Source organism: Calypte anna, chromosome 1 (assembly GCF_003957555.1).
Source record: "Calypte anna isolate BGI_N300 chromosome 1, bCalAnn1_v1.p, whole genome shotgun sequence".
NCBI classification, from domain to species: domain Eukaryota; kingdom Metazoa; phylum Chordata; class Aves; order Apodiformes; family Trochilidae; genus Calypte; species Calypte anna.
Genome location: NC_044244.1, coordinates 13,368,062 through 13,631,604, shown reverse-complemented (window position 1 = coordinate 13,631,604; position 263,543 = coordinate 13,368,062). Strand labels below are relative to the sequence as shown.

General features: G+C 38.5%; 2 protein-coding genes and 1 long non-coding RNA gene across 8 annotated transcripts; 2 read left to right on the top strand and 1 right to left on the bottom strand.

Annotated features, from left to right (window-relative positions):
* The first annotated feature begins 20,692 nt into the window (after nucleotides 1–20,692).
* SRPK2 (SRSF protein kinase 2) lies at nucleotides 20,693–160,477 on the top strand. Of its 6 annotated transcripts, XM_030456107.1 has the most exons (17): nucleotides 20,693–20,770; nucleotides 20,862–20,946; nucleotides 114,819–114,970; nucleotides 120,781–120,889; nucleotides 121,424–121,511; nucleotides 121,755–121,842; nucleotides 126,345–126,451; nucleotides 130,430–130,595; nucleotides 132,635–132,660; nucleotides 134,183–134,429; nucleotides 135,400–135,888; nucleotides 140,966–141,066; nucleotides 141,166–141,273; nucleotides 151,948–152,017; nucleotides 152,730–152,822; nucleotides 153,249–153,341; nucleotides 158,805–160,477. In XM_030456107.1, the coding sequence occupies exons 1-17, from the start codon at nucleotides 20,755–20,757 to the stop codon at nucleotides 158,987–158,989; spliced, it is 2,223 nt and encodes a 740-aa protein (XP_030311967.1). In that variant the 5' UTR covers nucleotides 20,693–20,754; the 3' UTR covers nucleotides 158,990–160,477. The 6 variants fall into 6 exon arrangements, with proteins under 6 accessions (XP_030311967.1, XP_030311990.1, XP_030311982.1 ...); XM_030456130.1 differs by lacking the exon at nucleotides 152,730–152,822; XM_030456122.1 differs by lacking the exon at nucleotides 153,249–153,341.
* Nucleotides 160,478–162,261: 1,784 nt separating this feature from the next.
* KMT2E (lysine methyltransferase 2E) lies at nucleotides 162,262–219,650 on the bottom strand. Its single transcript, XM_008493003.2, is given in 28 exon segments — nucleotides 162,262–163,465; nucleotides 163,467–164,554; nucleotides 165,450–165,541; nucleotides 165,691–165,810; nucleotides 165,912–166,000; nucleotides 167,877–168,178; nucleotides 170,938–171,501; nucleotides 172,927–172,983; nucleotides 173,115–173,368; nucleotides 174,109–174,253; nucleotides 174,427–174,681; nucleotides 175,116–175,424; nucleotides 176,348–176,512; nucleotides 178,245–178,343; nucleotides 180,069–180,330; nucleotides 181,622–181,731; nucleotides 181,924–182,041; nucleotides 183,135–183,265; nucleotides 184,646–184,858; nucleotides 186,430–186,468; nucleotides 187,750–187,922; nucleotides 191,849–191,907; nucleotides 192,951–193,031; nucleotides 194,679–194,908; nucleotides 195,238–195,349; nucleotides 203,496–203,680; nucleotides 211,914–211,970; nucleotides 219,306–219,650. Coding segments are annotated over 26 exon segments (5,562 nt in total). The 5' UTR covers nucleotides 203,567–203,680; nucleotides 211,914–211,970; nucleotides 219,306–219,650; the 3' UTR covers nucleotides 162,262–163,041.
* Nucleotides 219,651–219,709: 59 nt separating this feature from the next.
* Nucleotides 219,710–221,040, top strand: LOC115598045. Its single transcript, XR_003987353.1, has 2 exons — nucleotides 219,710–219,825; nucleotides 220,482–221,040. It is a non-coding gene; the product is annotated as an uncharacterized LOC115598045 (long non-coding RNA).
* The last annotated feature ends 42,503 nt before the right edge of the window (nucleotides 221,041–263,543 follow it).

The following is a 263,543-nucleotide window of genomic DNA, read 5'->3' as shown; positions in this document are numbered from 1 at the left end:
CTGTTAATTAAAGAGCTGCCACGGTGGGTGCGGCGGTGGCGGCTCGGGCCGCTTCCAGGGCCGGCAAGGTGGGGGCGGGAGGGGAGGAGGTGGTACCTCCCGAGGCTGCTCTTGAATAGGCTTCCGTCACCTGTCGCCTGTCGTGGCTTCGTTTGACAGGAAAAAAACAGTTTGAAACATCTAGAGAAAGACGACAAGACTTCCATAAGAACAGCAACTCTACATGGAGAAGTTGAACTTGTAAAGTACCGCTATAGCCAAAGCAGGGAGTGATGTATATGAGGTAGTGGTCTTCCTGAGCTCCCCTAACGTTTAAAACAGGTTGTGCTAATTGAACATTGATCCCGAGACACTTGTTGTGTTTGAGTACCGTTTGAAAATCTCTACCGTATGTATGTAAATCATGCTACCATTTTAAAACTAAGCAAAACCATGCTGGATCTGTACTATGAGCCTTCTCTGACATTGTCAGGATGTCATTTTCTACACTTCTTTCTGTTTTAAGCAGTAGTGCAAATAACAATTTTTGTTAACTTCAACACACGTGACTTCTCTTTAAGACCTTTTTGTGCCGCATCTTAGTGCTATCGAGCCTCGGACTTCCTCTTCGTCAGCTGTTACTGCCACTGTTTAGTTCCTTGTACTTCTCATTCTCTAGTTGTATTTTATTCATCACATTTGTATGTGTTGAGACTTAGCACTGCTATGCATGTACAGGTGACTTAGTTTCTCAGACTTCCAAGAGGGTAGGTAACTCAATGAAGTGCTCTGGTTTGGATTTTAAAAATCTCAGGTACACATGCATTGCTGTACAGTGAGCTTGTAAAAGGCCAGATCAAGGAAATGCATGTTGCAGGGTAGGAAGGAACAAAGATTTTTGTCTATCCTTAGTTCTGAGTAGAGATTGATCCATAGAGATTTATTTTATCAAGTGCTAGGGAATCAAAGCTTTGTCTTTATCACAGAGCCCTAGTTTAGTCCCTGTCCTCCTTTCACACTTGGAATTTAAGCTCTAGTAGAAACCAGTAGAGGTATCAGGACTAGGTTCAATGTGCTGCTGTGAACAGGTCAACAGAGGACTGGAAACAAAAGCAATAGACATTATCCATCAACAAGGCAGAGTATGGTTCTGCTGCAGACTATAGCATTGCTGAGGAATCCAGAGCTAGGATTACTTTCTCCAGCTTCAGGGCCATCTCAGTGGTAGGGGAAATACAAAAAGAGCACTGCATCATTTGAACATTGCTGCCACCTGACCAGTTACTGTAGCTGCAGTCTGTAGCTGTTGATAGTTCCTTTGCCTCTCCCAGGCAAAGACATATTATTTGGCTGCAGATATTTTTGGGGGGGATCCTTCAGTAAGATTTCTACCGTGCATTGCTCCAACCTTATTTCTCAGGTAACTTTTTGCTTCTTTCCTCTTGCACAGGAGATATTCCCTGAAATACTTGGTTTTCCTCTTCCAAATTCCTACATTAAGTACCTCTCTGTCCTCAAAATCCTCAGAATGTCAGTAATTAAGTAGCTGGTATGTTCCAACCTGTTTTTGAGATGATAATTACCCTGCTGTTAGTACTCCCTGTTGACTAAGTTCATCTACCACCCATTACCATCATCTTGGATTGAATAGAATTTGGAGTGGTATCAAGTGCCTCTTACAGTGAAGAACCATCATTTTGAAGGACCTGCAGGTGCTACCACAAGGTAAGTTGCTAATAAGAACATTACTATTCGTTTCTCAAGTTTTCTAATATATTCAGCAAAGTTTATTACACCTTTCTCAATACCAGTAAGCAATCTCTGACATATTAAAGAACTATTTGCCTATGTCTGAGAATGTACAGACAAGCCCCTTGAGACCATCATTCTCATGGTTCAGGGACTGAAAGGAGGGAATCTCTATTTCTGCTTTGAGATTAAAGTGAGCCATTTTTACAAGTAGAGATCATCAGTATTTAAAAGATGGCATGTTCAGTCACATTCTGTCATGGTCTACCCCTGACATGTTTTCCACGTGTAGGCTTGCAAAGGGCATGCAGTCCTCAACACTTTCTCTTTCCATTAGTCAAGTGCTCCTTTTATATACAGAAGTCTAGTGTAAAATGTAATAAGAAAATAATTATATGACTGTAACTTCAGCTTGATTTTTTCCTCTGTTTAGTTTAACAAATATACTCTATTATGAATGGTCTAATATACCTGTCAGGTGGTATCATTAAAATATTTTTGAATCTCAATTAAAATGTTGATATCAGTACATTCCTGTAGAAACTTTGAAAATCCAAAGGTATCAGGTTGAGCTGTTCCCACTCTGTTGAAAAAAACCTAATAAAATAGAGCAGCAGTGACTGCACTCACTCTTCCTCAGATTTATGCCTCCCAAGAGCACAGACAATCAAGCATATAAGTTGTAATTTTACACCTCTTTGCACCAGCTGCACTTAACTGATCTGATTTTACCTGTCACTAATAGCACCATAGAGAATTAAAATGAAAGAACTATTAAAAGCCTAATGTATTTTCATATGTAGGTTGTTTGCATTTCTCATACTTATTTTGAAGCCTTGCATGAAGCAAATAGTGGAGGTGATAATTCATTACCATGCAAAATCTAGAAGTGCAATATTAGGGAAAAAAGTGACATCTTTTGAGAGGTAGAGAGCTTAACACACAAGGTATGTAGTTTCAGTGTGGAGGCTCTTTGAAGTATGTCTAAAAAGAATCAGATAGTTTCCAAAATAATGGCAAAAAAAACAGTTTTCAGAGGACTCAAATTGTCTTGGCTTATAGTGCTTTATTAGGCCATCATCTTTAAGTTAATACTTCCCTTTTTCCCTTCCCCCACTCCTTTTTTAAAATTAAAAAATGCTTATTTTTCAAATTAGTCTCTTCAAATCCCTTGGTCAATTAGTCTGCAGTAGGAGAAAGGTGGAAAAGCATCTTATCTAGACAGATTATGAGAATTTTAGGCAGAGAGAACTGGGGGTTTTTGACCAAGTTTGTTCCTCTCTAAAAAATCAGTGATGTAAAGGTGATGTAAATCAGTGATGTAAACACATCATCAGCTACTGTGCTGTACAGGGTAATTTAAAATTAATAATATATGTGACTGCAGAAGATTAAGTAAAATCTTAACCATAGAATTGGGAGGTATCTTTTTATAGCTTTGGTTTGCTCTTAGAAGTTTGATGCAGGGATGCTGTAAAGCTTTGCAGCAGTGTAGACAAAACAGGATGCTATCGCCCACAGATGAAGTAACTTTGAGTGGCAGTGTTCAGGTTTTGCAAAGACAGTAAAGAGCAAGTGTTACAAGAAATAAGAGTCTGAGCTAGGGAATAGTTCTGTATTTCTGCCCGTACCTGCAATTATCTCAGAAGGCTTTTCACCTCCAGGGGCTTTACCTATCTGTGTATTTGGACTAGTGCTTCATTCATAGGAGGAGAAAAACAGCTGAGATAGGACACAGAGCCTCAAGTATGACCTGCCAGCAGGGTCATTCTTCATGTAGTTTGTGAATGATAAAGTCCAAACTTCAGGCAATCCTCCACTTTTCTATAACTCTTTCCTGCTGCCTGGAGATACTCATGATCCTTCATTCAGTTACGGAGTTCTCCAAATGAATTATCACTGGCAAAGGTAATCCCAGGGTCCTCCCAGCTACTTGACAAAAGGAGCACAGCTGACTTCAGGCTACTGTCTAGAAGGAGCACAGTAAACAGTCTTTCTTGATTTCAAATAGGAAATATGTAACAGAAACATACTCTACCAGAGTGCTCTGTCACAGCAGTGTGTTTAACTGGGCATTCACTGAGCTAGTGCCTTCGTACTGGGAGAACACAAATAAGCTTTCCTGTGCAGCTGAGCATGAGGACCAGAATCCTAAAAATATCCCAGCAGTTTGTTTGTTATATGGAGTGAGAGGTATTTGCCAGTTTTTAATCACTGCACTTAGTGACCAGCATGACAACATTTTTCTGTCAGGGAAATTATTTACAGGCAGTTGGAAGGCCTGTAAGAATGTCAGGAAACTCAGTGGCAAACTTGGAGTATGCCTTTTGGGGAAGCCAGTGTCTTAGGTACATGCTGTATCTTCTGAGAGTACCACATTCACTTTGGTTTTCAGTGTACAAAATTATCTTGTAATTATGAAACAAGTGCAGTGTTAGGGAGGATTGTGCTTTGTGTCTAAGCTTGGCTGTGGGCCATGGTGAAAGCTGTACAGTGTGGTGATATAGTGATTTTGTTGTGTCAATTTCCAATGTTGCTGATGAATAGGGGGGAAAGAAATCTTAAAAAGCTCTAAACCAAGGGATAAGGTATAATATTAATTTTGTATTTCTGCTGCCAGGTAGTCATGCAATCCAGGGAGTTACCACACAAGGTTTAAAATACTGAGAGAGGAATTCCAAATACTAATTTTAGTATCCAGATAACTTCAGAATCTGGACGCTAATAAAGCTTTTCACCACTATGAGATGTATGAGACTATTAATATAGTCTTGATTAAAACACATTTACTTCTCCAGAAAAGCACCCAAAACCTGTACTATTCATGTTACTCTGTTTCTGTGGAAACTGTGTTGGAGAGGGACAGGAAAAATAGGGAGTGGAGAATTGAAGTGGTTTTGGCAGAAGTCCGGTTGGACAGTCACAGTTTCATCTGGGTTAACTCAGACAAGCAAGCCCTCAGTGCTAAAGTCCACACAGTTCTCTTCCCTCTTCCCCTTAACATGTGGCATGGGAAGAGTCTGGTTCAACAGACACCATTCAAAAAGTGACTGATTAAGCATTTAACTGAATTATCCCCTGATTTTTACTCGTATTAAAGAGACGATATTTACAAATCTTTTATGCAGCAAGAAGTGTAGTCAATCAGTAATGTTAGTCAATAGCTATCTAAAGTGGTAGAGCAAGGGTTGCTCTGTGATGAGCCTTCTCTTGACAGACAGGTTGCGCAGTCACTTGTGGTATGAAAAGCACCACTGTATCCTTGAAAGGACACTTGCCTCTTCCAAGAATGAATAGACACCTTTTTATCAATCTGGGGCCTTCAAAGTGTGCAGGTGTTTGATTAATTGCTGTGAGAGACAGACAGCCTTGACTAATAAACTCAGCTCTTTATTTTGTTATCTCATAACTGGTTTCCTGACAGTCATATTGGTTTATCTCAGTCAGACACATTTCTTAAAAATATTTAATTTAACAAAAGAATACTTTGTGATTTTTTTTTTTTAATTGTTAATCAATATTTGCCTGCTGCCTGTGGGTGTGGGTCAGGGTCAGGGTAAAAATACTAACATGATATGGTTTTGATTGATGGACTTACTCTGTAGAACTAGAAGGTGGTGGTGAGGTCTGTTTCTACCACATACACACAGAATGTGACTGGACTGTGGTTGCAGTCTGGGGCTCCAGGTTGCAGATTCTGGGCATTTTCCTGTCTAGCCTCAGAATGCACATGCTGCCATAGAAGCCCAAATGGAAGTGACTTTATGTCAGATTTCAGTAGAGAGTTCTGAATTGCAGCAGGAAAAGAGGAAGGAACAGAAAAGGAACACTTCTTTTAGAAGAATTTCCTACAGGTAGAAGGTAAAGTGAAGGCTGAAACCCACAGGGACAAGAGCTGTGCATGTTCAGGCCTCACCAAAGGAGTAGTGAACACCAACTTCTTGCTCTGCTGCTTCTTCTGCTTCTTAGTAAGACATTAAAACCTCTTCAGAGTCTCTCTCTAATCTCTATTCATGGGAGTTAGCAGTCAAACATGGAGAGAGCTAACTGGAACAATTCAGGGAACCCTGCAGCCCTTTCCCTTTTTATGTCTGTAGTGTGTTGCACTGTGCATGAAAGAAGCAGGAAGGAGAAAAAAAGCAGAAAAGCAGGCAGTTGCTATCAGGCACTGGTGCTACCTTCATTCTTTTGTATATTAATGTTTCCATAAACGACTGAGTAGCAGTTCAACCTACCTTTGCAGTTCTGTTTGATTGGTAAGCCATTCTGCATTTTAGAAAAGTGCTTATTGTTTACAGTTGTTTTGGTTGCAGTCCTCTTTAGGTTATTCAGGCTTAAGAAATATCTGTTTGTTGAAGTGCTTATTGCTGTTCACCCACTTGTAATGAGTAGGAAGCTGAGGCCACAAAAAGACATGACTGATACAGTCAGAACTTGCCAGAAACACAATACATTGAAGCAACACTCCGTTAACCCAAGTTAGGTAGCACAGAAAAGTGATCACATTTATATCAATATATGCTTTAGGAGACAAATCAGTCTTTTATTCACTGAATAAAATTAATGAGGCACAAACCAGAAGGCATTAATCAGCAGCTATTTGGATCTACACGCCTTGCTATAATAGGGTCTGAAACTGCCCTTTGCAAACTGAGAAAATGTGAAAAGCTCTGTCCAGTGCAGTAGGAAGGTCCCATTTGAAAATCATGGTAGCCATGACATGTGAAAGACCTTCACAAAAACACAGTGGCTCACTGCTACACTGCAGTATCACCCAGCAGCCAAAGGTGGCCAATTTCCATTCCATGACTTTCCTACACACAACACACTCCCCTGTGGATAGATTGTTCTTTGCATAGGTCCATTAAGTTTTGGTGCAACTGTTTGTCATCACTGTTCAACAAATAATTCCACTCATCTACTTGGTGCTAGTTTGACCCGCTACAGAAATACAATTGAGGATAGAATGGCAATTACAAATGTAATTGTACAAATGCATTACATTTCAAATGCTTTCTTGCTGACAACCATTTAGTCTAATAGACCACAAATGCTTTTTCTGCATCTTGAAGCATCTGGCTGTACAGCTGTTCAATCACATACTCACTTAGGATACAGTTAGAGAGATGCCTCAAAAAAACCCAACATATTAAGTGTGTATTCCTACAAAACGCACTTATATAGTGTGTGGGCAGCAGCTGCATCCTTTGGCAGTAAAGAGTATTTGACATTCATGTGATACTGAGAAAAAAATGCCCTACAACACACTGCAGACAAATTTTTAGAAGATTCTAGTACAGGTAGGTTAAGACAACAGAACTGGCTCCAGGTAGTTCCAGGTAAACAGCTCTGAGTGTTGTACACAAGTTATAAGAGTTTATGTTCAAGATTTTTCATAACTTTTACAAAAGCTTTAGACAAGAAAAGGGCAAGTTGCATCAATACTACTCTGCTCAATAACTGCTTATTGGTAAAGGCATGTTCAGTTTTTCTCATCAAGGCTTGCCACATAAATACATATTCAACAGCAGACAGCTTGGCTGACTGCATGATTGCCATTGAAGCAATGGGCCTTAAGCAAAGTTGCAGCTAAGGCTAAAAACACATAATTTGCTTTAAAGAACAAGCTGATAAATTTTGATTTTCTATTGTAAGAATAGACAGTTCACATAACTGACATAGAGGCAGTTGTACTTTCTGAGATAGCAATACCCACAAAAAATCTGAATTTATTTGATTTCAAATATATTTGAGCACAATGGTAAAAATGTGAACAGAAAAAGAATGCAGTTCAACTAGCCCATGAAAGAATAAATCAGAAGTCTGAATTTGGTGCAGATGAGAAAGTATTACCTTAGAATCATAACCCTGCAATTTCTCTTTCATCCTTCAATCAGAATCAAGCTGTAAGGTTCAATGGCCATTTTAAAACCTCTTTTACATAAAAATAACAGTATGTTCTTCTCATAAATGTGATTACAACTGAAACAGTTTCTGAACATTCAAATTTGTGAAGCCAAAACTCTCTGCTTTCCATATAATTTTTTTTCAAGTTTGAAGAAGACATAGAAATACCAAGACTGTCCAGATTACCAAATCATTCAATACAAATCTCTTCTAATTCCACAGAGCAATATAATCCAGGACCATGGCACAGACTGGGATGGAGAGAAGCTCAGTGGAAAGGACCTGGGGGTCTTGGTGGACATTAAGCTCAACAGGAGTGAACAGTGTGCTGCAGCAGCAGAGAAACCCAATAGGATGCTGTGCTGCATCAACAAGGGCATTGCCTGCAGTCAAAGAAGCATAATCCCACTCTACTCAGCACTTGTCAGGCCACACCTGGAAGACTGTGCTCAGTTCTGGTACCCACTATGCAAAAAAGATGTGGACAGGCTGGAAAGGGTCCGGAGAAGGACCACAAAGATGATCAGAGGACTGGGAAGCCTGCCATATGAGGAAAGGCTGAGAGAATTTGGTTTGTTCAGTCTCAAGATGAGAGGGTGTCATGGTTTAACGCTGGGCTGGCAACTGAATGACAGATGCTCTGTATTAGAGCATTCTGATAAAGAAAGGAGAGAGAATAAGGAAGAGAGACTTAGGGATTGGAAACTAAACTACACAGCTTTAATGAAATGGTAATGATAAAAAGGAAAAATTATTAAATATATACAAATGTACAGAAAACCAATACCATGTTCCTCTCCCTTTCCCCAAGAATGCTCAGGTCACCACTGAGGCTGCAGAGCAGCCCTGGGAAAGTCCAGGCTGGACTCCTGGAGTCAGCAGCAGTCGAGAGCTGGAGGCTGGAACACATAGATTCAGGCTGGCATGGACCAGGACCACAAACAGACAAGCAGATGGAATCTTCCCAGGATGCCAAAGAAAGCAGGAAGGGGCAAAAAAGGGCCAATGGAAGGGCAAAAGGTGAGGGCAAAAGGCTTGACCCTTGCAATCCCTCAAATTCATACCGAGTATGATGCATATGGGATGGAATACTCCATTTGGTCAATTTTGGTCAGCTGTCTTGTCTGCTCCTCCCTAAATGAGGGTTGCAGGTGTGACCCCTTGACTCCCTTTCTCTCTTTCCAGGGCGTAAGATGTTCCTCACAACTGAGCAGTGGCCTTGGCTCTGCACACCATTCTCTACCCATAATATAATCAAGTGTTATCAGTCCTAGAAGCAGACATTGACTGAGAAACTTGCTGTTAATTTCAGCAAGTACAGCTACTTAGAAGAGACTTGGCTGAAAGCAAAATTACAAGCCAGAAAAATAATTCTATAGTGTCCAAACCAGGACAAAGGGCTTAGAGAAGACCTCATCACCGTGTTCCAGTATTTGAAGGGCAGCTACAAACAAGATGGAGACTCCCTTTTTACAAGAAGTCACATGGACAAGATGATGGTTAAATAGCATGAGTTACTCCTAGGGAGATTCTGATTGCACCCAAGAAGAAAATGTTTCACAGTGAGAACAGTCAGCCACCTGGAATGATTTCCCAAGTGGTGGATTCTGTAGCACTGAACATCTGTAAGATTCAGCTGGACAGGGTGCAGGGTCATCTCTTCTAAACTGTGATCATACCTAGATAGTTTGGTTTAGATGATCTTTGAGGTCCCTTCCAACCTGGCATTCTGTGATTCTATGATAACATTTTCCTAGGTGCAAGACTTTACACTTGTCCCTGTTGAACTTCAAAAGATTCTTCTCAGTTCACTCTTCCAGTCTGTCCAGGACTTCCTGGAGGGTGGCTCTACATGATCCTAGATGCCACCTTTGCCCTCTGCCCTTTTTCTGCCTGGGCCACATTAGGAGACTGGGTTGGCTCATTGGTGAGGATGCAGCAGCTCTGGCCAAATAGAGAAGAAGGCTCCTGAGCTCTCCTTTCCCTTCTATCAATGGAGACTTTAAAAGTGTCTATTCTTAGTATTCTCATAGTTACCTTGAGACTTCTAAGCTTCTGACAGCTTCATTTGAAAGTGGACAATTAATTAAAAATTCAGATGGGGCCCAACCCTTTATACCAACCTTGTTTTCTTACAAAACATGACAAGAAAATATTAATACAAATTCTATAAAAATTAAAACAGGAGTAAAATTGCAATTAAAGTAGCTTTAGGGATGATTTACTGAGATACTTCAATTAGTTTAGAATATTCGATTGCTTGCACTCAGTACAAATAAGTAATTTTCCACTTCAGAAAAAAAGTTTAAGATTATAATTTAGAAAGAGGTTAAATGTGATATGTGATGAATAAGTTATTAAGAGTTTTAGCGTTAAGAAACTAAATAAAAAATTCTAACATTTGCAAATCTGCTGCTGCTAACATTTTTGGCATTTTAAAATGACTGTGTTGCAAGCTTTAGTACTTATGCAGGGGAAAGCTATTTGACATATATTTCTGTTTAGAATCAACACGTTTGTCCCTACAAAAGGATAATTTTCTAGTTAAATTAAATTACATTGAGTTAAATTACATTAAATTAAATACACTAATTGAACAAAAACTATGTCTGTGGTTAAATGAGTGTCCTGTCTTCATTAATAGATGTCTTTGTTTTACTGCATATTACAAAAGAAATGAAACACAATAACAAATGTGGAACTTTTGCAATAGCTGTTTTGTAAAGTTTTCAGACATTGTAAACAGAAATTGAGGGACAGAGTGCCACAATGTCATTAATTAAATTAATCCTTCCTTAGAGCACAAAACGTAGTAAAAAATAGAGAGATTTTAAAATTCTAAGTGCTTAAATATATGGAATTAATTGTTGCTCTCTACAAGTAGGAATTATTCCTTTAGACAGAGGTTAAGTCTAGAAAGCCCACAGAAAAGTAGCTCTTAAGAAACAGGAAATTAATGATATGCTACTTTAAGGAAAACAGGGAAAGAATCAGAACTTTCTGTTCTTTTACTGTCTTCTGGGGGGACATGTTAAGCAGTGATTAAATTCAGAAAAAAAAAAAGATGTTTTATATACACTGTATTCAGGAAACTCATTATCAGTCTAAAACAGTCTAAGCTCTCTCAATTCCTGTCTGAACTGCAGAAGTGTTGTGCTGCACAGTATGCCCTAACCCTGGTCCCTTAGTTCCTCCAGATAGGAAACCAGATGTTTTCTGTCCTCATGCCTTATTTTTATTCCACCCATCAAAATGAGGTGGAGGAGGTCATGTGTGGATGGATTTCATTTCAATGTAATTCTCAGAAATAGCTGGGGATTCTGCGTACTGAATTTCAGGTTGACTCAGTGATCTACTGGCAAATGCCAGTGAGACTGCAGTGGATGACTATGTGACAGACTATTATTTAGGGTCTAAGATCACAGAAATAGTTCTCAGCTCTACAGATCCTGTGTAACTACAGATTGTATTAACAGATTTAAGCTAACTTTACCTAGTTACCTTGCATTTAGCAGTGCATTTATAACCTTGCTAATCTTCTAGGTTATTAATGCCATAATTTAGTGCAGAGTAATCACAGGACACCAATATCAGGTCGTTGCTATAGTACCTAAACTGGCTTATTTAAAGTTAGCACAGACCTGCTTATTCAAACTGCATCTGTCTCTTTGTCTCCAGTGGGCATTAAAAAAAAAATCATGAAAGCATCTTGGATCTTGACAACAAAAAAAGTAAAATCATTAGGCTATGATGAAAAGCTGAACCATTTCTTCTCAGAAAGTGGAAAAGTTAGGAGTTATACAAGGTCACTGATATCCAGAAATAGAACAGGAGGGAAAACATGGCTTATACTTTTACACCTTCCCATCTCTTCCTGAAAAAGTCATATTAAGAAATGTCCTTGAAGTCCTCTGAGTCTAGCCTTACCTGCATAGCTTAGGGGATAAATTGAAGTCATGTTTTGCTTACTTGGCATCCATCCCACCTATTTTGCTGTGTGAATGTAGATTACGGAGTGTGTACTGTGATATTCTGGGGGTCTGCACAATTCAATACAATTTCTATTTTAATCTGTCTACTTACTGATTTTCAATTTACCTCCTAAGTATGAGGGAACATATAGCATATTAAATCTCTGTTTTCACTTGACTTTCTCAATTTCTGTACAGTTATTTTAATCAAGTAATTTGAAAAGAGATTCTCTGGGACAGCTGTGTTACAGCATGCTGTGAGCTACCTGGGGACTTGCACAACCTTCTAGCAGTCCTCTGGGGTGTGCACAACAAAGAAGATAATTCTGGGTAGTACACTCTTACCAGCAGCGATTGCTATTTGCAAATTTAAGGGGGAAAGGATCAAGCAGGGAATAATTAAATGCCAGAAAAAGAAAATTAAAAACCTCAGATGCATCTACAGGTATAATCACACTGGACAGCTTTTTGAGGCAGATCTTTTTGTCTCAGGTTTTATACTGGGGCAAAAAGGGCCATACTGTAGAAAATTCCCTCAGCAGAGGTAGTGAAGTGGTAACCTAGATATGGAGGAGACCCCAAAAACAAGCAAATGGACAGAGACCATGGATTTATCAAAGGACAGACTGACACAGAAACAAAACTGATGACAGAGCCACCAGCTGAAAGCTTTGCTCTTTGCTATGGATAGAGTTACAGCACAACTGCAGTATAACCTGCTAGTGCATTAGTGTGGAGAAGAGCAGGAGGCATAGGACAACCCTTCCTTTGGTCAAGGGCAGGAGTTGCATCATTCCCTTGTCTCCTTTTTCTCCTTGTGCCCCTTATTCTAGTGGGTATGTGCACATTATCAGCCAATATAAATTCCAAATGAGGATAATGTACTTATGGAATAAATTATTTACTCTACCTATCTACTCAACTAGCAACTATTTAATTTATTCAAAACTGGGATTAAAGGCTTAGTGAAAACCAAGAGCCTATCTTTTTATCTGTGCCTACTGAATTCTGTGTGTGTTATACAGGTACTAGCACTGAAGCACTGTCCCAAGTAGTGTCCATGGCAAGTTCATTTGTATTAAGTGAAGAAATAATTCTGTGCTTGCAGTGCTTGTTCTCTTATCACTTTTAATTCACAGTGTGCTTTCCAGAGAAAAAGATAAGAATCAGATTTCTGTTTAGCTAGCCCTGGCATCCTAATTCAGTATCCGTCTAATGTTCAGCTGTATATTTTCCCTGTTACTGCTTGATGAATCTTACAGAGGGGTTATGAGCAAATCACAGTGGTCAGTGGCATTGTTGGAGAGAGCTGATGTCCTGTGTCTGTTCTGCAGCTCATTGGCTCTCTCCATTCAGTGGTTTGCTACTAGGTCACCAGATTATAACAGATGTTGGGAAAAATTGTTTCTCATTCCAGTCTGGGACCTCCAACTGATTAATTTATTCTCATGGCACTGCTGGTTCAAACTGTAACTGATAAACATCCCTTTTATCTGACAGTCCTAGTCCTTCAGCAAAGGCCTCCTAACCATCACAAATTCTGTGTAAGAATGCATTAATATGAAATACTACAGGCTCTGTAGACTGGCAGCATGGGATGTAACTGTTTCTATGCAGAAAATAGAGATGAGATAAAATGAAAGTAGAGTAAGCACATAAAATATTTATTTAAAGGTTAGTATGATATAAAATGTTAAAGAGTGTTTTTTTTTTTCTCTCTCTGCTGACAAAATCAGTCACATATTTGGTGAAAAGGGCCCTGGATCAGCAAAGACTAAAAATAACCAAACATACACCCAATCCAACACAGAATCAATGATAACCTGCTGCAAATAAGCCTTGGACAGAGGCCTAATGTACATCTGGACTTCTTCTGAAGGAGGAGCTGGAAAAAAGGAAGAAGTGGTTGGCAATAATTTAGAGAACAACTGAAAAGTTAGAATACAGAAGTTACAAAATCAAATTTAGTTTCTCAAGTTGCTCTTTCCCCTTATGTCCAATAATAATATGTCCAATAATCATATATCCAATAATGTCCAATAATCATATGTCCAATAAGCTGTCCCCACACCTTTACCAAGCTGTATGTGTTACACAGGGAACACATACTTTATACCATCAGGCTCTTCAACTATTTAAGGTATTCCAGATTTTTAAGGGTAATAGCCAACTATAAACTCCTTAAATAGAAAACCCCCTGGACAGATGTACTTCTTTTACATGACGACCAAGCTGGCTACGGAGAAAAGGAGAACAGCGTGCTGGCAATGTAGATTTCCCTCTTTCCATTGTTCCCATGAATGTAAACAACATAGAGCATATGAGTAAACAAGTAAGATTTGGGTGTATCCTACCATCAACAAATAAGATGTGCTCTTTGTTACCATCTTACAATTCGTTCTTGACATTCTGCTTTTTCTCCTGTTTTCTGTAATTGTATTCTACTTTAAGAATAATGCATAAATTAGAACACAGGAGGAAATTTCAGGGAATGGAATAACATGCCTCTTGTAACTCATGCTTGAATTGAATAAAAGGCTGTAATTTCAAAACGGGTTAAAGTCAGGTATTTGGTCAAAGAAGAAATCATTGTCCTACAGTGGATTTCTTACTTGGTAGGAAGTGAAATAGCCATAATCTTTTAGTTTTGTGCTTAATCCCCCTCTGTATCAAGGCAGCCCAGCTAGTAAAGTACTGAGTGCTCTGGAAGGTAGGCAAAATTCCTGATACTTCAACAGATGGGACATATTGTCTGAATGCAGTTTTACAGTGTCATGATTTTAAAGGTCCAGCTTCAGTAAATGTTGCAATGAAGACATACTCTTTGGTGACAACATTTACACTCTTAATGTTTATTATAATATTTTGCAGCTCTGAAGGCAAAAACATGTGGATATTTCCTACCGCAGACATTTGTGTTACTAAAATGAATGGCAAAGTGGGTGTAAAACATGATTAAATCAAACCCAAAAAATCAAGCCCACTGAATTAATTACTGAGAAACAGTGCACAATGCCAAAATGCAGTGGACTAATTCTCTGTGCTTTGAATGAACATAGCTGACTGTTTATAGTATTTTCACTGTTATTTGATGTCACACATCTCATAGTAGGAGCACAGGGAATTTCACATGCCTTGAGGTGGATAATCAGTCTTTATTCAATTCTTTGAAAGTAACAAAGACCATTTATGAATGTTCTTTGTGAAGGCTGGAAAGAAATACTGGTTAAGCCAAGCCAGTTCTCCTTTTATTTTAATGATTAGCTCTAACATTTTCTTCTTTAAAAAATTAATTTTTCTGGTTTACTTAGTATAGATATGGTATAGATGTATCCAGATAGAAGGAAACTGAATGTCTAGTTCATGTGTTATGAGCCAGGTAGGTAACGCCTATGACTATTGAAGCTGGCTGACGTTTCACTTTGTAAGATCCAGTTACTGTTAACTTCATAAAATTTTAATCATATGGGATGAGGTATCTCATGCTGAGTAGTGAAATAATTAATACTTTAAAAAGAATATTGTTTTGACTATACTAAAAGAATGCTCTTGGAAATGACCCTCTAGCACAGTAGCTCCTTGGCTCCAGGATGTAGTTGAGACTACTTAGGCAAAAGTGGCACTGTTCTGTGTCTTAATGGTAGACAATAGTTTACTGATAACTGTGGCTGCTAATGAAGGTTGCCTGTATAACTGAGCCACCACTTCCTACAAAACAACAAGCTGACGAGCCGCTGACGAGATGAAGTTCTTGAACTGTACCCAGACAAACCAGTCTGGCCAGTACTTCTTTACTGGCCATTCCACCAACAGAAGTTTACTTCAGAATGCATTGTAATCAGAAAGTTTTTAAAGGAACACTGGTCCTTGGTGAGATGCAGTACTGTAAGGGCTGTTAATTTCCCACAAAGGTGTTGGCAAGGGTGTTGTAGCGATGTCACACTGAAGGATGGGTGAAGAATCCTGAGGCACTACTGACATAACATGGCATCATCCTACTAGTCAGCTGGTGTCTGATTTTTCTGAAGGGTGTGAAAACATCTTGTATCAAGTAAAAGTACAGGGGTCGTTTGGGAGAAGAAAGCAAATTTATGCTTTAAGAGAAAATAAGTCAATTGCATCTTTTTACATGAAGCTTGAGCTTACAGTTTATCCCTTGTTTTTCCCATTGTGACTATTGTTTATGTTGTGCAAGCCAAGAGGGTAAGTCCTGCCCCTGATTTCTGATGGATTCTTATCTCACTGGTTGGCAATCTTCACCTTCAAATAGGAAGATGATTTCATATCAAAGATGCGTCTTTGCAATCCCTTTGAAAATCTTCTAAAAATTGATCAAACTATGAGACTTTATGAAACAACATTTTGCACATGTTGCACAGAGACATGTGAGAGTTTAATAATTCAGTCTCAAAATATTCCATGCTCATTTAGCAGGTAAATCTCTCACATGCATGACCAGACTGCATGGCTGGCATTCAGAAAGAAACAGTAGGCATGAGTCCAAACCACTGCTGCATCATTGCAGTAGAACTTTCCCTATAATTGCTTGTGTTGTTATCGCTGCTGCTGAACCTTCCTTGTAATTGCTTGTGTTGTGTTTGATAAGGAAACTGAGAGCTGTCACTAATCTTTCAGTGATCCTCTCTTGCCTTGCTAACCTTTAATCAGCATGAAGGAAGAAACCATCCAATTTAAACAGAGAAAAAAAAGGCAGTAGATTAGAAAAAGGAGATGAGGGAGGCTGAAACAAGACGGGCAAGTTGGATAAAGAACTGGGAACCAGAAGGAGAGAAGGCTAATAAAGAAATTTATAAAAAGGACCCAGGGAACAGGACAAGTTTAACTGAAAGGGTGTTTTGGAGCCTGCTGGAAGTAATGGGAGAAGCTAGAATGAGTCTCTCTGGAAACCTGGATACTTCAACAGTAGAAGAAACATTACCATTAAATCATTGCTACAGTTTGATTAAATCTTATTTCAGATTAACTTATTTCTGAGTTAAGTCATGCCAGTGCATGCCCTATTTTACACTACGTACAATACGTATCTGGGTTGATACAGCTATTTCTGGGCATAGGCAAGTCTTTAATTTCATGTCAAACTCGAGTTAAACTGGTGTGCTTTGCCTTTCTTTTTTTAATCTTTCTCCTTTTATTAGTACTTCTACTTAATAACAAAGAATTCTCATCAATGCTTACTCTTTGCAGCTTGCATACACTGTACCATTTTACAGATGAAGAAAATGACTCAGGTCTCTCATGTAATCTGTTCTAGGAAGAGCACAATGAATTGGTGAATGAGCCAGAAATCAAAATTCAGGAACTTCTTAGCTCCTGTTTTTTCTGGAAAACTCTACTCATGCTTCCTGCTATTTTTTCTCTAGTTACACTACTGAGATAACAACTTGTATTGTTTCTTATGTGCACTGCTCCTATTAATGTTAACTGGTTATAGTCAAGCAGTGAAGAGCCAACAGTCCTCCTGATTTAAAACAAACACAGCTTCTTAGTTACTGTTGCTTAACACTTCCTATCTGTAAGTTTGTTGTCTGTGTTGCTCAAAACCAAGCTGAGAATTGTCCTCTTTGCTTTGTTTAGATACTAGAGAGAAAGAACGGGGGGAAAAGCTCATGTTTGTAGCCAGAAAATTCTTTAAGTGAACAAAAGAAGGACAGATTCATTGTATGCCTACTCAAGTGTATCATACTTAAAGACATGCGGAATGGGGGTGGCAACTGAAGGAACAAGAGACAACCATGAAAGGCGAGAGGATGAGAAGGATGGACTTGCATATTAATAAGAATGAGCCTTTAATTGGGAATTTCCTTTCTCTTCGTTTTTCTTTTTCCTTTTCCACCACCTATCTTTTTTTTCCTTCTCCCTCTGCCTTTAATGTTATTTCTCATTTGCTCCATTCAGTGCAAGAGCAGCATGAAATTGGCTCATATCCTGATTTCTGAGAAAGTGCAGTTCAGCAAACTTGCTGCCACAGTGAGAAAAGCAGCACTGGAGAGAACTGGTACAGAAATCAGGGCAAAAGCTTCCAACATCCCTCTGCTGCAATAAGACTTGAGAATTTTTCTCAGAAAGATGACAATATCATGTTTGCAGGATTGCTGCTGTATAACTCATAATTCTGTACAAATGTATTCCCTTACTGCATTCATACATTCTGGTAATAAAGTTAGTGTCTTCTTGTGTAAGTGGGATATTTCAAAGCTAGGTGAAAATAAACCAAATCAAACATCATTGGGGTGTAAGGTGACTGGTCAAATGATATTATAAACGATTTGATATTTTCTCCTTCTTCCCCTGGCTGTTTGACATAAGATCATCTAAATCTGCTGTTGCTCCTCCTTTCTGGGCAAATCATGTCACTGAAATCTCACAGCACCCTTCCCCAGAGTGAGTGAGTTCTGTGATAATCTTTGTAATAAACCAGACACCTGTTCCAGTATTATGTTCACAGAAACATTAATTCTGACCCAGTCCACTGTTCTTTATTTATCTTGTATACTGATTTTACAAATACCTTATTTTGCTATCTATTCTGTATTCTCTCTTACCGTGTAATTTTGAAAAATGGAGGTTACACACAATAAGAAATTGAAATAAGGATAGAAAATTTCACTGGAGTGGATTCAAAAAAACATAATCCATTCTTAAAAATCATATAACTTGAAATATTTCTGTTATTTTTTTTGAATTTTCACTTACTGTTTGTGTTCTCAGGAAGGCAGTTACACTCTCAAGAATCTGAGAAATAAGGTGCTTTTTTGTTTGTGTTTTTGAGGTTTTTTGCCTTGTTTGTTTTCTTTCTTTCTGAAATACTTCTAGCCTCTAATGACCTTTTACTGTCCAGTTAGTTAATTGCAATAGTGGTCCTCTCTCTCTATATATATATATACATACATACAGAGTCTCAGTGATTTTTTTTTTTTCTTTTCTGCATGGGCATCCTCTGAGGTGCAGGGGTGGTGGTGAATGAAACCACAACAAACAAACAAACAAACAAACAAAAAACAAAACCAGGAAAAATACAGTCCCAAAATATGTGTCCATTGGATGGAAAGAAATGGAGTGTGTAGTATACATCCATTTGGTCCTAGCATAATTCCCTCTCTGTCACTAGCAGATTGCTGGCTCACCCTGATTATGTTGCTGACATTATGCTCATGAGGGAAATTCCTTCCTGACTCCAGATTTGGCAAATTTATAATACCATTGATGTAAGCAAAGCTCACTGCACTTATTTAAGACCCAATTGTGCAATCACTTCTACAGATAAACCTCCCATTGAAGTAAATAGAATTGTATTCCAGGAGCTGAAAAGATGATTTGGACCCTGATAAGGTTTCTGCTCTGTACCCATGGCTGTGAAGTAACTTTAAGCTAGCACTGCCCTAACAAAGGAAAAAAGCAGTCTCACCATTTTCTCTATTATTGGCTGCTTGTTCCTACCGTTCTCTGTACAGGCACAAGGATTCTTGCAGAAGCAAAATATAACCAATGAGGTTAAAATTAGCCTGGAGAGAAATGGATTGAACTATTATTAATTTTCATGCATGTAACCTTTCTCAGCAAAATGCTGAGAAACAGAATGCCTTCAAAATTTGAGTACAGCATTTTGTTACCTGACTTAGCCCACTGAACTATCACTAAAAGACTAACTACAACATGGGAGACTTGTAACATACATTGCATATTACCTGCATAGGATTTTATACTGGAAATGTTTTATTCCTGTGTTCTTTTATGATGGAGAGTGGGACACAGATAATGTTTTGATTTAGAAACAAGGCTGCAGTGCCTCATAAGACCTGTAGTTAGGAACTTCATCATCCTTTTTGTGTTTACAAGGCTCTCTAGTCAATAAATAATACAATAAAAGTATTATACCTGGTAATACCTTCTCTGTGAGCTGTCTAGATTTATCCTTCTGTTCTTGTCCTGCTTCCAAGCTGAACTGACCATAACTAAGGATTCGATTTTCTGTCTAGCTGAAATCTCAATGATCCAATTACTTAAGACCAGTGATTACTCCTGGCTCCCTTCACTCTTATTAATACCTTGACTGCAGCTGCTTTTAGATCTTCATCCCTATAGATTCTCTGTCTTGCTATTTGGGTGAGTTTTGCCTCAAAAGTTAATCTTTGTCCCCTGTTATCTTTCATTTTTTTTCAAACTCCAGGCCCATGTGAAGGTAAGCCAGACAAGCCTCACACTCATGCTGGAGTTTTTTTGTATGACCAAGATCATCTTCTGCGCTAGGTATAGGCTACAGACAACAGAAAAAATCACTCATAATCAGTCAAAAAATAAGCCCTGCTATGCAGAGCATAAGTAAGGAAATTTTCAACAGGTTATTACTAGGCCAAACGTGAATGGAGTCTGGTATCATGGGCAACAAGGCACTCAGCAAGAAAACAAAAAAAATGGTAAGAGCTGTCCATCATGAGAATCATATAACTTAGTGAGGATCAGAATTAAGGAAATCTAATTTCCCTGGATTTGTGTCATGAAGTTAATTGCTTCTGGCATCTAACCCCACACAGCCCTTTAGACAAGCTGAAGCTGATCTCGCCCCGGCTGCTGCCAAGGAGCAGCAGATCGCCACCTCCACCCCCTCCAGTGTCCTCCTCCCCTTCTCACAGTTCCAGCTCTGCGCGGCACTGTGGCTCCGGACCACAAACCACGACGCCTGGGGAGGGAAGCGGGGTTCGGCAGTACTCCTCACACAGCCCACCCCGGGCAGCCCCGTGACGGATACGGACCTGGAGAAGGGGCAGCGGCCGGTCAGAGAGCAAAGCTCGCCCCTCCGCCAGCTGTATAATCGGGCACTGAGAAGCCAAGCCCGGCCCGCTCCGGTCCGGGCGCTGGGGGGACACTCCGCGCCTCAGGTGCCACCTGCCACCGCCCCCGCCCCGTCCCCGCCTTTCCGGCCTCGGCCCCGCGGCAGAGCCCGCGCCTGCGCAGTTGCCGGCGGCAGCGCGGGGCGGGCGGCGCGCGGGGTGGCGGTGCCGCTGGCCGGTGCCCGGCGCGCGGTGGGGACGGGCGGGCGGCGGTGCTGGTACCGGTGCCGGGCGAGGCGGGGAGCAGCGCGGTACGGTGCCTTGTGGTGCGCCGGCTGAGGAGCGCGCAGGGCGGGGCGATGAACTCCCGCAAAGGTACCGTGATGTGCTGGGCGGTGGGGGGGAGCGAGGGAGCTGCGTGGTCGCCGCTCACTCCGGCTCCCGGCTGTTCTCTTCTTCCCGGTAGTGCTGGCCCTGCAGGCCCGCAGGCGGCGGCCCAAGCAGTCCGCAGCAGCCGGCAGGAGGGACAAGCACCCGCCGCACCACAAAAAGTGAGTATGGGGATCCCCGACCCGCCGGGACGGAGCCTCCCCCCCTGGAACAGCTTCGTTGTCTATCGCGCCCTTACTCTTTCCCCCCGCCGTCCCCTAGCTCCTGTTAGGGCAGTCCCGCGGCCCGGCCCCATCGCTTGCATTCCCGGGGAAGCGCTCCTGCCGCAGCCGGGACAGGCGGCAGGTCCCCCGCCATGGCGCAGCCCCCGCACCGGACCGCACCGTACCGGGCCCTCCCGCGGCGGCTGTCGCACGTCCCCCTGAGGACCGTCCCCGGGCTCAGCCTCCTTCGGGCAGGGCCTCCTCCCCGATGGAAACCGGCGGCGGACACGCCGTCCTCGCCCCGGGTCCATCACTGTGTCCCCGCCTGTGAGAAACCCCTGTTCCTCGGGGATCGGCACAGGCTGGGGCTTTCCAGCCCTCGTGTCCTTTTTGAATCACCCTCCAAAGCTCTCATCTTCATGGTCATCTTCCTCTCCGTGTAATTTTTTGTTCCGTGCTTTCTTTCTGTCGGCATTGTCCCATCCACAGGCAGTCATTTTTCTTATCCTTAATACACCCATCCTGCTCTCTGCCTCCTGCTCGGTACTGTCAGGTAATTTCCTATTCCCAGATTTGCCTAATTGCCAGCAATGCCAATATCAGTCATCTTTTTTTTTTTTTAACTCTCTGTGGGTCTTGCAGAAACAGCAGAAGTCACAGAGGTTTTTTTTTTCATTTTATTTTTTATTTTTTTTCTCTCTCCTGACTTCTGCTAACCATTCATGGTTTTGTAACTGTCCAGTTCATATTTTTATAATTCTCGTGTTACCTGTTTTCAGTGAACCACATGGGAATGTTCTTCCATCTCTTTAGTGTTCCCACTTAAACTTCTTTTTCCTAGGATAGTGTGGCTTTGATCTTCTCCCTGTTTTATTTTTTTCTCCTTGTAGAATTGTGTGCTTCTTTCACTTTTCCTGTGTTTTGTTCAGTGAGACTTTATTATTGGTGACTCATTAAGTCGCCAATAAGACTTCTGTCTTTACTTTTGTTGCTTGGGGATCCAGTCTATCCAATGTGTTCTGATAGGGAAACTTATGTCCTGGTGTTCCTCAGCTGCCTCTCCTCCTAGCCAGCCTCTAGAACTGGGAAGCAGGGTATGGTGGATGGATGGATATATATATGTGTGTGTGATAGCATAAAGATATTGCTGTGTGCTATGGTAAATGACTCGAGGGACAAGGTCTTTTTTTTATTATTATTTCTGTAGAAAGAAATAATAATACATCCCTGAACCTGGAGGTTTGGGGAGGTGCTGGTTTGTTTTTGGGGTTTTTTTATGATGATGAATGGGCTTTTCTCCCCTTTGAGATGGATAAAAATAATGTAGAATGAAATACTGGTGTCATAATTGTTGGGCAGATAACTTGTGTTCACATCCTGTTCTGCTGCTGCTGTTTCCTCTCGCTTTCTATGAAAGCAGCATTGTGCTTTTGGTTGTGTGAATTTGGAGCTATTGCAATGGAAACAAAGTTTATGCTCAAGATACTTGGTCTTACTTGATTGGTTCTCTTGTTTGAAAAAAACTTTTGGAAAGTCAGTTTGTAACATTACATGGATTTGTTTTGCCACTGTGAGAACAGAGCTTAAAATTTATTGTGTCATTAGGTTGAGAATTTTTTTTGCAGCTTTCAGTTAAGTCGTAACCACAAAGTTTTTAATGAACTATTCTACTTAGAAGATAATGCTTAATGAACTTCTGAGTGGAGCTACCTTGGGATGTCTTGCTGAATGAATTTGTCAAGTTTGCTTTCACAGGGACTTAGTGCAGAACTGGTGCTCTTTGTGTTTTCTGAAGAAACTGGCTACTGTTAAGTCAGGGTGCAAAGTCAGGAGCTGGCCATTTGCCATACTGAGTTGGCATTTTCAGATGTAATGGCCCAATCTGTTGAGTTGCCTCAGGAAACAGTGGTTTTGCTATGGTAGACAACAGAGCCATAATTTATTTTCTACTCAGTATGTGTTCTTTTCTCCTCAAACCACTTTTATGCTGTGGAGAACTGCTACTCTGTTTTATACCACTTTATATAAGGGAAACTCCTTTCAAATTTTTAAGTCTCTTTGCATATGTCTGAATAGTTAAGACTCCCAAAGTAAGGACAGCATTGCACATTATTTCAGAAGACAATCTCAGAAGAAAATATTGGTTTTGTGTTCTTCCTAGCCTTGCTTTAAATTCAACTGCTACAGCATATATTAGTGTACTAGAGCCATACAGGATCTGTGATGCACATCAAATGCACAGTAGCTGCAAATAAAAAGGTTGATTTGAGGGGAGGAGATTCTATACCATAAGATCTCTGTAGTGAATGTGTTCATTCCACGGAAACTGTGACTTGATTTTGAATCCAAAGCTCTTTTGTCTTTTAATCTGTGATTCTTAGGAAGACTCTTGTCTGCCAGGTCATAGCTTTGTAGAGCAACTTCAGTTGTTGCTGGTAACAATGTGCTTCAAAGGAACTGCAGGATTCCTCTCCTAGAATTGTCTGGGAGAGTTATATCTCACTGTAGCTTACTTGTAGACTTCTGTTTGAAGAATATTATGATGATGACACAACAAGGAAAAATTACAGTGCTCTTTAACACTGAATAGCTTTTTGTCTGTTATGACCTTAATTGCCATGGAAGGCTTCGAGATCAGTCCTTTAACTGCTCGGTGTTGACCCCTTAAGTCAACAATAAAAACTGATGGAGGTGAATCCATTTTTTTTTTTAATGTAATAGAGTGGAAAATAAGAAAGTAGAAGTGGCTCATGTTCTGAAGAGAAAACACTTTGTCTGGAATCAAGACTACATCTAAAATTGCATATAGGAGTAAAATCTACTTGATATAGCCTTGCTTCAAATTTGATCCTCCAGCCTGCAGAAAAAGAATAACTCACTATTTCAAGATAACAGCACTTGATTTTGGTTATAGTCAATGGACTTGCATGCAGTGTGAACAAACTGCTTATAGATTTTTTTAGTTGGTCAACAGATTAATCAAAATGTTTAATTAAGGTCATCTGTGAATTATTTCTCCTTAAAGTGGAGATCTGCATTGAAATAGGTCTCTCAAATACCATTATTGACAGATGTCCAAGTCTGTGTTCAAAAATGAACTTGCTTACAGATAGAAAGCTGATCCTTTACTCGGTGCTAAGAGAACCCAGTTATATAAAAGATGGCCTCTCTGCTATGTCTGCCTTTTGCATGCAGCAGAATGGTGGACTATATTCAGACCAGCATTGGCTTCAACTGGAACTAACTACTATCTTGGAATTTTTTTTTGTTTTTTTTGCTTGACTTTCTAAGTGAATATGAGAAACAGCATAGGAATACCCAGTTAGAGATTTGACATCTGTAATATGTTTACTGTAAATTTTTATCCAAGGTTTAAGGATAGAGTTCTGTATGTGAAAAAAGATCTACATTAGTATGTGTTGAATACTTCAATACAAATTAATAAAAACAGATGTCAACAGTGACTTGAAAATTCAATTTTCTTGTAGAGTAGGCTTTTTGGTTGTGTCTTAAAGCAGTATTTTAGAACAGGTGATGGAGGCAGAGTGATAGTGCTTTGTAGTGGTGAAGGGTATGTGTGTTAGGTAACATGGAAAGTGATGAATTTCTCTACTTTGCACTTCCAGATGACTAACTTCTTGGACCCACAGGTATTGTACAGCTATCAAGGTTTTGGATATATGACATTACTATGGAATCTTAACTGTCTGAAAATCATACACTGCTTTTGTTTGCCAGTATTATAAAACACTTTGCCACAATGTTTTTCAGCCTTGTTCAGTGCCATTTTGAGAAAAATATAAATATCTATCTTGCACAGTATTAGTGACTTTTGTTAGCTTCATTTGTTTTTTGCTTGCAGATGTTTTGCTAATGCTTCCCAAGCTGTGTTATTAGCTGTTTTGCAAGGGTAAGACTGGAAGTACCTATATGTGAAATAGGCTCTTTTTAACCACCAGTGGTCTGAGGGCACAGTAAGTGGATATCCTAGAGTGAATCCATAGCCTAGGGTGCATCAGGTTAAGTTCTCTCAGTGTGGTTTTATGTATTTACTCAAAATATGTTGTTGATGATAGGAATTGCTCCCCCTGCCTTCTTTGTTAATAGCTTTTCATCTTCTTGCTAACAATATTTTAATTGGAGCTTTATCTTCCTATTTCTGTAATATTTTGAGATTTCACTGAGCTACTCATACTGCAGGGCTGTAACTTAACACTTTGGTTGTTTACCCACTTAGTGTATTTAGGCTTCAGGTGCTTAACACTGTACCTTCTTAAAGATTACAATATATAGAAAGATTCAGGTAAAGGTATCAAAGTTGATTTCATTTATCTAAATAGAATACTAATAATATTTTTAAGGAAGTAAATAATTGCATGTATTGAGGTTACAGAAATGCAAATTAAAAGTGTTGTGACATGTTTGATCTTGGATGTCTGAGCCAGTCCAATGTTTGCCTTTGTAATATGATGATGAAACACATATCAAAGACTTTTTGTGGGGTCCGATGGAATTCAGAGTAAATTTCAGTGTGAAGCAGCGTGCATTTTACATTTTCATCATTTGGAGGAGAACTGCTGGTCCTGTTAAGGAACAGACAGAAGACATTTCTTTTATTACTTTATTATTACAAGACTAGAGTTCTATATTTGAAGTATGATTTTTGTTTTAAATTCTGTTCATGTTTTTCAAAGAATGCAACCTGTAAGGATTGTTGTTTTTATGGAGAAAACTAGTGGTGAAGGTTGGTGTCAACTACCTCTGTGTTTATTAGTGAACTGCAGGGCAGTAGTGGAAACTGCATATGCTTCTTGTAAGAATGCCTGTACTTCAAGTGGGTTCACTGATTGCTGATCTGTTTGTAATCTTAATAAGTGTAATAAAAGTAAATCTATACTGAAAACCATTTCCATTTGATCTCTGGCTATGCTTGCATAAGACAATGAGGTTCTGATAGCAAGCCTTATCTAGCTTCCTTTTCCTGTCATCTTATGTGAAAATGATACTACATTTGCTACTAAACACACAAACATGCATATTTATATATGATAATGTATATAGAAGTTAAAATTAAAATAAATTTTTGTTGAAGCCTGGGTCTAGGTATGGATGAAGAAGATTAGAAATTTTTTGTCCAGGAAATTATGAAAGTGTTTCAATGCTTCCCTAAGTGTATTTGTTATGCTTAGATGAAATAATACTTTTTTAATTGTGAAAACAAAGTTGTTTTTCTCAAAAGCAACATATCCTAGGTAGTTGCTGTGCACATGGGTGTTGGCTGAGCAGGTTCTGTTCACTGATCAAAGGCTTCAGGTACACTTCCCATGAGACATTGTCCGTGAACTCTGACAGTTTGAGGTGGTTTTGCATCTTCAGTTGTAATGCAAGCCAGGTTGTTGGTTGATTATTTTTGTACTTTTTGTTCCTGGGAAGATTTACTGAAGAATGTTAGAGAAGCTAATATTTTTGTTTTAAAAGCTTTTAAAGAGGAGGACTAGGAAAGATTCAGAAGGATAGTACCCAAAGTTATTCTAGTGTTTATCAACAGATAAATACTATTGATCTCAGCCTTCGTATGTCTGATGTGGTAACTCTCGCTTCCTGGTTTTCCTATCAACACGTCCTTTTTAAAGATCCCTACCCTTGTGTTCTCATTTTTCACTTTTAATCTGCTAACAATTATAGCACATTGTAAGAGGGAAGGTTCTGTTTAAAGTTGGCAGAGCCTTGGTGGTACTCTTCCTCCTGTGAGAGAAACCTCCTTTCCACCCCAGTGATGTGTCTTTTAGGATGAGCTCTGCTTTTGGAAACTGTTGTGTTTGAATAGATCCCTGACAGCTTGCAGAAGTTGTGACTAGAAAGATAAGGACAGTGTAATAAAGCACACATTACAGGGTGGAATTGCAGCAGTGTGTAGCAGTTTGAGCTAACAATAGAAAAAGTTAAAACAACAAAAACAACAACAAAAGTTTTTGTAAATGACAAAAGAGAATATGAACAAGTTTTTTTGGCTGAGTTTCAAACTGAACCTCTGTGAAGGTAGTAACATTTTTGTAAGTTATATATAGTGTTTTTCATTTAGCCTACACATTTGGAAATGCTGTGATAGAAACAGTGTGTGTGTCTAAATTGCACATATTCTGGTTTTGTCCAGCAAAGCAGCTGGCAGAGTTCTAACTTCGATATCGAAGTCCTTCACAATGAAGTAGTGTTCTGATGGGGAATCTCTAAGTGTTAATGCTAAAGGAATCTTATCTTGAACTTGTTGGTTTAAGACAAACCACAGAATAGAATCCAGTGAAACAATGCTTCTTGACAGTATTGGTGCTTTACTTACTATTTTTTCCTCAGCTGGAGTTAGCTGATTAAATGTCAATAATTTGAATGCAAGAGACTAAAGGAGTCAAGGGCTTCAATAGCCTTGAGCTATTGTCAATGCTTGGTTTGCAGTTTTCTAACATAGAAGAGAGAATTCCATAGTTAAAGGTCATTTATATTTTCCAATCCGTGAGGAAAAAAATTAATGTATCTATTCTTGTTTCAACACTAAAGGTCAGAGCTGTCTAAGTACAATAGCTGTACCTTAAATCCTGGTATTAAAATATAATATTTATCAATTTTTCAAACTGTACTAAAATTATTCTGTTCTTTTACTCATGCTTCTAGAGAAAATGCTCACTTGAGACATCTCTTTTCTTCCTTTGCCCTGATCTGTTCTATGCTCCCCTCTCAGCTCAGTAATTTTTTGGTTTAGTAGTTGTCTCCCATTCACTCCTTTCCTTCTATTCCTCTCCTATATGTCACATTATTCCTTCTTGATAGACTGAGACATATGTGTGTATAAAATAATTGTAAAGAGATTCTTAGTTGCATGGAGCCTGGAGCTGGGTATGATGGAAGTGCTGTTCCTGAAATGTTGCTGTAAGGGGAGCAAATCCATGATTGAGCTGAATCTTCAAGAGAGAAAGTACAGTCAGTACAACAGGGTGACTCCTCCCTGTTCCAGAGTGCTTAGGAAAGAAACAGCTTCAAATTCCTTTCCAGGACCTTCAGAGGGTTGGGCTTCTATTGGGGTTTGTTCTGCTGCTATGGGTAGGTACATGGGCTGGCCCTGTTCTGTTGTGCTCTGTGAGACCAGAAGTGGGAAGTGGATTGAAGCAGCTGGTTTCATCCCTGTCTCCTGCTGGAGTCTGAGTACCCAGTGGTCACTTCTCATTACTTTTTGTGAGGGGCAGTCAGGCAATTTGACGTCATACAAAAACCTGTAAAAACAAACAGCAGAACAGTGAATCCTAGAAAAAAAAAACAACAAACAAGGCAGAAGTTACTAAAATCAAAGTAGAAAGTAATTTAGATAATGGCAGTGAAGTGCAGCTAAGATTGTAGTTAAGTAAGGTATATAGAGTTTATTTAAACCAGATTTTAAACGGCTATTTTAATATTTAAAAATTAACAAAACATTTTAAAAAAAAATGTACTCCCATATAAATTGCAGATTGTATTTGTGGTTGTGTTAGATCATCTCAAAAAAAAGATTATATAGAACAAGAAGGTTCAAAGATGGTGGTAAAAGTGACTGAGAATACTAGAGAGCTTCATTTATGACTAGTGCTTTTCAGATACATAAAGTTGATTAAGGAGCATGTTGACATTCCTGAAAAATCATCTGTGGTATAGAAGGAGAATTAATAACTTGCATTTTTTCATTATAGCAGCAAAAGAATTATTTAAATGCAAAAAAAGATAGTTCTTTTTGTACTATATAAACAGCAGTTTGGCTTTGTAATTTGTTGGAGAGACCAAATGACAGACAGGTCTAAGAAGGATAAGACTGGACACTAAAACCATCAGTAGCTTTTAAGTATATTGCTGTCAGTGCCTGTATTTGCTGAAGCCCAGTCATGTAAGTTTGTCCTAATAAAAAGTGATTGACTTGTGTACTTATCTCTGACCTTGTTTCTGTCACCTGGTGATGGAATAGTGGCCTGGGCATGTATTTTGATTTAAATTAGCATGGCAGCTCTTAGATTTTTGAGGCCATTTCCGTAGATCACTTTCACTATCTGATAGTATGCATGAGCCTGACGGAATCTGTGAGTCTGGAACCAAATGGGCCGTGAGTGATCTCTGATGTGTGCACTCCTGTGCCTGCTGAAACTGGAGTTAGCTACTAAGTCTGAGTCTACAGTGACTCAGTAGAGGTGTGCATTTGAGAAGAGCTTTCATAAATGAGTGGAGAGGAATGCCAAGGAGTGTAAAATGCTGAGGGAATGGGTGTGCCTGGAATGCTACTTCTCCTGTAGAGTTTGATGCCATCTGCAGGTCTGAGTTTGCCAAACTCAACCTTGGATTGAAAGTTGTGAATCTAAGAATTTGGGTTACTTCTCCTATTTGTATGAACAACTAGCTTTGTTTTAGAGCTTCAGTCCTCACGTTTATGTAGTAGCTCAATAATTTACTAACCTGTGAAGCAAGAGTTAGATGCCTAAGGAACTTCAGGCCTGTTATTTCAACTTGCCATTTGCCACAAGTGACAAATCACAGGATTAAAGGCTGTGCCAGGCTTCGTTGAGGGGTGGTGAGTAGCTTTATATCTCTTCTGCAGAGTAATCAAGAGCAACAGATTGATGGAGATGCAAGACAAGTGATTAAAAGGGAACTGTTGCTATCAGGTGTCACTAATACCTGGGTATCAGCTACTAGTTGACAGTAGCCAAGTAACTCTGAGCTACAAAACAAATGTGGTGATTCCCACAAAAGAGGTTGTTTGGGTGATTACAGTGAGTTTTCTTTTTAGTATAGCAGTCACAATTCAGTGTTTTTATGAAAAGGAGAGCCCTGATGAGGTCAAGGGCTTAAACTTTCTTTCAGGTTTTCATTTCTGCTGACACAAGGTGTATTATTACAGATCCCTGTAGCCAGAATTTGTTCCCATGTTCCCAGGTGAATGTTTTAAAATTTTATCAGTGCCAGGGAAACTTGGAAAAGACCAGAAGCTTCATTATTGGCTATTGATAGAAGCTATTGTTAGTTCTACCTCAAAAGAGTAGGAGTCATGTTTTCCTGATACTATTATCTGAAAAAAAAAATTACTTTTGTTTTCTGTGGTTTGTTTAGTTTTTTGTTTTGTTTTATTTTAAGGTAAGTCTGTAACAGTGTTACAGCACATGTTGTTGTCCAAGTCTCATGAGAGTGGTCCTTGACCATCAGGTGCTAATAGATTATTTCCTCTGGTGTTTGTAATTTTTTTAAAAATTTTTTTGTTGGTTTCGTTTTTTTGGGTTTGTTTTGGGGTTTTTTTTGTTTTGTTTTGTTTCCTTGAAAATTTTGCTATATAGCAACTTGTAAGTCTTTTATTATATCAACAGTGATGAGAAAATGACACGCAGTGATTTTGGTAGCTGCTGCCAGCACTGTGCTGTGTATAGAGTCACTCTTTACTCAGGGAGTAGCAGTCCTGGGAACTGGGAGCTTTGTGATGAACTCAGTATGGCTCCTGTGGGCAGACATAATCTGGGCACACCTGCCAGTCTTGGCTCGTGGAGAGCTGGATATGAAAGCACAGTATGTGAATATGGAATAATCTTCACATGAGAGAGTTATAAGGAACTAGGTTGAGGTTGCCACCATATTTTAGACCACCAGGTCACTACTTTGGTCTTTAGTATGGATCAGCTAATTTTAAGTATTACATTCTCACTGCTAATCCATCCAAGTTGTTCAGTAAATCCAATGTCTAGAATCTAGATCAAAAGTATTCAATAAACAATCTGTATTTTCCCCTAGTTGTCTAAAGTAAGCATTGTTAAGAATTGATTAGTGTATCTAAAAATGTTGCAACAAAGTTGTCAAACTTTATGCATCTTCTATAGGAAATGTGCTGCAGAGAATCAGATTATATCTTCTGTTTTTATAATTGAGAAATAGAATAACTGTATTAACTAATGTTTATGTTTAAGCCAGAAAAATTATTTTTGTAATGAGAATATTTATCTTGGGACTAGAGATGGTCTTTTAAAATGATCAATTTCATCTAATTTTGTGTTTCTAAAATGCCTCTCACTAGCTTGTGTCTTACAGGGTGCCATATCATGTCCTAATTGGAGCATTACAAAATCTTGAGATAAAGTGCAAGTAGTCCAGACTCCCTTCTCCTCCATTTATGCCTCCTTTGCCATAGCTGCAAGTTTCAGCTCCTACCCTGTGCTTTGCCATGCTGGTTAAAACAGAGTATTTTTAATAGCTGCAATTAAAAGGAATGCTGAATTAAGCCACAACTGAGTATGTATATTTAAGCAAAAACAATTACAGATTTATTCTGAGAGTTTTGATGTTTTCATTATAGCTTTTTCCACATAGCGGGGAATTTGCATTGTAGATCACTGGTGAATGTAGTTTGGATAGGAGAATTGGGAATGATCAATGGATTAAATTTATTTTTAGGCAAAATATCCACCCAAATCCTTTGCTTTAATTTTCATTTTTTGTTTGATATAAATATTCTGTTATGGAAAACTTCATCTGTCCCAGGAGGGTTCATAGGAGAGCACGTGACAACCTAAGACTAATTAGATGCAATGATAAGTCTAGCTTTAAGGCACATACTGCTGACCAGTGTGACCATTCTCATTGCATCACATCTGAATCAAAGTATCTGGTGTATCTGCATGGTTGTGCTATGTCCTTTTCGACTTAAAAACATTTAATTCACATTTTAGGTAAATATGTTAAGCAGTAAAGTTACCTTAAAAATAAAAGCATGGAAAAGGTAAAAAAAAAGGCCTCTCATGACTTTTGTAACACTGAAAACTTAAATAATGGCAAAAAAATTGTTTTCTTTCGAATTGTGAGATTTCTAGATTTCAAAAACCACTTTGTGGTTCTTCAAGAAGTGGTGAGAGAAATCTCACTTCATTTTTCTGGAGGATGATACATTTAAGTGGAAGACTGACTTGAATTTTTAAATTTTTCATGTTGATAATCTCTCTTTTAAATATGTGATTAATAATGACAAAAATTAAGTGGAAATAATGCAAGAGGTAGCAAATACTTAAACAGGCAAACCAGACCAAATGGGATCTCTGAGAGTTGTTCCTTAGCATCAAGACATGATGGAGAAAATGCAGAGAACTTGCTTGTCCTGCTAGTTTATTCAGAGTGTTTTAAGACATAGTGTTGTCCACATGCAAGGGCAATGGAACTGAACATGTGCCAACTTCCTCCTAATTACAGTTCATAGCCTGAGGTATTGAGTTGAATTGAAACTGCACATTGTTTAAATTAGTGTGTTACACTCTGAACTGTGGTGCAGCAGGCACTGGCATCTTTGATTTAGCAATGACTGCTGGAAAGCAGCATCTTCACGCAGTTTCCCAGAATATAATTTAATTTCCAGTTTTATTAGCAATAGAAAGCAGTAAAGCCCAGATTTGCTGCCAATAAATGTATACCTGGAATATCAACATGAAAAGTGAGCACGTAATGACACTTCCACACTGAAGCAGATATGTGAATATAGTGAGAGGTATTTGGAAGAGTAAAGAGAAAACAGGGCAGAGGCTGAGAAGGAGGATCCTTACTTCAGCAGAAAAGGGAAAGTGATTTACAGCATAGGGTTTTGCTGATGGGGAAAAAATGTGTATGCACTCCAGCTGGTGTGAGCATACCCCTGAAATGCTCAAATAAGTCTGTGAAATTTGGAAACTAGGACTTAGATGAAGCAAGTGTATGTGTATGTAGCTCTAAATAAAATTTTGTGCTGTTTCTTGGTCTAGTAACCCATGATTTGACTGTCTAATTAAGAGAACGGTAAGTTAGCTTTATTCTGAATCTAGCTTTGTTGATCTAGGCTGGGAGGGAAGGAATCCAGTAATTATTCTGACTATATTTTCTCAGCCTGAAGTTGTCTTCTGCTTATTTCCCATGTTTCCAGCATGATACCCACCAGCTGCTGAGGGACTGTACTTGTGTGCCTGTGTGTGGCCTGTGGGACCTGTGTGTGTCTTCTCAGGCTAAATAGTTACTTATAAGTCCATGTGTATTGCTCTCTTTCCAAATCTTAGGGTGTCTTCCCACTGCTTTGTTGCATGCAAGTTCCAGGTAGGTTGCCTGATTTTGTTGCACTCAAACTTTTATTGTAAAACAAGAAATGATCATTGTTTGTGGAGTCAAGAATTTGCAGCTAGTCTAGTGAAAGTCTTAATGGTCCAATCAAAGAATTATTGGTAGTTGAGTTACAGGATACTAGGGCTTGTTTCAAATTGCATAGAATCAACAGGATAAATTCACAAACTTTGTAGTATTTGTTACTGCAGAGCTATGCCTACCTTTCTAAAGGGTGGGTTCATATGGGAGAAGGGAGGAATATGGGAGGTGATCCTTGAGTGCCTTGTGGGAAGTCAGTGAAGTTGATCTTAGTGGTTCTTTTCATTCTGAAATCCACTTGGGTAATTTTTATGTTTCTACAAGTTGTTCTTTCTATGCTGCCGTCTAAGTCTGTTTTACAATCCAAGCCAATCCATCCAGATTTACTATATAGTGATCTATTTTGCATACATTTAATAACTGTTCTATGTTTTTCCTTGTAAGCACCTAGGCACAGCTCCCAGGCTGCAGTACTACAGCCATCAATGGACCATTGGTGAGGAGTTTGTAGACCCTTGACCTCTATCATCCTATGACTTTCTAGTCCTCTGCAGTTGTTCCATGTCTTTACCTCTTTATGCTGGTTTTTATTGCAGCATATTAAATAGCTCAGGTTACACAAAGTCATTATTATTGCTCTAGAGTTCCAGATATGCATATAACAACAGGTGCTACGCCACACAACTGCAAAGCGAAGTGAAGGCTAAAACAAAGTAACAGTCAATTGATCAGTTGACCATTGCTGTTGAATGCCAAAACAAATTTCCAAGCAGGCCAAGACGTGTTCAGACAGAACCCAGTAAGTCCTAAGGCTTGTGTTATGAGCTTAATACAAAGCCTGTGGCCCATTACAAACAACAGCAACACCATATTTGTGGGCCACACAGTCTTGCTTTGTGTAGTCTGTGGTGAGGAGCAATCACTTCTCTTCATTCAGGTAACCTGGATGCAAATACACTGAATTCATAAAATTGCTGCCATGCTCTGTACCTTGATGCTGCTGTTCAGGTGATTTCAAAGCTTGGAAGAGGTAGCTATGAAGTGTCAAGGCATAAATTTAGTGCTGATCTGGTGATGCCTAAATGAAATGGCATACTGGACTTTCTTCCAGGAAAATGGATGAACTTTGGATTCAAAAGATGGCACAGCAGATCTGAAGGAATATTTGCAAGTATCTTGTAAGCAGAGATTGTATCAGTGAAAGGGGCTCTTTCTGTACGTATGAAAAATTCTATGGGGATTAGCTTTGAGTTAAAATTCAAATACAGCCTGCTTGGTATTTACAGAAGGTCTTTAAATATTCTATTACCATTTTAAAACTTCTGTGCTGGGAGTTGCAGTAGTAAATAGTGAGAAAATCCTGGCTAGTGGGGAAGTTCTTATTTGCAAGTTTGCTTTGTAAAGGCCTGTTAAGGTTGAATCTTCTTAAAGTAGTACCTTAGTACTGGTGGTTTGCAGAGTAGATTTTTGGTTTATTTGCATTTAATATGTAGTTTTTCAACATTTCATTAGAAAGCTGTTACTTCTCTCAAAAGAACCTTTTTACCTGCTAGCATGAAAGGAACCCTACAGCCTTTTATGTGTAAGTGAACAAAACTATGTAGCATTGTGTATTGATTTGACATTTTAGCTAAAACAGTTGAAAGGGCTTGAATGCATTTTCAGAGTAGTATCTTCATGCCTAATAGAAGTGCTCTATGTTCTACCTTTGTCGAAGGGGTAAGAGGGTTTTTGTGAAGGGGATTGCCAGGCTAATTGACAGGGCTTTGGACTAAATGGGAAATGGGAGGAGAATAATATCAGCAGGACTTCACAGGACAAACAGTGGGATGACACATCAGGGTTGGTAGGATGTGGGGCTAATATGAGCCCTCTGCCCATTGTCCTGAAGCATGGTGTGGATAGAGCAGCACAGTCAAAATCTGACAGAGATAAGCCAGTGGCTTCTGAGGTAATAGCAGTCAACGGGGAAGCATAAGGGAAACACCTTAAGAGGATTAAAAAGCATCTTTCTGGAATGGTGACATGGCTGACTACCCAGCTGAAGTTCCTCTTCACAAGCACATGCAGCATAGGCAACAAACAGGAAGAGTTGGAAGCTACTATGCTACTGGAAGGCTACACCATAGTGGCTATTACTGAAGCCTGGTGGGACAAATCCTGCAACTGGAGTGTGGCTATTGGTGGATAAAAGCTATTCAGAAGGGAAGGAGGGGTGGAGGTGTTGCCCTCTCTGCCAAGAAATGGATAGAACGCAAGGAGATGCCCCTAAAGAATATCCATGAGCAAGCTGAAAACTTATGGGTAGGAATTAGAGATGAAGGCAACAAGGAGAACCTTGTGGTTGGAGTCTACCACAGGCCTCCTGATCAAGAGCAACGTACTGATGAAGCATTCCTACTCCAGCTACAGAAGGTATCATGCACACAGGCTTTTGTTCTGATGGGGGACTTCAACCACCCTGACAGTTGTTGGGAAAGTAAACAGCAAGCTGTGAGCAATCCAGGAGGCACCTGGAGTTGCTGATTGATGATAATTGATGGTAATTTTCTCTGACAAGAAATAGACCTATTGGTCATCAGTGTAGGTGATCTAATTGGGGATCTCGAGACTGGAGACATCCTGAGCTGCAGTGACCATGTGATTCCCAGTGGAGTTCACAGTGCTAAGGGTCATGAGTCAGTCAAGGAGCACAGTCAGGACCCTGAATTTCAGAAAAGCTAACTTCTAGCTCTTCAAGGAATTACTCAACAGGACACTCTGGGAAATGGTCCCCAGGGACAAGGGAGCAGAACAGAGCTGGCAGATTTTCAGGGACACTGTCCAAAGAATACAAGAGATCTCGATCCCCAGGTGTAAGAATCTAGTAATGAAGTAGGTCATAAACGTGTCAGAAAATAATGGGGAGATGTTTTGAGTGTTTTAGAGTTATGAACATGTTACAAGCACAAGACCTTCTAGTCTATGTATCTCTTCAAGGCTCATAAAAAAGAATTATTTTTTCTTTCAAGACTGTGACTTCATTAGCATTTTGATATGAAATGTGTTTTAAAAAAAAGGGGGAGCAGTAGTAATAAGCAGTCTTGGTATTATACATATTTACACACATGTCTATTTGTTAGTAGTGCTATAGTTGTACCTTTTAAAGAAGTGTTATAGCAGGTAATACAGAAAAAGCAAAGTGAACACAGCAGATAATTCAGTGCTGTTCCATATTTCAGTGCTGCATAGGGAGAGAAGCTGTATTAAAAATTTTGGTCCCGTTTACACTTATATACAACATCATCTGTATCTCACCAGCATGATAGCCTTGGCCCTCTTTTGTGTGCTGTGGATACTCCTCTCTAGCCTCCACCACAAGTCCCAGATGTTTTTACTTCACTTCTCGCGGCTGCTAAAGAGTCTTGGTGCCTCTGCACTCTCCTCTCCTTTAGTGGGCACTCTTCAACAAGAGAACTGTTCCTTGTCCCTGGAGCCTACCTGTGCTATGCTGAACCTCCCTTGCTGAAATTGATGGCCACCTGGAAGAGGATCTGAACTTTTCCTGGGGCTGCTGCCCATCTTTCTGTAATGTGCTAGTGGGCCAAGAGGTGCAGTAGGTGTCATGACTCACGTGGAGTTTGGTCTGGGCTGGTTGACCCAGAACCAAAGGTTTACCAACAGAACTTCAACAGCTAGCCAAGCCAGAAGGGAAAAAGAAAGAGCTGGACCACTATGACTTCCCCTCTGTGTGGTACTAATAGTTGGCTTTTTTCTTCCCAGCTGCCATAAAACTTGTTGAATCTTAATAGAACTGTGGCCTCCATCCACTTTTTGAAGTGTTAGAACTGGCAATATGATTTAAAAAAAGAAACAAACATAAAATAAAGGTTGGGTAGACACATGAAAATTACGTAAGTTCTGGTTTTTAAATGTCAAGTGAAAATGAGATGTGAGTTATACTTGTTTTCTAGAATAAAAAGTAGATTTAAAAGCAATTACTGTTTGAAAAGAACTGTATTTGTTCAAATTTGGTAATTTTTGTCCATATGTGTTTTGTTTCCAAGAATACTAAACTACTACCACTGAACTGTTTAGAAACAATTGCCAATTTAATTTTTGCATTAAAATGTATTTGATATGTTCTTTTGTGTATTAGAAATAGGTACGTAGAAGCAGAAGGGATTAAAGTGATATACAGTCTTGCTAATCAGCTGTTACTAATGCTGTATGATAAGTATCTGGGTCTCTGGGCTGTAATCTGAACAAAAAACAGGACTGCCAGTAACAGTAGGATTCTTTTGTGTAGACATTGGTTTGGATCAGAATGAAATAGTAATGGAAAAGCTGCATATCTTCTTATCTAGTTTGTCTTTTTTCTTCTCCACCTATGCTGAACTTGTTAGCAGAATAATTTTGAAAGTTTTCCCTTGTATTATGTAAAATAGGACTTGTTCTGCATTTTATTTCCTGTGTTTAGGGTATCTAGATCATCTTGCCATTAAACATATAACAGCAAACATATGGTAAACCAAAGGCCAGATGGGAAATAGACTTCTCTTACCTGCTTTGTATTCAAGAAAATGAAAGAAAAAGGCTTTAAAAATAGACTTTCATAATGGTACTTTTTCTCTGAAATTACGTGTTTGGAGAATTATTCAATATTGGATGATTACATAACATAAAATCATTTGATGATGCTGTTTTATTCAGCCCATAGAAATATTTTTGTTTTAATGACAACATACTGCCTTAGGCTTAATTGTATAAGTAGTCTTCAGCCATTTCCTTGGTTTGTGTGAAAAGCAGTATTATTGGTGAAAAAAATATTTGATGGGTTTTCTCAACACATGGTAGACTTGGGTGTTCTCATGTTTGCTTTTATGATTATTTAATATTGTTGAAACAAACCACTAGGTGGCAACATCAATTAAAAAATTTTTCAGTAAGTGGAATTAAAGTTGTTGGCTAGAGTGGGACACTAAACAGGTTTGATTAAATCTAAAACATTGAGCTCTCTTATACGTAAAATTGTACTGAACTATAGAGGTGGTGCTCAGAAAAAACACTTGGTGTGGGTGACTGGTGACTAGGGACAGCTAGGTCTATTTGCTTGAATTCAGAGGACATGTTCTTTTCACTTTCAGATGTTTGCAATATATATATTACAAATTTGAAAAGGTGAATTATCATACCAATCAATTATCTTGATGAAACTTGATTTAGTTGACAGAATTAACTAGAGTTGTATCAGTGCTACTTGAGAAACAAACCCTCCCTGGTGTGAATCTAAAACATTTTAAACCAGTTAATGTAAAATTAATGTGAATTTATTGATGGCTGTGGATGAACTTCAGAAATATCATCTGTGTCTGATACAAATAGAAACTTGTTAATGGATGTACTGATGATGCCTTTGGTGTAGGTGTCACAGGCTGTGCTTGTATGTGAGATAGAAGCCTGAATAGACTTGTTGTTAAATAGCTTGTGAGTGCAGTCTGCTTCCTGCACAGCTTGGCACCTACAGACACCATATCCTTATGCTGCAGGGCCTGTCATCAAAGGTATCTTGTGGTTTTATTTAGATATACATGTCCTTTTTCTGCACATTTATTGAAGATGCTGTTGCTAATGCCTCTGCTTAGGAACTGTTTAAATTTATATCACAATCCTGTTTGGGCTATTGCTTTAGGTACGTATACTGAAATTGCTGGCATGCCGTAACATCTCTACTGGAGTGCAGTTTCACTGGAGCTTCTGCCTTCTCCACCTTGCCTGCTCCATGTGCATTTTTGATACATTTATGAAGTGTGCTGTTCTCTTGTTAGATTTAACTGGAGTGTGGTAGCCTACCCATCTTCCTTAAATCTTCAGTGCTTTGGGGTTTACTCCCAATGTGTTGTGCTTGCACATATGTGTAAGTCACTAGCCCTGTGATTAGCTGTGGTTCTTGGATATTTCAGAGAAACTAGTGCTTTCTCTTGCTTCCCTAACATTTAGTCTTTATTTTGTTGGACTTCATAATAATTTTATCTGGCAAAAGCCAGATGAGCTGGTTTATCTTGGAGTGATTTATAGTTTGCCTTTCTCCATTCTTTTGTACCTTGCCTTTTGTGCAGTGTATTAGAACATTGCTGTGACTTTGCCTCGTAGTCCTTGTGTCATGCAATTTCTCCTAAACTATTTCTGGTGTGCATGAGACAGCAGAAGCATTCCCTTCAAGTGGAGTTGAAAAAGCTCAATTTAATGCTCTTTGTACCCTGTTGACTCTGTCATAGACCAGACTGGAGTAGTGAGTGGTGCTTCATGAAATAAATTACTATGCCCCTGTAGATTACTGTGTCTGTATGTGAGGTCTAAGCAAATAAGGATCTGCTTGTGTTTGACTTATGTTTGTTTTGGCTTTGTGTGTTTGTTTTGACAGATTTTTAAAAAGTCACTGTAACTTGAGTCTGTCTATGCACTACCTCTGTAAGTGTAGATAGCCTAATCTTGCCGTATTACAGTAGTCATTTAAACACTACTGGAACAAAAGGAAGAGATTTCCAAAAAGAAGTGGTGGTAAGGCCTGTCTGTGGAATCTGCTGCTATTAAGAGTGTATTAAGTTTAATAATTGATAGTTTATGTACTATACCCTCAGAGGATGTGTAGAAAGTACCTCACAGGTGTGGACTGTTTTGGTGTAAGGAGCAATAGAACTAAATGAATACTGCATCTGGGATAACTGAGCAGGGAATGTAAATATTAAAATTTACTCAGGAGGGAGACATGAGGCAAAGTTAGCTGGGAAATGCTGTTAAAGGTTTTTAAACTTTGTCCCGGAGTCCAATGCTGACTTTCTTGCTGTTTTTCCTCTTACTGGTATTCACTGTAGCATGTTCCTGTAGGTGAAGTATCCTGCTTATCTTTGAGGTGGTCTGTGTCAGTGCAAAGCAGACATTTCCCCGTGTTATATTAGGATGTATTTTCTGTCCTTGTGTCAATTTTGAATACTAGTGGTACTTCTTCAGCTAAAAAGGAACACTTGCAATTCTCGTAGCTATCCCTTTTCTCAGGGTGTATTGTAGCCAAAAATAATTCTATGTCATTTTGTTTAACAACTTTTCTTCTAGGTGTGGCCTGTACTTTGCCCAGTGGGTGTCTGTGCCCTTACAGCATTCTTACTCTCAATGCTTTGCTTTTGGTGATGGCATGGTGTCTGTGTTACCATAGGCTTACTGTGCCCAAGTTTTTAAAAATATTTCTCCTTTAACACTTTTCCAATACTTTTCTGTAATTTATGTGGCTCCCTTTTGTCTTCAGGCACCTCCTGGTTCTATGGGGACCAGGACAGACATGATACAAAGTGAACGTTCCCTGTGATTCAGTGTCCATCATGCCTTGCTTGTTCTGACTTTTTTTCTGATGTATGAACGGTCCTTTATTAGACTTTATTTTTTTTTCCTTCTAAGGGATCCCATTAAGACCGAGTTCTGAGTGCCATTGTTCCTGTAAAAGATGGGTCTTTTGTTACTGACTTCAGCTGGGTTAGTCACTAAGGAGGTCTATGATCATATTCATGTCTGGGAGAGCGTTCTTCTCTTTGGAAACAAGAATATTTGAATAGGTAAAAAAAAAACCAATAACAAAACAATAATAAACCAGTAGATGGACTGCTTCAACTCCCAGCCTCAGCAAATATCCTATCAGGATTTGTGCTTCATAGATAGCCCTGTGTTTTTGTCCAAGGCATATCAGAAAGCAGAAGGTTTTGAGGAGTGTCTGGGTTTTTTTTGTCTGCTTGACATGCTGCAAATGTTAGCTCAGTTAACGCCTTCTGTAATCTGATTTTTTTTCAGTCCTTTCCAGCTTAAAGCTTATAGACAGCACATACCAGTAATATTTTGATTTTCCCTTCTGCTTCTTGAACATTTAGTCATTTCTGTTGGTCTGCACTTGGTTTATGTTTCCCAGTGATACAGCAGAGCAGTACCTGGTTTTGTGCCTAACAATGCTACCCTGGGGAATAAGAACTGCAGTCTGCTTCTGTGGTGAGGAGATGGGAGCTTCTGAAGAGAAGATGACATTATGGAGGTCTTCTAAACCACTGAAAGTTGAATTCTTAAAGCTAATTGCTCCTATTCTTTAAAAATCACCAGAAGTGCTTAAAATAGGTTACTGCTTCTTCCTTTACCTTTTGCGCAGAAGGTGCTACCACAGCGTGTTTGTAGACCCTGGTAAATAAAAAGTCTCTGTGGTTTATCTGTGATCCAGTGGTTTCCTAAATGAGACATAACTGGCAGGGAGAAACGACTTGCAGTGGCACTGCAGAACAACAAGAAACTCAAAGTTGACAGTAAGGGTTCGTGGTGGTCTGAGAAAATCAGAGGGATGGCAGTGGTCTTGGCTCCAGAATCTCCAGAATACATAAGCTGCCTGTGTGGATTTCATTCTTAAGCACTCCATGCTTTTGAGAAACAGGCATACCAAAGCCTGGTTCTATTTTTGGTAGCTGCAATACAAAAGCATTCCTTTGTGTGTAGTAGAGCTATTTTCCTTACTTGTTTTTTCTTTGAAAAGAATAGCGAATGCAATGCAATTTGGCTGCAGGGAATAATATGACTCACTTAGTAAAAAATGAATAAAAATAAAAATAGCATTTCTAATATATTGCAGTTTTCTGCTGTATGTTTGTTGTCTCAAATTTTAATATGTAAATTATCCAAGTTTCCTAGGCTCAAGGTGTTGTTCTGAAAAAAACCTGTCACATGCTATGAAATACTGGTGTTGCCATTACATTAAAATTTCTTTCCATTTGTGTTCAAGTATTTGTTTGCAGGTTATATGTTGAATTTTTCTTTATTTCTACTGCAATAAAAGGTGAGTACTCTGTCAAACATGAATAAAGTTTGAAATACAGTGAGCTGTGTAAACGATAGGCAATGTCTACAGGGTTAAAGTAGAAATGTGAGCTCCCAAAATAGCCAGTTATCTGTATGCTGTGAGTAATTTGAACATAAAGACAACCTCAAATAGCAAAGGGAAGTCAGTTCCACCACCACCCAAAAAAAATTATTCTTTTAGTATTCTTTAGTATATTTCTTTAAATTAGAATTTGTTTCTGTTTAAAATTTCTACGAAAGTTTAAGAGTCCTGTGGGAGCAAGTGAGATGTTGCCCATCACTGGGAACCACAACTCACCTGAATGCTTGGGTTTTGACATATTTTCCTACTTCTGTTTGTGTTGCATGATTGATACAGTAAATAAAAAAACCCACTACTTAAAATGCTTCACAGAAGTGGATGCTTAGTAATTTATTGTCAGAATCACGGGGAGTATATAAAAAAAATGCAACTGTCCTTGAAACTGTCATGATATGGTACTCAGCATGACTTCTCTCAAGAACGAGAAACTAAAGTAATGTCCTACTCCGAAACCAATGAAGGATCCAACAAGATTTTCTTTGAAGGCTGTCCTTTTCTGCAATGAGGCTTTCCTTAAAAGAAGCTTTCTTTTTATTCTTTGGTATAGGAATGAGACCACACAAAAATAGTCAGTGAAGTAGAAGAGGTCTTGTTATTTCATGCTGTGGTATGTTTAAAATTCTATTCCCGTTTGCTTTAAGCAGTATCAGCTAATGACATTAATCTCCATGTTAGTTGAGGGCCTGATATGAGCTTTATGTGTCAATAAATCCCTTGATGTGCATATGAATCAGGCATAGACTGAAAATATGTATTTTTTTTTTAACTACTGAATACAGGTAGTGTTCCAAGAGAACTTCAAGATCTTCCAGGGACCTATCAGGCTTTGTAAGCAACTGCCTTTTTTTTAGGCTAGTCCTTAAACTGAATCAGAAAGAGATACAGGTCTGAAAGACAAACCTTCATGGAAATGTGTGGGCATTGCCTGCTGGGTGTGGTGTGTGGGACAGCCCTGGTTTGGGCTGGTGACTGTGTTTTTCCCTCCTGGGTCAGGAAGGTGTATCAGGCTCCAGTGAGACTTTAGTGCAGCCTTCCAGTACCTGAAGGGGCCTACAAGAAAGCTGGGGAGGGACTGCTTGTAATGACATGTAGTGACAGGACAAGGGGTAATGGCTTTAAACTGGAAGAAAGTAGATTTAGGTTAGGCATTAGGCAGAAATTCTTCCCTGTGAAGGTGGTGCAAGACTGGCACAGGTTGCCCAGGGATGTCTTGGATGCTCCCTTCCTGGAAGTGTTTAAGGCCACGTTGGATGGGGCTTTGAGCAACCTGGTGATTTGTGACTTGTGATTGCATTTGTGACTCACTGCTGAGCTATCACAGAATCATCAGCATTGGAAAAGGATCTCTAAGATCATAGAGTCCAACCATTAACCCTAAAAAAACCCCCAAACCAAACACCATGCCCACGAGGGAATGGGAAGTGACACATCAATACGTTTTTTTAAAATTTCTGGGGATGATGACTCCACCACCTCCCTGGGCAGTCCATTCCAGTGCCTGACTGCTCTTTTAGTAAATAAATTATTACTAATATCTAGTCTAAACCTCTCCAGACTCAACTTGAGACCATTTTCTCTAGTCCTATAGTTATTTACTTGGGAAAAGGGGCCAACACCCACCTCACTACTGTGGTGGATGTAGAAAACAAAGGTTATGGAAACTCTTATCACTGTATTTTTAAAACTAAACCCTAAGTCAAGTATTAATTATTCCTATCCTGCTTTATTTCTGGATTTGGATTATGAATTAGTCTAACTATCTTAACTTTGATCAGGACTATGAATTTGGCTTTATAGACATAATGTTTCTGGATTTCAACATGTACGTTTTGGTCTGCTGGGGTTATAATTTCAAGGAGATAACCATACATATCAATTTTATGCTGCTCTTTAACAACGCATAGAGGAACAGTGTGAGTGAAGCTAATATTGTGTTATTTAGATTTTTGAATACCTTTAGGATGAGGCCATTGCCTTAGATGTTGCATTTTTCATTTGCTCTGACATGAAAAGTGTGGAGTAGGCGGAAGTGATTGAAAGGCTCATATTCAGTTGTGTGACAAGAGCAATCAAAGTTCTAGTCTTACTATATCAGATGAAACCACAAAAAAAACCCCACCACACAATAGGACATAGCTTAATTTTAATACCAGAAGATCAGGGAAAGAAAGCTAATTTTACTTTAAATAAATTAGATCACTGAGGAGGCTGCTTGGGAATTATTTAAAAAAAAGTAATCATAGAAATTGGCATATTAAATTTTTCTGGGTCAGATTTAGGGAATCAATTTTTAAAACCAGGCATTAGGGCATTTATTCATGTTATTTGCAGAGACTTCCATGGAGGTATAAAACCAAAGCTACTATGAATATTTAGCTACTTATTTAGGCAATCATGAGGGGAAAAACTCTGACTTGTAAAGAAAGACCGCTGAGTATTTTATAGGAAGCTGAAACATACATAATTAAAATACTATCTCATGGTGGATTATTCCAATATAAGCCTACTTCTGAATTTGCTTCATTATTAGATTGTGATGCTGCTAGTAATGAACTGAAATCAACACCTTTGGTAATTTAATAAATCCAGTATAAGGAAATGAATATGGTTAAGTTTATAATTTCAATGTACTGATTTTTAGGTACTTGGAGAAATGAATGTGTTTGAATCAAGTGTTCTTGAATCATTATTTTAAGGGCATAGTAAATCAGACTGTTTTATTTTTTGTGAGACCTACATTTAATTTTATTTAGGAGACTTCATGTTGCTAATTTTTTGTTACTTGTAGCACATTGATATTTTAAATTTAACAAGATGTTTCTTCATAATAACTTGTGCTAGGTAAATTTAAAGGCCTTAACAAAGGTCACAAAGGTGTATAACCTCAAAGTCATGGAAGCTTTGGACTCTTGTTTTCAGCTTAAGTGACATGTCAGAGGTCAAAGAAAAGCATCTTTTAGGTAGGCAAAGGAAACCTTTCATTCCCATCTCAGATATCAGGTGGTGGGGATCTAAAAGCAAATTCTTTGTTCATGTTCATTTCATTTACAGTTATTAAATAAGTAAATGAAAGTTAAATACTGTCTTAGGCACTCAGAATATTTGTAGTCAGATTCTCCATCAGAGCAGGAATTGCTTTTAAGATCTAAACCAGATCAAAATTAAGTGGGTGGGTTTAACACTTGTGAGGTTTAAAACATGACAAATAGATGTTTTTATTCCCTGAAATGACACATCTGTGAACTATAGAGTTTCCAAAAGTAGAATTGTTTGTCGTACTAATTTGTGCACTGACAAATCTTTTATGTATCCTCTACTGTATGCATTTTAGAAATTATTTGCTCATTTTCCCTACTCTGGATATTTGTCTTAGAGATCACTAAAGATGTTGGAAGTTTTTCTATATAGTGATACCTTTATCTTAAATATATAGTTATAAACCTGGAGCCCTAATACGTCACAGGTGAAAGCAAGCTTTTCCAGTGCTTCAGTAGGAAAAAGAATTAGCTAACTATTATCCTATAAGTAAAGGGAAATTACTAATTCCTACAAGTATTCTCAAGATGTTTAAATTTAGAGGATTATTTTATTTTCAATATGTTTTCCAAGAGAAAAAAATTTATTTTGAGCCTCATTCAGTTTGTATCTGAAGGATTTCCCTAATGGGCTTGATTTCAGCTTTCAGAAGACAGGTCACTAGTATGAAAAAGACTCAATTGTACAAGGATTGCATGGTGTTACACATGCATCTGAATTTCCTTTGGCAAATGATGTTTCAGACCAGCTGCACTTTTACTTGCTCTTAGCTTCTTCCTGTTACTCTGCAAAGGCACAAAAATATTAAAACCAAAACCAGAAGAAACTGGTAACAGCTGTTAGTGATGCAAAGTCGTGTGCAATCTTAGAACTTCATCCTGTTTGCAGTTCAGTTACAAATTATTCACACCTCAACACTACTGGATGACATTTGCAAACTGGTATTGACTTGGCACTTCCTAAGCACAGTTATAGTGGTTTGGCCAGGGAACATTGGAGACTCATTGTTTTGTGTAGGGACTGTTCTTTCTTTTTCAGTCCTGACTGGCTTCTAGCTTTCTCAAAATCTGTATTGTTGTCTTAAAGAAACACGAAAAAACAATCATGTTGTCAGTTATGAGATGCATTAAGCTGATGTGTCCTGTGCATTGTGTATATGTTCTTTGTTTTACCTGTGAGGGTGATGGCTTTGTTTCACTTTTCTTCCTACACATAAATTTAATTTTGCAGGAGTTCAAACCTGATGTAATGATTTATCTTTTAGATTATGATAAGCTCAGTAATTGTTTTCTGTAAATAACACTGAACACTGTGGTAGCTCACCATCTGCCAGCTCTCCAACAGGGAAAAATACTTCACATTCTCCTAAATTACCCTCTTAGTAGGTTTTGTATTCTTTCATTTGCCTCCTCCTAGAAAGTAATTTTGAGAGCTCTGGAGGCCCCATTGGACATTTCTCACTCAAACTAATTCATGAACTCCCTCATCAGCAGCTCTCAATTTTGAGATGTGTCTTTCCTATATGGAAAAATACCTCAAGCACAAACCCAAGTCTGGGGATTGCTTGTGATGTCTTTCTTCAAAGAAAAGTATAATTCTTCTACATTATTATGTTCTCTGATTGTAAGGATTAAATGCACAGCAGCCCACTTATTTCTAGGTAATTACAATAGTTATTGCTTTGAAAGTGAATGCCCTTAAGTGTGGCTCTGCACGTTTTGATTGGTGATATACAAATATTAAAGTCTTTCCTTTTTAAACACTCTCCCATTTGGTTTCAGAAGTTAAATTTTTGCCTTTTTAGTTACCTATTTTATTTTAAATGGAATATAGATTAAATACAGTGTTCAATTAAAGAGGACATCGAAGAGTTAAGACATTCTAAGATCTGGGCACGTATGCAGACTTCATAAAGCTAGCAGAATCTACATAAACTTTTGATATAAATACTGCTGATATCCCTAAAACTTGGATGTCTCTGACAGCTGCACTTAAAACTGAGCAGTTTGAGTAATTTCATTCTGCATTATTTTTCTTAATTCTAGGTTTCGTTTCACATCACTTTTTTTAATTGACTCCCTTAATGCTAGAGAAGAAAGGAATATGAACTGTATTGTCCTCATCATAAGGAGAGCTGGAGATATCTGTGTTGGTGACTATTGAAATTTGAAGTCTTCAAGGACTCTTCTCAGCAGATAGTGCTTACGACAGTGATAATGCTAACAGATCATTACGCTCAATATAATTTGTCTTAATTTAAAATGGGGCATTCTGCTCAGGAATAAGAGAAGCAATTGATAGATACAGGTTTTGATCTTTGTTGTTTGTTAGCTATCATTTACAGAAAATCATTAAGTGTATGCCCTTTGATTTTTATGCAGACATACATAAAGCTGTTGTCTAACCTTTCTCTCATGAATTGCAAAGCCACATCCAGGTAGAAATTCTGTGCACTACGTTTGTCCTTTAAGTGGCACTTCAGGCCCTCTTAGGTAGAAAATAATTGTAGCATTGGATGTTGGAGAGTAGATTGAGAGTAAAAGCTGTAGTGGGCAAAGGCTACTTCGACTTCTCTGCTGTCATGAAGGAGTCAAGAGACCTGTGACCATCATTTGGAGAGCTAGTTGAGTAGGATCTGTTTGGGGTCAACTATAGTAAGGAAATGTTGACAGACTGTATGACATGGTTGATAATAGCAATTGGTGACACTGTAGTTACACGTTTAATGAAACAGAAATGTGTGAACCAACAAAGACTTTAAGATATAAACATATTGTAGCAGTCTCGCTATTGCTGCATAGTTAAGAGGTAAAAAGCATTAAATTAATGCACCAGTGTTTTAAAGGCTAAACAGCATTCTGAAATATAGCTAGTGACTCACTCTTGAGGCGTATAACTCAGTTAATACAGAATTCAATTGAGATCATACATAAAAATATACCCATATATAAATTTGTTTAAGAGATCAATGTAGTTTTGCTATCCTAATGACATAATAAGACAACTAAGAGGAAGATATTTTAAAATACATGGTTCTTGAAAACATAGTAATTTAATTCATATTTTCATATTCCTGCTCTTTGAGGCATTACAGAAAGATTACCAATCTTTTTTCCTTCAGACTTCAGTATTTTGCATAATATCCCATATGTTGAAGAACACTGTTCTGCTAAAGATACTGTCCTGCAGATCAAATTGTGTTAGACTACCAGTTCATTTTATATGAAGTTAGTATGGAATCATGAAGTCTATTAAAAAAAATAAAATAAAAAAAGGCAAGCACTAGAGTATTTGATATTGTGCTACCACTTAAGGTACAAAATGCAGAAGAGCATCTTAATTGAAGAAGGGAGCAATAAAATATAAATATATGCTAAAAAAAAGCTTCTCAACTGGGTAGGACCGATTTATGAAAAAAAAAAAAAAGAAAGTGTGCCTTATTCACCAACTTGATTCTGCAGTATAATCCCTTCAATTCCTTCCAAGAAGCATGTGGAATGTCTTGTATTTCTTATTTTGACCAAAATATCCTTTTAAAATCTGTTCATCAACATTCACTGTTGAGCTGATCCAGCTTATTTTTTTTATTATTATCTGTGCTTGCCCACTGTGTTCCTCCCTCATGTGCAAATCTGATTCCATTGTCTGTCTCTTCATATCTGTCAACACTGTAAGCCTTGCCCACTCATTCCTTATCTCCTGCAAATTCTCTGTTCTTCCTCCTGCAGTGTTCCTTTTCCTATAAATACCCTCTGTCACCAACATTTGTAGCTGCTGCACTCTTCTTTTTCAGGTTCCTGAATCTTTTCTGCCATTGTACCAATAAGGAGTTGAGAGGGTGATGGATATGACTGGCAGTTGCATAACTCTAATTATAAATGTTGTCTGTGTAGATGCATTTATAAATGCTTTTATCTCCCCATGGTATTCTCCTTATATTCTTAGTCTGTAAACACTTCATTCCAGGAAGCAGTGTTTTTATATGGAACAGTATGTTCTAACCCTCACTGAGGCTGATGTAATGTATACTCTCTATAGGAATTCTTCATTATTATGAGAGACGTTTTGGGTAGTATAAATAGGAGCCTCAGCATTTACTGTGAACTCTGTGGTTGATGAAAGTGTTGATTCTAGAATATGAAAACTGGAGTCTCAGGAGGCTTTAAGGTCTGTCACAAAGGAGATAAAGGTCTTTCTCCTGCTGAAGAAGATAGAAATTAAGACTTAGCATCAAAATGTATCTTGAAACAGTTTTAATATCATAACATGGGTATGTATTTGGACAATAATTCTTTGGACAATATTTCTTCGTAAAGGTACAAAAATACCTACACATGTGCAAAGGAATAAACCTACATAATTGTAACTGAAAGGCAAGATAAGTGCTCAAAAGGGAGACATCTGAGGATCACCCTGACAGGAGGCACTCTTCATGGTCACTGGAAATAAAATACATTTTGTATTTTGAATGAACTTTGCTACAATGCTGTGTCGATAAAATGCAAATGTATCCTGATAATTACTTGGCATTATCATAGTTTTTTAAATAATTGCATACTGTACAGCTGTCACTGACATGAGAGAAAAGCAGTGCTTCAACAGCATCATCAGTGCCAAGTATAGTCTACAGCATTTTGCTTACAAAGAGAGAGAATGCAGTATTATATATAGTCATTCTGCCTCAAGGAATGCTGAATGAAAAAGATGATTAATGATATTTTTTAAACAGTAATGCAAACTGTTAAGTAAGAGGGATTACTAGAGGGATTTAGTGTTAAGAGAGCACTGCAATAAAATATTGATTTCAGCCCTTTTCCCATTCTACCATACAATGAAAGTTTTCATTAAGGGTTAACATGTACTTGGTAAAATGAGTCTTACAGGACAGAATGTAGGTCAGTGATAAACATGTCCTCTTCTGTCAGAGTGCTGGTCCAGCTCTATTGATATAGCAAGGCTGGAATGGTTCTTCTTTTAGCATTGGAAACCTCTGATGAAACCTGCTGTGAAATCTTCAAACCTGGAAAACACTGACCTGACTGAGAGGGTCAGATAACTTGATGTGAATAATACTTAAACAGTAGCAATCTTTTAAGGTACCTTAGGGTAGATAACTGTGTGATTAAAAATGGCAAACACAACTATTCACCATTTTTGTTTTCACTAGTTTCTACATATTATTTATATAAATACTACATATAATTTTCAAATTCAGGAGGTTGCTGTTTTTTTTGAGCCAGGCACAGCAATGCCACAGTGTAACAGAGCTATTTGAGAAAGTGAACTCAGCTATCTGGAAAAAAATTGCTTTGTTTTTAATCCATATTTATGATTTCTCTCCATACTTCACTAAAGGCTTGATCTTCATCTTCAGTGTTCATATTCAGATTTTGGCAGAAGTGTGTCTCTGTACTGCTGTTGCTATGTAGTCTGTGCTTCATTTGATGAAAGCAAACATCCTTTAAAAATTCTTTTATTAATATTTCCACACAATATAAAGGAGATTAGCAAGTCTAAAACGTGTTTTCTCTGAGTACATTCTCTCTGAGTGGATCTCAAGAGTTTAATGTGCAGCTTATAACATAGTCTCTCTGGTGTACAAAAGTAGTTTGAGGATAAGACAAAAAAAAAAAAAAAAAAAAATCCTTGACATGACTGAAGAACATATGCTCTCAACTGAGTAAGGAAAGATGAGCAAAGTCCTGCTGCAGGGCTTAAACTGGAATTCTGACAAGTAACACCACATGTGAGTGATGCATGCATGAGTGATATATGCATGAACACATGCATGAGTGATACATGCAAATGACAGGTTTGCTTTTGGCATGCGTTAGCAGCTGATGTTGTGCAGGGGTTGTCTGTCCTGGCATGGCCCAAATACAGTTATGTTTCATAGTTTTGTACTTGTGTCAGTTTTAGCCTCACCAAAAACCCTTTAACTGGCAAAGAGGGCCAAAGTTTGGCTGTAAACTTTCAAACTTTTAAGGCAAAAATAGTGAAATTAGCAGCAGTCTGATTGTGGTGGGTGGTTCAAGGACAAAATGGAGGAGGAAGTTCTTCCTCAAAGCATAATGACAGAAGGGTGAGCTCTGTGTGACAAGAAGTATTGGGAAAACCTGTTGAAGCCCAAAGCTCTTGAGGAGAGGCCTTAAGAACAAAGACATAAAACTCCAAGCAGCTACAAGGAAACATGCCAATATTGCCCTGGCTTTCTAACAAAGTAATCAATAAAGGAAACCTTCCTGACAGTGGTAACGATGTGCTCTGCCCCAGGTGCTCGTACACACAGACTGTGCAAGTAGAGCTGAATGGCCAAGGCTGATACCTAATATTTACGTACTTCTGATGTATTGTAATCTGGTAATGACTAAGAGTCCTACACCTGTGTGAGCCCTCTGCTGTTTCAGGACTTTTTGCAAAACACTGATGTCCCTATCTCAAAATTTAAAAAAAAGAAAGGAAGTAGAGGGAAACAAATCATCTTCTAGTTGTCTGGAGCTTTTGGGGTTTTTTTGGGTTTTTTTGTGGCTGCTGTCGCTGAAGTGCACAAAGTAGTTGAACTATGGTTGTATTTTATATATTTATTTAAAAAATTTTATTAACATATCTCATACAACTATACTTGCTTAGACACCCAGTATTCCCATACCATTGTCTATACCATTCCTATACCAGGAGTGTAGCATAGAAATATTTATATTTAGGTTTGCTTTGGTATCAAACTGCATGTATTCAAGACATGAGCCTCCCTGGTGCCAACACTCCAATGACCTATGGTCAGCTGCTTTGAGGATCCTTAGGAGTTCTGACACTGTAGGATAATTGGCAGAATAAAATAATTTATACTTTATGACATGGATTAATAAAAGCTAGGTACAATTTAGGTAATATTTTCACTTTAATGATCACAGTCTTGTCTTGAATTTTAACTGTTTATTATCAGTTAACATAAAATATGTCAGTGGAACAAGCTAACATAGGAAGCATAGGAAGGCAGTTTTTTCCCTGTTTAAAAATAATGCTGATATCCTCAATGACCTCAATAGTTCCCTAGGGATTTGTACACTACAGATGCTGGGTTTCATAGCTTTTCCAGATAATTTTTAAGAGGATATTTGGACATAACCAAATGTAATGTAAAATAATTCCATTTACACTCATATACTACTTTTGGACTTGGGCTTTTCTTCATCTAATCACATTATGTGCTTTCTCAAGCAGACTATCAAAGGAACAAAATAATTGTAACAATTACCAGGGGATAAAGCAAATCTGAATATTTTATCACTTGCAGTCACTTTTCCTGTTGCTGTTTTTGTAAGTGAAAGTAAACCAGGGCAATGTTAAGTCTTGCTCTCTTTATTCTTGTTGGAGGAGTGGTTTGATGACTCATGTTAATTGGGAGATTTTCCAATTTTCACAATTGGGGGTGTATTTAAAAAAAAACCAAAACCCAAACAAGCTTATATCCCCAATCCTTTCATAAAATAAGCACAAAAAATAACAGCAAAAATAAACAATTTTTTAAAATTCCTATTTTAAAATATAAATTTTACTTTTTGTGTCCACGTAGTCATTCTGCTGCTTTATTCATGAGCAAGAGCTGAATTTCTAATGTAGAATGGTAGGTGCTACAGGGTCTCTACATCACTTTGGATTCTCATAAATTATGTGTAAATTGTACTCAGTATTATATTTTCCAGTATATAGGAACCTCCATAACATGGTTTTAAAGATAAGGAGATAAGGTGTTGGGTACAATTTCACAGACCCATCACTTTCTCAGGTGCTGTTGTCACTGCTCAGTTGCTTGTTGGAATAGAAGGAGCAGTGTAGGGATGGAAGTGATAACCTGCTTGCTGTGGTGTCCCTTTTTGGAGGGGGAAAGGAAGGGTACGTTATTTCCCAGTACATATTCTGGTGTATTATGCTATTATGTAGACAGTGCATTGAAAAACACACATCGATCTTACATAAATATTACAAATGTTCTTGCCTTCTTTCTCCTGAACAACCACACATCAGCTTGCTTAGGTTGGACACATTTGCTACATTCTGTTTTTTCCCTTGCAAGATTTAGTCCTTGTCTTTTTTTATTTGCTTTTCTTCCTACACTCTTCTGAGCTTTCTCATTCTTCTTTGTCTACTGTGTTCAGCTGTCTATTTCTGCCCTGGAAACATAACTTTTCTCCCTCTAAACATTCTTCTCCCTGAATTTTTTATTTCTTTTTCTCCTGCTTGATTTTATTCTCCTTCCAGTGCTTTCTGCTGGTTGTATTTTGCTCCCTGTGTCTCCCAACGATCTTTGTACTCTCTTTTCTTTGCCCTCATCTGGTTCTTTGTTAATATTTAAAGGTAAATTGGTGGTTCCTATGATTTAACAAATTAAGAGTTTTTAGAATCGACTTGGAAGCTTGGTTGTTCTTCTCTTGCTTATTAGTTTTTTCTTTCCTTTTTATGCATGTGCATAAGCATCTCATTATGCATACTAAGCAGCAGGAACAAATAAAGATTATATAAAAACGTTTATATTCTAGGCTTCCTAAAAGTAGGGTAAAGTAGTAGCAGCATTTAGAAATACATAGAATCTTTGATGTGTGTTTCCTTCACTGTAAGGGAGCCAGGGTGATCACTGGTAGACGTTGTCTGGGCTAGACTGGCAAGTCCTGTTGAAACTTGAATGAGCTGATTTTCGAGCACGTATCTTCTATAACTGTAAACTTAGATACTTGAGAGATTGGTTAAAATGATAGTGAAAGGGGAAGAGTATTGAGATAATTTAACTTCCAGTGCTCTTTCATGAGTTTTTCTTATTTAATGTAGTCTTCAATTTTTACATGTCTAGAAAAAGGGAAATGCTCTGAGGATGGATCTTCCTCTGAGATTTCAATGAAACCTTAAGTAGAAGGTAGAGGATTACCTGCTCATCTGCTTTTTCTTCCTGTTTTTTAAATTTTATTTTATTCTTTATTTTTAATATTTTGGTTTTGGGCTTTGTTTGTTTTGTTTTTTTTTTAATGTCTTTATGCCTATTTATTTTTTAAACAAAGTTTCCTTCAGTAGGGTTTTGATTTTATGAAATAGGTAATTGTCAATATTGCTGTTGTCAATATGCTCAACATTGTATATTGTTTAAATGTTGCTCTAACAGCTGCCAAAATTAGGAATATCTTGTTGAAAAACTCAATTTATAGTTGCTTCTTGCCAAGCAGTGAAAATGCTTTGCTCATGTATGCAGGAAAAGACTAATATGTATAGGATTTCTAACTTTATAGATTGAAGAAGAAATTGTCTGGGTATGGACAAGTGGCATCATTTGCTGACTCATGAGATGCTGTCCACCAGGGCTGAGACCTGGAAAGGTCCTGGTAGGATTAGAGGGGAGGAGAAGGGTGAGTGATGTACTTCTACACTTCAAACACAGTTGCTCAATAAAATCCTTTTCATATAATGTAGGGAGATGGGAGGTAAAGAAGGACCTTAACCAACTGCTGGATGATGTCACCACACATTTGCAGAATGGATGGTGATGACTTGGCACCTACATCTCGGTGTCTTCACTGCAGACAAAACTATTTGTAGCCATCTTTTAGACAAGGCAATACCAGGTTTCTCATGTGATCGGTGAATAAGTGACAGGGAATTCAGATGGAGAAGGGGAGAGGGTGTGAAAAGTAAAAAGGGTAGAGCTAAAAAAAAAAACCTGAAAGTCTTAACATTCAAGAGGTGGCCTTGCAGTCCAACAAAGCACACTCTGAATGTTTTATCAACAGTATCTGATTATGAAGTAATTTAAGTGAGACATTAATGAAGAAGGGGAAAAAAAAAGGAGATAAAAGTTGTTTTACCTATTGCAAGATCAGACCTTATGTCTGGACAGACCTCTGCTTCCATGATCGTGGCTATGGTTAACTCTCTTCTTTCCTATGGAAATATTTTGTCTCTAGCAGACAGATTTTTTTTTATAAGAAACATTTCATATGCTACTCCTTTCATCAAATCTGCAGTAAAAGCTTGTAGGTATTTTTCCGATTCCTTTCCAGTTATTTATTGTTGGTGCATGTGTATAATGTTGCCTTTTAAAAAAATTAACCATCCCATACCTTCAAAGAACAGAGCAAGAGCAATGCAAGGGGATATTTTGACATGTAGTTGCATGTGTGTATTGAATGTTTTATCTATAAAATTAAAAATAGTCCTGATGGAAGTCCTTTGGGACTAGAAGGCTTTCATAGCACTCCCTTAACTGGAAGCACCTCTTGTTTTTTTTCCATGTTTGTGAGTAAAGTATGTTCTTTTCCCATACATTCAATGATTAGATATTCAGTATGTATATGTATTATACTGTAATTACATCCAGACACTACAAAGACAAGCATTAAAAAAAAAAAAAAAAAAAAAAGGTATTTCTTTTTAAATAGAAAAATGCCTTTTAGTTGAGAATTTTGGCTGAGTGCCAAGTTACAGTGGGAGGGTGTTTAACATTTGTATCAGTGTAAATATATGTTTTCTCTGTTATTAATGTGTCCACTCTTACTAGGGAGAAGCTCAGTAAAAAATCCCCTGTGTCTTTTCACATTTCTGTGTAAATCCTGAGCACAGACAATTAGAAATTGAAAACGGTGTACATGAGAAACACATTTGAAATATAATTAGGAAGTTCCTCCTTTTGTGGGCACTGTGTGCATGTTTAAAATTTTCATCAGTACAATTTTATGTACAGTAATAATATTCACATTTATTTTTTCATAACTCTAGCTTTACAAAAAATACTGTTTCTGAAAGCTTGAACTAGATCAAGATGCAATTTAAAAGCAGGTACATCTATTTAGCTAACATACCATTTAAAAAAACCCCTAAAATCTGCCATAATAATGTAGAGTCATCCTTATCTTCAGATATGATTGTTACAGCTTTATTGTTGCTACTCGTTGCCTGTTGCATTAGACAATTTTTGCTTCCTGTGCAATATATTGGGTTTTTTTGCTTTCCTTGGCAATGGTTATGGTAGCAAGAGGGAAATCCATGTGCTAGAAGCAGCTGTGATTACAGTTATTGTGTGTGCATTTCAGGTGAATGGGAGTTGGTGTCTTCTGCCAGCTTCACCTTAGGGATAGCAAAGAGATTGTGCAGGTGCCATGATCCAAAGCTTTTTTATGCAAGAATTGTACAGTGTCCAAATGAAGGAACCATGAATTAAAACCAGAAGGAGTATTGGATGTTATTTGGTGAATGTGCCACAGCAGAGCTGACATCAGAATCTTGGTTTTGGCAGTTTTAATGGCTGCTGAGGACGTTCCTCCTGCCATCTTTCACAGCCACTTTCACTCCTTTGTGTAAGAACACTTCTTTCTCTGTTTTTCCTGTGCTCTCCTTGACTGTAAACAGTAAGGAACATCTTAATTCAAGTTTGCCAGAGACAATTCAGTAACCTCCCCAGTGTTTCTTGAAGGGGTAACACTTCGGGAAAGATGTGAAGCCATGTCCCACTGGAGCACAACTCACTGCTGAAGTTGAGAGGTTTTTGGCTTGCTTTGTGCTCTGGATGACATGTACTTTTTTTGATGGAGCTTTTTCTGAGAACTGCTTATCCTCTTACCAGGCCAGGAGAGTTGAGACAAGTCCTGTCTGTTGTTCTAGAGGAACAGTGCTGAAACAGTCCTCTTTACAGCTGAGAATTCAAGGGGTGTAGGAGCCTGATAATCTGCTGGATAAGAAATGTTGAAAACTTTCCAAGAATATTAGGAAAAGCCAGTTATGTAGGTACTGTGGTGATGACTACAATATAAAATTTTTGACAGAACATACTGAAAAACATCCTATGGATATCCTGTGTCAAAGTGTCTCCATTTAAAAATACTTCTACTGGGGATTTCTAACCATTAAATTTGTATCAAAAAGTAAAAACATAAAACTTTTTAGAACAATGAATGATTATAAAAAGAGAAAATCTAACCTGGAGTTTAAGGTTATAGAATGTATTTAATAATTATGACCCAGTTTAATCCTTTTGGGTAAAACATGTAGCTTCATCTCCTAGGAGAGGCAGAAATCAGAGTATGTGCAAGATTTTATGAGTCATTGATTTAGACTTTTGAAGGTAACATACACTTGAATAAGTCTGGATTAGTACAAAGATATTTTTTGTTAAGACTGGAATTTAATTTGTCATTCTGCAACAGCAGAGCAAGTTCTTTTTTTATTGAATTTTGAAGAAAAACATAACAAATGAGTGGAAAAATAGTAGATATTGAATAGTACTTAAGGCATTTAGGCAAATTGTTGACCTGAAGGAAAAGGATATTATCAGAAGAATCCTAACACAGTAATAATTATATACTAGATTGTAAAAGGAATAAATTAGAAATATTTCAGACTGGAAACCAGAAACTATCCATTCTGTCTCGTGACTTAAGACAGTGATGATACAAGAAGAGATGTAGTGTGAGAGGGTGAAAAAATGAACAGTCCATTATTATGCCAGAGGTTGAATTTCTTTCATCTTTGGCACAAAAGCAGACCTTGCATACTCAGCAAACCATTTGCCTCACTGTGGACAACGTTTGGGAAGTACAGCTAATCACTTATTGTGCTTTAAGTAGCAGAGTAATAACTTCTTAAATTACTCTGCCTCTAGCTACCTGGTGTACAACTATTCCCATGTGAAGATTTTTTTTTTGCGTAGGAATAGGAAGCAACTGGCAGCTGTTTTTAAAGGACAGGAGGATACACATTAATATACTTAGTGAATGCTTTGTTTGTTTGCTTTTTCTGTGTTTGGTTGTTTTATTTTGTTTTGTTTCATTTTTTTCCCTCTCTCCACAGAATGAATGAACTTGTAGGAATAAGCTTTCTGTTTCCCAGCAGCTGCAAGAAATTTTCTCAACTCTGTCCCTGTCTCTTCCAGAGAAAATGTTTCTCATGAAGGTTAAATACATATAAAGAATAAAGTTAATACAATTTAAATAATATAATTTTATTTTTAAAAATACATATAAATAATAAAGACATAAATAAATAGGAAATACTATCAACAGGTTACCAGGTGAAGTTGTGGTTGCCCCCTCTCTGGAAATATCTGAGGCCAGGCTGGATGGAGCTTTGAGCAGTCTGGTCTAGTGGGAGGTGTCCCTGCTTGTGGTAGAGGTGTTGGAATTAAATCATCTTTAAGGATCCTCCCAACCCAAACCATTCTATGATTCAATGATAACAAGCACAGTCATATTTGGGGTTAATAATGTTTTCTTACATGTGATACATTGGTATTTATTTGACAAGTTAGCTAAGCAATTTTTTTTTAATTACTTTGTTTTCAACCAAACACTGGGCAGGGTTGATTGTTGGGATGAGAGGGGGCGAGGAAGGGAAAAGCAAGAACTTGATGCTAGGCATGTATCTGATACAGCAGAATTACAAATATGAAGAATTCATCTTAATATCATCTTTGTGTTTCAGTAAGCACTTTATTAATGAATATTACAGCCTGGCAGAAGATCAAATGTCCCATTGTGTCAGTGAGACATAGCTAAAGTTATGTGAGTGACTTAAAAGGAATTCAAACGCATAGTTGTGTTTAACTGTAGTTCTGTTTTCCTGGGTTTATTAAACACCATTTTTGGAGTAATTTTTTTTTACTAATTGTATCATATCTCAGAGCTTTTCTTCTTAAATACCTAATGCTTCCTCAAATTAATCTACAAATTTCTTTTAAAAATTTCCATATATAAACACAAACAAGAAGCTCAAGAATTTGTCTGTATGAAAAATTCTTCAGTGATATTATGTGACTTAGGCTTTGTATTTATATATTTGGAAATTAAATATTTAAACAAGTAAAAGGCAAACTTGACTGTACAGTGGATGTTCTGAAGCTTCTGATTTACACCCTGACTTCTTCTGCAGTATGTGTTTCCTTCCTGCCATGCTTCATTCCTTTCTTTATTCTGTGCTTTTCTGTGTCTTCCTTATGGTGAACATGAAGTGAAATGAAGTTTTAAAATGCTAGTACTAGTGTTGCTGTTTTTTCCGGAATAACGTATCATTGTTTTGTAAGCTTTCAATGAGTGGGCTTCCATTTTCCTTTACAAAAAATAAGGCAATGGCTACTATTAAAGGTATATACTGTCTTTCAGATGGGCTTTGGCCTCGGTTTGTGTTAATGAGAACAGCTACCCAACTAGCAGTGTCATCTGGATGAAAGTTGTCTGCCTTTAAGAATTAGGGTAGATTTATCTCTAGGGTGCTAAAGGGGAGGGAGCAGCAGCCATTTTGAAGGAAGGTAGAATATTTTTTTTAAGTATTTTTAAACCTCGACCGAGGTATAGAAAACTCTATTTGGAAAGACAATGGTTGTATTACTATGAATATATGCTTTAGAACTACCTAAGCAGATGTTTTATCAGAAATGTGAAAAATCAGTGTTTCTGTATCCCTGAGATTGCTAGAAGATCAGATGCAACCTGCAATTTCTCAAAAAAAAGTATTGTTAACACTTTGTTAATCGGTATTGTTAACATTAATTCCACTCAACGTGCCTTTAAATACTGATAAATCTATCTTCTTCTTTATGCAATGGAAAATGAAGCACTTCTTTAAATCAGATTTTTCTCTTGATTTTTCTAAATATTTTTTTTTCAGACACATGAAGAGGTCCATAAAGTTACTATTTTTTTCTCACTTCAGAAGCTTGGTAACATCTGGAAGAATGATTTATTTTAGAGTAATTATACTTTCTGTGCTCCCATACTAGCCTGTTTAATATTCATGTATTGATCAAATTCAGGCTTGCTTTTTGTTTGTGTCATTTTGAAATCCCCAGTGCTAGAGCTTATGATTCTAGTGGTTCACTTTGTAGAACTATTTCTTTTTTAACCAGTCCATTATCTAAAAGAGATCAAGGAGGGGACCTCTGAACTTGAGTGTAAATCTTCCTAATTTCCTGTGATACCTGGTGCCTCATGAGGACAATTTTAGTTTATTGCCCTCTTTTATATGTTACATGTATAGCAACCATCCACAGCTCAAAATAGATGTGTCCATGTAGTATTAAGTTAGTAATACTGAAGTTCCTAAGGTATTTCACAGTTTCAAGGCTGAAAATTTACTTTGACTTGGAGACTTTGGTTAATTTGCTTTGCATAATATTTTTGGGTCTGTCTTTAGGATTTAGAAACATAGAATGTGTTGGGTTGGAAGGGACTGTACACTTGGGAAGCAGGATTGTGTATTTTAACAATAACACTGAAAGTATAGGCAGCTCAAACAGGGTGAGGGTTTTAACAGGCAAAATGTAGGATCTAAGCAGCTGAAACACTAATGCAACATAAAGAAGGAAAAGACAATAGGGACTGAACTAGATTGGATATTGGTGGGGAATGAGATGTTTAAAGATACTATAGAAGAAAGACTAATAGCATCTTGAGCTGTTGTCCTAGCATAAACATGCTGCACAGAAAATAGAAGAAAAGTCCTGAAGCTGCTAGTTTATGATCAGGCTAGATGAACAAAACATTTGGATAAGCCTGCTTATTCATTGAAACCTAAGTATATTTTTCTTGTATTTGTGTAGAATAATGTTGATTTTTAAAGGGGTGCATGGGCTTTTCTTATGGCAAGGGTTTATGGCTGAACAAGTTGAAGATAGAATGTTTAGCTGCTACTTTGTCTCTTCCCTCAGTCCCAAAAGGGAAAAATAAGCTGTGTTAGCAAATTCTGCAACGTGATTCCCAGTCCTGGATGAATTTAATACATGCACTGTCAGTTAAATATTTTAATCTTGGCTGATGATCATGATGTAGACCACCAAAATACTCTCCTTGCAATAGACAAAATTAGTTTTCAGAGTGAAATAATGACTTCTGTCGTTTGACTTCAAAATAGCGGTGACTGGTATCTACCCATATGTCATAGGGAACACTTTGTGCAGTGTTTTATACCTTGTCTGCACTTTTCCATCTGTGCTTAAGCAGCAACGAGGTGTTTTTGTTTTTTCTCCTTTGGTGTGGACAACTTTTTTTTTTCTAACAGGTAAAAACAAATAAATGACACTCCAGGCTAGACTTGCTGGCCTGTTCTTTTTTTCCAGATTATGTATGTATTCCTCAAAGATTCCCAATTTCCATATCAGTTTTTTTTTTCTTTCATGTAACTGACATAAAATAGCTTCTCTTCTTTGTGTTGTCTGAAGAGTTTCTTCCCCTATCCCTTCTGAAGTAGTTTGTTCTAGATTTGTTGTAGAAACTAGGTTTCTTGGAGCATTTGGAATGATGCTCTCCTACACATAAATTTTCAATTTAGCAACAGCCAGCATCTGTTTATATGGCTCTCCTCTGCATTTTCCCAAGCTTTTGGTCTTCTCTTTTTTAGCAGGGCAAGTATCTCCCTAAACGGAGATCCCTTCCCTCTTCTAGCTTCATCTGATGCCTTTTTCTTTGATCTAACCCACAACTCACACCAGGACATCTCAGAGACAAACAACTGGGCTGAAAAAAGTCTGAGCACAGATAAATAGTTAGTCTCTACTTTGTTTTTTTAAAAATAAAATATGTGATGATTATGAGGCCATTTTGGGCAGTGCAGAGCCATTCAGGCTTGTTTTTTGTTTTCATTCAATCACAGCTTGAATAGTACGGCTTTAGGGACTTAAGAGTATCTGCTTCACTCAGGGCTTGGATGAGAGCCAATTGTCTGCCACTTGATCTGTACACAATGTAAAATTACTTGAAATGGGCTGATAAAGTGCATGGAATGACTGAGGAGTTGGTAACAATGGCACTGTTGCCTATACTTGAATTAATTCTTATTTTGTAGCTTGTTTGGGCAGTCCAAAAATCTTTAATGGGAATATAAATGCTTGCTTGCTCAGCAGGGGTTCACTGTACATCTGTGTGACCAATACAGTTATCCAATTAACTCAAAAGTCATTGAAGGTGTTCTCTGAATCCATAGCAGGTGTTGGCTGTGAGAGCCCTGCATTTACCTCCTTGCCACAGCACTTGAGATCAACTAGAAGCTGAAGTGTTAGTTTTCTGTGTCAGGTTGGAGAGACATAAGTATAGAGGCCTTTAAGAGGAGTTGCTTGGTTGTAAATTTTTTTTTTTAATTTGGATTTTAACAAATATTACTGTAATTTGCATTCTTCTGGCCTTAGAAGACTGGTTGAGCAGGTGGCAGGTGCCACCATTTGGAGGTTTTTCTTTTTTATCTGCACTTGGGATGCAATTTGTGTGTTCTAATAATTTCTGTAAATGAGCCCAGAATTCTGGATATGGAATTTATAAATGAGCATAACAACCAAGTGATAACATTGCTGTGTCTGCAGCTGCTTGTATTTTATGGCCTAAGAGGCACTCGGTGTAAAACTCATCTGTCTTATTTTGCTGATGTTATTTCCATGATCAGTTTTCTATGAGGAGTGATAATGCTGGTATCAGCCTGGCCCTAGGGGTACAGTATGGATGTGTGAAGGTACAGATTTGCTTTTAATAATTAGTGGGGTGGGTCCGCTTGCAAAAGTATTAGATAGCAGGTAAATCCCAGATAAGAAAGTATTTAAAATTGACAGGAGAGAAGCAGAGAGGGAGAGAGAGAAAACCTCCAAAACCTTTAATGGTAGTTTTATCAACAGATGAAGTGGAACACTCATTAATGATGCTAGAATATTTTTTCTGTGAAATCTCATTTTATTTCAGTTCTTCCTATTACTATATTAAAAAAATATTTGTTGCCATTTTGTTTCCATAAGTGAAACTAAATTATGTGCTGGCATACCACCAGAGAAGAATGTCTTTGTGCATCTCTTAGAGCATCCAGGGACTTTGTTTGCAGTAGAGTAACTTCTATCTTTGATTTTATTTTTAACATCTTGTAGTGTGCTGTTAGCAATAAAGGAAAGTGTAATAATTTCTAGGCATCCACTGAAAAGCCTGTGTGAACGAGTGCATATGGAATGTATCAGCTGATCACTTTATTCCAAGCTCTGTGGATTTTGTTTTGCCATAAAATCCTACATTGTTAATATCTGTTTATATAGTCCAAAAGTGAGTGTAAATGACTGAGAGCTGCCTTCTAAATTTCTCCATGTACCAGGGGAAAAAAACCAGACTACTAAAGGATAAGCTTTCTCCACAAAGCTGCCCAAACCTTTAGTCCCTTCTATCCAACAACAATTTTTGTGGTGTAGTTTATAACTTTTATTACTGACATCACAAATGTGTTATCACAACCTGTAATGAAGTATCCTGTTCTTGTTGAACCATATTGGGTCAGGGTGTGGAGAGAATCCATGAGGAATTGGAAGTGTACCAATCCTTAAGAAAAAAAGGTACATACTTTCTTTTAACTAGTGTAATATAAAGTAGTCTGTACTCAGAGACTTGCCAATTTTTTTTTCTGAATTTTCTTAAAGGGAGTCCCTTTCAGAGAAAGGTTTTTGCAGTGTTCTGAAAACCTGGTTGAGTGCTGCAGTAGGTGTTGTTTTTCATCACACTGTGCTGCTGTTTTTTGGACTGTTTGATCTTTTGTGATGCCTTCATACAGTTTAAACATAGATGTGCTGGAAAAGATTGTGTTGTGATAGCCCTAATATTACAGGGTTAGCCTTCCTCCTCTTGTTTGAAATCTTTAAAATCCATAATAATATAATCAGTATATTTCATAATTTGTATGATCAAAACCAATGTGATAATGTTGCCCCAAAAGGTCTGTTTAAAAATAACAGTGTGATTGTATAGTTGAAAATTAAGAAGCATAGCTTGTAATCATGTCAGAATTTATTTATTGTAACATGAGTGGGTCTTTCAGTCATCAGGTAGATATTCAATATTTTCAGCTTTTAGCCACTGTTTGGTTCCGGGTCGGACTTAAAAGCTATTTTTCTAAGTCTCAGTAGCCTTTTTCAAGACTGCACTGACTGCAGTCTTGACTGATAATTTTGTGCACTAGGATGCTCACTGGTGTTTTATTGTAGGTTGTTGGGTTGGTTTTTAAGTGGAGGGGAAAAAAAAATGTACCCCAGGGATTATTTTGGTTGAGGCTGTCATCCCCTCAGCTGGAGAGCTGAGGCACAAAGGGAAAGATGCACATGGCCTAGACAAGAACTGCTATGGACTTTTGGTCATGAGATCCAAGAGACTCGATCAGTAAGCTTATTCTCCAGCACACTACAGCTCTGGAGCTGCGCAGAACCTGGGAAGTTTCCCAGCTGCAAGCCTGGACATTTCTGTGGCAGGTGAACTTTTGCCTGTGTTCAAAGGTGAGGTTGGGTGGGCAGAGAAGTCTCTTGGTAGCTGTGATCTGAGGAGCATCACCTGCTTGGGATGTACAGTGAAAAAGGAAGTTTTGTGTGGTCCTTGAAGTCACATAGTGGAGCCATTTGTGGACATATGAGCGTTTCAAAGACATGTCTTGAGAGCCCTGAGAAGCAGCTACTTTGGGTGTGAGAACTGAGATGCTTTTTGGACGTTTCTTTGGGAAGAACAAGTGGGATACTTGTTCTTCGTAGCCAGGTGACGGTCACTGGTATCTTGCAACCGGTCCACCAGAGCACAAGGATGTCAAACTCATTCAAGTAACGATTTTTTTAACTTAGGTTAAGAAAAAAAAAATAAAAATCCAGTTTCTCTCTTTTATCCTGTTTTCACAAATTCTGAGGCTTTATATCTGAAGTGTGTGTAAAGAAAGAAAAATGTCAAGTTGAAGCTCTCCCATGGTACAATGTTTAATCCTGAATAGTTGGAAGTGTGCATTAGTGGTAAACAAGGGGACAGCTTTAATGTTGCACAGGTCTTAGTGGTATTTCCATAGGTGGCACTATGGTCTCCAGGGAGGATAGGATCATAAAATGATGCTCACATTTTTCTTCGTGGTTTTTTCTTTTTTTTGTCACAAACCTCTTGACCCCCGAGTTCCTGATGGATGTGGGTTTTTTGGCAGTCTCCCTGTTGTGCTCGGACAGGATCCTGTGCGACAAGTGGCACAGGCAGCTCAGGGCTGTCCCCCACCCCCACCTCAGGCAGAGCTGTTTCGGGGTGTGCTGGCGGCGGCTCCCGGTACCGCAGCACGGAGGTGTTGGCCCGCCTGGGGCTGGCGGGTGTTTCCGCTGAGTCGTTACCGGTGCCGGAGTGGTCATTAAGAGGAACAAAATTAAGGAAAATGAAACGTTACTTTTCGATGTACATTTGGAGAAAAGTAGAGGCAGGACGTTAAAAATAAAACCCAGGTATGCGCAGCGCTTTCCACGCCTGATTTGTAGCCCGTGTAAGAAAGAACTGATTTAATACTTAATTCTTTGTGACAAAAATGATTCAGAGCCATATTTTTCAGGGCGTTTGATCCGAAGGTTTCCGAGGGTGTCCGATGCAGCTTAGATAACTAATCGGGAAGACCAACCGTGCCATAAACCCTTTGTTCCGATTTTTACCCCTCAGAAACTCACCTCCGCGCACCCCCTGGCAGCGGTGGCCGTGAGACCCGCTCGGTAACCGTGCCGGCTCCGGATGAGGGGAGCCGCCCCCCCCGCCCCGCCCGCGGAATGGTTCCTCCCGCCGCCGTGCCCAGTCATGTGCGCGGCGCGGGGCGGCCCCGCTGCCTCCCGCCTCGTCCCCTCAGAGCGCGGCTGGGCCGGCCCTCGCCTCCCCTCGCACAGGCACGGCGGCTCTGCGGCCTCCTTCCGAACAAAAGGGCTCAGGGAGATAGAAGCCTCTGGTAAAGAGGAGTTTGGAAAGCGAGGGCAGGCGGTCTCGGTTGTGAATATTTTCTGATTTTTCCAGAAATCAAGCAGAAGATTGAGCTGCTGATGTCAGTTAACTCTGAGAAGTCGTCCTCTTCAGAAAGGTACAGCTGCATCTCTTGCATGAGCGGGTCATGGTGTAGCATTGCCAAGCAGCGGCGCAGGGCTTTTTTCTTTTCCTTGTCAAGTTTGCTGGCATTGTTTACGTATTTGCATGCTGTTTATTGTACCGTATCCGTTCAATCTCTCTCTCCTTTTTTTTTTTTTTTTTTTTTGTTTGTTTGTTTTCTTTTTTGTTAAGTTTTGTGCGTTTTTGCAGAGATTTCTTTTTTTTTTTTTTTTCTTTTGCCTTTAATGAAGGCTCCTGGGCTGCAGCATGCAGATCATACCACAGCAGGCTGCTGGTTTGTGTGTGCTGGTGTTGCAGACCTCGCTGGCTCTGGCTGTCGTGCAAGCAGCATCTCGATGTCTAAATTCGGTGTTGAAGACCTCGCGTTTTCGTTGTGTTGCAGGAAACCGTTCCACGGTTGCGGAGGGTTCCTTGCAATTTAGATGCGTAGGAAATATAACTTGGTGAAGCGTTTCATGTACTGTTATGTGGAAAGGGAGTGTCCTTTGCAAAGTAGCTCAGGAATCGCAAATCCTCCAATTAGTCACATTCTGTAAGATAGATGTGATCCTTGTTCAAGTCTGTGCTAGGAAATGGAGCAGTCGCTGCATGCAGTAATGGTTCATGCCTGCAGGTAAGGACAAAATGACTCAGAAGTGTTTTTAAAGCAATTATTTTATCTGTCAGTCAGATTATTACAAATTCAAGTAGCTGTTTCGTTTTAAAGAAATATTTCAAGGACCAAATGCACATTAAGTTTTCTGATGTGAAATAACCTCTTGGTGATTATTGTTTTTTTAGATTTAAAATGATTCAGCCCTGCTCATTTCTGATTTTCTTCCAACTGAATTTCAGGAGGTTTTTTTTTTTTATTTTCAAAATGTCTTAAATCCAGGGCAACATAATACAGTTTTCCCAAAAATTATTTTCAGTAATCAGCCAAAAGTATTGGACTATCTAAATGGTCTATTTTGCCATTTTAATATTGGATGTTGGCAAAAAAAATAAATTCAAAATTCATTTCAAATTCTCGTTGTATATTTAGCTGAAATTATTACCTAAAGTACATTTATGAATGGCTTAGCATAGAAAGACATGATAATACACTGAAAGCTATCTTAAGAAAATATGCTGAAAGACATCTTTCAAAATGAATGAGTTCTGTGTGGCATGCATAGCTTTAAAAACCAAAAATTAGCTGATTAATTCGATTTATAAGTATATTTGTGTTCAGTATGTACAAGCAACCTGCATTGCTTTTCAGCAGCTGTAGTGTAACCAAATATCAGCAATGAGGGATACAGAAAATGGTGGGGGGTAATGGGTTGTTAAGTCACCTTTCCAAAATGGAGAAATATAAGAAAGGCTTTGAGATACATTTTATTTATTTATTTATTCAAAATTAAGACTTGTGAAAGAAAACGTTAATGTTTACTCGTTTATCTCTATCCCACCCTGATGCCTAAAATTTTAAAATCCAAGACTAAGAAAATGGTGGTGATAGCAGAGGGGAATGATGGTGTGAAAATAGTACAGGAAACAGGTGTTAACTTGATTTTTGGAAAGGCTTTTGTTGGTATTTCTGTGAGGGAATTGGGTATATAAAATGAAAATTTATTTTATCAAGATGATTGTCATACAGCAGTCTGATCAGTCTGTTTTTGAGCAAAACGTGCTCCTAGTTGAACTAATGGTCATCCTGTATGGATAGGTCCCTATAAAGAATCAGAACACAGAAATAGAAAAGATGCATTTGTCTGAGATCTATTGAAATGCCATTTATTAAAAAGATTTTATAGCAGCATATTGGGTTATCTTTCAATAAAGGTTAAAATGTGAATGTTTTATATGCATTTAGATTTCTTTTTAGGATATAAATATGTGGTACTGTTCACCTGGAGACTGATTTGACAAATAAGCTGCACAGTTTATGTGGTCAGTTACATGTGAAAACAACTTTGTGTATTAGTTGAGATTTATTTTTTTTTTGTAAATAACCACATTCTTTTCACCCATCTAAAAATAGACAAATTTTTTTTGTAAGCTGTTATGAAACAGTGCTGTCTATCCTATTAGCTGCCAGTTCCTTTCAAGGGCCTTTCAAAATTACTGTGTAAGATGTTTTTCATAAATAAAAGTGTAGTATTGAGTGTCTGAACTGCTAAACTGACCTCAGTCTGCTGTATAGTAAAAATTGCAGTGTGTGTACATACCATACAGGCATGCAAATATGCATGGTTTTGACAGACACAGAAAGGGAATTCATACTTGCTTATTTTTATATCAATTTTTACCCTTACTCCTAGTGGTCGAGCTTCTTGAGAAGCTTGAGTTCTCCATGTGGAAATGCCAGGTGGAAGATCTGAAAGAATCTATGTCTTGTTTCCTGATTTCCACACAAGCAGAGGCTGTTAGTGCTTGCATAGTGGAAGGGGAGGTGCGCGGTGCATTTACAAAAACTGATGGAATGGGAATAGAGAAATAATGAGGGAGAAGCCCATTACTTTCCTCTGTCTTGGATTGGTCTTTGTTTTTACAAGACAGTTTAGTGTTTGTAGGTTTTCCTTCTCACTTATCAAGTTCAACATGCTGTCCTATCCTAGAGGAAAAAATTCTGAGAAGAAATCTGGAATTTAATGGGTGGTTTGGCTGTTGTGGAAGCTCAGCACATTAGAAATCCTGCAGTGTTCTCTTAGGATAGTTGATTGTTAGGTTTTTAAGAGGCTTTTAGGAAATGTTAGCAAGAAAGCAAGATACCAGATCTTTTGTTTAGGATCCTCTGAGGAGTTACAAAGACATTGAAAGGTAAATTTATACAAACCTGTGATATTTTTCATAGTGATATTCTTTTTTTTTTCCCTCATACTCGCCCCCCCCCCCCCCCCCCAGAAAAACCGTAATTGTAGATGGAGGGGAATAAGGTTTCTGTGTTTTAGTGTATTGTAGGATATTTCATTGAGCAGACACAAACAGCATCAATAAGTCCTGATTTCTGAGTAGTTAATACTACCCCTTTATGTGGTAGCAGCCTGTGACAAAGTCCTCATTGCTTGTTGATAAGGTCACCAGGGTAACTACGAATGGGCTTGTGTGCACATGTACAGTTACAGTGGATCAGGTAACCTACTGTCACTTGTTACACTGAATTGATTTGTTTGGATGTCTGAGATTTAAGCCTACAGTATATTTTAAGTGGAAATGTTTTCTTAAGGCATGCTTACAATGGTTTCATTATCTAGTAAGTAGTAATTTAACCACTGTGTACCCTCATGTTCTTTATGTTTCAGTGGAGGCTGCATGAGGTTACTTGTTCCAGCCTTGCAAATGTCATTAGAAAGCAAGTAGCAGCAGCCAGATGGAGGAGGGTGGTCTGTCAAGAACCCTCCAAGAAAGCAAAAATACTTTCATTTCTCTTGTATGAGTTATGCATTCTTCCCATATAGTATAGTACAGTCAGTCTTTTGATCTGTGTAGATTTTCTTTTTTTCCTTTGTAAGGGCTTTGCAGAACTCCTCGCAAGTTTCTGTTTCTTTTTTGAGAAAAGTTGGTGGATTGCATTCTGCTCTTTAGACTGCAAACCTCATGTATGTAGTATTTTTCTTTTACAAAGAACTTGGTATTTTTTAGCTCTGATTTTGGATTCTAAATATGTCATCTTAGCAATGCAGTTTGACCACAGGATATTTACTGGTGAAGGTTATTGGCAAGATTGATAAGTCTGAAGTATTTGACCTACTCTTTTGCTGTCTTTCTGCAAAGGCTGCATGTGCATGTTTTTTGCAATGAATTTTGGCTTTTTTAAAAACAATTAACAGCCACTCATGAGCGGTCTTAAAGCAAGTAACTTATATGTGTAATTAAATTTTGAGTAGTTTTATAAACAAAAGGGAAGATACTTTCAAATGAGAGTAGTACAGCAAAATTTGTGTTATTCAATGTATACAGGTATTTGGGGAGGTGTGGTGCAGGCAGGGTTTAGGGACAACTGCTGTGCTGGGGTTTTTTTTTGTGTTTCTTATTTTTGTTTTTTGTTTGTTTGTTTTTAGCCTTGGGCTATGTATACCTTGCTCTTTTTGTAATTTATCTTTGCAGAACAAATTAATGTATTTCTGAATCCTTTTACATGGTTTCTTTGTTATGTCTTGCCAAGAATGCAGTCAGGGATAAAGGAAAGGAGGAAGAAATCTAAAATAAGAGGCACTGTGAAACAAGTTATGGTACTGAAGGATTCCTTCAGCTTAGGGTGCTGAAGGATTTTTTCAGGTTTAGGAACATATGTTTTTTGTGTGTGTGTGTGTTTTTATTTTCAAATTTAATTTAATTGTGGATGCACCACTTCTCCTAAGGCAGAGAAGTGTCACTTGGAATGAAGTACAGAAGTAAAACACACCTTTAAAAGTTAAAGGACCATCAGCTTACAACATTCAGTATGAGCTGACATTGCTGTGTGCCAGATATATGTTTTGTAATAATTATTAGATAATAGGGCATTGTAAGATTTTTCTAATGAACATTGAAACAGAAAATCATTATCAGAATGATGCAAGTATTTAATGAGTTCCACTAACTTTTAAACACATTTTAAAAATACCATCTTTAGCTGTCTTCCTGCTTTATTTTTTTAAAGAAGGGCAAATTTGTTTATTTTTTCAGTTCTATTTAAATAAATATAACAATGAACAGTGTATATTTCCACCTTTATTCCAAATGGCAAGCTAATTAGTTGTGCATCAAAGTATGAAGGAATTCATCCCATCTTAATGTGGGCCCTAAACTATTTGTCCAGGGACACATTTCATTACAGCATAAGACTGTTTTGTGACAGTGTATCTGTATATCTTAGACCAGATACTTAATTTTAGATTACTAAAATTTGACCAAAATAAATCCTTTGCTTCGTGTATTTTCGATACTAAAGGTTTCATGGGGTCATTGTTTTAGTGAAGTATGAAGTTGCTGTAGAGACAAGGAATGCTGCAACGTGTCTTGTTTTTTGCTTGTTTAGAAAAAAATAAATCAAAATAGCCTAAGTAGAAGAAGTCATTTGTGGAGCAGATTTTTCACTCAAGGTAATATTTTTAGAGGACACAGCAGTCTTTTTAGAGATGATAATGCCTGTGTCAGTTCATGAACAGGCTTTGAGAAGATTTAGAATTTGAATTGTATTTTATTTTTCAGTTAGACTTTATTTCAGTGTCTGGAATTTCTGCTATATGTAAGAAAATAATGCACTTTGATATTTAATCACAAGTGAAATCTATCTTTAATATCCCCACTCTTCTAGATGATCTTCTGTGCGCTGATTTTTTTTTTTTTTTTTAAATTATTTTATCCTTAAGAGCTTTTCATCATGAGTTATTTGTTAGATATTTTTTACAGCCAAGTTTCTCATACAGCTACTGAAAACACAAGTCTCAGGATTTGGCTCTTGTTGTTGGAACTAAGAAGAGATTTTTGGGAAAGGGAGAGACTAGATGCTGGGGGGTTGTGTGACGTTTTCCTATGTGAGAACTGTTAACTGGAAACCAGTTCAAGCAGTCAAACACAGTTAATGGTTTAAAAAAAAAAGTATGTAAAGAGTTTGAAAACTATGAGTTGAACAATATGCTTTCTGCAGTAAATGTGTATTCTAATTCTACCTCATGGTAATTTGTCAATGAAAAAGTAGTGGGTCATTTTAAACAAAGCCTTTTGTATTAAAATTTCAGTCTGCGTTATGACTTGAAATTTTTTGCCTCATCAGTAGCCTAATCATGACTTCAAAAAAATATCCACCCCAGGCCCCAAGACAGAGTGGATTCCTTTAACAGGAAAGTTACCTGTTAAAGCAGTGTGTACCTATGCCAGATGACTGCATTTCTGTTGTTGTTGTGCTGTGTTACAGCATTAATTCATTCGTAGCTTTCTGCATCTTCACCTCATATATTTTATATTATTACAAATAAGTAATAAAATATTGAGCTGTTCCTATAATTCTGTAAATTACTGTGATTTGATACGTATTTTCATTGATCTACGATTGATGTAGTTACCAAGAGATGCAAAGCAACAGGTGAAGCAAATATATGCTGATTTAAGAATTCAAATTCATTGCATATCTTTTGTATTACAAGAGTATTGTCAGGAAATTGTGGCATCTCTCAGCTTGTGAGTTGTTGTGAACCCTGCCATGCAGTTTGGAAGATATCCATTAGTATTTCCATTTGGATGAAAAATGTCTTTTCTGTCCAAAGGGTGTTGTGATCAGGTCTTTCATTCTGTCTTGTGGAATTTTATGCTCCTGAGCCAGTGGCTGCCCCAGGTGCTTCTGTCTTTACTTGAAGACTCACCCTTAGGCTTGGGTAAACTGGGATAAAATCCAATTGCCTTGAAAGTAAACTCATCTGGGACACCTACCAAACTTACTCTGCTGGCTGTGACTAGATAGGTAGTGAATTGATGTTTCCCTTTCTTTTGCTTCTCTCTTTTCTTCTCTTTTTATTCTTGGAAGGTCCAATTATGAAACAAAGATGTGCAGCTCCAGGCTCTGCCTCTTATATATGCTGCAAATGAAGGAGTGCCCGTTCTTTGCTGTGTTTGTCTTACACAGCTTTCCTTGTCTGAGTATAGCTTTAGGTCAGTCAGACTGGTTAATTGGTTTTCCTCTATGACTGCACAATGTTCAAGACTGGAACCACATCCCATGTAGATGTTTGTATGAAATTCTGGCCATTGTATTTAACAGAGTGTTGAGAAGGCACTTTAAATAACCTCTCTTGTATTGATAAACATGTCCTAATTCTAACTTTATCTTGTTGTTTGTGTTAAAGCAACAGGTGCTTGTAAATGTGCATTACTCTCATTTACTGAAAGATTGTATTTTCTTCTCTTGAAAGCTTGTGAAACATCTGTGTCCTACTGTTTTGCTGTTAATCTTGAAGACTTTTTTCAAAACCTGGAGCAGCATAATTCTGTGAAAAGAATGAGAATTTTTTGAAGCTGCTTCTTATTTGGAAAAATGTCATTGGAAGAAACTGAAACACTTGAAGAATTCAGTGCTTTGTTTCAATGAAGCAACTTCCTATGCCCCAAACCTACTGGGATGTTCAGAGCCTTCCTAAGAAGACGAGGGCTTCTCCGTACTTCTATTGCTTGTTAGTGCTGTGTATGGAGATAGAGTAGTGCATCTCTTCTTGGGGAGCAAAGAAGACTATATTAGTTCAGAAACTCTTCTTAAGCTATGCATTTTTTCTGTCTTGTCAAAGCTTAAATATTAGCAGTAGTTCTAGCAGAAACTGAGGGAACTGGTTTTGTCATTAGTACTGCTAAAAAAAGTCAATTTTATTTTCTTCGTAACCACTGTATTAGAATATCCAGCAGTGTTGTGGGTTTTTGGGGTTTTTTTGTGAAGGTGGAAAGGGGGTCTGAAATTTCTGTGGGTTTCAGTGGACAGCTGTTTTGTTATTCTGTATTCAGCATCAGGACCTGCAGATTCTCATCTGTCATCTTCAGCTGCTGTGGCCACTGTCCACAGAAGCTTTCAGTTCCCTGCCATGCCCAGATACCATAGACATATCCACGTCTGTTTATGCCATGCCGTGAACTGGAAAGGAAGACACTGGGAATTAGCTCTGCTCCTCATGAATCCTTCTGTAAAAGGATTACCTTTACCCATAGGAGACCACGTGTTCTGGTTTCCTCAGAGTGGTGCTTTGTCATCCCCAGTATGACAGTGTAAAGCCTTTCTGACATCTCCTGTTACATATGTGATAAGAGTCAGGAATTTCTACTGCTGGTTGGTGTTTTAGCTATGAGAGGTGTCTGCTTCCAAGAAGGCTGTCACACAGCTTTGGACTGGGCCTTCCCTACAAAAAAGATGATCAACCACAGTGATTCTGAAGTTGCTAGTATTTGAAGTTTCTCCTCAGGAAAATCTGTTGATAGCCTCCTCTAAGGCAAACTTACCAAATATGTTCCTGAAAGTTATTTTACATCTACTCGGTTTCATCTATATTTTTGCTTTTTTTGTCTTACTTTTCCATTAAAATGGTGAACAGTTGAATCTTGGCTTAGAAAAAAAGCACATAGGAAAGATCCAGTCAAGAGTCATTTCAAGTGTGTTTAGCACAGAGGAATTTCAAGGGCTATTAAAAGAGCCGGAAGACATCCAACTGAAGAGAATGGTGCCTGAGAATGCTAATACAGTTTTTTACTATAATTGAAATCCTCACTGGTTTACAAAATGCCTTTGCAACTCTGCATGGAGTGTGTTCTAGCAGATGCCAGGACAGCTTAAATAGGTACCTCAAACCTATTTGACTACCTCAAACTTGAACCTTGGGCAGATTCATCACTCCACTTTCAAAGTGTTACTGATAACTTTGCTAAAAAACTTGTTAAAGGTTTGTGTCCTTTTAGCTATGCCAGTTGTTAGAGGTAGCCAAATGTGGAAGGCTTTGGGTCCCAGGGGTCCTTTTTCTTGTCACAGCTAAATAGGTGAGAGCAAGACTGCTGCTCTCTGCAGTTCTGTGTCCCTAGGGTCTGCCAGTGATGAGCTCCCTGTTTATTCCCAGTAGGTGTGTGTGCATGCACACACGCTCACACACAGAAAATGCATACACAGCTGGCCACAGAAATCAAGAGACTCAAACCAGTGCTTTTATTGGCACCCATATAAACACACAAAGCACTCAAGCAAGAACTGCACAGACAGCCCAGTCCTGTTCCTCCTTTCCAGCATCTCAGGATGGAAGTCCCCTAGTTGCATTTTTAGAGAAACTCACAGACATGCTGTATGGGTTCCCTAGTAGCTGTTTTTCTGTAGTCTGTGTAGTTGCTGAAGCCTTGAGCCACTGATGTGCCCCAGACCCATGAGCCCCCAAGGTTTGCATTCTCACTCCAGTTGATGGCACTTAGACCTCTTACCTACCTGCTGGCCAGTCTAGTTTGATGTTGGCTTGAGTCCACACATACACACTTAAAATAGAAAGTGCATCCACAAAGAAGACAGAAATAGGGTTTAATGACAACACAGGGTATACGTTCATGATCAAGGGCAGGGCCCAGTCAGACAGCTGCACTGACCAGCCACCCAACAGTACTGATCCTGCCCCACTTATCCTTTTCTCCTGCTGTTTTCCCATACTTGTTTCTTCCTTATCTACCTTTATCCCTGTCTTTGTCTGCTTCTAGTGCCTTCTCCTTAACATTAGATCTGCCATATTCTCACTATCCCAAGATATTCTTCCTCCCAGAATCCCATAATAAGTCCTGTACCCTTAAGGTAGTAACCTTTATTTATTTTATTATAATACTTTATTTTATTATAATAAAATAATTTATTATGTAAACACTTTTCAAAGTGTTTCTGGTGAGAGAGTTTCCTCCTTGGCTCACCTTGATGTTTCACACTGGGGGAAATAGGGTCTAGCTGATGGTCTTGGGAGTAGCTGATTCATGTGCTCCCCTTTCACTGATTAGATTGTTAGGGTTACTCTGCCTATTGTTTTTCTGCTGATCCTTGCTGGATCTGTTTCTGTTATGATTAGCCTTTAATCATATAGCCTAACACTGGTACTCCAGGGGCCTAGGCAACCAGATCTTGGTCTGTCTGGATTTTTGGCAGTCTGACATCGGCATCTGAAAGATAGAGATCAGCTGAGGATACTAAACACACACTTCCTTTGCAGGAACACACTTCTCAGTCTCATGGAAATTTTATATCGTGAAGTTTTGTCTATGACACAAGTCCTGTTCAGCTTTCAGACCTGTATTTCTGGAGAGAAAATGTGAAGTATCTTCTCACAGTGTGTTGAATATCTACTCTGTGCTTTGAACTTAACACCTTCTGGAGATGTTAAGTTCATAGATCCAATGAAGGCAAAACTCATCCGTGACCAGAAGCAGACAGTGCTACTTACTCTGCTGAGCTTGTCCTCTGTGCTTGTTGCAGAAGCAATTCAAGGCAACACAGTACAGGCACACATAATATTAGTAAGGAGTTCTTCAGCATGAACTGACTCAGACTAGACATCCTGCCTCTATATGTTCTGGTCTGATAGTATCAGAATCAAAGAGTATTTCTTGGGCCAGTTTAAAAAATGGCAAACTCGGTCATATATATCCTTGTTTAGAAGGGCAGTAATGTCTACAAGGTGTACAGGAAGGCCAGTCCTTAATTTGATCTGCAAGCATCAGGTTTGCTCAGTTCCTTTGCAAGGTACATGAACAGGCAAAAAACACAGACCCACAACATGTATAGCCAATATTTGACTATCTGACATCTGTATTCAGAAAACCTGGCATATATTATTTCTACTGTAAGAGCCCAAGAGCTAGCTAATACTTCAGGCTTTGCCAAGTTGCTTCTGTCAGAAGAGAAATGAATTATGTGATTTGAGGATTGCAAGACTTCTCTGTGTGTGTGTGTAGGTGGAGTCCTGTTTATTTACAAAGAATGTAAACAGAGCTCTCTTTGCTTGAGCAGAGTAGAAACAAATACAACAAGCAGCTATTTTGCTGATGTTTTCAAGACTGCCTGCCTAGCAAGTACTGTACTAAAAAAATGCCAAGCCCCTAAAACTCAAAAAATAATACCCTAAAAATGGCACACAAATCTCCTGAGATCTTTACAGTTGTTTCCCTGCTTAAAACTCAGAGGCATGTGTAACTGTAGCAGTTTTTCCCAAGTCCTTTAATTTTGTAATTGTTATTTATACAATTCTTAGTTCTTCACACACTTTACAGTCTAACTAGTTTTGATGTGCAAGCACTTTGGACAGTGCTTTGTTTGTTTTTTTTTTTAGCAGCTGTGGTGTAAAAGACCTAATGTTCCTTTTTTACTCTAGACTAAAAGGAGGGTATTCATCCCAACCATCAGTTTTTATTGCAGAATACAGAATTCTTTAGAGAGCAGTTAGATCACAGACATTGTTTTTCTGGAATAACAATTATGTACCTAAAATAAAACTTTAAAAAATGTCTTTATGTGTTCCATAATACCTTTACTCACTTTCTGGACCCTGTAGTTTGTTCCCAGGTCACATTACATGTCGTCTGATGACTCCTGCCCTTTACTGCAAATAGCTCCAGTCTTGCCTTTCTTGAGAACAGATGTTAGCTTCTCCAGTATCTGTCTTCCCAGGCTTCCCCATGCCTTCACGGGACTTCTGTAGGGCAACAACGTTTAGATTTAGTCCATCTTGGATTTTTTTTTCTTTTTCTTACTTCTAAGTGATTGCTTTTCTTCTCTAGAAAGCCTTAGTCTAGGTTATCGCTTGATACTTCATCACCCTGCTCTATTGGTCTAACCCTGTATGAATCAGCAGGAACTGACATTCATGTTGTCTTCCTTAACTCCTGAAACCTTCTGAGACTCACGATTTCTTGACTCATTAAACTTCTTTTAAGACCCTGTTGTTTTGTCTACAGCGAGCTGTTCATGTGTGTACTGCCACCTGCAAAAAGTAACTTGAAATTTTGTTTCAGTGGAGTTTTACATGCAAATAATGTAACAGGAGGTTTATCCCTGAGCTTCCCCTTTACCTCGCACTGCGTCGTGATTCTTGTTGTCCCTCACAATTTAGGTGCCATCTGTTCACAGTACACCATCCTCTGTTTGCTTCTGCCTTTGATTATTTGCTGGTTATTTGAAAATCTATTTTGAAATATTGATACATTGAATTACGTGAAGTGAAAGTTACAGACCTAAAAATACAGTAGTAAAATATTTTTGATGTATGTTTTATAGTAATTTAGTTATCATCTTGCAATGGCTAGAGTTCACAATACTAGTAGGAGAAATAACAAGATTTATTATTATGTAGCAGAAAGAAGGTCCAATTATTTATGGAAGGGCAAAAATGTTAGAGGCTTAAGATATATTAAATATATTTAGCACTGATTAAACAGTAGCACTGTCTGCTGTTTAGCTTGACTTTAGCAAGACTTTTGGCACTTTTTTCTATGATGAACTGAGGAAGTCTGGGCTATCAAAGTTGACAGTGAAGTGGATTGAAATCTGGCTGAGCTGTTGGGCTTAAAGGGCTGTGGTCAGTGACACTAAGTCCAACTGGAGGTCTGTCACTAGTAGTGTACTCCAGCTGTGCTGTCATCCCTCACTGTGGCCTGTACTGTTCTGTTTAATATTTTCATTTATGACCTGGCTGAGGGACAGTTGCTGCATCCTCAGCAGTTTTGGACATGATACAAAACTAGAAGGAGTGATTAATGCACTAGAGGGTTGTGCTGCTACTCAGAAGGACCTTGACAGGCTGGAGAAATGAGCTTGCATAAACCTCCCAAAGTTCTGTGCAGGGCAGCGCCATGCCCTGCACCTGGGCAGGAATAATCCCAGACACCAGTGCAGGCTGGGGGCCCACCAGCTGGAAAGCAGCTTTGGAGGAACAAGCATGGTAAACAGCATGTTGAACATGAGCTGGCAAAGCATGAGACAAAGCATTGCCAGCAAGTCAGGGGAGGTGAGCCTTGCCCTCTGCTGAACCTTGGTGATAAACACAGGAGTTCTGTGTCCAGTGTTGGGCTCCCTGGTACAAGGGAGCTCTATGGAGAGATACTGGAGCAGGCACACTGAAGGGCCACAAAGCTGGTGAAGGTCTTGGAGCACCCATCATAGAAGCAAGGGCTGAGAGACACTTGGGGTGGTTCACCGTAGAAACAAGAAGGTTTGGGCAGATTTCACTTGTGTGAATATATATAAATACTTGATGGGTTGGTGTAAAGAAGACAGATTCTTCAGTGGTGCCCAGCGACCAGAGCGAAGGCAGAATCCACAAACTAAATCACTCTAGTGCACTCCATTTGGGTGTAAGAAAAACTTTTTATTGAACACTGGCACAGGTTGCCCAAAAGGACTGTAGAATCTCTGTCTTTGGAGACATTCTGATATGACCCTGAGCAGCCTGCTCAAGGTCACCCTGCTTTGAGCAGTCAGGTGGGACCAGGAAACCTCCAGAGGTACCTTCCAGCCTCAGCTGTTCTGTGACTGTGGGGAAGCAGTATTTGGACAAAGCTTGCTTCCTGAAATTCGGATAAAACTAGAACAGTAAAGACACATACTAGAGGTTTTTTTTGTTTCTTGTTTTTTTTTTAATTTTTTTTAATTTTTTAAAAAAAAATCCTTCTTACATCAGTAATTTTTTTTTCCTGACATATGTACTTAAATGGCAGTCCTGGGTCCAGTTTCATTTTTAGCTGGTCATAGTCATTTGTGTTGAATACACCAGTTTAATGTAATTTACATATGAGCACATAGCTTTCTTTGATACTGTTCTGCATTTCCTTATTTATTGTACATAAAGTCAAACCCTGTAAAAAAAGCCTGTCCAAAAAACATCTGTTTGGTCCAGTTCTCCCTCAGAAATTTGTTTCCCCTTCTACAGTAACTAGGGCTTCACTAGCTTTACAGTATTAATTCTTTGTCTTTTTCTTCCTGCTGTTTTTAGACTTTGCTGTTTAGTTGTTCTGCAGGCAGGGAAAGGATTTGGTCTCAGATCTATAGGCAGATGTTTTACAGTAGACTTAAGAGAAAAGTAATCAATAAGGGAGACAATTTTCTTAATCATTTGGCCTCAGAATTTCAGAAGTTCCAGCATCTTGATTTCTGATACTCCGAGTTATTCATAATTAATTATGCTTTTCAGCTATTAAACATTCAGCAGATTCTAAAATAAAATTTGGGTTGGGAGAGGGATTGTTTATTCATTTATTTATGGTAAATTCATATCCTTCATTGTGACAGAAAAATTATATTAATATTTGTTATATTAATTAATTATATTAATAATAGTTTATCTGCTTCAACACACATCACTAATATACTTGTCATACACCAAGTAATAAAGAAACTTTCCCCTTTTCTCAATCAATCTCAACTTTATTCATTGGTAACAACCATCATTTTAGTTTCTGTGGAAATTACTGTGAAGTAATAACTTGGCAAATGGAAAAATTTTCTTTATATAATTAAACACCTAGAAGGTTATTTTTATCTGTGATTTGTACCTTCTACCTTTGAAGTTGATACTAGCACATTCTAAGTAATAGAATGCAATCTATGGGTACTCAAAATTACTGAAAAAATAAGACACTTATTGAGTAGCTCATTTACAGGAGTTTTGCAATAGTACTTTTTAATAAAAACAGATGGATATAGAATAAATATTTAAAGTCTTCAAATTAAATTAGAACTTCTAATGTGAATAGAAGTGAGTAAAAACTAATTCTGAGTGTAATGAAGTTAACTGTCAGCATGGATTTGGTGCACAAGGATTTACTTATACATTGCACTACATTTATGTTAGGGTAGACACATAATAGTGAGCTTACAGCTGTTTTTACACTAATGCAAACCTTAGTGATTTATATTGTGCATACTGCAAGCATTTGATACTATAAACCAGAGTGTTCTCTTCTTCATATTTTAACCCCACTTGCATGTGTTTTCTTTGCCCTGGTGATTTGTTTCTTGCCTTGATAGGGCTGGAGGATCACAGGCTAAGTACATCAACTTAAATTGTAGCTTTTCAAGTAATGCTGGTAGCTGGCTGTATGACCTAGATACTGAAGAATCAGTAGGAAACCAAGAAAAAAAAAAGAACAGAAAGAAAGAAATCTTGGTAACTAAAAGTGGTGGTTGGTTTTGTTTTTTCTGAAGGAGGATTATTCAGAATTCTTAGAGAAAGATTTTCTTAATCAGTATGTCTGCAGACTTCATTCACAGATGACTTTGGGGGATTATGAAAAGTATTTCTTATTTTGATTGTAATAAAATTCTTATTGTTTAAAAATAGCACTGAGATGATAAACTAAAAATTATGTGCTGTAGCATGCCTTTTCTCCAAGGTTTTTTTTAAAGCCATATGTAAGTGGATCACTGAGTAGTTAAATTGATTGGAGGAGGGAAGGTAATGATATATCCATTATAAAATTTTATACTCTAGTCCTTTTTTTCATCAAGTCTTTCTGAGTTGGAAATAGAAGTTTTGTAATTTAAAATCTTAGTGAAGACTGAGAGTCTTAAAGTTTCTTTTTAGTTATTTTTTTTGTGCGTGTTTGTTCCTGTTACTAGCATTCAATCCTGTAATTTCATAGTAAGGCAAAAGTCTGCTTTCAGTTGCATTGTTATTTCATTGCATGTAATAGAAATTTCTAGAACTTCAGTGAAATACAGACCTGCTTTCTTATACCAGCTTGGAGGATTTAAGTTGCTGCTGTGCAGAGGTGTAGGTGATGTTAACGAAGTGTCAGTGGAGGTGATTTGTTCCTTCAGAGTGAATCAGGAACTGAATGGGAGGGTGGAAACTTGAGAGTTCGTAAGCCAGATTTTTAGTGTTGATTTCAAAATAGCAATCTTAAGAGGCAGTTACTAGAAATCATAAAATGCACTACTTATGTTAACCTTAAGAGGCAAAAAATGTTACAAAATACAGGGAAGAATAATACTTAAACTACTGTTATAAATTACTTTGTTAGTATCTCTGTACCTGGTTTTATAGGCTTCATCCTAGTTAAGTTTGGCAAATATATATAGATTGCTAATTACTTTTCCAGTGTTGCTTACGTAACTAGTTAATTTTTTTCAAAAATCTGTTGAATATACTGTGTTTTGCTTAGGTCATGTTGTGCATTGCTTAAGGTTCTTTTTTATATTGTTTTTTTGTTTCGAAACAGTCATAGTTGATTTCACATTGTTTTATTGGCATATTTCAGAACAGTCCAAGCTCATGTTGAACTGGAATCTGTAAATATAATAAAGATGATGGTGGTGTTATGATGTAATTGGGTTCCTTAATGACATAAACACAAGAGGGAAATATTCACAGGGCATGCAGACATCTCTGTGATGGTATGATTGTAATCTATCTGTTTAAAAGTTTTCTTACTAATTTTTAAATTTCTCTTAAAGATTGGGATTCTCATTGGTAAAGGTGCATGCATGTGTTTCTTCCGAACAAAGATGGCTTGTGGTAAAACAGGATGTGTATATACCCTGAAGAGAAGGATATACACCCTGATCCTGGTTTTTCCTTTTCAGAAGGAATGAGATTTCAGTTTTTGAGAAGTTATGTTTAATGTTTCCCATAAAGCTTAAGTGTAAAAGCACATGTAAATGGAGTAATCTTTGTTGTAATAAAAAATTGTTACACACTTAATTATTTCTTGCTTTTTTTAACAAAAGGCTGTGAATTTAAAAACTCATCTGGGCTTCTCCTGTGCTTGTTTGAAGTCAGTTTTAACACTTCAGAATTGTTTTGTTGACTTCTTACATTACAGTTTCCAGTGTTGTTACACCTGCAGTTTGCAAACATTAAAGGATGACCTAAAAGAAATTGATACTCACTGAGTCTGGTAAGACTCTGGTTTCAGTGAGGTGTGTTAATTTGTACCCACATTAATTGTAAGTACTTATCTCTGTCTTGTGCTCTTTTTCTAGCTTACTTTTACCTTGGTTGATGATTATAACATTCATGCCCTAGGAAAGCTTGATGTGTCTCCCTCTAAGACACATCACTGACTGTATTTGAATTGTCCTTAGTGTTTTAGGGAGAGCACAACAAGGAATTACTCTCCTTCAGGATCTGATTGTGCTGTGTCTGTAATGATGCCTATGACAGTCGAAGCAAAAGCTGACTGTGTTTGAGTACCAAATGTTGTATTCGTACTGCTTTAACTTTTAGGCCATTTTGTTCATTCTTGCAACCAGTGTAGTTTTTATTTCTCCATGTTTTGTATGAGGTCATGGATCAGAGGAGATCTAAGGAATGGTTATGATGATTGTTAACTATTTTTTACATACTTTGATCTAGATTGCTGTAGCTTGTACTTTTTTGGAATTTTTTGATGTTACAGTGAGAAATAGTAGTTGTTCTCAGGCTTTCAGCAGGTGCTTGCTGTGTGTGTCTCCATAACAATGTTTGGATTTTCAAAACTTCAAAACTTCATCTAGGATTCTCCTGTGCTTGTTCTAAGTCAGCCTTACCACTTCAGCATTGTTTTGTGGACTTTTTAAAATTGTAGTTCCCACTACTGTAGCTGCAGTTTGCAAACACTGAAGTATTCACTAAACAAAAATGTTGCTATTAGAATTTTAGGATTTAACAGAAATTCTGATGAAAAAGAGTATGTTGATCTTGATGAATGCTCATTTGTTTAATACAGTAAGAATATAGCATGCTATTCAGTGTATTTAGTGATGAAATGCCTAATAGAGTTTGTGCATAATTCCATTTGACTGAATTATTTAATAATCCTTCCAGTGTCTACCTGCTGTACAGGCAGGCATTTCTTTCATCTTAATGATTTTATAGTGAGATTTTCAGACTAGCATACTGCTTGGGTATTTTGGGTTTAGTGTACATTGAAGTAAAACAATAGTAAGAAAAATCAAGTAATCTTGGGTATATGGTTCCAGCTCAGAAATTACAAAGTCAGACACTACTTGAAGGTAAGTGTGGAAAAGATCTCCCCTGCAAAGCACAGGCTCTTTTGCTTGTATATCACTCAATTTACTCCAATCCAGAGGCATGAAAGTTGAGGCTTTTTTTTTTTTTTAGTATTGGATCCTAGGTGTCCAGTGGAAACAACATGAAAATGACTCTCTCCAAAAGTGGCTGGAATAGCTTTCTGTCGTTGCATTTTGACAGCTTCTATTTTTGCAGTCTCTCTTCAGTATTAATTTATCCAACATGTTTTTTATCATCTCCTTCACAGATCAACAGCAACAGTTAATCTGTGTGGTATAAGGCATTAAATTTCTTGTCTCAGGAGTTCTTACAGGAGTGGAACTGTTAGGATTTTCAAGCATTCTGCTTCTGTTTGATAGTTTTGAAAATACAGGCATTTACTGTTTTTAAAACTATATAAGGTGCAACAGTGCCATCACTGTTTGAGGCACATACTTGGGGACACATTGCATACTTGGGGAACAATAATTAATATCCTCTGATATTAATTATCAGAGGATAATCCCCACCCCCTTCAAGAACTAAAGTTGATGTTAACATTTGTGGTCACGTGTTGGCTATGGAACTCAAGGGATGTTTTAATTGGTGATTTAGTGTATCTGTAAGGTAGTTAGTAGCACAGCATTTTCACCTGTGAAGGTTCATGTACAGCACATGTTCTGTGATGCATTGCCCAATAATTTCCAAAAATGCTAAGGCAAGACATTGGCAGTTCTGTTAAAATTAATCTCAAGTGATGATGTGTTCATAGTATAGCATCCTCCTTAGTGTATCATGCATGGCAACAAATGGCTTTCTCAGGCTACAAAGGTGTTCTCATCTGTTACCAATAATGTCTCTTTTTAGACCAGTCTTGGAGTGGAAGAATCTTCTAACTAGTATCCCTAGTTCAGCTATAACAAAAAAGTTTTTTGCATTGAAAGGGGGAAAAATATACCCAAAATCTCCAGATCATTTTATATGTGTGTTTACCCATTTCTGTGATCTGGATACATCATCCAGGAGCTGGAGAGCTAAATGCCATCTAAGACTCATCTGGAAAATGAGAGCACTGTAACAACTGTTTCATATTCACTGTGCCCAAAACCTGCTACATTTTTTGTTGCAGAAAATGTATTTAAGTTTTAAAGGTAGAGCAGTACATAGCTAGGTCATTCTAGTATGGAAAGACATTTGATCTAAGTGTTAGTAACTCCAGAAGGTAAGGCTGCCTTGTTGATAATCCTGTTTGGGGGTAGGAAAAGAATATTTGCAATTCACTGAGCCTTTGACAAGGTGACTTAGGGAGAGTGATGACTCTCTCTGCAACAGTTTAATAGAACGGACCTGAGAAGTCTGAGTTCAGATATCAGTAACTAAAAATATTACATGATTCAGTTTCATTCTGAGAAGAAAGGCAACACCTGGCAAAGGAACCTGTTAATACAGTAAAACCTAAGAGCTTTCTACCTCTTGCAAACCACCTCAGCTCAAAATACAGCTAATAATTGTCTTTATAGAATAGTTTTCAGTCACTTGTTTTTTCTTAACATTATTAAAGTAAAAAAAAAAAAAAAAAGCTGTTCAAAAATTTGACTTTACAATGTAGAATGGCAAATTAGCAGGTCAGTAAGGCTTAATTAAGATGATGCTAAAACCTCCTTAAAATTCTAATGTTGTTTCAATTAATGCCATCTTTACTTCACCAACTGAGAGTTTAAGATCTATCTCTGCTATGAGAACAGGCTGAGAAGGTTGGAGTTGTTCAGCCTGGAGAAGTCTCTGGAGAGACCTTTTAGCAGCCTTCCAGTACCTGAGCTGGCCTACAGGAAAGCTGGGGAGGGACTTTGCACAAGGTCATGTAGTGGTAGGACAAGGGGTAATGGCTTTAAGCTGGAATAGGGTAGATTTAGGTTACACATTAGGAAGAAATTATTTAGTATAAAGGTGTTGAGGAACTGTCACAGGTTGCCCAGGGAAGTTGTGGATGCCCTCTCCTTGGAAGTGTTCAGGGCCAGATTGGATGGGACTTCGAGCAGCCTGGTCTGGTGGGAGGTGTCCCTGCCCATGCAGGAGGGATTGAACTAGATGATATTTAAGGTCCCTCCCAACCCAAACCATTCTATGACTCTGTGTGTCTGTGTGTGTGTGTGTGTGTATATATATATATATATATATGTACATATACTTGTTTCACTGTTGTTAAGGAGAAATGTTGTGAATCACCTAGGCTTGTTTTAGCCTCTGAGTTTTGTTCTTTGTGAGAAGCCCGTAATGAACCATGTGTATTTACCCTTAAAGTCATTTGTACTGTGTTATTGCATTGTTTTAAGGTGCTGTGTGAAAGTTCATGGTGGTGATACAATGATTTGAGAAGAAACATCCAGAGCACGGTTTCATAGTTGACTTAAGCCTACATTTAAAGTCTCATCCCCAGCACTTTCATCTGTGGTTCTCTCTGTGCAGGCACTGGTGTTTTTGTAGCAGTCAGCTGGACCAAAGTTTGATCAGCTGAAAATTTCCACAGAGGATGGAGGAGGTTTTTAGCTGGATTAGGGAGCTGCGTAGGGTAGTGGCATGAGCACAACTGCAGTCAGAAGTGCTTGGAAATAAACAGAAGGCAGCACATTGCCTCTCACTGGAAGCATCATTTGGATCATCCTGAGTCAGTTGTAAAGCTTCAACAACAGTTACTAAAGAGAGAATATAACTCAGAAGATACACTGAATACTAGCAAATCCAAGAACTCATTGCCGTTGAAATGACTGATCCATCTTCTGTGAGGTCTTGTTCACATCAACTCATCCCTGCATTTGCAGTCACTTTGGCTTCAGCTTGTTAAAACAACCTCCAAAAGAAGTGAATAAATGAGTGCTAGAGCCTGTGGAAAGAAGAGGGCAGGACTGACCCCATGACTCAGGGAGTGGAGCAAGACGGACTCTGCCACAGCAGTAGCGAGCTGTCGTGTTGACTCTGTACATAGGACTGAACCCCAGATCTACTCTCAGCCCCAGAAAGTGAAGAAATGGGGAGATTAGCTCCCTTCATCTGCTGGGCATGTTCATGCTGTTTATTCTGTGCCCTGTCTTGCATCAGTTGTATCACTCATGGCTCTTCTGTGCACTAATTTTACTTTGTGACACAGAAGCACTAACTAGTTTGATTTGCTTTGGGGATTTTTTCCTAGATTTAGCAGGAAAGGATTTTGCAGTTGGAGACAGGTGAAAAAAAAATTAGGGACTGAGGCGTCATTGTGTTGTAATGTCAGTACTGGTTTGTTTTGCATAGTAAAATGGAGGGATTGTTGAAAAAAAATCAGAAAAAGAACACCAAAAGGGAGATAATATTCATAAAAGTGTAGTAAATTTAAAATGAAGCTCATGGGGAAAGAACCTTTACATCTAATGGTGGGATCTAGTGCAATTGGAGAAGCACTGAATCCATGAAAGTTACAGCTCAGTGCTTTAATAGGACTTAAAAGAGGATTTAAGGAAATGTCATCAGTGGATAAAATACGTAGTGTCTGCCTGCCTTAAATATGGCACTCAGTGCCTGCTTGCCATCTCAGAAAGAATATAATAAATGATTGAGATAAGGGACATGGAATTTATAAGATTGTGAGGAACATGAGAAGAATAAAATATTTTTTCCAACGTTTCTTCCAATGGAGCAAGAAACTTGCAAGCAGTTTCAGAATAAATAAAAGGAAATTACTCTTCAGATGTGGGCAGTTAAGTGTGTGGAAGTCTTTGCCTCAAGATATTGATATTAAATTTTCTTCAGAGCAAGAGGTGACTGAACAAGTTTATAGAAAATAATTTCACTAGAGACTGATAAATACAAAGATCTTGTTTGTGGCCCAGGAAGTCTGTATGGCAAATTGTTGCAGACTGGGCCTGTGTTTGGCTGTTGTCACAAGTTAGATCAGTCCTGTACCCTTCCCAAGATGCTGACTTGAAACCACTGTCACAAATAGGGTAAAGGACTAGATGCAGCCTTGATTTTACTCAGTATGGCAGTTACTCTGCTGGCAGAATTTAAAATAGCTCCAAATACTGTGGATAGAAATCTTACATATGAGAAGATGGAGATGTGATGTGAAAGTGACCCAGGTAAATCTAGACTTTTTCTGAGTGGTAATGGACCACAGTTGGCACTGATAATTTTTGAACTCTTCAGTTAAGAAAAATATTTTTTGAAAACCAGAATTATGCAACTGTTAATGATTGTTTCTCTGCAGGTAGAAACATTGTTTCTCTGCAGTTGTGCTGTTCTGTATTAAAACTGATGAACTTCAGTTAAATCACATATATAGACATTGAGTGGTGTGATTTAATGGGAAGTTTTTAAAGAACTTGGTCGATGTAGATCACTGGATAAAGTCTCAAGTCTAGATAAGAAAAAATGAATGTTTGTGGATTTGGATGTGGTCAGTAATATGTAATAAAAATCACAATCTCTCTATACTTTGTCTAGCAAATAATTTTGTAATAGTAATTTATTGTGAAGGCCATTTTGAAATGATGAATTAAGTCATTGGAGACTTTGCAGGTGCTAAGCAAAAGGCCATAACTATTTTTCCCATAATTTATTATTTTGAACATGCCATGTACAGAATAACAAAGAAATATACTTGTATCTTATTTTTGAAATGTATACAGAAGTTATGAAGGTGTTCTGGACTATTTCCCTCCTACTCTCCAAAATGTTTGTGATACTCTCATCCAGCTTTTTACATCTCTTAAATAGAATTTCTGGTCTGGTATCCTCTATGTTTTGCTGAAGGATTTTTTTCATATGAGTCAGATGTGCATTAGTAGTTCTCACTGTTTTAATTAAAGTGGCAGTTGAATCTTTATCAAGGCAGACTGGGGTGGAGGGAACAAAACAGAATAAAACCTCACATCTTTCTTACCTTGATTCTTAAGTTAATCATCCAGAGTGTCTCTAAAGTCATAATCACATAATTCTTCTAACCACCTACAGAATCTTTTAACATAGATGGTAATTTAATATCTAAAGTAAGAACAAGCAAGAAAAGTAGATAGATTCCAAACTGAAAATGTACAGGTTTTCAAACTTTGTAAGGACCTTGTAAAAGGAAAGTTTGTAATCCTGCATCTTCCTGGTTTTAAAGTTTGGGTGTTTTTTGAACGGGAAATGGGGGGGTGTTGTTTGCTTGGTTTTTAGGTAATAGACTGATAGGCAGGTACAAGACAATGTTTGGTGACAGCATCAAGGTAATTACAGTATACATGAGATAGATGTGAGGTCATGGGGTTCACACAAAACTGAACAGTCCTTTTCAGTAATTACCTGTGTTTGTAGGTGCTTTTTGTATGTATGATATACATTTAACATGTATTTCTATAGAAATAGGAGTGGGATTACATGGAGAATCAGTGAAGTCATTACAGTATTTTAGAGTCATCCTTTGATGTCTGAAGAACCAAAGCATGAATTCCTTTTGGAAGAAGAATGCTAGTTCTTGGAAAATCTCAGTTCAGTTGTCTTCCTAATTTAAACAGTTAGTGAATTAACCTCAGGGCTTAGTTTTAGTATCTTATTTACTCTTTTGCTCCTGTTATGGTTGAGAAATTTCAGGCTACCATAGAGCCTGTTCCTACAGATACATGGGATCCATTTTTAATATAAATGGATTCAGCTGCTGCTTTCCCATTTTCCTAACTGATGTGTAAATTCCATTCTCTAGTGCTTACATATGGTAGCTGGCACCACATCCATCTTGTCATTTGTGTGTGCTCATGATATCTGTAGATTTCCCACCTTAGTTTCTACCTCTCTCACAGCTAACTGACTAGAGTCTTGTAAATTAACTTCAGTCTTCCTTCACCGTAGTACTGCCATACATTTTTTGATTGCACTCCCCAATTAATTTATTTACTGAAAGCTATGAGCCACAGTGATAATGTGTTTATCCAGAGCTTCAGCAGTATTTTAAAATGCTGAAAATCACTCATATAAAAATAAGTTACACTTCTCCCTTTTTGGTAGCAAAATGAGAAGACACTTTTATGAGGTTAGTCATGAATTTTGACACCATTCACATTAGTGACATCTATTTCTGTTTTCAATGGAAAATGCTGCTTATCTTTTTTGAAACTCTTCAAGGAGTTCCTCTAGAAGAGAAAGAATGAACTGAAGGAAATAAAAGGTTCCTTAAAATATTATTTACAGGTTTTTAGTACTCGTGACACTTCCTTTCTTAAAAAATAGTCATAATGCAAACCATTTTAGAGTCTGTAAAGGCAAAACCAGTCTCTCAAAAATTATGAAGTTTTACCTTTATTAATTCTTTCTTGAACCCAGTCTTGTTTAGAAATCTGGATTTAAAAGATGTTTAAATGAGACCTAGCATAGCTAAGTAAAAGAAGACCTCTGAGGCTGTGGAGAAACTGCTGTGCAAAGCTCCTCTGTTTGGCATGATTCTGAATTAGGGAATTGTGTGAATGCCAGCTGTGCCTCCTGCACTCTTTCTCCATGCTTAATAGATACATAATGTGCTTCCTTTTCTTCCATCTCTCTGGGAAAGGGAAGTCAAAATATAATACAAGTCCAAAAATCAGTTGTAATTAGAAACACAAAAATAAACATTAAGCAAGTCTTTGCTTTCCATGTCACTTCCATTTTTCTCGTCTGGATTTTTATAGATGTTAATGGTTCTTTAAAGTCTGCTAAGAATTAGAGTGCCCTTTCATGACTGTGTACGTGCAGCACATGCTGAGTATTACACCCACTTGTCAGCCTCATGTTTTTATTTTTTTAAAGCTGAATGACAGTTCATGAGCAGTGCTCAAGAGTAGGGTTGTACTTGGCCAGACAAATTTGTGATTTTGAAGGCGGGTGGATTCAGGGTACTGTATAAGTTGTGTAACTCTGAACTGCATTTTCTCCCTTCTGTCAGGAGGGAGAAAAAAATAATCATAAAATATTATTGAAGTCATTGTGATTCATTAGGCTCTTTTTTTTTTCTCCCACAAAATTCAAGGTTATTTTTGGCTGAGTTTTTACAGACTGTTCTGTAGTGCTTTACAAAGAGCCTCCTCTGTAAGTCAGCCCTTGACTGTCCTGCAAGGGGTGGTCTGTATTAACATGAACCCTTTTGAGTTTGTAGAGAGAAGAATATATTGGCAAGTGACTTAAGCCTCAGGCTTTGTTGGATATTAGTGTGCATTCAGTAACTTATTACATGTCTAGAAAATGCAGTGATCTTTTCTTATGAGCACGTTATTTTTTAAATCCAAGCTCAAAATGAAAATCTAAATTGGATGCCTTCACATTACGTTTGAGTAATTTTCTTCACACCATTAGCTTCTCTTCTTAATTTAAGAAGGGGGGGGAGAGAAGCAGCAGGTCCTTCAGAAGCCCTCTGCTTTTTTATGTTCAAAGGTGGCATTGCCAGTTTCCCACTAAAGCTCTGTGGTGGTGCTACCAAGGCTGACAGTATCTGCTGTGGTTTGACCTTACTGTGTGGGCAGAGCTATACTGAGAGGGCTTCAGAGTGTAGTGAGGTGAGCATCTCCTGTCTGTGCTTTTTGGTCTGTAGCTCAGGCAGGCTGTACCATCATACCAAGAGGTAGTTGTGTCTTCCTGTACTGAACATAGTGGTGTAGTTCTGGAGTGCCTGTCACCAAGGATGTGGTACCTAGTGAAGAATCAGAGATGAAGTCCCTGAGCCTTTATCTGATGTCTGTGTGTTTTGTGTATAGAAGGATCATTCTTAGAAGTACACCTGACTACTCAGTCTGTCTCCTGGGTACATACAGGGTTATCAAGAGGGTGATTTGTCTGAAATAACTTTGCGAACAGTTAATGCTACTGAAAACCTTATGCTTTTATCACACCAGATTAATTAGGAGAAGTGAACATGCATTTGGGCTCAGGGCTTTTTCGGCAGCTCTTACAAGAATGAACCTGTTGTTGGTTTTGGTTAAAACTCCAAGTCTGCTTGCTAGGCTGCTTTTTATTCCCAATATCAGGAATTGCTTGTTAAAACATTGTTTGTGTTCTTTGTAAGCCTTATTTCCTTGTATCTTTAGGTCTTTACAGCTTTAACACCACCATGGTGCCCTTGCCAGTGAAGCTAAGTCCTGTAACAAATGCCAGGTTTTGTGTTTTGAGGTTTGACTGTCCATTTAACATTTGCATAAGAATGATTTTTCATTCTACCATTCAGCATAACTTGTCCTGTTTCTACTATCTAACTTCTGCAGTGTTTCCAAAGTGTTGTAGATTAGGCTGAAAAAGAAGATGAAAGGTTAAGAGCTGTTTGTGTTACAAGTTAGATTTAAGTATTTTTGAAGTATGGCCTACCACAGCTTTTGAAGTTAAGTTGGCAGAAGAGCATGCCCACATCTATAAGCTTTTGGTGTGGATTTGACCCTGTATCCAGACATGTTTTGATTTAACTACAGTCCCTATCCTGGAAGGATTGAGGGCATGTTCTGCTGGTTTGAAATCAGACTTGCAAAACTGTCACTTGTCCTATTCATACAGCGTTACAGAAGTAGTTTTTTAAATTTACTGTCCTTTTTGCATGCTTAATTTAGGAGACTGGTTCTGCAAAACATGGCCTCCATTGGTTTGGACTGCTTATTGAGCTGTAAAAATGGGATCTACAGAGGATCTTTTTAAGGAAAGATTTTTTTAAAGTTGGCAGCTATTTTTAATTTTATTTATTTATTTTTTAGTATTCCTCCAAAGACCTATATTCCAAATTTTTTTTCAGTATTTTGATTTAAAGGGAAAATATGGAAGGCCATATATTCTGGTTTTGACCTTAAGTATTTAACTGTTTGTAGAGGAGTCTATCCAGTCTTTATAGTCACTTATGCAGCAATATACTTAATGACACAACTATAAAGTGTCTTTTTTGTTTCCATTACTGTGATTATTAGCTTGTATAATAGGAAACTACTAGTTCTGCCTAAGCTCATGCAAGTATACAGTAAAAATTCTGTGAAGTTTTAAATTTAGTAAATGTACATGGATCATTTGGGTGTGGTTCCTGATCTTTATTTGATCTTAGGCAGAGGAAGGAAGCAGACAGAAGAACTGTTAATATTTTTTTTTCATCCATAAGCTGAATAAAACCACTGTGTTTCTCATTCCTGCACATTTTAGGTAGGTTGCTTGGTAAATCTGGAGGGTTAGCAAAGGTTTTATCAGTTCAGTCTGTTCATTTTCGGAATTGATCCTTCCCATGAACGAATTACATCCATGAGTGAATTTCTTCCAGTCTCTATCAAAGAGCAGAGTAATTTAAGTTAAAAAAACCAATCAAACAACCAAAACAACCCAAAACCTGAACCATCAGAGCATTGTAGCAATTGTAGGGATTTCTCAAATCTATATCCATAAACCTTTTTTAGACAATCATCTGCTCAGTTATTTAGCCTTGCAGAACTGTCACAAGGTGAGAAAAAAAAAATCTAGAAACTCATTTTACATATGTTGCTACAGCAATATTCTGTTCTGCATTTTAAAAAAAACCAACAGTAAGACTTTGCAGGCTTTACCTCTTCCATTGTGTCTGCTGGGGCTTCTTCATTCCTCAGAATGGAGACAGTACAGCCTGCACTTGCCTTTCAGGTGGTAACTGATAGGAGAATGTGTTTACTTTGGGGTGTAGTCAAATGGAGCACTAAGAGTACACACATCCATGTTCTGATTTTTATTATTAATTAAATAAACTAAGAATTACCAAAATTACAGTAAGTAGAGTATAGGATGTAACATAGTGGCAACAAGCAAGTTATGTTTTCTGATATTTCATTTTTTCCAGAAGAACTGTTCTTGGACAAATATGCAGCTTTACCACTGCACTGGAGTTTTAATTTAGAAATAAAATCCTTCCTAAAATAGAAGCCACCGAAAATGAAAGCTTCGCATTCCCCTCACCTATCTTCAAGATATTTTTTGGGGTTTCTTAGAGGACATCTGCAATAATGTCTTGCACTATGATTCTTAAAGCCCTCTTCCCCAGCATTCGTGTGACCCTAAAATCCCAGATTGTTTCGTAAGAAGCAAATAATATTTTTTATTTCAATGAGAAGTTCATGTATGTTTTGGATTGCACATTAATTGCAATGCAAATTACTGCCATATTTCTTCAAAATTGGAGCAGCAGTTTTGCTCACATGGTTTTTGGTTCCTGAGAATTCCCTCAGCCTGAATAAAATTCCATTGCAAAATTTAAGGATGCTCGTGCCATTTACAAAATGTACAGTTATCTTTGGCTTTCACTGTATCTGACACAACTGTGCTAGAACTCTTCTTGAGCCTAAAAATTGTGTTGTGGCTGTGTATCAAATCTATATTTTGAGAAGGAAAGAAAAAACATAATTTGTGTTTTGAAGCATCTGTGTTGGTGTTGTATGTGTACTCCATTGCTTGTATATGTATTTTTTTGACATTTTTGTTTTATTACAGTACCCAGAGTGATACTGTGTTCTGAACCTTCTTTTATGGATTGTCGATGAAACTTTCAAGAACTGTGTTGTGCAAATTGCTTTTGCATAGGCCATTTTTGAGAAATAATAAAATTATAAAGGCTGGATCTCCTAAGCAGTCATTGTTGTGTTGAATGTGATAAAAATTGGAAAAGTTCAGGAAGTGTTTCCTAAAATAATTTATACCTGTTTAGAGTTCAGTAACTTCTCATTTCATAGGATCATAGAATTGCTGAGGCTGGAAAAGACCTTCAAGATCATTGAGTCCAACCTTGTCCTAACCCTGTTACCCTATTTCTGATGACCTACCACTAAACCATTTCCCCAAACACCACATCCAGGTGATGTTAAATAACATTCAGGGATAGAAACTCAACCACCTCCCTGGGGAGCTTGTTCCAGTGCTTGACAACCCTTTATGTAAAGAGGTTTTTCCTGATATCAAACCTAAATCTCCCCTGATGCAACTTGAGGCCATTTCCCTTTGTCCTGTCATCTGTCACCACTGGGAAGAGACCAGCTCCACTCTCACTGCAGCCTCCTTTCAGGTATTTATAAAGAGCAATAAGGTCTCTCCTCAGCCTCTGTTTCCCCAGACTAAACAGCCTCAATACCCTCGGTTGCTCCTCATAAGGGATGATTTCCAAACCCTTCATTGCTTTTGTTGCCCTTCTTTGGACTACTCCAACACCTCAGTGTCCTTTTTGTATTGAAGTGCCCAAAACTGAACACAGGACTCGAGGTGGGGCCTCACCAGTGCTGAGTACAGGGGCAGGATCACTTCCCTAGTCCAGCTGGTCACAGTTTCTGATACAAGCCAGGATGCCATTGGCCTTCTTGGCCACCTGGGCACACTGCTGGCTCATATTCAGCTGACTGACAACCAATACACCAGGGTGCTTTTCTGCCAGGCAGCTTTCCAGCCACTCTTCTCCAAGTCTGTAGTGTTGCCTGGTGCTGTTGTGACCAAAATTCAGGACCTGACACTTGGCCTTGTTTGAAGAACTTTGACCCTACCATGTGCTACTTTCTATTTTGATTTCTTTCTGATTTCCACGCTCTGGTGCAAATGCAAGGCGTGTCTGGTAAAGTGACATAGACATAAACATTGACCTCAGCAAAAATAAAGTTTTTGGCTTTATTATAAAGCCAATTTATATTGGCTGCTCTCATGAGGTTCTATCACAGTGCCTGTTGCACTCTCACTTCTGTCATTTCACTGAACTTAAAATAACTGTAAAATATATGAGTTAATGTCAAATTCACTGTTGCATTTAATTCTATGAGAATAATTTTCTATGTAATATAACTCCATTCAGCAAAACAAATATTTGTAACTTAACCATCCTATGCCCTATAAAAAGGGGAGGGAGTGCTTACTATCTACTCCTGCCACTTCCTTTGTTAGGAAGGTTGTGGTTTATTTTTATAATGTATAACATAAGTAAGAGTTAAACTCCTGCCATAAATAAAAGCCTGAAACAAATGACAAAAAGGAAGGGCAGAGGCTAAAATGTAGATCTTCGAATTTTTTGCCTGTCAACTGAGACAAAATATTTTCACTCCTTTTGCCGTAATCTCTGCTCTCCAACCAAATGCCTTCTGTGGACAAAGGCTATTGTAGCTTTAGTTCTCAGTCACAGTTCAAAACCTAGCAAGAAAACATATGCTAAGTCACATTTCTGATGTCTCTGTTTTCCTTTAATTGATCCAAATGCTTTTCTTAGCAGTTAGAAAATATACAGGAAATGTTGGAATGTGTCTTCCTGTTTATGTCTTAATGACTGTTTTCTGATCTCACTGGGATAGGTCAGCTCTAAGCTGTTTCTGGGGAGGCTGGAGTTGTCAGTCAGCAAAGCTTTGGCAGATGAACAGTAAATTTAGTTTTCCCCTCAATGTCCTTCTCCTAGATTAGGTTTGTATTTTACTCTGCAGATTCGAAAAAACCAAACAAAACACCCCACCAACACAAAGAAGACCCTCAACAAAACAAACCAAAAAAGCCACAGAGCTTAAAAAACACTTGATAATAACCATTTTGCTTTTGGTTGCTGAAGACCTTATTACTAGGTAGTATCTTTGGAGTCCATTTCAACTCCATGTAATTGAGCATGTTAACTCAACACAAGATGGTGTAGTGCTATTTCCAGCAGGACCTGACAGTAAGAAAAATAACTTTAAAACAAAGTCAGAGCAAACTGTTTGAGGTTTACTGTGAAATTGAAGTTCAAACTAATATTTTATATTTAAAAGCAGTTCTCGCTTAGGGATTTGTTCCTTTTACTTCTGTTGCATTTGTGTATTTATTACAGTGATCTTAGTCTTTTTCCCAGTTGATCTTAAAATTCCTCATCCTGTTCACAAATGTGTGGATTGTCCATAGGGAGTGGATGATAGATACACCTTTTGTGGAAGATACAGTTGAGACTGTTGTTGACTGTCAGACTTATTTGATACTCATAGTACTAGAGTTCTGATTTGCCTAAATGAGCAGCTGCCTTCAAGTTGCTATTGCTACATTATTAATTTTATAGATCTAATGACTAATAAAGATATTTTATTTTTTATTTAATGATAGAAATAGCTAAATTACAGACATCTCTGAGAATAGCAATTTGTCTCTACAGAAATAAGGGAAAATTACTTTTCTTCTGTTACTGCATTAGGTTTCAGCCTGCTGCTGTTTTGTAGGGTCTTTATTTCAGTAAATTCATATCGGTTGAAAGATACTAAATTATAACATTATGAAGGCCAGTTCTCCTAGGCATCACAGTAATTCAATGAAAATTAAATGTACTCACTATAAAATTCAATAAACATTTAAACATGGTGTCCTGATACAAACATATGGAAGACTCAACAAGTTTACAAATTGCCTGAAGCAACTACTATCTTCTCTCGACTGCATAGCCAAAATCTGCTTTAAGCTGGGAGCTGTCTGGCATGCACTGGGTGAGCTAATTCCAGTCTTTTGCATATAGATAACAATGAAGCCCGTGCAGTTGATTTGAAAATTATTCTCATTTACCTTTACCAGGGGCCACAATAATATTTTTAGTGTAGCTGTTTCTAGAGAAGCATTTTGCTGATCAAAATGGGATTTTTTAACATGTTCACTCAATTTTATTCATGTTCTGGGAGTGTAAATATTTAGCTATCTGACATTTAAATAGCCCTGTCTCTCAATGGTTACATTCTCCCCTACTGATAAGAAGCTAAATTATTTTAATAAATTTTAAAAATTTGTTAATATAGCACTTGTTGTTAATTTGTAATTAAGTACCTGTTTTTACTATTTACCTAACATGTGAATTGCCCCTTTTTTCAGTTATTGTAGAGGGGGTTGAAGTCAACTACGTTTCTAATAGTCTTCTCACCTTTCTAAATTAGGTAGGTACATTGTATTGTCCTGGGAAGTGGCTTTAGAATTGTAATGATGAACACTGATCTCCTAGTTTAGTCTGTAATATCTTGTGTTTTCATGCTGATAATTTCTTCCTCGATGTGACAATTGCATCTTCTTTAAGCTTGAATTTCTATGGTTGTGATACTACATTGAAGTAACATGTGTCAATAAGTTGTGTATGTTTTCTTAAGAGAGGTGACACCTTGGTAATATCTTGGAGCCAAACATAAAATTACCTTAAAGAACATCTCTTCTCTGCCTTATTTTGCAAAGTACATGTTTTATAGGGCTGCCTGATGTTAACTAAAGCAGAGGAAGAGTCTTTTGTATATGACTTCGGTAAATATTTTTAATCTCAGGTATCTTTAGAATTTTAAAATCTCACTAATTTAAATTTCATGACATACATAATTATTTTTATGTAAAATGATATTTTAGAAGGAAATGTCATTTCCTTTTAGAGCTACTGATTTATTACGTCTTTGAATAGGAGTAGATTACTCATACCATAATCATGCTCTCATTAGAAAATAATGAGGCAGTTCTGGGGAGTTGCAGTTATATGAGCTAGTCATAGAGCTAGGATATTAAAAACAAGAAAAAGCCTGCAATCAGAATTAGTTCTTTGTTTTCCAGACAGTACAGAGAAGTTTATTTTAGTTACAACAACCGTGGAAGTGTATGCATTTCTTTTTTTTTCCTTTTTATCTTTGTTCTTGGTCAAACTACAGTGAGCCTAGCTAAAGTGATACACATAAAAAACCAACAACTTTTCATATAAAATAATAAATAAAATAATAAAATGAATAAAATAATGGGTTCTGAAGTGATAATTATTTAGGGAAATAGGTGTTTCATGCAAATATCAGCTTTATGATTATAAAAAGCAAATACATGATTAGGAGAAAAGAAGGAGACAGTACAGGAAGAAAATAACATATTAAAATATAAGCCCATTATGCATCACCTGTGCAATACTGCATACAGAGGGTGCAGTGTGACAGGACTGGGAGGAGAGTGAAGGGGAAGATCTTGAATTATGGAGCATCTGCCCTGTGAGAGGAGACAAAATTGAGTAGGACTCTCCAAGGTTGAAAAGCAGGTGGCAGGAGGGGATATAGTAGTTGTCTATTAAATGGTGTGCTAGCAGGAGGGTAACTGCAGTATGACAATTTGCAGAAGCTTTTAGTACAAGAATCAAAGGATGCTAGTTGAGGCTAAGAGATGGCAGATGCAGAACAAATACAAAATGATGATAGTTTGGAAAAGGTGTTAGTATTCTCAGGAATTTCATACTGTAATATATGTTTGTTAGAATTTTCTATATCCTCATGGGGGAACTGGAAAGAGCTGTGGAAAAGAAGTATCAGCTAATAAATACACAGGAAACCCATGTAGTAGCCTCTAAAGTGCCATTTGTTGGAGACCAGGGGGCAGCTTGGGGGGGAGGAGGATCCTTGTGTACTTATCTTGCTCTTATGCTTTTCTTTGGATATTTGCATGTTTGTTGTGTGTGTTTTGCTTTTTTTCTGAATATTGCATACTGGTCTTTGTGGGTCTTTGATCTGTCCTAGAAGAGCCTTTCTAATATCATTAGAATAATATCAGGTCTTAGGTCTGCTCATTCTCCATAGGATTTCCACCTCAAAAAAGAGAATTTGTTCTAGTTAATGTTTGTGACTTAAAACATTTTATTTTGAAGAAAGGCTTATGTAGGTGAGAAGGAGTGTAAGACCTGACTCTAGTACTAGATTTTGGGTATTGGCTTACAGCATAGGAAAGACCTACAGATTCCTGCAATAAATATTATGTGTCAGATCATAAAATCATTTTGGTTGGAAAAAACCTCTAAGATCATCAGATACAACCATTAACTTGGCACTGCCAAGTCCACCTTTAAGTCAGGTCCATAACTATCATGCCTACATGTCTCTTCAATACCAGCAGGGGTGGTGATTCCTTCACATCCCTGGGCAGCCTGTTCCAGTGCCTTACAATCCTTTCAGTGAAGAAATTTTTCCTAATATCCTACCTAAGCCTTCCCTGGTGCAGCTTAAAGCCATTTCTTGTTGTTCTATCACTTGTTACTTGGGAGAAGATTCTCACCCCCACCTCTCTGCAGCCTCCTTTCAGGCTCTTGTGGAGGGGGGTGAGGTCTCCCCTCAGGCTCCTTGACTCAGTGCTGAACAGCTCCAGTTCCCTCAGCCACTCCACATCAGACTTGTGCCCTAGACCCCCCACCACCTTTGTTGCTTTGCTGTACCCCATGCAATTGCTTTTACCCATCAATGCAGCCTGTCCACGTCCCTCTGCAGATCTTTCTTACCCTCAAGCAGATCAACACTCCTGCCTAACCTGGTGTCATCTGCAGACTTCATGAGGGTGCACTTGATCCCAATGCACTTACCCAGATAATTGATAAAGATACTAAAGAGAACTGACCCCAACACTGAACCCCGGGGAATACCATTTGTGACCAGATCTTACATATAAGGTGTTGAACCTGGCTTTGAGAATCTTGCCCAGGCTGTCTACATGTGAAAAGTGTGAAGATTGAGAAATTCTTCCTGACAAAAGAAAATATTTTAAGACCAACAGTTCTTTTAAAAACATGTTACTTTGACAAATTGTTCAGAGGAAATCTAACAGAGGTGAGGGAAATCAGACTTAATTTTTATCTTCTATGTTGAAGAGTCTCCATACCATTTACCACCCTGTTAAACAGACTGGAATGGAATTCTCCATTTCGTCATTTTACAGTAAGCTGTCTAATAAAGTCGTTTTTATATTGAAAATATTTTTTTGCAATAATTAGTGGATTATTTGCCCTTTAGAAATTTTAATGTGTCTCCTGATCTCAAGCTGGGTGTTGAAAGCTGAGCAGTAGCATACGTTGTTTGTCCAGAGAGGTGGTAGAGTCTCCACCCTTAATAGATACTCGGAAAAAACCCATCTGGACATAGTCCTGGGCTCTGGGTGGCCTTACAGGAGGTGGCCAACAGGAGGGGTGGACCGGATGACCTCCAGAGGTCAGCCCTTCTGTGATTCAGTGAAGGCTGTGTGGGCATACACAGCTTGTATTCAGGAAAAACAAAAAACAAAACAAAACAAACCCTGCCAGAATTGGGGCAGGGAGGAAGAGAAGTCAGACATGCCACCCCTGTTGAAAGAAGGGGAATACTGAAGGTTAGGTTGGTCTTTTGCTTCAGAAATCTATTACAAGAAAGCCTATATAGTCTTCTATTATGGCTTTTTTGAGAGCAAGGTGAAGGGTTGTCTCGTAAATGCAAACACTGCTTCCTCTTAAGGGAACAAATTAAATTCCATTTTTTGGTAATACAATTCAAGAATATGTAATTTTGTTTACTTATGAAGCATGGAACTTGTTTGTATTTTTGGTGGAAAACAAAAGAGAAGAATATCACATTGCTGAATCTTACACCTATTTTCAATGCAGTGATTTTTAGACTAGTAATATAAATACACTTTGAATGTCTGATAAAAACAGTCTGTAAATTCTTCAGACAGTCTGCAGGACTCCAATGAATTCATAAAGATTGTATATATGTTCTCTGTTGCTTATTATATAAATATTACTTAAGCTTTCTTCTTGCTTAAATTGAACCTATATTGGCTAGAAATCAGGGCCAGTTTCCATGGAAACGTGGTGGCACTGGGAGAAAGGCTGATGCTGTGCTGTGGTTGGTATTTTTGTGCAAGGGAAGAGGTGCAGACATATTTTTAGATAGGAAATGTATTTTGAGGCATAAAACCAACAATTTTTATACATTTTTTAAAAAAGTAAATCTGTATTACAATGGAAGTTGAAACCTTTTGCTTGTTTGCAATAGAAAATTAAATTTTTATTTTTATCCAACATTACAGTACAGCACTGTTAAATATATACACAATTATTACTGCTATATTTGCACAGAAATAGCAAGGAGTCTTCTGTACTGAGGACAAAGGAAGTTTTGTACTGGGACAAAACAGGGACAAAATAGACTGAGTTTTGGCTTAGTCTCTTAGTCTTTTTAGTTGAGTTTTCACCTTCTGAACTCTTTTAAAATAATTTTCATTAGGGTCTTTGAGGACTTCCAACAGAATTTTTTTTCCCCTGGTAACTCTGTCCCTCTGGTTTTCTGTATTTTCTCTGAGTTTTCGGAAGACAGTTCTTGCTTGTTTTTTCTTTAAACCCTCTGTCACCTTTCACTGGTACTTTATTCCACTTTTTGTGTAGCCATAGGGGTAGGAAGAGCTCTGAGAGTTACTCTGTTTTTTATTTTCCCTCCTCTATTACTGAGAATGGTGAGGAAGACAGCCCTCTCATACCCTTTATTTGCTGAAGGCTGTCCAGTAGTTCTGCACAATTGCTCCACCCTGTATATTTTTCCTTGTCATTTGAGTATTAGGTGTCATCATTATCTGTTCAAGAAATGGTTGTAGGTGATGGACAGCTATGTAAAGGGAATTCAGAAATAATTGGAGTAATTATGGAAATTATTTTACAGACTGTCTTCCATGTACTTGTGAAGGTTGCTGATAGGGATAGGTTATCAGGTGATGTGTGGTGAGATGAAGAAAGCGAAGGTTGTGTTTCAGATAAACGAAAAAAGACTTTTTCTTTCACTTTCCTAGAAGTTATATTTCTGGAGAATTAAATCTATTCTGATGAGATCTTCAGGTAGTTACTCTCCATTGTTATTAATGAAAAAATAAGGGGTGAAGAAGGCATGACTTAAAGGTTATCAGGGAGCTTTCTAGAAATGCTACCTTTACTTTTAGGTACCAGGAATCATTAAGGAAATTAATTGCTAAAACCTTCAGTTTCTCCTTTGTCTTTGATGGCACCAAGGTGAAGCTTTGTGCATCTCTGGGTTTCTCTATGCCTCCTACACTGCAAAGTACTTGCTCTACCCCAGTGAAGTGGGATGTTCTGGTAAGTCAAAACCTTCTGAGAAGATGAACCTCACTGGAAGCAATATTCTTCAGAAGTGTGAAGGGCTCTGTTAATCTCAGTGATTCATCATCTTTCTTTCTCAGTCCTATCACTATACAGTTAATGTGTATCTGGTGTTGTCTGGCAGGAATTAATCAAATGTCTAAAGGGAACAGATTTATCCTAACGGGGACTGTTGTAGAAATCCAAGTAGATGAAATGTTCAGAGTGGAATATTAGCCTCTTCCCTATGTCTGGCACCTGCACTATCAATCAGGATTAAGCTTGAAGGCATTTTACAGCTGTCAGAGACGTGGGTGCCTTGTCATGCTCATGATTTAAAGATGTCTCACTTTATTGTGGAATATCTCCACCCCATCCTGCAATCAGCATGTGTTTCAACTACCATCTTTTCAGAGGTTTAGCAAATCAAAGCTCTAAATTATGTGGCACTGACTGCATGTACACATCTTTGTTCAGCAGAAAAACAGCTATGCCTCAGTAGTAACTGTACATAAGGTGAGGTGAGCCTGGTACACTTTCAGTTCTTCTCAGCTTCATCTCTTGAAACCCAGTGGGTAGCTCTGAGTTTCCTTCAGCTCTTTTCTATAAGGTATTGCTGATAGCCTACATAGCTTCTTGAATACTTCTCTGGGACTTGTCAGGTAGCTGAGACAATGCCAGAGTAGACTTCATCTGGCTTTGGCACAGACCAGTACATTACAAACTTATCCAGTGTCTGTTGGTTTTAGCACCAGTCAGATCAAAGCTTTACCATTGCCATAACACCTTTATTTTTCCATTTTCAGCAGCAGTAAACCGGAAACATTCCTTAGACCTCAGTTTCTGCTTGTAGTATGTCATGGATTTGAAGTCACAGTGTCACACTCTTTTACTGTCATTAGCACTCAGCACCAGAGTGTTTCTTACCTCTTCTGTGCCATGCCAGTTATCCTGGATATTTGACTTTTGAAATCTGGAATCAGAAAGTTCTTCAGTTTTTCAGGCGTCATCTAGAGATCATGTTCCTTGTCCTTTCCTGAGAAACTGAGATGTGGTTACTCATGGAAAAAATGGCAACTGGAGGTGGTAGCCTCTAGGTGGTAGTAACTGATGTCCACTTTCTGTTATAAAGTGGGTTCAAAATTTACCTTCACAAGATGAGCTTCCTTTCCTAAGGCGTACAGTTTGCTGACCTGATGAGAGAACCTTCAGTCAGAGCTCTCTTGTATCAAGGCATAGGATATAGAAAGGACTTGGTCTAGGAGGCAGATACAGTTGTAGCTGCTCTGAAAGGGCAAATGTTCATTTGGGATGCCATGACAGCTGGGATTCCTTGAGTGCTTTTCCACCACAGATGAGACTCTTTTGCTGTTAGAAATAGGTTTATAGCAGTGAGTCATCCAGCATCCATGCTGTGAGGTAAAGCACTCCAGGGCTGGGATAAATCAGATGGTGTGATAACCTTTTTTCTCAGACTTGCTGACACAAAATTAATTCAGAAAACCTCATTAGGAATTGTCACAGTATTTGGTATCCAGAACTGCATCATGCAAGAAGCTAGCTGAACCAGCTGGAAAGGGCTCAAAAATACTGAAGTGACTTCCTAACTCTTCTGAAATGGCTGCTGCTTGTTGAAGATCCATTCAGATGAAAAGACCTTCACTTGCAAGCTTCAAAAAAACATGGGGAGCTCCAAAATGGGCTCTCTAAGCAGCAAGACCTGACTGATGGTAATAAGGGGTTGAAAAGCATTTCCCTGTGAATGTTGAATAGGCAGCATGACACATGGAAGTATTTTACTGACCAAGGAATAATGGTCTCTGCACTGAAGGAACATGCGAAAGGAGAGGATGTTGTATGCAGCAGCTTTTGGAAACGTGTTGTGAAATTTGCATATAATAGATAAGATATGCCATGTTCTATGAGTTGGCTGGGGAGAGATCAGCTGTAAATTTTGCATTAAAAATATGCAGAATAAAGTGAAAAACTTTCCTGAGACGTAGACACTTTAGAAAAAAAAAGATCCCTTTTTTCTTGAGAAGTTACTGTTCTCTTCTAGATTAGTTGATTAAACAATTATCCACATAAGAAGTGTTTCCCTACGTCTCAACAATAGTAAGTGCTGCAATCTTTATAAAAGCAAAAATATCAAATAAAGGGTCATGAACTCCATGGTGTATTATCTGAGAAGATGTAGAAGGCCTCGTTGAGTCAGTCTTATTACAGTGTGAAAGTCCTCAGAGTAGAGATGAAAAAAAAACCATTCTCTTCTGGACTGCAATTCAGGGCTAAAAAGCAACCATGTTCTTTATTCCTCTTAGTTTCATATATCTCTATGATACTTTTACTCCAAAAACTGTCTCCCAGGTGCAGGAAAGCTCAGCAGATCCAAGCAGACAAGCAAAACACATGCCATGAGTGGCAGCTCATTTCTTGGTCCTGGCTTAGCCATGGTTAGTGTCCAGGCTTCAAAATTAAACTCTTTCTTGTGATAATACTAGATATAGGAGAATGGATGTTAAAATGTTGTGTGCCTTCAGGATAGGTGGAGGCCTCAAAATATTTGAGGCCATATTTTAAAATTTGGCATGTTTAAAACCCACTGCTCACTACTAACCTGTATTTGGGTGAGAAAGAGTTTTTGTGAAAATTACCTTTCTGTAATTCTGCCATATTCTCACTTTTGACTGGTACTGGACTTCCCAATATCCTTACTTTTTTATGTATTTCAGTTATGAAAACGGATGATTAAATTATGTGAACAAGTAGTATATATATAGAGAAACTCAGAGCACATGGTTCATACATTGTTCTTATGGCCATATATACCCCAAATGGAAGAACTTTGGTAATTTTTGAACACTGGCAAAATATTTTTGAATGATAGGTGTATTTGCAACTTACATCTAATATTTAAGCTAAAAAGGTTTTAGCTGCTTTGTTTAGCTTCTTTTTAATTATTTACTGGTCCTGCAGAGCAAGCATAGGTGCTTTCATAAAATGCTGTTAGGAGCTGTAAAGAAGTTTGTTAAAATTCTTGTGAAGTTATTTGGAGGTTTTGAGTTGTTACTGGCATTTGGAAGTTTGGGAGCGGAGTTGTGTGTTTTTAGAAGGGTTGAGATCAATGCTTCATTTTGAAAGAAAGTGTGTGGGTGAAAAGGAGTTAAGATATTTAATATAAAAGGTTCATGTAAAGCACTCATTCGGGCTTCTTGAAAGCAAGGTTAAGGAGGTGAAGTTTGGTTGTCAATAGAGTTCCAACTATGGCATTCAGAATTAATCACTGCAGTGATGCTTTGCGTTAGCTGAAGACACAGGGTTCCTACAATTGCTGACTTAGTGATGTAACTTTGTTCCTTCAGGCTTTTTTCCCCTGCCAATTATGCTCCTCAGTGTTTGACCCATCCAAAATGCTTGTCTGCTTACTCTTTTCTAATTGCTTATAGAATTGAGTTCCCAGACATAATCCAGTGCATGATGCATTTGCATCAGGATAAATGGGTCTTCCAAACATTAATTAGCATGGCGTTGAAAATGCTTTTTTGCACTGAGATGATTAGGTGAAGTCAAGATTACATTTTACCAGGGTGCTTTGAGGAGCGGAGGGAAGCAAGAGATACTCTGCTACTAACTGCATTTTATATTAAATGAAGGTTTACAATTTCACTGTTCCTATGCAATCTTTTCTACTAGGCTGCTAAATAGGTAAAAGGGGGTGTGAAAAATGTCAGTTGCTGATTTACTGCTGCCCCTTTTGCTTAAGAATATCACAGTTGCGTTTGTATGGTTTCTGACACATATAAATGAAATAAATGCTTCATTGTAGTATATGTATATTGTAGTTTATATTAATTCTAAGGAAGTCGTTGCCTTATACCCATGAACAAAGTCCATGTTTTGTAATCTAGTTATGAATTCGTATTTGAGTCCATCTTTTACTTCAGTGAGTCGTTGACTGACAGGGTTTTGATGCCAAATTAAGTTAAATACACTAAATTTTCCAAGGACAGATAAGGCTGTTGGAGAGCAGAAGGTGCTTCTTCTCCCTCCCTTTCAAAACGTGTGAATTTGTTGCTAATGGCAACTGTAAGATACTGAAGCAACAGCAGCACGTTTTCTGACTATATCTTATTAACAAAAAGACTAGAAACACTCTGAGCACGCCAGAGAGAAAGTCAGAAATTGAATACTACAACATAACACAAAAAAAAAAACCCAAACCAAAAAAAGTAATTTCCTTTTATACACTGATAAGTTATTCTGTTAATAATAATCAATCTCACAACTTAACCATAGTATGGGGAAAAATAGTCAGAGCAAATAGTGGGTGCTTTGTTACCCTGTGCCAGTGTTTCCCACCAGATCTTCCAGTGGGTCAGAAATGAAGGTGCATTATGCAGGGAGATGGAGGAAGGAGCTGTGCAGCATGAAAAAAGGACTCTTGTTTTAAGAGAGAGCAGAGAAGGGAAGGCTTCACATGTGATTTATGAGACTGACTTGTTTTTTAAGTAGGTTTTTATCGCAGCATTCAAATGTTATTCTTTATGTGACTTCAGGTGGAGGTTTCATTTTGACATGTTAGGATGCATGTATAAAAAACTCTGTTCTCTCATTCAGTACACATTCCATGGCATTACAACATCTGTGCTTCTCCTCTTTAGCTTTTAAGAATTTGTACTTTAAAAAAACAAACCAAAAACTTTCTTAGCTTTTACAACACTTTACTGGGGACTAGAAATATGGGTGAAGTGCAGGCTGCTTAGTGCTAGGTATTTTATTTATCTGATATTTTTTTTTAAACTGTTGACTTGGTTTTCTCTGCAAGTCCTTAATGGATGACTGGTCTGCAAAGTAGAACTCTGAAAGAAAAACAGTATTTGAGGAGGAAAACTTAATGCCTTGGCAGGACCAGTTAATATTGAGGCTTCCTGGATAAAGATCACTTCTGGTTTGCTGTCTTAAGAACCATTTTAACAGATTTGCACATGTTTGAGAATAAAAATTTATTTGGGGCTGGCTTTTTAGAGCTTGAAACCAATTACTTCTGGGAACTTGGTGTGACTCCATGTCAGAGAAGGCCAAAAAGAGCCACCCCTTGCAATGTGTACAAACCTGGCAGACTTCAGTGCTTTGTTTCACAGTTTTGATGTAATGGTAGGAGGCTGCTGGTTCCATCAGCTCTGCCCTTGGCAGCGTGCTCCTCCCACTTGCCTTGTCTTGGATGTGGCTGTGGAGTGGACCCAGTTCATGGATTTGTGGTCCACCATGGCTGTGTAATTCCTAGATCCAGCATTGAGGCAAAGGAGAAGCTCTGTATGAGGAACAGAAAAGGAGAAGGGTCTCTCTTGGCCCAGGACTGCTGCTAGGCTGGGGCAAGACTGCAGTAGTAGCCACTTGAAATTCTGTTTCTTTATAGTACTCGTTTTGAATGGAAAAAGGCAGAGTTCCTTGGCATTTTATGTTGCCTTTGAGTGTGCATTGAAGCCCAAGGTTGCCTCCAAAAAGCTAGCAAGCAAGATGAGAATGAAAAAAATATCTGTCTGCTGTTTGAGGTTACAGAAACTACTGTTACTCAGCCTGCACCATTCCAGGAGGGTTTTCCACAGGTGTTTCAATTGATGTTTGATGGTGTCTTCTGAAGAAATGTTAACAGTATCGGAAAAAATGATGATTTTTTTTGATAATTACAAGATGTAGAAACTGTTTCATGCTTGCAATCTGCCAGCATTCTCTTTTTATAAATGGATTTTCTAGAATTAGAAATTTTAGTATAGTTTTGCACTAGTATGAGAACGCAGACAGTGCTTTTCATGTAAAGTAAATCTGTCTCTGGAAGTTCACATGAACAATTTCTTGGAGTTTGTTAAAAAGTGTCTCCTTATGCTCTGTTGCCTTCTGGATATATTGACTTTGTTTCTGAAAACTGTAAGTTGACCTCTGGCATAATTAAAAATAATTAAATAATCATTAAATCACAAATAATTTGTCATTACTATTAAAATTTAAAATTATTCAGAATTATAACCAATTTAAAATCTTGAAATATCTAATGTTTTGTTCTTCGAGCAAGAACTTTGGGGTTGTTTTGATCTTCCTGGTTTTTTCCTGCTTGTTGTATGTGTATGGATTTATATAGAAAGCTTTCATTTGAGACTGCCACTGATTCAAAGAGCTCACTGTTAGAAGACACCTGTCTCATTAAGCTAAATTTGCATTTGGGAAAAGAAACAGGAAAGAGTTCAACTAGTAAAGCAGAAACCATTTGAACAGACAAGAAAGAGATAAAAATATCTGAGTCCTTAAGCAATTTAATAGCAGCTGAAGAGACTTGTGTGTAGAGATTTCAGACTTTAAGCTCTATAGCACCCGAGAGCCTTGACCAAAAGCATGAAAGATTTTGCCTTCTGGAGCTGGAGGTAAGCATAGCTGGAATTCTTTCCAGATGGACCTACACCCACTCGTAGATTTCTTCAAGCTCACATTTTGGTTCTAGGAGGTTTATAACACATTTCTTCTGATGTTTACCCTCCCCTTACCTCCTTTTTGGTCTCTTCAATTTTGAAATTCCCCTAAGAGCCTTTGGACAAGTCAGGAGGTTTTTAACATTGTTAGAATATAGTTTCTTCAAAAATTTATTTTATTAAATATACAAAGGAGTCATTTAACTTTCTTTTAATTACATTTTCAATTAGCAAAAAAGGTTTCTGTATGTGTGCCTCTGCAGGAGATTTTTGTTTTCCCCAAGACCAATGTACTTCTTAGCTTAATCCCACCAATTTCTGCCTGCCTCCCAATTTTTGTTTTTTATTTGACTCAGTCTGTTTTCCTTCTGGGAAAATGCTGGTAGGAGAATCAGGTAGAGGTTTAAGCTGCTGCCAGGGTAAAGTTCTGTTTACCTAAAAGGAGTCTTTAAGTTAATAAATTCAGTAGTTTACCATGCCTACAGTACAGTGTTCATTGAGAAGGTCCCCTGTTACATGCCTGTTCCCCATGGAACTATGTCAGGATTTCTTCAAGTAACCTTGTTGTGTAGCAGTCTTGCCTGCAATGCATTATTTTCATTACTGGATAATAACAATAAAACCATTTTTGCTTATGAGGGTTTTAGATAAAGAGACCTGTTTTGATTTTTAGTAATGGAAGTCATTAATTTGTTGAGGAAAAGAAAGGAATGTCTGAAGATAAAGTCTTCATGAGGTCAGATCCAATGCTCATCCATGTTCCCTCTGGCCAGGAGCAGTTGCTGGTGGAAGAGTGCAGGGTTGGGCCCTGGTATGCTGAATACTTTCCCAAATCAAACAGTCCCAGGCTAATGGACTTGATGAGTCAAGGGCAGTTTTATATTAGCTATCAGTTGATTTTTTTTCCATGACTTATTCTGAGCCCTATCTGAACTGAGCTATCTTCTCTTATTCGTAACATGTGAGGAAAAAAGGTGACTTTTTAACATGATGTTGAATGAGTAATTTTTTTTTTCTTTAGTTTTTTGTCAACTTGGCTCAGTTTGCATGGGGAGAGGCACTGAACATGGATTTCCTATTAGCTTCTCTGTGCCTCTCAAGATTTTGTAGATCTCCACTGTGTTTTCCTGGCTGAAGAATTCTGGTATGTTCAGATGCTTCCTATATGGAAGGCATTTCACGTTTTTAAATCACCCTTGCTGCTCTTGTTTTAACTTTTCCAGAATAGAAGGTTAGCAAACAACTCCACAGAATAACCAACAAAAAAAATGAACAGTTCTTCCTGAATGTTGCATGGTGTAATTTTTGCAGCATTTTCAGGTTTTAGTGTTATGGAGGTTGCTTTTACTGTTGGCTGTTCCCCAGTTGGAACATGGAGCAACATGTCCATGATGGAGAACAGTAAAATTAAGATGTCAGTTATTTTACATTTCTTGAAGTGAGCCATTGATTTTCTGTAAGACTCCAGGCAGCTTTTTGGTGTATTTTGCTGTGAGTTTTTTGTAGAGGAGAAATGTTTCAGATTTTCTGTTGCCTTTAGCTAAGCATTCCCACTAAGAGCAGGCTGAAAATAGGATATCATTATATCTTGTTTGGACCCTGCTGTATCTGTTAGTTGTTTGTAATGCTTCTTTCAATACCATTATAAGGTTTGTCATTGTAGCCTGTGGAGATGGTCAGTTCTCTGCATACCTACCAACAGAATAATTAGCCTAGAAATTTTGTGTCATCTTCTGTTAATTGTTTATGCACCACCTTGTTGTGGGGCAGGAGCTTGTGTGCTCTTGTGAGGTTGGGAGCTCTGCTGGTGGTGGCAGATGCCTCCAGTAGGGTCTCCCATGCTAGACAGGTGACAACTGAAGGGTCAGACAAAGTGTGTCCATGGGCAGGATGGGCTCAGTAGCCTTTAGGCAACCATCCTAGGAGAAGGACAACTCTAACTCCAAACCTGGGCAGATGGAGCTCGTTCAGCCCTGTAAGGCGATCCATCCAAGAGAAGGATACTCTAACTAAACCTATGTCCTGACATCACTGTCACTGACCAAGCTTGCTGGGCCCTGGCAGATGAACCTCAGGAGTAAAGGGTGGGGCCAGTTCCACGCACGCTGTGCCTCACCTGAAAAAGCCACAGCGCAGGCTCGAGGGATAAACCCACATTTGTGGGATAAAACCCCATGTGGGATGTACCCACATTTGCAAAGCCCCTGCAGCGATGGGAGGGACGGAATGGCACGGGAAAGGGGCACTGGAAGCTGCAGACCCAACCCTGCATGCAGGAGGCTCAGGACATCGGTCAAGACTGACCCAGGAGATGGCAGTCTGGTTCGGCAGCATCCTGAGGGACCAAGCAGCCTTTTTCAAGGAGAGCACTGCTTGCTCCACACGGAGAGGGGCCTAGAAAAGGTGGCCTGACCAAAGCTCACCTCCACCCCCACCTTATTGGCTAGCCACAGTCAATGGGCATCGTCTGATGCAGCAAGCATGGGTAGAGCCCTTCTTAATTCTTCGTTTGCAAAGCCAAGCCATGAATGAATGAATGAATGCTTGGATGGTGATGAATAGCCTAGTAGTGGTCGATTACAGAGGACCAACTGATAGCTTCAGAAAAAAGAAAGGCAGATTTAGTATATGCCTCTGCATGTGTGTGTTACCTAATGCATATCATTGCATACAACATTGTAGGAAATAAGGAAAAGTAATAACTTGAAATAATGCATCTGTTTAATTGCTTGTTATGTTATAATAGTTTTTGACATTTATATTTCTAAAAAGGAAATGAAATTTAGCATATATGCTTATTACTCACAGCTTTCTTAGTGACTGGATTCTTAATACCAAAGATGTTTTAAAGTCCACTTTAAAGAAAAAATAACTCACATTTTAACAAACCTCTGTACTGGAAAAATGAAATCTAAGCTGAAGTTTGCATTCATCACAAAGTATATATAAAGCTGAAAGTACATTGCAAACAAAGTTATTGTCCAAGCATTCATCATAGCTTATCTTTCCAGTTCAATAAAAGGGCTACTAAGAAACAGAAAAACTGGAGTTCTCTCTTTGACTGATGTCCTGCCTAGCACTGTGAAATTGTGTATTGGCAGAAGAGCAAGCATTGGAGGTGCCAGGATGAGTTATTCAAATTGTAGGCAGAAGTTAAGCAGCCAAGTCAAGTGTTAAAGACTTCATCTTCATGTATAACCCAGAAATGTAAAAGTGAACAAAAGCAAATAGCAATGCTAAGAATCTTTTGCTGAGAATCCTAAGCTGAAGGGGTTGGGGAAAAAAGGCAAATTAAGCCAATAATGCAAAACTAGCAGTCAGGCTCATGAAACTCAGCAACATTTCTGTCCTTTATTCTACTGTATGTACTAATATTTGATTGCTTCAAAAGAAGCAAGCAAAGCTAAAAGGAGAAATAAAGATCTTCCTTGGTTTAAATTATTGTTTTGTTATTTGCAGATAAAATCATAAATAACTCCATAAGGAAATAAAGTGATATCTAATGATATCTTTCCTTCCTGCCTGATGTCCACAAAGGACAATAAGAAAACACTCCTGAATACTGAAGACAACTAGGATTGGAGACAAGAAAAAACCCAACCTTTTCCAAAACCGAATATAGTACCTTGAGAAAGACTCAGAATCACTTCTGTTTCCCTTGATGTGTATTTCAAAATGAGCAACTAAATGTGTGGATCAGAATTCCAGAAATGCTTCCAATTCTCTTTACAGTATTATCTTCATCATGTGAAGAAATAGAGCAGGTAGTTGTCTTAATAAACAAAATTGTCACAGCTTTAATGGATTTATTGCATTCCCTTAACCTACCCTGATTTTGCTATATTTGTACCATGGTGTGTAACCAAAATAACAACATGGAAACTTGAGGGCAGAACAGAGTGACATGAAGGTACCATGAAAAAAAGGAGTCCAAGCACTGATGGATGTGCCTGTGTTACCTGGAACACTGCTTCCAGATGAAGTGTGGGGTATTCTACTATGCTTTTTTCATGCTCATGATCAGTATTGTTCATTTTTAAGTGTTCATAGGTATTGAGCTTTGTATCCAAAATGATGTTGTGCCCAGCAGATGAGAGGAACAGGTGGTGGAATCCCCATCCCTGGAAGTTTTTAAGGCCAGGCTGGACAGGGCTCTGAGCAACCTGATCTAGTGGGAGCTGTCCCTGCGTGTGGCAGGGGTGTTGGAGCTAGATGATCTTAAAAGTCCCTTCCAACCCTGAAAATTCTACAATTCTATGATTTCAAGGTTTGTAATGTAACTCCTTATACTATGATTTGTTTGATAAATGGTTTCTTCCAACATCAGACCATGCTTGGGGGTCATCATTGTGCTGACACGATGAAACCAAGATATTGGAGAGCCATAAATCTATTGTGTGGTAAGGTTATTGGTCAGAGAATGTTCTGTACCTTCCATTTGCTGTATTGGTTTCTGTTCCTCACAGTGTATGACATAGAGACATCTGTTGGGAACAGAAGAGGAAAGATAAAGGCAAACCCCTTTTTTAAGTAGATTTTTTTAAGTAGAAGCATGTGAAAACATTTTTACTATATATCCTACAAACTCTCCTCTCTCTTCTATTCAGTCCTAAGATTTGTGTGGTTAGAAATTACATGAATCTATTTATTTCATCATAGGTTTCTTATCATAAGTTGAACTACTAATAAAATAGTTCTAAATATTCTTTTTTAAAAAATCCCCTAATTTGCTGAACGAATTGAAGAATGTTACTATCTGAAAGGGGTTGCAGGCAGATAGATTTGGTATGCATGCAGCTTCCAGTGATGTCCTTTAAAGCAAAGGCACAATAGCAGCTGCTGTGCAGGCGGTGCATGTTGCCAGTGGAATGTATTTCTGACTGACTGTGTACTCTTCAACTCCAAAGGCTCTGTCTGTCTTGAACAATTGCAGTGTGTAAAAAGAAAAAGCAATGGGGCGAATTTTAAGGAGGAGGAGTACAGGAATGGGATAAATATAAATACAGTTTTTACTCATAATCAAGGGAATATGTGGATCTAAATTTTAGGAACTGCAAAATCAGAAAATTACAGATTTCCATTTTTTTTACTGTATGAATGACAAGATACTGTTAATGTGGTGTTCTTCAGATGGTTTAGATTTGAAGTAGATATAAATGCAAAGTTTAGTGGCTTTTGGTGTCACAAGTTACTTTGCAGATGTATTTTGCAAGTATATTGTTTGGCAAGTATATATATTTTTAATTGTGTAAAATAAATGGTATATTTTGTATTAAATCAAAAAAATAAAGTCAAGCTTCTTGGACAAGGTTTTCTTAATTATTTGACAAACAGGTATGCTTTAACCCTGGAATTCCTTTTTTATGTGTACTGAAAATACTCAGAATGTTGAAATGTAGTTTGTAGGTGTTTAGGATTACTAAGTACAGCCTTTTTCAGAATAGCATATAAAGTTGGTTTGGTGTTTGGTTTTTTGTTTTTTTTTTTGTTATTTCTAAATTGCAAGGCAGTCAGGAAAACACCTCTAGGTTGGCAGTGTGTTTGTTGTGTTTTTGTTTGGTTTTGATAGGTGAATATTATAAGGTGCAGTTTACGTTCTGTGAGTGCATCATAGGCTACTCAGGGTGATTATTTTTTTATCTCCTCTTACTTTGTAATATGTCTTCAGCTTTTTCCTTACTGATACAGCTTTCCACAGTCTTGCCAGGAGCTAGAGATCAGGAAAAGTCAATTAAGTGATGTGGTTCAGGTCAGGGTCTGAGCAAATTGTTTCAGCTAGCAGGCAGGAGCTTTTGAATGTCTTCATATTCTCTGAAAAACATTCCTTCTCAGTCATGCTTAAGAAGATAGGTCTAGCATCTTATTTGCTCACCAGCAGTTCTAAAAACTTATCTATTTGAATATATACTTTATTTATCTTTTGCAAACTGTTTGAGCAAGTAAATCCAAATACACTCAAGGCCTGCTTTTGGTATGACTGGGATGACTCTGTCCATGCTGCCCTAGGGTCCCACAGGTGCTGGGAAAGATGAGAGTGAAAACATACGTGAGATATGCCTAGTTTAAATTTCCTAAGGCATTTTTCCTTCCTTCTGAACCCTGTGAAGGTTGTCGTTACTAAATATATACTCTCTCTTTCATTTTCAGGCCAGAGCCTCAACAGAAAGCTCCCTCTGCACCTCCACCTCCACCCCCGCCCCCACCTCCACCCCTGCCGGAGCCCACCCCGCCAGAGCCAGAGGAGGAGATTTTAGGGTCTGATGATGAGGAGCAAGAGGATCCTGCAGACTACTGTAAAGGTGTGTGCAGTTCAGCAGTGTCAATGAGGGTAAACATGGTCATGAGAATCTTGACTCTGGCTCTTGGGAGGTTTTCAAAGACCTTGTCTTAAGTTATGGAAGTTATTTATGTGATAATTATGAACAATTGCTCATTTGAAGTTCAGATGTAAAACTATCTACAGCTTTACTTTTTCACTTAGCCAAACCTTATTTGTATACATTGCAATAATTATGCAAATGTTGTGTTCCTCTTTTCTTCCTGATGTCCTAGTTACAAGAATAAAGAGGAAACTTTTCTTGATTCATGTTAGTTGTAACAGAAATAAAAGCACCCAAACCAAACAACCCCTCCCACTCTGGAAAGGTTCTTAAATGCCTTGATGCTGTAACAACATCAACTATATTTATTTTTTCCCCTTCTCCTATCACTTTCACCAGCCTGAGATGTAACATGCTTCTTTTTCACATTTTTCCATTATTTGAGGCTCTCTGCATTTTCTTTTTTGTGATTTCCTTATTTTTTTAGTTGCTTCTATTAATTTTAAAATACTGTTAAATACATAAAACCATGTAATGTACACAGTGTTAATACTTGTCACTGCTACAGTTTCAGGTCTGTTCCTATTAGGATAAAATTTTTACTGTACTTGCGTAAAATATTATAAATAGCAGATCTATAAACTTTGGTTTATCTATTGTAGTAAATTTCAAGGGTATGAATTTACTTTATGAAACATCAAACTTCTATCTCTTCAGATTGATGGTTTTGAACAGCCAAAAGCAATGTTTACACATGGACTACAGCTAGTATTCTATATTCCTCATATCAAGAAATACTTTATGTGTCAAATATGATACAGTCTTCTTAAGCAGAAGTTTCTGTGTGAGCCTGGAGATGTGCTATTTTGAGAATCCCTTCTCCTAATCTGGAACAAGTTGTTTTATATTTTCAAATTTAAAAATTGATGATTTCATTTTGGTATAAGAGCTTTTATTAACATGTGATACTTCAAATGTTTAAGTGGCTCACAGATACCCGTAGTGAAACCAAAGAATAAACTCAAACTGAGAAGTGTTTTATTAGTTCATGTTTTTCTCTTTTGCATAACCTTACCTGTATTTACAGGATGGAATATAAATATTTAAAAAATGATCAGTTATTACTGGAGTGTCTCTTTTCTTCCTAATTTTTTCTCCAAAATGGCCATCTCCCAGGATTTTTGAGTGAGGCACAGAGCATACTTCATCCGTTCTCAACCTCAATGTGAAATTTCATAGGAGGTAATTTTGATGGAATATATAATTTCTTTTTAAAGTAACTTAAGCATTTTATCTGTTTAATGTACAGCCCATTGCCAGGGTATTTCTTTTTACTACCTTTATTTTTATTTTTAAGGATATGTTACTGTGTGCTGGGCTCATATCTTTGTAATAAAAAGAGGTGTTTAGTAAATAGTAATCATACTATTTAATCAGGAAACTGAAATAGTTTGAATTAGCACCTGATGTGATAGAGGCAACTAACAGCCATTGGTGTAAAGCAGACCAACCTCTGTTCTCTGGGGGCTTCCTTCAGGCCTGTTTAAGTCTATGAAATTACTTCTGTTAGTGTCATTGAATTTACATTAAATGCTTTTCAAGTCTTTGTGCAGCAGATGGAGTATCAAAAGTCCAACTATGTGATTTTTCAAGAGGTACTTAAACAATGAAGCTTTTTTTTTTTTTTCTGAAAAGCCTTGAAACACTTGGAGATTTTTTTCAAGAGCCTGTTGTGTCATGGATGTGATGGGAATTCTTTGCTTCTCTGATCATCTTCTTTGCCCCCTGGAGATGTCTCCCATTCATCCAGTCCACAAAGGGAATAATTCCCTATACAAACATAGAACGAGCTGGCTACAATTACCAATATATTCAGGAAACATTTAGGAATAATGATCTCATTTTTCTGACCATCTTTCTTGAGTGCATGTAGCTAGCTGTGAAGAGAGACTTTCTTTTTCTCTGTGTGCTGCAGTGAATAGCACAAGAGTCTTGGGTTTTTTTGTTATATTATCAGCAATGCCACTTATACATTGTATGTTTTCAAATGCCAATACTGTTTTTCTCAACCCACTGATTTTGCATAGATGCTTTCTTGTTACTACTATTAAGAAACACTTTCTGCACCATGAAGAACTTAAATAATTACATTCATCATAGTATGATAGCAGTTTTTAAAAGGCATTTAACTAAACATGTTGTTACCTGGTTTGACACAACTTGTAAAGGAATACATTGCTGAAATGATTATCGAGGAGTAACATGTACAGGAATGGTAAGTAATTATCTTCTAAACTGCTCCTATTGTGACTTAGTATGATAGAAAGTATCTTGTGAAGTGTATATACTTGGACAGTATGCTAGTGCTGTTGGTATCTGTAACATATGTTGCTGCATTGCTATAATTAGTTATGACAGTGCTGTCGGGACCAAAATATACTTTTACTTATATAGTATTGTTGTTCTTCCAGTATGTAGATTTTACTGAAATAATTTGCCAACCCTAAGTTCATTAACTTGACTTTGATGTCTTTGACTGATTTCCTCTGTAGGGTGTTCTCTCTTCTGTCTGTGATGGGAAAAAACTGTCCTGTGTTTTGGACTATTTTTGACCCTTCGAAGCACAGAAATTCCAGAAGCTGTCTGCAGAGGGGCAGACTTATAAGGCACTGCTAGGCCTGAGCTATTCTTAGAAACATATGTTAAGCAGTATTTAAATTTTTTGTAGTTGAGTGTTATGCTGTTAACATGTTAAAAAAAACACATATTTTGTTTAATGCAAAAAGAAATTACTTCTGGTCATTGTTTTGTACACTCAAAGGCCCACATTCACCCTTCTGGCAGTGCAGAAGGCTGCAAAGACTGAGAGTGATTTCTTACACATCTTGAAGCCATGTAGCTGATAAGGGATTGTTTAGTAGGATTAGATATTTAGGAAATCATAAAATGTTCCAGAAATTTTTGTATTGCTGAATTTTAAAATCAGTTTTGCTAACTGTAGGGAGTTGTAACTAGTTGTTAAATATGTTTTGTTTTTTCTAATTATATCTCTTTGCAAAAGTAATAATGATTATAGGGAGAATAACGTTTCATACTTCTCACAGTTTTCATGCAATTATATGAGACAAAACTCAGAAGAAATTATATTGTGATAGTGAATTGTGAGGAAGTGTTTTACGTAATTCTTGGTGTCAATTCAGCAGACTCGATTAATTTCAGAAATGCAAACTTCTTCACTAATGCAGAGGTAGAATTACTGTATGTTCTCTCAGCCTTCTGCTCACATCTGTCACCTCATCATCCTAGATAGTTTCATGGAAAATATTTACCAAAATGTGGTATTTTTTTCCCAATAGCTGTCTTAAAATACTGTATTTATTCAAATTTTTAAATATTTTCATTAGCTGTTACTGCAGGGATGGTTAAATAGACAACTAAATTAAAATTCAGGCTTGTTTTTAAAGTTTCTATTGGTACGGATTTGTATGTGAGTTTATTCTGCAAAATTTCTGTAATAATTACACTGCAATAGACATGGGCATCATTTGTAACTGATACTGTTTCTTTTCACAAATGAAGTGGACAGTGTAATAGTCAATACTTTCTCTCAGAAGTCCTTGCTCTTCCCACCCCTCTTTCCTGAAGTGTTCCAGAATTCCTCTGTTTTTATTTTGAAGAGTAAGGAGTTCTCACTTGGAAGTGTTGAGCATTCTTACCAAGACTGATAGAATTCACCAATGGAAATCATGGTATCTTTTTAGGTTGCTGAGCAAGTTGTTCTGGCAGCTTTTCAGGAACATTTCATTCCCAGTGGTGGAGGGAAGGGGAGGTCTTCTCTCAGGGAGGAGTCCCTAGAGTCCTGTAGTGCCCTGTACTGATTCTGAACTAGGGTGATCTTTTTCCTTTGCTCTTTTTTAACTGAAAGCATTGGTGCTTGTATACCTAATGGTTTGAGAAATTAAATATTGTATGTGATAATAAAATACAATTCTCATGGGTTAAAAGATTCTCATATCTGGGTCTTCATAGATTTATGTAAAATTTTCATGGGAGAGATGATGCTTCAACACCTTACCTGTGGGCTGGGGAAGCTGAGACTGCAGTCAGTGTGTCCATGCCACCTGTGCACACCAGACTCATTTCTGTGCCTGGTGATCCTGCCTGGGCCTCTGTGGTGCTGCAAACTGGGAAGTGTGTGGAGTTAGAGCTGTATAGCTGAGACTTGCACTGCCCATCTGAAATTGTGGTTGTCACTTAGTTCAGACCAGCCACTTCCAAGAAAAACACTTGTGAATGCTGCTCCCCTGGTGCTCTGGCCCGAGCTGACTGAGTCTGGGCAGCTGCAGCTGTGCCGGGTGGGTCAGGTTTTGGCAAAGGCTGCAGGCAAACCAAAGCTTGAACTTGCACCTTAACATACAAATATTAAAGCAGTGTGTGTTTTAGTTTCAGTTAGAGATGCCATCATCTACAGCAATATATTATTTAAGCGTTATCATTCTGTTAAATTTCTAATCTTTGTAGTTCTGTAGTGGAATTGTGTTAAATTAATGCACTCTGGAAGCATTTGAGAAGAGTTCACAAATAAACTCTTGAACATCTGTTAAGGCAAAAGATGCTATTAGCAAGGAAAGTATGTAAATATATCCATATTTGATGTTGCTGTTCCACAGTTAGAAAGGAGATAAAAGAGAAGTCCTTGATTTAAATCCAAGGAATTATATGGTAAGTTCACATTGTTGTCTTAACTGGGCACCCATTCTAACCAGATTTTCAGAGGATTTAAAACCAAGCATAGTAACTTCAACAAATTAGTCTGAACTCGTCCTTATTGTAACTGGAATAGGTAATAACTGAGGATCCTTCCAGAGGACAGGTGGACATAACATTGTGAAGGACCAGAAGGAGCTGAAGAGGTGATACCTTAACATCTGCTTCAAGTCTGCTGCTGGCGATGTTCTGAAGGGTTGCATGGTGCAGCTTTATTATTTGTTTGCAGTTAATGCAAAATTGTGGATAATACTATTCGTGTGTTAAGATCTGAACAATAATGGTCTTGTGCAATGACTGTCTTCCTTGGTTTGCCTGGGAGGAAGGATGCCTCTTAAAATATAGAGAACGTAAAAAGCTTCATTCACACTGTATAGAAACGTGAGCAACCTCCAACTTGCAAGTTAGGATTGCAGACTTCGGTAGTGAAAAACCAGTTCAGACAAATCCTGTAGCTGTTTGCTCTCTTTTCTTTCTCAGTGTTAAAACCTCAGACATGAGAAAAATTCATTGCTGCTATGGAACAGGAGCCAAGCAGAAGAGCATCAGTGAAGTCTGCATTGTTTTTAACATTTTCTCAGGAAGTATCTTATTGCTTCCTTTGTTAGTAGAAAGCAAATGGGAATTTAAACAATCTCTGCTGAGATGATACAATCATCCAAAATATGTTGGCTAGGGAAGCTTCAAAAAATATACAGAAATAATACAGATCTTTCCTGTACTCTCTGTGAAGTAGAAGATGAGCCTGGGGAAATTGAGTACAGATGGTAATATTGCCACAAATAAAAGCCATAAGAGAGAAGGGTGAATAAACTCTGCAGTAGTTATAGGACATGAGGTTTTTTCCCTGCAGGCCAAGTAAGACAGAATTTTTAACATTAAAGTAAAATCTTCTTTGTTTACCTATTTATAGTACAAGACAATTTGAAGAGAACAGTCTATTCTACAAGAATTACTTGAAAACCTGGAAGTTATTGTTTGTTTTCTGAATACTTTTTTTCTACTCATTTTTTTCATAAAAGGAGGCTATCATCCTGTGAAAATTGGTGATCTTTTCAATGGCCGATATCACGTTATTAGAAAGTTAGGATGGGGACACTTCTCTACAGTCTGGCTATGCTGGGATATGCAGTAAGAAAACTACTTATTTCCATTCACTTTTTGCTTAATATGTTACTTTTTTGATGGCAGTAGCTTTTATTTTACTTGTATGATAAATTTATGTAAATGTTTACTATCTTTTTATGCAGAAAGATATCTGCAGTCTTATTTTGCTCTTGGTAAATAATGAAGTTTCTAAAAGCTCTCAGAAATAAATGTAATTCTGTTTTTAGCAAATTAGCTTCGTTTATTGAATTTGCATGTTGTCTTGAACATGTGAGAGTAAGCTAATGTTTTATTTCAGTTGTATCTTCATTGAAAAAATACAATTATGCCCTGATCAAATGATAAAGTATGTAACCAAATACTTCCTCTAAAGACAATAGAACAAAATAGAACAGACTGTTAATTGAGTATTGTTAAAAGTTGTTTCTAAGTGTAATTTTGGTGTTTTCTTTTGGAATACAATAGGTTATGAAATATTCTATTTAAAGTTTCCCAACCTTCAAAGTATGTCTGTGTTAGCTCAGAAAATGTGTTGAAAATGGTTTTGTTCTTTTCAAGGGGGAAAAGGTTTGTTGCAATGAAAGTTGTAAAAAGTGCCCAGCATTATACAGAAACAGCCTTGGATGAAATAAAGTTGCTCAAATGTGTAAGTACTACTCATGCAATACAGTGCTCAATACTAATAATAGCAGTAATAATGAACTAAAAAAAATGTAACAGGCTATTGCTGTTTAATTTTTAATTTTTTTTTTTCAATAGATGACTTCCTACATGTTACCATGATTTTTTAGGTTCTAGAGTATTGTTTAACTTTATGTGGAAAGCTAAGTAATTAGTATTTTAAAGTGCATTTTTTCCTAAGAGGTCAGTGTTTACATTTGTTGTTTAGGTTCGTGAAAGTGACCCAAATGATCCCAACAAGGATATGGTTGTACAGCTAATTGATGACTTCAAAATTTCTGGAATGAATGGAATTCGTATCCTTTTGAAAACATGGCATCTTCATGAAAAATTATGTGCTGAGATAAATAAGCATTTAGTTCTGGCCTTTTTTCTAGTTCTTTGTACTTTAAATTTGAAAAGTAGGGACACAAAAGTATATGTAGGTGGAAGGAGTAGTCCAGTGTGTATTGTACTTACTAGAGTAAAAGTAGCTTAGCTTAGGAAAAAAAAAAAACCAAAACCAAAAAAACCACACACAAAAAAAGACTAGAACTGCAGTTATACTAAAAGATTTGTAATAACTGAGGCTTACAGAAAATACAGTTTTGGTCTAGACTAGTAAAGAGAGTGTCAGTGTCATGAAGAAACTGGTTTGTGTTTTCTTGTGGGAATTGTGAGGTCATGCAGAGTCTTTTGTTTATGTGACCCTCTTTTGGCCAGGTGTCAACCTCTTTTTGTGGCAAAAGTTTTAAAGCTTTAGCTACAAATGCTTCCATTAAAAAAAAAATTAATAAAGGACGAAGAAGAATATGACAATAGTATTCTTAGTGAAAATTTTGGGTCTATGAATATATTTGATTTTAGAGTTGAGCTAAATTGAGTTATCCTTGCTAATTATATTAGATATTTTAGCAGCTTATTATATTACTCTTCTTTTATTTACTGCTACAGCTGGTATTTATGTGTATGCTTGTTGTGTCTCGGAGCCTAATAACAGACCTAATTGTTTGTGGTGTTCTACTGCCAGACAAAGAGGCAGTTCCTGCTCTAGAGAGCTTAACACCAAGTTAATTTTGGAGATGCTTTCAGTCTTCAGCAGATCTTCACCAACTCTCATGCTCCAGCAGGGGTGTCTAGGAGGTGACTCAGTAAATGTGAATGCCCACTAGACAACATCCTTTCAAGGAGAAGTGTACATGAAGTTTTCATCCCATCCATCTGTCTCTTGACATTAACTGTTAAAGCCTTTGGGTCTCTGGTAAGTGAGTGAGTGTGGGACAAGTATTCTCACTTACAGAATGGAGTCTTAACTGCTTTCCCTTTGTCCCATTTTGGTTTGTTTCCTAGTTGCTTCAGTGCTCTGCAGGCACTGCAGAAAGCTGCTTAAATATAAGTGAAGCTACTACAGTTTGTTTTTTTCCTAGGTTGTGTAATCAAATTTAAATGAATTAAAATGAACTGTAGAGTTGCCAGTAGTTATTTCAACCTGAATGTAAACTGTGTTCAAGGAAATTTCTTGACAAAGTAAGTCAAGACCCTGGTTAGAATCATAGAATCATAGAATTGGCTGGGTTGGAAGGGACCTCAGAGATCATCGAGTGCAACCCTTTTACCACCGTTGCGGTTGCTAGACTATGGCACTGAGTGCCACATCCAGTCTCTTTTAAATAAGATTTCTTGGTTAGGATTTCTTAGTGTTGCTCTTATGAAACAAAAAATAGATTTTAATTTATGAGCTGAGGTGCTTATTAAGAAGTATCTAATAGATATCTCAATTTTCTGTGTTCACAAAAAATGCAGTACTTCAGGTCTTCTACTGCCAGCAGTACAACTGAAGAATCTTTAGAATTATTTTTAGAAATCAGAAGTGTTGCCTTACTGTTTTCATTGTAAAACAGTAACATGAAATAGGGAATAAGAAAATCTATGCATAGCTATACATAGAAATGACTGCTATCTGCTTAACAGCAGTTTTCTAATATCCTTCTTAGCAATAATCTAAGATTCATGTGTATGTATACTTCTGTATTAAAGGTGAGAGCCATTTCTGTGAAGAGTTAATTTCATCAGTGACAATACTTCGAAAGCATATCCAAACTATCTTTTTGAAATATAGCACTTAGCAAAGCCAAAAGAGGACATATTCTAGTGAAAAACGAGAATTCAGAAAGCTTTGTTTTATCAGGTTAAAACTGGATAGCTGGTACTGGTTTATTCTGTTTTCACTTTTATCTTCACATTGAAAATTCTGGCAGTATAGAAGTTGCTTTATTGTGCAGGGCAAATGTTTCTGCCTTACTGAGAAGTACATTTTTCAGAAAGGTACAGTAAACAAGATGGGCTGATACTGGACTCAAATTTAAAGTACAAGTGGAAGTCTGTCAAAGTCTTAGGCTCTAGTGAAAATATGATACCAGGTATCTCATGCTTTGAGTTTTCTTATGAACAGATTGTGCATCTGGAGTTGCATTGGGCAGTCATTGGTTGCATTGATTGTTTGAGCAACTTCTTTTTACCTTCTTCAGGAAAAATCTTAGGTGCATGTTCTTTTGGGAGGGAGCAGGTAGCTGTTTTTAATGTTTTGCTGCTATAAAAATGCCTTACTAGTGCTATGTTAGCATTACTGAGTTGAACAGGTTGAGAAAAACACAGTAAATTGAGAGTTTTTCCATTCTTTGCTGTTTCCAGCTTAATTTGGGCAAGTCACTAAATATCTGTTCCTTGACTGTAAATTAAAACAACATATGCTTCATTGAGGCTTGATTATTGGTTATGGGATACATTTAAAAGTCCAAGCAAGAGAGAAGAGAGGTGGGTGAGTCTTTGGGTGGGTAACATCACAAAATGTTGTGGAGCTTCCAGGCAAGTAAACTTGTCAAGAACCATGTGGCTCAGAGCTGGGAATGTGCAGAGCCATTGGCCTGCACTGGGTGTCTGAAATCAGTCGTCTTTTTCCTAGAAGCTGTAGCAAGGGGTTTACATAGGGGTTTTAATAATGTGTGTTATGCTGCACTAGAGTGGTAATATTTATTTACTTGTATATGTTAAAAAGATTGCCATTATGATCTTTAAAAGAAATAATAGATTTTCCAAAATTGGCACTTTGGTGTTTTCAGTGTAGCTTATTATGTCTGCTACACTGGATATTTATTAGAATTTGTTTATTTGAGTGTAGCAGGTTTTATAAATAAAGGATTCAGATAATCACACCATAAGAGGAATCTTTAGAGAGACAAGTGAAAAAATAATAAATAGTTATGGTAGGATCTTAGTCAAGAAAGACATTTTAGATACTTAAGCTGATTAATGTTGTTTGCTTTCACTTTTACTGCTCTGCTCTATTTCCTCCTGTTAGACTTTTCCCCACCTTCTTGGAAGAGCCTTCTGGGTGGGATTCATGTTTGGTTTTGCTAGAGGACTTTTTGGACATCTTTATCTGTCAGGATGTTGGTGCTGTAGGAAAAGCTATTCATTTCCCTTCACCCCTTTCTCTTTTGGTTACTGGCAAGGTTTAGCACTTCTGTAAGTGCAAGGAATAGCATGAGTGTGCATCAGAGTCTGCAGCAGCAATGGTCTGAAGGGCTGTGGGTGGCTGTCCTCAATTTCATTTCTGCATGCAGTAGTATCTTGCCTTTCTGAAACCCTGTGTTGCAGTTTCACTGTGTGGGCTAAGTTAATAAGCCCTGCAGAGCTAATGTGCTCTGCTCATCCTTTCTGATGGCTGTGCTCTTTACTAGTGACTTCTGTTCATTGGATGCTTCTGTGGTAAATTGACTGAGACTGTTTCCACTTCTGAACGGAACAGATTTTCATAATATTCTATGTAAACTTGGGGGTTTTTTTTGTGTGTGAGAGGGTGGTGAGACACTGGCACAGGTTGCCCAGTGAAGTTGTGGAAGTGTTCAAGGTCAGATTCAAGTGGACTTTGAGCAGCCACATCTAGTGTGAGGTGTCCCTGGCCATGCAGGGAGTTGGAGCTAGTTGATCTTTCAGGTCCCTTCCAACCCAAACCATTCTATGATTCTATTATATGGTTGGGAAAAGACTATTCACTGTCTCCTCTAACACATAGAATCATAGAAAGTTAGGGGTTGGAAGGGACTTGAAAGATCATCTAATCCAACCCCCCCTGACAGAGCAGGGTCATCTACAAGTCACATAGGAATGTGTCCAGGTGGGCTTTGAATGTCTCCAGGGAAGGAGACTCCACAACCTCCCTGGGCAGCCTGTTCCAGTGCCCTGTCACCCTTACAGTGAAAAATTCTTCCTAATATTTATATGGAACCACCCATTTATTTCTATGTATATCTGTTTCTCAATAGAAACATAACCTACCCAGGTATATTAAATATAGCATGTCTAATTTAGGAAGCCTCTGAACTGTAAATCACTAAGTTCCTGTGTCCTATTTTTTCATAATACTCTTCCCTGATCATCTTCTATTGGCCTGTTGGTGACCAGTACTAGATTCTGTGTGACACAGGAATGGTATTTTTTTCAGATTGCTTCTGAGGTCTTCATTTTCTTAGTTCCTGAGTTCTTTGGTGATTGCTCTAATTATTTGCTGTTAAAACTGTAAGTGGTAAGAGATACATTCTCTTACTACTTTGGTCTTTGTTGTCAAGTGATTCTTAATATAGGGTAATCAACAAGATGTTCAATACGGTTAATTTTCTAAAATTTTTATCCTCTGGTTAATTTTCTAAAATTTTTATCCTCTAAAGAGGGTGATGATTGCTTTAGCCAGAATAAAACAAGCATTTGTATTGAGCTCACTGACAAGTTTATTTGGAAATTATCCTTAATTAACCTTCAGATGTCTGTATGGTCTTCGAAGTACTTGGACATCATCTCCTAAAGTGGATAATCAAGTCCAATTATCAAGGCCTTCCAATCCGTTGTGTAAAAAGCATAATTCGACAGGTAAGCTTTGTTGATATTTCAATTAGGTTTTCCCACCATTTTGAAGGTTAGAATGATGATATTTCTATTGAACTCTTACTAATAAATATCTAAAATAATTATACTGGTAATCCCAGGGGGAAAGTTTTGCTAGAGCATCTTTCTGGATAGCCTACATTCCTCCATGTTCAGTATTTATTTTTGTATTGTTTTGGGTTTTTTTAAATTGAGTTTTCCCACTGATAAGGGAGTTTCCTGAGCTGATTTAGAAAATAAAAAGTTGAAGCAATGAGTATTTTTCATAAATGTAAGGATATTCATATTCGCTTGCAGGTTTGGCTGACACATGTTTCTCAATAAGTTCTTCTGGAAAATAAAGCATCAGAACAGTGGGAAAAGTATTATATAGCTGAACAAGAATTTGTATCTCTGAATAATAGGCTCTAAAGGAAAAACATGTTCTTTTATCAGTGATTGCATTTATCAACATTACCTCTATTTTATTAATAAGTGATCTGTAAAGTAGTTAAAAGTTAGTTTTTAATTATGTTTGTATGTTAACTGGTGAGTATCGACCTATCAACTCTTTAATCAGAATTAGTTAAATGACTGATTGATGCCATTGTTAGTACACAGGTGTAATTTTACATCCATTAATTTCTATACAACTAGGTGGCTCAGGTACTAGAAATAAGGAACAGTAGTGTTGCAGTGCCCCAGCCAGACTGAGCTGCCTGCTAAGAAATAAGAATGTGTGTAATTATGTTACACATGCATATAAATATCCTCTGTTCTCATGAAACATTATCATTTTTTTGTTTGGAATGTTTGCTCTTTGGTTGCACCTTGTCCTGGAGTTTGGACAAAACCTGAGAAATTATGATGTAATTCCTTGATAGATGGGGTTTAATGGCAAAGCCAGGTTTTAGGAGCTTGGTGCTGCAGTTCACTCTTAACTCAGAAACACTGCTTGTTGGCAGGAGAGCCTATAAGCCAGGCCACTGAATGGATCTGTGCTGAAAACAATCCCTTTCTAGAGGGAAGTTGAGAACTTCTTAACCCAGCTTCACAGCATCTTTGCTCTTGTAACCTAGGAGAAATTGAGCTTAAATGTTTGAGTCTTTGCTGTGGAGTTGGTCAGGGTCAGAGGGGAGACCAACAAGGGTGACATCATGGTATGAATCTGCTGCAGGCTGCCAATGTCAGAATTAGCTAAGAAAGTTTTTAAGGGGGACTTCTGAACACCTTGATGTCTGCTCTGGTGGGACACATACAGTAGAGGTGATTTCTAGAGTACATTGAGGACAGTTTCCCAGCATGGGGTAAGCTGAATCTCAGCCAGGAGACAGGTTGGAGATGCTGCTTGCTGCACTTGCTGAGAATAAAGAAGATGAAAATCTTAAGATTGATGGCAGACTTGTCACAAGGGTTCCAGGTAGACAAGCTGAACATGAGTCAGTGGTGGGCTCCTGTGATGACAAAAGATAACCATGTAGTAGGCCACATTAGCAAGAGCATAGGCAAAAGAGAAAGAGCTCTCTTTTAGCACTTCAGGACTATCTCTAGTTTTGGTTCCTAAGTGCTAGACATTGGCTTACTGAAGAGAGTCTGCTGGAAGGCCACCAAGAGAATGAGGGAGTTGTAGCTGATGTTGGATGAGAGGGAGAGTTTTTGGGAGAACTTGTGCTCAGAAAAGGCTGGTCAAGTGGGAGACTTTTGATGTCTTCAGCATGGGTATAAAGAATGGAGCCAGACTTCTTCTATTGATACACAGCAAAAGGACAAGAAGCAAAGTACACAAGTTAGAAAAGGAAATTTTGGTAGTGAGAGTGATCAGGAACTGGAACAGTTACTTAAAAAGAGGGAAAGGCTGTCTTTTTGATGTGGGAGATTCCAAATACACTTTCACATTAATTCCACTTCTACAGGTCTCAGAGGAACAGGTATTTTTTCTTCTAAATGTTTATGACTTTCAGTGTACTCTAGAATCTTTTTCTCTTGGCCTCAGAATTGCAGGCATTCAGTGGTAATTTTTAAGATGGGGGAGGAAAAAGACTATTATAATCTGTCTTTATGTTGCTGTTGCTGATGATGCCTTCTCTAAAATTTGAAGTCGCTTAACCCCACTGACCTACCTTTCCAGATAGATCAATCTTTCTTTAATGTTTCTTACTTTGAAACATACTGTATGTTCTTTCAGTTGCTTTGGCAAGTAGTCAAGCATATTTTGGGTCTGCAGGGAAAAAAAAAGCAGATTATCAAGAACACAACAGATTTTAGGTGTAGCATTGGCACTAATGTTCAGACCTGCTTGAGTGAATATACAGTTTTTATATAAGCATATAAAGAAAGCTTTTCAGAGAGGTTGCTGTTCTAGTCTAGCTCCGGAGCTGGGGAAAGCAGAGCCATGCAACTGAGGTGTTTCTAGAATACATTAGCTTGAGTGTAAATATCATATGCATGCTACTGCTGCTTCTCTCTTACCTGAGCTACCTTGTGTGCTAGTACCAGTTGTGACACTAGCTCATAGCTGGGTGGTTAACTTGTGTCTTTGTGTTCTCTTACTGTTATTTAGAGCCAACACATTTTGCTCTGAAAGTTAGCCATAGCTAGTTATGTCTTAAAGGATCCTGAGAGCAAGGAGTGTAGCGGGAGGAGCCATTCTTGTTCCTGAAGCTCGACGAGCTGCTGGTCTCTTCCAGGACTCCAGCCACCACACAGCACTTCCAGGGTAGAAGTGTAGCGGGAAGAGCCTTTCTTGCTCCAGAGGCTCAACGAGCTGCTGGCCTCTCCATGCCTCACACCAGAGTGAGCTGAGCGGTCTTCTGTGGGTGTGTGTCCCACCTTTATTGGCCCCCTGGTCTTGCTCATGCCCAATAGGGGCCTGTCCTAATCAGGCACAGGTGGACTCACACCCACTCTTTGGCAACTCAAGGCACCTGGTTTATCTTGTTTCTCTACAAAGGAGCTTGCTAATTTATTTATAAAGTACCTGGGATGACAGGATGTTCTGGGACCTGGAGTTCATGAGTCTGGAGGTCTGTTTCTTGCTGTAAAACATTCTCTAAAACACGAGAGGTATCTTTTAGGTGGGGTCAGTTAGATTTCTGTTTATTTTTTTCTTGCTTGCTGATATCTTCTACAATATTTATGTAGGTTATCATAGCAATAGCCTGGTTTATGCTGTTACATTGTTTTGTACTGAAGAATTTTAATAATTGACATCCACAGTTGATCATGCCTAGGTCTTACCTAAAATACCTTTAAAATCACACAAGCTATTGTATTCTAGTTCTGGTAAGAACGTGAGAGAATTTTTCATTGTGTAAAAATTCTGTTCTAATTTTTGTCCCAGAACGCATTTTTAAGACTTTGGATATGCAAGTTTAATATAAGCCAGCAGAATTTAGCTTGCAGAGAGTATGAAAGACAAGTAAAAAAATCCATGTGCCAAATGCAGATAGACAAATTCTTATGGCTTAGTCAGATAAAAAGATGAGTTACTATTGGAATTCTAAGGAAAACTATAGTTAGCATTTCATCTCAACAACACATTTTGTAATTTTTTTTTCATCAGTTGTATGATGGTTGTTCACAAACTGCATTTGTAGTATGTGGTTCTTGCAGTGGGTTTGGTTTTTTTTTTTTTTAATAACTATCTTTCAAAAAATGAACCAGTGAGTATCAACCTTTCTGACTGAACAGCTAAATCCCAGCTAAACAGCTTCAAAGGAAGATGCATCAAGAATTTTATACATGTGCAGATCAACTAAAGAGCACTTGGGATATTGAAGTCTGAGAGCAGGTTGCTGTCATCAGGGCTGTTTAGCCAGCTGGAATCTTACACATGAAAGTCTTGATACCTGGGTTTATGAACTAATTATGATCCTGTCAGGCTACATATGGACTACAGGCAATCAGTTGAACATCTCTGTGCTACTAATAATAGCTTGGTCTGAGTAATTAAAATAAACCTTTAAAAAATCCTTCTGCACTTAGGTACTTCAAGGTCTAGATTATCTACACAGCAAGTGCAAGATCATTCATACAGATATAAAGCCAGAAAACATTTTGATGTGTGTGGATGATGCCTATGTTCGTAGAATGGCTGCTGAAGCTACTGAGTGGCAGAAGGCTGGTGCTCCCCCTCCCTCTGGCTCAGCAGGTATGATAGTAAACTTAAATGATAGGTACTAAAATTCCATCAGTGAATTAGAGCTAATCATATTTTATTTAAAGAAAATTAACATTTAAAATAATTGCCCGTGTAAAATGCATGTCTAGTTAATTTTTAATCGTGCTCTGGAAACTATCAGGAAAATGCTTTCCTTTAGTTTTGCAAGTTCAAGTTTTCAGGGTCCCCAGATAACAGAAAAATACTTATTGATATAAACTTACTCTTCTCCCAACCCACAAGCTTTTAATGGCTGAGTTTTAGACACACTGGAGCCTCACACCTCTAGCATTGACAATAATTAACAATCTTGTCTAGATTATTTGCCTAGTTCTGTTACAAGTTCATCAGTGTCCTTGTGAAATTATCAGCATTCTCATCAGCTATAACTGTTTTCAGAATGCAATGAAAATGCTTAGAGTCCATAGTTTTCCAGCCTTGAAAATGGCATTTATTGTACCTAACTGAATTTGTGACAAGCCCTGCTCCCTAGCACTGGATGTGAAATGTGTCCTGTTGAACTTTCCAGAGGGTTTAGGTGGGAACTGTACGGTATGTTTAGGTCAGAGAAACCAAGGTAAAGAAGTTCACAGTGGTCAGTGAAAGCAAACAAGGATGAAATGTGGCTTTCCTCGTGATCTTTAATACCATGATTACTATTGTTTGCCAGTCCAGCATATTGGCTGAAAGCAGCAGAGAAATAATAACATTTAAATACCTTGTTAATATTGTCAGAAAATATATTACAGAGTAAAATCTCTGAGGTAAAGTAAAAAACCTGGTGTATCAGGAACAAATATTATTGTCAGAATCCATAAATATTTCACAGTATTATGTATGTTGAGATGCTAAAGCCTTTAGCTCATGCATTGCGTTGAATTTTACATAATGTGTAATCACATAGCTAAAGGCTGTGTGTTATTTGTGTGGGAATTCACTTGATTTTGTTCACGCAGTCTTTATATTGCTTCATGACATTAAAATAAGCCTTATTTTAAGGAATATATTGATGGAGTTCTTATCACACTTTGTTCTTAGCAAATTGTAGTTAAATCTATGACTTTTCACACAGGAGTTGAAGATGTGTTTCCTTTACAGCATTTCAAGCCTAGGTTCTGCATAATTTCCCTTTTTAGAGTGGAGATGGTTGAAAATCTTGCCCTCTCAGGGGCATGCAAGTTTTTTTCACTGAACTTAGCAGCAGGAGCTGAACCTGTAGAAGAACTCTGAAGTCCCAACTGTCTCAGTTTTTTATTTTGCATTTAATTGCCATATGCCTGTATGACTGAAGAAGTTCATGAGAGGTTCTCTTCCCTTGTTCAGTTCCTCTTTCTTGCTTCTGCTTTACCTCTGTCTCCCACATTTGGTTATTTTTATTGGTTTTGATTCTTTGGGAGGAGCTGTGGGGCATATACTGTTGTTCTGTTCATTTTTACATTTAGTACTGTAATCTCATCCATCCCAGTCATTGATGGTGTCCTGAAGAAATGCTTAGGACAAGGTCCATGCTGGAGATGCTGTTTCTGCAGTGGGGTGCTTCTTACTGTAGGCACTTACCACGTCTCTAGTCTATCAATCAACCTACCTTGTTTCAGAAAAAAAGAAACATAAATATTCATGTTGAGTGCGACAAAATAGTCTTCTTTGGTGATAGTCCTTGAACTGTTCAAAATCTATCTCTCCCTGCTTAGTCACCTGACAATATACATTTTGCCTCTGACAACCCTACAGTCATGTAATATTTTCTGTCTTCTCTTTGCTTTCTGACTTCTTATAATTTCTTCATCAACCAAAACAGAGTGAACAGAAATTAATCCTAGCTCCTTCCAATTCCACATGCTCTAATGCAGACATCAAATTATTTCAGGCAGCAGGTACTTGTAAAGAGTAAAAAACGTGATTAAAAAAAAATTAAAATCACTGCTTGTATATACTTAAGAATACTTTTACATAATTCCTGATACTTTCTGTTTTTATAGAGTTGTTATTTTTTAATATGCATTTAAATTCTTTCTAATTTTATTTTGTAGTGAGTACAGCTCCACAACAAAAGCCTGTAAGTATTGTTACATAATTCAAACTCTCTCATTTTCTGTGTTTCTTTAAGTAATAATAGGTGTTATGCTGTTGGTAATCTTTGCCCTTTTTAAAAGCTTCCTTTAAGTAAAGCTTTTATCTTTCAAGGAACTATTTTTAATGTCTTTGACCTTACCAGTTTTAACCATGGTATTTCTCTGATGGAAATACTCATAGACTTATTCTATAGCTATGTCACATACAGTTAAGCGTTGCCATTTTCATCTCTCAAAGAATAATCCGTTCCATTCAAATTCTGACAAAGATGAGTACATGCACTAAATACTATGTTTTGCAGATAGCTTAAGGACTTCAAGGCCTTATCCATCATGACTTTAAATAAGAGGGGGTTTTGTGGTTTTATGGTTTGAAAGACCTTTTTGCCATATGCATTTAGCATATAACCACTGAAAATACAGCTGTTCAGAAATATCGAAGGTCAAACCTGCTTTCTGTATCTCTGTGTACAGAACCTATGTAATTTCACTGAGTGAAAATTGACAGGATTGTAAATTCACTGTCTCATTTTAATTGCCCTATAGCTTCTTTTGAAAATAATTGGATTTACAGATAAACCTTTGAGGAAATAATATTTCCCTTTGTTTCTTGTGCTTTGTTTTTGAATTATATGAGGATTTCTTATTGTGATATCTAAATGATGAATGAAAACTGGATAGATCTAATTTATCCAGATACTAAAAATACAAAGCAGAATTCAATTAAAATGCAAGAAACTGTTTCACTTCTAGTTCAGATGTGTTAATTTTTTTGTTGTTCTTGTACCTTAGCTTTTCAATCCTTATGTTATATGAAATGTGATACTTTTTGTAATGGCCATCTGTTGTTGTGATTCATACGTTTTAGGCTAGAAGTGAATAATGAAAATGCTTTCCTTTAACGCAGAAATAGCTTAACAAAGGAGAATTTATTTAAAATTCTTTACCATTTTCAATCTTTGGCTTTGTTATATCATTTTTCTCAGCATACTTTTGCTGGCCATTTCCTATGTTGTACACAGAAAGAAATAATATATAAAATTCATATGTGAATCACTAGATATGATAGCATATATTCCACATGCAGTATCATTTCTTGATATAGATTGAAGTTTAAGATTATTGTGTTAGTTCAGATGATAAGATCATATTAATTTTACTGTGGCAGATGTACAGTGCTCTTATATCTAATAATTACCATGTAAAATAATACCATGTAATAATAATAATAATCTAATAATCTAATAATCTAATAATCTAATAATTACCATGTAAAAATACGTTTGACTATTTAAGATTTTGATAGGTTTTTTTGCTTTGTATAACCCCGTGTCTTTTGTGATTTGAAGTCAAGTGAAGCAACATATTCATTATATGAATTGCCACACAATATTTTAAAATAAAAACTGATAATGCTGCAAGAGAATTTGGTGTGAGATGCCTTAGGAGTAGTTGTTTAAGGGTTTTTTATTTGTTTGTTTTCTTTTGTTTGTATTAATATTTCAGGTTGGAAAAATATCAAAAAACAAAAAGAAAAAACTGAAGAAAAAACAGAAGAGACAAGCTGAATTGTTAGAAAAACGCCTTCAGGAAATAGAAGAACTAGAGCGAGAAGCTGAAAGGAAAAAAATAGAAGAAAATGTAACCTCAGCTGTACCATCAAATGAACAAGAAGATGAGTACCACCCAGAGGTGAAACTAAAAACAGCTGATATAGAAGAGGTAGTAGATGAAGAACCTGGAAATGATGATGGTCAGTATTGCCTGCTTTTTATTAACCCTGAGTTTACTGTTCCAGGGGGGAAGTAGTTGCAGAATTGCATCTGATGCAATGAACGAAGTCTCCAGACTTTCTCATATCATTAGCTTTCATTTATTTTCTCTTGTATGTAAAATTGAAACTGCAAAATCCTGAAAGTGAAAGGAAAGCCTGACCTACTATAAAGTGAATAAAAACATTAGTATCAGTCTAGCTATCAAATCCCACAAAAAAGCAGATAGAAAATTCAACAGGACAGTCAGTTGCCAAACCATATTAAGTGGCATAACCAGGTATGTTGGTGAGATTGAGGGAAAATAAGATGAATTTGTGTTGTGCATTAATAGTAGTCACAGTCACCCTTACTTTCCCTTTTTATTGTTATAATGTTTGTTGTAATAATATATTCAGGTCATAATAATGGCAGTTTCTTCACTAAAATTTTTGAATGTCGTGTTAAAATTTTTGTTTGGTGCCAGTGATTTGGAGAATACTTGTTATGGTACAACTCTATTCTGGCTTCTGGTTTTCTTGTCAGTTCTCTCCAATTCTGATAAAAATGTAACTACTGACACTGTCTTTTGGGTTGATTTAGTTTTATTCTGCTCTTACTGCAAGTTTTCTCACTTCTGTGATGATTCCTCATTTAACACAGATGTGAGTTACAGATATGTAAAGCTTCTTGCTTTCAAGACCTCAGATTGCTTCCATTTGTAACATTCGTCTTTTCTGAATTGCTCCCTCCTGAACCACTATTCAATGTTTATTTTTTCCAACAGCATTAATAGTTCATTCTTCCACCTTTAATTAGGATTTTTAAAATCTTTGCATATTTCAGTGATACTCATTGTTTCCTTATGTGATATGTCAGAAGTTGTTACGGAATAGTTAAAAATTCTGAATGCCTAATTTCAAATGGTGTATTGATGTATGATCTAATGTGTTCCTCATTGAAATTTTTCAGGTGAAGCAGAAGATCAGGATGAAAAAGAAGACACAGAGAAAGAAAACACTGAAAAGGATGACGATGTTGAGCAGGAACTTGTCAACACTGACCCTACAGACCCTAAATGGATAGAATCCCCCAAAACAAATGGCCATATTGTGAACGGCCCATTCCTGTTGGAACAACAGATTGAAGATGAAGATGAGGAAGAGGAAGAATGTCCAAATCCAGAGGAGTATAATCTTGATGAGCCAAATGCAAAAAGTGATTACTCTTATAGCAGCTCCTATGAACAGTTTAATGGTGAATTGCCAAATGGACGTCATAAAATTCCTGAGTCACAGTTCTCTGAATTTTCAGCTTCAGTGTTTTCTGGGGCTCTAGAATCTGTAGCTTGTGGTTCTGCTGTTTCTGAAGGATCAACTGTAACTGAAAGAGAGGAGAGCAGCCCATCTCACGACAGGAGCAGAACAGTTTCAGCTTCAAGCACTGGGGATTTGCCAAAAAGTAAGTATTCCTTTTAGTGGCATGAGCCATGATTGGAGAGGTAGGTGTCTTGCTTAAAATGAGCAGTGGGGTTTTATTAGAATTCAGTGACAGGTGTGAGTAGGTTAAACTTTTTATTTGCTTTAGATGTTTTGGTGAAAATTCAGTACCAAGCCTTATAAGTAGGTTGTCAGACATTTCTTTCAGTAACACAAAAGGATCTTTCAGTAACAGACAAGAACTCTTATCACACAGTTTTACTGGCTTTGTTTGAAGACTGGGTCTGTCAGTTTTCAATGACACTGACTTTCCTCGCCATCCATCTGGGGAATATTAAATGTTTTTGGTTTGTACATTGGTTCCAAACCTACTGGTGTCCTGGCCTGTTTTTTGCTTGAGTCTGAAGAATCCTCACTGAAAAAGTGGTACCTGTGTGCTGGCCTCTGCAGTCAGAAAAACCTATGCACTCTGCTTCCAAATGCTCTCTCCTAGGCACCCACCAGACTCAGGGAGAGAGGTGTGACATAAGGTCACATTAACTATAGCTAGGTCTTGGGTTACAGCTGCAGCCCACTACTGGGAACCCTTTTTTAATTGCTAGCTGATTTCATGTTCTTGGTTTCATCTAAACTGGACATTTTGCTCATTGAATCGTACATTATGTGAGTGCAAAGTGTCAGCTGTGCTTATTTTAAATTTAGTATTTAATCTTGGAAAACTTTTAGCAAAAAGGTAGACCAGATACACAGAAATGAACAGGAGACTTTGAAGTTAGTTTGGTCCCAAAGCATTCTGGTGAATTTTGACCTTAGAGGACCAGGTTTCCAGGAAAAGCAAATATAATGATTTTTAATAGCTTTTAGAAATAGAGGGTGAAAAAAACCACTTTTGATTTGAGTTGATGAAAGACTTTTTTCTACTAGTGTGGGTGTGTGTTAAAATAAGAGGCAAATAAGTGGAATAGAAAGGCACTGGTTAGGTTAAGAAAGAATTGTTATAGTGTCGTTAAAAGCAATACTTTTGCTAAGCTTGTATTAAGTAAATTGGAAGATTTTTCTTGTGTTCAAACCTGGGAGTTTGATGGATGCAGCTTGGAACACAGTTCAGAAACATTCTTTCTGAATTCTCTTTGCACATTTCTCTTAAATTTTAAGATGTGCAGAACTGTGATTTTTAAAATCTTTTTGTTTTCTGCTGTAGAACTTACATTAGTTAAGTTATTGTAGATTAAATATTTGCAGTGGCAGATCAATCTACCCAGGAAAGAGAAAAGGAACTTAATAGTTGCAAATAACCATTATTCCCATAGCTTAAGGGTAGAAGGGTGACCATGAGTTCGTGTAACCTGACTTCCTTTTATAACAAAACAGTAATAACACCATATGTTAAGGCTCATAACCTTTGTGTCTGGCTTAGAATATATATTCTAAATACACTGATTTGGACAATTGCAATTATAAAAAAAAATCTAGTGTGGTTGAAGTGTTTTCTACTGGTCAGTACTCAGAATTGTTTTAGAAGAACTGTAGCAAGTTTGAATTTGTTTGGCTGCAGCTTCTAGCTATTACTTCTTGCTATACTCAGTCATGATAAAATACATGCTGTAAGATACTGTATTTTCATTCAGTAATGGTTCTTCTGTGTTTCAAACAGTTCCTCTCTTAACCTTTCATTAAAACTCAACAAGACAAGTTTTGTTGCCTCGTAAGGCTTGTTGCCAACTCTCAGCTCATTATGACTTGTCTGTATTCAGTGTGGTTTTTGACATTGCAATTCTGGCCACCAGAACTTCTCCAGCATGGAATTTTTGCCTGTAAATCCAAACTAGATTTAGATTAGGCAGTAAGAACAAGATCTTGAGTGTTTAGTGTAGGGGTGGTGAGACACTGGCACAGGCTGCCCAAAGAAGTTGTGGCTACCCCCTCCCTGGAAGTGTTCAAGAACAGGCTGGATGGGACTTTGAGCACCCTGGTCTAGTGGGAGGTGTCCATGGCCATACAGGGGAGTTGGAACCAGATGATCATTCAGGTCCCTTCCAACCCAAACTGGTCTGTGATTCTATGATCTGATTTATTGAATAAATGGAAGGTGAAATCTCGGTGTCATTTTAAAGAGCTGGATTTTTGCCATTGTATTAAATAGCTCCAGTGTATTATGCATGGGGTTTTATAGTGCCAGTGGCTAAATGACAAATGTATGGGTTTCAACTTTAATAAAGAAAATATTTAGAGACTGAATTTCTAAGTGGATAGTAGAAAAGGAGATGCCTTAGGAGTAAGATCACCAAGCCTGCCTCAGCACTGTGCCAGATGACATTACTGAATTCAAATAGAGATGTACTGAAAAATAAAATTGAGTGTATTTTTTGCTTTAAGACTTCTAAAGAGCTTTTCACACAGTTTATTGTAGAATCTGACAGGTAAGGTAATCTGCAGGTAGGCAAGAAATGTGAAATAGAATAAACCATATAGGACTGTGTTTCTGGAAGATGCCAAGATCCAGGCTCATAAGTCTTCCAGTCCATCTCCTTACTTTCTGTTCTTCCTTAAACAATGTAGAGGAGGTCTCCAGATGCCTGGTAGCCTCTTCCTTTGTGCTGATGGCAGTATATAAGCAGAAGACCTCTATTGCTGTATTCCTGGGGTAGTGTGTAGAATCCTGACACCTCCAGAGAGTAAAGCCAGTTTTATTTTCATGGGAGCAGCTTATCTACATAGCTGGAGAAACAACCTACTTTATTCCTCCTTGATGCTATGTCATCAGGAGCAATTTACAGACCTTTTGTGGAAAGAAAGATAGAAAATTCAGCCATAGCTCATTTTTCATCAGGAAGAGGAAAAGCTGAATGTTATTAATATTAATGGCATCAATAACAATGTTGGGTTAAACAGTAATAAGGCAGATTAAGGTATTTAGAAAGAAGAAAGATACAAGAGTTGAAGGTTATTCAGTATTTTAAGTTGTGCTGGTTTTTCACTATAACTTTAGTGCCCTTATATAGAAGTAAACCTTGTTTTTTCTTCTCTGTCTTGGCCCTGCTATACATTTTTAAGTATCTTGGTGTAAAATTTCGGGATACTTGCCTCATTCAGTGCACAGACCAATTTGTGTTCTGTGGATCAGCAACTATTAAGTTTTTATCTTTTTCAAGTTTTCACTGTGTGACCAAATGCCCTTAAGGGAAGGTCTGTTAGTTTCCTCATGACTCTCCTCCTCATTCCAGTGTTTGAATGTTTACTAAGTATACTATCATGCTGAGAGTGTGAGAAGAGGAGGTGATATTTCTCAGTTTTACAGAACTAGGACACAAAAAAATAAAAATCAGAAATGCTCACACATTTTTTTCTCAGGTTAAGCTCCATTGAATGCTTTTTTGAGAGTACTTACTAAAAACTACATTACTTTTGACTTCACTATCACTTGTGAATGGTCCATGTTCTTTTAATTCAGAATCCAGGGTCTCACATTCATCTTATTGAAAATACAGGACACGAAAGTTGTGAGTTCCAGAGAAGAACACAGAAATATAGGCACTTGCCTATTACCTTGTTAGGACCCTCTGTCAGAAGGCTGAAAAAAGCTGTTTTCTAATGTGGTATTCAGATGACTTACAGATGAGGCTTTTCCCACCTTTTCATTCTGCTATATTTACTGTAGTCCCTCACTTAAAACAAAATGTGTGGGAAGGAATTTTCTAGCACGGGTTGGGGTTTTTTTGTTTGTTTGATTGTTTGTTTTATGCCAAAGCCACTGAATTGAGAAAGGTCCTGTTATTTATGGAATAGTGCATGTGGTTGTTTTTAAAATAATAATTAGATTCTACTGTGTAGAATGTTTTTAAGGAAGGACTTCAATATTAAGCTTCCTAGTTCCTGTCTTTTAAGTACTGGATTGCAACCTTTGAGTATTTTACTTTTATGCCCTATGTTGGTGCTTTTTTTAAAACTTGAGCCCTAGAATCCATTCCAGGTCTTTTAGAGGACTGTTTAGTTGAGGTCACTGCCCCTTCTGTCTCCTGCCATTTACTCTGTCTTTTATTTCTTCTCCCCTGGTGGATCTCGCCACTTTCTCTTGTGGGTGGCCAGCATTTCAGTGCCCTGATGGCCCATTCAGGCTTTCTTTCCCCACAGTTGAAGATTTTTATATGACTTTTGTCTCTCCAAATTCACCTTTAGATATATTTTTTCTCCTTGACCCATGTCTGGTATAATTTTCTTTTCAAATCTTATGCCAGTTTAACAGATCATTACATCCCCATTGGAGTCTTGGGTGCCTTTTGGATCTACTACCTCTTTCTTATCTTACCACTAGCAGCTTTGGGACAGGGAAACTGAGGTGAATCCTCTGCTGCTATGTGATTTGCAATATCTGGTTCTGATTCCCATGTTTAAGTCAATTTGCTTTCTTGCCAATGCCGTTAAGGAGCTAGCAAGGGGTATGCCAAAACAAATAAAAGCAGCAGTCCTCCAGTCTTGTGTGGTAGGGTCATTGGTGTGCCAAGAGCCTCTAAAAACTGCAGGATTAATTGTCTGTGTTTTAAGTCTGAATCATGGTCAGTGCAAATAGGACCTTTAGAGAACTTTGCTTCAACACTGAATTATCTGTGAAATGGGTGGTGGCAATCCTCATGGCTCTCTAATAAGCCAAGTTTTGGTGAGTTTTTCTCCTTGGGACAGATTTTTCTTTAAAAAAAATGCTGACAAGTATTATTAACCTTAGATAAGAATGGAAGTGCAGACTTTATTTTCTTGTCTACACTGTCCTAAGAACTTATTATTCATGTGGAGTTACTGGAGTTTGAATTGTAAAATTTTCTGTCTGAACCTATTCTTGGAAATGTGTGGACTATTTTTGCTTAGAAGCTTCTTTGAGTATTCTGGTAATAGTCATTTGATGGTTAAAGAATGCAAAAAAATTCCACTTGAAATGTAGGATGAGAAACACTGTTTATGTTGCTCCACTCTCTTGTAACATTCAGCAAATCATTTTTATGCCCTCAGTGTATTAAAAAACTGGATTAAGTGTCAAGGCAAAACTGCTTAGAGATAATGAGTAGTATGTTCAAAATAATAACTATTCTACATTTTGCTTGTGTTAGCAAAAACTCGTGCTGCTGACTTACTGGTGAATCCACTGGATCCAAGAAATGCAGATAAAATTAGAGTTAAAATTGCTGACCTGGGAAATGCCTGCTGGGTGGTAAGTAACTGCATATTTTTAGCCATTTAACATACACTGTTTAGAACAGTACTTCTTAATGTTCTTTTTTTCCCATTAATGTGGTTCTTTCTATTTTAGCATAAACACTTCACAGAAGACATCCAGACAAGACAATATAGATCCATAGAAGTTTTAATAGGAGCAGGTTACAGTACACCTGCTGATATCTGGAGTACAGCATGTATGGTAAGAGCAATAAAATGAGTATTTTTTGTATCTTGTATTTTACAAGAATAGGCTTCCTAAAAACAGTTATTTAGTGAGGAAACCTGATGAGAATGGCTCTGACATTTTGACACAAACACATTAGTATAAAATATGTTTTATCAGGTAGATAATGATGAATTTTCTGCTTTATTTCAAATTTTTAAGCATTCTTAATCAAAAGGAAGTATTTTGGAGAACATGTCTGATTTTCATTTGATGCATTTTAAACTTGCAGTCAGAAATATGCAAGCTTGGAGGGAAATACATGTATGTTTTAAATATCAAAGTCTAACTGAAACAGTACAACTCCATGTTTCCTTCCCATCTTGGAATCTATGCAATTGTTTGCTGTTTCCCTTCCTTTTTCTTGCATGAAGCAGCAAAACAGGGAAATACTTCAAATTCTTGCCAAGTGCAATGAAAACATTCATCAGATTAGGATTGCACTTCACAGCTTTAGCTTCTAAAAGCTTTAGCTTTTAGCTTCTAAAAGCTTCTAAAAGCTTTAGCTTCTAAAGCTTCTAAACTTTGAAGAGAAGGAATGTAGATTATTAGTAAAATATGTGGTAATTTTCAGTAGAACTAGTTCTAGCACAGTAGAAGTGAAATTAGGTATTTTTTGAAATCTTTAAAGAATAGAAAAATTTAAAGAACATTCTGCTTTCTGGAACACTGTAGTATCTTCTTGAGGACAACTAAGCTACATGCATCTTCTCATTAAAGATAGTTTTGGAAATACATTTAGAAAGATCTTTGTCTATTTTAAAAGTGAAAGCTTATTCAAACCTTTATATTTTACAAATACATTTCTGAAAAGAGTAATTGTGTGAGGAGGGTGAGAATGTTCAAATACTAGACACAGTTTGCAGGCGTGGGTGATGAGAAGAATTGCAGAGCTCAGAGGGAGAGGAGGAGGATTGAAAGGAACATAAAATCCTACAGATATTATAAGCTCAGCAAGCCATGTGTTGGAAGTAACTAACCCATAAGTAAAATTGCAAATATGTTTTCCCTGGAGTTTAATACTAGCTTGTGCCTTAGTACACAGGCAAGAACATCCATTTCCAAATTTACTTTTCCATTTGGGAGCAAAATGTAGAAATTTTCTATTACATTGAAAACAAAGCATATAAAACACTACACAATTTTGATCCTTAATTCTTTGCATTATTCTTAAGTAGCTGCAAAATTACTATAGAGACTTGTCATTCCTTTTACCTGGTATTTTGTAAACCTCAGTTGAACTTCATACCTTTTTATGGTATGAGTTCCCTAGTTCATCTTCTTTTAAGGTTGTACCTACCTTCTGCTGATTTTATATACAGTTGAGTAGCTAAAGCCAGATAAAAAAGAACTTAAATCTATCCAGGAATGTGTTTAAAAAAAAAAGCAGGGTACTTAACAGCAATATCACAACTAGGGTATATTCTTGCAGTACTTGAGATCTTCCAGCCCTTTTAATTTTTTTCCATGTTATATAAGCATTTTTACTTTCTTCATACCAATCCTTAGTCAAACTCATGGAAAAAAAAAAAAAAGCCTAAAGAGTCTCTCTACATCAGGTGTAGCTTAATTCAGATTCACAGTAATTTATGGAATGTCAATATTTTAATGAGGAAATTACACTTTTGCTTTTTTGTGGTGTAAGGTCCAAAGATAGTGAAGCATATGAGGCAGAAACACTGCCAGTGTCTCCTGCTACAGACTTTGGTCTTCAGCCCTTAAAAATGCGGTAGAAATTTTATAGCACTGAAATACAGTAGTTGAATTCAATTGTCATCATTGTATAGATGTGTGAAAAACAGATCGGTCTCTCAAGCTCACCCCTAAAATTTCATTTCAACAACCCTCAAGATCTGCTTTCATTCCTGTACAGCTGAGAAAATGGGTCAGAACACTGAGTGCTGATCCTGTATCAGATGGAAAACAGGTCTGAAGTAGGGATTGACTTGAAGACCTAAGAGCTCTTTCTGCAGGGGACTTGTAAAAGATACTAAGCTAGGGAAACGTTCCTGATGTGGAATTGCAAACTCCCAAATAACATATTTTGGTTGTCTTTGGAAATGGTGATTTGATTGTCTCCAAACTCTGTAGCAGCCAAGAAACTGTGAAGAACTAAAATGCTCTAATGCCATTGTAGTCTCATTTGCTTTCTCAAGTTTTGATTTCCTGCTGTAGATGTGAACCTAGATGTGGTTCAGAAAATGTCCTTCTAGCTTACTTTGCTCTAGCTCCATATTTAATTATCCGTATTTATAACGTGTACTGTTATGTGGGTTTTCAAAAAGATTGTCTGATGAAGCAGGATCTGAAGGTGTTTATGTTCACCCAAAAGCTCGGGTGTGCCCTGTTAGCCATGTTGTCCAAGTCTCAGAGGAGAGTAAAGACAATTCCTTGACATGTTGCTTTGCTTGAACAAGCAAATGTCCGGAGACATTAAGGATATTTTTGGAAGCAGTACTATGCAAAGTGAGTGATCCAATAGTATTGCCTTGACTTAGTATTAGTACTAGGCAACAGTATTGCCAAGAGGTGAGTTTCTGGCTTTCATGCTTTTCCCAGTGTGACAATACCAAGCACACATGAAGTGGTGTCCTACCAGCTTACTCTGTATTGATTGCCTATGGTATTTTTCATTTCATGCTTTTCTAAAGTGAAAAAAAAAAATCAATTAAGGGGCAGTTAATATGTTATTAAGTGACGTAAGTTTGAGGTTGTGTTCAGATTAGGTCAGTAATTGCTCTGATCGTATCCACCTGTCAGAAATACTGCATATGTGAATGGGCAGGAGAGGTGCCATGTGGTTTTGCAGTAGGAGCTGTGTTCCAAAATTACAGATCCTGCCCTTCATTCTGATAATGATTTTGACTTTGGATGAGCTTTCTTGTCTCAATTTATTATCTACTGAATGATAGTACATGTATTATAGAAGTGTGTGCCTGGCATGAAAGATGTGAATGCAAAGTATTGCAAGATGGTATCAAAGCAAAGGTGAGATATTATGATTTAAAAACTTAAAATTGAATCACTAATTCAGTGAAGTGGCACTGAAACAGGGTTCAAAATATTTTGACCTCACTTGGATGGAATTGTATGCAAATGCATTTTGTAGATCTGTGTAAACCCGTGCCTTTCAGATCAGAGATTTCTGACCAGGATTCTCATAGAGACTGATCCAAGTGTGCTGTTCACTCCTCCATCTGTGTAGCTCTTGCTGACAGAAGACCTGCTGCTTCAGAGTCATGGTCAGGTTCTCCATCTCAGTGGGTGTTAAGTTTCACAATGTGACTGCCAAACTCTCCCAAATAGGCTTCTGCTTACATGCAGTCCAGAACACTCTGCTTAATAGTAAACAGCACAAACAAAGACTTCCTAGCTTGCAAATAGAAAAGATTCTAAAGATTCTCCATCTGTAGTATATCGAGTACTGTGTCATATATTCCATATAATGCCTCCATTAAAAAAAAACAAAAAAACAAAAGAACCCACCAAAACCCCCCAAAAAACGAAAAAACAAAAAAACCCGAGCCTTTCTTTTAATCAATTTAGGGTCCATAGAATTTCCACGTCAGAGGTTGGCCTCTAGGTTTGTACATAAAGCACCTCAATTGTTTTCATATGTCATGGCTAGTAGAAGTTATGAGGGACTACTTGCAGTGCATAGCACTAGGATTCATCTGAGATCTTTATTTGATCTTGTGCTTTATAGATCTCCATCTGAGCCTAAGGATTTTTACTGCCTCTTGCTCTCTAATGAAATAATCTTGCACACTGGAAACTGACTATGAGCAGCAACAGAGGTACTGGTGCCTTTATTTTTGGCAGAAAGTGTCAAGTCAAGCAGAGAGATTGTGTTGTGTGACATAGCAGCAGACTATTTTTTTATCATACCATTTGCTGATAAGATTTATGTAGTCTTTAGTAATGAGGATGGAGACAACAATGATGATATTTTTAAACAAAAGCCTCTGATAATGGTGCCCTGAGCATGCAAACATCTGTGTTCATGTATGCACAACTTTCATACCTTCCTGATGAATCTGAGTTTTAGTACGTGCTGTGGGGTGTCTGTGCAGAGTGCTCTCCTCATCTGGGCTCTGGAAATACAGTTTGACTTCATCTAGCCATCAAATTCATGGTTTTGATGAATATCCCAGGGAAGAGTAGTCCTGTTTTATTTGTGTTATCTTTAGTCTGGAGGAGATTCTGATCAGGATTACTTGTGCTGCAAGTGTACATTAGAAGAGCCATGTAAGAACTCTGCCCAAATAGCATAAAATGTAGAAGAAACAGTAAAAAAGGGGAAAATAACTCAGTGCTAATAACGTTACAATTCTGTTTCTTTTGGTGTTATGTCAGTGAAAAAGTAGCATTGTAAGCCAGCAGCCTGGGAGCTGACTCTTCTAATTTTAGATAAAGCAGCATGGCCCAGTTCTTGTGCCCCAAAACTCTTTGAATATGATTTGAAGGATGAAAGGGAATACCCACCGGCCAATACCAGTCCTCTGCTCAGGTGATTCGAGTCTCAGAGTCTTTAAGGGGAGAAAAAAAAGGCAGAGGGAAAAAGGATGATGATGTATCTCTTCGGATGCTTATAATCAGCACACTCACAATGAAAAGTTAGATGCCAGTGGGATTTTCCAGACTGTAACAGAATTGTCTGCTTGTTCTTTGCTTAGCAGAGAATACAAGGTGTGACTTAAATTGAGTCATTGTTTGCTGGACAAGTTCTGTCCTTTCTTTTTTTTCAACAATGTGACCACTAAGTGTGATACTGGGCTACTCTCCTGGAAAGCTAGATACTGTGCATCTCCGTCCATGTTTATTAAGCTCTAGAAAATTCTGTTTTCCCTTGGTAGTGAACAGTAGTAAACTGTTTTTTTATTAATGCCAACAGGGAGATGAATCTCTTGTTTTCACCCATAAAAAAGAAGAGATTTGCAACAAGCATTTAACAGGATTGCAACCACCGTAGATTGTTTAATTTTATCAGGCTGAATTTTCACATTTGCACTACTGAGAGGGTTGCTTTCTGTGGAGCAGAAACTGAATAGGCACTGCATGATTTATTTCCTAAATCCCAAAAGCCATGGAACACAGTACGCCACTGCTTCTGCCAAGAAATCCTGGCAAGATAAGGGAGATGGTACTGGCAGAGGGCATCCCTTTTTATTGATCTTGGAAATGACTGTAAGCACCATGGTTCTACTGCTTTTCCTTGTTGATGCTCCTTGGATTGGAGACAAGGAAAGCACCTGAAATGATGAATTTCATCATCTGACTTTTATTGTTCATCATGTACAGTGTTACTTGAGCTGTGGAGGGTAGAGTGACTATGACATGATCTAGGACATTAATGAGGCTATGTTTTTAACACTTACTTGAGATGGCTTTTGTGGTGAGTTATGTTTCCTGAAATACCTTCTTTTTTATAAGAAGAAGTAGAAAATAGATCATAACAAATAGCCGTAGTCTGGCAAGACATCAGAGAAGGTGAAAACTGTACTTCATGTTTTATCTGCCCAAAGAGAGCACAAATGATAAAAAATACTACAGGGTTGAGAGGAAGAGGCAAACAGCTTTCAAAATTAGGGAGAGAGGGACATGGTATTGAAAGGTAAGCAAGCTTACAAGGTTGTTTTTATTATTATGGGTATTTCAGTTCAGTAAGAGAACCAAGAGGGACAAAATTAAGAAATAAGCAGAATACCTTAATAATAAGCAGAGTACCATGTGATGTTAAAATTAAGCCTATACATGTATATGTTTGTAGTTGAACCCTCCATTTACTTTTGTGCATAATTCCCTCTAACATAGGATGGAGAGATAACTGCCCTTAACATTTCTGGCTTGGAAGTGGGGGGAAAAAATGATCATGTTTCCATGGGATCATGAGTACCATCATGCTAGTATGTGAGAGTGGCACACAACACTGGTGTGATGGCAAGCCTCAGTCTGCACAGGAGCAGTATTTTGAAGAAAAATGGAAAATCTAGTTGAGAAAAGAGAAAAACTTCAAGTCACTATGCACATATTTTTTAGTAGGCAGATACAGTACAAAGTTATTAATCACTGTACACCCTTTTTGAAGGTGGTGGGTGGACAACCTGAAACATTCAAAAGAAAATGATTTCCAAAGAACCTGGCTTTTCAAAGCAACCACTCAGCATGTGCATGATTCTGAGGCTGGAGTGCAGCAAATAATAGAAACATGTTGCCTTTTCAAGCATCCCATGCATATCTGTGTTTTGTATATCTGGCCTTTCTTACCAAGAACTAACCATGCAAAATGCCTTTTGTATTCTCTCCATTGCCTGGCTCCTCAGAGGGAGATGTCCATGGGAGAACAAACTGTCAACTGGCGTGCGTATCTCAAAAAGCTTTTTGCTCTTTTTCCCATGTTCCCACTTATCTGTGGAACAGTGTTCTTAAAGTTAAGCCTATTTTTAACGCAGTTACAAGCTTCTCATTCACAGCTCTCCATTTCATCTGGGGCAGAGAAACTCTGGCCAAGAGCTGGATCTTGTCTGTCTGAATAATAATTCTGGCCTGTAGCTAGTTGTCCTTTTTCAGCTGGGGCTTCAGAAGAGGAATTCAGGGAGGCTGATGCAGTCCAAGTGAATTGTTCTTCCAGTTTTCTCCCAGACAGCTTTCCCTAGGCATGCATCCATTTTCAGCCACCAGATTGAGTACACAGCTGTCACACAGTGAAAATGTAACTATTGCCAATGGTGTGATTAGACAAGGATCCATAATACATGATAGTGATGCCAGCAGTTTAGTGTTGTGGTAGGTTCATGCACAATTGTATGACAAGAAAGGAATCAGTCTCTACAGAGCTGACAAAAGCAGCAGTGTGACAATATATATATGAAATGTTCTCCAGTTCTCCATCTCCAGATGGGGAAAAGCAGTCTAGACTGTTTTTCTGTGATAACCCTAGGAAAAGGATAAGTAGCAATTGCCAGTACAGTCAGTAAGGATGGATGATTGCCTTTGGCTTTTGTGCCATATGTTGAGTGTGCTGTATCTCTCATTTGTTATCTCCATGTAACAACTGAAGTTCTGATTTCTGTGAGGTAAATGTCAACTTTAAGTAAAAAGATCATGGTAATTTAGATTCAGAGTTTCTGTCAAAAAACTAGTTTTTATAAATTATTATTTTCAAAGGAAAAACAAGTAATTATGATTAATCTGTACCATCATAGAAGTAATAGACAAATGTAGGTTAAAGGGGATCTCTAGGAGTCTGCTTGCTGCTGGAACCATGGTTAACATCAGGGTTAGAGGAGGTTGCTCAGAGCCTCATCCAGATGAGGTGCATGTATCTGTCAGGATGGCATTTCCACAGCCTTTCTGAGCAGCCTGTCCCAGTGCTCAGCTGGTCTCATTGAAGAATTTTTTGATTTGTATCTAGTTGGAATTTCCCATCTTTCTGCTCCTGTCTATTCTCTGTTGTCCTTTCCTCTGCTCTGTTACTGCCTTTCAGACAGTGGAGTGCAGCAAGTAAGTCACCCCTGCTTCTTTCCTTCTCCAACCTGAACAAACACAGCCACACCATCCTCTCACCCCACTGGGGTTTCTGCTCTCTAACATCTTAGAAGCCCTCCTTGGTTTTTGTCCACTTTGGCAGGCTCTGTCTCATACTGGTGGCCTCAGAATGATCACAGGTCTCCAGATGCAGATAGGGAGAGGGGAAGTCACTTTCCCTGAGGACTGGGAACACTCTTGTTCCATACAGCTCAGTATGTGTTTTGCCTTCATTAAGCCTTCATTACCATGAGAGTGCACTGCTGGCCTGAGCTCAACTTGCTGCCCCTCAGGGTTTCCACCTCCTGATTATATCACTGAGTGTCGACTTAGGATTTGGAGACTGTGTGGTTTTATGTGCCCCACAGTTGGGTGCAAAGTGTTGGTAAGTACCAAAAAATTCTCAGGAAGTCCAACACAGCACTGACTGTTGTTCTGGGTGCCAGCAGCTGAGAGCTCTTCATTTTGGTGGCACTGACTCAGTAACAGGGTTGCAAATGCCTTCTAGTGCACCACATGTTCTCATGTGAGTTTGAAGAGAGAGAAGAACTTTGATACCATCCAGAGGTGTTGTAGGCCTTCTCATGGCTATTTACCTGCTTATTAATGCATTTTTATTGACCTTATGGTAAAAAAACTAGCTCAGAGATTTATTATTTTTTAAATAAGGCCTTATGATTTAATGTATCTTGTGCTATCTAGCCAGTCCAGTCCTCCTGCAAATATGTAGGAACTTTTTACTGAGTTGCTACAGATGAAACTGTGAGACAGTGTCTTGTGTGAATGCTAACAAGCATTATTTCAGAGATTTATTGCAGCACTCAGAAGGCAAGGCTTTCTCTGGGCTGTCCCTCTGTACATCTGAGTCAGAAGTTTTCTTCATTCTTGTTGCAGAGTCCTTTAACAAGTCAGGAAATGAAATGTCTGAGACACTGTGGCTCCAGCCCATGCTGGGAATGGTGTCAAAGCTGTATAAAAAGGATAAAAGAAGCAGCAGAATCACTTTGAAAAGCTTTAGTTTCTCTTCATCAAAAAGAATGGTAGAAATACCCCAAACCTATGAGAGCTCACAGCTCTTACTAAAAACAAACAGATCTAAAATTCAGTCTATCACAGTGGTGTGCTTACTTCTTGTACTTCTCCGTGAACAGGTCTTACAGTTCTTCCGATTCAATCTGTTTAGTCCCATGGAGCCGTATTGGAACTATTAATACATCATTTTGAGGGGGACAGAATCTGTATTCTTCTGGAGTCCGCCCTTGGGGCTAAATGCAACTATGTTTCTGTTGTCCTCTGGGAATCTGTGTTCCATAGCAATGAGTTTCTTAGTGCCCTCAGAAATCAACCTCCTCAGCATGTGTTCTCGTAGGAAAGCTGGTCCCACTGTTCCGTAGGATACATGGATATATTGCCATGAGGTACAGAGGGAATGATTGAGTCTTCTCAATCACATTTGAGGAGTTTGACAATAATCTCCCTGTTGTGTTTAGAGATAACCTGCCAGTGAACTCCACTGGCTACTCTAAAAATTTCATTGGTCTAAATGCCTGCTAATAATGAAGGCCTTCAGATTTTTTAAATGTAAAATAAAAACAATAAAAACTCTAAATCTTGACCTAAGAGTAGAATAAGAAAAAAACGTGAATGACTGTTTATTAGTGATAATGACTTTAGAATTAAAGGCCTGTTTGTAGGATCAACAGAAATGTCAACAAGGGACATTCTTGCTTTCTTGGCTGCTGTGTGTGAATGCAATGAAATATTTTGGCTATGTCTCCCTTGGATGACAGTGTAGTTCACAGCTTGAAAAAGCCAAGTGCCCATAAATAGACTAAATTTATAGGTGGTTTGACAACTCTAGATTATGAATTGGAACAGAGAGTGTATATTTTCAGGAGACAAGATATTTTGTAGTAAATGTTCTGATGGAGTGAAATTCCCTCCTTGAGCTGTGCCAGGGCGTTCTGCCTGATTTTTGGAATGATTTTCTGGATTGGATGCTTTCACTGGTCTTGGAGATGGAAATAGTTTGATGTTTAAACCACCTGGAAAAAATTAGATTCCTGTGGCTGCTTGGGTAATTGGTGATTCAGAGCAAAAAGAGAATAGTTTAACAAATTAGACTAGATGAATCCATGTTTGTATGAGAGCTTACAGCTCTCATATCGGCTTCTAATATGCATGACACCCACAAAAAACCCCTCAGTTTTGTCCTGGCCTAACTGTCATAGGCCTAGCATCCCATCGAAGCACTGAAATGAGCTGAAGGGATGAATCGTCACTGTGTCTGCTCTGGGTTCCTTCCTCAATGTCAGTCTCAGTATTTTACCCCACAATTGCAATATTTATTTTGATGTCTTCTGATTCACCAAAAATACCTTTTTTTAAACTATACCAAATGTAGAGTCATCAAGGAAGCATATACCCTGTTTGCCAATTTCAAGTGATTAGTTATAGATAGATTTTATTTCTGATTCAGGCTTTATTATTTCAGTCTCCAACAGAGACTCCCATATCAGCCTATGAGAGATAATTACCCTTCAGGTACAAGGGTATCATTTTATTATATGTTTAGAAATAGAGCTCTCTCAGCTTGGTTAACTTACAGATACTTTTAACATGACCAACAGACAACACATGGGTATGTTAAAACATGTTTGGGTCAGACCAGTGCCCCCCTCACACTGCATGCACTGATCTGTCCAGAGCCGCTTCCTCTGCAGCCGCGTGCGCTTCGCTGCCTCCCACCCCTGGGCTGTACGTGGAGCTCTGGGGTTCCTGGTTGGAGAGGGACAGCAGTTCCACACTCCCCTGTCCACCTCCTTCTTTCATCCTGGTTGAGTAGGCAGAAACTCGTGGGGTTTGGGTGTGCTGTCTGGAGCTGAGGTTCCGGGGGCTGACCTCTCCAGAGCCAGGGTTCAGGACATCACTGCTCTGCAGGAATGGTGCTCCCCAGGTAAGTGGCCTCACCCGAGTCTCAGATCCAGTTGTAGGCCTTTAGCTTTGAATATCAATTCCTTCTTGGTTCTGAGATAGTTGTAATGTTTTTCTGACATCCTAAGATTAAAAACACTGTTTCTGAAATACCCATAAATACCCATAAATATATCTGTTATGTTATAGGCTTTTGAGCTAGCGACTGGAGATTATTTGTTTGAACCACACTCTGGTGAAGACTATTCCAGGGATGAAGGTATGAATCTTTTTGATATTACATGAGTTTCTATATACTTTCATGCTCCTCTTCCTAAATTTCCAGTGAGCTTACAGTGGAGTGAAGTTTTGTATTTGAGTGAACTGTTCATACACATTGTTTCCAGAATATAAATACAGTTTTTTTCTTTTTAGTTTTAAGTTCGATCACTAGCAATGGGTGGGCAAAAACTCCCTTCTGCAGATACTCATCTACTTAACAACTGCCTGAAGGAATTAAACTGCCCTTCTTGTAAGATTGCATATGTGTGGAAACCTGATTGAGAATAACAGCATTTAGTTTAGAAAAGAAACAACAAATTTGAACTTTATAGTATATTCTCTTTATAAGAGTGACACTGGAATAATGTTTACATTGTGTATTTTTCTTTTAATTAGGCAATTACTAATTATTATTTTTAAAAATCAGAATTAACTCCTGCTTCCATCTGTATACCTGTCCATTTTCATGCTTGTTTGCTTGTAAATGCTCTCTGCAGTGGTAATGTGGGCATCATTCATTGTTCCTAAATGCTACTAATGATGCCAGAGCTCTGCTGATCCTGGAAACCTCTGCATGGATTTGCTGCAAACATTGTTGATTTGAAACTATTTCTGATTTTTTACTAATTCCAGTTTCTTTCCTCTTCTTTTTTATCCCATCCTTTCCCTGCCCCTTCCACTCCCGTATCCTTTTTTTCTCTCCCTCATAGACCACATAGCACACATCATAGAGCTGCTAGGCAATATCCCAAGGCACTTTGCTCTATCTGGAAAATATTCTCGGGAATTCTTCAATCGCAGAGGTAGTACCTCTTCTTTTTGAAAGGTGCCGTGATGCAGACAGAAGTGGAGTTGCTGTTGCTGGTTGTAGCATGTCTCACTCAGGAGCATTTCCTGAAATCACACAGCAGAAATTGCTTTTTGAAAAACAAAATACACAGGAACCTGTGTCAAAATTATTTTTTTTTTCAGCTAAGTGTTCTGAAAAATAATTGTTGGTACATTTTAAATTGCATAGCAAAACTTGTTTGTAGCACCTGATACCCAAAGGTTGTTTTTAGAAAGAAGTTTTGCTGAAAGCATCTTTTCAAATTAGCCACGGAGCTCACGTCTTTTTCACCAGGATCAATCTATTTCTGTCTGTACCGGGCCAGTGTTAGTGTGTGCATGCAATGTACTGATTAAACTGTTGTATGTTTCTGTTTTGCTGGCAATGTTCTCCAATGCAGACCACATAGCATTGATCATTGAACTGCTGGGAAAAATCCCTCGAAAATACGCTATGTTGGGGAAATATTCCAAGGAGTTTTTCACCAAAAAAGGTAACGGTGTTTATACAACACTAATTTAAAGCATAGTACTATCCAAAAGGAGAGTATGTTCATTTATGGCTACTCAAGAAATAGAATCGTTTAAGTGGAAAGCTCTTATTAAAGAAGAACTCTGGTGTAAACTTGACTTTCTGAGAAAAGCCACAGTTTGCAGTATTCATTTCAGTATTTCATTTGAAATTCATTTGGGGATTTACTCAACAAAGTGTGGATGTTAACAAATGTCTGTGTGAATCTGTTGTCCAGTGTTTATGTAAATGTAAGGAATCAAGTGATGTGTAGTTCATAACATGATGAAAAATCATCTGTCAACTATCATATGTAGTGGTCCAGCAGATGCTACTGATGAGGAATATCTGAGGGAGGTGAGAAGGGACTGTCTGGGTGATAGAGACACAGCCACGTGCAGTCAGTACTCACACTCTCATAACCTCCCTGAAGGGAGAGTGTGCAGGATTGCTGTGACAGAGTGATGAAGAAAGCCACTCAGCTCTGCACCACTGCTGCCTCTCTCCAAACAATCCAAGTCACCGTAATGCTGGAGTGCCACAGCCATAAGCAATGGCTCTGCTGTGTTTGGCACTGTACAGAAGTGCAGCCCCTCTAAAATTAAAACCCGTGTCAGCTGCTATGAGAAAGTAATTAATCTGAGCAAACACTCCAGGCCTTACAGATCTTTTATCTTTTTGTACTGTGCCCCTGCTCAGGCTGCTCTTTCAGACAGGTTTTTGACAGTTGAAGGAATGTGGTGCTGCTTCGAGTGTCTTTGTGCCCTCTGTGTATGAGAGAGCTCTGTGTTTTGTCTGGGGTCAGGCTGTGTCAGGAGCATCCATCCCATTACATCTGGGGCTGTCAGCAGCAGCTGCAGCTCCCTGCTGGCCCTCCTCTCACAGAGTGGTAGGAAGGAACCTGAGACCATCCAGTCCGACCTCTCTGCCAGGGCAGGCCCACCTAGGGACAATTCAGTGACTCTTCATCCACTCACACCAGAGCTGCCTCTCGTGTGTGTTTGTGTGTGTCTGAGTCTCCCTGGTGCAGCAGGGACCTCTGCCTGCCGCTGCGCCTTAAGGAGGATGTAATGGCACAAACACAGTGCGAAGAAAGGTGGCAGTGATGATCAAGGAGATGGAGCAGTTGCCGTGTGGGGGAGTCTGAAATGCCTGAGGCTTTTTAGTGTGGAGGGGAGGAGCTTGCTGGAGGAGGAATGAAGGTTTACAAAATGGGAAGGCGGTGGGTAAGCTGAAAACAGAGGTGTTGTTCTTCAGTGCCCGCTACATGAGAGCTGGGTTTCTCAAAGGAACTTGTTGGAGTGGCTTTAAAACACTTCCCCACAGAGCAGGCAGTGAGCTTCAGGAGGCTGCTGCCACCGGGGCTGCAAAGGGGCCACATCAGTAGGCTCCAAAGCAGTCTCAGGTTAGCAGAGATGAACAGACTTGGGGCTGACAGGTCTGTGAAGTTACAAAGCAGTAAGAGGGGTGGGCAGGAGGTACCCTCTGGCACACCCACACACACCCGTGACAGGGACTGCAGCTGCTGGAATGAGGGGCAGGACCTCCAGAAAGGCTCCCCCTCCCTCCCTGCCTATGGCAGGTACTGAATTAGAAAGACGACTCAGCCCAACCCCCCTAAAAAGCATATCTCATGTTTCTAATTTTCACTTTGCACCGGATGGGTTGGCATTTTATAATGTTGTCATGGAAGCTTAAAATGACCAAACAGTTACACAGTGATCAGTGTTTGTGATGCACAGAAAAGGGCAGTTTGCAAAATTCCCATGAAGTGGAGTTTCATGTGCTTCTGCCAGCATCTCCTGCTGCCAAAGTGTCAGTGTTGTCCTCTGGGGCCTGAACCTCAGTCACTTCTTCAGGGGCACCATCTGCCGTGAGATCAGAAGCCATGTAACACAGGCCTGGGGCCCCTGCGAAAATTTCATGCTGCAACTTAGAAATCTGACTGTGGGCTCCTGTCCTGAAACATCAGCCTTGGTGAAAAATAAAGAAGTCACGATTTGAATGTTAGTGCTGTCCATAAGAAAGTTCAGTCCCAGAGAGAAGCTTTAAACATTCAAATTGTTTCATTGAATGTCCCAGGCACAAAAGGAAAGGTGGTGTCAGCTAACAGGTTTACAGGATGGAGTCTTCTCAGTAATTGCCTGAAGCAGTTTGTGACATTCAAATAGGATGCGTTTAAATGTGGAAAGGCCTTTATAAGCTGCTTCTTAGTCACTATAACACAGATGCTCACATACTTTTTATAGGGTTTCATCTTGACTGAGCCCAGTAATAACTCCATAGAGTCCTTTTCTCCAGTGCCTCCATGGACGCAATTTTGTCTGTAAAATTAGTTAACACATTTCAGCACTGAAACTTAAAGCCTTTTTGTTTTTTCCAGACTGTGGTTTTCTTTGTTTTTCTTGTGGTAATTGCTACCCTGTTGCCTTGTGAGCTAAACCTGTGCCAGGAGCTGGCTAGGTACTGACTTTGCCTAGTAGAAGTTTTAACAAGGAAAAGCACTGCTGCTTATTTAACACCCTGGAGGGGGGGAGGGCTCTTCTCCACCTCCCTCACCTTCTGTCTGCTGCACCATGGGGCCTTACCAGCAGTTTTTTCATTAGTTCTCAGGAGCATGTTCTCAAAATAATGCACTAGCAGATTATATCCCACTGCTGCTCCCCAGTCCTTCACATCATCCATTTGTTCCTGTTCAGTGATCCGTCCTCCTCTTGCTTGGTGACTCATCTTAAATTTGTCTTGGGCAAATTTCATGGACTACCTCTGGGTTTTTTGTATTATGGTCAGCAGAGAAAGCTTTAAATAGCATCTTACCCCTCACAGGTCTTTCAGAAATTTCTTTAGTAATTTCCTTCTGACATAACATTCCAGTTTTCAGGTCTGTTGCTGCCTCTGCTTTGAACACAGGGGTTTTACAGTTCTGACAGCTCTGTCCTGTACAGATATCCTGTGTTCTTCACTATAAAAAAACTAAATAAAGAGCTTCTGTTCAGAACTTTTCAGTTACTATTACATTTTCTTTGAAATTTCATTTTAGTGCCTTGACTACTGATGGTGCCAAACCAGTGCTCCTGTGCTTTTCATTTCTCCCCTAAATATAGGTACTGTCTTTCTGTCTTCCAAGTACATGGTACAGACCTCTTCAACTAGATGAAAATACGTGTTGCCAGACCACCTCCATTTCCTGAGCTGCTCTCCAGTGCTTTAGGATGGAAATGAGATGAAGCCACCACATTAAAAAAAATTATTTGGGCTTTTCATCCGCCTCATTTATATTAATTGCCTTTTACTTACCCTGTTTTAACTCCATGGTCAGCATCATGACCTTTACTGAAAACTGAAGCACTTCTTAAATTCTTGTTCCCCACGGAATTAATTTTTACTGTATCCCATCTTCTTAAACACTTTTACAAGCTTCACAGAATTTCTTGGGGAAAACTTCAACCTGTAGTGCTAAAGTACTTTGTTCCTCAGCAGAACAGCACTGGGGAAGGTTATGCTGCCCAGTGTGGGCTGCTCTTAGCTTGGGCATTTCAACCTCTACTTTTACAGAATAAGAAAAGTATTCAAAACAATGTGAACCCATTTTTCACTGTGACCCTAAGAGCCTCATCTTGCAGTCTTTCATTATACAACCTGTCTAAAACAACGTAATTTGAATATGAAGGTGCAGATAGTGCTGCATGGAATCCCCCCCCCCGAAGTTTCTCTAGGTTGGTAAATGAATGTGGAATCTGTGCAATGAATGCTGTAAGCTGCAGTTGCTATGGATGCAGACTGATTATTTTTATTTTTAAGCCATTTTTACTTGCAGTCAATATAACAAGTCACTAGTTTTCTGTCTTCTTTTGGCAATACTTTACCTTATGCATTCTTATTAGAAAGCTGACTACCTGTTTGTGTTAGTTGTCAATACAAGCTTTTGGAAGCCTCTAGAAGGGTAAGCTTTTCTGCACTTAAATTTCAGAGCTGCACAGACATTTTAAAGGGCTGAGAGCTAGCCTGGAAATGAATACACTTCTCTGATAAATGCTGTCCTTTCTGTGCATTCGTACTGAGGATAATGTGGGCTCAAAGCTGAGCCTTTTTTTGTTGGACTCATTGGGTAGTGATGGGACATGCTTGTGCTGTAATTGTACAGGCATAAACCAGTAGGATGTGCCCTCTGCTTTCATGCCTCTCTATCTCAGCATCCTTTGAGATGGAAAGGAAAGCAGACAGCTGTGGGCAGCACATCTTTCTGTTACCAGCAGGTCTCTTCTCTTTCTCTCGTGGGTGACCATTTGCACACTTGCTCTTTAGGGCTTTTCACAAGAGCACCTGGGAGCTGCTTTCTCAAGTGTTGCACTGTGCCTAGAACCTTCTGCTATGGCCTGAGGTATCAGCAGCACATCCTGCTGGGCCTGTGGCAATTTTAATCCATTGCATTCAGATGCTCAGACTCTCAGAGGTTTTTTGAAGTCAGGGGTTTCTTCTCCTGCCCTGAAACTTCTGTAGTCACAGTGATGTACAGTAACTCACACCTGTGAGCTGATGTCTGATGGCGTTTTATGGGCAGTAGATTACAGCCAGAGAGAACAATGAAGCTGCCAAACCACTTTGCTTAAAAATAACATGGCTTGTGAATCCCCATACCACTGATGGTGAAATGTGCTTGTCAAGCTATGGCTGAGTCATGTTCACCTTCCAGGATTGGATGAGAACCCATCATGGTCCTCAGCAGTTCAGGGGACATCACAGAATGACTGGGCTGAAGTATTTTTTGTAGTGTCCCATGGTGACTCAGATACATGCCTGGGAAGGAGGGAGATGCCAGTGGGGAGGCAGGGAGCAGCCAGAAGAGGCTGTCTTCCCCATCACAGCAAATGACCTGTGGATAGAGCTGGTTTGAATGGCAGAAGAGTTCAAAGAGTTCTGGCTTTCTCTTAGGAGAGACTCCTTTTGGGTGTGCTTGCCTGGGAAATGGAGCAGAATCTCCAGGTGCCAAACCTGTGCTTGGCTGGGTCTGCAATGGATCACCACTCTGCTGCCACGCTGTGGGGCAGGGACCTGTGTTGCTGAGACCCCCTTTTGGGGGGTGCCTTTGGGTCGGGGTGGTTTGTGTGACTGGGGTGTGCTGGCTGGGGAGGGAAGGGCTGTGCTGTTCTCTGCCGGGGACCTGGGCGAGGCCTTTGTGCATGGCAGCCAGAACCAAGGCAGCAAGTCAGTGAGTCCGGGCATCACACACAGCTCCCTGCAGGAATGATTTCTTGGTTCTGCCATCGGGCAGCCTCGTCACCTTTGAGGACCCCAAGCAAGCTTTGCAATGTGCTGCGCTTCCTCAAGAATTATTTCAGTGGTCACAGTGCTGTGAATGCAGAGCGGGAGAAACACGAAACAGGGATAAGTCACTTCCAGGGATCTTGAGGTTATTTCCTAATAGCAGCAATGTTTCTGTTTGCAGGAGAACTCCGACACATTACCAAGCTGAAACCTTGGAGTCTTTTTGATGTGCTTGTGGAGAAGTATGGTTGGCCTCACGAAGATGCTGCACAGTTTACAGATTTCCTGATTCCTATGCTAGAAATGGTCCCAGAAAAACGTGCTTCAGCTGGAGAATGCCTCAGGCATCCGTGGCTGAATTCTTAGCAGAATCTCCCAGCTGTCAGAAAAAGCCAGCAACCACTTTCCAATGCATTGGACCTAAACGGTGACTGTCACAAATTCTTTAGCAGGATCACACGTGAGCTGGCTTCAATCCTCAGCCCTTTGTTTTGCTTGAGGTACTGTTTGACATTTTGCTTTTTGTGCACTGTGTTCTTGGGGAAGGGTAGTCTTTTTGTCTTCAGCTAGTAGTTTACTCACCCACTTTCTTAAGAAAACACTTAACGTGTCTTTAAGCATTGTTTCTTGTGTTGTGTGGCATTCAGACGTCAGATTTTTGAACAAAGGAAACTTCCCCCCATGTGTTTTGGCAAGTTTTGTAACTATTTATGGAAAAAAAATATTTTAGCTGATGCATATTATATAATTTACAAGCGTAAGAAATTTATCAAGTCAGAACTGAGTTATGGCAAGGAATTGTACAATTTTATCTTCTGGCAAAGGGACATCATTCTTGTATTATAGTGTATGTAAATGCACCCTGTAAATGTTTATTTCCATTTAAATATGGGACTGGGGACTCAATTTCAGAGTAAAGCAACTAAGTTTTAGAGAGCTTTATAGCAAATCAATTGCATGTAGTGGACTTCAGACTGCTTTAAGGAATTGTGTAAACTTTCTATTCTGTAGCAGTTCCCGTTCATTGGATTTTAAACAAAGTGGCTCTGGTTTACAGGATTTCATTCCCCAAATGGCACTTTAAAGGAAGGCTAGACTTCTTTCTAATAAAGTATGCATTATCATTTAGCACTCCCTTTTAGAACTTTTGCCTATTTTAAGTGCTTTTAAGAAAAGAGAAAAATAGCAATTTCCCTTACAATGTGATAGTGAAGACATGGTACCATATGGTGTTGCCTTTTTATAAGCACTGTAAGTTGTACTATACCTTAAGAGAAAAAAATAAATTAAAAGTCGAGCATGAGAATCACTCTCTGTGTAGAATTACTGATCTTTTATAATAAAAGCGTGTGCTTGGAATCAGTTAAGGAAGGATATAGCTGCAAAAACTTACAGTGCAGTGGGTGAGATAATCCAAGAAGCAAGATCATGCTCATTCCATTCATAGCTTTACACGTTTCTAAAACAAATTGCACTAGCTTTATTCTTTCCCATAACCAGACATACGATGACCATTGTAAGTTGCACGCAACAATGTCAGGTTTCCTAGGACAAAAATAAAAAAAGAAAAAAAGAAAAAAAAAAAGCTGCATAGGCTGAAGCTTATAGGCAATATGGATTTTAGAATGTACAGCACGGAGGTGTTTTGTCCTCTTCTAGAAGTCAGTGGGATGAATGTAAGCTTATGCTGATCTTCATGTAACTACGGTGCCACTTTTTCTTGACTTTGTCCATATGAAATTTATTCACATGCCTTTGCAATAACTAGATTGTGGTAAGATAGCCCCATGCTGTAACAATAACCAGTTGTTTGAGGTGCTTGCAGTTGTCTAATTAAAGTGTTTTGTTTTTTCAGACAGTGTGCTGGTCATTGGAATCTTTGCTAGCCCTGACTCCAGCTGTCTATTTGCTAGAGATCTTTGTCACTGGGGGTGGGGGGGTGTCTCAGCATGGCCAAAGTGCAAAGCAGCTTTTTGTGTTCATGTCAACAAAGCACCACCTGGTGTCTGTCAGAGCATCCTGAAGGGTAACGTGGCTCCAGGGGCTGTGTGTGAGCGGTTGCTGGGTGAAACATGACAAAACTGAGAGGAGTGTTAGCGTCATACAAGGTGCTGAACTGCTGTCAACAAGCAAACGATTACCCCATAGGCTGGTGCAGCCACTCCTCCAAAAAGAACCTGCAAAGCCACCATACAGCATGAGGCAAACACACGGATCAGGAGAAACCTGTCCAAGCACTGAGGCCCTGCCAGCAGCTGGGTTTGAGGACTCTGCCTTCACCCTCTGCTGCCAGCGCCACACAACAGCTGCAAGGATGACACCAGTGAGGAGGACGGTACTGCGGTGGACTCCAGAGCTAGAGGTAAAAATTATGTTCAGCTTCACATCTGGACCAGTCATGCTGAGTCCCTGCAACTAACGAGATGCTTCTTCTTGAGTACATAGAAAATACTAGCACGTGCCCGAGGGCCCTGCTGCGATGCGAGCACTGCACCCATGGGACCCTCACCTCCCGCCCACCCTGTCCTGCAGCCCAGCAGCTTCGCGCCCCTCCACCCGCAGTGTGTATCCTCCTGCTCCTGTGCTGGAGCTGATGGCGTTGATCAGCGTGGAAGGGGGTCAGGGATGCAGATTTTTCTTAAGAGGGGGGTCAGGGTGGGCTGGGTTGGGGTTTCTGCTGGTGGCAGTGTCCTTGCCCTGCTGTGCAGACTGTGGCACAGCAGTGTGACACCCCAGGTGTGCTGCAGGGCCAGCTGTTGCTCAGAGAAGTATTTATTTAGTATTATAGCTAGTATTATATTTATTTTTGCTAATCAATTTTTCAGTCGTTACAGGCAAATTAAAATTTAAAGTAGCCCCCTATTTTTTTTTTTAATCTACATGTTAAAAAGTATTTACCACCTTCTTTCAGTGAGCAGAACAGTTGCTTCCCAGCCCACCCTCTCCCATTTCAGGTTTTATGACACACTGGTTTCCTTTGCTTTGGAGGTAGAGCTTTTGAACAGCACTTGAGATGCAAGGACACCATCACCCTCAGTTATAGAATAACTCTGGACCTGGTAAGTGCAACAGCAAGTCCTAGGTACTCCCCAGCAGCAAGAATAAACTTCCTTTAATTAAAAAAAAGCAACAACAACAAAACCAAACAAAAACCACCCCTGCTCTTTAGTCCATAACCTTCCCTCCCCCATTTTAGCACTATACACTTGGCTCCCCTTTGATGAGGAAAGGGGCAGGGTGGAGGTGGGCAGTGATGAGGAAAGCTGCCCAACAATACCTTGTAGCTGATCTTTAAACTTACTGGAAACGGTGCCAAGGAAGTCTGCTCCCCCTGTACTGCACCCACAGCAGGGCCTGAGCAGGGGGTGCTGCAGGGCAGGGAGGGCACTACTGCAGTCAGAGTGAGGTCTGACAGCTTCAGCTCTGCCCCTGTGCAACTGTTGGGTGTCACAGACTGTCAGAAACACCTCCCAGGACTCTGCTGTTGCTCCTCACCTCTAGATCTGCAGGGGAAATAAACACCTTCCCTACAGCCAGCTCCACATCTGTCTGTGCTACAGCCACAAGCTGGACAGTGCAGGGAGGGGAACAGGGGGTTCAGGTCCCTGCAGACATAACCACCCTTCCAGGACAAGTAGTTAAAACTGACAGAGTTGTGATTTATTAACATGAATTAAAATGCCCAACCAGTGCTGCAATGTGACAGTATATTAAAAAAAAAAAATTAAAGATCATATACTGTACTACTTTCACAAAGATCACACCTTTTTTTTCTTTTTTTTTTTGCAAAAGAGACTTATTATATACAATACTATATCAAATGAAAGAAGCTTTAAGCAATTTTACAAGCAAAAGAAATACAGTATTTACAGCACTTGTCAGACATTAGAAACAGTCTATACATTAAATTACATTTTCTGCAAATAACTGATGAAACAAAAAGCCATGTCCACACCAAACTATAAAAATTTGTATTGCATTGTTTTCTATCTCTATGCACACAAAGAACTGTTGACAGAAGAAAATGGAAAAAAAATAATTTGTTAGTGCCATCACTTAGCCTGTGTACTTATTTAATTACATATGTATAAAAGTAATATAGAAAACATTCACTAAATGAATTTAACTGCAACAATAAAACTTTAAAGATTATGCAGCATCAAACCTACTGCCAGAAAAAACAGCTGGAATGTTCACTTACAAAATAAAAGAAATACCTAATACTGGCTTAACAGCACATTTTCAGGAATTTTAAAAAGCAAAAAATGGAAAGAATACAATGAAAGAGCACTGGTGTTTGCTTTTATACAAAGTATCATGTACAAGCTTTAAAAAGTACCTAGAATAGGTACATATGAAATATATACAGTTTATATTACAGAACATTTTAAAAATGTTTAGAATTAAAGGGATCCGTTTTAATGCCACCCCGAACCATGGTAATTGTTCTGAAAAGTGGGTGGCACCTGTGCTCTGTGGATGGGGATTTGCCCAGGCACCGGGGACGCCTGCTGCGGCCCCTGCACCCCGTGGGGAAGGGTGACAGAGCCAGGGTGAGGGCAGAACCCCGGAGCAGGAGGTGTTGCAATACTGTTTGGTCCTTGAGGTTGGATGTGAGGACCCTGACCAGGGAGTGGGCAATGAGGTCCTGTTCCAGCAGGCTGATGTTGAGGTCCAGGTCCTAATGTTGTGTGATGTGGGGCTTGTGAGGAATAGGAGGACACACTTGTGTGAGTGTTTGAAGGAAAATGGGGGGGTCCTTGATGAGATGGGTGGTGTAACCCTTGTGCTGATGCTGGGTGATGCCCCGAGCCTATAACGTTAGAAGGTGGAGGGGGGGGGTGGGGGAGGTGCAGAGTTTACAACATGCTGGTGTTGTGCTTGCAAACCTTGGTGTCCAGTTGAAGGGTGGGGAGGTTGGTGGTGGGGCAGAGGACCTGGTGGCGGAGGCGGTGGTGGCAAATGGTGACCAGCAGCTTGAGAATGGATGTGTGATCCAGGAGCTACTGCCACAGCATGAACTGGACCAACAACGTGTGCTACAGAGTGCTGCTGATGGGTACTTTGCTGCTGTACAAGGTGAGGACCTGGAGCGGGTGGTGGTGGAGGAGGAGGTGGAGCAGCAGATGCTGAGGCCTGGTGATGAATACCGGGGTTCTGAGAGGGCAAAAAATGCCCTGCAGTTACGTGGTGTCCCGGCACCGTTTGCTGACCTGCAGTGCCAGGAAGTGCTTGATTTGGTCCAGATGAAAAAACGGTCTGTTGGGGTATGCTGCCCTTCAGCTGGCTGTAACTCTGAAAGTTTCCTGCGGGCTGCTGGCTTTGATAGTAAGTAGAAGAAGGGGGAGGAGGGGGCGGGGGAGGCGGTGCACTGCTGTTCAAATTTTGTTGGTTAAACTGGCTGTAAGAAGCTGAAGATTGTCCTGAAGTTGTCTGAGTAAAGAGGGCTCCGCCAGCCTGCTGCTGATTACCGGGCTGTAGGGTTGGTGCTGCCGGATAGAAGTTTCTGTGAGTTTCCCTCTGAGGTGTTCCAACTTGAGGTGACTGTGGGTGATGAGGTCTGTACGGAGATCCCAGCTGCTGCGAGTGAGGCTTTGGTGACAGGTACCCATGCTGCACAGGGGCATGAGGGGTGGAGGGCTTGGGAGCATTTTCTACATGAGGCGAAGGGGGACAATGCAGCTTCAAAGGTGCAGAAGGCAACTTCTGTGGATGGGAAAGTTGCTCAGCAGAACCGCGCAGATGAGACTGAGATGGGTGGGGTTTTGAAAGTGCTTGGACACTGTTTCCCAGCTGTTTTTGTTGCAGCTCAGATTTCGGGTGATTTGCACACTCAGCCTCGGGTGCATTTGCTGCAGTTTCCCAGTGTGGATCTGATTTTGTGGGTGTTTTCCCAAGCGACTGCGTTGAAACAGGACTGGGTGAAGAGGGCTGGAATGAAAACAGTCAGTCAGCACCAAGCATTCCAGATACTCAACTGTGCATGCACAGAACAAGAAGAGCTGCTCAGAATACTGCTCTCTCCCCCTGATGGTGAGAAGTGTTGAGACAGAGGATACATACTTCGTGTAAGAAAAACAGCAACAATAGAGAGCTCAAACTTGGCAAAGACAGTACTTTTAGCAAGTACATAGCAATCATTCATGAATGTCAAATATAAGCAAGTGTCTTTTAAAACAGTAGCAGAAATATGACCCATTAGGTCAAAGTCAGATTCTGTTATTTGTTAAAAGTTTTATATTTCTAGTCTGAAAGAAGGAATTCCAGACAAGAGCATTTAAAAAATAAAGCCATTTTTCAAGTGATTTAACATTTTAAAACTGGCACAGTGCAAGCAAACATACTGAACTATTACAAAGTGAGTTACTTTTAATACTGTACAACATCATTCCCCAAATCAGTGCCTCTACTGACAAACACTGCCACGCCCTGACATGGCAAGAGCAAACTCCTCTTTTAAGGTATGGAGCACAGAAATCACAGTACTAGTCTCAGCTCTGCCAGTTCCTCAGCATTCACCCTGCAGAACTGTGGTGATGCTGAATCCACTGATACAATCTCTCGTGTCTACAGAGTGCAAGATCATATATAAACAGGTATAGCTACTGAAAGAAACAGAACATAAATCAACTTTTTAGTATACATGCATTACCACAAATATTCTTACAAAATACTGCTATGGTAAATTACTGAACACATACATGTTCACTTAAGTAGTAAATCATGAGATCTGTTTTTTTTAATGACTTATCAGACATACATGTACATATTCACACACATATTACACAACACAGAAAACCCAGATGCACCATGTATGCTGCATTACCTTGCTTGCTTTTGAGGGACTCTTACAAGTCTTCTGTGAAGTATCTGGGGATGGACACTCAGAAGGAGGCTCTGAATTTTCAGGATCAGGTTCTACAAACATAAAGCAGAAAAATATAAAAGTGGAAAATAAGCCTTTTGCAGAGATCACTTAGTACTATATATAACTTTAGAAGAGCTGCTGAAGTTGTAAGAGACTATTCAATATGTCAAGTGTCAGACAAGGTCATCTGCTTACTGACCTTCCAGAAATTCAGTGAAAGAAGGGACCTTAAGCTGCAACTGGGAAATGAGATTTGAATGAGATGAAGGTGGAGACTGAACATGAGACGGTGAGCATGGGCTACAGGGTGACTCTCGCCCTACAGATGAAGCAGACCCAAACACAACATTAGAATGATTATGGACTGCCATGGGGGAACTGGTTAGATTCATCTACCTTCCAGATGAAGCAGCAACTCACCACTGTCCTTGTCTTTCCTATGATCACTGAGAAGTAAAGCTCGCTGGTAACTTCGTTCTCTCACTTGTTCCACAGAGGTTGATGCAGTCCTGGAAAGGAGAAACATTTTAGATTAAAGGGGATGTACTCCCACAGACCAGATTTAGGACAACGTATATGAAAACAGTGGGTCAGAGATAATTTACAGCATTGTGACTGTGTAAGAGCCAAATAACTGGTTGTGGGTAAGGAGTGTGATTTGTTAAGTAGTTTGTATCTATTTTCTCCCACTTTAAATATCTCAGCTTCCTGCAACTGACAGTTCATCTTAATATGGAAACATCTGTAGATTTGTGGGTTGTGTTCTGAATTTTTTCTTCTTCTTCTTTCAAAATACCTTAGAAGTCAAAAACTAAACTTCAAAAATAAAAGTTGCAGGTAGTACTGCTTCATATTCTCCACTTACAGAAAGCTGGAAATTTGCTCTTTAATAGTGGATCCATAGATGCATATACTGCACAAATATATCTCTGCTTAAGCTTCTACATTTATCTTGAAAAGTGACAGTCATAGCTTCTCTCATAACTAGTCACATCTGGCAATCACAACCTGATCAAGAACATAAATGGCTGCGCTCTACAAAACTCAATTTTTCTTTCAGACAAGAACATACAGCACTGCTCTACAATACTGCTTTACTAAAATAGATGTTGGCATTGTCTGCAGGAGTACTACAAACACTTAATAATAAATTCTTCTCCTTTTAGCCTGTTTCCACACATTCTGCTTACAATACCATAGACCTGTGTCTGCACTGTGAACTTGAGACCCTTTTCAATGAAAATCTGAAGACTACACTTATTTTTCTCCTTCAGCTGGTTCTACAAAATTGTTCTGGAATAGCTGGAGCATCTGAGCAGAAGGACATTCAACTTCTCAGCCCATATTCATCCTCAACACTATTAGGCCTTCACTACAGCATAGAGAATACCTGCAGGGTCTGCTAATTATGGGCTGGAGACAGTGTCAGCACAGCTGATCATCTAGATTAAAACTACCAAAAAAACAGTGGGAAATATTGTCCAATGTTTATAACAGACTGAAGTCATTCTATGTCACCTCCACACTTCATTCCTCACCAGGATTTTTGGATGTTGGAGCATCTGGCATGGCAGCCAACAGAGCATATGGTCTGCACACAGGGGAACCATTTAATGGTCATGAACAATGATTCAAGTGTCAACACACATTCTATACCTGAGCAGAAGGAACCACTGGCAGACTGCAAGCAGCCCCTCACACACTGCACTTCAGCAAACCCCACAAGTCCAGCCACATTACTGAAAAAACAGATTTCCTCTATTCACCTAGAAGCTTTTGCAAAGCATCTTTCCAACCTCCCTTCTGGAAAGGTTTTGAGATTTCAGATGAAAAGCACTCTCCAGCCCACAAATAAAGCAGTGAAGACACAAGGACTGAGTGCAGCACCAAGGCCATGCTGAGGATGAGACTCAAGTGTCTCACAGCCCTTACAGCATCCTCACTACACTGCTGCTGCTTCCTTCTCCACACATCTTGGCAAGCACACACAAAGCCCAACCTATGCCCTGCTGGAAGGAGCACATCTACTCAACCAATCCTATTTTCTACTATTTACAACAGTACTTTACCTACACAGTTTTAGAATCTACAGAACTAGACAACCTGTCTTGCTACAACTGGTGCCTAGTTTGCTCTCAGGAAAAAAAATTCAGAATGAAAACAATTTAATCAGCATCTTATGGGTATTTCTCCGAATATTTTTATTTTATGAGGTATCTCCTACATATGAGAAAGAGAAGACTCTGTGCTAATCTGAAAGAAAGGTTTCTAAGCAGTAATTTGAAGCTTCAGCCTTACTAATGAAAACTAGATTTCTAATACAAATTACTTAGAATTACGGTAAAAAAATTCAACAGCCCTTAGTCCAACAGTTTTCTGACTTACCACTGAACTTCTGGTTCATTCTTCTCATTGGAGGAAGATTCCTTAACTGCACAGTTGTTGCCAATGTCTTCTGGAGCTGCATTACAAACAGCAGTTGGCAGTGGTACAGGTAGGCTTGCAGTGTTGTCTGTTTGCTCCCCATTTTCACCACTGTTGTTACACCCATCATTAGCACCATTGTTACTACTTGTATTTCCTCCACCAGCAGCATGAGGAGATACAGTAACCAGGGGGAAGTTTTCTGTCTTTGAGCCACTTTTTCTAGCTTCTCGCTGTCTCTTACGGTATTCTAATAAGGATACCTAGGGAAAAAAAAAACAGAACAAACATTAGAAAGGAAGTTTACTTGTTTCCTTTCTCACAGTTTACATTAAATGTATTCTTTCAGTAAAACATACAATTTAATTGGTTCTAAAAGAAAATGGGTACAGATTAATTGAAGATATTTCACTACACCTGCAGTGAATTTAGAGTACTGAGCTCCTAATGACTGTAAGCACAATGTAAAAAAGAAGCAGCTTCTGCCAAGAGAAGGAAGTCTGAATTCTGCTGCATGGGAGAATCCAAAGGTGATTCAGTTCACTCTTCTACAAGGGACTTTACAGTTTTTCCTTAAACTGCAGCATTAGTAAGAGTATACTGATATGGTAAAGCTAATTCTAAGACATGTCACATGTCAGTTCTGACTCCCTCATATGAAAAACCCACCATGTTTCTGCTTCATTCTGCTGCATGTATCAAAGGATTCTGTAAGCTCTTCACACCTTTTTTTTACATACAAAATTTACAACTAAAACTTCCATTCTTTTCACAGTTTGTGTCTTTACTGCACTCTAAAGGAGACTGACTAAGAACATATTTAATAATAAATTCCAAGTAAAGCTTGTTACCAAAACCAGTGACACAGTAAGGGAAAAGTCATTTCTGCTTTACATATATATATATAAAATAATTTCACAGAACCTTCCGTAGGATGGAAAATAGCTTAAATGTTTAAAGGTTGCCTTCAGTGAGAAAAATAAATGTGTATTCACTACGTATCTTCAGGATTTGAATCAGGAAAGCTGCAATACTGACCCCTTCAGACCTACTTTACTCAGTAATGACATTAGTTTGGTGGAAATTACATTTAGTGTCTTTAAATCTTTTCTCCTAGTTACCAGCAACCTACTCTGAACCATACAGTATCCAAAACAAGAAAATGAAGTGATGAAAAAACCCCTCTGCACTTAATTAGCTTAATCCTTAATACAAGCAGACATTCAAGACAGTCTGTGCTTTTTTTGCAGTCCTAGGGTTGGAATTGTTCATTAAAGTGTCTTCTATATGTCATCTGGGATAAAACAGTTAAAAATTTTATTTTCCATACAGGAAAGTTTAGATCAAGAACTGATCTTACTTTTAAGCAAAATGAGTAATTTCTACATCACATGACTTGGATCCCTTGAAGAATATTGCCATAAAGAAAGTTTAAGCTTTAAGAATGGATGAAGTCTATGCACCGTGGCTACTATGTACAGAACTGCATCGAGGTGGGAAAAACTTGTACAACAGTGAGAGAAAATAAAAGAGCACTGACATGCTCAAATACAGAAAAACTTCCTTCAACAAATGCATAAGGACATTAATGTCTAATGTGGTTATATGGAAAGGCTTCTATCACTCTCCTACAAAATTCCTGAACTGTCACCTTTTCTTTAGGTGAGATTCCTCCCTCATTTCAGTAGAAAGTTGTTTTTTCTGTGTCTTCTTGGAAGCCATAAAACTCCTTTCTTTCATGGGTACACACAGAGTTTTCTTTGGCTGTTTCTTTAAACTGAAACTTTTAGGCAATTCTGGGGAGGATGTCAGGGGAAGCTACACTTTCTTTTTTATTTGGGCATTACTGTAGCATAACCCCTTAGCAGTAACATCCAAGAATCCTTGTCAGCAAGAGAAATGGGGGGAAGGTTAATGAAGCACAAGTGTTGCTGAAGTTTGAAAAAAATTAAGTTCAGACAAAGAGGAATGTGAAGCTACAGGAATTCTGGCTTTGCCAAAACAGCAATGCTACAGTGACATACATGGGAGATGATTCTCTGACTCAGGACCAGGTAAGAACAGAGTTCCTACCACCTTGCTTCAGTTGTGTCTCAGTTTGAAGCAAAGTAAACAAAAAAAACAGTTCTGATGTAGAACTTCTGAAGGAGGAATCATGAGGGCTCCCTGGATGGAAGCCCCACAGCATGGGAGGTGGTGTGTACAGGGGTTGCAATGGGATCAAAACCCCATTTCTGCATGCATCTAAACACACAGAATATGCCCCCATCTCCTTGATCATTGCTTCCATAAAGACATCTTTCAAACAAGTAAGTACTTCAGTCTGTTACAAGAAAGAACTGGCAAGCTGCTGCACTGGAGACTGCTGTCTTTTATGTTGTCACCCTTTCTGCAAGGAGCAGAGGGAATCTAACCTGAGAGTACAGTCACAGACAGATAAGCAGCATAACTTCCAATTCTGGTTCAAGCTGCCCACAACCACACAACTTCTTCTTTTGTAAGAGTAGAAAATTTAGATTTTGCTCATTTTTCAAACACAGTACAAAGAAATTAAGCCAAGAAAAAACTGCTTTGGACTAATGGTTTCAAGATACCTGAAGAAAATAAAAATTGGAAATTTAAAGTCTCGGTATCAATAAATCTGTCAGTGCAATTTCTTACAGTAATTTGTAACAAACTTTCACAGTGTATGATCTCTATCATTCCGGTATGTATTTTGTGTAAAGAATACTGTAATACCTGTAGCATAAGCAACCATTTTCAAACCTGAGAATTATTGACAAATTAAAGACCCATATAAAATAAAGTGAATTTTTATCTATTAATCGGCTAAAATAAATTTAACTAATGTGTGTATGGAGCATTACTCTTTGCTCTCTTATTTCCCCTAAATAAGGTCTACTACATTGTAGTATGTGAAGATAAGCCATCAGGGCTTTTTTAACTGTATTACAGTTCTTTGTTATAGAAATATCATTAGCAGACTATACAAGACAGGCCAAACAATTCTTAAAATTATAACCTTTTTCTTTTGTGGAGGATTCTGTGGTGTGCAATTTCCATCCATCAAGTTGTCGTTATTGACAGCTCTTCCAAAGCCAGATGCCATTCCATCTTCTGAAGTACAAAAAACAGATGCTTCCATGAACATGCCTCTAGCATCGTCTTGAATCAGGCACTTTGACTCGCTTATTCTGAATCCACCTCCTACCTCCAACTGATGTGAAGGGGTCAAGTCCCTCAAATTAGAATTCATTGAGAAATTTACACCTGTCCTGTCGGGACTTTTTACCCAGGAAGAATAAATTGTGCCCCTTCCACAATGAGCAGTTTCTAATTGGCTGTTTGAATCAGTCCTATCATGTGTGGGGGCTTCCAGGTTTTTATGCAGTGCACTTTGCTCAATTACTTCGAGTCCCAGCTGGAGGTCTGACACAGATTCCATTTCTCCAGTGCACTGCCGTGTGACATCAGTTCTATTCCTTGGACTGGAATATCCAATAGTCTTTATTTCCTGCAGGCCCACGTCTGTCAGGTTTGAATTTCTGAAAGAATTCAGTGCTAGAATCGATGCTCTGTCATATCCCTGTATGAAGAAAAAGCATGTCAAATAATCTTCCAAACTCTTAACAAAACTGCAACTATTCTGACATTCAGCTGGGGGATTAGAGTCTTTCCACTACCATGAATTTATCTATTTTTGAAAAGCAATTCTGCAGGCAGACACTTATTTCTACTATTGCCATGTATTAAGTAAAAGCATTTCAATAAAATAGATACGAACCAAAGTTAATTTTTAACTTTAAATGACAGGCAGAGGCAGAGCAGAAGCAAGTCTCTGGCCAAGAAGTTACAAAGCACTTACTTCAATTTAAAAACCAGGGACCCTTGGTGTCAAAACATTTATTTCAAGAAGTAATTATTTTGAGTTACAAAAACTGAATTTTATACTTCTTAAAACTATGAACCATGAAAAACCCAGCACATATCTGTGGCTGGAACTACTTCTATAAAACATTATATTTTAAAGTTTTCATGAATCCTTTCTAAATTACTTCTATTGAAGAGTGACAGTTCCAAAGTAAACCCCCTCAAGTCAGATAAACATTAAAATACTCAATTACAGTAGTTTAGAACTGTTAAATTCAGTTGACAGTTATGATGGTGTTTTTCACAACTATTTTGTGTATTTCAACATTTATTAAGATTCTGACCTAAAAAACCATATGTGTGTGTGTGTGTGTATATATATATATATATATACATGCTTAGTTCCCAGGGGAAAATATCTGGATCATTTATTTACTCATCAGAAATTAAAGTCTCTTAGTATAACCCACTTTTTTTGTTTTTACCTTTTTTATTTTTACCTATTCCTTTTAGGTGTCATTAAGTTTACAGTTCACACTGCTTGTGCAGTTTTCACATGAAATTGTAGCTTGATGTTTTACATTTCCTCACCCCCATAGCCATGCTCCTCTAGTGGCCCAGCCACTCACGTGTGTCCTCTCTGAGGGACAGGTCCATAATTTCACACTGGGAGTACTCAGGTGCATTCCAACAGCACTTGCTGGAACTGAACTCATCCACCTAAACCCATTTACTACCCTTCTGCTCTCCTCTCTCATGCTGAGCATAGCTAGGCTCAACAAAAACAATTAAGAGATGCAGGTAACAAGGAGAAATATTAATTTAGATTTAACTGCAGCCTGAAAAGCAAAACTGTTGTTTTTCTGTTCTTATCTATAAATTGCAGTATTTACTCCTTTCCATGACAGCCATCAGGATTTTTGAACAATACAGAACAAGGGGAGAAAGAAATCAGGTTAAAAAGAGAAAATCAAAGAGGTGAAATGAAAATATACAGTAATAAGCAAATAAAACCTGTAAGGAAGTCACGCTGTACATTTCAGGAAACTTGCAATGGCTGTTGAAAAGCATTTACTAAGAATGATGCAGCCACACACATGAAATCAAGACACCACTTGCAGTTTTTAGCAAATATCCTTACCTCTTGACTGTAAGCTCGCCTTTTTATTTCTGGGGAACTGTCAGGTGAGGAAATATTCTAAATAAATAAGAAAAAATTGCAAATCAGTTTCTTTTTTTAGCCAGGAAAACAGAAAGCATTCCCCTGTAGTGAGTACAAATACTGATTTACACTAGGACAACTACACTCAAATCCATTAGGAATCTCACCTCAAAGTGCATGGTATTTCCATGTATACATGGAGTTACAGGAGTAACTGGTGAATATATGGGTTTGTAACCATTCCTACAAGCTTCATCTTCTGTTTTTACCCTAGGAGGAGTAGCAAACAATGATGGCTCAGAGGCAGTGATGTCAGCATGAGTTGGTGTGGCATACGGAGAAGGAGTAGGTGTGGAGGTTTCTGAGAATGCAGACTCCAACAGTTGATAAAGTCTTCGTTTTTTTAGTGGTGTTGTTAAATCTGTGTATTAAAATTAGAAAGAAACAAGAAGAGATCTAGATATAGTAATCGCAGTTAAGTACTGTAATGAAATTATTAATTTCATGTTAAAAAAAAATCCAGTAAGATTACAAAAATCTCTTACAGGGCGGGCTTCCTGGAAGATGAACTCTTAACAGCTGACACTTAATGGAAAACTACACTACATATATATATCAGTAGCTGAAATCTGTGTGCTAGGATGATGGTAGGAGCTGTCTCCTGAAAATTTAAATCCACTTTTATGCATTTTGCAGACTGTTCACTAAAAAGTGGAAATTCCAAGTTCAGGAATGTATAAGGAATCACCTGATCCAATCCACATCATCTCAGATGTGTTGAGTTTTTAGTGTGTTCCTTTTTTGTGTTGTGCCTACAAGATCACACAGCATTTCCTCCATGTGCAACACAGGCCTACATAATTTAAAATTCTGAATATACAGAACAGCATGGAAAATGAATTTATACTCTAACCTCTTAATACTCATAATAAAAACCATGAGTCTTTTGTTGACTTTACACATTGTAAGATAAGGTTGCTGCTTATACATGAAAGGGGAAAGAAAAATCCCAACCACTACACAACTAAGCACTTCTTTCAAGGAAAGTATCAGGAAACAATGTGAATACCCCTGGAATTTTCATTAACTCATTACTTTAAAAACAGTCCATAAAGTTCAACTGCTTTGACATAGCTCTTACTGTACCAGTAAAAGTTTCACCTGTTAAGGAACAGCTGTCATTCAGTAATAAAGGACTTTTGTTTTCACCATTGATGGTTGGACTTCTAGATCTCTCTTGTGACGGGGAATTAAATCTATCAATCATTGTCGAATTTTCCTCTTCCAAAGCCTGCTTCAACCAACGCTGTAATAAAACAAGTTCAAATCAGTGACTTACCAGTTTACTCATAAATGTTTCAAACCACATTACAGAATTATTTTGCCAATCAGCTTTTTTTATGCTTGAATTTGTGCTAGCAAGTAAAGACTTATTTTATTTAAGATGGGATGGGGAACCATAGCGAAGGGAAGCATTACCTTCTTACAAGAGCCAGTAATGTTTTCCACAGGTTCTTTTTTCCTCCTCTTTTCTGAAAGAAATGGTGAAGTAAAACGAATATAGTGCTTTGGAGTTGAATATACATGTGGACTGTAAGTGAGACCTGGTAAAGAATTCAGCTGAGTAGCCAGAACTTCAGGGTCGGTAGTTATGCGCAGAGGCCTTTCTGACAGACTGTCTGCAGGCTTCCCCGTTTTATCACTCTTCTCACTTAACCATTCACTGACTAAGTGCTAAATGGAGAGAGAAAAAATGTGTCATTTGAGTGTTTTTATCAGTGGCTTTTAGAAATTTTTAGAAATTTTAGAAATTTTTAGTCTAATTATTCACCCAATCAACTGCTATGCAAACCAGAAAGCTAGTTTACAAGCTCTAAGTTCAAGAATAAACAGGGCAAGAATGAGGACAGTTTCAGTGAAAATTTGGGACAGCAGAAGGAATTAGTATAGATTTGTTCTACATAACAAAGTTTTGGTGGTTTTACATTTAAAATAAATTTCATTTATTTTTTAAACTAAGACTTAGTTCTTCTGTATTTAATTTTCCTGGAATATATTATACAAGTGCCCAGAGGAACTGTACTTATTATGTGATTAAGTATACAAACTCTTAAGTTAAAAAAACTTAAGAAACTTAAACTCTTAAGTCCATCCCTTAAGTGACATACCTTTTTTGTTTTAGGATACTTAGTAGGGCATTTATTAAGTGCTGGAGCTTCCGTTTCAGTAACCATTTCTGTAACAACAGTTTCTGTTTCAGGCTCAGCTACCAGTGCAGCATTCTCAGTTTCATTATGTTGTGAAGTTACTTCCACATCAGGAGAAGATGGCTGGATATCTGAACACATGCTGACAGTTCTGTGTCGTCTTCGTTGTTGTCCAATGTGAGTTCTACTCCGTGAGAAGCTTTTTCTCTGTTTAGCTCTATTAACTTTGGCTGGGGTAGGCTTGGTGGCAGTTTCTTCTTTTGCTGGTTCCTGATACAAAAGGAAAAGTCTAGTAAACAGGTTCCACACACATGTAAAGCTCCGTAGCCTTTTTCAAACAAAATGTCAGTTCTCCCATCCCCTACAGGCCCTGTCATCTTTGTTAGAACAAAAACAGTTAAAAAGAAATATTTCTGTCCTTCAAGAAAACTACAAGATTTACTGTATTTCCCTCCTAAGCACCTCATCATTGGCATAATATTCACACACACCAGTCACTGGACACATCACCACAGATTTGTGTATGAAATGCAACATCCATTCATCCATAAGCTAGAAACCAGCTGCTTACATCATGGTGTCTTTCAGTCCAGTATTATTTTTGTTATTTATAGTTTACTAGGTACTTAACAGCATGCTGACAAATTATCCAGGGAAACAACCTGGACTGAGAATTTGTAGGGCTATTTGCAAAGTAAAAAGCATACTAGCATCCAGCAATAACAGTAAAGTTGTTCTTGAAACCCTAAATATTATTTGCAGTAAACCAGAACAAACTAAAACTTAGTAATTCCTTTCCTTTAAAAGAAAAGAAAAGAACTATAATCTGTTCCTGAATAATCCACTAAAGATGCAAATTACTCTCCACTGCTCAAAGAGGGTGCCTAAGGAGGGCCACCTCCTATGGCTAAAGTCAGCTTGGTAAAACACCTCCTCTCCTGAACTTCAAAGAGAGACTGAATTATACAGCTGGTGCATGGTGTACCTTTTCATAAACTGATGTAACTGAAATTTATTATAACCAAATTATAATACATATATTTGTAGAGTAAAATTCAATCAGGAGCTACCATAACATAATGTCAAAAGAACTATAGAAATTTTCATGAAAACAGATTTGAGTTCAGGGCAAAAAAATAAATTTCATACATCCTAAAGCAATCTAGTTTTAAAATAACATTCCACGTTATTACCTGAATAAATTCAGCATCATTGAGAATCTGTGCTTCCTTGCATTCTGATTTAACCTCAGTTTTTGCTGTGCTGATTCTTTCCAAAGCCTGTTCTCTTCTTTTTTCTCTTTTTTCCAGTCTGGCAAAAGCTTGCAGGATAGCTTCCATTTTCCGTTCTTCTCTTGTCTGATGGATTTAATAATAAAGATCCAGTTTCAGTCATAATATATGTATATGTACATAATTTTTTTAAGGTAGTTCAGAATATGTTCAGTGTATGTTGATATGGAGATAAATTTCAGCAGAAGCTCAGAGGAAAGGGACATGTTGCAATCACTGCAGTTATTACACACTTCTAAAGAAAGGCTTGCATTCATACCAGGCCTGACAAACACGAGGAGAATTTGTATTTTTAAGAAACTGCTAAAAACAGTGATGTACTAGGAAATAACTTGCCTATAAGCATAAAAAAAATAAAATAAATGAAGCTCTGAGCCACTTACTTGCATGTACAGTATTTAAAAACAGTGAAACACTTATGACCAGAAAGATATAAAATACTAATATATGTATGAAACAACAGAAAGCTCCCTTACTCTCTGACCCAATTTTCAAAGTATTACAAACTACACCAAAAAATAGTCAGCATCCAAGAATCAAAAAAGGTAACATCTATAGTTCAGATCCTAGTGCTCAACAGAGCAGATCCCTTCATTGACAGAGTTCTGCTTAAGACAGTAAAGGTGGCAGAATTAGGGGCTTCTATTACAAATTTTATTTATTTTTATAAAAGTGTGGAACTCAACAGTACACTGATATAAACAATGTGTTTATATCAGAGAAAAAATACCTGCAAACATATTCTCCTATGAGTGAATGAGGAACCCAATTTTATTTTGCTGCTGAACCTGCCTCTCTTTGCTCAGTAAAGTACAGGCAAACTTGGAATTATTTGCAATCCCCATAACAGAGGTAATTGCATCTTTGACTACTACAGCAACTGTGCTGTAACTAAGCTTCACAGACTTTTGAGTTACTAAAATACAAATGTAAAGTGCCAAAAACAAAAAAACACCACAAAAAACCCCGCATATCTCTGTAGCAAAATCATCTGACTGATGAGAACCATTCCTCAAAAGAATGACATGACACTGTTTTATGTTTATATCAGAGCTTACATTGTAATTTTTCAGATTTTGTGTTGGAATACATTTTACTTGAGGAGATTTTGCTTTCTGGTGTCTAATACATGCAGGTTTTATCAATTTTGTTATTGGTAAGAGTTGTAGGAAACACCAGCAGAAATCTGTATTTTTTTTTGTAATGTCTGGGCCATTTCTGATCAGTTCTGGTGCCACATCTGAGCACAAACAATAAAATTACAAGTTCTAATTATTAGTATTTCATTATACAACTTGGCCAAGTTTTTGATTTAATTTGTAATTTCAAGCATCTCACATACTGAATGCCTAAAACCCCCCACATTTTAAAATACCAATTTTCCTAACACCGTTCTACCAACCTCTGAAGATTAGGATTTCTGAGGATTTGTAAATTGGGAATTCAGAAGCAGTAGTCAGGATTTTTGCCTATTTTTTATCTATAAAAATGGCCAATACAAGTAACACGCAATAATAAAGAGGAAAATAAAATCTAGGTAATTTCTACATCTTCTTCTAAGTCAATAAAAAATTATAGACATTGGACAAAAAAAGCAGAGTTTTTTTCCAATGATCAAGCCACATAAAATGCTCTCAAATAGCAATCCTTGCATTTTAAGCTGAAGTTCATGTAAGGATTTTAGTTCTTATGTACTCAGATTCTAAAAGCCTACAAAAAAGCTGCAAGTAGGATGGTAAGAGCAGATGTCATTAAGCCTTAGTAACAACCTAAGAAAGCTACTTGCTTTCCAACTTACCATCTTCCTTTTCCTTTCTGCAATCTGCTCCTCTGATTCCATTTCTACTTCATTGCTAATGGGAGTTTTTTCTTCTATATCATCAATAAAATCTGGCTCCTGGAAGAAGGAAATGACTGCTTTACAGAAGCTCTACTACTCTTGCAAGCTAGGGAAAACAAAGCTACACACTACTAAGAATCTGCAGATCACTGCATCAAAAGGACCCAACCAATAAATCAAGAAAAAAGTAAAAAAAACCCACCCCAATATCCATTTTACCTTTGCATAAACCTGTAAATATAAATCACCTGACTAGATCTTTTCTAAGACACTATATCTTAGACATATCTGTAGCTTTTTTCTTTAGCACACTGACCTTATTGAAATTTCAGGGTTCCATACCCACTGCAATCCCTCACCCCACCAAGAAGCCCACCATCACAACTAAACCTCCAAAGTAATAATAACTTTTCAGCATTTACAGTGGCCACTCATCTAGCCATGTTATAAATTAGCTACAGAATTAAGAGGTTTATATTACACACCCATTTGAAAAAAAGCCTTTGTTTAAGTGATACTGAATGAATGCCAAAGAGGTGTTAAACAATAACACACAAGTTTCTCTCAGGTGAGAAGTGTAAATTCTATTAAAATCACATTTTCAACTTAAGCTCTCACTACCGAATCGAATTACACTGCCTTACTTAATAGAAGGAAACACAAACCAATATTTTCTGGTTTAAAAAACAAACAACAAAACTAACCAGGAAACAATAACTTTGAAGAGTTAAGCTTTAACTGGTCCTCTATGCAATTTAATTTTTACATAAAGGACTGGACAAAGGGTTTTTTTAACATTTGTCTAAAAAGTACGATTACACTTTCCCATACACTTTGTTTACCTTAGCATTATATATTTCACCCAAGAAAAAAGCTATTAATTGACTAGCTTCTATTTTTAGATACACATTTTACCAGATCCATTTTTCTCAATTCCTGCTGTTTCAAGGTAAGTTTTAAAAAAACAAGTTCTCCTGTGATTGTTCTATATAAGCACTGTGTAACAGAGGCTCACCAGAAAGTTTTAAATACCAGTTACTCCTTGTTTAAATCGAACAACAACAAAAAAAAAACCCCACAACAAAATCATTTAAGATGAGAAAGTTTAAATGCTGCCTCTCTGCAGATCGTAATTTGTAAACCACATGCCAGGCCTTCTGGATTCAAGTTAGTAATTGATGTCATGGATTTCTCCTACTAGTTCTTTCAAACTCACATATTAAAATAAGTACTAATTTAAAATTGACTAGCATGGTATATTACAAGGTAGCTTTGCCATAGTATCCACCTACATTGTAACACATCTTCCTCCTCCCATCTCCCCAACTTCTATTTAACAGAGCTACAGAGCTCCACTCAACACTGAGCTGCAGCCAACACATAACATTCTAAGCTGAAAATTAATTTGGGTTTGGAGCTGGACTACTTGTTGCTATTTTTAAAATACTACACTCCTGAGTAACATGTGCAACTAACCAAAAGACACTTCAGGAGGGACTGGGAGCTCCTGTAAGCATGATGTGAGGTTTTCACATTACAGATCCACGAAGAAATTCAGAGGAAAAACGTGTAGTTAAAACTGGCATAGGAACTAACGTATTTTTATATGCCATCAAATATTAAGAAAAACAGTATAGGAAAAAAATTGAAACAGCTTATCTACTGTATGATTTTTGATAGCTCTCCCTACCCCTTTTCAGTGACCTGTTAAAATTCCTTTTGCAACTACAAAAGGAGAGTGTGTCTGAAAGCTTTTCTTTCTGATCACATTTGTATCAATACCTGATTATTAGAAATGGACAGCCTCAGGGGAGAGAGCTTCCTCTGTTTATTATCTGCAATTTTCATTTTGGTGGCTGCTCCTTCACAGTCCAATGTAATGTTCTGATTTTGAGTCTCCTTTTCTCTTGAAACATCTTTCTCTTTCTTTCCCTTTTTCCTTCTCGTTTCATATCCTGTATTGATATTTTCTGTAGGCTCAGAACGTCTGAGAACTGGACATTCAGGATTTTCTTTGAGGCAAGCACAATCCACTTTGTATTTACTAGAAGTAATCAAATGAAAGAAGGGATATTTTGATTAGTCTGTATAGCAGCAAGACTTTTCAATACTGAATCACACAAGCTGATACATTTCACATTAAACACCTGCTATGATGCACACCAACCATAGTAAAAGCAGTCAGGTTTTCACAACGATGTACAGTACTACAATAATTCAAAAATTTCACCTACTCTTTAGCTGAATGTGTAACTGTCACATGGCATTCTTTTAAATTCAAGGCAAGTATTTGCTTCAAAGACAGAAGACATTTAAAACCTAAGTATACAAAATCACAGATGCACTGAAGGCAGAGAGTTCTTCCTTTATGCAAAGACAGAAGACACAACTTACAGAACGAGCACATGAGAAATATGTGAGTCACTGTACAATTCTAAGTTCAACTTTAATTTGTAGGAACTGTTGTTGAACTGTTGTTCAAGCACACTAAACTTATATGGGCTGTCAGCTGTAGATACTGAACACAAGTACTACATACTTATAAGAGGATTAATAACAAAAAACAAAAAACCTATCAACCAGGCAATTTCTGAGGCTGCCTTCATGTGAGGGATGGAGGAGTAGTCTACAACACTTAACAGTGCAAGCTAGTCTGAACTCAAGTTGATTAACACACAAACATTCAGAGATGGGGTTAATGCTTCCAAGTCTCCAAGGCTAGGCATTTCTGCACAATGTACCTGTACCCTAGAACATTTCCTACTAGTCAAGAGAAATCATTACATGATTGTATCACTCAGAGACCTTATTTTGCCATCAGATTTCAATGAGGTGTTGGAATAACAGTTCCTACACATGTGACTGGAACTTAACCAATTATTTCCTTTACCATTTCAAAAGGCTTACAGATTATTAGAGCTTCCCCCATTTCATCAAAGGAGACAGTGTCTTCTTGAAGTTACACTACAGAGGCACTCTCATACCTAGGGCATTACTGACTAGTTCTAGATTTTCTTCCCACTATGCTCCCCACACTACAGGACACCTATAGACAATAAATCTTCACAGTACATCTTCATTAATTTTCCTCTAAATTTCTATCTTTTCCACATCATTTATAAGTCACTGCAACATTGCTGAAATCAGCAACAGATACACAGTAATAAAAATATGGGAGAAATCCTGCCCCCACACACAGCTAACTGTAAATGGTGCTTAAGGAGCTCTGTTATTAAAGCAAGCAAGGAAGTGATACAAAGACAAAGCCCCTCTCAATTGCAACATACCTTAAAAAGCATTAGATGTATTTTAGAACAGCATGCAAAAATACTTACCAATTTCCATAATCAAAATCAAAAGCTATAGTAATCTCTGCTCCCTTTGGAATGTTTTGGATGGAGTAAATATAAAGATGAATTGTTCCATCTTCAATTACATGCCTCACCTATATTCAAGAGAACATTAATATCATTAATTTGCAGGGTTTTGTTTTGTTTTTGTATTTTGTATTTTTGTTTTGGTTTTAAAGTATCTGTATAGAAATTGTAAGGACTGCTCAAATTATTGGTTGGAAAACTCAAGGAAATAGGAACTTCTAAGCAAATGAAACTGAATTTAACTTTAGGTACATGCTCACCTCAGCATTTGGTGTACATGAACGCCTGATGAATCGAGCTTCATTTCCAAAAGTCCTTGCATCAACACACATTTCTAGTCCATGGAATTTGGAATAAAACAAAACAAATGGGTATGGCCTGAAAAAGTTCCAAGAAAACCAGGGCTTTACCATTTTAAAGATGCTAAATATAACTTACTCTTCACATTAAATAGCTCTTTAACATAACGTTTGGCATCATACACCAAACCTGTGGGTCAAATCTGAGGATGAAACATCTGTATTTAAGCTTCATGATTCTAACTGGTACATTTTCCAAATGTATTCTTAGAATACCTGAAGTTTGACTTACAGCTCTAAACGTCATTCTTCTGCATAGGATATAAAGGGGAGAACAGGGCAAGCACTAGACATGGAAGACACAAGGTTAAGATTCTTCATATTTCTTAAACTTGTATTACGACAGATCCTAAAATGAAACCTGAGTAGAAATTTAGGTACCTCACAGAATACTCTAAAATACACAGACTGAAGAAACACCTGCACATCCCCATCTAACACCTGCAATATCACTAGCACCCAACCCTCCTGAAGAAAGGAGGCATCAAAATACTTTGACAAAACAAGCTTTAAGCTCCACTGTTAAAAGTGCCAAAGAACTCTTCTACCTCTACTGAGCAAAAGCTCTGTGATCTCTCTTTCTCCAATAGGCCTCTTGCCATTTCCCAAGTAGGAGTATCTGTGCTGTTAATGAAAGCACTGAAAAGGATCCATAGGAAGAAGGAAGCAGTCATGCAATGCTCAGTAACTTAATGAACTAGAGCACTATGGCAGTAAAATGGCCCCAAGTTGACCTGTGTTCAGTCCCATTCTCAGCCTGACCAACTTACAGTCTATTTCTCTCACAAATGAGAATGTCTTTGCCATTACCTTCTGAATTATTTTAGGATGGTAGAACCTGCCAACCTCTGGTTTAAGGTGCACAACTACCCAACTGAGAATGCAGGAATCCTGTAGCCAGGAAAGAACAAAGAAAGAGGAAACTAACTCCTGAACAGATCTGTAAGGATATCTGGCAGAGAAAGGAAAGACCAGATTCCAGCTGCAATAATTTTTCAGAGAACAGTAAAAGCAAGGCACTGCTAGTAACTAAGACTCACTTGTACTTGAGGCAGGTTTGGCAAAACAGCATTTTAAAAGGTACCTTATTAAAACATTTTGAATAAACAAACCTTTTAAAGAAATATCCATTAGCTTCAAATTGTTCTCTCAGCATGAACTTTCCTCTGTATTCAATAATAAGGGCATCAGGAGGCAAGTCTTTAGCAGCTTTCAAAATTTTCTTGTTTTTTTGCACATAACTCTGTAAGGACAGAAGTTCATTTATAAATTAACATTTTCTACCATTTTTCCATTATTATTAACAGCATATTACACTTTCACAACTACTAAACAATTCTATGTGAACTAAAAAACTTATTTGACAAAAAATGTTCCCCTACTAATTCAACTAGTTACGGACTTAAACTGAAAGAACGCTTTAGCCCATAGAACTTCAGTTCTCTAGTACATGGCTGAAAACCAACACATTCTCACAATTCAAGTAATGAATGTAGCCTTAGTGCACTTAATTCTCACCACTACTAGAATGAACTGCTGCACTGCTTTGCCTAACACTTTCATAAGGCTTCAAGTCCTTCAATCAGAACAAAACATGCAGACATAAAAGGACATTCATGATTCATTCAAGTAGAAACAGAACAGGAAAATAAGACAGTAACTAAATAAAAGATCCTGAGGGTTTCCAAATTTATGTGCGTATCTCTAGATGGAAGGATTTAAAAACCAATACATACCCTGACAACCAGTGAACTCACACCTCTCTTAATTTTCATCACGAATCAAAAAGGAAGTAGCCTCTTAGGCAAAAGGCTCTGTAAGCAGGGATATTCCTCTAAGGAGGTGTCCCATGTGCCATGATGGTCTTTGAGGAGAAGAAGCAAAGATGCTTCCATTAACCTGCTACTACTTGATATTTCTGCTACAAAATGCTAATGCATGTTATATGGCTCCAATTTCAAGCTGTTAAGTAACTGATGTTTAGGACAAAAAAAAAAGACATTGCACAATTTCTTCATAAACAAGAAATTACAGGATCACAAGAGTTTTAAAAAAATTGGAATATAACCTACCATCAGAAAAATCCTTTATGAACTAGTAAATGAAATTCCATTCTGAGTACCTAAACATCCAGAACACTTACCATATATTAAGAAAAATGTGGACAACTAACACATTGAAATATATGGCAGAAAGAAAAGATTCCAGTTTCAATGTGTCTATCTACCCTAACCACTCCTGGTATTTCTTGGCAGAAAAATAGCACGAAAGTTTACTACACTATGTCCACTACAGCAGATTCAGGGCTCAGACTATCACTTCTGCTATTCTTTCAAGAACTGATACACAAGTGTAAACATAACCAGGGGGTGGAGTGGAGAGGGCGTGTGGGGTGGTATACGAATCGTAACAACCAGTTGCAAACCCTGAAAAAGCTGTTAAAACTGATGCTTAGATCTAATCAGACAAGACACACAAAGTAAAGTGAACATGATGTTCCCCTCTTTTTTTTGGTCTTTTGGGTGGTTGTTTTTTGGTTTTTGTTTTTTTAATCCATCTAATTTGTTATCTTATTTATGGTACAAAGCAGCATGCAATAACATAACATGGCACAGCTCATTACCTCTACTGGAGGTTTGAAAATCTGACTGCTGGTGCTAACTTCTTTTTTGTCATTTCCATTGCCTAATTTCAGAGCTATTTTCTGTGCCTCTCTCTGGACACCCTCACTGTATTGGTTATTATTTGCTTCTTCATAACGATCCATCCATGCCTTGATTTTATTTTCCCATCCAAAGTTTGAGCTGTCAGTAGGATCGATCTCTGGAGCGGAACCCTAAAAGTTAAAATGATGAGATATTACAAGGTAAGAAAAGGAAATTGAAATAAAAAAGGTCTAGGGTCTACTACAAGACACAAAATGAAGGGCCAAAGGTATGCCATTAATTAAAGGTTTATTTTTCTTAGCAAGTCCAGTATAAAATTCTGCATTACTCAGGAGGCATTGAGTTCAGCAGCATTACATTTGTCCCTTTAGGCATTTTCTAATTTCATAAATATTGCTTAAGTTCAGGAATACGTTCTCCTTTCAATAGAGATTCTAACTTTTAGTGTGATGAGAATGGAGACTGACATTGTTTCCTCACACAATTGCACTGCATTATCAACCTATGAGTGCAAGAGTTGGAAGGTCAAATATCCCTGCCTACTCAACTTCTGTGCACATATGCAAATATAAAGAACTCTAGTTTCCATCCTATAACAAACAGATCTGATTTCCCCCTTTCAAGGGTCATGTATCTTTTCCCACTTCACATCTTACTAATCCTACATCTACTATGTTAAGGTTCTGACTAATGTTACAGGCTTTGCACAGATAATTTTTCTCCCTTATCTGCTTCTCACCAAACAGTTCCCTTTTACAGTGCTTCAGATCCTTTCACTTTTAAAGAAAGTGCCATTTGTACCTCCAGACCTCACAAACAGCAGCCAGGCTGCAGCCAACCAATGCTCCTTATGGACAGCAGCAGCCAACCAACGCTCCCCTTTCTATCCACCTGAGCAGAGACACTATTAAACATTAATAAAACAGCAAGTAGTTCAGCAATTCAGTTTACTGGCTTACATTTCTTTTGTGCATCAAGAGACCCATACACACGAACGGAATTAAAAAAGATGCAATACTAAGAAAACCATTAAAAAAACAATGGGACCTTACAAATGTTATATTCAGAAAGCACAAAATAGAGACTTTTTCTACCCCAATTCTATCTTCATTATTCACAAGTCACTCTTAAAACATCTGAAATGCAAACTGTGTCTCACTTCTTTTTATATATCCCAAGGTTTAAACAACCATGGGAAATACTGCATTTTCACATCATGCATATTTTTATCTCACAGAAAACTTGAAAGCTGCTATAACCTTTAAATCTGAAAAAGCAGACATCCCAACATGACTCCTTAAACTATGCCAGCAATAGTCAGGGTAGTCCTACCAGATGAGGTATGACAGAGCAGAATCCCTAGTTTAGTTTTCAAATGAAATGCAGCCATTTAATTATTTTGCTGCTTACGAAAAGCTGGAGCTACTAAGTTCAAATGAGTGTGCACTCAATTTTATTCCCTTGCAGAGCAAAAACAAGCCTTAATTCTTCAACTGGCCCTTGAAAAAGAAGTATTGTCAGAATAAAAATCTAACGTATACTATTCCAATTAAGTTTGCAGGACAAAGATGTAGTGCTCACACCTTAATTTAGTAGTACTAGAATGCATGCACACTACATTAGTTATCAAGAGTATTTCAGCGCTTGATGTATAGCACCAATTGCATTCTTGATGCTTCGTATTACTTAGAGTAATGTACAATTAAGGGGCAAAACAAAACCACAAACAAAATCACATTACCTTTACTCGTGAAGATTTCCTGGACCCTTCTCGAAATGCCTGAAACAAAATTATATAGTTATATTATTTGGAGGAGATACAAAATCTCTTAAGGAATTAAAAATACATTAATTACCAGCTTTTCAATGTGGACCATTCTCAATGAAATATGCAAGACAATGACAACAGAACAAAATACACTGAACTCTCAAGAAGGCAATACATTACAGCTCACAATATATATTCCAAAAAACTGTTCAGTATTCCAAGCTAAGTACATAATGGATGTAAGAACCAGTCCAGGTACCCTTTTCTCCTGTATTACAATAGAACTCTCTAAAACTTCATAACTGAATACAAAGTAACTGCAGTGCTACTTACAGAACACCCCATCCTCAACAGGTAAACCACATCCTTCACTATGCTATTTGGGTAAAGAGGGGAGGATGAAGCAGGTGTCAGTTAACAGATGTTAACTTTTCAAAGAAATCTGTCATTCTACAACAAAACCTTATTCTTTAGATCATCTTGCACATCAATGGGAAGAATACATTGTATTACATTTATAGTCAGAACCATCCACTCAGGAAGAAACATTTTATTCAAGATTCTAAAAAGATACTGGTAACTATTTCTGACTAAGGTTTAAAGGACAGAATTCTCATTCAAGCCAGTGAAACTGAACTACAGAAAGGAACTCACTAGTTTAGGAAAACTGGATGTATTCTACTTCCTATCAGGTATTATATTTGTCTTCACATATTACACTGTTTACAGTTGTAAATCAACAGTATGTTAGTACCCTGTTTACCGAAGTAGTTTAGTAGCTAACCTTCTGAAAGCATACTTCACACAATTTCAACTCAAATAAACAGACATGGAAGCCACATCAGGACAACTGACAGCAAGTGTTTCTGAACTTAAAGCAATCATAACTTCAGACGTCCAGACACAGAATCCTTTTTTGGATACCCAAAGCTTGTTCTATCCCACCTCTCACTATATCAGGTGGTTCCGTAAATTCACTTCCTCCTTACAAATTCTGTCTCATCTATAAAATAGAACTTTCATGGCTAGTATGTATTAAATTAAGGTGGAGGAGGGACGAGCAGAGGCAGGGAAAACCATATAATTTACTGCAGATTATTACATTTCAAGCTAAACCCCAGTAGTATAAGATATTACTAACAATATTTTATTTGTATTATTTTATATTTATATGTATTTATAACAACTGATTTTTAAAACCAGTATCTCTTGGCAAGAGATGTCACTGTAATGTGTACTGATTACTGTAATTTATAACACAGAGTCATAAAAAGATAAATTATATTTACTTACTTTTTTACATTTAGCTATGTTCTGTTCTTTCTCTCCACTTTTTTTCCTTTTCTTATCATTGACTTTTGTAACTCTTGTAGCAGTTAAAGTAATTGTAGTTGGTGTATGTTGAAAAGCAGTATATAGTTCCACAGGAACCTCATCACCGCTCTCTGTTGCGCTGGTATCCCCATCTTTAAAACAAAGAATATTCTATAAATGATGAAATACTGTAGAGGAAGAACATTCACTAGCTACTCTACACCTGCTTTTAAAAAAGAAAAATGCATGCTGACAAATGCTTCAAGCACTCACACACAAAATTCACCAACAGTTGCAACAGCATGAAAATGAATGACCAATGAGAAGCTGGTAATTAACAGATGTTTGTAATGCCAGGTTAAGAGAAAGATACTAGATTAATTCCATTCTTTGAATTGAATTATGTTATCGTATTCCACTATAAGCAAAATTAGAATCAGAACAAAAATGGTGAAAAAACTAAGTCATCCATTTATATATAGCTTTTACTTCTTATATGGCTTTAGGATTCCCTCAGATGACTGAACTCCAGAGGGGATTAAAATTAATGACAGCCCAGCATTTCTTGAAGCTTTATTAACCAGTCATGGGTAAGTTGTAATCAACTGTTTCACCTGCAATTTGCAGTGTCAAGTGCCTTTTTCTGAGTAAATATGTCAATTTAGCCAAAAGTCTTGTCCTCAAAATCTTCTAACAACATCTTGCTACTCAGGGAAGAGACAAGGGAAGTCTATTTTACTCGTTAACTAAAGATCATACAGGGAACTGACATTTTTCCCTTATGCTGTGCACCAGCAGACCTAAAAGCAAAAGCCTGAAATTTAGCATACATCAGCACTTATGTCAGACAAATGCATTTCCTGACCTGAAACAGGATTACCCTAGTTCTGTCAAGATGAAAGGCTGTGAAGTATGGGCAGGACTGGAAGAGAGACAGGAGCATACGGATAGGAGACTGCTGTTCACATGCGCTCAGTACAGACTTTTTTGATTTTACCATCTTTTTCAACTGTTCTGCCTTCAATAAATACACATCACACTAAGCAAGACTTTTTCTGAAAATGCACACGAGCAGGTTTTACAAATGTTTAATATGAAAGCAGACAAAGCATTCCTTCTGAGCTCAGAAGGATGTTGCCTTAATCAGGGCACTAGTCCTAATTCTTGAAACCACCTTTACTAAATAAAGAACTCCAGCTACTGGTTGCTCTGGATTTTTCCTGTCCACAACATTCTTCTGTGCACAGTAATCCAATTTTACCATCTTGGTTGTTCTCTTGAACAACTTACTAGGCACATAATTATACATTATTTATTAGGAACCAATGATACTTTCTGAATTTGTTTTCAACACTGCTGAGACCATCTTCTTAAACAGTGTAAAAAACGTGGAAAAAAATGTCTAATCAAAGAAGAATGAATAGCAGAATAATCAAGAATTGAGAAATGGAAAACTAAGGCTCTATTGAAATAGTCAATGTAGTCCATACACTAGCAACTACAAAATCATCACATTACAACCAAACACCTCCTCCCTCCCTACCCTCAATCCCCCTCAAAAACCCCCTTCCTTAGGGAAACAACATTTCAGTAGTGCTGTCTAACACTGTGCCCTAGCTTACTGTAAAGAATAATTACTTCAACCTAACGTATAATTATATGGAGTTGTTTTGAGACACTCCTTCCTAACCTACATAATGTGCTTTCACTTTGAAGAGCCTTAGTAAAGCACATAAAGGGAAGATTTTGCATCTCAGAAGGCAAGATACAAACTTTCCAAATTTCACAATAAGTTATGGGCCCAGACACATTTCCCCATAGGCAGCCAAATTATTTCATCAGCTTCAATTTCAAGACTAGATAGCTGGAAGAAACAGCCCTGAACACGTTACACATCCTAATCCTTTACCTTTAAAAAAACAAAAAACTTGACCACCCAAATCCAATAAAAAACACTAAATCATCCCACCTAGGAGTTTAACAAAGGTGGTCCCTCCACTGAACCACAGTAAGCAATCCAATGCTCAGTAAGCTGCATCGGAACTACAATTTTATTCCAGAACAACAAAACCACCTCCACCACCTCATAAACAATAGGCCTCAGAACTGGGTTATAACATATTGCCAGGAAAAAAGGTGATGTAGTTATGCATCCAAGTTTAAGACTCACCAAATTTCATGCCTCATTTTTGAGGCAAACCAACTGATCAAGTTCCTGCTTGTTCCCCACTGTTTAGTTTAGCTTTGGATGCAATATGGGTATAACAACAACTCTTTAGAAATTGTTGGAATAAAACCCACTATACTGTATTCTTGTATCTAAATTAAAAGCCCTGTTATACATAAGCTTAAAAAAGAAGCCCTACACATACTTACTCAAAGAACATCCAAATAACACAATCTTTCTTACTACTAAGTTACAGGTCTTTGACTGAAGGTAAGCTACAAGTAACATTCTACTGCTTTTAAATACTTAAAACATTTAATAGATGTATTTAAATTGACAGCACCTGCTTTTCCTACTTAGAATCTTTTATGAAAGTTGTCCAGTTCTGCTAGAGTCACATGGTAGACAGTTCATACCCAGAATTACTTGAAGTCTAACTGAACCATATAATATCAATCAACATACAAACAGTGCATTTAGCCAAGCAAATGCACTGGGTAAATGAAAATTAACTAGAGAGACAAGCATGCATTCATTTCAAGTTATGTATTATAAATCACATTAATTCATGCTGTACTTCAACTGAATCTTGAACTAGAATTTATCCTTTTCTTTACTCTGTTTTGATACTCAACATCTACCATTTAATATTCCTTTTCCTATTTGAATGCATGGAACAGATCTGAAAGACTGATCATCAGAATTAAGAAGGGCTGAATACTTTAGGTAAAAATCTCTTCAGCCTTTGACTACTTCCTTTCCCTTAAGTTTGTTTATAGTAAATGGTCAGATCATGTAGCTACAAATGCTATGAAGTTACTTATAACAGTTCACACCACAACTTCCCCTATCCTACGCCTAAACTTAAGTATATCACAATCATAGTGAACTCATTAGAGTTCATTAACTCCACGTGAATTTTAAGTCTACTTGTCTATTATTTTAATAGAATCAGCAAAAATTAAATCTAAATTTTAAAAATAAAAATGTGCTATCAGGTAGGTCAACCAAAACTTTACCAAGTAAACTGAGTTCTGTTAAAATGAGAAGAAAAAAAAAAAAAAAGAAAAAAGACTGTGGTGTTCTAAATAAGTCATTAATGTCTTTAGGAGACTTAAGGCAGCAGGAGTATCAACCAAAGCAGGCACTATTAATCCACACGCACTTCTAGGCCAAATTGTCTGAATGTGCACAAAATAGGCAGCAGGACCATAACTACATCGTACATTTTAAAAAAATGTTAAACACACGCACTTGTATATACTCCAGTACTTCAGAGACATGATTTGAAAGTAACACATATTAAGTTAAGAAGGATGAGTTCCTCCTGAATTATGACTTTTGTAATAGATCTTGAAAGTATCACCTGTCAATCAAAAAATTCACAACACATTTCAGTAATGTCTGACAGATCTCCTGACAAGTTAAGCTAGATGAGTTTTGAAATTCTCTAAGTGGTAGGAGAACTAATTTTATAAAATACATACTGAAGTAAGCACTTGCACTACAAGTCTCATCAAGTTATCAAAGGACAAAAAAACCCATGTAATTTTACTACCTAGTCTTAGTATTCTCGTCAGCAAAACAAATTGAACACCATACCAATAAACACAATCAAATGTACAGCCTAAATAAAAATTAGAATTCCTTTTCAAAACTATGCCACATTGTTTTAAATCTCAATAACATCATTCCTAGAGACAAGAATACCATCTGCAATTGCACAATTTTAACAGATGAGTATGAGGATATGAGCAGCCTGCATTATGATGGAAAATACAACAGAACAGAGCCTCATATGCTGAAGACTACCAAAACTACAGGAACTGTGTATGTAGTGAGAAGTCCATAAAGTTGATACATCCTTATTTTCTAACGTTTACTAAGGAAAAAAATTTAAGGTTTACTCACCTGACATATTTTCCCTTTTCCTTCGTTGCAGCAGCACTGCTCTTTCTTTATCTAAACTCCTGAAATTAGAAAATAAATCTCATTCTATTCTTTTCACTTACGTGTCAAACACATTTGAGGATTAAGCCAGACCCTTTCGTAGTTACCATTTTCCACTATTGTGGAATAAACAATACGCTATATGAATACTTAAATACTTTGAAAAACATCAGTTGTGCACTGTTCCATTCCATTTTAATGCATAGCCCATAGAAGTATCCAAATGAATTGAAAATATAATGAAACCTGATAGCTCAGGAGACTGACAGTTGGTCCACAGATTACAGATCAACAGTTATTAAACTATTTTTCTACAGATTCTTCCAAACAATCATCATAATACAATACAAACCAAGTAGTCTACAACAACAAGGTTCAAACTATTTCTCAGAAAGAGAAGAATAATTTATAGGTATGTAAAATGTTCTGGACACAAATGTCTTTTATTCACTGTCTAATTAAAAATCTGCAATGTAAGTAAAAGGTTGCATTTTATAATCTACATCTCAGGACAACTATGACAGTCAGGTATAATCTACCTACCACACAGTCAGAACAAAGTGCCCTTCTTGTTGTGTCATATGAGTTCAGGTTTTGGGGGGATGGCATAGAAATACTCATGCCAGAGCAAGAAATCCTCCAAGTGAGCACTGCTGCATGGAATGGGGCCATAAAAACAAAGTGACACCTATAAATACTGGTGGGCCATATGACTTGAGAACACTGCTATTAAGGGTTCCCAAGGTATGACAGCCCTGATAAGAAACAGGGAAGGGACTGGCTGTTTCTCAGTCAGCCTGAGAAAGGATTCAGTAACCACTGCTATTTTGATAAGTCTTTCAAAGGTTTATCCCTGTAGTCTGGCAAAGAAACAATGACTACTGTGAATGAGGGTATGGAGACTGGGAAGATCAGCTGCATCACACAGGTAGCTCCTTTAATAAGAATTGTCAGGATTATGCTACACAGCTTTTATTTTATCTCTTGGTTGTTGCAGCACCTCCTCTTTTTATATTCTCTACTCATTGTAGTTACTGAGTTCAAAATACACAAAACTACTCACCTTGGTTGACAACGTTCACACAGATATATGTCAGGAATATGCTGCCTGTCAATCCCCATGCAGTCAATGTGCTGCCAGACACTAAAAAAAAAAACCAAAAACCACACCCTTTAATTGTAAGTAAAACTTTAAAAATTGTGTACATGATACAGAGAGCCATTCTTTCTTTCATCATGATCTTTACTCAGATTGAATATTGCCTAGAACTACATCTCAATCACTGTCTTCAACACCACTCAGCTAGCTGATTTGCTATTTCACTGATAATAGTCTTGTGACTGTTTCCCAGTGTCTGCTTCTTTAGACTCATTTTCCCTGTTGGAAATTTTTCTCTAATACTGGAAATAAAAAATGGTAGATCATCACAACAGAGAACACACTAAGAGACAAATATCCCCAGCAACAAGACTTACAGTTTACACAGTAACAGAAGTTTTGTTTTCAAACAGGATTCCCTTTCCTTTTTAAAAAATTGATTTTCTCTACAAATGTGTATAAAAATACATGTTTCTGTTTACTTCTATTTACATGTTTTATTTATATATATATACATTTTTATACACACATGCCACATGAATTGTAGCAATGTTTTGCAGCATTAGCAAGGGCTTCAACTTCTACTCTGGGTTAACCTAAGGCAGCAGTTTATGCTCATCCCCACATTGCTAGAAGGAATTGTGACACAGAAATCGTTGCTATCTTCCCACCCGTGAATTTATTGCAAGTCTTTCCAACTCCTCAGAGACTGTATCTCCTTGAAAAGGGGCAGACTCTACATAACTGTTGACTGCCTACACTTCCACTGATGAAACAACATCTAAATACATTTCAAGTAGGAGAAAAAGTTATTAATTTTTTATGTTCCTTGATTGATAACAAGCTTGTTACATAGACAAACAGAAGAATGGAGCTCAAATTAATGTTTTAATTGGCCATAATTTTCAATACACAATGATCTAATAAATCCAGCAGTGTCAAGCATATTGAATGTAAAAATATAAACTAATGCCAATTAAGTCTAGAAACAAGATCCATCTTTCCTTTTAAGCATATGAGCTCCAAAGACTTCTTAGCTTGTTTTTTCAAGTCCAAGTAGTACCCAAATATTTTACTGCTAACAAGTAGGTGCTTAAGCACAAGCACAGAAATTTTTAAACATTTAACTTCAGCTTCTCCAGTAAGCATCTGAACTAGGTTTGTCTTTTCACAGTTATTTGTATCTGAAAACTGTCATCTGAAAATTATGAGAAAGATCATGCCAAAGAAACCCATGTTTCTGAAGTTTCTTTCAGATCATTTTGCACCTTGGCAAGTTACTTCATTTACGTATTACATAATTTACCTGGATACCTAATTATTCAGCACATGCAGGTCTGTTTTTCAGCATACTAACACATAATTTGGACAAAATACTTAAGAGAGATCCTTTTTTTTTTTTTTTTTGGGGGGGGGGGGGGGGGGAGAAATAGACCCTTATTAAGTAACTGCACAAGTAAAGCATGAACAAATTAATGTGAGTAGTCAAAACAGACTGGAATAAATTATACTCACTAGCCTTAAAGAACTACCTTGCCTATAAGAAAGCCATAAACCCTAAAATACTGTATCTGTGGACGGAAATTTCCCACTACTCAAGATAATTAAAACACCATTTAGTTGTAATTACTTTCTGAGCAACTTGAAGTTTTAAGTAATTTTGACCTTTGTAATTAATTTAATATTCATTACCTGCATTTGTCACAACAGATCATATATCCATCATCATGTGTAAAGCCACAAATGCATCTGGTAATATCAGTTCCATAGCTTCCATCCTCGGACGTACTGATGGTAGTAGCACTGGAGGTTTCATCAAAGTTGGGAGTGGTAAATATGCCTACTTCATTCTTGCTTATAAGCACTGATGGAGGAGGAGAAGCTGGAGGCGTTGGAGGAGGCCGAGCACCATAGTTATGGTCCTAGATTTTTGTTGAAAGATAAGTTACAGTTCTTAAGTGGTGATACACTGACGGTTATTTATGACAAAGGAATTTATTTGGCAAAGAAGATCAGAGACTTCCTTTTTTTGTTTGTATCCATTCAAAATTTTGTTTCTGTCACTGTTCATTCTTTATTTTTACCTTTTCAGCTATGTTTTACATGTATGTATACTATGTTCTGTATTTCATCATCTTATGACAACTTGTCCGATCGCCAATAAGATATAAAAATTTAAGTACGATTTGGGGTTTTTTCCAATAAAGAGCAGATTTTACGTAGTTTATTTTATACTTAGGATGACACTTACTGCATAGGGCAAACCAATGTAACTGTGTGAATGCGAGCTGCTGGTATACAACTGGTGTGGATAACTGTTCGATTTTTCAACTACCACAGGGCTAGCTTCTACAGATTCTGGTCTGCAAGATATAAGAGAGAGAAGAATTAATACCATTAATAAATAATTTATAATAGTAAGTTTTACGTACTTGTCGCATAACTTCTGATCAAGTGCTAGCTGCCCCTGATTGAAGGAGTGTTAAAAAAGGGAGAGGGGTGCGTGAGAACAAGCTTACAGACCCTCAACTGCCCCCCTCCCTGCCCAGAGCAGAAAAAAAAAGGACCCAGCCCTCTTCTTTCATTTAAAATGCAGTTTCCAGAATGGCAGAGAACTTGTGCTTCTGTAGGGTTACAAAATTTTTCTCAAGATAGTGCATGCTTAATCACATGACATAACCTGCAAATCTGGGACAGAAAAGCTTGTTACATGCTTTGTCAGGGAGTCATCAGTCTGTATACCCAGGGCTACAGAGCTGCAGAAGCTGCGGAAAGGACTCAAGCTGCACGGTGCAGACAGAGGGCCAGAGGAGGGCCAGAGGAGGGCCAGAGGAGGGCCAGAGGAGGGCCAGAGGAGGGCCAGAGGAGGGCCAGAGGAGGGCCAGAGGAGGGCCAGAGGAGGGCCAGAGCCTGTGCCCCGCCCACCTCCGCGGCGACACCTAGCGGTGGGGCTGGGGCACGGCCAGGGCGGCGCACAGCCAGCCCTACAGTTACAGTCATGGAATCACCAAGAATGGAAAAGACCTCTACGATTTAAATAGAAAGAAAAAAAATATAAAACAGCAATGATAAAATCTGCCAGTTCCTTTTCCTACATTCATGCGTGCATGCAAGCATATACACACTTATGTCTGAGAGACTTTCTATCAGTATCTTGTAGCTTTTTCATTGTACCGTCTGAGAGAATCACACCAAGACAAGCTTCAAAGGAACCAGTTACCTGAAGTTAAGGGGGGGTTCTGGCGTTTTGAGGTGGGTTTTGGTGGGCTATGTTATGCTATGTTATTGTTATGCCATGAAGTGATACTACTTTGATTTAAAACAACACCAGTATCTTACTTTGGTTGATTATATTCTTACAAAAAAATGCTATCAATCATTAGCTTTCTAAAAACAACCTATGGTATTTTCACACTTACTTGAAAGCATTCTACCAATATTTTTCATGGTCCACTTCTCCTTATTAGCTTTTCCCTATGTTCGGTTCCTACATAGTAAAATGTTTTAAAAGAAACAATGGTTAAAAACACCACTGGGTGCTGTAGCTTCTACAGTCTTGTGTTGGGTCTGTGGAAGGGGGTTAGTAGCACGGCAGGATCTGCAGGGCTGGCTCCTATAAGAGCCTTCTGGAAGCTTCCACAGCTCCAAATGAGACCTGCCTCTGGCCGAGGCTGAGATCATCAGCAACAGTGGCTGCACCTTTGAGATCCACAAACTGTGAGGATGCCTGCATGAGAGAGAAGGGGGCTGTAACACCTCAGCAGACACCAAAGATCAGTGAAGGAGTGGGAAGAGGCATCCCAGAACAGAGGTTACCCTGCAGCCTGTGGTGAGATGGCAGGCTGTCTGCCTGCAGATCATAGGAGCCCAGGCCAGGGCAGGCAGCAGGGTGTGAAGAAGGCTGGGATTCTGTGGGAAGCCCACACTGGAGCAGTGTGTTTCTGAGACTGCACTCCACGGCAGAAACCCACAATGGAGCAGGTTATGAAGAACCACAGCCCACAGAAAGGACTCAGACTGGAGAAAATCATGAAGGACTGTATGCAGTGAGAGAGGACCCCCCGCAGAGAAAAGTAAGAGTGTGAGAAGTCCTCCTAATGAGGAAGGAACACCAGAAACAAGTGATGAACTCATCCCAACCCTCATTCCCCATCCCCCTGCAGTGCTCAAGGGCGGTGAGGAAGTACAGAAATCAGGAGCGAAGTAATTTGAGCCTGGAAGGGAGGGGTGGGGGAAGGTGTTTTTTAGATCTGGTTTCACCTCTTGTTATCCTACTTTGATTTGATGGGGGGAAGAAATCAACTTGTCACCAAAGTCAACAGTCATGGGCAAAATAGACTTAAGTGGCGAGTGAACCCTCCCTGCCCTTGTCTCGACCCAGGAGCTTTTTGTTGTGTTTTCTCCTCAACATCTCATGGCAGGGCAGGAGTAGGGGAAGTCTGCAAGGTGCATGGTGCTTAGTTGCCGGCTGAGTCTAAACCACAATTCCAGAGGAGAAAAAAAAAATAATTAAAAATAATATTAATGTTTCTAAAGGTCATTAGCTGCATGGTTTTGGTTTTTGTTGTGTTTTTTTTTAAAGCGAGTGAACATGACAGCACAAAAACAACTCTGACAACACTTGCCCTTCATTACCTCATAAACCCAGAAAAACCTTCTTACAACACTTCTCAACCTGAAAATAATTTTATTCAGAGTTGGAATTATTTTCTAGAAGCTCAGAATTTGCCAGGTTCAACAAACCCATGATTAAAAAAACCCAAGACCCTGGAAAAGCTTTGGTTTTTCAACAGATACACGCTTACTGACATAATGCATTGGTGTAGTAACCATACACCACTAATGTAATCCATTTAATCCTTCTGACTAGCCTTCTAGCCAATGAAAATGCCACTGAAGGAGGCACTGACTACCCATCTGTCATAGCTGGGACAGAAATTATCTTTCTCCAGTTCAAGAGCATCTTGATCCCTGTATTGCTTCTACAGCTATTCTTGAACATTTACTGAATGGGAAAAGCAGCAGCACCCTTACTCTGACCCACTGTGTGTTCAATGATTAACCTAGGTCTTGTTCCCTTCAGCATACAGAAAATATTCAAGTTTTCAAAGAAGGCTTACTGATTCAGGACAGGAGGGGAATTCAGGTACAATCCATCCTTCAGAAATGCCACAACTAATTTAGGAGAGTTTCCTTCACTAAAAATAAATATTACCACGACCTAAATAGCTACTTCAACAGGGGGGAATACAATGAAAGATACGAGAGTGCATGTGTATTAAAAAGAGAGGCAATACCTTTTTCATCAACTAACTACAAAATATGAGGCAAGACAATACACGCTACTCTCCATGTCCATTTTGATCTACTCTAGCAATTTAGAAACCACTTGAGAGAACCAAGCAAAATATTCAGAGGCCTAACAGCTGTGGGAAGCAGAAGCATTAAGTTTCAAAAAAACAAACTACATTAAATGCATTGATCTCCAACTATTTTAATACTCATAAGACACACTCAGATCAGAGGGTTAAAAAAGAAAAACCACAACTTGAGCAAGGAAAGACAAAAAAAAGGTGCAAGAAAATAAGGTGAGACACAAAGAGTTTTAACAAACACAAAATTTGAGCAGATCAGCTTTCACCAAAGGTTGTTTTCAGATGCTTATACATAGGGGCCACAGAAACTTCTTAAATTATACTAGATGCTCAACAGATCAATACAACTACCAGCATCTTTGAATGTAAGGGTTATTATTTGATTTATCCACTCAAATGCTAGTCTGGGGTGGGGAACAATGTAGAGAAGATCGAGATATGTGAGAAGGAGGCGCTGACAATTCTTCTAACTTTGGCAGTCAGGTCTGCCAAGATTTCAATATGCCCTTCATCAAACTCCTTACTATCCCTCTTCCACACACCACATGCATGGCCCTGACCTTAAGCAGAAAACATACTCTACACTATCATTTAGGCATCTCACAATCAGGGGTTTTGTGAAGGAATACCTGTTGGGGAAATATTTAATTGTACAGCCTATTAAAGCATGAGATACCACTTACTTTAAAAATTCATTAAAAAAAAAAAAAAAAAAGAATACTGAAGTAGCAGGGCTCAGGTACTTTTTATAGATACCTTCCCAATTAAACCACTGGCATTCTTATGGGCCTCCCAAAAAGCAAGTTTTCGGGAGGAGAAAGTGTAAGCATTCAGACCTGAAAGGACACCATACAGTTTTCCTTGCTTGCATTTTTTAATATAAACCAGTTCTGTAAACCAGCTCTGAGATACAAAGCTTGTTAAGTCTTCTGAACATACCACATTTCTCAGCCTCACATCAAACAAATGCATCCTTACTGTCTAAGGGAGGCATTTACTGTATTTTTAGTTTTTATCACAACTGAAATGTTTGTATTACAATGTAGGGAATTGAAGTTACAGAAAAATCCTAATATTATGCTCTAAAATAAACAAATATTACCAAGATAAACTAAACATGGCATTTTGCTAAAATGACCTATGCGTTTGTTAAGTGTTGTGGTTATCAATTCTAAACTGTGCAAAATATTTCCAAGGAAGAAAATAAAAAGCACCACAAAAAGACCTTCCTGGTTGCACTTAGGCCACAATGATTTAAGACATTCCTGTAATTTGAAAACAGGAACATATTATTTTCTCCATTAATAACAGAAGCAAAGATACCCTATTTTTAAAAGTTCAAGTAATTTTAATGCAGCCATTGAAACAACTCATGTTCTGGGTCATCTCCTACTGGCTCACATTTTAAAGTACAGGGCAAACTGAAAGTATTCTGCATATTACCAGCAGATGGCACTTAGTGAGAAATGAAATAAGCAGCATGAAATCAGAACATGTATAAAAACTCTCTGCAAGCCTACTGTTAAACCTCTTTTAAGTTAATCAACTATTAAACATCCTAAGCAACAGTCAGTTCTTCCTCTAAAAGTCATGTGTCTCCTACCCTTTCCATTTTAAATAGTTTTGATTTTGGCTATGTAATTTTTTTTTTAATAAAAAAGAAGCATTTTTTAACTAACATCAAAAATAAGAATCAGCCCTTAGAATCTAGGAACATCAACCACTTCTCAAAAAAATGCAAGTACTCAAATGGGGAAGATAATTTCACTAAAAAACTTTCAAAGGCAGGTGAGCATCCAAGTGTTAGGTTATGAAAATTTAGCAAACAGTACTTCCTGAACACATGTGCCAGAACTACAAAAAACCTTGCTTCCAAGCATGCTCAACGAGCATCAACCTGCCATATGCCAATTTGGCAGGTCTAACTTTTAAGGAGTTAAGGTTTGTTTTCCCTTTGCACAGCACACTAGCTGTCTGAAGATCAGCTCAGATAAAGGAACATAATTTATTTGGTATGAAAACCAGTATTTTCTATTTCAAGCACTTCATCTAATCAAACACATGTGATGGGCTTCACTATCTAGGTAACAATAAACTGAGCATTACTTCTCTGTCACAGAGTGGGTTTCTGCTATCTAAACATCTTGTTGCAGGTGCTACAAGTAAAGACTGACCTGATACTGCCTATAGAACCAGCAGGCTTCCAATTGCCCTAAAATATGTTAAATAAATAAATAAAAATAAAATAAAATAGCACTGTTTCAACAACAATAATGGGAGGGTAGGTCTTCAGTTTTTCAAGACTACAACAATGTTTATAATCTTTTCTCTTGGATACTGAACTCAATAAAATGACCCATATTCTGTGATGGTTAGGTTCACTATACAGGCCTTCTCTCTAAGAAAATATACACAGATATTAAAACCAGGAAAGCAGTACCATAAATGGCATTTCCCTACTTGTAGCTTAAACTAATGCTGCTCTAAGATAGACTAACACTCTTAAGTCAGGGAGCACATTTTGAACCTTCCTCTATGGCTCTGCCTATGATTATATGGTCTTTAAGTAACCATGCATATTCATCTTTACTAAGCCTTTTACAAATAAAAGCAAAGTATGTGTTCTGACTACTATGGCACTATGAAGATCATCACTGGAGAGCTCACTTAGGTAACAAGTAACATCAAACACAGACCATTTCACCTAATTTTAAAGACTTTCAAACCTTTTAATAAATGTTATTCCTCACATAGCTCTTTACTACAATTATTAAAATAATATGTGAAACTATGTAATCGCAGAAACAATTCACCTTTTTAACAGGCTTATCACTTAGTTTGAATCATAAGGAAAAATCTGAGACCTATGAGATTGCACTAAACTAAAGAGTTTCTCTTCTCCTACATAATCAGGTTTGCTATTCCTCTGTTCCTGTATTTGCTTATACTTCAGCAACTGATAAAGCAGCATCAGACCTGTCAGTCACAGTGAAGAAATTCCCGCTCCTCTCCCTCTTGGGAAAACTCCAGAACTTGCTCAAAACCAATTCATGATCACTGTCAATACAATCTATACCTAACATGCTACAAGAAAACCAATGGTGACAGAAAAGGTTTAGAACTGCATAAAATGGTCCCACCTTTGTACTGACAGTAAGCCAGCCACACAACTACACATTTTTCTGCATGAGTATGGCAGAGATTACATGAATTAACCTAATTGGTAATAGTCACTTTGCATCTGAAGAAAAGCAGTTCCTAACTGGGTTGCCATGCCAAAGTATCAAGCAAGTAAAACAATGTGAAATCGTCTTGTTTATACTGACAACTGTATTTATTTATTTTAATTTTATCATGGCATGCTGCGTCTGCAAGGAATGTCAGCAGCCCCAGGAATCATGACCTTCTCTAAACATACATGAAAGCCACAGAAGAAGACAATGGAAAGAGCTGTTAACGGGCCACTCAAAAAATTTTTCTGCTCCGAGGAAACTAGCATTCATATGACAGGTCAATAAAACAACTTTTAAAATCTAATGTAATAAAAATCTTCAAATTGCAAATTCTTGGCTTTCTTCAGATAAATGGTGCAAAGTTAGAATATTCTTATGTCTAACTGAAAGCAAAGGAAAAAAAACATCACCTCAAAAACTGTTCAGGAGTTCTGACCACAGTGCATAACACTGCCTTCAAAGTTTAGAAGGAAAGCAATTTGCTTCTTCAACGGAGTAGTATTACTTATCATACTCTTAAGCAAAGACTGAGGAAGCTATATATTTCTGTTAGTTATTCAATGCACATGAAGGTGCACTTTATCAAGTTTATTTTTGGTTTATGAAAGATTTCAAGCAGGTATGTAAAGTAAGTCTGATCCATTGTTTCAAAATATCTAATAAGCAAATGTATTTTTGTAGTAACTAAAGATAGTGGAAACTTTTTACTAAAATAAAAGATGAAAGCTCAGAGGAAGGCAGCAACAGCATCTCAAGTGGTTAAAAAAAACAACCTAACGAAACACAATTTAATACAAATTCTGAATTTAACATTTTTGTTAGAAGAAAGAAATGAACTGTGGGGGGTTTTCCCATTTATTCAAAGAAGTAAATGATTCACTGTGGCTTATACAAATTGTTTTGATCTTTAACACTACCGCTAGTATAACCTGACACTCTTATCTTCCAGAAAAACTCACCTGTCATATATTCCACTAATGCAGAAGCACCAGAGCAAACAGAGGGGAAAAAAAATCCAGATACTGTTCTGAAATATACAGAACTCAATGGGATTATCTACCTATGTACACCAGTTAAAGTAACATCACTATAGTCTTTCACCTCTTATAGAACCAAGTTGTTCAAAATGCCATTCCTCCTCTGGTAACATTCAACAGCCAAGTTGATACTACACACCCAGCAAGGTGTTTGACAGGAAAAATCTCCAGTTCTAGATCAACAATACCTAAAATCTAGGCTATCTACAGATTCAGATAGACCTCTGCCTCCGTATCTGAAAAAACAAACAAAAAAGAAACAACCCCCCAAAATTCACTATGCTTACTTTACATAAAGGAAGAGTTTATTGAATTTGGGATTTCATTAGCTTTGTAATCCTTTATACAGTTATCCATAGTCACTAACAGAAATGGATTATTAGCAAGTTCATTTCTACTAGCTTTTCTGTGTATAACAACTTTGTGAAGACATTATTAGACAATTAAGCTAAGCCTTCAACTTTCAAAAATAGACACCTTTGTCTAATTATGACCATTTTCTTGCAATTTACCACACCAAATGAATTTACCTAATATGGGAAATCGAAAACACATTTTTACATGTTGTTAAAAGGGAATTACATGGTCAAATATTTGAAGTATGAAAAATGTATCAGGAAGCATTTGTATTTCTCAGCCCAACAAGGAAGAAAAAGGCATGTCTGCAGAACAGTTCAGCTTCTCTCCCTTGCTTGCCCTGAAGAGGAAGGAACTGACCTAAGAATAAAGTGACAATTAGTTTAAGTAATCAGATTCAATAAAACAAAGGAGACTCCTAAGTCCTCTCCAACTGTATTATTAAAATAGTAAAAAATAAGAAAAAATTAAGAAAACTCACAAATTATATTCAGTTCACATACTTACTCTGAGCCTGCAGCCATTTCCAAATAAGAAGTATCTGCTGTGTCAACCCCCAATGGGATCACTATGCTCATGACGTTCGTTTCTGATAAATTCGATTACTACGGAGTCCTATGCATTGGTATCCAAAACACTGGGGCATGCCAGCCACAGTGCTCATTGCAAACATCTAAGTGCATCCACAAACCCTGTTAAAAAGAGAACAAAAAAAGCAGAAAACTTGAGTTGTTTCATTTTAAAACCAAGTAATTTTATATTATGTATTAAAAACCACAAAACACTTCTCTGTTACAATTATTTCTTTAATTTTATACAGGCAAAGGGAAAAGAAATCAATAATCTTCTAAAGAAGTCGGTAATTTAAAATACATTTAACTGTAAGGCCTGAACTTAAAAATACTATAAACTTACAAAAGTAATTAAAATCACTGATTTTTTGTTTTGTAAATCATTCATCATGTTAATTGAGATGACAAAGATTCACTTTAAAGCAGACTTACTGAATGTCAAGTACATATGCTTATTGCTCTATACTGTCAAGACTCCAGTTGCTCTAACTTTCAATGAAGTCTGGTAACAGAATTTTTCAAGTATTTCTTAGAGATCATTGTTCACTTTTGTTTTGCAAAAAAAACCAAACCCCAACAACCACTTTCAATGTCCAAAATACAAGGCCGTCAAAGGCTGTCAAAAGAAACAATGCCATAACCTCTCTTCAGTATTTTCTTAAACCAAAATAATTCTAATAATCCAAAATTATATGAAACCTTTTCCATTTCATTTTAACAGACGACCATCAGAAGATATAACACCCATTGGGGGCCATTTCTAGATGTGTGTTTTAAGTAGCAGCTAAACAGAATCAGCTAAATTGTAAGGTAAAGCTATGATCTATTTGACTTAAGTCACAAGGACAATCCCACCTGTATACCAGTTATTACCAGTCTCCCACTCTTCCTACTGAGTAGGGCAGAAAACCGGAGCAATTACAGAAGAGGAGATACAGGGAACCTCAGCCGTCTCCATTCACGTATTAATAAACTGATATATTTTTACAGCCTAATATAGAGAAAATTTTCCACAAGCATCCATGTGATTGAAGCAAAGTAGACCCTCCTTCAATACATTGATAATTAATATAGGCAAACTCTTTCCAAAATGCTGAAATTGCAAGAACACAGGCAACTTAGCAATGAAGCACTCATTAATTAAGCACTGTATAAAAGACCAACAGTTTTGAGATCAAAATATCTGAACACATTAATCTTCCCAACAAAATCCCCTAGACTGCTAAGAAAAAACAAGTCCCCAGTGAAAATAAAAAGGACTATAGAGAAGTATGGTAGATTTTATCAATAGAAGCAGCAGATTCAGATAAGTCACTACCTTCAGAGTGATGAACAGGTATCTGCCACTGTACACTGACAGCATCATAACATACCATCATTAGAGTATCAACTAGCACCGATTTTTCACCTAGCTTCTTAAATTATCTTACTACTGAAATCTGACCATTAACTCCAAACATCCTGGCATACTCCTAGGTACCTAAACAATTTACAGTTTAACATGCTCCTGCTAGACAGCAGGAGTTGTAGTTTGGACCCATTACATGAGTCATCAAATACAAGAACTGGAAAGCAATCAGGCCAATCAACTCTTTTGGTATCTTGCTTTCCTCATTTAAATACTAGCATTTTTGCATTAATTACATAAAATATCAAACTATCTAAGCATAAAATTAAGAAAATAACATTAGTCTGAAGAAGATGCAGATAAAAAAAAACCTGTTAAAACACCAAACAACAAAAATCCCCTCCAAAACCAAAAACACACCCAAAAAGCCCATACACATATAGAAAAACCGCAGAACCAAACCAGCCAATAAAAACAACAAAAAACTACAGCCCCAACCAGAACACAGTTTAATCTGATTCAAAGTGGGTCTAAAAGACATAATGGACATCACTGTCCTGTTTGTCACACTTATAACTGCTTTTTTTTGTGGTAGTACAGTTTTCATAATCAGATTTTCTTTAAACACTTCTGACCAGGTAGAATAACCTGAAAATAAACATAGGCAAAAATGTCCAAGAGACTGATGGAAGTGAAGAATCTGCCTTAGACAGCTGCCTCATAGGATATGACAACTGCAAACTTACATAAAACAACAGAAGTTACCCAATCACCACATATATAAGCAGCCTTCACTATCAACACAGAAATGGTGGTTACAAAATCTGAGAATAGGTGAATTGTTTGGTTTTTTTCAGTAATGAAGAAAAAAAGAGCTATGTATCTGCTTTCAGAGCTAAGTATAGACTGAAAATGAACTGCAAACGGATGGCTCAACCAAGGTTATCATCTCTGATCAAGTAAATGCACCGCCACTCCTGTGATTTAAAAAAAAAAAAAAAAAAGGGGGGGAAAAGAGATTGGTAGGTGAAAACAGTGACAAGATAAACTTTTTATCCTACTGCAAGTATTGAAATGTATCTTTAAACATTAGTCAGAATTCACTCACTGAATCTAAGAGACTTATCTATACTAAGTAAGAAACCTGAAGAACTTGTTTGTTTTGCCAAACAGCATCAAACAAAAGTTATTTCACCTAAATGGCAGCAGAACACAATTATAATAGTAGCTCATTATTTTTTACCACCTGAAGATTTCAGGTCTTCACCACAGACACACAATCCTCCTTTTCTGCCTACTGTTAAGTATGGAAGAATAGAGGCAGTAACGGGCACAATACCTACACAGCCAAGTTAATTCAAACAAACACATCTTAAGAGTAGCCATTCTCAATGAATTATGGTGATGGTGGGAAGGGGAGATCCAGGATAAATTCATTACACTATTCCCACTTATTAAAAGCACTGTGACCTCATAGGTCATCTACTGATGAACACCACAGTGGTTTCAAAGTGGAATAAAGAAAAAATGTCTGTCATGTCAGAACCAGAAGTATTGTCATGACACATAAGTATTAGTATTTTTACTGGATTATATTACAAAAATTTCAAAGTTCAAAACACAGAATAATGTAACCACTGGTGAACTTCCTACTTTATCCATCTTGAAAGTGACTGCTTATCCTTTAAAGAGACTGCTTATTCTTTAAAGATATATATATTTTACATGAGTCATAAAATAGTGTAAAATAATATGGTACTTTCCAATTTTTTCAAGTACTCCTCTATTTCAGGTTCTTTCAGAACTCTGACAATTTTTCACCCATAGGTTTCTAAGAAACTGTTTTCTTGGGTGCATTTCATTTAAATGAATGGAGTAGGAAGAAGATTATGTCTTCCTACAATTCGTACGGTTTCCTTAAGAAAGTCTTTCTTCAAACAGTACATGAATTTGAAACTTAGAAAGACTACACTGGTTTGTCCAGTTAGGTCCAGGGTCCATAGTTAAAAGGCACTATACAAAAACTGCAGGTCCAAAGTCCAGTTATCATCTGCTGTACCTTAATCTCAACAGTAGGGGCCCCCCAATTTTGTAAGGGTTCACTCTACGCTTTTAGTGATAATACTGCTAGGTTTCGAAAAGATTTTGGCTATTTTAAAAATTCATCAGATTCTTTTCATAATCATTCTACGAGAATGGCTTCATTACATTAAAATACATTCCTTATTAAAAGAAATTTTGCTTTTATTTAATTGTAGTTTAAAAGTTTCTTGTCCTAGTAAAAGGATTTTCACCTTAAAAAAGAATTTTTGTTCAAAGTTTAAAGCATTTATCTTTCAAGAGATCAACCCCTTGCAAAAGTTATCACTGTACTGTTCAATCACATCACTTTACATTGTTCACAGATCATCCTCCTAAAGAATACATAAGCTTTTTGACTTACTAGCCATATACTAGCTACAAAATACTTGAACCCTCACCATATTTATTATTAATTTTGCTTATGAAATGAGCATTTTTAAAATCAATTGTGCTCTAATAACAGTTTAAGAGCACTATACATTCCAAATTATTAATTTGTGTAGTTTTGTACAAAGAACATCACTTATGCATTAAACAACATAAAATAAGTTACATATTATCCCTGAGGTATTCCACTTATACAACATTATTCTGTGGTCTAACAAAACCCACACGTTTCCTTTCTGCCATGTCCTAAGATCAATTGTGTGACAGCAGAAAAAAAACCATTTTCACTGGTACACCAAGGAGGAAAAAAACCAAATATAGAGGACTGAATTCTTTAGCACAAGATAAGTAGGACATTCGACTGAAATCACTGGTTTTTGCACATAATTCTACAGGCTCCATTCACAACTAAATCCATTTGCTACAATCAAATGCTGAGAAAGGAACTCCAGGCCTACTTCATTACCATGTCTTTTTTCTCCTTCTTTCCATTTGCTTCTTGTAGAACCATCAAAAGCTATATAGAACAGTTGCAGGAAACAAGCAGATCATTGATCACCTATACAGCAAGTGCACTTGAAAAATAAGAACTTGAAAGGTAGCCAAACTGTCCAGATGACTCCAACAATGTTTCATAATCCTAGCTATTTATCATCCTCTAAGTGTCAAGAGTCCAAACTCTTCCATGGCATTTGCCATGGAAATTTCTTTTTGGTTGTTTTTCTGGTTTTTGTGCTTTTTTGTTTGGTTGGTTTTGCCTAAGAAAGTATGAATTATTTTTTTTTAAACCAAACTTTTAATTACTTTTACTTCCATTTTCTTTTATAGATTGAGAAACTAAATTCCCATTCTGCTTGCATTCAACAGAAAGTAGCTATAAGTCTGAGTAGAGAACTGTGACTTACTTTTAGTTTTGTTAATAATGCAGTATATTATTCAAGTCAGATGAAACCACACAGTACTTGCTATACCAGGAAAGGTACAACTCACATTTTCACATACCACATCAGTAGCTCAACTCTGCAAGACATTTAACCTTTTTTAAGAAGGGAGAGGGAAGAACAAAGAGGACTAAGAACCCCATTAGAACTTAAACACTACTAAACCTCTCATGTAGGCACACAGATGTAGAACTTTTCATATAAATCAAATATAAGTGGTGGTGACAGTAACAACTTTTTTTGCCTTGATCAAAAAATCCTAAAGAGAAATATATCTAAATATGTTTTGTTTATATCCACACTTACACCTAATGCTACAAAAACGAGAGAGGGAAAAGGTAATGAAATCTGGTTCTCTTCAGTATATGACATCTTTTTAGATTATGACTTTTTACAGACAATGTAAAAAGATGTTACTTGTCTTTCCTTCTTCATAAAACAAATTTCCAGATCCTGTTAACATGTGATAAAATACTTAAGACAAAAAGCCTTTAAAAAGTAGGGCAAAAAATCCACTACAAAAGTTAGGAATAGAATTCATGGAAAGATGCAACACAGCGTTTAGCTTCATCACAGAATGCCTCTGCAGAAAGAATTTCCAGGGCCTCCTTAAACACCAAGCAGAAGTTTAAGGGAGAAAAATCTAATTATAATTAGTTTAACCTATAATTAGTATTTCATGTGAGGAAAGAGTGTTAGTTTAGGATAAATAACTGCTCAGATTTTATACCGATGCATGTCACTTTACCACAAAGTCCTTAACTAAAGACACTGCAGAAAGACACATTAATGAAATTACCATCTCTATACTGTGTCTGCTCTGCATCTGTAAACACAATATACATAACTACAGGGGGAAAAAAAGTCAATCAAAACCTTCTATCTACATATGCCAACTGCCTGTTTTTTTTAAAGCAAAATAACATTAAATATGTGTTACAAAATATGTAAAAGGTGACAGTGATAATTTATCCATATTTATAATTTGGATAACTAACATCTTAAATCAAGCAGTCTTAAATCAAGCAAAACCTTTCATTTCAGCCAGCATACAATGCTGATGTAGTTGAAACTTCAAGTCGATTTGAATGTAAAAACAATCTACCTATTCCCATACAAAACTAAGACAAAACTGAAACTCCTATTTGCTTCCTATACAATATTCATGCTACTGTAGGACCAGGTTAGCTCCACGGAGTCACGGAGGACCATTCTGAAACTACTGCTTCCATCTCAAAAAGGTCTTCTGGGCAAGATGCAAAGATTTTCAAGATCCTACTAGAGCCTTCAGACCTCTGCAGACTCCTGTTGATGATCTCGGTGTTAGTTTTTTATAGAAGTCATCCCAGATAACAGTGCTAGATTACAAAAAGGTACTATTCTATTTCTTTTTCTCTACCACACCAGGAAAAACAGGTGTGGTAGAGGTCTACAAGGTGTGCTGGTGCCTTCCTTCCCTAGAAAAATGCTTTCTTCAGAAGGGGAGGTGGATAAAAACATATTTAAAGTGCTGGTAAGCAACACAGCACACAGGAACATGTTATGGATGAAAAAAGTTGATACACCTATGGCCTAGGACAACCTACACACAAAATTCTAAGTAAAAATGCACCCATTAACACAGTACATCATAGTCCACAAATCCAGTGTGAAAACTATTGTCCTGAACTGTCACAAAGACAGCAAACTGAGCGTTACTGCTAGGCTTCTCTATTTTTTTTTCTTTTTAAACTTTAAAAAGAATTTTTTAAAAATTGAAATCAGAGGAAGAAGAAAAGAAACCATTAAGATTTTACTAAAAAATAAAACCAAGTACAATTGCATGTTTTGCTTAGCTTCTGCTTTCTAATACTGCTCCAAGCACTCAGGTCTTCTACGAATATTATGGTTATGTTGTGGAACACTAGTGACAGAAACTGACCTTTTAATGGCATACTCTAGTTATCCTTCAAATTGTGGACTACTCTGTGTGCTCATGCATATGTATGTGTGTATATATATATGCATCTGCTCATGAAGTTATCTTGGCAAAAATACATGGAGCATATATACATATATGTATGTAGCATGAATAACTTTATCAAGTAGTCTTAGCATATTTTATTACTGGCTGTTTAAGGAGATAACACATTTTTAACCAGACATGGAAACAGAATACATGAATAAATGACTAATCTTACTCAGAAGGAAGTTCCTTCTCCATTTCCCCCAACATGCTCCACCACACTATAGATTTTGCCGAGAGATTAGGAGGGCTATCCAACTTAAAAATGTTATGCTACTGCAGTTGCACTATGATGCATATATGGCTTAGAAACCTGTGAGTCCAAATTCAGACCTTTGCTACTGTTTGCTGCTCCCTAAGGTAACCCAAAAGAAACATTAGCAGTCTATTTGGTTTGTGCTGATAGAAGGAAGGGTAGAAGGTATTCACAGATTAGGGCCCATTAATGACTAACTCCTGCAAATCACAAAGGAAACCAGAATTATTGTACAACAAAGTGTTTCTTCCATGTATTTGTAGTTGGTGCCCAAACATTGCCACTGACCTAAGGTTCTCTAAATACCTCTCATTACAAAAACTTTCTCCCCATCTTCCTCATCACAATATTAATTGCTCCTGGCCACACTTACAAGCCCCTCAAAAACCTCCTATGCCATCCACACACATTGTTAGTAGTCAGGCCCATCGCACCTTCTCCTCATGTATCCTAGCAGGGAACCAAAATTAAACAAAACACAAACACCAAACAAAAAACCCAAACCAAAAATCACCGGCTATGGCTGGTGTGGAGTTACACAAAACAGCTCTCAGTACAGAAAACAGTAAATGGCTACAATTACTCTTCCCGGTTTCTCACAGAACACTGCTTTTAGCTGGCCATTTCCCTCCCTCTTTGGATTTTAAGTTTCAGAGATCTCAAGAGTACCAAGTTCCTAACTCTATCAGATTTTAGTTTTTTATTAGTTGTACTGACAGGTATCTAGTGATCATTAAATGAACTCATTTAAGAAACATAGCTATGGCAGTGAAACTACTATAGGATAAGGCTCCTCCTACTACTTTGCCTTTATTCCAGTGCCAGTATAGAGTAGGAACAAGCTTGGTGAATAGTGCATTAGCATACACATGGACATCCCCATAAAATAAATATAGGACTTCACATTCAACAAAAACCTCAGTCATGTTTGGACAAACAGCCAAACTTCACAAATTGGTCTTGAGTTTGGGATCTAGAACAAAAAGAAAAAAATCCTGCCTGATCCATGTTATTTGAGATTCATGTGTAAAAAGCTTGAGTTTCCATCTGGTAAGTATCAACTCTTCAGTATAGAGGTCATTACATGCATTCAGCAACTCTAATCAGTGCAGAGAAAGCCATCCTTTTGAGGAATAAACTGATTCTAGATCAGTCTGTTGGTTAGCATAGCTTCTGCCATTCAGAAGAGACAGTTTCAACTGGCTGCAGCCTGTCTTGCCTATTCTACATGGTCCAAGAGTGCCCTTCTCATGTATTCCTCAAGTGAAGGAAAGTGATCTCTCTTCCTCAAATATTTATGCCAATCCTTTAAAACATGGAAGACTTCTCCTTACCTCTTCTGTCTCTTCACTCCTTTTCGTCTCTCAATGGAAGTTAGATAAAATACCGGACTAGGAAGAAAAAAGAAAGAGTGGTAGAAAGGAAATAAAGAGAAATGGAGTTACAGAAAGAATTAGTTTATTGAACAGAAACTTATAAAAGCGGAGGCATACAGAAAAATACTATGTTTACAGATTTTAGTTTCTGTATTTACAGAAACCAGTCCCCAAAATAGAAAATTAACTGCCAACTATTTATGTCTCTAAGTTTGCTAAATACCTTAAACCAGACACAAATAGGTCTATCCCCTAAAAATCTAGCAAGTATTTGAGCTGGAGAGTCAAGTAACTGTAAAACACAAGTATAGCAAAGAAGGAAGAGAAAAAAGTTAATTTCTGATAGCAACATTGCTTATTTCTTGGAGAAGTTTATGCCAGCAACCTAATAGTGTGTTACAATGTATCACTGTGAGATGTAAAATTCCTCCAAATAGAAATACATTGGATAAGAAAAGAAGTAGTTTATCACTAAAAATATCTTAGTCATCAGCTATTTTAGAGCAAACATTTTTCTCCATCTACCATGAAGTTGCAAATAATCATTGATCAAACTTACACAACATGCCTGTATGCGACTTAACAGTTATTCTCCAAGAAAAATTAAGTTGCACAGGCTTTCCTAAGTGACAAGTATTCGTGACAAATATTTCAAATTATAAAATGTTTCTGCAAGCACACGAAGTCCACATCCTGTAAGTCATGTCTGCAGCTGTGAGAGCTATATATTTTTTTATTAAATATAACAGGACCATCTCAGTCACTGGAAGTTTTGAATTCCAAGGCCCCATATGCCCCTCCTAAGAAAAAGTAAAGCTTTTTTTTCGGGTGAGTAAAAATACATATTCATATTGCTTTCAGCAACCTAAATATTTTGTTGACCTAAAGTAAAATAACATTTTTTTTTCTATGCTGCTCAGTAAGACTTTGGAGTCTACTAGAATTATTAGATACCTACTAAACATGCAGAAAATTCTTTGGATTTACTTTAAGTCTGACATTTCAGCTAAGCAAAATCCTATTTTGACAAGTTTGCACTTGGGCAGATTCCAGAAACTAGTTCCCTTGTCTTATCAGTGGTATTTGACATGAATAGCACAATGGCACTTACACTTAGGGAAGAGTTTGTAGACAGTCACCTAGCTGTTAACACTTAAGCAAGTCAGAAGGCTATTAAAAAAAACTCTTTTGTAATTTTAAACACAGTTCAACCTTAACCATATTTCTAGGTAACATTCTGGCAAAATCTCAGTGCTCTTTACTAGGAGTTTGGGAGGAAGATGGCAAGAGAGATTAAGGGAACAGATGGAGGGGACTATGTCCAGTTCAAGAACAGCCAAAAAAATACAGATGTTTCAGATCAAAAGATCTTTTCTACTTTAAAGAAAACAAAGCAAAAAAATCTCATCTTCAATTTCAAAACTATATTGACTGATTTAAGAAATACAGATTCTATGCCTATGTAACTTTATATCTTTGTGTTTTCAGATGAGATTTCAGTATGTATTTTAATAGTAACAAAGATACTAAATAGGTCATCTTAGAATAAATACAACAAAGAAATCCCACCCAGCAATTGAAACACAACACATAGCTCTTAACTCTCTACTAAATTTCTATTGATATACAGAAGGGAAAAAAAGATGCAGTTTGTCTTTTATTTCTTCCAGTACAGAAGATGTGATTGGAAAGTAAGAGAGAGAACAAATATTACAAAAAAACACTGCAGCCTTTTGTTAAAAAACTATATAATGTTATTGAAGAATAAGACCCCCATGAAGTGTTCCTACTCTGAGCAAGAAAAGAGCAACTAGCTGTGTTACCTGCTAAAACATCTGAGGGAGAAACCTTATCCTTATAACTAGTAAAATTACTACAGTATTTTTATCAATTACATAAAAAAGGATTTATGTTTCTTTCACAGTTCCAGAATGATAAGTTTGCAAACCAAACGAGAGGTGTAACCTATCTATACCTTCCCCAGAAGCTGCAAATCAGCTGTTGTAATTCTCAGGACTTCACCTTTAGTTTAAGTAGAACACACTAAAAACATTCCTAGTTAGAAAAAGTTTCTTTAAACCAATAGTTAGGGCAGGATTAACTGTCTAGACTTGGAATATCATCTGTCTTGTGATAAGGTTTTAAACACAGCGGACCCCATTATAACCATACTAATTTGGAGTTAGTTCCCTTTGTCTACTCAAGCCAAATTAAGAGCATCACTCACTGCTAAGGAAAAAAAAGTATCTTTAGACCTAGTGGAGTTAGAGAGTTAACGGACACAGAACTCCTCGGAGTAACAGATCCAAACTTGCCATCCCATACACATTTTAAATTCCCACTTTGTAAATACAGAATATCGATTTCATCACTTTCTATGATGAAATAACCAACAACGGGCAAATAGATTATAGGTCCTCCTCCTTAAACTGTACAGTGAAGTACAATTATGTCATGAGAATATAGCCTTATCATTCCGTCTTTGAACTTGATGGTAATTTATTTTTGAGATAAAGATATTGAGGTGAATGATTACCTAGACTATGGTGGCATAAAACAATACACTAAATACAACTAACAAATGAAAATAAAAAAACCCCAACAATTCATTAAACCAGAGCCTGCACTATGATATTTCAATATCCATACCTATTAACAAAATGTTAACTTAAAACTAAATTACAAAACTGGGATTGATACTATTTTGGCATTCCCACAAGAAGTATGATTTGCAAAACTGCTGGTGACTTGCGAGTCTCACCTAATTTTTACAGTACTGCATTTATCCATCTAAGCAATGTATGAACTACTGCACTGAAAGAAGAGGTAGCACTCTTTCAATAAAAAAACCTAACATATAAATTTTATTTCTACTTGCAATCTGTGTGCTACTTCACCATATTCCTCACTTTCACTTCTTACCAACTTTCAACTTCTTACCACTTCTTTCTTACCAATTATTTTAACTTTAAAAAAAGATAAGAAAGCACTGAAGTCAGGCATGTTAAAAAAATACTTTGTACAACAAAGACGTCTTCAAAGGCTTACAGATAAACATAATTATTAAAACTTTCTAACAACCAGCAGAGCTAACAATCTTGCCTGTTTCATTAACACGTTTAATATTTGTAAGAGGAAATCTCACTATCTCCCAGAAAGCATAAGAAACCTTGACAAGGTGGTAGGTTGTTGTTTTTTTGTTTGGTTGGTTTTTTAATAAATTGTTTGCTGTGCCTTAAAGGTAGCGAGTTTTGACTTTGAACACATCTCAAGCGGGTTTTTTTGTAGTGTGAAGGTCATGAACAGAATTATGGATCCTTAAAGAGATTAGGTTAACTTTGTAGGTATAATTAGTAAGAAAACGGAAACACTGATGTAGTCAGAAATACCGATTTTTTCATTCAAAAGCCCATGACAATTAATACTTGGAATAATTCACTATTTGGAAGAATAAATAGGTTGTAATTTTTTTCTTAATCCACATTCTAAATATGCCAAAACTTGGTTTTTTTCCCATAGATGCCTGAAGTTTCATTCTTAGCAATAAATCAAAACTACTATTTGCACAGTGGAAACATTTAGTAAACACTAAACCTGTTCCAAAAACAGTCAGACAAAATTTGCTTTTGAGAGTCACAAATGCTCATTTATATGGATGTCACAAGGCCAATAACATAGATGGGACTTCCCTAGCATCTCTCCGTAAGTCTGAATTTTGTATCTTCAGCCACCTACATCAAACCCCCCTATTCAATTTCCTTAGAATGTCACATGAAAACAGCAAAACACTTCCATCAAACCTACATTTACACAAATCTTTTTAGGACAATGCCACAATTACATATACCACTCCCTAACAAAGTCCCACAGATAGTCCTTACTAAAATTAGTATTAGCATGCACACAAAACCAAGACTGTCGTTAAATCAAACTGAAATCAGGACTAAATACACTACAGCCTCCACTTTGACACTGATGCCTGTATTTCTGTTGCTTTCCAACAGAATATTAACAGTTTTGTGTGCTGAAACTGTACTAAAAGTATGATATAATACAACTCCTAAAAGTAATCCGAGTTTTAGTGCTATGATGAACTTTCCCTCGATAGTCTAAATAGTCAGTATTATTTCCCCTCTCAAACTTCCCAGATGGCAAAAAATGCTCACTCAAAAGGCACACTGACAGTTAAGCACATTTTTCCTTCAACTACAAAAAGCCTGAAGATACATAGTTTTAGAACTACAGTCATAATACTGCATTTTTAACACAGTGTGCAAATCAGAAACACCTGAAAAAAACAGAAATTCAGGTTTCAACCTTCAAAAAAACCTATTAGTTGCAGGATGTATTTAGTTTATACATATACTTTAACATATCAACATGTAATGAAATATAAAGGTAGAATTACCTTTGCCATACTGTCTCCTTAAAACAGATCACAGATCTCTTTTTACAAATGGAGAAACCAAGTTACAAAGGCAAACTGACTCACTAGAACTCATATAGGAAAACTCTGGAAGATCTCAAATTTCTCAAGAGGTTCTCAAGTCCACAAAATTTGCAATCTATAACACAAGCTGTAAAATTCAAGTATACATACTTTAATTTTGGGGTTTATTTTACTCCCCCCCCCACAAAGAACACTTTTTGTAAGGTACACAAAATTATTTTAATTTTACTATGGAATGAGATGTCTGCTTAAGAACATGACTGAGGCCATGAAGTCAGACTGCGTATCTGTCCAGCTGCCTAATTCATAATGTTTTAAAAATTATTCACAAGAACAGAAGAAACTTAGTGAGGGAAAGAAAAAGGCAAGAGGTTTCAAAAAGGCCCATACGTACTCTCTTCAGAACCTTATCATACACTTTTTACTAAAACAAAGTAAAGCATAGTTTATAAAGAAAATGAAATCTATATAAACGAGGATGAAGGGAGTGAGCATTGCTGGACTATTACCGCATCACTTGGTGGTTGAAATCACTCGGCCTTTGGCCTCAAACGACACAAAAGGCACACATTAACAACATTCTAAAAGTCTACTATCTTTTGGTTCAACTTCAGGTATACCTTAAACCACAAATCACTGCACCTAAATGGTATCTAAATTAAAATCTTCAGACATTGAAGACATTTTGCCATTTCAGTAGCTCACTTTTGATTGCTTAAATCCAGAAAGTTCCAAAGCTATACCATAGTAGGAATTTATACCTCATTAAACCGAGACAGGCAAAAAAAAAAAAAAAGTGAAAAATTAAATTTTTCTTAGGTTGTTTAAAACATACAGTTTGCAGCCTCCACAGTTTGCATCAGAGTACACTACACCAACTACCAAATAATAAATCCTTGTGACCTCCCTTCCCCCCACCCAAACATATTTATAGTGGCGATCCTAAAAGGTTCACATTTCATTTAGGAAAAAAATTAAGAGGTTAGGAACTCCACCTTCCCTCAGTATTTGGATGTGTTTATCACATACACAAAATAAACTGAAGAAAAAAGGTCATACAAAGATTACATGGTGGCAGAATTTCTTATTTTGTGTCCTAATAAAGTAACAGGTTATAATCTCACACGCATTATTTCAGTATTAAGTTCTTGCCGTATTTTCAGACTACAAATACACGGAATTAATACCTGATATCTAGCAAAGGTATTTCCTGGAAGGTGAATATGACGTTCATAAATGTGATTTCACAAAGAATTCAGCTGGCTATCTTAGTGAACCTGATCTACTAATTTTCATAAATATTATTGCTTTTATGTCGGTAATAGGATGGACAGATGTACAGTATCCCTCACAAACGCAGTAGCTTTTCCAAATTACTAAACCTACATACATATTACCTTACAACGACCTATACACACCCCTCAAAGAAGCTGCTTGAGTCTGTTGCCTCTTTCCACCCCCTTTTCCCCGACGAGAGTGGTCTCGTTCACTTGCCTTTCAAACACATAACCAATAAAATTAATCAGCTGGAACACAGCATTTTTAAATCGCAGTAAAGTCAAGAGATGTTTTGTACGTTATTTGAAGGAAAGAGTCTTTTAATTTAAACATAGTAAGCCTAATATGCTGCAGACAAACGCACTGCATGGGGTGTGGAGGACCCGAGCTGATTAGATTACCACAACATCAGCCTGAGGCCGCCATTTTTAGAATCTCTAAAGGACAAAAGAGGGAAATTAAAAAAATTGCTCCACATTTTTTGAAAAGTAACTTTAAAACTACAATGATTATTAACAATCAATCATGCATTGTAAGTACAGCCATGGATATTCCTCTCTTTTCTCTGATCTGAGCCCTAAATAACGAAAATGTTTGGTTATTATTCCTTTAAGGTACTATAAATAAAGAGAGGAAAACATTCCTAAAGCTAGATGCAGCACTAAACTTCTGCTTTTAACGACACGTAGTATGTACCATTTTAAGGACCTCGGGGCTCTTAGCCACCGCACATTGCCTTATGGCTGAGTACGGGGGAATACTGGATCTTTATAATCAGGCTATATTATGTTTCTCTACCCTATTCAGTACTGCACAGTGAACCGTATGCCTCTCCTCCCCTGTATCTGCAGCAGTGGGGTCTAACCCTTCAAATATTTATTTCTTTAAGAAACAGACCAAAATGTGCCACTCAAGGAACCCGAACACTGGCTGCAGAAACAGAAGCAAGGAAGGGATGCATCAATATGACTACTTACACCCTCAAGAGAGGGGGGTGGAGAGAATGATTCCCTTTAAAATTGGCACAGAAACTCTTGAGGACTGCTTTCTGTTCGTCCAGGTTACACCACGAAGAGGAGATATTAGCAGGGAGGGAAGAAAGGAGGCGGGGGTGTGGAAGGCAGAGAGATTAGGCCTATAACGAGCCATTTTAGTACCACAAAGCAAAAAAATACAGGATGAAGGAAGAGAATAGGTTTTCCTCAGCTCCGTAAAACTCAGCACGCAGTCCCAGCAACACACAAACCCGTTCTTATAACCACCAGTCTAAAGAAGCGTATGCTGTCACATAATAGCGCCTTTTGGCTCTTTTTCCAAGCATAATGCATAAACCTGGCATAACTGCCAAAAAATTCTCCTCAGCTCCTCCAGTTACAGTAACCCGCCATATTCACAAGATATAGCGACAGCCTGCCATTTTTTAACCAAACCCCACAAAAGGCAAAGCAAATTCAAGGCAACTTAAACAGAATTTAAACACATTCTAGGGTGGGAGTTATACTCGCACCGAGGGTAACGAGACGTTCCCATCGCATTTCACTCCCTTTTTGCCATCGTCCCCCCCACCCCCTCCTCCCCAAAGCACCCACAGCAGAATACACTGGTAATAACCAAAGACTCACCTCTAATGGTCACAGGCCAGGTAGCAGGACCCCTCAGCTGAGCCCCTTCTCTATCCCAACCAAAACAATGCAACAGCCCCACTGCGGATATCCCTACCCTAGACAGCACTCAACCCTCAGCAGGCTCTGGTAAAAGAAAGAAAGGGAAGGAAAGGAAGAGGAGACCCCCCCTCCCCCCAAACCTATCTCAGTGCACAGAACTCAACAGGGACCAGGTCGGAAGCGCCTTTGCCTTGGGACCTGTGTACAAACCCCACTGCCACCGCTGCTCCCGTGTCTCCCTCCTTTCAGCCTCCTACGCTCCCCTCTATGTCACTGCCTCTCTCTGGGAAAATGGCGTCCGCTCTCCCCTCCCTCCCACTGCACGGGGCTCACCCGCCCCGCCTGGCAGGGGCAGGGTTACCAAGGCGAAGCCAAACAGCCGCCATTTTACTTATGGGCTGGGAGTGCACTGCGAGCCCGTCGAGCCTTCAGTGTCCATTTTGCAACAGCGCTTTGCACGTTACGCTGAACGGCTCAGGTCTGGGCGCGGCCATCAGACTGCGGCAGGGGCTGGGCAGGGGGGCTGTGAGGAGGTGTGGAGGGAAGTAGGGCAGCGGAGGAGGGGCGGCCGCAGCTGGGGCTGGTGCCTGGGGCTATCCGCAGCCCCGGAGGCGCAGACCGTGGGGGAGGGGCAGGGGCTTCGACCCAGGCTGGTGTGGAACCAAGCGCGGGCGGGAGGATGTCTGACTCAGAACTGCATCCTCTGAGGCAGAAACGCCAAAACTCCCTCCTCAGCTGCTCTTCCCCGCCCCCCACCTCCGGCCTCCTCCTCATAACTGTCGTTATTCTCTGCATACCTACTTTTTATGCATCTCAAGCTAAGGGATAAATTTTCGCCACAACGTAGACGAGAAGCTGTGCAGACTCGGCGGCTCTGACACAGGCAGAGAAACTTCCTTGTGGGGCGGGAAAGGAGAGGTCGGGAGAGCTTTGACTGAGACCCGTTCGGGGCGACGTGGGGGTTTTGACTTGAGACACAATCTTACCCTAAACCTTTAAGGCTCACAAATAAGGCGACTAGGATAGAGCTTCTAGGATAGAGCATGTTGACAGCGCTAGCTAACAGCGGTTTGGGTTTTATTTTCTTTCTGCTCGAAGGAGACGAGCCCTGAACGAGCCTATTTTTCCCTGTAGGTAATGGCACTTGAGGAGCAGGTACGGTCTACTTTTTTTCCAGACCAGCGAGAGCTGGCAAAGTGAATATCGCTCAGCGTTTCAGGGCAGACGTAGCCTCGGCCGTTCGCATCGAACTCTTCCTTTCACCACATCCAGTACCAGCTTCTGTTCTGCCCGCACACCGCCCTCCCCGGCTTCAGCCCCTCCAGCGATATGGCTGATTGAGGGAGGGGAGGCGGCGGCTGGGGTTTCATTCGACGCCCACCAGGGGCTGAGCGAGCCTCCTTCAGTGCGCAAACTCGGGGCACCACATAAAAGCTGGGCTGGCAGCTCTTACCCTGCCTCGATGGAGCCGCTACAATCGGGTGACTGGAGAAGCAGTTAGCAGCAGCGCCATAGACTAGCGTCCCCCCACACCTTGGCCAGAGAGTTTGGGGCTCTAAACAGCTGCTGCTGCGGCAAGAGGGAGCCGAGGTGAAGGGATCTGGCTAGCTGGTTGGACGCAAAGGAGGCGGCTGTAATGGGGCATTGAGTGAGGGAGGAGGGGGGCGATTAAACGTCTTGTGACCATGGCGGAGTCTATGGGTATTTTTTCCTGTCTAACTCTTCTGTGCGTGTGTCTCTTGTTTCTCTCTTTCTCTCTCTCTCTTTAGGGCGTTTGGCTGGGGCTGCTCGCTCGGGTTCTGCCTGTTGTTGCGCGAAATGGCGGCTGGCGTCTTGGTGGGTTTGGTTGTCGGTTTTTTTGTGTAGGTTTTCTTTTTTTTTTTTTTTTTTTTCCTCCTTCCCCTCCTATTCCCCTCCCCCACTTGGGCCTTGGCTGCGGCTCCGCAGCGAACCGCGGCGGAGGCTGAGTCAGGAGGGGGGAGGGAGCTGCGCGGGAGCCAATAGGCAGGGCGGTCAGAGTAGCACGGTGTGTCCTGATTGGCTGCCGCTGACATCATCCTGCAGCAGGGGCAGCCGCAGCTGGGCAGGGCCGGGGAGCTGCCGGGGGAGGTTGGTGCTCAGGGAGAAAACGGGCGCCATGATTCCAGCGCGAGGGAGGACTTCACAGGCGGGGGATCCCCGGGAGATGGTGACAAGGAAAACACGAGCAGGCCTTGGCTTCTCCTTCTCAAACAGTGCTGGGGCTGTGAGGCGAGGAGCGGGGGAAGAGGGAGAGAGGAGCAACTCGTGCTTGCTTTTGTAACTGCGTCAGTTCAAGATGGCGCAGGGTCTCCCTGGAGAGGGAAGGGAGTTGCACGTCCGCCGGAGGTCATGTGACCGCGTTGCATTCTTGTGGGGTTTGGCTGCAGACCAAGCTGGCGGCGGCGACGACTGCCCGGGAGAGTTCGCGTTTCCCTCCCCCTCCTCGCACGACGCCGCCGGTGCCGCGCTGGTTCCCATTTCCCTTCCCCCATTAACCTTACGCACGAGGGTGTAGCTGCCGCTGAGGAAGGTTCTCGCTTCTCTTCTTACTCTCCACCCATCTCCAGGGTGTAGCTGCTCTCGGGGGAAATTTTCCATTCCGCCCCCTCTATGCGTAAGGTTTTATCCGCCGCAAGGGAAAGTTTCCCTTCGGCGCCTACTCGCTCCGCCCGAGCGTGGGAGCGGGCGATGCGCGGGCCCTGACAGCCGCCGGGTGCGACAACGTAGATGGCACCCGGTTGCTCAGCTGCCCTTTTCCTACCTGCCAGTTCGTTCCCCGGAGTAATTTACTGAGAATGGGCTTAAGCGATGGTTAAATGACCTCATTAAAACAGCTGAGGAAAATGCACAGGCTATGCGGAGTTGCTGTTCTGACGAGGAGGTCATCCTATTTCCAGTGTTGCTTTGCCGGGGGTATGGGTGGAGGGCCTAAGGGAAAATCTGAAAGCTATACATGACTTTATTCTATTTGAATAGAACTTCGTTGTGGAAAAAACGGATGAATAATATTTTATTTGTATGTTGTTTGATCCTGTTGTAGGAGATGAGCAGCTTTTCTGTAGAGTGATGTGGTGTGTATTACAAACTTAGGCCGTGGATGGATTAAGTAGAAGAGATTAAGTATATACTTGGTGAAAAAGCTATGGTACATAAATATCGTGAAAATACCCCATGTCTTACTTTCTGAAATTCATAAGAAAATGAACTTGTCACGCAGGTTTGGATAGGCTTGTAAGCTTAACAGATACATTTTCTGAATAATTTTTGTTTCATTATTCTAATGAGGGAGGAGGGGAAGTGAGAAAAGTACGTTTTCCAGTTCTTACACTTTGAGGAATGCAATGTGTATTACTGTGTGGGTGGGGTTCTTGTGTGTGTTTTCAGAGCAATTCAGTGTTAACTCCTGTATCTTACTCTGTGTAGCAGGAGGCAAATTTAGCCTCTACATCTAACCCAGAGAACAGATTAACAAGTAAAATTACTGATCGTGGATTTCTCAATTTAGAAATGTTCCACAGTGATGCTTCTGTTATCTTTTACTAGATAGGTGTGAATTACTTTTTTTCCTCAGCAATAGTGATCTGATGGGGCACAAAGCTTGAATACTGGGTGAATGCTTTGTGTGAGAACTACTGGAATGGAAGTTACTGAGTACATGACTAATATAGAAGGCTCCTGTATAATAGATGATATTTAATATGTGTTACATAAGTGGATAGGGTGAGGTGGAGCCTTGTTACATAAGACCCGACTGGGGAGCTCCTGTAAGTAGTCCATATTAGTTGCAGATACAGCCTGCAAGGCATCTGTCTGTTGTGGGGGGGAGGGGTAGAAGAACAGGATTGGAAGCATTTATTAGTGCCACATTTTTCCTTTGTAGGTTATATAAAGGATATGAGGAAAGAAATAGAGGAGACAGTAATTAAGGATCGCACAGTGTTAAGTGCTCAAGTTTGGAATTTGGTTTGAGCCTAGCTTTCAGAATATAAGATATGCTTCCTAAAAGAACAGCCCCCTCTTTTTTTGAGTGTCAGATGGTGGCTGTCAGCTGAGCATTGCATCAGCCAATTTTGTTATTTGCAGACTATTATGAAGAGCAGGACTCTTGAATGCTAGAGCTCGAGAGGCTGATTGTTTTATAAAAGAAAAAACCCACAAAAGTAAACAACCAACCAGAATAAAAAAAACAACCCAGCAAACCCAAAACCTACAGGAAATTGTTATGAGGAGGCAGTTGGTTTAGTGAACAAACATTTAAGTAGATTGCTGATTATTCTTGTGTAAGCATAGTATGATACAAGTTAAATACTCCCTTTTTAATGGAAGCTTCCAGAGAGGCTTTCAGTGTACAATGGTTCTTTTGATAGAGAAGCGATTTGTTTGGGACGTGACACGTTAAATATTTTGTTGCAGATATGTCAGATGAAGAACATTGTTTTGAAATGAAGATAAGGAAAAAACACATTTCTGTTTCATCAGTACTTGCATGTAGGTATCTGTTCCATAGTTAGGAAATAGGGAGTACTTGCCTCCTTGCTGTAAGGGAGCAGTTTGAATGCTTATGTTAGAGTAGTGTATGTAGAATACCTGGAAATCAAAAGTTCAGCTGTTGCAGCTAGACCTTTAGTTCTTTTAAAGTACCCTTTTAGGTAGCTCGGTAGCAGATTTTGCTTTGAAAATGAATTACTTTAAAGGTCTGTCTAACTGGTAGTTACTGCAGCACCACTTGAATTGAGGTGTCTGCAGCTTTTATGAAGCTAAAGAAATGAAGGCAAGTTTTAATAAGCCCATAATATTTCTGTTTCTTTCATGGTTATAATATTACCTGTTCTTAGAGAAGCAGGATTAGTTACCTTCAAAGAAGCAGTGACTCCAGCATAGTTGCAGTGCAGTTTCAAAGCTATGATGGTTTCTGAATTGCTTCTGCTGCAGTAGAGGGGTAAAGAACTAAATGTGCAATACTTTGAGACTGAAACCTCGGGGAGGGGATTTGCCTAAACACCCATCTAATGTAAACTGCGTCTTAATCTTGAAGATGAGGGGAAAGAAAGGACCTGTAGGAGACGGAGATAGTGTGAAACCAGGCATGTAGCTTGTATTTATGGTACCATGCCAGAGAGAGAGAAACAATTTCTAGTGAACAAAAGTTCTTTCCTTTTAGTAAGAATATTTCAGTTGGCTGGACGTTCTACAACACTTAAGGCTTTTGGTTCAAACTTGTCATGATAGCCTGTCTGTGCTTGTATATGTGGTCTGTGCTTTTGCTGAGGCCTGTTAAACACTTTTTCCTTTAGCCTTACAAACTGACTGATGAGTTCCAAGGGTATGTAGGGGAGAAGGGAAAGGGATATTAACAGTGTAATAGATCCCAGTGTGCATGAATGCCATAGTTGAAACAGTTGAAGTGTTGCTCATGCTGAAAGATGATCCTGCATCTTTTCCCAGCTGTTCATTCTTTCTTCTGCACCCCCTCTTTTTTTGATGGTGCAAGTGATCATGTGAGAAGAATGGATCTCGTGTGAGCCTAAGTCTAATGGTTAGGGTTTTAATGTGAATGTTCATTGCCTGGCTTCACAAATGCTTCCTTCTTACACTGGATTAGGAAGAAGCAGTTGCAGAGAGAATGGAGATGTGCAGGTTTTAAATTGGTAATTTTATCAGTGCATTTTCTTAGTGAAGGTGCAGTCCTTAAAGAATTTTGAGAGGCAGCTCCTAAAGGGGCTTGGCTAGTGCAACCAGAATCAATGCTTGATGAGTCAAACATACTCAAAAAGTGCAAAACCTTAGGAGTATGTAAGGTACTGCTAGATCAAGCTGCAGTTGAAGGTGGCAAGATCATTTTGGATTCACTGAAACCAGCCTACAAAAAGAGGTGAAATATTGCTTATTATAAACCATAGCCTAGTTAAGTGTTTGGGATTTTGGATCTAAGAAGCTTACTTTTTTCGAACAGTGTAAAACTTGAATAAGCTACTTCCAGAAGTGGCTGATAAACTGACGGCTCTGGTAGTCAGTGAAGAATTACTCTTATTGGATGAGTTCTGAGCTAATACTGAATAACTTGAAAAAGTTACACCTGTGGGTCACAGTGGTCACTAGGCAAATTAATGCTATTTGAATGTAGCAGAGCAGGTCTAGTGACTGCTAATTGATCAGTTTATCACTTGTGTGAATACTCTGCTCAGGGCTTGAACAGCATCAGGGCAGGGACTTCTGTGCACATCACTTTAGGGTTTGTGCTGTGATGAGCTAGTCTTAAAAAAGTGAGACTAGTTAAGGTTTTTCTCTAGAAGGAAAACAAGTTAATTGTTTGGCTCTACAATTATTAACAGTTGAGTTCCTCACTTAAAAGATAAAGTTTAAAGCTGTTGTGTGGCCTGCTAATCCCAGATTAGTGGGAATTTGCACCAAGTCCATCTCAGTGGTATGACCTCTGGGTAGTCAAGTGGGACAGTGGTGCGTGTTCTTCTAGCATGACCTTTTTTGAAGTATTTTTTTTTTATGAACTTCTGGTGGTTTTGTAGAGTAGTATTAAGCTCAGTCAATGTTAATATGCAGGTGCTGTAAGCACAACAGTAGTTTTTGAGGATCTCTAGAAGGTGGAGAAAAATCCTTCTACTTTCTGTGATGGGCTGTGCTAGAGTTAGGAAGTAACTGACTATGGGCTTTGGCATCTGAGAACTTTATCTGAAGGTGGTCCTGCTGCAGAAAAAGTAAATGTTAGTGTTACAAGCTTGGAAACCAGACAAAACTTTGCTGCTTTATTGGGGTTATTTAGTACTGGACAAAAGAGGTTCCTTAGCTCTGCTGAAACTTCTTACTGATTGGAGTCTGGTCTTTCTTAATAGGAGTAGGGAACAACCACAGGCTCCACAGATTTCCTGTACTTCTGTTGTCAAGTATGGAAGCTCTGCTAGCATGTTAATGTTGCACAGTCATGTAGTCTTTTTGAATAAAAAGTAAAAATGCAGCTTGAGTATAAGAGTATTTTGTGTCTCTCAATGGGTTAGCTTTTGAAGACCTCTGTAGTAAATCTGGATTTTTAGGACTCAAAGCAATTTCAGAAGTACAGATTTCTGGTGGCAGAATGGTATACACAGATGTGCACAGATCACTAATAGCTGCTTGATTCAGTGTTGAAGCAGAAGTCCAAAATTTCATTTTGTGAAAGGTCTGGTTTCTGTTAAAAGTGGTGGGGAAGGCAGAAAACTCAATCTGAATAGCTATCTGGAAAATGGGCACCTAATTTCTGTGCCAAACTTATTTTCCTTGTTTCCCATACCCTCCTGCCTTACTAGTTTAAAAGACAGTCATGGGATTCCCCAAGTTTAAGTGCAGTGGAAAAAAGATTATGAACAGCAGTTGCAAAGCTGTGCTACTTTTTTAGTGCAGACAAGTTGATTCCTCTAAGAGCCTTGACTGTAGCTGCTCATGAGATAGTAATTTTGTCTTTTATCAGCTTTGTTCCCCAGTAAGTCCCAAACTGTGCAATGGTTATGGTGCTTCATTTTGAGCAACAATGTTTGTGGCCCAGTGTTGTCAGGCTGATGATTGATGTAGTTTTACCTGCTTGAACAGGGTCAGTTGTCTCAAACTGCATCCAGGACTATGGGCCTTCTAATTAGAATGTTACAGCTGTCCTGAGTTAGAGGATTACTCTTCACAAAATTAAACTATTACTTTTATCAGGGTGGTGCTACACTTTGAATTCATCTCAAGAGCTGTGCCCCATTACCCTGATATTCATATGCTGCAGCCAGGTCATGAGCTTATAAAGGCATGCTGGGCAGTTGTCAGATCCTATTTTTAAACTGTTTCTGAGAAACACTTGTGTCTTCTATCTCTGCACAAGCATAGGAAAGGAGCCACAGTGTCTGGGCTCAGCTAACAACAAATTTTGAACTTGAGTGTCTGCTCTTCAGAGATAGTAAAGTTGAATTGACACTGTCTTCTGTAGGTAAAGAGAAATAATGGTAACTTGGAAATAGTGGGCAGTTTGCTACAGCTGCCTATAATACACAGGTGTCTGTGGTGCTTGATAGAATAGCCAAACTTTCAGCAGGAATCCTTATGGCTACTGTCAAAGGACTTGCTTTGCTATGCTTAATGGAAAATACAATGTGAGTTAAGAGCTGGAACATTTTAAATTCTCTTTATGAATCTAGAACATAGTGGTTTTGTTTACTAACCTGCTACTGATTTGCAGTAACACCTTTACTACAGTTGTGTGATACTACTGTGCACAACATTTCAATTTTCACTAATACTGAAAAATTGCATAAAAATGCAACTGGGTTCTGTATGCAAGTGTTAAAAGGTTTTTTTTCCTTGTGCCCAAGATAATCTACTTCAGACCAGGCAATACACTGAGTATTGGTGTTAACATACCTGTATAATATGTTAGCCTGTTAACATACTAGGGAGGGAATTCCAAATCAAGGGGCTGCTTCAGAGAGTATACATTACATAGTTTTGGGACAAAAATAAAGAATACTGATAAAGCATTTAGACTTGATTCTGTTTGTCTTTTAAAACTGGCAGGCAGGAATGTTTCGAACTGGACTTATAAATACTATGAACAGGAGGAAAACATAGCTACTGTAGTATGAATTACACATAGCAGAATCAACATACTGCATTTTACATGTCTTAGAGCTCTTTGCAGAGAGTCCACAGACTGCTGCAGTTCCTAGTGTAGACCTAATTGGTAGGAGAAAATTAACTGTTTCAGGGCATTGTTAGGACTGTAAGCTGAAAGCTGTTGCTAAGCCTATATGACTTGGAAATGCATTTTCTGGTGGGTTTTTTTTTGTTCTAGAACAGGCAAGCTGCTGCTCCACACTTGTCAGCAGATTGTTTGCTACAAATACATTGGCCTTGGAAGTGCAGCTGTTTGTCTTCTTTTTCAGTCGTATGACCACTGTTCCCATTTAAGTAAATCATGTTGTATGTTAACATGAGATACTTGTTAAAAATTTCCTAAATTTCTAATTTTTGCCTTGTAGGCTGTGTTAGTTCTTATATGAAGGAGGGAGACTTAACATTGGACCTGCTGTAAACTCATCCTATAGTTAGCAAAGTAGGGTAGTCTGAGGAGTGTGATACTTTCTGCATGTGATACCCGAAGTCTGTTGGCTTAAACTTGCCCTTTCTTTTCAGTAATTAAGTGATACTGCAGTGTGTTCTAGCACTCTTTCCCTCATTTAAAACAACCTCCCTCAATACTTCTGTAACCTAACAAAAATGTTTCATGTACTTGAGTCCTCTTCAGTTTAATGGTTCTGCCTAACCTTGTCTTGGCAGAACTTTAGGGTTATGTTTCAAAACTTCTCATATGATTTATCCTCATTCTTTCTATGTGTTTTGTAAATAACATCACAAGTAAGTAGGTACTGAGCTATGAACAAGTGCTCCTTCTGTCTAGAAGTCACCTGGAAACATCTGCAGATGCATAAAGCTTGGATTTTTCTTCCTGTAGACAGCCTATGTATTTATCAGGAAGTGTCTTGCTCTGGGTGCCTCTTATTTTTGCTTGAATTGTGTTGACCAACAATTACATACTGATTGCACTCATAAGTAAACTCTGCATCCTGTTCTAGGATGTACATATTAGTGTAAAACATCTGTTGCATCTTCCTAGAAATAGCATGTTAGAGTCTTGGATACTTCAGCCTCACAGATGTTGAGAAGCTATTCTATATTTAAAATCCAGAGCCTTTAAGAGATGTCTGAATTAACAGTTAAATATAGGTAGTAGGGGTTTTTTACATAATGTAAGAGCATTGTTTTGGAGTTGGTACTCTTTTATCCTTCTGCATCATGAGTCCATGCTATCATAACAGACCATCAAAGAGTGAAAAAACCCAAACTGGTTGTCTATCTAAGTAAGTCCAGTAGACCTTGGTGGGGCTTTTGTGTGTTTGAAATTGTTGCCTGAGCCTGAATTTTGGTTATGTCCAGGTGGCACTGCAGCCAAGGGGAGGTTTCTTTACTGCTTAGGATCACTTTTACTGTAGCTCATAAGCTGAAATGTTGCTCTGCTTGTCATACAATAAAGATTAAATGCTTCATTAGGATAATTTGCTTTTCCTTTACACAAATTTAAGCATTGATTTATTTTTTTAAACATATTTTTTTGAGTCCCATTAAGCAGAGTATGTCTGACTTGTGATACCTTTTTGAAGCTTCTTTAGTATCAGATACTTTTGTTCTGATTGGAAATGCTTGAACGGGGACTTGTGGCCTTTTTTACTGTTGCAGGTAAAAATAAGAATGAAATCAGTTCTTCTGCAAATAAGCTTCACAATATATACCCGAGATCCATTTAGCTTGTTTAAAGTAAATGTTCTTCAGTACATATAAAACAGTTAAAACACAAAATATGTGTAGATATATGTGAATGACTGCTTAGTATTGCTTAGAATTACAGGTAATCCAAAGGGAGGATGATGGAGGCCTCTATAGAGGTAACTGCAGCTCTTTAGGGCTAGGAATGGAAGAAGAGGTGTGTTCCTGATGTTAGCTGGAGAACAGTTCCTAGAAAAGTGTTGTCATCAGCATTTGAGGGTTCTAAAGCTTTTGTTCATTAAAAATTAAAGCCTGAATCAAGTACACCATTGTTTGAGGTACTGCCCCTAACTGCAGCAAAAGGGTGGACTGAACAAAGGGAACTCTGACTGAAATCTGGCTTTGGAAAATCAGCAGGCCTAACCTGTAGTTCTTGAACATCATACAACTTTGAAGTACCTCAGGGCTATGTCTAGAGTATATCATAGAAGATGAAAATGGGAGGCACTGTATGCAACTGCAGAATTCAGAAAGGCCCAGTTTAGAGGGATTCTGCATGTGAATGTCTTTCAAACAGTTGCTAAATCCCATGATCCATCTGTTGTGTAACAGGAAAGCCTGGGGTTTTTTTTCATTCATCTTATGGAGCTCATAGAGGGAAATGCAGATTGGATTTGTATTTAACTATAAATTCCTTCCTGTTTCAAACTCAGGTCTGAACTATTATGGATTTCTGGCACTTAATCTGCCGTGTGGAATACTTCAGTTTCCTGCCCATATGTGAAATCTGAGTAAGCTTTGGAGACTTGTGGTAGAGAGGGTGACTGAGAGCCATGTTTTTGTGGGATTAGTAAATCACTCCATGATTTTCTCCTTCCCCAGCTTTCTGGATGGGTACAACAACTTACATGTACTGTAGTATATCACAGTCAACTGATCATGTGTATAGATTAGCAATTTAGCTTGTAAGACCTATTTAAACTTTCTATTTTCAAACTTCAGGACTCTTGCTTTCAAAACTTGATAGTTTTGAATGACACCCTCTTCTTTTGAAAATTCAAAACAAAATTACTGGGTTGGAGGCTAGCCTAAATTTATGACTAAATTTCCATCTACTTACCAGACTTGTCCAAAATCAGCTTTTGGGTTTCCTATGCAATAAATTTATAATGTGAACTAGATAAAGAAGCTGTGGAAACCAGGTGAAGAATAAGGAATATTGCTAAAGAATGAGCAGCACACAGAAAAAGAAGGTGCTTAACTAGGTCCACCTTTTCTTTTGAATCATGTTGTGGAACTAGGATGTTTGTGCCCAATCTGCTTTTGTAGCTTTCTGAAAGAAAAGGTGGTTGAACCACCAGATTGGTAGCCTTGTTTATAGTGATAAGGTTTGAAAGCATGCCTCTGAAGTCCTGCAGATGACTTGTATTGTGTCTGCCTGGCATAATCAAGCTCTTATTCTTTAAAACTTTAAATATGTAGGAATTCACTTCCATATTTATAGATGGAAGTGTAAAAAAAACTTGGTTTAGTGCAATCTGTTTTCATACTGTTGTGGAAAATGTGGCTGTATGTAACTTTCTAGCCTGTGTAATGTACATTAATTTCTTCTACTAGCTATTAATTTATGCTGTTTAGATTCAGGTTTTCTCCAGAACTTTGTATTCAACTTAAATATAAAGGTGTTTGTTTTCTAATGTGAAAGAGAAACTGTGCTAAACCTCCTCATTTTTTTACCACATAGCAAGAGGTCCTGGAAGTGTGCAAGCTAATGCTTGAGTTCACAAGCCAGAATAATCTTGTAGCTTGTAGTTTTTTATTAACTAAGATGCTGGCAGGAAAAAAAAAAGCTGTAGTTGAAAAATACAGCTGGTAGCAGGCTCAGCTCTACCCTCAGAAAAGTAAACTTTCCTACCATAATCTCCTGATATGTTTGGATAATGATAAAAAGATACTGGGCAAAACTGAAGAGTTCTACGACTGCTTGCCCAGAGTGCAAGTATTTCAGGCTTTACAGAGTACTTGTGGCTTAAATGTTGCAGCAATTCTGTCTCAATTATTTTTAGGTTTGGGGAGCAGGAAGAGTGTTTGTTTTGTCTTCCCCTCTGCCCCAAAACCTTGGGTACCTTAGGCAAGGGGAGGTTGAGTAGCCAGCTGAGATGGTTTATCAGCTCCATTTGTCAGCGCATTTCCTGACCTCCTTTGTAGAAGGTATAGTACAGCCACTGCAGTATCACTGCAGCACTTCAACAGTATTCTTTCTTTTCAAACAACACAAAGGCATCAAGCCTCTCAACTGAAACAAGAATGCAGCTTACTTATTAATTGTATATGGATAGCCCCCAAAACATGGCTATTAAGTTAATAACAAGAATTACTCCTTTTCCATTTGCTGTCATGGGAACTTTGATGCTATGGATAGGCATGACTAACCTGAGAAATCAGTGAAACTGAATACTCTAGTGCCTCTTAGTCATTATAATATGAATATATTTAGGTAATTATTAATGGTTTTGTATCAGCTGCTACTTCTCTCATACATAGGCACAAATTACTCTTACTTGTAGTTTTTTGTACATACATGCACTATAAAACAAGGGAATATGATAACTTGGTAACAGTACCTGTCTAGTTGGAGCTTCTATGAACTGCTTCCACTTAACAAAATAGAACTTAAAAAAACAACTCCTAAATTGCTACTTTGATCCATGGAGGCATTAAGAAATTCATAGCAGTCCCTTGGATTTTCTCTTAAGGGACAAATGCAAAAAAACATGTATGAAGCTCATTCCTGTACTGTAAAAAGTGTGTAAGACCAGCATTTTCTTGTGTAAGTTGTGTTTCTTGTGTAGCAGCAGTACACAGGTATTAAATTTATGAGGAAGTGTCTGGGGCTGTTGTATGGATCTCGTTATATTTGCACTTAGTGTGCATATACCCTTAGTATAAATAATATACTGTTCCTGAGAAATCAATCTGCAGCAATCCACCTAAAAGTATGCAGCCTCTTGGCAGTGTAAAGCATGTGCAGAACAGGCCTGGAATCACTCAGGCAAGAAGCAGATAATTACTAGCTTTGGCATGCAGAATTGTCCTCGTGTAGAGCAAAGACAGAAACAGCAGGCTTGTCCTAGCATGCTCCTCCAGCAGCTAAACAGAAATGTCACTGCTGTGTTCAATTGTGCTTTCCTTCTGGATCCCTATGTATTTTCCACTATTTGTTTTCCCCTTAGCAGAGGTGGTTATGTTCTATTTGAGGATGTTGTTTTGCACTTTGGTCTGGGGTTTTGTTTAAATTAGGATTTTAGAAAACTGAGCAGATCTCAGCTGCTGACTGTGATTCTTTATGCTGAAGCAAAAATTTCATGTTGGTATTGGCTGTCTTGGAAAACCAGCAGTGTATGAAAAGAGACTGGTAGTGAATACAGTTTTCAAAATCTTGAACTTTGGAAAAAAATGAGTGTCTACTTACTTCTGGAAGACTTGAAACATCTTGCATCACTACTTAGGCACAGACAGTAAAACCGTAATCCCCTGACATCTGAATCACGCTAATTCATTAAAAAGTCATAGTAGTATGGTCATTGGACTACTTAGTTGAGCAATTTCATGTGCACACAAATATATTTTTAATTTGCAGATGTGAAAATCTATAATTTTGCAGCTAATTAAACCTTTTAATTGGTAATTCTACAGCCTTACCGTGTAGTTTGCAGCTCTATCCAAGAAGTTATAATTTTCTTAGAGTAATTTATTACTAAATTACTAATAAACAAGCAATTGTGTGACTTAGTTGGACACTGGTAGAACTGCCTCAATCAAAACATAAAAAGAGGAATAATTTGTTATTAAAGTCTTCACATAAACTAAAGCAGTGAAGCACAGGAAGGACAGGGGCTTAAGTCAATATATGTTTCCTTCAGCCAGTAGGGTCTGCTAACTGCACATCAGTCCATTGTGCGTATTGAAAGCTCCAAGGGTAATCAGCACTGGTAGCACGACCTGTTGTTCTTGGTATTTTTTATTTCCCTGAAGTCTCACTGCTAGAGGTAGTAGAACTCGGGGTGCAAAGGGAATCATGCATAGTTTTATGCTTCAGAGTAAAGCTTCTTGCTGCTTGTATGAGGATTCACTGAAATTGCATCCAATACTTTCATGGGAAATGAGTATTAGAGGGTGGGGGTAGGTGTGGTTTAAGAAGTTTTTTTGATAATGAGCCTTTCACAATTCCCAATTCTTGTCAGATCATACGTACTTTAGAACCGTGAAACAAATGCAGTTTAGCTATGTATAATGTAGCCTATTTGAAAATACCAGTTAGAGGCTGAGAATACCATTAACTAGCTCTAGAAGACTTGGGTAAATTTTTCATGTATAGGTCACTCTGAACTGCTTTAAGCTGAGTTTATGAGCATGCATTGCTGTCTGTTGCTTCTAATTACACTAACATCTGAGCAGAAAGGAAAAAAAATGCTTGTTGAAAGCATTTTCTATTGAAAGATAAATGAAAGCAGGAAGTGAGTTGTAAATTGATGTGTGCACCTAACAAGATTAAGGGAGTGCATTAACATGAAAAGGCAACATTGAACTGGGGAGGTGAGAAGGAACTGTTGAGATAAGAGGACATGAAATAGAGAAGTGTAGTGAGCAAATTCAATAAGAGAAGGTCCTATGATGAAGATAGCCACCTTTAGCAACAGTGAAAGAAAAGGAAGCCTTAAATGAGGAGCTTGTGAAAATACAAGGCTGTAAGCTGATGACACCTGCCATCAAAAACTCAATGCAGAACTCTTCTGGATCTGGAAGCATAGGAATGAGAAAAATGGTACTGAGCTGGTGAGTTTGTTAGCATGGCCTATGGGCTTGAAGAGTCATGGAGCTGTTGCAACTAGCTAAAAGAATAATGAGCTGGATAGTAACCCATCAAAGTAAAGAGTGATAGCAGTAGGACTATGTTGACTGTGACTGAGGTTGTCAGGGTTGGAACACTGCCAGCTTTGAACCATACTAGGAAGTATGTCAGGGCCTGTTGTGAGTGTGAGGCAACAGTGGCTTAAGGCATTATCTCTGGCTGTTCTTCACCATTCCTATAGGTTATTGTTCTAACACCAAAATTTAGTGCTCCATTATCTCAGTTGTGTTTGATTATTTGTAAGAGCATGATTTGAACAAGGGATTGATCTGATCAATAAAGAGGTCATTATCTCCCACCCTTCAGAGTAATTTTTGAGCTCAGCCTCAGTGCAGTTCCAAGATTCATAAAAGTGAAGGGGGACCTATTGTATTAGTGAAATGGAATCCCTCTAAGCTTGTATTGCTGCAGAAGCACCTCTTCCTCCTTTTTCTTCACTTTTATATAAAGTTTCAAACACCCTGCCATGGGCAGGGACACCTTCTGCTAGACCAGGTTGCTCAGTTCCCTGTCCATCTTGTCCTTGAACACTTACGAGGAGGGGACATTCACAACTTCCCTGAGCAACCTATTCCAGTGTCTCACCACCTCACACTAAAGAATTTCTTCCTAATACCTTAATCCACCCTCTTTCAGTTTGAAACCATTCCCCCTTGTCCTATCACTTCACACTTTTAAAAGTCTTCCCCAGCTTTCTTGTAGGCACCTTCAGGTACTGGAAGGCAGCTATAAGGTCTCTCCAGAGCCTTGCCTTCTCCAGGCTGAACAAGTACAACTTTCTCTAGCTTGATGTTATAGGAGAGGTACTTCAGCCCTCTGATTATCCTTGTGGCCTCCTGGACTTATTTCAACAAATCCATGTGCTTCCTGTGCTGGGGGCTCCAGAACTGTTGGCAGGACTCCAGATAGGGTCTCAAAAGGGTGGAGTAGAGAGGGTCAATCATCTCTCACCTTGCTAGTCATGTTACTTTTGATGCAGCTCAGGATATAGTTGGGTCTCTGGGCTGCAAGTACATGTTGCTGGCTCATACTGAGCTTGTGATCCAGCAACACCCCCCAAGTACTTCTCAGGGCTGTTACCAAAGGCATGTTGTTAAATACTGCCATGATAAGCTCCTAGATGTAGTCTCGTTAATTTGTCACAATTTAGTAACACTTTCTTCAGAAAATGAAGCATGGATCTTTACTAATGGCATAACAAGAAATAAATTAGGCAACAGTATGTGGCCTGTAATTACAAGCTTTATAAAGCATAGGGGTCCGGTGGCCCAGGCAGTCTGTTCTGACATTTCTCAACTTTCCCATGCTAGATTTCATGATGTTACATAATAGATATGAGTAGAACTGGATTTTCTGCAAGTCTGTTTCTTCTGAGCATCAAACATTTTTCACTTTCATTTCATGGATTAAAACAATGCAATTAAAACAGGTTAATGACAGAGCAAGTCATCCTTTCATAGACTTCTCCCACCATCCCCCTTTCCATTGTAACTCCAGTACCTCATGAGTTACTAGTAATGCTGGCAGAGACTAATATTTACAACTCAGGCTCTTTTTTGAATACAGGCGTCAGTCTTCTCTAGCAAATTAAAACCAGATGGGAACTGCAGGGAGCAGAATGGAATTTAATTCTATTTAGTGGCTTGTGATGTTAACAAAACTCTGGCTATTGTTATTTTGTGTAGAAAATGGCTTGTACCTTGCTCCTGTCTAAGCTTTCTTTTACCATGCTGAGTTAAGTGTTGTGAGCCTTCACTGAGATACATTGCTTTATTTCCACTACAAGGGTAGACTGTGGTATAAGCATATGATAGATTTTCTTAAATAAAAATTTTTCAAGTAAGATGATTGAAAGCTGGTAAATCCAGCTAGAAAAAGTTGTTTTCTCAGTCTTCTGGCACAGATGATGAAAGTGTTTTGCAATGTGTAAAACTCCTCATTTCTCCCTTAATTTACCTGAGCTGAAAGTACATAGAACACTAAAAGAATACTCAGTGGAATCTGTCAAGGGATGTAGGCTGTCACCTGAACTTAAGTGGTTCTAGGATCTGTAATGCAGAAAGGAGAAGCATTTTTTCATGCTGATAATGCTGTGCTTTTTACGCTGGTTACTGCCATCTCAGAGGAAAAGATTAAATACATTGAATCACAGAAACGCTGCTTCCTGCTGTGGTTTGGGATTTCCTTCCAGCTCTCCTCTCTGTAGCTCCAGGAGCAGGTTTTGTGTAGTGCGTGTGCTCAGGCAGGAACTTGCTGGAGATGAAGACAGAAGGCAAACAGTTCTGCACAGAAGTAATAGTTTCTGACTCAAATTGTGTGGTAATTGTCAAAAGATCATAGGGCGTGGTAGGAACTACTGTGTCTAATGTTGCTGAGGATTTATCCCTTCATGATTTGCCTAAATATGTATCATCTGCTAATATCATTTAATATATGAAAGTCGGAGAAAGATTCTTTGTTTTTTAGCCATTTGAAACCTGATAGTATGCAAAAATTCAGTAAGGTAGAATAGTGGGGTTATTTTTTTCCTAGTTGCTCAGTCTTCCTTTTTTTTCTGATTTCTCACAGACGGAAAGAAAAGATCCTTGCAGAAGAAAAAGCTGTAGCTTCAAAAAGATGAGCACTGGCAATACACTAAAGCTTAAAATTACTACCTAGTTTCACTAGGAATTAAAAATATATAACCCTGGAAATCAAAGCAGTAAATCGATAGAGTATTTTGAGAATGTACCTGCTCCATATGGCTGCTTACTTCCTAAAAGAGAAATATTGCTAACAGTTTTTCAGGGTACTAAATTTCAGTGTCAGTTTTAAGATTTGTGGTTTTACTATAAACAGAAACTTGAAGAGAATTGACATGAACTCTGCTTCTCCAGTAATTTTTCTTGAACCAAATCTTACAGCTTCAAGAGGCAAACAGTAAAGGGGAGGTAGTCAAATTTTTAGGCAGATAACTCCAATGAACTGAACCTCTAAAAGGAACAGCCATATAATAACAAGTCTTTGTTCCTTTTCTTGTTGATCACTTTCAGTCTTGCACTCCTGTAATGTGACGTGTCTTCCAGTGCTTAGCACTGCTGGTCTGCTGGTTAGTGGGAAGCAAATGCCTCTGAGACCTAAGTTCAAGGACCAGTCTAAGGACTCCAGTGTCTTTGTGCTGTCTCTGATACAGCACAGCTGTTTGTGTTGGAAATGTTTCTGCTTTGGAAGTTCTTCCTCTTCTCAGGCAGTCTTATTAGATAGGTGGATATGCTTTTGAAATAAATACAGAGAACCTTGCATAAGCTTCTGAATGTGGAATAATGTGAAACAGATACTCCTCTGTGTACTTTTCTCCTTTGCTACTTCAAATCTCCTGTCTTTCTACCCCTCTGTGCCAGAGGAGAGGTCTGGAGGAAGCTCCCATTTCCCTATGTTTTAATCTCTGCTATACTAGGTCCAGTACTTAGAGAGCAAACAGTTCATTTTGGTGAACTATTTTCTGGTGCTGTGTGGAGAAAGGAGAAGGCTTAAAGGGGCTGCCTAATTTTTTTTAATCTAGTGTCTTAAAATAAGAACACCTAGAAAAGCCTACATCATGGGACAATCTGAATGTATTTCACTTTTTAAGTCCTTCCCAGCACATTCCATGAAACAATTTCCAGTGCCTTTGAGTTTTCATTTCTGGGCCCTAGTGATCCTAGGTCATGACCTAGCAGAGATACACTGGTACCTAGGAGATGCAGCTTCTTGCTCCATTTTTAAATACAGTTCTTCCTATATATTTAATTACTTAAGGTCCATGTAACTTTGAGATAAGATTTTTTTTCAAGCATTTTAAATAAAAATCTTCCTTATTAGTGAATGACAGCCATGTAAGCTAATGTTAGACTGTGAATGTATGACTATCTGTTAAAGGAAAAGCATGTTTTTGGAGTGTGGTTTTTGGACTTCCAGACAGATTACACAAGCTCTAGAAGGCCCACCCCACATCCTGTGTAGAAAGCCATCTCACAGAAATGCCCATTGTTCTCCAGGATTTTAAGTCACTGTATTTTCTGCCTCCCTTCTTTTTCAAAGTACTATGTGGAAAGTACTAATGCAAAGAAACCACAGCTGCTTATCAAGTGCTTGGTCTTGCCAGGTACTGAGTGCTCTCCTTACTGAAATGGGGGTGGAGGTGGAGGGGATTAAGCATTATGCTCCATGGCTAAAGTATTGTGTTAGAAGTAGCTGAGAGTGTTTTATTAGCTATGTGGAACAATTGATAGTTGATGTACTTTGAGTGTGAAGTTTGTATATGGCCATGCTGGTGTTTACTGTCTTTGCAGAGGGGGAAATTATAGGGTACATGGTTTGCTTTAATTGCTTCATCCCTATTCAGCCATTACTGCAATAAGAGAGAATGGAGTATCTGGATCTAACACTTTGCCAAAAAAATAAGATAGTGTTTTTGAGTCTGTACCCATACTTACTGCTGAATTGTCTGCTGTTCCATCTGCAAATTAATGGTCCTACCCACAAATAAAGGAGCTATCAAGTAAAAAATGGTAAAACTCATTTACTCTTTCTGTTGGTTTTTTTTGTTTGTTTTTTTCATGTTTCACCTATATTATCATATTGGAACTTACTTTTTAAAACCATTGTATTATAGTTTTCTTACTTTAGAAAAGCAAAACTTAAATTTATTAGTAGAGTTCAGTACCTACTTAAGTCCAAAATGTGATAATACAGATGTAGTTCAGCATGAGGCTGCTCTGAGAGTGAGGCTGCAACCTGCAGAATGCTGCAGTCCTCTCAAAGGGATCACCTCCCTGTAGTTGATGCTTATCTCCTGACTGTGCAGCATTTCCAAAACATGCAGCCCATAAAATGTAATTCTAGGGAGTACAGTCAAGTAAACAAGAATTCCCTCAGGATGAGATTTGCTTTTTCATGCAGAGCTCCTGTGTGCATTATCTTGGCACTGCAGCCTGGTTACTTAGCCAATGATGACTTTTCTTGGTGACTGTAAGGGTTTAAGAGTGCCAAGGTCATCCTCAGGTTTGAGAATAGTCTTCTCCTGGGTTGGCTGGCACAACAGCCTCCTGTGCAGTTTTTTGGAAGGACACATCCAATTGCAAGTTAAGGGTAAATAATCCTTTGTCTCTTCAGTGTGGCATAGCTGCCAAAAATCTGCAGCAAATATACAGCTGTATCTGCTGTTAACTGTACCGTATTGCTGTTGTGGCCTGGTGCTTTTGTGAATTGCCTTCAAGGGTAAGTAGTTGCGTAGAGCTAAAAACCTCTGTGTTTTTATGAGTGCACAGTTCCATTGTCCAAGTGGAGACTAGTGACGAGTGAAGTCCCACAAGGATCAGTGTTGGGACTGATCTTGTTTAACATCTTTGTTGGCAGCATGGATGGTGGCATTAAGTGCACCCTCAGCAAGTTTGCTGATGACACCAAGCTGCGTGGTGTGGCTGACACTGGAGGGAAGGGATGCCATCCAGAGGGACCTTTACAAGCTGGAGAGGTGGGCCCATGCCAACCTCATGAAGTTGAACAAGACCAAGTGCAAGGTTCTGGGTCAAGGCAATTCCAAGCACTGAAATTGGCTGGGCAGTGACTGGCTTGAAAGCAGCCCTGAGGAAAAGGACATTATAATCGCCAGGGGAACAGTTCAGTTTGTAGTGGTCCCCTTATGCCAGCAGCAAGTCTTCAGATGTTGGTGGCCTTGTCTTGGCTTCCTGGAGGTCCTGAGCTATACCATAGCATGGAGGCTTTTCTCCACGCACACACAAAGAAGCTATGATTGTAAATATGCTGCTTTAAAGAAGAGGGATCCCAAGCTGTCCAGTGTTAGTGATGTCACTGGTGTGGTACTGGATGTTAGTAAGGAATGTGATAAAGATTCCTACAGATGGAAGAGTGCCTGGTGTCTTTGAGAGAGCACAGCCTTATACTGATTGCTAGTACCTTTCTTTAGAGGTCACTGAAGAGAAACTTAAATTTCTTATAATTGGCCTGGGTGTGAAGCTTTGAACAAATAGGAACACAGAGAATTGTCAGTTATCTGAAGCAATGTGGCCCAGAAACTCTCTTTTTTTGTTACTGCACCTGGTACAAAGAAATAGACCAGCCCTGGGAACAAGGATGCCAACCCCAGTGCCTGCCTCCCTCAAAAGTGTCACATTGATTTGTGTACCCCCTATCGTGGCTGAAGCAAAGAATTGTTTGCTTTGGGTTCTAAATCAGCAGTCAGTATTCTTCTCTTGTTGGCTGCCTTCTTTTCAAAGCATTTACAATGGGGAGTGCATTTACAGAATTAAGGGAGGTAAATTCAGGGCCTGTAGCTTATATCACTAGTGACTGCACTAAGGAGTAATGTCACTGTCACAGCTGTATGCAGTTTTTGTTTCTAGAGGGTCCAGTTCTTTGCCCTGGTCTATAGGGGAGGGGTGTAAATGGGGCCAACTTAATTTGATGGCATTTGGCTGATAAGACTGGTGGTGATTATAAAACTCTTTAATCCTATTTAAGGATGGTATTTTTTTGGAGGGTCTCTAATTTCTGGGTGTTCTTTGTACAGAAGTCCATTTAAAAGCTGAGGCTCAATTAATTTTTCATATTTGATACATAAACCACTGATTTCTTCATCATATTTCAACTGAGATTTTAGAAGTGGGATTATTAAATCTAATTTTCCAGATTTTAAAGAGATTAATTACATTTTAATACTTCCACATGGATAGGATGCAATGCTGAACTATTAGGGAAAGTAACAACATATTTAATTACTGTATTTTCCAAACATCAAGTAGATTACATAGGTACAACAGCAGGAAACTGAAAATGCCTTGTGAATAACAGCAACACCTGCTTATATTTCATTTAATAATTTCTGTGTGGGGTTGTTTATGTTGTAGAAAATTGTGTTTTGTGAACAAGCTTTTTGAGGGGAATGATATGATGCTAAGGCTGAAATATTTTGTATTACACTATTCAGATTCTATAGCATAAAGCAGCAAAGTCATATATCCATGACCTCGGCTTCAAAATCCTGCAGTTAGTATTGATTTCAGTTAACAGGATTTACATGGGAAAAAGCTTTTAGAAATCTTGGGACATTGGACGTTTGCTCAGTGAAGAACCTCTCAGACACTGAAGCACCTGCTCTGGCTGCTTTGAGCTTTCTTGTCTGCCTTCCCAGCTCATCAATCCTGCTTACAGGACTGTCTGTCTTCACTTAGTGTGGGTGAGCAGCTGGAGCCTACATAACTGTCTGTGATCCCATAGCCCTGTATAGAGCTGTAGAAGGGAAGGAAGAGTAGGGAAGCTTCTTACTCCTAAAGCAAACAAAGCAATAGAAGTTTAAATGAGAGCTTCATACACATCCCTGCCCCTCTGGCCAGGCAGCAGTTGTCAGGATGAAATCACAGAGAAAGTTCTGTCTGCCCAGTGCTCCTTTCATGGACCAGGAGAGCAGCAGTATTCAATCCCCTGGTTCTCCATGTCCCAAGAAGGCAGCAAGGATGGTTTCTCCTTGTGGCTGTTGCTGCAGCAGAGGGTGGAGTGTGGCTGCCAGGGGAGAGCAGGTGGCCCTGCTCCTCTTCCTGCCTCCTCAGATAGCTCAGTATGCACCAGGCCAGGCTGTGCTGTGCAAGCAGCATTTATGCAGAAAGCTTTAAAGTAATAGAAATCAGCATGCTAAAATGAACTTGTAAGAAACTTCTGGAAGACTTCATCCCCTAAATCTGGCTGAAAGGGGCTCTCCCAGTATGAGTCATCGACAGCTGTAGAGGAGCCCTGGGCAGAGCCTTCCTCCCCTCCGCTGAATGGAGCTGTTGGAATGCCTGGAGCCAGGGCTGGGAGAAAAATACCCCGGTTCATATCCTAACAAGATATGCCTGGGAGAATTCCCTTCGGGGCCACTGGTGGGGGTTTGGAGCTTTGTGTTTTTCAATCACTCTGCTCCAGATAAGCAACATTGTGCAGCTTGGTTCTCCCACCCAGAGGACTGCAGCACCCCAGGCCCATCCCCTGGAAGCAGACAATAGTGTTGATATGCCCGTTGCTGTAAAGGAAATGGCTTCTGTTAATAACCAACAAGCAATCTGCCAAAGTCCACAGTTTGCCTGGTTGCCAAGGTAAATTTGACATAAAAATATTTAACCGTTTTAGCTTTTGTTTTGCTGTGTTCTGGAGATGTTTCTCCTGCTTCCTGCCATTTAAATCTCAGATATGGCAGGGTTTTTATCCCCCCGCAGAAATAATGCATGCTTTTAGAAAACACAACTGTTACCTGAAAATCTAGTCTTCATTTAATAGATAATTAAAATATTCTCAGATGCTCTCAGTAAGGTAGAAAAACTGAGGCTGAATCATATGTAGCTAAGGTGCTGCTGAAGGCTTTGTCATGCCCTTTGCCATCCCCCCCTTGCCGCAATCATTTTTTGCTCTGAATTTGACATTGAGAAATATGACATACATATTATTGCAAAAAAGCCTGTGTAAGTCAGACTTCAGCTACTGGAGGCATCAGGCGCCACCTTGTGCCCTTTCTCTGGGAGCCTTGCAAGGCGAGCAGCTCCCCAGTAGCAGAGGCTGAGCAGAGCTTGGGCCTCAGTTGCAGTTTGCAGGGAGACTGATGTGTGCTTGGCCACCTACACGACGGTCCAATGGGCTTCTCGTGTGTAGGAGTTACTTGTTGATGGGCCCACAGACTTCATCTGTACAATGGGACAATTCAAAATCAAGCTTTGAACAGAAAAAAGTCATTTAACATCTTCCAAAAGACAAAAATAAGATTTTGGAGTCACTCAAAAGTAGCAATGTTTGCTAAGTATTAAAATTCTCACGTGGGCTAGATTTTATGTTGTATTTTGAATTTTACTGACTGTTAATAACTTCATGCAAGTTCAAATTTTGATTTTTACTAACTTTAGACTGCTGTACATTTATAATCCTTCATCTCCTTGCACTGTAATGTTGGAAAGATGTGCTGCATATCTGTGGAAGTCAAACTCCAGGTTTAGTTTTACTGAGTCTGGTTAATAAATACTTTATCAGATCGCTCATGGAAAAAGGCCTGAAAATACCTAATTTCTCCAGATACCAGGCAATAAGTAAAAGTGCACACAGGTATATTAATTTACAAAGTTAACTACATTGCTATGACACATCTGAAAGTATTGACTTCTGGACTTCTGGTGCCTTGCTGCCTAAAGAAATAAATCACATTGTTTTTTATATTTGGGACTCAGAGTTGTTAAAGGACACAAATACTGTATTTTCTGGCCTGATGGAAAGTCCCAGACTTACTGATACCTGTGAGATGCAAATGTGGCTGAGCACAACATGGGCAGTGAGCTCTTGCCCTTGCCAGCTTATCTCTCTCTTCCTGGCTATTCAGGGATTAGATGTTGCTTATTTTGGGTTAATTGACCCAGAGCCGTTTTTGACTAGGCTATCTGCTGTTCTGTGGTGACATTTCTAGTGAAAAAGCAGTTCCTGTCAATGGGCCTCTCATCCTGAAAGCTTCTGAGGATTACATTCATTTCATAGAATAGTAACTGGAATAGAAAATAATGGTCATGCTGGTCCTGACCAAGATCCCTCTATCAGATACTGATCCTGTTTACAGCAGACACTGTAAGCAGGTGCCTTATTAAAAGCCTAAGAACAGAGAAGGTATAAATGCTTCTTCCTTTACTGCTCTCCCAGCCTCCAACTGCTCTCACCTTCTGAGCTGAAAGAGATTTGTGCATTTAGCAGACCTTTAATTTCCAAGATTTAATTTCTAAGGTTGTTCAGTCTTCCACTAAGCTAATATTAAACTTCACCATTCACAGCATCCTTGGTGTGATCTCTGTTGAGCACTGAGCTGAAACCGTATGGGACTTCTGTCAAAACCACAGTATGTTCTCAATGCTAATGGTCAGCTCTGTGCACATATTGAGCTTGTATATATGAAGTTAGAAATACTTTTCTGCCTGTGCATCATTTTACATTTTATCTGTGTGGAATTCTGTCTGCTACTGAATTGCCCATTGACTTATGTTTTGTGCAGTCTGTTACCCCACATTCTCACCATCCTCAATCATTCATGCAACCAATAAATTCTCTCATATTCTTATTCACCCCCTTTCCCAGCTATCCTGAACCAGACAGCTCTATCAGATCTCTAGGGAAGTGCACCGATTAACGTAATCATGGTATGGTTTGGGTTGGAAGGGACCTTAAAGTCATCTAGTTCTGACAGGGAACCCCTCCTGGGACAAGTAGGGACACCCTCCACTAGACCAGGTTGCTCAAAGTCCCCCATCCAGCTTATCCTTGAACACCTCCAGGAAGGGGGCAGCTACAACTTCCCTGGGAAAGCTGTTCCAGTGTCTCACCACCTTTAAGAATTTCATCAATTAAAAAATTTCCTCCTAATGTCTAACCTAAATCTACCGTCTTCTAGTTTAAAACCATTACCCCTTGTCCTGTTGCTGTATGCCCTTATAAAAAGTCCTTTCCCAGCTTTCTTGGAAGTCCCACTTCAGTTACTGCAAGGCCACTATGAAGTCTGTGTGGAGACTTCTCCATGCTGAACAACGACTTTCTCAGCCTGTCATCATTGGAGAGGAGCTCCAGCCTTCTGATCAACTATGTTGCCCTCCTCTGGTCTCACTTCAAGAGCTTTATGTCCTTCCTTTGTTGAGGGCTCCAGAAACAGACACAATACTGGTGGGGTCTCACAAGGGTGATGTAGAGGGAGAGAATCATCTCCCTTGACCTGCTGGCCATGCTTTGTTTGGTGCAGCCCAAGTGGTCCATCCATCAAGTACATATCTTTCCAATTTAGAGACTAGAAGTTATTCAGGGCAGTTGAACACTACACACATGTCCAGTTAGATGACACTAGTTGCTCTCCCCTTTTCCACCAGCTCTGTGTCCTCATTGTAAAAGGCCACTAAATTTCCCAGACACAATTTGCCCTTTGTGAAGCCATGTTAGTTACAACTAATCCCCCTCACGTTTTCCTTGTGCATTAGCAGAGCCTTCAGGAGAATCTGCTCCATGATTTCACTGGGCACAGAGGTGAGACTGACTGGTTTGTAGTTCTTCAGGTCTTCCATTTTTCCCTTTTTGAAAATGGGGTTTATATTTCCCCTTTTCCAGTCAGTAGGAACTCTACCAGGCTGGCACAACTTCTCAAAGATGATGGACAGTGGCATCCAACTTCATCCAACAGTTCCTTCAGGAGCTATGGATGGATCTTGTCAGGTCCTGTGGGCTTCTGCACTTTCAGTTTCTTTAGATGGTCTTGAACCTGCTCTTCTACATTTTGTGGGTCTTCCTTTCCTGTAGGAAAAGTCCTTCTGTAACTTGGTGTGGCCAGAGCCTTTGGCAGTCAAGACTGAAGAAAAAAAGTCATTGAGTACTTCAGCCTCCTCCATATCCCACATGACCAAGTCCCCTGCTTCCTTCTGGAAAGGGCCCACATTTTTCTTAGTCTTCCTTTTCTCACTGACAGAGCTGTAGAAGCTTTTCTTGTTAACCCTGATGTCACTAGATTTAATTCTATCAGGGGTTTACCTTTCCTACCCTATACCCCTGGCTGCTCAGACAACTTTGTACTCCTCCCAGGCTACCCTGCCCTCACTTCTGCCCTCTGTAGACTTTCCTTTTATATCTGTGTGTGTCCAGGATTTCATTATCAATCCATGCAGGCCTCCTGGCATTCTTGTCTGCCTTTCTCTTGGGATCCATTGCTCCCGAGCTTGGAAGAAGTGATCCTTGAATATTGATTAACCTGCTTTTTTGGCTCCTGTCCCCTCCAGGACTTCATCTCCTAGTACCCTACCAAGCAGATTCCTGAAGACATCAAAGTCTCCTCTCCTGAAGTCCAGGGTAGTGAGCTTGCTTTGCACCCTCCTTGTTGCCCTAAGGATCCTGATTTCCACCATTTTGTGGTCACTGCAGCCAAGGCTGCCCTTAAGCTCCATATTGTCTTCTAGCCCATCCTTGTTGGTAAGCAAAAAGTTTGCACGGTACATTTTCTTGTTCATTCCTCTACTAACGGGACAAAGAAATTGCCATAAATGCATTCCAGGAACCTACTGGATTACTGGTGCCTTGCTGTGTTGTCCGTCCAGCAGATATCAGGGTGGTTGAAAGTCCCTATGAGGACAAGGCTTGTGAATGTGAAGCTGCTCCTGTCTGTCTATCAGGGGCCTCAGCCTTCTGGGTCAGGTGGCCTGTGGCAGGCCCCCACCATGGTACAACCTGCACCTATCTTCCCATAGTCTACTGTGAGCACTGGACATACTGTTTTCTGTTTTCCCATCTTTTAACAAGCAGCCCTTCCTGCTTTGTTTCCTTAAAAGCCTTGTTGAGGAACGTGGTTGAAAGCTTTCTGGAAACTCATGCTCACCAACCAAACCATCCTCATTCTTGTGGCTGCTGAGCCCTTCCAAGAAGTCTGATCGGCTTGATGCATGTTTTCATTTACAAAAAAAGCCCTATCTAGGCTCTTCCAAACTATATCATGTGTATCTGTTTAATTATTCTATTTCTTAGAATCATAGAATCATAGAATTAGCCGGGTTGGAAGGGACCTCAGAGATCATCTAGTCCAACCCTTGACCCACCGGAGCAGTTGCTAGACCACGGCACTAAGTGCCACATCCAGTCTTTTTTTAAATGTCTCCAGGGACGGAGAATCTACCACCTCACCGGGCAGTCCATTCCATAGCCTAATCACCCTCTCCGTGAAGAAATTCTTTCTAATATCTAACCTAAACCTCCCCTGGCACAACTTAAGACTGTGTCCTCTTGTCTTGTTGAAGGTCGTCTGTGAAAAGAGTCCAGTTCCCACCTCGCTACAGCCTCCTTTCAGGTAGTTGTAGACAGCAATGAGGTCTCCCCTGAGCCTCCTCTTCTTCAAGCTGAACAGCACCAGCTCTCTCAGCCTCTCCTCATAGGGCCTGTGCTCGAGTCCCTTCACCAGCCTGGTTGCCCTCCTTTGGACCTGTTCCAGGACCTCTACATCCTTCTTGTTACAGTTTCTACTACTTTTTTGTAGGTGAAGCTTTGTACAGAAATTCTCTGCTGATAGTGGAATTACTTTGTCAATGTGATTATGGTTTGTAGTACTTTTCTATGTTCTACACAGAATCTCACAAAAATACCACAGAACTATGTGTTTCTGTAGAGGGCAGGTAGTATCTGTGAAGTGTTTTCAAACAAAAAGAAAATGCTATGAAAGTGTACAGAACTAATGTTACTGTGTAAGGTAAATCTAATAGGAGTTACCATTCATCATAGACCCAGAGTACAACAAAAAGGGATTAAATCAGGTCTGAGTACATATTTTGAAGTTAGTAAGAGTTGTTTGCCTGTACTTGACATCATAGTTGAAGTTGACCTAATTAAGACTGGAAAATCCCTTAGTCCACAGGTGGAATTTTTCAGGTTCTTGGCTGAAAACTTCCCACACCTGAACAGGAACAGTTTCAGGGGATCAGATGCAAGGATTGTTTCCAGCAGAGTAGGTCCAATCCTTGGAAGATTTCAGTTTTCTCTGACAGACACCTCTCATGAGTTCTTAGCTACTTCGTTCAGCATGAGGGACCATCTCATGACCATACCTAATGGTATGTGAAAAATAATCCAGAGATCCATTTGGGAATACACAGCGTACTAGAGGGGCATGTACAAAGTGCCTTTCCTTTACCCAACAAAGTCTGTGTCTCCTTTTTTCTTTCATAAAGAGGATGGTAAAAGGTTTGAGGCAGAAATGAAGGAAGAAACAGTTTTTCCGAGTATCAGGATCTTCAGCAAAGTACTGGGTGTGGCTCTTCCAAAGGTGGTACTTCAATGATGTGGTTTGCATAGCTGAAGGAGCTAATGTAAACAAATTCAGAGACTGATCTCCTTAGCAAAATCAGCCATTCCTGAGCACAGAATGCTCTTGCTAATAATTTGGGTAAAGTGTGTGATTGTTGTAGTTCTTGTGTTAAACCCAACCTACTTTAAAAGTCTCCTTTTGGTTGTGCAGCGTAAACTCAGTGTTCAAGAGCCTGACAATGCCAGATCTGATGCAGCTGCTGGTTAAAGATCATTTGCTGTTTTACTCAGAAATTCTCCATTAAAAGCAAACAAAATAGAAGGGGAAAAAATATCCTCAAAAAAATCCATCAACTTGGGAGCAAATTCTCTCTTCATGTTACTAGGCATCAGAATTACTGCCCAATGAAGAATGCATTAGCAGTTTCCAGAAGACTGGCAGTTATGCTGAAATGTTTTGATAAAATAAACATATGCACATTTTTAGGTCTGTGAATTGAAATGTGTGGACTGAGTGTCGATAAGAAATGGTCATTGCTGAGGAGGTACAATGGCAACACATACTTTGTAAAAGGCTTGAATACAAATTGATAGTTTGGATTCTGTTCATCCACTGTCTCATGGTTAAGTGTGTGTGTGTGTGTGCTTTTCCTTAAAAAAACCAAGAAGGACACCAAGAAGTAATATATCTTGCATTTACAGGAAGAAGGAAGGGAGCAGGTGAGAGCACGTACATAGATACCCCATGCAGAGCTGCTGGCTCACGGTTCCGTCCTTACTCAGCATTTTAGCAGTTAACTCCTGCTTTTGAAAAAAATGACTTGTTTAAATCCATATTCCTAGACATGTCTAGTGGCTAACTCTGAGCTCCAGCTATTGCCACATTCTGCTCTTGTGTGCCAGATTATCTTTCCAGATAAGCATGAATAGAGTTCAAATGAATCTATCAATAATCAGTGGAAAGGATGTCATCATGTGAAGTCTGATACTGTAAAAAAATACACAAGTCCTTGAAAATGTGTTTGGAAAGGAACTGCTTTATTCTTAACATAGCTGCAGGTCTGGCACCAACAGCTCATGAAGAGGTGTGGGAATTAGCTGAATAGACTCCCTGCTGGCAAGGAGAGCTAGGATGCTGTATGCTACTGATAGCAGACTGACTCCTCATTTTTAAATTCCTTTGGTTAAAGGAAGGTAAATTATTTTTCTTTGCTGATAAAGCACATTGTGAGGCAAAGCCACATTGGAGAAAATAAAATAAGCATTTATTGGAAATAAAGTCTTTCAAGTCAAATGGAATATGGTGTCATGAGAGAGTCATGATTTAGTTTGTCATCACCTGTTAGATTTCTCACAAAAAATATGGCTAAGAGAAGATGATATATGAACAGGGACATGGGAAAAGGAAGAAATATCAGAAGATAAAATGCACATTTTTTAATTATTCAAATGCTAGTTCTCTGATTTGGTTCTGCTTATAATTAAGCTAAATTATTTTCAATGGAATTTTTCTTTGTAGCATTTGCTGCAGTGCAGGGTATGTGTGGTACTATGCTAAATATAAGGAAAGAACAATCAGAAGAAATCCCTTGTCTGTGAATGCCACAATCCTCATCAGGACTCCCATGACTATGACAGGCACTTTTCCCAAAATCTACTTTTCTCCAGCATCAGTTAAATGAAACTTATAAAGCTAGCTATAACGTGCCCTCTGGAGACTCCAAAACTTTTGACACTAGAGTGAAATTTAAAAAAAAGATCGAATTTGGTCTGGTACTGTGAAAGTACCTTGGAAAGTTGGAATATTCCTTAAAGATTAATGAACAAATTTGAGCTCCTAGAGCTCAACCAGGCAATATGCACAAGCCATACTAGCCAATTCTATGATTCTATGATTCTATATACAGAAGTCTAAGTGTTGTAGGAAGTCTAAGTGTTGTAGGAACAGAGCTGTAACGAGTATGACAGTGTCACCCTACCATGCAAGTAGGCTCTTGTACATTCACAAGATAAAGTAATTTGAGTTTTGACACTGCATACTGAGAGAGGAAAATAATAAAAGAAACAACAAAGTCTTCATTTGTCTTGATGCAGATGATTCAGAGGATGCTACTTGATTACATAAAATCTCAGAAATAAACTAGCTGTGCAAAAGAATGTCTGTATATTCTACAGTTAGTATGCCTGCTTCACAGTCACTGGAAAGCTGATCTCATCTCTATACACACACTCTAGAAACCTCCTGGATTGTTTGTGCTTTACAGAGTTGTCCCTCCAAAAGATAGCAGAGTGGTTGAAGTCACCCATGAGTACCATGGCTTGCGAATGTGAAGCTTCTCCTGTCTGTCTGTGGAGTGTCTCATCTGTAGGGTCCTCCTGGCCAGGCAGCCTGTGGCAGACCCCAATGTAATATCACCGTGCCTGCCTTCCCTTTAATCTTAATCCATAAATCCTCTGTTGGCTCCTCATACATCCCCAAGGCGAGCTCCGTGCACTCCAGCTGGTCTTCAACATAGAGGGCAACACCCCCACCTCACCTCCCCTGCCTGTACTTCCTAAAGAGTTTATAACTCTCACACTGATGCTCCAGTCATAGGACCCATCCCACCAGGCCTCAGTGATTCCAATAAGATCATAGCCCTGCAGGCACACATGCATCTCTTAAATCCTGTTTATTCCCCATGCTGCATGCATTTATACAAGAGGTGTTTAAGCTGGGCCTCCAGTGAAGTTATCTGACTAGCTGAAGGGGCTGGGATTTCATTATACTCCCCTGCTGACCTATGCCCCTTCTGCAGGCTCAGGGCATCTGATGCCAGCATCACATTGCAATTGATCAGTGTGGGATCAATTGAGGTTCCCTACCCCCAACCACATCAGTTTAAAGCCCTCTTCACCAGCTTGGCTGACGATGCTCTTACCCTCTTCTGACAGGTGGATCCCATCAGCCCCCAGCAGTCCAGCTTTGTCAAAGTTGGTCCCTTGATCCAGATAGCCAAAACCCTGGCTGTAGCACCAGTCACATAGCCAGCTGCTGATTAGTTGGATCTGGTTGGCCCTATCTATCCCTTTTGGTCTGACTGGTAGGATTGATGAAAATACTCCTTGTGCTCCAGAGTTCTTAACTGCTGCTCCCAGAGCCCAGCAATCCCTTTTAATATTCTTAATACTGCTGGTGGCTGCATCTGTGATACCCACATGAAACACCAAAAATGGGTAGTGGTCAGTTGGGTGAACAAGACCAAGAAGCCTCTCAGTGACATCCCTGATGTGAGTGCCTCTCAATGCACTGCTTCTTCTCTTGGATATTGCTTTTTATATGCACAATCTGTTGGTGGCATCTAATGTCTCTACACCTACTGCCCATCATTTTTCACCATACTGCCATACATAACATTCCTCATTGGAATGACTCGAGTGCTCACATGGCTCTTCCCATGTTCTGGTTGAAAAAGACTCTTATTTGCAGGGTTGTGTTGTTTTACAGCCTGATCCATGGTCATATAAGCACCAGTGCAGACGGAGGAAAGCAAGTAAGTATGTGTGGCTGGGAATGGATTGAGTAAGTGTGGGCACTTCTTTCAGTATCCCTTCTATTTTAAATCATGGCTATAAAGCTGTGTCCTAATCAATATGGATACAACAGTAGTGAAGTAATGAGTGTCACACTCCAAGGCAATTAGTACAACAGGAAATCATCCATAGGCAGAAACAAGATTATGGATAGAGAATAAAAGGATAAAAAAAACCCAAAACAAAACAAAAGAACACCTGTGTTAATAACTCTGTATGAAGGGAGATATATTACCTAATGATTTAATCGTTATTTACTGAATTTCCAAATTAGGCATGTACTCCAAGTAAGCATAGCAAGCTAAGTAACTTCTCTTAGCCTTAGTTCTTTCAAGCACTGTTCCCCCATGTTATGCTTAAGAGAGGATGCATCCATTCATGTCCTTTCATTTCATGTCCTTCCACTCATGTCCTTTGCCAAACACCCCTTAGGCACAGTGTAGATCAACTGGCTTTTATGCATATTTTCTCTTAAGAAAACTAAAGGATTAAACAAAATACGTGTTTTGACAAGATGCCTTCTTTGATCATAAATGTTAAGATCAGGAAGTGTGAGTGATTTTATTTTCACTTCCTGAAAAACAGTCTGTAGAACCCTGTCCACTAACTTCATTAAGACAGTAGTTTCCCTTTCAACTGCAGTCTGTATTTTAGGAAAATCCCTTATCTTGATTTTACAGACCACTTAGTGTCTGTAGACAAGTTCATAGTATCACTTTGAGGTCTAATAATAAATCAGGGAAGGATGATTTTCTGATGTTTCAGTGTACATGTCATGCTGACACAAGGCTTCCCTGTGTCCTCAACAGTTAGCTAGGTTCTTTTAGAAGGAGAATAAGCTCAGTGGTAAATTCATACATCTTAAGTGCAGTAGCGTATCTCATTGCAGGAACACACAAAAATGAGTACTTTTTTCAGTGATCATGCCCAACCTCCCATTTCTAGCTAAGTTGCTGTTTCAAAGAATATCTGCTCCCTTCTTGATTGAAATTACTGCTGCTTATTTTCTGTCTGCTGGCCTGATTTTTTTTCAGACCTAGGTAGCTCAAGCAGTTGTCTCCAAGCTCCTGCTACCTTTGCAAATCCATGTCCCACATGGTGTACTTGGGCAGTGACTTCTGCTGTGCCCAGCCATCTTCCTCTGCAAAGGAATGTAATTGCTCTTCTATTTAGCCAGAGTGAAGGGTGGCCATCAGGCTTAGTGTTCCATGACTCATCAGCCTGTGACAGATCAAAGACACGTGTAGAGAGACATTGTCAACCAGGTGCCTTGAGTTGCCAAAGAGTGGGTGTGAGTCCACCTGTGCCTGATTAGGACAGGCCCCTATTGGGCATGAGCAAGATCAGGGGGCCAATAAAGGTGGGACACACACCCACAGAAGGCACCCTCAGCTCACTCTGGTGTGAGGCATGGAGAGGCCAGCAGCTCGTCGAGCCTCTGGAGCAAGAAAGGCTCTTCCTGCTACACTTCTACCCTGGAAGCGCTGTGTGGTGGCTGGAGTCCTGGAAGAGACCAGCAGCTCGTCGAGCTTCAGGAGCAAGAATGACTCCTCCCGCAACAGACACGTGTGATGTTTTGTGCTTCCCATGGTCTGACAGCCTTTGGATATATAAAAACAGTGAAATGAGACATAGGTTTTGGTATGGTTGTAGAATACTGTCTATTCATACAGATATTCCCAGCTGTATGAGAGATCTGTTATGCATGCACTCTACTCACACAACACAAAGAATGCATAAACCAGAGCTGATATTATTACCATGCCCATTAAATTGTCATTGCATTAATTCTGCCAGCTTTCTCCAGCTGCAGTAAATAATTCTGGCTAACTGCCTGGAAAAAGACCTAGGAAAGGATCAAATATGCAAAGATTTAGGGGCACAGCTCTGCAACTCCTGAGTGGTAGGATATAAATGTGCTTCTTGGCTCTTCTTCTTTACGTATCTTATACAAAGAGAACTGGAAGGCAGCATTATCAGGATTAGGCCTGTGGGAAAACTAGTATAGGAATTGCTAGTACAGAAATAGCTCCTTGGATGCTGAAGGGAGATTTTCACCTCTGCTATGAATCAGATAATTTGCCTTCTTACCTGTTCAAAATTTTTTTCAAGTTTGTCTTAGTTGTGTCAGTCTGCCCTCTCTTCTGTTGCTTGCCTTTTGTACTTGCTCATAGCAGAACTGTGTCAGTTTTTACAACAGCTTCCACTATGCTGGAGGACTTGAAATAGCTGCTACGACAGATCATTATCCTGGGCAGCAGTAACACAAAAACATGAAAACACGTTAGTTAGCTGAAAATGTTGTGAAAATCAGGTCAGCAAAATGTATTTCTCTTCCTTGTTGTGGTAGATCTAGGAACTCTGAACAGAAAGGTGTTGACTACAGTAGAGAAGTTGTAGAAATACGAGAACCATGCAGAGCTACAGAAAAATTTCACACCACAAGTAGGCGGAGGATTATCCTTCTATCTCACCAATGAGAGTGAGTTTCCAGTCAAACAGCTTCTCTGCTGACGTGCTGGGGCAAATGACTCAGCTCTGCAGCACAGAAGAATGTCCCCAGTGCTGCTTTCCTGGAAGCACCTTCACCTGGAAGTTTCTCATTCAGGAATTAATTTGCTTATGAAAACTCATCAGTGTGCAGAGCCTGGGATGGCACAGCTGCAGGCAGATTGTACTTGCAGTGATGAGGATGAACAGCTGTAAGCAAGCCTAATGAAGATCTCTGATTAATTTTCCAGCGTAACTACACCAGTAATTGTCAGAATCTACGAAGTAAATAAAGGTTAGTTGTTCTCTCAGTCCTGAGAGTCGCACAAGTTGAATGAAATGCGTGAAGTGTGTTAAAGGAGGCAGTGGTTCCTATTCACTGGTGAATTGTAACAAATGAAATCTTTCAGAAATAGCATAAGACAGGTCTGGCAGCAGCTATCTGAGCTGTAATTTTAATACTGGGAGAATCATCAGGAAAAGGAAGCAAAGCGTAGCAGAACTCATAGCATGGTTATTCCCATGAACTTGGCTGGAGCTTCAGCTACCATCACAAGTTAGACCCTGAGCATCTGAATCTCCTGAACCAGACAAGTTATTACTTGAAGTCACCATTCTGGGGAAAGATACAGGCATATTTCTGACAGAATTGTTTTATGAGCTGCTTTTTTTTTCTTCCAAGACATCAGCCTTATCAATAGCACTAAATCCTTAGCTGCTTAAGCAAGTTTTGACTGATTCTGTTCCTAGAAGTCTTCTGATTGCATATGCCAGCGGACTAGGAAAAAAAAAACAAAGGTCCCAACCCAACAGGTACCTACTATCAGAAGCTCAGCTGGAAAGCATTATGTAGGAGAAGCAGTCTATTAGCCTGCTCTGATCTAGCAAACCTTTGAACTTCTCTGCCTGGATTCATTCAAACTCTTATGTTTGTATAGAAAAACAGGTCTGATCCTATGTATCCTTAGGATGCTGCTTTACTTCCCAGGACTGGCTCTCTTACTGTAATACTTTCAACAGTTTCAACAGTTTCAGAGTGAAGCACAAACCCAGTATGGTTGGCTTGCTGTTTGACTGCAAAGGCACATTCCTCCTTCCTGACTCTGACACATACCTCAGGGAGTAAAGCACATTGTAAAATATCACCATGAATTGATTAAGTAAATTCAAAAGGATTTTCAACTGGTATTGCATGAGAAAGATTTCAGCTTGTCCTTTTGAAATATCCTGGCACTGTTCAGATACAAGAATTATGTACTAGGGAGACTTCAAAATAGGATGAAAGTAAGAAATCCTATGAGAAAAAGTTCTATTTGTTTCTTACATTTTCTCCACCCTCCCCTCACTCTAGACTGTTTCATATGGTTATGGAACATCTTTTCCAAACCCTTTCAATCTAAAATATCATCAGATGGAGCAAAAGGAAAACTGAACTTGCCCCAGGAGCGTTCCCACATTGGAATGTTTTAGATGCTCCAGCCCCAGAGCTTTGGGTACAAGTAGCAAGATGTCCATGCTGTTTGTGGAGGGGTGGATCAGAGAGTGTCTCATGCCTTGGGCACTGTGGGGAGCTATCTGGCAGAGCAGAATTCATCCTGTAATATGATGATGTGGGGACTTCTGTGGCAATACCAGCTCAAAGACTTCTTTCTTGTTCTCTGTCCCTCCTTGCTCATTTCCATGCCACAGGGCACCATACTTGTGGCTGGATGAACACAATTCCCTACAAAGTGCACCAAAGACCAGACCACTTAGAGGCAGGATGAGTTTGTCCTTTAAAGCCAGAGAATCCCAACGCTGATCTGATTTACAGCACAACCCCACAAGCATTGCATGCAGGTGTCTGGCCTCACCCATAGGTTCCCAGTGTGCTGAAGAAGATTCCTCAGCCCGAGCCTCCAGACATGCTGTGCAAGGCTCTGCTCTGGCTTCAGCTCTGCCAAATCATAACCCTTGAAACCAAACGATGACCTCTGGCACGATGCTTGCTCTGAGGGATTGCTGAGAACTGAAGGGCTCACAGGCAAGACCAGGAGAGGAGCATCCAGGTATGGAGTGTGTTTGGCCTTGGCTGCATCCAGTGCTGTCAAGGGCAAGGGGAAGTGTAGTATAAGAAAATGTAGTGTCTGTGATTGAGAGCAACTGATGATGCATAAGGGAATTTTAGATGCAGGTAGATTCATTTGTTGTTTAGATGCATTTGTTGTCTGTGCTCCACCAAGGTACTTATTGTGGCACCTTTTCTATTGTGGTAACACTGTCACAACACTGAAACCAGTAACAGTACTTTGAGAAGAGTAGAATGTATTTCCATCTTAGTTGGATTTAAACAGCTCTAGCTTTTTCTTGTCATACAGAAGAAGAGAGGACACAGTGCATTTCAAGAATTGCAAGATTAGATGAGATAAAATTATCTCAAATTTTGTAACACAAGATGGTTTTCTAACATTTTGCAAAGAAAAGAAGAGAAAAAAGTCTTTCTGTTACTCTAACAACTCAACTGTGAGTAAAAAGAATCACCTAAAAGCTTGTTTTTCTATGACATTTATAACAAAAAAGAAAATGAGAGAAACTGCATGCCAATTAATTTAAATTTCATTAGAGTAATGTTAAATTAATTTAAAGAATAATATGTTAAATAATATGGTAAATAATTTCATAAAACATAGAAATAGTACAACTCTGTGCAGCAACTTGTAAAGACCTGAATTCCTCCCAAAGACTTTCAGATTTTAAGTGTTAAATACCACCACAATTATGAAATATTGCTCAAAAAAAACCCCAAACCAACAGGGAAACAAACTATAGCATAAATGTAACATTTGAGACTTAAAATTTATGCTGGAAGAAATGGAACTGGGAAAAAACACACAAGCATAAGACTCATGTACCAAAATGTTGAAAGGGCATCCCTGCTAAATGCCTCATGGAAAGTGCAAAGCAAACTGGAATAGCTCCAAAATATGTAGGTGGGATTGCTCTTCACAATGCTGGGATTTACTCCATTATTGTCCAAATGACTCAGCTGAAATGGGCCACAATATGCTAGACAGATTTTATTGTTAATACACTTTGCCCTGGCCTTTCCTCTCTGTGGATACATGGCCTTAATTTACCTAAATTTCTGCAAATGGTGGGATCAGGTGGTTCTGCTAACAGCACTGAACTTTCCAAATTGAAACATGATGTAGACTCATCTGCATATTTAGGAAGGCAGTGTGTCATCACCTTGTAACAACATTTTTTTGGTTAATCTACTGCCAAGGAAAAGATACTGCCTTCCTTCCCTATTGTTGGACTGAGCTCTTTATCATCTATACATGACACTGCCTGTTGCTAAATGACCTTGAAACTGATGCCCAAACACAGAAAAACACCCATTTGAAGCCATGACACTTAATTAAACCAATCAATCAATGAATCCTGTTTGCCCCTGCTGTGGCAGAGCAAATAAACCTTTTTTCATTTAAAGATGGATTAGGGTTGAAATGTGTTTTGTCCAGATAAAACTACAAGCTTTTCACATCTATATCTGGCATCAGCATCTGGCAGGCTGGTGTCCCCTGATGCTGTAGTCCACCACTCTTTTTGACAGAAAACAGGCTGTTCTTTCTGCCTTTTTTTTTCTAGAATATTGTTTGCCTTAAATATTGGATCAGGATTTGTTCAGTCAATTCACAGGAGTTCCTGTAATCTCAAATGGAGATTAAAATCCACCCCAACATATGGGATTGCAGTATTTTGTTTTTAGAGCAGCCAATACCAGCTGTTTCAGAAGAAGGTTAAGGAATATGCTTAGAGGACAAATATGAAATAATCTTAAGGGCCTGAGCTCTGAAGCATAGGAGTTTATATCTCTAGCAATTCTTCAGTCCTGTCTGAAAAATGTCAAATATTCTCATTACCCACTTACCTATACAGTAATGTTTTGGATCCTAAACTCAGTAATAACATTAACAAGGAATCTGTAGGTTAGCAAAAGGTGTCACCCTCCTCTGCTCTTCCAAACCTATTTGCAATCAGCTTGCCTTCAATTCAATGGATTTTTCCCTTATTCTCCTGTCATACCAAGTTATGTGCTGCAGCTCCTAAACACTTTCCAGCTTCCAGTTTTAGTTTGTTACTCCCTACAGTAAATGAGGTGCATGTGTGCTAATGTGCTGCTTCCTCCCTTGGCTCAGAGGGAAGGAAGTCCAGGCAAGTTGCTTTGGTCAGGTACCATGCAGGTCAGAGCATCCATTTCCCCTAAGTCTAGGCACAGCTCTGGTGCTTTTTCTCTATATTCTGGTTAGATAAAATTCTCTTTGTAATATCGTACTATTACATATATTCCCTCCCACTTTTTTTGTTTCCATTTTAACCAACTAATTAATTCTCATATAGATACCTTACTATGCTCTTACAGATGAAGTAAAACATACTGTTGGTTTTTATTAAGTCTCCTTATGCACTCTGGATATCCTGTAATGCCAGAACAGCTGCTTTTTTATGTTGGATGAGGGCCATTGATCCTAAAAACTAAGTAAGCACCTGATTTCTTTAAAAAATCAGTGGTATTTAAGGACACAAGTAGCTCCTGAAGTACTTGACCACTTATATAAATGAAAGCCAGAGCACCTTGTCTGGTTTCCAATCAAAGTGTCCTGAAACTTGCTTCTTGGATTATGGATTCACAAGACCAAACAAGACAACCTCTGTGCTTCAGGAGGGTTTCTGTTCCTGGCAGGGATAAAGAAGGGGCCCTCCCTGGAACAAGCAGCCAGGAGACAGGACACAACAGTGAAGAGGGAAAGAAACCTTTAAACTGAACTCCACTAGTGCTACCAAACCAAAGTATATTGTTTATTGAAATAACTTTCTTCAGAATTGTGTTAGAAAAATGTCTCAGCCCTATGCAAAAATGCAATTAGCATATGGGATGGATGTTTCTGAGTGGAGACAAGGGAGAACTTGTGCTGTTCAGTGAACTTATTTTCCTTCATCTTCATACCTCTGTAATCACTAGTATACAGAAGAGATGATTAATACCGATGGCAGCACCTTTCAGTATAAAAGTATGCTGTATACAAGACAGTGAAGACCAATTCCTTAACATTCTCCTACTATTTTTAACATTTCAGTCTTTTGAAGCACTTCTAAAATGTTTAAAAATTTATAAAAACATATTACATAACTATCAATACATTTAATATTCAACCCATTGTTAAGGGTAAGCATTTCAGTTTCTGAGCATTCAGTGCTATAAATGTATGTGCTACCATTTGAAGTAAAATAGAAATATCTTATGTAGAGGATTTTCCTTGGAGACCCCCTAATCAGGGTGCTTTATTTCAAAGCATTAGTCATTCATAAATTAAAAACAGGCTTCCCTACTGGGTAGCTGCTCTTAGCAAGGCTACTCCCTCTTCTGAACACAGTCACATGTGTGAGGAGCCACCCGAGGGATGGAGCAGTGCCCAGAGGGCACACAAGGCACCGAGGGCCACTCTGACTTGCTGTGGCAGGTCTGCTTTCCCAAGGACTGGTTTCTGGAAAAATGAAAGGAAGGGTAATTTAATAACATGCTTTATAGGTTAACTGCAAACCTGTCCCAAATGTGGACATAGCTGGGTGGGCTGTTTTATACATATAAAGAAATATCTTGTGGGAAGGCAAGTTTGTTCACGCTGTTTGATTAAATTGGATTTTTACAGACCTAGACTGATTTGAAAAGTCCACAAATAATATACTTCCATGGGAATGTTTTCTCCATGTTAAGGACAATGAACCAGCAGGATACCCTCCCACTCAATTGAGGGTCAAACCTAATATCTGCAGGCTTCATAGTCCAGTAGGGAGGCAAATTTGCGTGGACAGTTGTCTGATGTTGACACTAGTAAACTAAACAGCATCAGGGAGCCTTTCTGGGGAGACTGTATAAGCCATTTATACCAGCACAGTGGTATCTGGACTGGTCTTGGCCTAAGGCAAACATGGTCTCTCAAACATGGTCAGGTATAATTTGGGAATAAACATGTGCCAGGCCCCCTTCCCACTGGGCAGCCTAGGAGAAGCTACACTGCTTTGGAGGCTGAGGCTACAACAGTAAGGGTGTGGAGTGTTCTCTGTCAGAGAATGGTTTGAGACAATTTTAATTTACTTTAATAAGTTAATATTAATTCATATACATGTGGAGCTGTGGAATGTGGGTGAATCCTTGGAGGGGACAGGGCATGCAGCTGCCTTGGTTCTTCTTCTGCCCCAGGGGATTCAGATTTCCTTGGGGTTCATTGATGCTTTGCTGCTGCACTGGAGCTTCTTGTCTCCTACTCCCAATCACCACTCCAGCTCCCAGTTACTTGAATGTGGCATGCTAGAAAAGGAGGTGGTGTGAGGAAGCAGGGTGACCATTGCAGCAGTCAAAGCAATATTTGAAGGCATCAGCATTGCCCTGCAGATCTGGGATGCTACAGGAGGCCCCTGCTGCAGATCAGCTTCTGGGTGGCGAAGGGAAACCATTCCAAAGGGAAGAGGGCTTCATGTGAAGACATGCTGTCCTGTCTTCCCTGCTGCTGGGGACAAGCTGTAAGCCAGAGGATGACTAATGACAGCCACTCATGAGGCATATTACTGTGTTACTGGCAGGCAATGTGATGCCTACATTTCACCTTTCACTCTGTATTGATAAACCCATCACAACTGACCTGCAGAGGCTGACAGGGCAGGATAGATCACAGTGCCTATGGCTGCACAGCCTGCATAAGCACACAAGCTGCTTACCAGGGAAAACAAATTTACCTCCCTCAGCTGCACATTTACAGGAGCAGAGGCAGGTCTAAGGATTTTGCTCAGGACAAGCATCTCTTGTATAAACAAGCAGGCTTGCAAGCAGGCACTGGAGCCCTATGAGAAAACAAGATGATTGCAAAGATAAGGTACCAGCATGATCTTGAAAAGAGATGGGTTTGCTAAGAATGTGCAGCTTCATTAACAAGATTTTGTGGGTTAAAGCAAGTTTAAGCTGGTAGAAATAAACAAGGGGTGGGCTGTGATGCCCAGGCAAACACCTGAAATCATAGCGCTCCTAAGGCAAGATCTTGGAGCTGATGGAGCTCCTGTGGGGCAAAGCTGCCAAGCAGAAAGCTAAAACTGCTAAAATGCTTTAATGAAACCACAGAGGGGAGCAGGAGAAGGCAGATGTTTCTTGGGAAGGTGAACATCATGGGGTGGTGCTCACAGGACCTGACCACAGCACATCAGAGGGTGGTGGCAGTTCCTTCAGACATGAAGGCCTCACCTGAGACCCAGCCCTTGGCACCTTCCCCCAAAGAAGAGTATACAAAGGTGTTACAAAAAACACCTACCCAGAGAAATGGTGTTGGAGGCCTGGTTAGTGCCAGGGCAGGAGCCTGGCATGGCTGGGGGTGTTCCCACTGCCTCCAGATCCCACTCTTCATTAAGAACTTTTTACAAACTTGATTTTTTCTTAAGTGTAAAATTGACTTAAAGTGTGGGTCAAGGACGCACAAAGAGCAAATAAGTTCTAGGCAGAAATCCTGTGAGTTCCCGCTCAACCATACATTTCTAACCATTCCCCACTGTGGACAAAAAGAATGCCAGGAGGTGCAAGAAGATTTTCAAAGCTAATTATTTACTAGTTTATAGACTTTGAGTTTCTCCAGTCTGGCAGGTTTGATAAGGAAAGCTTCAGTGAAAGCAATTAGCACGACTTCTACGAGGTATTACTGAGTAATTGTGCCATTATTTATTTCCTTTAAAGTGACAGACTACTAGAGAGGGTTTTATGTTCTCTGTTTGTAGATTATTTGTGTCAGGGTGGATGCAGTCACCAGGAGGATGACAAGTAGGAGTGGGAACACTACAAAGACTTTTCCCTGTGACAGTACAAGGAGATGTGCTTCTCCCCATCTTGTCTACTGTCTGGTACATCTTCCCTTGCTTTCATTCTGTGATATTAATAATGGTGATAATCCTCAGAGCCATGTTGGTATTGGTAGTAGTCCTGGCTTGGGAAGACCCCAGGAGGAGGACAGGAGTGCCCTGGGTTAATGCCACGGCAAAGGGACAGACCATGAGGCAGATTTGTGCATCAGCCCTGATGGGCTGGGGGTGGTGTCCACATTGATCAATACTGAAGAAGATAGTGGAAGAAGTAGCAAAGGTTGTGTTTCCCTCTGCTTGCAAGCAGGTTTCCTTTTCCAGTTTTTATTGCTTCCTGCCAGGCATGAAATTGAACCCCTTTGTATGCTAGAGTAATTCAGTCTACCTCAACCATTTCCCATCCACTCTGAAAATGAAACATGAGAACTACTAAAAATAATCAGTAACAAGGCAAGAAATAAACAACCTACCATTTTTTCCAGGCAGAGATACTTTCTGACTTGGTCATTAGCAAGTAATTATCCTTGCTGGAACTGGTTAAGAGGTTAACATATCTGGAGGAGCTGATATCAGCCCAGGAGCTGACTCTGTCTTGGGGAAAATGGTGTACTGTGATACTTTATGAGGCCCTTTCTAGGTATGATATTAAGCATAATGTTATAGAAACTATTTAAGAAGCTTCCCCTTTCAGCAGGCAATGATTGATAATATGGCATTTTTTCTGGAACTCCTGAATGTTTGGACATATCAGAACTTTTCAAGGCCAGCATTGAATTGCTACAACTCTTGGGAGCATTGCAAGACAAAGATCATCTATCAGAGGATGAATGGGAAATGTGCTTTCTAAAATGCTGAATTCTAAACATATACTTAAAATCTGTGAGTAGCAGTAAAGCCAGAAAATGAAGTGGAAAGGAAAATTTTACTCACAAAATACTGTTCAGCTTGACATTTGGAAAAAGTGGTGCACCTGAGGATGAGCAAAATTGTCCGAAACAAACAGGTTATTCCTTTGAAAGAATTCTTAAAGTCTTTCATAATGGGAAAAAGAAAACACTGTAGGCATTATAAGGATGGGATACAAGGACAAAAATAAAAATTAAGGCCTCTCAGGGCCTGTTAAAGTGACACAAATCTGCACCAGTGAAACCAAGGTTGCCAGAGGCAGCACTGACCTTGCATTCAATTTCAGGACATCTACTTAGGAGTTTAATTCCAGAGTTTTCCCAACCTCG

What these genes read in the sequence shown, in the direction of transcription:
- SRPK2 (XM_030456107.1), top strand. An exon ending in CAGCTCCACAACAAAAGCCT is followed by an intron (nt 132,661 to 134,182) that starts GTAAGTATTGTT and finishes TTAATATTTCAG; the next exon opens with GTTGGAAAAATATCAAAAAA. An exon ending in CACTGGGGATTTGCCAAAAA is followed by an intron (nt 135,889 to 140,965) that starts GTAAGTATTCCT and finishes TGCTTGTGTTAG; the next exon opens with CAAAAACTCGTGCTGCTGAC.